Source organism: Lynx rufus, unplaced genomic scaffold (assembly GCF_022079265.1).
Source record: "Lynx rufus isolate CCGP_SWC_20201006 ecotype Redwood Valley unplaced genomic scaffold, mLynRuf1.p SCAF_20, whole genome shotgun sequence".
Lineage (NCBI taxonomy): Eukaryota > Metazoa > Chordata > Mammalia > Carnivora > Felidae > Lynx > Lynx rufus.
This window is the reverse complement of record NW_025814835.1, coordinates 28,836,270-29,124,627: the sequence shown is the minus strand read 5'-3', so window position 1 is coordinate 29,124,627 and position 288,358 is coordinate 28,836,270.

The window sequence follows — 288,358 nt, the reverse complement described above, 5'->3', positions numbered from 1 at the left end:
GGAGGGCAATTTGGTGATATGTGTCAAAATTAAAATGCAAATATGCTTTGACCTAGTAATACCACTTCTGGGAATTTATCCCACAGATATTCTTGCACAGGTGCAAAATAATATACTTACAAGGTTATTAATTGCAGCCTTGTTTGTAATAGCAAAAGACTGGAAACAAACCACTAGTCTGTCAATAGGGCCTTTAAAATAAATCATCATATATCCATATAATGACATAATATGGAGCTTTAAAAAAGAAAAGAGCTCTCTGTATTTTGATATATAAAGATACCCAAGATATATTAAATTTAAAAAGAAAGGAAGGTTGAGGTGCCTGTGTAGCTCAGTCAGTTAAGTGTCCAACTCTTGATTTCGGCTCAGGTCATGATCTCACGATTTGTGAGATCAAGCCCCAAGCCCCACATTGGGCTCCGCAGAGTCTGCTTGGGATTCTCTGTCTCACTCTTTCTCTGCCCCTTACGTGCTCATGCACACATGCACATACACACACACACTCTCTCTCTCTCTGTCAAAATTAAAACAAAAAAAAGGTGAAAAAGTTATCTACATTTGATAATTAATAAATGGGTATAGAGGAACAATAGTACAAACTGACAACTCCAGAAGATTCCTGACAGACTGTAGCTTTGGTTGCCTGTGGTAATACTGAGACCTTTGTGTGTGATAGCTGGGTAGGCAGGGAAGAGGAATGAGCCTCTTCACAGTGTTTGACTTTTGTGACTTAGAATAGGTTGTGTTACATGGAAAACAGAACCACAGACCTAAATTCTTGAGTAAGCTGTTCTCTAAGGTGACAGACAAGAAGGAATAAGACTTGGGTTCAATGAGTCACACTGCGAGCTGTTCATTGTGATGGGTTATAACATTATGGAATATTCTGTGGTGTTGACTTATGATTGGACCACAGGGTTAGCAACCTTGATGAGCCTGCTGTAAAGGGTGCTGACAGTGTACTTTTGAAAGGGGTCACACTCTTTGAACACTTATTTGTTCAGGGGAGTAAAACATAAGGGTCTTAACAGTTTGCTGAGCCATTAATTGTTGTTAGTCTATGTGACAAGTAATTCTATTAAAAGGAGCTGATTTCTTCTTCAAATACCTGTTGAAATAAATAAAATAGAAAAATTATAGCATAGAAGAGTCTCTGACTAATAACCTACTATTTTCTCCATATAAAATTCATATAAGAACCAGAGTAGATAATATATCTTAGCAACCTGGTGAAGCAGGTTGTGAGCCTGGCAGTGTAGACTGCTAGGGAGACTGTCAGACTGGTGTGCAGAACTGGTTGTCTACCTCTGCTACCCCCTGGAAAGAGAATAAGCTTGTTCTCTTGAACTAAAAATTGTAGCTGATGCCCACTGTGTATTCCAAAGTGCTAGGCACTGTCAGGAGTACTGTGCAAATATTAATTCATTTAATGCTCACAACCACAACAGGTGGTAAGTCATATTTCGATTCCCATTTGGCAGATGGAGAAGAGCACAGGAAACTTGCTCGAGATTCCTTAGTTAGTGAAGAAGCAGAACTAGGATTTGAACTCAGTCTAACTCCAGAACCAGTGTGATGATTTTGCCACAGCACCATTACCTCCCAGTCCCCAAACCCAGCCTCCCCATCCCCGTAGAACCCGCCCCCCTTCCCTAGTTCAGATACACAGGATCTGCATCATACAAAAAGCTTCCACACAGTAACTACTAGTTGTCCAGCCTAGATTTTTCCTTTCACTTCCTCCCTCTCCCAGCTAGTACTTCCATTTCCATATGTACTCACAGATGGAAACCCCCAGAATAACATTTTTATAATCCTAGCTAGAAAGATAAGAAAACTAAGGTGACAAATTTCTTATTTGGCATTGTTGGCCATTAGTCCTTCTGGAAACCCTTCCTTCCCTCAGTTCCTTTCACATCTACTCTCCTGATTTTCCTTCTACATTATGGACATTGTAGTCTGATTTGCTTTTTTATTCTCTTCCCGCAGCTCGTAAATGTGGAGTTGGTTTCACAAGGCCCAGTCCTAACCTGCTTCTTTGTGCACACCAGTTCCTCTTCCTTAGAAATCTCTTGGGCATCGGGGCCCCTGGGTGGCTCAGTCGGTTAAGTGTCCAACTTCGGCTCAGGTCATGATCTCACAGTCCGTGAGTTCAAGCCCCACGTTGGGCTTTGTGCTGACAGCTCAGAGCCTGAAGCCTGTTTCAGATTCTGTGTCTCCCTCTCTCTCTGCCCCTCCCCTGTTCATGCTCTCTCTCTGTCTCAAAAACAAATAAATGTTAAAAAAAAATTAAAAAAAATCTCTTGGGCATCTACAGCATTGGCTGCTGCCTACTCACCAAAGACTCACGAAGCTTACAAAATAAGCCTAAACCTTTATTTTGAGCTCGAGATCTGCACTTTAGTTGTTTTCTTGAAATTGTTGCTTAGATGTCTCTATAGCTTCTCAAACTTAAATATTATCAACAATAATCTCAAGCTTTTTCTTTCAAGCCTATTTTAAAATATGATCTCAGTGAAAAACTCTACCATCTAGCCAAATTGCACAAATTAGGATGTAGGGGACATCCTTGACCTCCTTTCTCCTTCTACCCCATTCTTTCACCAAGTTCTGTTACTTTTGCCCTTCATATGTCTCTCCAATCTACCCATCTCTGTCCCTATACAACTAACCTGCCATTCTTTCTTACTTAGGACACTAAAATAACCCTAGCTGGTTTTACTGAGTCCATGATAAGTTCTCTAATTCAATTTTTACTCTCCAAGCAGGGAGATTTTCTAAAGACCATATCAGTAGCATATCACTACAATGCTTAAAATCTGGTTAGTGGTATTCCATTGCTTTTAAAATAGAGACCAGTGTCCTTAATAAGATGTGCAGACTCTACCTACGCTGGCCCCTGGCTGTTTTCACAGAGCACTGCATTCCACACACCCCTTGCATTCAGTCTTTCATCAGTGTATTTACATATACTGTTCCCCCCATCTGGAATGTTGTTCTTCTTATTCCATTAAATGACTTCAATTCAGCCTTCAGTTATCAGTTTAAATGTCAGTTCCACAGAGAAGTCTTCCTTGATAGCTACCGACACTGAATTTGTTTCTGCTCTAAAATATATATGTTCACTACATTACTCTTTCTCCTCACAGTATTCACAAATTTACAATTATATCTTGTTAATATTATGTGTGTATGCTTCTTGAGAGATACCAAGGATGTTTTGTTTTATCCCCAGTGCTCATTATATACATACAACTCATAGTTATTAAATGCCTGTCTACATGAAATAAGAATGAATGAATGAATGAATGAGTGAAAGAGGATGACCTAAAGTAAAGCACTGCAGGTAAAGGTAGAGGGAAGGTTCTGCTCTCAAGATATCCTCTGTTTTTTCATGTATTTCATCTGTTCAGACTATCAAAGCTAAAGAAGAAGACACTGAGAGTTGCAGTCCAGTGTTGAGCTGCAAACCTAAGAGAAAGATTTGACCCACAACCCAGAGGGCAAAGGGAAGAGCCCCAGGCAAAGAGCCTGTCAGTGGGCAACAGAGGATCTCCGTTCTTCTCTTTCATGAAGAAGAAACAATTCATTTGTTATTGAGGTCCATAAAAGACAAAACACTTAAAATAATAGCAGAATTTCATATCAAAATATAATAAAAGTGAACTGCTATGAAAAATCATTTACTATGGAAAGCAGAAAATTTGAAAACAGTTTCGCATTCTTAGTAGGAAGCAATAGGATCTAGTCTCCATAAAAGAAGTAATTGAAAGTCATATTAGGAGGGAGAGTAATGAGATGAAAACATTGGTGGATGAGATGAAAGAGATGGGTACTATAAAAAACAATCACAAGAAAACCAAAAACACAGTAGCAGTATTAAGGTATACATTATTGGCATTAAAGAACAAGGAAGACATAATGGAAAATTAAACCAGTGATTTAGAGGGCAAACCTGAGATGTTTTACCAGACTATGAAGCAAAACCAAAGTAAATCATGAAAAAAACGTAAGTATAAATGCTTCTGAATAAACAAACAACAGAATTATAGACATTCCTGAGGAAGGTGCTAGAATAATTGGAAGAGAATTGATAGTCAAATATTCAACCACAGTAACAGCTAACTTTTATTAAGCCTCTTACTTTGTGTCAGGTATATGCTAAAGCATCTTCACATTGTTGCACAGAACAGTGCAGGTAGGTGCAGCATTTACCTTTGCTTTACGGGTGAGAAAACCCGAGCACGGGAAGATGTAATTTGGACAAGTTTCCACAAGTCACACATCAATGAGCTGTTCCCACACCCTGACTATTTGAGTCTGGCACCTGTAACTTTGCTCACTGTGATTAATTAGAAAATACATATTTTTGAGCTGAAGAAAATGTCTGATCACATAAGTAGAAGCGATTAATCTCTTTCCCAGCACAATTCACACTTAGAATACTGCAACAAGTTTATATCCAGAGAACATTATAAAATAGATACTTACTGAAGATGTCAGCTAGGGCATTCCTTCCCCAGACAGATTTAAGTAAATGGACTTCAATCTCCCATTCCTTTGCCTAGGATAGTTTGAAGCCTTCCCAGGTGATTTCTGAAAATTCCCAGGGAGATTACCTTCTCTTTAACTTCTTTGCTTACTTCCTGTGCTTTCCCAGGCATCATTGTTCTACCTTTATCAATCTGTGTGCCAGACCCAGGACCTTCATTAGCTTTCACAGAGCCACATGTGATATGAGTGCTGATTCATCTGTTCACATGCATGAGCTTAGATATTTGGGAGAGGTCCTAAGGAGCCTTTGCAGAGCATCATGTAGGGTCATAGGCCATCTTGCTGTCTCTCACTTCCTTTCTCTCTGCCCTCCCAATCTTCTCTTTTGTCTCAACCCTTGCTACATTCACACTACTCTAACCAGCTTCCTTTGCCACAGAAACATGCTCTTAGAATCTTGCCTCTTGGCCCTGCAGTTTATCAGTATTCTTTCTTGACAAAGAAAAGCAAAGAGCAAAAACAACCCAGGGTTCTCCCTGAAAGTTATTCCATGAATATTTTTTCTACCTTGTTAATAAAAATATGTATATATTTTTGTTTAAAGAATATGCTCTGTGTTAAATGAATTTGTATTTCATAAATGAAAGGAATAAAAAATAATTCTCAGGCATATAGGGACTCAGAAAATATACCACTCCAATACTGTTTTTGAAAAAAGGTACAAGAACCTATGGAAAAATTAATTAAAATTAAGAGCTTACAGGTGAGAGGCAGTAGAGCAGATTGACTGAAAACATGGGCTTGGCACCTCACTGCCTGAGTTTTACATCCTGCTCTGTTAATAACTAGTCATGTGACTGTAGGCACGTTATAATTCTGTACCTCTGTTTATTGATCTATAAAATGGGGATAATATTAGCACTCATTTCATGGGGCTGTTATGAGGGTTAAATGAGTCCTTATTCTTATGTGCTTACAATTCTTGGTACCAAGGGATCACTATGTAGTCATTTGCTAATTATAATAAAGAATATGGACATTGAGGTATAAAAGATTGAGAAATAAGCATTGAAATGGTTCACTTAAACATAGAATTAAAATAATTCTTGGGGCTCCAGGGTGGCTCAGTCAGTTAAGCATCCCACTCTTGGTTTTGGCTCTGGTGATGATCTCACCCTTCATGAGTTTGAGCCCCACATCAGGCTCAGTCCTGACAGTGTGGAGCCTGCTTGGAATTCTCTCTCTCCTTCTCACTCTGCCCCTCCCCAACTTGTGCATAGACATGCTCTCTCTCTCTCTCTCAAAATAACTTAAAAGAAAACTAAATCTTATAAAGTAGTTGCTTAAAAATAATTTAAATGTTGAAGAATTTGAAAGATGATACATGTATCATAAAAAGAATAGTGATTTATCAACAAGCTGTATAAAAATGCTAGTTTATTATTTTAAAAGAAGTATCAAGTCAGAGCAATAAAACGATGCTAAATCCCTTCCCTTGTATAAATAAGACTCAGGAGACTCCGTTCTTGATTTTAATAGTTACAGAAATATCAACTAACACTTAATAAAATGATATTTTTGGAAAACTGAAAGATATTCACTAATAGAATTCAAAACAGGATATAATCCCTTCGAGTCATTATAGCATATAAAATCAAACAACATATTCCACATAGCAAAATATAGAAAATAAAGGAAAGAGCACAGAAGTTTATGAATAGAAAGTGGGAAGCAATGTGTTATTTGGGGCCCTTTGATTACAAATTCAGATACTCTTGGGTTCCCTAAGGTGAAAAGGGGGCACAGGGAAGTGGGGCAGCCCAGAACACCAACCCAGCACATGTGATGGTGACCTGAAATGCCATTCAGCTCTCACCTGGTTGTGCTTGTTTCCCACATCAGTTCCACACTGCAGCACACCTGCTGGACTCTCAGCCTCCCCAGATACTACGGACTGCCTGCTCTGTCATTTCATTTCTTCTACAACTTTTCCATATGCTCAGTGTATTTCAGAGGTTTGTATTCTCTATTGACTGCTGACTCTCTTTGTCATGCTTTCAAACTCCTGTAAGGTGAGGGAGTGTTTGGGCTGCCCCACCATTACTATATAAGTGCCCTATTGACTCTTGAGTCTGGGAATTTCATAGGGCCTCTTTGGATCAGATGCCTGATCCAAATCAGTCCATTTACTTATTCCTACGTCTAGTCCTATATCTAGTTCTCTTCCTCGCCCTATTACCTCAGCCCAGCAGAGGTACAAAGCCCCAGGAAGGAGGGTATGAGTAGAGTCAGCAATGTGGCTTTTCAGATGGAAGTAATGTAACTCAAAGGATTATTGCATAGTCTTTTCATAACCCTGAAGGAGGGCCAAACAAGATATAAAGTGAATGTAAAATATCTTAACCCTTCTTTTGTAAAAGACTCTCTTTGTAAGATTCCAATATGTGTTCTTTTATAAACAGCACTCAAAAAAGTTAAAACTAAAACAACAACAACAACAAAAACCTGTATCAAGCAAATTCAAACATTAGAAAAAAATAAATGACAATATTAATTTTATATAAAGTAAAATAAAAAGAAAAAATACACAGAATAAGACAAAGCGTCATTTAAAAAAATAATAATAAAACAAGTTTTAAAAAATAAGTTGAGACACCCTAGAGCCCCGAGAAAGAGAGAGCACATGTGCATGAACATGCATGAGCACGTGGGCGTGTACAAGTACAGGCAGGGGAGTGGCAGAGAGAGAGGGAGAGAGGGAATCCCAAGCAGGCTCTGAACTGTCAGCACAGAGCTTGATGCAGGGCTCGAACTCATGAACCATGACATCATGACCTGATCTGAAATCAAGAGTTGGATGCCTAACTGACTGAGTCCCCAAAGGGTTATTTTTAATTGATAAAAGATGTCATCTGAAGCAGAGATTTATGTACCAATCAAAAATATCAAAATATTTTTAAAACCCATAAGAAATAAAAAGAAATTTGCACAAACCTTACCTTAATAAATCTGTGACACTCTTTAATGTATGAAGTAGACTAATTAAGAGATTTAAATACAATAATGAGGTTGCATAAATATAGATTAAATAAGAGTTTATTTTTTAACACAGGCAATTTCCATAAAAATTTCTTGGATTTGAGAGGAAATAAAAACTATAATTATAAAATTGTTAGTACCGAAAACAAGAGCAGTGTTAATCAAAATGTATGGTTTGTGGGCAAAACAGAATCACTGGGAAAACTCCTACCATTTTATGTGTGTGTGTGTTTTTAATTAAGCAATAAGGAATGAAAGTAATGAATTAAGCATCCAGCTTAATAATCTTTAATATACCAAAAAATAAAGGGAGTATAAGAATAGATATGAAATAAAGAAATTAGTATATTACAAAGTAGAAAAATTAAATAAACAGAATTTTTACAATATCTGGTACATTAGGGGCAAAAATCTCAACAAAATAAATGATCTCTGGAAAATATGATTTTAAAAATATGACAAAAAATTAAAAGGGTATTATAAAAAGAGATCTACTGAAGAGGGGCGCCTGGGTGGCGCAGTCGGTTAGGCGTCCGACTTCAGCCAGGTCACGATCTCGCGGTACGGGAGTTCGAGCCCCGCGTCGGGCTCTGGGCTGATGGCTCAGAGCCTGGAGCCTGTTTCCGATTCTGTGTCTCCCTCTCTCTCTGCCCCTCCCCCATTCATGCTCTGTCTCTCTCTGTCCCAAAAATAAATAAACGTTGGAAAAAAAAATTAAAAAAAAAAAAAAAGAGATCTACTGAAGAAAGACAAATCAGACTTCATGAAAATTTTATAATTTTGTACATCAAAGGACAATGTCAACAGAGTAAAAAGACAACCCATAGAAACAGAGAAAATATTTACAAATCATGTAAGATATAAGGGATTAATATCCAGAATATATAGAAAACGCCTAACACTCAACAAAAAACCCCAAACCAAAATCAAAAATAAGCAAAGGAATCGAATAGGCATTTCTCTAAAGAAGACGTGCAAATAACCAATAAGTACATGAGAAAATGCTCAGTATCACTAATCATTAGGTAAATACAAATCAAAACTACAATGAAATACCACCTCACACCCATTATCATGGATATCATAAAACAAAAGCAAAAACAAAAGCAACAACAAAAAAAGAAAATAATAAGTGTTGGTGAGGATATGGAGAAATTGGAATTCTCATGTACTGTTGGCAGGAATGCAAAATGGTACAACCACTGTAAAAACACTGTCAGTTCCTCAAAAAATTAAAAATAGAATTACCATATGATTCAGCCATTCCAGTTTTGGATATATACACAAAAGAATTGAAAGCAGGGTCTCAAAAGGATATTTGTACACCCATGTTCATAGCAGCATTATTCACAATAGCTAAAACATGGAAGCAACCCAAATGCCCATTGGCAGATAACCAGATAAATAAAATGTGGTATATCCATGCAATGAAATATTATTCAGCTTTAAAAAGGAAGGAATATGGATGAACCTTGATGACATTTTGCTAAGTGAAATTTGTCACTTACAAAAAGACAAATACTGTATGATTCCATTTAAAAGAGTACTTAGAGTATTCAAAATCAGAAACTGAAAGTGGAGTAGTGGTTTCCATGAGCTGGGGGAGGGAGAAATGAAATAAGCTAATGGGTACAAGGTTTTAGTTTTACAAGATGAAAAGAGTTATGGAGATGGGCAGTGGTGATGGTTGCGCAACATTATGAATATATTTTAACACCACTAACTTGTATACTTAAAAATGAATAAGGTAGTAGATTTTGTGTTTTGTGTATTTTACTACAATACAAAATTGAAAAAAATAATAGATACACAATACTTCAATTTTATTTTTTATTTTTTAAATTTACATCCAAATTAGCATATTGTGCAACAATGATTTCAGGAGTAGATTCCCTAGTGCCCCTTACCCATTTAGCCCATAACCCCTCCCGTAACCCTCAGTTTGTTCTCCATATTTATGAGTCTCTTCTGTTTTGTCCCCCTCCCTGTTTTTATCTTATTTTTGTTTTCTTTCCCTTATGTTCATCTGTTTTGTCTCTTAAAGTCCTCATATGAGTGAAGTCATATGATTTTTATCTTTCTCTGACTAATTTCACTTAGCATAATACCCTCCAGTTCCATCCACGTAGTTGCAAATGGCAAGATTTCATTCTTTTTGATTGCTGAGTAATACTCCATTGTATATATATATGCCACATTTTCTTTATCCATTCACCATTCAACATCTGTTGTTGCCTGAGTTGTTAATGTTAGCCATTCTGGCAGGTGTAAGGTGGTATCTCATTGTGGTTTTGATTTGTATTTCCCTGATAATGAGTGATGTTGAGAATTTTTTCATGTGTTGGTTGACTATCTGGATGTCTTCTTTGGAAAAGTGTCTTTTCATGTATTTTGCCCATTTCTTCACTGGGTTGGTTGTTGTTTTGGGTGTTGAGTTTGATAAGTTCTTTATAGATTTTGGGTACTAATCCTTTATCTGATATGTCATTTGCAAATGATATTTTGCATGTTAGCCATTCTGTCGGTTGCCTTTTAGTTTTGCTGATTGTTTCCTTCACTGTGCAGAAGCTTTTTATTTTTATTTTTTTAATGTTCATTTCAGAGGGGGGGGCAGAAAGAGAGGGAGACATAGAATCTGAAGCAGGCTTCAGGCTCTGAGCTGTCAGCACAGAGCCTGATCGGGGCTCAAACTCACAGTCTGTGAGATCATGACCTGAGCTGAAGTCGGATGCCCAACCGACTGAGCCACCCAGGCGCCCTGGAAGCTTTTTATTTTGATGAGTTCCCAGTAGTTCATTTTTGCTTTTGTTTCCCTTGCCTCCGGAGACGTGTTGAGTAAGAAGTTGCTGCGGTCAAGATCAAAGAGGTTTTTGCCTGCTTTCTCCTTGAGGATTTTGATGGCTTCCTGTCTTACATTGAGGTCTTTCATCCATTTTGAGTTTATTTTTGTGCATGGTGTAAGAAAGTGGTCCAGGTTCATTCTTTTGCATGTTGCTGTCCAGTTTTCCCAGCACCACTTGCTGACGAGACTGTCTTTATTCCATTGGATATTCTTTCCTGCTTTGTCAAAGATTAGTTGGCCATACGTTTGTGGGTCCATTTCTGGGTTCTCTATTCTGTTCCATTGATCTGAGTGCCTGTTCTTGTGCCAGTACCATACTGTCTTGATGATTACAGCTTTGTAGTATAGCTTGAAGTCTGGGATTGTGATGCCTCCTGCTTTGGTTTTCTTTTTCAAGATTGCTTTGGCTATTCGGGGTCTTTTCTGGTTCCATACAAATTTAGGATTATTTGTTCTAGCTCTGTGAAGATTGCTGGTGTTATTTTGATAGGGATTGCATTGAATATGTAGACACAATACTTTTAAAGTAACATACTACTATATAACACCTTAGGGAGGTAATTTGAAATTCTCAAAGAAATGGGTGGTTTTCTTGGAAAAACTATACCTTTCCATATTGATTTAAAGAGAAGAAAAATAATTGGGGAATAAAGGCCCTCAAAGACCAGACTCCAGCTGACTTGAAAAATATGTTATTTTAAACTTTGGAAAGATAGCTAATCCTCTTGTACCAGAACATAGAAAAAGATGGATAGTATTTAGGAAGAAAACTAATGTAAAAACTACCAAAGTCAACATGAGTATTTGATAATGTAGAAAAAATACATAGAAATCCAGATCTGCCTCTATTTGGAAAAAAAAATCAGATAGAAAATATTATTTTAAAAAGCAAATTATGACTACAAAAAATACAAAAATACATAAAGCAAAAAGAAACACACACAAAAAAACAAAAAAAAAAACCAAATACATAATGTAGCCAAATATAAAATGTGCTATAGTCACATGAAGAAAGTCAAAAAAATTGACTGAGGGTATAAACATGCCTTAATACATGAGAAATATGCTATGTTTGTATATAGGAAAACTAAATATAAATATGACAATTCATCTCAATTGTAGCTTATAGTTTAATTCAATCTAGTGACTCTAGAATTTATCTGGAAGAATAAAGGATGCAGACTGCCAGGATTTTTTTTTTTAAAAAATAAAAATTATGAGGAAGTAATTATAACAGTAGGGTATTGGTGCCAGACTTTACACACTGGTGACTGGAACAGTATAATGGCCCAAAACAGAGGTTAAGTATAGATTAGAATTATGACCTCTTAAATTTAGAAATATAGTTCACAGGTTCATCTGTTCATAAGCTTAAAGTGATTAGGAAGGTGGTGTCTAAGATGGCTTCTCCCAATACATTCCTACCAAATTAGATTGAAAGGTGGTCTTTCAGTGCTTTAAACCCAGGGATAGCCTTCCTCATGTATTAGCTTATGTATTATGCTTTTGGAAAACCCGTTTTGTGGAAACTGATAAAGACTCCTAAGGTAGACAGGTCTCTTTGAATATCGCTGAATGAGACCTGAAGTCACCAGCAGTTAAAATAACGTCACTTGCTATCTTACTGCTCATTTTGATGTGCTGATATGAATAAACCTTGAACTGGAGTGAATCAGCAGCCTAATCTTGCCATAGAGATTTTATGTTCTCAAACTCCTATCCTCTCAGAATATTTCACAAATGGCTTCCGATGTTGATATTTCTTTAGCCCACACCTAAAATTCTGCCCATTAGTTTTCTTTGTTAGTGTGAATTATTATTTATTGCAGAGGAACCCAGCACTTTCCTGTATTGAATTGATTTGTTTTTGTCCATCAGAATCATTTCTAACTGTGGAACTCATGTGTGCAATTTTGTCAGTTTCTGAGAAACTTCAAATGTTTGTAATGTTTTATTTTTTAAGATTCTGCTTTAAAAAATGATCTCTACTTTGTTTCTGTCCTCATTTTACCATATTCACACTGCTAATTACATTTCTTTTATATGATGGACTTCATGATATTAGTAAAATAAGTCAAAATTAGCAATGAAAAATACAAATACATTTAGTAAATAAACTAAAATGACCACAGATGACCACTAATGGCACCTCTTGGTGCAGATGTAGTTGACATAAATTTGTTCTGGAACATATCATGATTATTATTTATGAAAGTTAATAATGAAGAGATGTCTGTAAAAATGTCATCACAAATCAAGGGATAAATTTAAAAAGTGAAGGAATGACTTGTGCTGACATAATAGTTAATTATTTGGAATGGAGATAGTGTTGGATCCTTACCTCACACCATATACACAAAACAATCCACATAAATGAAGCAGTTTAATTTAAAACTTTTAAGCCAAGGTGGAGAAAAGGTAGGTATTTATTTAATATCACAATTGGAAGCCACTTTTTAAGTATAAAAGTAATGGAAGAAATCACAAATAATGATTGAAACATTAAACAAGGCATATGTAGTATATTTTTAGCTGAAATTAACAACATATTCAATTGTTAAATGGCTTAAATAAGAAACTGTGTTGTTTCACAAAAATTGTATTTGCTTCATCAAAATATATGAAATACTTAGGCAAAAATCTGATCCAAAAATTGTAAGACCAGTACACAGAAAACTGGAAAGCATTGCTGTGAGTAAATAAAGATTTAAATAAATGGAGCAATATACATTGCTCTTATGTCAGAATATTCAGTATTGTTAAGATGTCAGTTCTCTTCATATTGGCCTCTAAATTCAGTACAATCCCAATCAAAATACTAGAAGTCTTTTTTTTTTTTTTTTGGAGGAATTGACAAGATGGTTCTAAAATGCCTAGGGAAATGCAAAGAACTTTGAAAAGAACAGAGTTTGCAGAGAAACACTATCTGATTTCAATACTTATTATAAATCCACAGTAATCAAGACTATATGGCATTGGATTTAATATAGACATAAGGAAAATAGAACCAAATAGAGACCCACTTATACATGGACAACTGATTTTGGATGGAGGTGCAAGGCAACTAAATGGAGAAAGTATAGTTTTTTCGATATATGATATTGGAACAATTAGATATCCATATGCAAACAACAAAAAAAGGGAAACAAAAAATAACATCAATTAATATATTGCACCAACTACAAAAATTAATTAAAAATGGATCATAGACTTAAGTGTAAATCCTAAATCTATAAAACTTACAGAAGAAAATATGGAGAAAAACCTTTAGAGACTTCCAATTTCAGCTCCCACATGTAAAGAACTTGGAACTCAACACTCTCTTCCTTATTACAGCAAAAGCTGGATAAACTGAATATTAAGGATTTTTCTTTAACCCATCAGAGAACTGGAGTTTCAGGGTAAATTGCTACCCAAAAATCTGAAGAGACAGGCACATCCCAAGTGTGATAGCTGAGGTCTGCTTAACTGGAGCAGAAGCCACCAGAGTCAAACTGGTAGGAATACTTACCTGGTAATACTTACCAGCAATTCTAATGAATTGCTCCAGGCTGAGTGTGAATGAGTAGGAGAGTAAGAAACTCCTGGGGGCTGCAGTCTTAAAGGGAAGCCTTTACATTTTTGTGAACTTTCTACCCAGGAATTCTACTTTCTACCAGGTTCCCATGGTAAAGCTTTGAAAATGATCTTCTCATCGCTCTATCAGTCTCCTCTAACTGAAACTTTTTATAATCCCAGGACTTTGTCTTCTTAAAAGCCATTCCCTGACATAAATGGCTTCTCAGTTACTCCCTCTGCTGGGATAATCCTCTGTAGTTGCTTGTGAGATCCTTTAGATTATCTTCAGAAATCACTATTGCCCACCACAGCACTCCCTTCTGCTGTCCCAAAGAATCCTTCTTTTGAGAGCATGATTGCTCTTCAAGTTCTCACCACCTGGGAGCATTATGTATTTTCTTTAACTTAAAATGTTTTTGTCTACTTTGGTAACTGTAGCAGAAACAAGAAATGCCTAGTCCATGACTTATATAGACCAATAATGAAGAACCAGAGAAAATTTGTAATGTTCTGTGGTTGACTGGGTAGATAGACTACCTCAAAGTTTAAATGGGGCCTTCCCAATACTTGGGACTGCATATGTAACCAAGATCTAAATATAATCTAGAGAAAGAAGTGGAAGGAATGACAAACTGAATAAGGTTAAATGTCTGCCACCAACCCCAATAGAATGGACTTGCAATTGGAATTAAGTTGTGGAACAATAATGATTCTTGGTTTTGGGGATCTCAAATTATGAACTGAGATTTACATTCCCTAGGATACTCTCCTTGGTAAAAAAAAAAACAAAAAACAGTATTGTTCACTGAAATTTGGGAAGGAGATAGTCTTGGCACTATGGTGTTGGAAGAAATGTAGAAAACTAGGACTTTTTAGCATTAATAGGTGGTTGCCAAAAAAGAAAATGAGGTTGACTAATGATGCCCTTGAAGAAAAACATCTGTGACTCAGGGCAAATGTAGGGTTTCCAGATCATTCCTTCCTTATCTTCTGATAACTATGCTCTTACCCCAGTCTCTGCTTCTGGTAGGAAAAAAAAAAAGTTGTTTTAGTGATAGGAAGGTGTTATCCTTAGAGAATATTGTGATAAAATGTTTATCTTTGTGAAAATATATCCTATTGAGTCAAGCTTGAGTTATCTTATGCCAATGGGTATTACAAGGTCAGTAAAATTTCTTAAAAAGTCTGTGAAACAGAGTAGGTTCCATTTCTTGAACATTGCATGAGACTACAGGGAAGTATCCTGTCGATGCTAATAGAGGATGTTTCCCAACTCACTAAAGACAAGTTTGTGCCATAGGCAGTCTCTGCTTATGCCAAGCGACCTTCAGAGCAGTCTCCATGAACAAGAGAAGATTTGGGCCAAAGTTCACAGGATGCTTACATATCCTGGGAACGTCAATATTCCCTGTATGGAGAGTATAATTTAGAAGGTATAAAAATGAACTATTTGGATGTAGCTCCCACCTACAGGTCCTTATAAACCTGACATAGACTGTTAAGTTGGAGATGATAAAAGATGGGGAGAATGTGTTGGTAGACCAAGAATATAGTTTGAAGGAGATACAAGAGAGAAGTAACCAAGTAGGCAACCAAGAGTAGTCTTCTGTATTGCTCAGATCCCCATTTCTCAACTGCCAACGTCCACAGGTGAGAATTTACAGAATCCCTGGGCACCTGCTCAATGATGATTATTGCTAATTCATCCAGGCCACTGATCCTCATTCAATTTATGTCTTAATCTAGGTGTAAAAAGCTGAGGATCTTTGTTTAGGGAAGTAAGCATAGAAGTAAATCACAAATCCAACAACAAAGGGAGAGCCCAGGGTGTGTGTCAAAGTAGGCAAGCAGTGTCATTCCTTAATTCAACTTAGTTTACATTTAGAAGAGTCCTCCTCTCTCAGTAGTTCCCTGTGGAGTGTCACCTCCTGGCCCCAGAAGACCTCCAAAGGCACAGAACCTGAGATGGCAGCCCTGGTTTTCCCCAAGATACAGCTGATGCCTGGGTCTTGAGTGGGGGCACAGGTTTGTAATATGAATCAGAATATCAGAAAAAGCTTTGCAAGTGAGATAAATATAATTTGTTATTAGCACATTTCCCATTTGGCGGCATTATTTGCATACCAAGTGGCTTTTATAATTTCTTGGGAATCATTTGTTGACCTTTAATCTTCAGCAGGCTAAACATTTTTCTTATTTATACAATAATTTTCTCTACAAACTCTTCCTTTAGATCTTGCTTGGGAAAGCAGGAAATCAAACTACAAAAGTTGGCAAATCCCTTTTGGGGGGACAGACAAATAAATGAATGTTGACACTTAGTGTTGGAACTGACAGACCTCAAAGGGCACAGGTTTCCAAATGCTGTTTTAGACTACTTGCATTAGGCATTTAAAATATAGTTTCCCTGCTCATATCGTAGGTTGAATGAAACAGAACTTCTGCATGAGTCTAATAGTCTGCATTTTTTAAATTATATTTTATTTTTTATTTTTTAAAATTTACATCCAAATTAGTTAGCATATAGTGAAACAATGATTTCATGGGTAGATTCCTTAATGCCCCTTACTCATTTAGCCCATCCCCCCCCACAACTCCTCCAGTAACTCTCAGTTTGTTCTCCATATTTATGAGTCTCTTCTGTTTTGTCCCCCTCCCTGTTTTTATATTTTGTTTCCCTTCCCTTATGTTCATTTGTTTTGTCTCCTAAAGTCCTCATATGAGTGAAGTCGTATGATTTTTGTCTTTCTCTGACTAATTTTACTTAGCATAATACCCTGCAGTTCCATCCACATAGTTGCAAATGGCAAGATTTCATTCTTTTTGATTGCCGACTAATACTCCATTGTGTGTGTGTGTGTGTGTGTGTGTGTGTGTGTGTATGTGTGTGTGTGTGTGTGTGTGTGTGTGTATATATATATATATATATATATATATACCACATCTTCTTTATCCATTCATCCATCGATGGACATTTGGGCTCTTTCCATACTTTGGCTATTGTTGACAGTGCTGCTATAAACATGGGGGTGCATGTGTCCCTTCAAAACAGCACACCTGTATCCTGTGGATAAATGCCTAGTAGTGCAATTGCTGGGTTGTAGGGTAGTTCTATTTTTAGTTTTTGAGGAACCTCCATACTGTTTTCCAGAGTGGCTGCCCCAGCTTGCATTGCTACCAACAATGTAAAAGAGATCCCTTTTTCTCCACATCCTCGCCAACATCTGTTGTTGCCTGAGTTGTTAATGTTAGCCATTCTGACAGGTGTAAGGTGGTATCTCATTGTGGTTTTGATTTGTATTTCCCTGATGATGAGTGATGTTGAGAATTTTTTCATGTGTCAGTTGACTATCTGGATGTCTTCTTTGGAGAAGTGTCTATTCATGTATTTTGCCCATTTCTTCACTGGATTGTTGGTTTTTTTTTTTGGATGTTGAGTTTGATAAGTTCTTTATAGATTTTGGATACTAACCCTTTATCTGATATGTCATTTGCAAATATCTTCTCCCATTCTCTTGGTTGCCTTTTAGTTTTGCTGATTGTTTCCTTCGCTGTGCAGAAGCTTTTTATTTTGATGAGTTCCCAGTAGTTCATTTTTGCTTTTGTTTCCCTTGCCTCCGGAGACGTGTTGAGTAAGAAGTTGCTGCGGTCAAGATCAAAGAGGTTTTTGCCTGCTTTCTCCTTGAGGATTTTGATGGCTTCCTGTCTTACATTGAGGTCTTTCATCCATTTTGAGTTTATTTTTGTGCATGGTGTAAGAAAGTGGTCCAGGTTCATTCTTTTGCATGTTGCTGTCCAGTTTTCCCAGCACCACTTGCTGACGAGACTGTCTTTATTCCATTGGATATTCTTTCCTGCTTTGTCAAAGATTAGTTGGCCATACGTTTGTGGGTCCATTTCTGGGTTCTCTATTCTGTTCCATTGATCTGAGTGCCTGTTCTTGTGCCAGTACCATACTGTCTTGATGATTACAGTTTTGTAGTATAGCTTGAAGTCTGGGATTGTGATGCCTCCTGCTTTGGTTTTCTTTTTCAAGATTGCTTTGGCTATTTGGGGTCTTTTCTGGTTCCATACAAATTTTAGGATTATTTGTTCTAGCTCTGTGAAGATTGCTGGTGTTATTTTGATAGGGATTGCATTGAATATGTAGATTGCTTTGGGTAGTATCAACATTTTAACAATATTTGTTCTTCATATCCAGGAGCATGGAATCTTTTTCCATTTTTTTTGTCTTCTTCAATTTCTTTCATAAGCTTTCTATAGTATTCAGTGTATAGATTTTTCACCTCTTTGGTTAGATTTATTCCTAGGTATTTTATGGTTTTTTGTGCACATGTAAATGGGATCGATTCCTTGATTTCTCTTTCTGTCTCTTCATTTTTGGTATATAGGAATGCAACCGATTTCTGTGCATTGATTTTATATCCTGCAACTTTGCTGAATTCCTGAATCAATTCTAGCAGTTTTTTTTGTGTGGAATCTTTTGTGTTTTCCATATACAGTATCATGTCATCTGTGAAGAGTGAAAGTTTGACCTCCTCCTGGCCTATTTGGATGCCTTTTATTATTTTGTGTTGTCTTATTGCAGAGGCTAAGACTTACAATACTGTGTTGAATAACAGTGGTGAGAGTGGACATCCCTGTCTTGTTCCTGACCTTAGGGGGAAAGCTCTCAGTTTTTCCCCATTGAGGATGATATTAGTGTTGGGCCATTCATATATGGCTTTTATGATCTCAAGGTATGATCCCTCTATCCCTACTTTCTTCGGGGTTTTTATCAAGAAAGGATGCTATATTTTGTCAAATGCTTTCTCTGCATCTATTGAGAGGATCATATGGTTCTTGTCCTTTCTTTTATTGTTGTGATGAATCACGTTAATTGTTTTGCAGATATTGAACCAGCCCTGTATCCCACGTATAAATCCCACTTGGTCGTGGTGAATAATTTTTTTAATGTATTGTTAGATCTGGTTGGCTAATATCTTGTTGAGGATTTTTTCATCCATGTTCATCAGGGAAATTGGTCTATACTTCTCCTTTTTAGTGGGGTCTCTGTCTGGTTTTGGAATTAAGGTAATGCTGGCTTCATAGAAAGAGTTTGGAAGTTTTCCTTCCATTTCTATTTTTTGGAACAGTTTCAAGAGAATAGGTGTTAACTCTTCCTTAAATGTTTGGTAGAATTCCCCTGGAAAGCCATCTGGCTCTGGACTCTTGTTTTTTGGCAGAATTTTGATTACTAATAGCCTGCATTTTTAATAGGTGTCCCATATTATTAGTGTAAGAAGTTGGGTTTGAGAATCACTTCAGGTCAGTCTCTTTGGAATTTCTGTCACTGAATCAATTACCAAGTTGGTCAACTGGTCTAACTCCATGAGACATAAAGATGGGCTGCAGCAGTGTTATAAAATTCATCAGAATCCACCTCTCCCTTCCTCTTGTCTCCAGCTCAGTGAGAACAAGACATCTTCTTGCCAATTCCATAACACGAAGAAAGTCCACCCTGCCAGCCTGTCTTGTGTAAAGCATCTACACAGGGTCTACACTTTCACACAAACTTCAGGATATCACTGAATTAATCAACTAAAAGCAAAGGTATTGTTATTATTCAAGTTGTATAGATGTAAAAATGAAGAACTGAGAAGTGGTAAGTACTCTGTCCAAGTCTTCATAGCTAAGAACTGCAGGTGCAAGGTTATAAACCATGTCCATTCTCTGTATTCCATGTAGCCTTGTTTAGAAGGGAAAGGCATAATGTTTACCTTATTCCAGATAGGGAATTTTGGCTTTCATGCAAATGGTCCAGAGAGAGAGGACACTGTTCTTGCACCAAAGGGCTTACAGTTCAATGGGGAACCAGGAGGGCAACGCTGTCTTCTCCCAGCTGACAGCCACCTCCATCTCTGCTGAGCCTCCCTTTCCTTGTCTGTCTCTCCAAGGCACATTCTAAGCCAGATTCCTGTATGACTCCAGTCCTCTCCTCCAGTAGACTATGGTCCCCACTCTCTTCAACTCTTTGAAGACTGAGAGGTGATGAAGCTGTAGAAGAAAACTTTGAAGCTAGTAGAGCTTCGTTAATGAGGTTTATGGAAAGAAACCATCTTCATATCATCAAAGTGCAAAGTGAAGCAGCAAGTGGTGATGTAGAAGCTGCAGCAAGTTACCCAGAAGGTCTACCTAAGATAATTAATGAAGGTGCCTATACTATTTTCAATATGATGAAACAGATGTATATTGAAAGATGCTACCTAGGATTTTCATGACTAGAGAGAAGTCAATGCTTGGCTTCAAAGCTTCAAAGGACTGTCTGACTCTCTTGTTACAGGCTAAGACAGCTAAATGGTGACCTTAAATATAAGCTGGTACTGATTTACCATTCCAAAAATCCTAGGGCCTTTAAGCATTATGCTAAATTTATTCCACTTATGCTATATAAATGGAACACGACCAGGATGACAGCACCTCTGTTTACAACATTGTTGCTGAATATTTTAAGCCCACTGTTAAAACCTACTTCTCAGAAAAAAAATTTTTTTAAAGATTATTTTTTAAAATATAAGTATTTTAAAAAATATCACTGCTCATTGGCAATGTGCCTGTCCACCCAAGAGATCTGATGTACAACAAGATTAACATTGTTTTTATGCTTGCTGACAGCATCCATTCTGAATGGATCAAGGACTAATTTTGACTTTTAAGTTTTATTATTTAAGAGATAAATTTTGTAAGGTGTCATAGACTCTGAGTCTGGAGTTCTTTCTTGTCCAGCAAGAAAGCGGGACACAAGATTAAAAATGCTACAGGTGGCTAGTGTCTGGGAGAAGACAAGAGTCCCGATTAAGGGTCCTTGCTCCATTCTTATTAGGATCAGAAGCTTACAAACATGGTGATGGATGTGCACAAAGAGACAAACTGTGAACATTAACTCATGGGTATGAAGGAAAGGGGGTTTTGAGGATATGCAGGGTTAGGGGTTTGGGTTAATACAAAACAAAATCCTGGCACTGAGCAGAAGGTTATTTACAGCAGATGTGAGGCACCACCTCTGTTTACCTAAATTGGTCTAGGGGACAAGAAAGAGCATGCTACCCCAGGGTCAACAAGGCACCTTTCTTTTGCTAATTAACTCGCTCTGGGCAACTTCTCCGAGCAACAGTCTATATCCCTATTTGCTTGTTTACCTAATTTGGTCCTTCCTTCCTGTGATAGCAGCTTTCTGCTGTAGTACTAAGTTGGGGAGAATTTCCGCTCTGAATACCTAATCTTGTTTACCTCATATATCTTTGGGCCTTTGCCCCACCCTGTCTATACTGGGGCCTTTGCTCGCCTTACCTATTCTTTTTTTTTTTTTTCTGCCTTACCTATTCTTATTTACCTAATCTTGTTTACCCAAACTTGGGTGAGGACATCTATGGCTTTCTAATTCTTTATGCCTTGTTAACCCATCACTGTAGGCTTGTTCCCCACAAGCTATAGCTATAGCTGCCACTGGCACTGATTCCTCTGATGAATCTAGGCAAAGGAAATTGAAAACCTTCTGGAAAGGATTCACCATCCTATGGATGCTATTGAGACCATTTGTGATTCATGGGAAGAGGTCAAAATATCCATGTTAACAGGAGTTTTGAAGAAGTTGATTCTAGGATGATTTTGGAGGGTTCAAGACTTTGGTGGAGGAAGTGACTGCCGATGTGGTGGAAATAGCAAGAAAACTAGAATTAGAAGTGGAGACTGAAAAGATGGCCGAGTTGCTGCAATCTCATGATATAACTTTAATGAATGAGGAGTTACTTCTTATGGATGAGCACAAAAAGTAGTTTCTTGACATGGAATCTACTCCTAATAAATATTCTTTGTTGAAATGACCACAAAGTGTTTAGCATCTTACATAAACTTAGTTTATAAAGCATTGTCAGGGTTTGAGGGCATTAACTCCAATTTTGAAAGAAGTTCTGTGCTCAAATGCTATCAGACAGCATCACATACTATATGTTCATGAAAGGAAAAATTAATAGATGAGGTAACCTTCACTGTTGTCTTATTTTAAGAAATTGCTACAGCGTCCCCAGCCTTCAGTAACCACCACCATGATCAGTTGGCAGCCATCAACATGGAGGCAAGATCCTACACCAGCAACAAGATTACAATTTGCTGAAAGCTCAGATGATAGTTTGCATTTTTTAGCAATATTTTTAAATTAAGGAATATGCATTATTTTTTTATACATAATACTACCGCACAGTTAACAGACTACAGCATAGTGTAAACAAAACTTTTGCAGGCATTGGGAAACCAAAAAATTCATTTGACTTGCTTTATTGCAATATTCATTTTATTGCAGTGGTCTGGAACCAAACCTGCAATATCTCTGAAATATGCCTATACCACAATTTGTTTATCTGTTTTCCTATTGATAGACATATGGGCTGTTTCGAGTTCTTGGCTATTACCAATAAAGCTGCTATGAGCATCCGTGTACAAATCTTTGTGTAAACATATGTTTTTTTTTTTATTTCCCTTGGGTAAAATACTTATGATTGGAATGGCTGGATCATATAGTAGGTGTTGCTTAACTTTCTGAAAAACACTAAAATCTTCAAAAATGCTTGTATCATTTTACATCCCCATAGAAACGTACACAACTTCCAGTTCCTCTACATCTTTGTCAACACTGGATATGGTCAGCCTTTTAATTTTAGCCTTTCTAGGTGTATAGTGTGGTATCTCAATGTGGTTTTATTTTTCTTTCCCTAATGAGTATCTTTTCATGTGCTTATTTAATTTTTTTTATCTTCTTTGATCAAGTGTCTGTTGAAATCTTTTGTTCATATTTCTATTGGGTTGCTTATTTTCTTATTGTTACATTTTCAGAGTTCTTTATGTATTCTGGATATAAGTCCTTTATCAGATATATATAATGTGTCAGTATTTTCTCCCTGTGACTTATCTTTTCATTCTCTTAATATCTTTTGAAGAGCAGCATTTTTAATTTGAGAAAGTCCAATTTATCAAATTCTTTCTTATGGATTATACTTTTGGTTCATATATAAAAATTTATGCTTTAAGGATTTACATTTAGTCTGTGATCTATTTTGAATTAATATTTGCACATGGTATGTGTATCCAAGGTCACTTTAGGCATGTGAATATTCAATTGTTCCAGTACCTTTTGTAGGAAAGAATGTCTTTCTGAATTGAATTTTGTACCTTTTTAGAGAATAGATTGTCCATATATGTAGTGATCTATTTCTGAATTCTCTATTCTATTCATTGGTATATTTGTCTACTTTTATGCCAACACCATACTGTTTTAATTACTGTGGATTTATAGTAAGTCTTGAAATCAGGTAGTGCTAGTTATCCAACTTTGCTCTTTTTCAAAGTTGTTTTTGTTTTTCTAGATTCTCTGTATTTCCATATGAATTTTAAAATCAGTTTGCCATTTTCTACAAATGCCTACTCAGATTTTACTTGGAATTGCATTGAATCTATAGATGAATTTGAGAAAATTGACATCTTGGGAATATTATCTTCTACCCCATGACCAAATTTACTTAGGTGTTCTTTACTATCTCTCAGTAATTTGTAGTTTTCACTGTGTACATTTCTCAAATATTTTGTCAAATATTCCTCTCAATATTACATAAATATATATATATATATATAAATATATATATATATATAATTTTAGAGAGAGAGAACATGTGTGAGCTGGGGAGAGGGCAGAGGGAGAGAGAGAATCTGAAGCAGTTTCCATGCTGACCTGCGGCTCAATCCTACAACCCCGAGATCATGACCTGAGCCAAAACCAAGAGTGGGATGCTCAACCAACTGAGCCACCTAGGTGCCCCATGATCACATTTTTTATGGTATTTTAAGTTTTTTTTTAAGTTTTAACTTACAATTTCAGTCTTTTTCCTATTGAAACTGGGGATAGGAGGAGGGGATTGTAGCTTATTGAGTGGGAAGCCATCTGTAGCCTCTCAGAAAGCCCTAAAAGGAGGTGTCTAGTTGCGACATTTCATTTTGAGTTGGGGCTTTGGCCTTACACACAATTCAAGACAACAAGAAAAGCTCCAAAAACATATCTGGCCAGGTACAGAAGTTACTAAGAAAGAGATCTTATCAAATATTCCAAAGAGCTCCTTACTGATCAGGAGGTCACTAAAGTGGTTGAAGCAGTTACTGAATGGTAAGAGAATAAGAAATTCTTATCTGGGATATAGGAAAAGTAATTTCTGTATTAGAATCATAAATTCAATATGTTTAGTCATATGCAACACTCAAAAAATGAATTAAAATGGGACAGAATTTTATCATAGAATAGGAGAAGATAAGACAAGACCTATAATATCAACTGAACCACATATAGTAGTTAGAATTTCCTACAACTTTTGTTTAATTCTCATTTTCTTCCTCTCTCATTCAATCACACATATGCACTCTGCTGCAATGTAAAATGGAGTTCTTACTGTAGATCACATTTGAAGAATTTGAAGCTCCTGAGCTAAGGGACTTTTCCTCTGTGAGGCTCTGATTCTCTCAAGGGGCAGTAAGGTAAGGTTTACAGCTATTGTTGATTACCCTTTAGGTGCTCCCTGTAAGTCCAAATCTGCTTTGAGTTTGCCAACCTTAAGGTAATATTGAGGAATATTTCTTAAACAGACTGCTACCTTTGTGGAACAATGGAGAAGTATGAATATAGACAATTTGAGAGTGGTCTGTGCCCCATCTTACTCCACCAACTTCAAGACTTTAAGGAGGGCTGATCCAGAGGAGTGGAACTGGTGTCTTCTCTCAACAGAGGACTTGGAGTTATATGACTTGCCATGAAGCAGTCAAGCAACACATAGCTAATTCTCCAGTGCCTGGTAGTTGTCAGCACTGTTCTCAAACTGTGTTTCAGTCCCTGAAACAAGGGGCTGCTTTCAGAGGCCTCTCTTGTTTACTTGGCAAACAGAACAAATATCCCTGAAATAACTCAGGCCAAGACAACTTGTAAATAACTGCTAAGCTGCATATAACATTAAGTACAAAAGGAGTTTAAAGACAACAGGAAACTAATGAGCAAAGGGAGAAGCTTTCTCTAAGATGGACTTGGACAAATCATGAAGGATGGAAAATTCAGGGTTATAAAGAGGTCAGGGTGAGGACCAATATGGTCAGGAGAGTCATACTAGAAGAGGTTCGTGTTTGTGTTTGTGACAATCCTGTGGGTCCTATCCAGCCAACCCTTCTCAGCAGTGACTCAGCAAATTGATTTCAGAGGTAGCCTCTGGGCACTTACATCCCGCTGATGGGTTTATAATGAAAATGCTGACGCACTGCTAAGTTGCACTGGGACCGTTGAGCAGCACTACAGAATTGAGTGCGTCATTTCCCCCTGAACAATGCATCTCATTCATTGCTTGAAGTGTGACCATTCATGTTGAAAATGAAATTCCACAGAGTGATCTGCTTGAGGAAATTATTCAGACTACTCACTTAGAGATCTTGCTATCTTTTGTGGTCCTCAATTAAGGCTCACAAGAACCACTCCAGGGTAAATTGGTGCCAATCTAGGCATTGAGAGTAGAAGAAAAAGTGATGAAAGCCCAGACTTGTATGAACTTTCAAAAGTCATCTCTAAGGACCCCAGGGAGCAGCGAACATTGATTATAACCAGAACACCTAGAATATTGGTGTAAAGGGAAAAAGTATGGACTTGGAATTAGGAGACCTTGGTGCTAGTTCTGATTCTTCCTGTAGCTGCCTGGCTGTTTTTTGGTATTTTCAGAAATATATACGTTTTTTTAGACATAGAAGGAATAACTAAGCCTAATTTTTTTTAATGGAAAAACGTAAGGCATACAAACGTAAATCTAATAATACCTGGGTTTGCATCACCTCCAATTACTAAGTGAATATTTTGTTTTCTTTTTTAAATATTAATAATATATAATTAATAAATGTAGATAAAATCTTCTTAGGCCTCTCACTCAATATTCAACCACTATTATGAGTTTGATTCTTTCCGTCTATTTAAAACATTCTATAGAGTTGGTTATATAAATATGTATCTGCATTATAATTTATTAGGGATTTAAAACTTACATAATAGGCATCAATGGTATGTATAAAGTATTATTCTGAAAATTGCTGCTCTCTATGTATTTGGATTTATTTCTATCATCTTATTTTGTGTATTCTCTTTAAAAGTTACTTTTTCTTTACTTCTTTTCCCCTCTTCATTAGTAGTCTTTTTGGGTTGATATAATTTTCTGTCTTTTGTTCTTTTCTCCCTCATAGTGGTTTGTAAATTATGCATTTTTGTTCTCTTAGCGGTTGCCCTCAAATTTTCAATATACATATTCCATTACTAATTTTCTAACAATGTGTATAGGGAAGAACCTTAGTATACCTCATACTCCTTAGATCTCCTCACTCTCAAATTCATGCTATTGTTGTTTAGAATTTTAATTCTAACATGTTTTAAACACAAAAGAAGCATATTTTCTTTTTTTGTTTACAGTAAGTATGTATTTTTATCACTATATCCAGTTTCTTTGCTCAACAATTTTCTTGAATCCCACTCCTCATTTCTGAATTTATTTTTAGTTTTGATGAATTATATCCTTTAATAGTTCTTGCAGTAAGTTAGTAATAAACTTAGTCCTGAAGATATCTTCATTTACATTTATTCTTGAAGGCATAACATTCTACATTTACAATTTTTTTCCCATAGCACTTTGACACATTCTTTTATTAGTGAAAAAATGAGCTGGGTTAGCCAGGTTACTGTTATTTTAAGGTAATTTTTCTTCTCTGGTGGGATTTACAGTCTTTCATCCATTGCAATGTCTATATGTGGATGTATCTTTATTTGTCTTGCTAGGCAAATATGGTTTCCCCAATTTGAAGACTCTTACCTTTCTAATTCTAGAAAATTTCAGCCATTACCTAACTCCTTTTGACCCTGTCTCTCATTCTTTGTATATTTTTTCTTCTGAATTTCTTATTAGACATGTTAGTACTTCATAGCCTTGATGTCAATTTCTTTCATTTTTTTTTCTGTCACTATGTCTTTCTGTTTTCATCCTGGGAAATTTTCTCAATTCCAGCTTTTACTTCACAATTTCTTTGGTTGTTAGCCTAATACTTAACACACTATCGAGTCTCCCAATCCTCCCATATTTCTTTGAGGATTTCAAAGAAATTGATTTTTAAACATCTTTTTAGATTTTTTTTCAATTATTTCTATTTCCTTGAATGAGAATTCTCCCATTTCTTTGGTTTCACTCATCTCTTGGGGAGTTCCTCCCTATGCCTCTTTCCGGGAAGGCCATTTCATGATTGCTTTAGCCGATGCCTCTTGGTGTCTGGATACAGACAACCTTATTTTATCAGTTCAGCCATACTCTCAGTGCTCATGCCTACAATAGCCTGGAAAGCAGGCTCATGTGAGAATTTTGACTTGGTAGTAGGTTCTGAAGGACCATGTTTTTAGAGGCCACCTGGGCAGACAAGAGAAGATGTTTCAATCTATGTTACACATAGTCTGAGCCATTTGGAGCCCACACATTCCCATCTGAGGGCCCCACCTGGACCATACATACATAGCTAGTCTTATCCCCTTGGTGACCATGGGGGCTTCAGCCTCTGCCTATACCATACTTTCCTTTCCTTTTTGGTCCTTGGATTTTTTTTTCATAATATTTAGTGCATTTATGTATTTATTTTACAATAAATTTATTATATTCTATGTGTTTGGATTGTGTTTGGATTGGAGGAGGGTTTGTATTCTACATGAACTTTCCTCTATCATGAATGTACCCTTCATTTTCAGATAGGGAAAGGAAGCACTTCTCTACATTAAATGTGTTGTATATTTTCCCTTTGTGTCAAGATTCTTGATGTTTACAATGGAGAAAGTAATGTCTACTTTGCCTTTTTCAATTCATTATTATAGGAATTGACATTGCAAATAAATGTGAAAGTATTTTGAACATAAAAATTTTAACCTCTTATTGATGTTATCATTTTTAATGTTTTATTGTGATGGAGATTTTAAGTTATGTCATATATACTTTCCTTGCTAAGAAATTCTCATTTTTCCACTATAGAATTCCTTTTTTTTTATATACCACTTTTGCCCTCAAAGTCATTTTGGTATTAAATAAAAGAAGACCTCCTGAATAGAAGGTGATTTACTAAGGTCAACTCAGAGAGAATAAAGAATAAATTTTATTTTCATACATTCAACAAACATTTGTTGAAAGTCAATGTACCATACACTTAAGCTTTGCCTAGGGTATAGTAAATAAATTACATTTTTAAAGGAAACAGTCTTTTTATTCTAGAATAATTTTAGACTTATAAAACAGTGCAAAGCTAGAATTCCCATATGCCCATCCTTTTTGCCCCTACATTAACATCTTATATCAGTATGGTATATTTATCTCAATTAGTGAACCAATATTGATACATTATTATGCTTTTATTCAGATTTCCTTGTTTTTTATCTTGTTTGCTTCTAGGATCCCACACAGGATACCACATTACATTTAGTTATCATGTCTTCTTAGCCTCCTCTTGCTGTGACAGAAGGCCACACTTCCATTTTTGGATATCCTTGACAGTTTTGAAGGCTAATGGTCAGTTATTTTGTAGAAAGTCCTTAAATTGGCATTTTTCTAACATTTTTATCATGATTGCAGTGGGGTCATGTCTCTCTGGGGGGAAGACCACAGGGCTAATGTGGCATTCTCATCACTTCATATCAAGGGTACATGCTATCAAGATGAGATCATTTTTATGTTTGAGATAATGTTTGTAAGGTTTATCAACTAGGAAGTTAACTCTTTTTCCCTTGTCCATATTGTATGGAATCTCTTTGGAAGGAAGTCACTTTAATAAGCAGCATGCACTGAAAAGAGTGGGGAGTTATGTTTAACCTTCTTGAGAGCTGGTTATCCACATAAGCTATTTGGAACTGTTCTGCTTGGGATATTTGTCTATTGTCCCCATTTATTTATTTAATCATTTACTTATGTCAGTATGTACTTGAAGGAGTTCAGGACATGTTACTTCAAAATATATCATTTTAGCATACTGATTTTTTTTTTTTTTGAGCTGAAGGCATTGAGAAACAGCAGATACAGGAGAGTTCTCTTTCTCTTTTCTACTAAAACCAGGTTCTAAAATTTCGCATGAATAGATGGCCTCTTTGTATCAGCACAAGAAGAACATTCTTTTCACCAGAGACTGGAATCATTTCCAAAATAGACCTGTATGAACAAACCTACTAAAATAATCCTTATCTTCCATTAATTTCTCCCATATATTTCCTGGCCACTGTCCAAAGATTTACTGCCTCTATTCTAAATGTGTGTGTCTTGTCATATCCCCACAATTTATTGTTTTTTGTTTAAAAAAAACCTATATAAGCTTTTGAGCTTAACAGTTTCTTTATTTTCCTTCTGAAGATTCCTGTGTACATGTAAAAATATTACATAAAATTTGTATCCTTCTTGCTGTTAATGTCTTATGTCAGTTTAACTCTTAGACCCCATCACAGAACATAAGAAAGTAGAAGGAAGTTTTTCCTCCCATACAGACTCATGAATACTTATTTTACTACTTTATTTATTTTGTTGTCCAAATTGTTCCAGCTTTGGCCATTGAATGCTTTTGCCTCTCTTTGTGTTCCTTTCACATTCTCACCATCTGTTTGTGTCTGTGTATTTAAATTCTTACTTCTTGGTGATGCAAGTTTCTCTAAGCTTATCTTATATATTTCCTGTACCAGTCTCAGAATCAGCCATTTCTCCAAGGAGCCCTGGTTCCTTTTAGTAAGGAGATTATTAAATAAAAGGAAATGTTGCATTGAATCCAACATGACTAGACATTGTTTTCTTTATTTATCCCCATTTATAAAATATTTGGTACTTGTTCTCCTCTAAGCCTCATGGGAATGCTGAGAGCAGAGTGAATGGCCTCACAAAACCATTAGATTTCTTTGAAAGGGAAGACTTTAAAAATAGGAATATACACCTCTTAGAGGAAATTAGGAAACTCCTTTAAAGATAACAGACAACTTCACTCTCAATTGCCAGTTGAGACCATACATCTCTTCTAAACATAAGTCTCATATTAATTTATCAGATGGAAATGCCTTAAATGCAGGAGCAAATCAACTTGGAAATATACTAAATTTCAAGGAATAGGATCCATTTTCATTATTCAGAACCGAGACAGTACCTCAGCAGTTATTAATAAGCTGTTGTTGCTGTTGTTGCTGCTTTAAACAAAGAACCAAAAATGTTTATTATTGCAGTGTGTCTTTTTATGTGTGCCAAACCCCAAAGCCTAGTTTTATTTGTAAGGTTCCCCAACAGAGTGGTTGCTATAGATATAGGAAAAGCCCAAAGGGCAGCATGCTGAGCCTTTGGAAAAACAGTTGCATTTCCCAAAGCAAGGGATAGATATTGAGGCTTAAAGGGAGTTGATCCTTAGGATAAAGTCATAGCTAATGTAAGGGTTTCAGAATAAAATATAAGATTTCAGGGAAATCTAGGGACCAATTATGTGATGTTCAAAGGAAACTGTGAATATGAGTGAGCCTTAGTTTTTACCCTATGCTTAAGGCAAATATGTGCAAATCATTCTGCTTAAGGTTGGGGAATAAAAGACTATTTTTGTTTCTTTTTGTGATAATGATAATGAAGGAGAAGAATGAAGTGAAGATGAAAGCTGACATTCTAGGCACCTGAGTTTAAAATTGCTTCAGTTCAGTCATAACCACAGGGATGGAATTTGACTTTGGTTTGGTCCTCTTCAGAGAGGAAGGGACAAGATCCTATGTGAAACATTTATCATGACCTTTTCTCTGAATCTGCCTCTGTTTTCTGAATTTCATGGTAAAGTTTGCTCATGTACCAACCTTCAAGATAGTCAATTAGTTTCTCAAATGGAGTTTTCCATCCTGGGAAGGCCAGGTGTACCAGCCCTCCTTATCTTCAATCAGCTCAAAGACAAAAATGTCTTATGAATATAAGATTTGTAAAAATTTAACCTTTCAGTAATGTGTAAAGAAAAAAAAAGGAGGAAACAATGTGGCAGAGGGGAGACCAAGCAGAACCAGAGTGGCCACAGGAAGCATGATCTTCCAATAGTTCTCTCTGGGGCCCCTGAGATGGGTTGTCTGGCTACTTAATGATAAGCAAATTCTCCAATGGGAGAACAACCTGATCCTCACGTAACACTTGACCATTGAAGGAGAACGGGATGCTAATGAAGGCAGTCGAAGGGGAGGCACTTCAAAAGCAAATCTCCTAGATTTGCCAAACCCACTTTAGTGCTCAGTTGCTGATAAAGAATAAGGAAGGACTGAGTGAGCCAATGAACACACATGTGTCCCCCATGTCAGCTGCCTTCTTTACCTTGACCACCTGAGAAGGATCCCAAATTCCTATTCAGAGTTGTCTCTTTGGTGACATTGGCTACTCTTCTCAAAACCATCATTTCAAGGCTCAGGAGGAACTGCAGGGTAAGGCATAGCTTTTTCTAATTTTGTACCGTCTTACTAACATTTGGAAATTTGTTTCTACCTGTTCATGGAGGAAATTATTGGCTTCTAAGCTTCTTTTCCTTTTTGTCTCCATCCACCAAAAATCCTAACATTGTGTGTGTGTGTGTGTGTGTGTGTGTGTGTATGCACATATGATCATTTTCCCATTATTAAAAGATTTGAAGTGCTTGTTAGCCAATAGTATAGATGATTTGAAAGCCTTTTGAGGATAGGATCCTACTTTCAATGGCATGGAGTGGTATAGCTGTTATTTCTCATAGAGCATCTCCCAATTAGTTTACTTTCAACCTCCCTCCACGCCTCTGACTCCAACCCCAATTTAGATTACAGTGTTAAAAAGATCATCATAAAATGTAGCCTTGTACAAGGAGATGATCTAATTATTCAGCCTTGCCATACCAGCCTAATAAATTATGCTGTTTTGCCCGCAGTATTTCACCTGAGAGAATGAGTGTGTCAAACACTATAGCACATGAATTCTCCAGCCAGCTTGTGTAGGTGCCTGAGCAGTTGAGTGTTTAGTGCCACGATCTGAAAGTTGGTTTTACAGAACTTGAAGAGTGAATGTTAATAACTCATTTTGGTTTTGGTTGGGGTTGAGAATATGCATTACCCTAAAGGGACTTGTATGCACATAGAATATCCTATATGTGATAATTGTTGTATATTTAATAATGTTCAAACAAAGGGCATGCTGTCACTTAATTATGTGTATATTATTCCATAGTGGTAATGTCAAAACTAAAGGGAATCCCCCAAGAGTTCAAACAAGTTTTTTTGAGATGGATGAATATTAGCCTCTTGAGGCTCCTTTTAGAACAAGAGGACATATTTACAGATCCATCTGTGCACGTAGGAGGAAGTTCCAAAATCTATTCCAACTATTCAGGCTCACTGAATGGTTGTTAAATGGAATCCTACTAGTCTACCTGATGATTTCCTCCACCATTACCATAGTGTGATTGCAGAGCTGAAGTGTGTGGCTCCCTGTTAACTGTGAAAGCTTCTGACTGGTCTAATGGAGGGTTGGGGTTTGTTGACTTTTGAGAATGTTGTATGGTGGGGTGTCTAGATTCTTTGTAAGTGTGGGTATAAAGGCAATGATGATAAGTATGTGTTCTTATTTTGTCTTATCAATAACATTCTTGAGAATAAAGTAGATATTGCAAATTTATTATGGCTAAAAATCCCAATGCTAATTGGCCTTACCTATAAAATAAATACTGTTAACAAATCATTGCCTTATATGCAGGTTAACTGGTTAATGTCAAAGGAAATTTTACTGGATATGTAAGCCTTGATTTTATATCAGCTAGCCAAATTTAATCAAAGCATTTTTGTGAATTGAAAGCAATTTCCAATTTTTAAACCTCTTTCTGTGGTTAAAAAATCCCTTTTCGGGGCGCCTGGGTGGCTCAGTTGGTTGGGCGACCGACTTCGGCTCAGGTCATGATCTCACAGTCTGTGAGTTTGAGCCCCGCATCGGGCTCTGTGCTGACAGCTCGGAGCCTGGAGCCTGTTTCAGATTCTGTGTCTCCCTCTCTCTCTGACCCTCCCCCATTCATGCTCTGTCTCTCTATGTCTCAAAAATAAATAAATGTCAAATAAAAAAAAATTTAAAAAAATCCCTTTTCAGGTAAGGTACCTACCCAGTTGCTTGCCAGAATGAACCCCCTGCCTTACAGTCCATTATATAAATTTTGCATGAAGAGAGAATGCCATGAGGTGAGAAGGAATGGGAAGTAGGGTAGAGTTTGCTGAGAGGAGATACCTGTCTTTGGTAGTAGCTTTTTCAGCTCTGTTCAGAATACCTTGATAGAAGATGTTAGGTGTTGAGGTATAGTTGTAGTGTTGACCATGATATGGAACTAGTTGAGAACTGGAGCCTACAATTTGATGTTGAACATGGGAACCACTGTCCCAAGAGCCTTTCCTCCAACATCCCAGCATCCTAGCAGCAGTCCAGCAGGCCCTTGACCTTCCCCCAGCAACACCAGTCAGGCAGCATAGAGGGCCAAAGATCAGCATTACCATTCATCTGCTGATGGATGATGTCTTCAGATCAGCAGGCCAAAAGTGGTGTAGGTGTCATGTGCATAGGTTGCATGAACTTTGAGCCAGTGAATGTAAAGGACAAGCTGGAATGTTCTTTTAGAGATAAAAGAACGATTACCTGACAAAGGATCTTTAGTGACTTCATGCAGTAAGTTCCAAATCATTTTATTACAGTTAACTCTAAATTATCTGGGGATGGAAGGACCAGAAATAGCTGCACATCAGGATTTGTTGAACAGAATTATATACTGAGGACCACTGGGGGTTAAACCCAGAAGCAAGAAAAGGGTTATTGCCTTTCTGGTGCTTATGAGCCCTTGATAGAAAAAGAGATTGAGTAAATGCAACTCAAAGACATATGACTCAAGACTTCATGTGTGCATTGAAGCTAAAATCCCATCACTAGAAAATGAATTTGATGACTTTAGAGATCTTTTCAGTCTTTCACATATTAAAAACATGAAGATCCGGTGGAACATGGAACATGTCAGAGATCAAGACCTTATAGAGAGGATTACTGGCTGGACCCCTTCTGGAATCCATCCATTCATTCTTTTATTTCACAGATGCAAAGTGAACACTTCACATATGTGAATCTCTGGGATCTCAACAAAGGGATCTGCTACAGAACCCCTCAGCTCCAGTGCAAGAAGACAGGAGCGTGGAAAGAGAGAGAGACTTCCAAAGGGAGAAGAGAATGGGAGGCAGAGCAGTAGTTCAGATCACAGATTCTGCTTTGGAGTTCTGCTTGAAGCAGAAGGATCTCCAATAGAGCCTGAGATGGACACATGAAATGGAGAGGCTGGTGGGGATAGGCAGGCCATGGAAATAGACAAGTAGTGTGTACCTTTTCATCTGCATACAGGAGATAGTCGTCATTCAGAGCAGACTTAGTTTTTTTTTTTTTTAATTTTTAAAGTTTGTTTATTTTGAGAGAGACAGTGTGAGTGGGACAGGGGCAGAGAGAGAGAATCCCAAGCAGGCACCGTGCTGCCAGCACAGAGCCCTACTCAGGGCTTGAACTCATAAAACTACGAGATCATGACCTGAGCTGAAACTGAGAGTCATATGCTTAACTGACTGAGCCACTCAGGGGCCCCCAAACTTGATTTTTATATTGAAATTTAGAAGATAATTTTTCTAAAAGACCAGATGGGGATGAGATCAAGTTTGACCTTACCTCCCAAATATTCTATGTAGCTCTTGCATAACTCAAGTTAGCCACTGAAGAACACACCTTCCTGAAAGGCTGCATGACATGAGGGTACTGGATTAGGAAAATACACACAGACACTTGCACACACTTGATTTGAAAAGGAGTTTGCCTTTAGTCCAAGGCTAGCCTTAATATGCAATAAGTTGTAAACAATTGTATTACATTTCGTTCCAGCTCGAAAATTCTATGATATTTATGCAGGCCTTTCTTGTTTATAATTCAGTGCCTATGGCAATTTACTTATTATTTCCTAGGGGGTATTACTTTTCTTGACCTTGTATTTTTAAGGAAGGCCGAAATACTACACTTTAAAGACAAAAATCATCTGAGAAATTGAGCACCATAAGCAGCTGGTGTGCAGGTGCTGGTTCCAGGGGTTGTGTGACGCAGGCCTTGTGAAGGGGGATTGCACATACATTGAACTAAGGATACCCAGAGGATGCTGAGTGGATTCATTATCAGATCAATAATCTGCAAACTGTGAATATGCAGGAAACCAGAGTCTGTTGGCTTTTCAATTCATTGTGAAAATAAGGGTCTTTACGTGGACTCTGAGAGCGTTCTGGTCCAGTGAGCCAATAATTCCCATCATATCATAGAAAATGTATCACCCCTATAGGCTGCAGAATGCCTGGGGGATGCTCTTCAGTAATCAAGTGTCTTGCATAGTAGATTTTGCATTAACTTTATAGTCTGCCCTGGGACCTAATTGGTAAATAACATACAGTTAGGTACATTTTACCTATGTTTGAGTAGAGCCGAACTGAATGCACTGGAGAAAATGGTGAGGCTTTACAAAGTGTTTCATGTAGACTTAGGCAGGGGTGAAGTAGAATATAGTCACTCTGGTCATGTAGTATTTTCTGATGTGAATATTTCTAGACTCTTCCTGGAAGAAAGAAAATAGTAAGAGAAGAAGGCATGAAGGAGAGAAAAGGAAAGGAGGAGGGAGGGAAGGGATCAGAAGGGAATGGAAGGGGAAGAATTGAAGGAAAACCTGATGATATGTGTGTGTACTGGGGGGGGGAGGGGGGGGACAGTGCGGGGGGAGTTGAAAGTCCTAGGTTGGATTCAGCATATTTCATTGGGTTACTAACAACAGCTCGAGCAGCAGTCTTCAAACAATAAAGAGAAAAAAATGTTTTTAAAAAGTTAACTCCGCTAAATGTAAATATGAACAGAGTTGGAACTAGAACATGGAGCGATCATAGAGACATAAGAGAATCTCATGTTCTGTGATAGAAATTATTCTAGGTCAGTTGGAAATACCTCTAGTATTAACAATAGCTATACCTCTAGAACAACAGCTATAGCTGATGGCATGTCCTCCTACTGTGCCACTACTGGATTAGTGGCCACCATGCCCAGTGCAATGAGATCCAATATTCTGGGCATCTCAGACAAATAAACCTGAGATGCCCAGAATATTTCCTTAACAGTAACATTTGCAGAGCCCCTTATAATTTACAAGGCATTTTACAGCAATTACCACAGTTAATTCCCACAATAACCCTGTGAGTTTAAATATTAGACTTCTTATGTTACAGCCGAGGGAAGTACTGCCCAGGAAGGTTAAGTCACTTTTCCCAAGGTCACTCAGGAGTCATGCATAAAACCAGAACCCAAAGCCAGATCTTTTGACTATTGATTGGCCTTCTATCTCATCCTCTCTGCCTTTATATTCATTGATCCCTCTGCAAACAGTTACTTTATAAGGTAGAAATGGAACTACTTGGAGTATGTCCTTGACATAACCCCATGGGCACCTGTTCCTACAACCAACACAAAAACTTGGGCTTGAAGTCTAAAATTTCAATAAACTTTTTTAAAAGACAGAACAAAAATGTATGTTGCTTTTTCCCTCAGAAATTAATTCTTTTAGATATTTCTGACTTCTTTAATAATAAAATTTTGTCACCACAGTTAAGCTTAAAGATAACACCACATGAGTTGCTGAGTGTGAGGGCATCAAATGTGATCCTGCTTAGGGACATTCATTTTTGAGAGTCATAGATGAGGGGGGCGGGATTTGAAGGCAATGCAGGTAGACAACTGGTCCTGTGAAGGAAGCAGTAATGAGCACATAACCACCTGTGCTCTCAGAAGAACCGCAATCTATTGACAAATACACCTGCACATGTGGGCAGAGGGGAGAACACAAAGGTGGGGGAATTGAGAAAGCTTGTATCCTGTGTAGGGATCAGAGAGTGAGTTGGTTGATTAAACCAAAGGGCTCATCTTGGAGAGCAGCGCAGAGATCAAAATGCCAGACTGAGAACAGTAGAATGTCACAGATAGAGGGGTGAGAAAGGCATAATGAAAGTGTATTTAGGAAAGAAAGATGTGGTAGGAAAATAGAGAATCAATCTGACAGGAAAAGTTGGGGACCCAAGAGACATATTACAAATATATGGCGGTATTCTGAAGAGAGAGAGTATGAGCATACCAATAAAAATACCAATAAAAGAAATACCAACAAAAGGCAATTATTATAATTATTATTTATACTTTGATTCCCAATAAGAAACATTTCCAGAACTCTCTCTGAGTTGCTTTGAGGTGTTATTTCTTAAAATGGGCTCTAAGAAATACTAGTGCCTCTGCATATTAACAGGTGTTTAAAAAAAAAAACCTGAAAAAAAAATGTACAGAATTTATGGGGAGAATGAGCTTTAAAATTTTATAGCAGGATTTATGAGACTTTTGTGTGCATAATGTATATCTTACATTCTGAAAAGATGATAGAGAATGCCACATTTCCCAAACACATTTGACTAATTAGGATCCTCCTTTCTTTCCCCAGCAAGCCATCTTCCAATATTTGTGGAAATACCTTGAATCAGAGATTAGTTTTGACTGGAAGTTTAACAAACAACAACAACAACACCTGGATTCTAGTTCACTTGTAGACTAATGGTGTGACCTTGGACATCTATGGGCCTTGATTTCATCACTCATCTTGCTATCCTAGTTTGGAGTTTAAGCAGATAAAAGGAGACTGTAGGACAAGAGTTGAAATAGTCATTCCTTGAACAACAGCTATAGCTGATGGCATGTCCTACTGTGCCAATAACTGATTAGTGGCCACCATGCCCAGTGCTCCTGATCCAATTTGTTATAGTCCTGTAATAGCTCAGAAAATTATTTGCTAGAGACAAGGTGAAGCTTTGAGTTTCTCCCTTAACTTAAAAAATTTAGGTATCTCACATGATTTTATAAGTGTGAATGTGCCAGAAAGGTGTAGAAAAAGGACCCCCAGGGGGGTCAGACATCTTCCTTCTCATCCCTGCCTGTCTCATCTCCTCAAGTACCCATGGAGGTAACCTCCAACTGTTGGCCCATATCTCATGGCTTTTTAAGCCCAGGGAAGGATGATGCTAGGCTTTTACGCAAAGATCTAGGATCAGCCAAACAGAAACATCCAAGAGAGAATGAATATTTCAGACCCCCATTCTCTCAGACTGTGCACAGGTAAAAACAGCTTTATTGAAAGAAGTAACAGGGCCACCTGGGTGGCTCAGTTGGTAGAGTGTCCAACTCTTCAGTTTCCGCTCAGGTCATGATCTTAATAGTTCATGGGTTCGAGCCCTACATGGGGCTCTGCGCTGACAGTGAGGAGCCTGCTTGGGATTCTCTCTCTTCTTTTCTCTCTGCCCCTCCCCTACTCATGTTCTCTTACTCTCTCTCTCTCTCAAAATAAATAAATAAACTTAAAAGAAAAAGAAATAACAATCCAAGGGCAGTAACACCTTTGAAGAAAGCAAAGGGAAGCATTATCAAATACCTACTGTGTGTGAGTTAGTGAAGCAGGCATCTTGTAAGTTATCTAAGTGTAGCATGGTAAACCACAGATGGCTTTCCTTTCAGCTAGCCCTTGGTTTGAGTTTTAGCTCTGCCAACTAATACTTGTGTGCCTTTAACCAAATTATTTAAATTCCCTGAGCCTCATATTTCTCATCTGTAGTATGATACCTACTTTATGGAATTATATTGAGTATAAAGTGATAAAATACATGAAAAACAGTGCTCTGCATATAGTAATATTCAATAAATGTTAGTCTGTATTATTGCTATTAACTTATTACCAACTTAATTCCCAACACTCCCCAACACAAAGGAAAGAAACAGGCCTGATATGACAAAAATCTACATAGGAAATTTACTAAATGGAATTTTACTTTTGAGAATATTTTCCTTTTTTCCCCTCTGTCTGGGTTATGATTTCTCCTTTCAGATACTGTTTTTTAGAGCTCAGAAACACCAGAGAAAATCTATTTCACTTTTTCTCTAGAAGGAGTTTCTGCATCTTCCATCTAGTTTCAGAGCAGCGATGTTAACCTTTACCATGCTGCCAAATAGTCCATTTGTAAATAACACAGCCAAAATATTTTCCAAGTGCCCAGAGTACAAGTTGATGAAATGCTTATTGCCTTTCTCCTCCTTTTCAATTCCACAATCTCAACCAGGGGCTCTGTTCTCAGGACATTCTTCTTTAGCCTACAGAAAAGGTAACCAATCTTAGACAAAAAAAGGAAAATTGCACAAAGCCTAAGATGAAGAATAGAATAATTTTCAGGGGGCAGGGCATATATTTAATATCCCATATTATTTCAGATGGTGTTTTTGTATCTCTGGGAGAAGCTCTGACACTGAGAAGGCAAGGGCTGGAAATTGTCACTTTGATCCTATATCTCGCTATAATTCTACCTTCTTTCTTTTCTCTTTGTCCGCTTCTTTCTTCTTACATTTTCTCTTCTCCTCCTTAGTCTTCCCTTCCTTCAGCACTCCCTCCTCTGCTTCCTTTTCTTTCTCCTTACAGTTATCATACTCACCATTGTTGACTTTTAACTTTTTTTTTACTTTTTTTTTGCCAAACATTGTGCTAAATGCTCATTATGCACTATCTTCTTTAATCTTCTTTAATCTGCGTCACAAAAACATAATTTACAGAACAACACACTTTCTGGAGAAGAAAAAAAGATTGAAAGGCTTGTGCCCAAAGGCTACACAGTCTTCAATGACAATAGACCCTAGTGGAGTGGGTTGAATTAAGGTGTTCCAACCACCTCAATGGAAATGGCTTTTCCTACAACATAAAGAGGCAATATTAATGGAATTCATAGTGTCACCTTAATGCTAATGTATTTTGTGGCAAGTAGTGAATGTATTCAATTATGTATGCATGTGGATTTGATATATCCATTTTAAAATAAGCTTACTATTCTTTTAAATGACTCATTTTAATTGGGTCACATATTAGAATTCATTCTTATGTATAGTTCTATGATGGGGTTCTTCAATAATTATCTTGGGGTAAAAAGGGGGAAAGTGGAATGTGGTATTTAACTTTATATATATATTTGCAATCCAACATAGATCAAGCTTTTGCATATATATTATTTTAATTTTGTATAATGCACATGTCTGTATTGTTTGTGCAAACATACCACAATTATGGTATGGAATTAATTTGCACATTGCAAAAATCTATTGCAAGTCTATGTGATGTGAAGCATGACTGTATTATGGTTTTGAAGACTGTGTTAAAGTTTTGGAGCTAAGCAGACCTAGATTTTAATCCAAGCCCTGCAGTTTTTCAACTCTGTAACCTTGAGCAAGTTTCTTAATCTGTATGAAGTTCATGAAATTTCCTCTTTATGGTAAACATGGAGGTAATAATAGCCAATTTTCACAGCTATTGTCACATTTCAATGAGAAAATATACAGTCCTGGCAGACTGTACACATTGAACAGAAACTAGTCCTCTTTCTCCATCCAGATTTCTATTTGTTGTAATAACGTCCCTCCATCCGTATCTATACTCATATCAACCCATATCTGTCTATATAAGGTAACATTTTTCTGTGTATATGTGTGTTCATACACACCCATATTCATACCCGCATGTGGAATCCTACTCATAAGAACATATACATGTGCCATCCCAGGTATATTTCAATTTAAGATCAAACCTAAGGAGGTGTGAAATACCCACATAAACTCACTTTAATCCATACAGCACTCTATATAGAGCCTTGCTTACAAAGGAGTGAAAGCTGATCCCGTCCCTCTGCTCTGCCTTGGTAGCAATACCCATGGGTGCCACAGATGTATCCTAGCGCCATCTAGTGGGGAATCCCACTTTCTGCCCCACAGTGCCTCCTTGTGCTGGCTGCAACCATTGTTCCAACTCACCATTTTGCAGGCTGCCTCCATCATTCTAAAAAAATAACCATCCTAAATGAACTCTGTATTCTGTTTAGACTCTTTCCAGTTAGAAAACTGGATGTTTTCTGGACATGTTTTCCTGGGTGTTTCTGGACATGAGTACATCCCACTGAAATATTTCCACCTCTATCTACAGACAAAGAAAAGGCTTGGAGGACCTCAATCTACTGTGCCAACAGGACATGAATGACCGTGAGTACATGAATCACTTCTAAGGCCATGTCTTTAGGATCTAGAAGGAAAATTCTATATCTTATAATGGAAGCTTCCTGTATTCACTAAATATAGGAATACTTTATATATGTATAGTTCTTTCTTTATTCCAATAAGAACTTTGGCTCACAAAGAGATACCACAGGCAAATTATTTCAAAGAAATGAGGTGGTTTTGGTCTTCCTTTGGCTGTGAAGGAAGCCAAGTTGGCTATAGAAATTGTTATTGCTACACATAGATTAACCCATGGAATTCAATCCTCATTTCTTTTAGCTAGTGTATTCAATGCACGAAAATGATTAATAATAGTGAAGAAAAACCAGGCCAGAGCTGTATCTATATAGACAATTAATTTTGCAAGTTCCTTGACCCCTTCAGAATTTTAAAGGTGACTCATAAACATGGTAGTGGATGAGGTGAAGAGTAAATGCACTCATTCAAATCTTCTTGGTAGGTTAATTAAGCCAGAGAAACTAGTAAATCCTATTGAAATAGTCAAATCATTATCAATGTTCTGTTGAATTGATCATTTAAGTTAATTATCCTTGTTCCAGTTGTCCATATAGCAACAAAGCATATGCAGTCTAGGGGAGAATTTCAACCTGTGGCCCCCACTTGGTCTTCCCTTCCTCCCATCTTGCTCCAGATCTTTGCCCAGGGACCAACGGCATTTGGGTTTGCCTGATTAATCTTTTCACAGCTTCATATCAGTTAGACCAATGTGGGCACTGAATATGTTACCTACATATTCAATAACAGTGGTAGAGAGCCTTCTCCCTAAGAGTCCCCTACCATCAGGATAAAAGAAAGGGTGTAAATAGAAAAAGAATAAAGAGTGATAGGGAAAGGCAAGATGAGTTTCACTGCTGGAACAGATTTGGCCCGTACTTTCTGTTACTAAGTTAATAAGCCAAACCTTGTGGAAGGAGATAGGAATTCAGACAAGTGGTAAGTAGATTGTTTTACTCTCTGTATATGTGAATGAGGATTGTATGAATGTACGCAACCTGACTCATATTGTAATACCGTAACTCATTTAAAGGGTTGAGTTTGTTTTGGCAAAGGTTGAATGCCCAAGTTTGCCTTCCTGCTCCTTTGTTTGAGGGGCAAGTGACATTCATTCGAAGTATCTTGTAAGAAATCAGCATCTCAGTCTCTGGGCTGGCAAGATAGAGAAGGAGGAAATGAAAATGCCATGCTTTCATTATATTCCAAGTTACTTATTTGTAAAGAAGTTCTTCATCAACCAAATCTGTCTGTTTCTCCCATATATTGCCTCTCAGTTCTGCTGCCTTTGTTGTAATGTTACATTTTGTATCTAATATTTCTTGCTACTGTTTAGAAATCATTGTGGCTACATTGGTCTTTATCGATAATTTTATGTAGCACAATCCATCACCATGTTGGATGTTGGGCCAGGGAGAAGGGCATTACTTTGTCTTTCACTTGGAGTACAGACAGCTCTCTTGTATTGATTTCTTGGCTTGCATGTTCGTTAGATGATGATTTGCACTTTTCCTGTATTGTGTTTATCCAGATTATGTTTCAGATGCATCTACAACATATCATCATTAACAACAAACATTTATTGAGCTCTTATGGGCTGTGGATCAGGCTCCAGGCTAGATACTAGGGATAATAAGAGGAATTTAATGCGAACCCTACCCTGGAGGATTTTATCATCTATTGGATCATGTTTGTTTAAGAAAAAAAAAAAAGATACCTAACAGCTTATGCCCACTGAGTGCTGGGGGCAATAAATGCTCTTTGAGTTCAGAGAAGGGAATGGTTGGTGATGGCTGGATGACGGGTCAGGAAAGGCTTTATGAATGAGATGAAATTTGAGTGGTTTCTTAAAGGATAAGAAGGATATTTTTTATGGGATACTGAATACAGGGAGTTTCTGAATACCACTACGCCAGGTTATATAAAAAAAAAAAGTAGTGCCTGTTTCTTTAAACTACAATTGCCTCTTTAATTATTTATGAGCTTCAGACAGAGAATCAATATTCACCTGCTTTCCACACTGCTTTTTGCAGAGTTCTGTTGTTAATAGCTTTGCACACCTCATCATGCACACCAACAAAAAGCCAGCTAGTCTGTTAACTTTCTCATTAAGACTTCCCTGGCCTGGTTGCCAACTTTTAAGATTGTCTTTGCTCTGTCTAAAATTTGCCCTAGTTTCTCTCCTAGTGAAAGCTCCAATTAGAAGAATGTATATTCAGTGACTTCTTAAAGCAAAGTGAATTTTAAGGTAAGAGAATAAGAAAGAAAAAAATAACTGACTTTCCTGTGAATGTTGCCTCACTGAATCTTCAGGAGAATGCAGGTTTGACCCTGGAGAGGATATTAGTTCCCCAAGGGAAATATCCATTTATGAGAAGTTCCAGGGTTTTTTTCTCTGTAAGAGAGAGAGATGTTCAAATATTTTTGAGGATTGAAAACTTTGCTTATTACTTTTGTGGGACTTTACTGGTCCAGATAGATATTTACCTCAGCTTATTGACAGAAACCTTGGCAGGAGGACTGTCTGTGGCCAGCAGTATTAATATTCCAAGGACTAAACCCTGTGACTTTCTGAATGCCAGTTCTTTTTCCAGAACTCTCTCTGTGATTTTTCTTATGCTATTTTTTTTAAATCTCTCTGTTTTATAATTTATCTTGACTTTGGTGGAGTGAGAGGCAGGGAAGAAATGAAATCCATATTTTTTTCTTTCTTTTCTTCATATAGTACATTTTAGAGGCACCTATTGTGTATATAGCATAAAGCATTGCACAGATCTCTGGGAGACTGCAGTCTACTTGTTGTGTTAAACATGTGAAAAGGGATTAGCATTTACATACTCTAAATGGGTCAAAAAATAAAAGAATGCATTTCTTTTTTTAAGTTTATTTATGTATTTTGAGAGAGAGTGTGCAAGCAGGGAAGGGGCAGAGAGAAGGAGAGACAGAATCCCAAGCAGGCTCCGTGTTGTCAGAGCAGAGCTGGAACACACAAACCGTGAGATTGTGACCTGAGCCCAGATCAAGAGTTGGACGCTCAACGGACTGAGTCACCCAGGCGCCCCTAAAAGAATATATTTCTTTTCTATGCCTGTTTTCCTCAGTTCTACCCATAGTGATAGGAGGGATTTAAAATTTCCAATTACAGGTGATTCAGTCTTTTTCATTTTAGAATAGTTTCTTAGGTATAATTGGGACTAATTTAGACAAATATTCTGTGAATTTGAACTATATAAATGCTCTGTCAGGAATATTTCTCTTTTCACAAGAAGCACCTCTGTATCCCCTCCCAAGATGGTGAGATGCTTGCAGGGAAAGCTGACACACCCTCTGGGGTGGGGGGTGAGGTGGCCTTTCTTATATACAGTTCTCGCTACCTTCACCAGAGTGAGGTTGGTCTGGTCCCTGAGCACTTTGTGCTGGTAGCTTCCCACATGGAGAATCTCATCTGTTTTTTGTGGGTATTATGCTGTTGCTCACACCATGAAAATATATAATCATCAAATATATACATGTTGGAGAGGTTTTTATCCTTTTCATCTAATCCTTTTTTTTAATCCTTCTCATCGAATCCAGTGTTACAAGGTCTCAGTAACTCTATGTCTGTTCCTCCCTCCCATGGAAGCATATGGGAACTCAAGCTTTGCTCATGAAATGTGAAATCAGAGCTTTCCCTCTCAGACTTTAAGATTTTCCCTAGCCATCTTGGGTGCAGAGGGGCAGAGCAGCAACCTGGATCTTCTAGAAGGCCTCAGTCTCTAGAGTCTAATGTTTCAGTGAACTAACTTCCCACCTTTGGTCAAGACCCAAGAAAGTCCAGGCCTTTGATTCTCAGAGAACCTGACAATACTCTTATCCTGTGGTATCCACACAAAATTATCTTCTTTCTTGCCTGCAAATGCTTTCTTCTCGTCTTATCTGTAGAAAACTCCCTATTGTCTCTATTCTCTGCAATGTGAGGGTAAAATTCTACCATGGAGTTTGCTGGGTTTGGCTTCTAATCTGCAAAGGGGAACTTTGGGAATTTAGAAAATCCTTCTCTCTAGACCATATCTTGCTTTTAAAACCTTCTTGCACTAGGACAAAAAGCACCCATTTTCCTTTTTCCTTTCATTCCTATTTTAACTATTTTAATCATCCCCAAAGCAATGGATATCTTAACCAAATAGGGAAAACACATGAAAATGCATAAAAATATATATTAACCATGTTGCAGTGTCTACCTAAAACCATTGAGAGAAAAGGGCAAGGCTCTGAATGGTTACAGGAAGAGTGTGATTACAGGATTTAAAAAGGTAAACCTCAGTGGCTTAGAACATTGACCAATGGCTTCTCAGAGGCACTGGAGCTGGATCTGAATGTTGGCGCTAGGAGAATTAGGGTAGGTGTGAAGAACAGGAAATGGGTCCTCGATCAAACTTGGTGCCTGGAGTTCTGTATTTATAACTCATACACATGTATCAGCACAGCGTATCTTGACTCCAGGTTACTCATGGGTGAGTCTTATGGTGTGATTATAAATTATTTGAGAACAAGGTTAAAAACTTCTTGTGTTTCTATCTATGATATTACTTAGGCCTCTGCTTCTATACATTAGGGTCTTATATATATTCAAAATTTAACATATTAAGAACTTAGGACTTTTTATTTTTTTAATCTTAAAAAAAATTTAATGTTTATTTATTTTTGAGAGAGAGCGACACAGAGGGCAAGTGGGGGAGGGGCAGAGAGAGAGAGGGAGACACAGAATCTGAAGCAGGCTCCAGGCTCTGAGCTGTCAGCACAGAGCCCGACTCAGGGCTCAAACCCACGAACTGTGAGATGATGACATGAGCCAAAGTTGGACACTTAAATGACTGAGCCACCCAGGCGCCCCGGGAACTGAGGACTTTAAATATTTTTGTCCTTAGTTCTCTCCTTAAAAATTGCTATGTTACTTTACCCACTCTATTAAAGAAAAATGCATTTTGAAAAATCTGAATAGAGATTTACTTTAAATATTCTTTTTCTTTTAAGTTTATTTATTTATTTTGAGAGAGGGAGAGAGACAATCCCAAGCAGGCTCTGCACTGTCAGTGCAGAACCCAATGCAGGGCTTGAACCCATGAACTGTGAGATCATGACCTGAGCCGAAATCAAGAGTCGGACACTTTAACCGTCTGAGCCACCCAGGTGCCCCTAAATATTCTTCAAATACCAATTGCTCAGGTTCTCCTTTCTCTTCTTGATATCCCACCCTTCTTTATTGTGGGATTACCACATGCTAATCACCTCAAACTGTTATTTTTTTATTGTAAAATATACATAACATGAAATTTACCATTTTAGCCATCTTTAAGTGCATAGTTAAGTGGTTTTAAGTGCATTCACATTGTTGTGCAGTCATCACCGCCATCCATCTCCAGAATTGTTTCTTCTTCCCAAATTGCAACTCCATACTTATTAGACAATAACTTCCCATTTCCTCCCTCCCTGCAACCCCTAGCAACCACCATTCCTATTTTATATGTCTATGAATTTGCTTCTTCTAGGCATATCATATAAGTAGAATCATATAACATTTGTCTTTTTGTGTCTGGCTTATTTCATTTTGCATAATGTGTTCCAGGTTCATCCGTGTTGTAGCATATGTCAGAATTTCCTTCTGTTTTCAGCCTGAATACTATTCCACTGGGTGGATAGACCACATTTTGTGTATCCATCATCTCAAATTTGTGGTGAAGGTAAAATGTTCATTACTTTCCAATGATTATTTTTGGTGACTTGATTTTCTCTCTATTATGAAATATTTGATTATTTGATTAAAGGGTTTAAATACAGCCCTTTAAAAAAAGAATATGCCATATGGTACTACCCAAATCAGCACTTCCTCTAAAGCAATTAGTAGCAGTTTTAAAGTCAAGTAGAGTAGTAGCTAGAATTTTTAAAAGAAAATAAAAATGTTTTTGTGTTAGGCCTTTAAGATTTCTTCCTTCTCTAAGTCACTTGAAATGATTAGAGACATCATACCATTACTCCCTAGACCACTAATCCTAAAAGATTTTTTGCACAAAGTGGGTATGGGAGGTCAAATAAATTTGTGAGTGTTGCTTCCAATGGCACCCCTTGTGGGTCCTCATGGTATGCAAGTATTTTAAAATCTGAGGAGTCTTGCTGCTTTAAAAAAACAAAAAACAAAAAACAAAAAAAAAAACCCCACAAAACTTAAGTTATTCTATCTAGCATTTTACAAGCACATCTGAATTCAGAATCATTTTTTAGTTGTTATTTTTGTAATACTTAAAAATACTCTGGATTAAAATAAGGTAAAATCTTTGAGAAGATAAGACTGAGAACATCTGAGAAAGCAGAAAAGTAGATTCTTTTAGAGCGTTGAGTAGACTGGATTGTGACCCACAGACAACTGAATTCTTCTCTATTTTCCCATAATTAGGACAAAGACACTTATAGTCAGAGAATTTATTTGTTGTTTATTTTTAAAACCTTTACCTCAACACAAGAATTTATCTTGTGTCCACATATAGAATATTGAAAGAGATGCGGTAAATAATTTTAATATTTTTTGTCTGCATTTTTGTGGAAGACATAGCAGTGCTGTTTAAATGAATAAGTGTGTAAAATTTTATTTAAATAAAAGGCTGTTTAAGTCAAGTTTTTTCTGTAGTCTTTCAGTAAGTGAAACAAGAAACAAGTAAAGGCAATTATTTGTTAGAAACATGTTCACCACAAAGAACTGATTTTTAGCCATAGTTTTCACAAGTGGTACAATATAGTGAGGAAAAGAGGAGGTGAAAGGTGGAAGGAGATTATCAAAGCCATGAATGAAATATTAAGAGAGCTACGTGAGACTTGTGGGGGAGAGATGCATTTGAAAGAGCAAAGGGAACTTAAAAAAATAAGTTTTCTGTTTTCACACCTCTGAAAACCTCAAATACCAGTTACTGAAGACTTTTTTATAGCTTAATAAATTTCTCATTGTGTATTTTTAACCCTGTTTGCTGAATTTTTCTGAGTAAACACTTTAGTTTACTTTTAAACAAGCAAGGGGTTTATTGATGTATGGGGAGGCAGGAAAATATGTTCAGAAACTTTATTTTAGGAGAAAGAGCACCCCTGCAATGGAATGGAGTGAGCAGGCAGCAGTACATGAGGATTATAGCAGGCAAAACAACCAAAAAACACAATCGAGAATAAATAGACCGCAAAGCTTTTGAAGATTTAAGAAGTAGTCCCCAAGGCTGACGCTTGTAGAAGGTTAGGACATTGAATCTAAGTTCAATGATAGATGTTCTATAGCAGCCTAAGCTACTGTGTGGTCAGGCTTCTCTGTTTTCTGATAACTAGTAGGCATGCAGTAGATACTTGGTGAACGAATGGTGGTCCAACCTAGAATTCAAATATTATTAGATGAAATAAAAGAGCAATTTTGAACTTGACCAGGTAAAGTCATTCTTATTAGAGCTAGGAAAAAACCCTTCCTGGCAGTAAGCAAATAGCTGGTTTGGAAGTTGGAAAAATGCCCTAGGAAGAGTTTTCACCCACTTGTGTTTAAACCAAGCCACCTGATCTTAGTTGAGTGGCCACCTTCACTGGAGGTACTAGGGGTTAGGGATTCATCGTATGAATTTGGGAGGAGGTACAATTCAGCTTTCTAATATGGTTGTTTTATCAAACCATCTAACTGGCAGGATGAGAGCTGCACTGGGAAAATAAGGAATCAAACATGGCCAAGATTCTCTTCTTCTAAGTGTTGTCTTTGCTCTTCTCTCTCAGTAGGCTTCATCATTTCAGAATGACTTCTCCAGTAAGAGGGAACCATGGCTTCCAGACCCTCCGACCTCTCATCTTTAGTGCATTATTAGAGAGGAAAATAAGTGCCCTCCTATCAGTTTAAGCTTGAAGCATTCTGGAGGAAGCCTCTAATTGGCTTATCTTACATCATGGAGTCTTCTGTGAACCAATCAATGTGGCCACAGCAGTGAGATACTTTGGTCCAGGTTCAATGGGTGCCTGCTGCCTGGCCAGTCACTGCTACCAGGGTGGCAGGGTCTTATCAAGATGGCAGCCCTCATCTGGAGCATATTTCAGGAATGAACAAGATGGGGAGGAGGAATTCTCCCAAAGAACTAGGGCAGCACTTGGTGGGAATACCCCAGTCTTAGGAGGGTTGGTGAAGACTTCACATAGGACTTAAAAATAAGTCCTAAGTGGGGAGAAGGCTAGCCAAGTGGAGTGAGTCATGGAAAAGATGTGCAAAGACTGGTGCGGGAGCTTTGTGGGGACTGTAGGTATTTCAACAGGGTAGAGTAGAATGTAGAAGTTGAGGCTAGAGTGTCCATGTTTTCAAAATAGCAAAGTTTGGAAGACCCACAGTGGACCCAAAGTGAACATATATTTTTGACTGTGTTTCTGATTAAACAACAAAACTCAGAACTTCCATTAAGATAAAGGTATAAAAGGGAAAGGGGAGAGGTGGGAAGCATAATTTGGTTTGGGTTCTCTCTTATAAACCTTAACACTTCCCGTAGCCCAAGTAGAAAAACACTAGCCTGGGCTCTGACATTAACTGTGAATCTGATCTAGGAACATCCCCTCTTTGGTTCTCAGTTTATTTATTTCAAATGAAAGCATTTGTCTTATGAACTTTCAAGACCTGCCAGGCCAGTTAGTTGCTACTTATCTTTCTGTCCAACAAGTATGTAGCTTGAAAACTTGTTATCAACCCCATCTGGCCTCTGTAGTGACCTTGGTTTTGGAATGCAAAGATCTTTATTTGGCATGGGTCCTGTCCATGAAGAACTGCAGACTAATCATCAAGGCTTAAATGTGAACAATGGAATATTAGTGCAAGGTCACCATACTGAAACTGACATGTGAGAGATACAGACAGTTCTGATTTAAGGGCTCAGGGAAAGGAGAGGGACATTTGGACTGCAGTGGTAAGATAAGCTTTGTGGCACAATGAGATTTCAACTGAGATGTAAGGATAGTTGTGATTAACATAGACAAAGGCAAGGAGTGAGGGCATGGATGTGGGGGTTGGGCATGAGCTAAGGGTGGTGTGAACAAGAAAGAGGAAGTGGGAAAGTGTTTTCCCAGATAGAGACACTTAGGCCTGCAGAAGTCCAACTGCCCTTCTGAATATCACTGTACACCATCTCTTTTAAATATTCCAAACCATTTTTATCCTATTGTTTGACACTTCTTATGTCACCTGCTGGGGATCAGTCTCCCTAGGAGTTGGTCCTATTCATGGGAAGCCACCATTTATGGGGCTTAAATAGTGCATATGTATGTCCCAGCACTCATCAATGACACTCCACTGCTGTCACTGAAAAGCCTTTACTTCCCTCTCAGTGCCACTCGGAGCCTCAGCCAACTCACCAAAGCTAATACCGTATGAGGAGCATATAGGGTTGCCATTTCTACCAACACACTAATTGCCAATAATCATGGCCAACATGACTGTGCTCCAAGTAGTGCCAAGTCTTTAATAGTTAATATTTCATTTAATCCTCCTAGTAGCCCTAGGAAGTGGGTTCTATATTATTTTCTCCATTTCCAAATGAGGATAATAATTCTTAGAGATGTTTAGTGGCCTGCCTAAGATCAGAGGTGGTCACTGATGGAGCTGGGACTTAGACCCTGGCCTCTGACTGTAAGGAGCTCACCATCCCTGTGCATGTGAGGTCACAGAGGATAGAAGTTCAGGATGGGAAACAGTCTGGCTACAGGTGGTAGGAGTCGCTTACCATTACACATTAATCAATGTGGGATCCCTTCTCTGCTCTGCTTGATGGATTATTTGCTTGGTGGCTATGCTGGGACATAGCCTGGATCCTGGAAGATTTGGAGGTAGGGTTGGGCTGAAAAGAAAATACAGAATTTTGCTAGATAAAATAGGAAGAAGGTATTCCAAGTGTGGAGTTTCCATGGAACAAGTATGGATGTGGACATTGTGGTGGGAAGATGAGGCAAGACTGTGGTTGGAGGGAGACAGGAGGCACTGAGGAGGAGCATGGGTTTGGAGCCAGGTAGAGCTGGGCCCCCAACCCAGCCTTACCAAGTCCATGGACAAGTCACAACTCCTTTCTCCTCATCTGTAAAGTGGTACTATGAGAATGATTATGGTGAAAAAAAATTTTAAAACATATTGAATTCTACAACAGTGCCAAAAAAAAAAAAAAAAGCTTTCAATAAACGGTCGCTGTAGTTTTTAAATTGCTTTTGTGATTGAGGAGTGAAAGCATGTCTAACTCCGCAGGGAGAGTGATCATTCCTACCTGGAAACTTTCACTTACCATCACATTGATCCCCCCTCTTTCTTCATCAATTCACCTGTGCAGTTATTTCATTGAAGGACACTTAACCCCTAACTGTGGAAACAAATAAAAGACATTCCTTTGATAGATGCTTTACTTTATATACATATGTAGGTGTCTTGTCTCTCATCTAGACTATAAGAAAACAAAAAGTCTTTTATCACTTGCCTGCATGCCTGAAACACTTGGGGAAAGCCAAACACAATAAAAAGTCCTGGTCTTTGCTAACTGATAGTCAGGGAGGAAACTTAATCTCGGATAAGGCTCTAATTTCCAGAAGTTTTCAGTGTGTGTGTGTGTGTGTGTGTGTGTGTGTGTGTGTGTGTATGAGGGAAAGAGAGAGAGAGAGAGAGAGATCAACCATCCCCTGATTAGACTTTCATGACCTGTCTTCACTAGAAGTTCTTCCATGGGAGGCAGCCATTCTCTTTCCCACTGTCCAGTAGGGACATAGATGCCTTCTCGAAGTTTCCATAAGGGCTCTGAAACTAAGCTGGCCCTGAGGTCAAGACGGGAGGTCATCCACTGTGGTCAGAGCCTGAGGCTGAGCTTTGGAGACTGGCAGACCCCCAAGACTTTGGGCTCTTCTGTGTTGGAGTCGAGCTCCATGGGGCAACTCTGGGGAAACAGGGCCTTTGTGAAATGCTCCTTTGATGAGAAGCATAATATAAATACAAATTGCTATTATGTCAGCTTCTGAGGAGCCACTTCAATCCATTTGGTCACCTTTGATTTTATTCTCCAATTGCTTTCCTTCTTCAAAAAATTTAATAAGAGCAAGTTTTCATCTGGCCTCAAGGGAGTAATTTATTTATTTAAAGTAATAATAAAGTTTCAGCATAATCCCCAGTTCCCAAGGGGGAAAGGGACTCTTTGAGTGATTTATTTTTCCCATCCTTGAAGTGCCAGGGAGACCAAGTGGCTGCCGTGGTGGTGTCTCGGAGTCCACTGCCATGGCAACAGCCAGAGCGTCTGGGGCCGCTCGGAAGCAGGGGAATGGAAAATGGAGTCATAACTCTCTTCCTTCCCTCTTTCTGCTCTAAGTTCCTCCTTCAAGGAAACTGAAGGGTAAGTAGAATGAGGCCCCAAATCAGTTTTAGGAGCCAAACAGAAACTGTGAGAGCTAATCACATCCAGTCCAACTTAGGCCCCAAGTGGAGGTCCACGAGGGGCAAGTCTGGGCAAATGGGTGGAGTACCTACTCTGGATTCTCTCTTCTCAGTGCAGAGTCAAATATGGGGCACTGTGAAGGGGAGGAGTGAGCCAGCTGCAGGACACAGGAAGAGTTTAGAAATCTCAGTCTTCAATGGGTGCTGAGGGATGATAGTAGCACTTCTGCTAGGAAAACCAGGGTTATTTGACACTTATCTGACAGTCATTATTTTAATATTTTATGTGCATTATCTCATTCAGCATTTATATGAAGCATGCACCACTGTGATTCCCACATTATAGACAAGTAAATGAAGCTTCTGGCAATTAGGAAACTGGGTCGAGGTTATTTGGCTAGTCAGTGATAGCTCCAGGATTTAAAATTAAGGTTGGTTCCAAAATCCAAATTTGTAACCATTGTATACATAGCCTCTCAGGTTGGATTGCTTAGGGGAGGCTAATGAGGGTGGTTACATCAGTTAAAAATACTTTTGATTGCAAGTAATAAAAAACCTGATTCACAGCAACTTAAATAAATGGGGGAGTCAATTTTTCTCTCTTAGTAAGACTCAGGAGGTGGGCAGCTGCTGGTACACAGTCAACAGCTCAATTGGAGGGAGATTGTTCCCTTGCCCTTGCCCTCAGGTGCCATCACTTTCTTGTCACAAGAAGGCCATGCACCTCTAGACTTCACATCTGTATTCAAGGCAGAAAGATGGAAAGGAGAAAGGTTGGTGCCAGCCTGTTTCCTTCCAGCAGGTAAGAAAAATGCTTTTCAGGACAACTTGTCTCCAACAAAAGCAACTTCTTATGTCTCATTGACGATAAAGGGGTCACAAGGCCTCCCCTAGCTGGAAGGAAGTCTGAGGAAAGCACAAATTTGCCTTTCCAACCTCCATATTGGAAGGGCAAGAATGGCTTTTTGCAGCTGTGACCTGTGCACTGGATGGTCAGAAAGAAAGGGAAGATGCCAGAGAGGAAGGGTGCAGGCATGAAGATGGGAGGCTGGTCTATCTGGATCTGGTTTGTGCCGAGAACAGTGGGAGCATAATGGAAAGCCATCCGAGGCTCAGACTACAGTGAAATGTAAGTGCCAGTCCTGAAAGCCAGACTTCATCTTCATGGGTATGCGCTATTGTTTCCATGCTTCTGTCAGCCACATTCTCTTGCTCCTACTTTAACAAGATGCATGTGTTAATTACTTCAATTTGCTAAATTTCAGAAAACTTGCCCCAAGGCTTGGGGCCAGGCCAGATTCCACAGTAGGAAAAAGAGGTTCTAGGTTCATATGTGAATAGATCCTTTGTGCTCCATTTAAAGTAGATTGTATCACTTTAAGTAGATAATGGAAAAATTCTTCTATAAAGAATGTCTCATCTTCTCATTGGGAATGTCCCTTCTATAAGACAAGAGAAAATCTGTCATTGATTAGAGGAATTAAAATAAAAGACACTGACAATAGGGGTTGTGTTGGGTGACAGGATATGGAGTGATTTATTATTATTATTACAACATTTTCTTTAAAGTTGAATTGTATTTTAGTAAAAAGAGAAGGAAAAATATTTAGGGTCATTGAAAAAGAATCTATTGTCAAGTTACCATGACAGCAGTTCTAGTAGGGACGATTGTCAATAAATGTAATGTCAGAAACTTCTCTAGAGGTGGAGCTATTACCAACACCTCTGAGGATGAATTCTGGGAGACTTGTCTTGGCTATACCTTCATGTGGGACACTCTCCCTCCCCTTCCTGCCACCATGTGAGGCCTACTGTGGTTTTTGGTTCTTTCAGCCTCTCTAGGACTATTTTGGATGCTCAGTGACTCAGAGGTCATGTCCAAGTGACTGCCATAACCTCAGGACACAGCCTTTTAGTGTTCCTCATGGAAGGGAGGTTTTTTGTGTGTTTAAAAAAATTTTTTTAATGTTTTTATTTATTTTTGAGAGAGAGAGAGAGAAAGAGCGAGCGCAAGTGGGGTTGGGGAGCAAAGAGAGAGGGGGGAGACCACAGAGGCCGAAGCAGGCTTCAGGCTTGGAGCCACCAGCATAGAGCCGGAGGTGGGGCTCGAACTCACAAGCCATGAGATCATGACCTGAGCTGAAGTTGGATGCCTAACCGACTAAGCCACCCAGGTGCCCCTGGAAGGGAGTTTTTTCATGAGGGTCTCTCATTTTGGCCCCCAAATCCTCTCAGTGAGGGGTGGGGTGGGAATGAAGAGACATTCTTCTCAAAAGTCCAGAGTGTCCCTCACAGAACCCCCTCTTCCCTAGCGTCAGGCTGCCTTTGACTCTCATTGTACTCTGATGTAAAATGCCACCCTTCACCTTTTTCTACAAGAAAGCCAGTGGCATTCACCACTCAGTGAGTTCAGGGCCTTGACAGATTCTTTGGAAGGCTGCAGAGAGACACCCCAGTGCATACAGACTAGTTCAGGCTGTCTCCCATGGATGCTGCATTTCTCAGACCCCACCCCTTCGATATCCAGCACTCCTGTCATGTGATGGTCCATGGTCATGCAGCCCCTGAGCCTGTGGCCCAGTCTACCTCTCCAGTGGTTCCTAAAGCTGAAAGCAGGCCTGGTGGGCCAGCTGGCCTTTCCCAGCTCTCACATCCCCTCACCACCGTCACCACATCTCCCAGGGCAGAAATCACGGAAACTGCTGAAATCTGGTGTCTGGATACTCTCCAATTTTTAGCAAGACTGTTTGGTTTGGCATACACATGTTTCCTGAGCGTCTGCTCTGTGCATTATTGGCCTACAGTCTTTCCAGAAAGCAGACAAGGCATGTATCTCCAATAAAAGAAGTTCAGGAATGCATTACTTGACCTGACTGTTCATTCATTTATCAGTTTCTTCTCTAGAAACCCCTATGCTATGTTGGGCCCTAAAATAGGTGCTGGAGATACACACAGATAGAACCCAGTTCCTGCCTTCTGGAGGATTAGAAATCAGGAGTTAATAACTAAGAAGTTTAATGTTGAAGAAAAAATTCAGAATTTTAGAGGCAAATAATCAGTATAGATCTCCTGAGACTCAAGCCAGTGATTTTTCCCATAGGCAAGACTTTTTAAGAAATAAATGCCTTTTCTCACTGCTTTCCAATTCTTGCTTTCTTGATAGATCAGGTAAAAAGCTGAATGGGTTCTACCATCTCATTCCATGTAGAAAACTTCTATAGCTCCCATCTACCTACAAATTAGAACCCAGTGCCTACCATGGTCAGAGCTTTGTAATTTATTTCGAACCTGTTTTTCCAACCTGTATCTCCTAGTACACCCTCTGGCACTGTACGTGATGCCAACTCATTCTTCACCTTCCCCCAACCATAGTGGTGTCCCCATGCCATTCTTCACATAACTCCTCCACATGGTGGTCTGACTAGTCTCTTCACTCAGAACCCTACTTACCAGTTCAAGGTCCAGCAAAATCTCCCATAATCTAGAAAATTGCTGCTGGTTTCCCAGGTGAGATCTTTCAACCCTATGGAGTGAACATGGTTTCAAATTCTAGATCTGCATGTATTTGCTATATAAACGTGGGCAAGTTAGTTAATACCCCTGTGCCTCACTTACCACATCTATAAAATGGTATCAATAACAAAACATATCTCAAGCATTACACGAATGCTCTTCAGTGTTATTTAAGCATTATTATTATAACCATTATCATTATTATCGGTGTTACTGACTTATCTCACTTTTGCAGAATTTATCCCAGATGTCCTTAGATTGTCATGATTTCTCCCTTTGTTTCTAATTTGTTATTTCATGAGGTCTGTGTTAGTTTTCTATTGCTGTCATAAAAAGTTACTACAAACTTAGTGACTTAAACAACACAGATTTATTACCTTATAATTTTTCAGGTCGGAGGTCCAACAAAGGTCAAAATTAGGGTGTTGGCACAGTTGTGTTTCATACTTGAAGCTCTGAATCTATTTTCTTGCTTTTTCTAGCTTCTAAAGGCCACCTTCATTCCATGGCTTGTGGACTCCTTTTCCCAGCCTCAGAGATAGCATGATGGTATCTCTCCAACCATTTTTCTATGGACATACCTCCCTCTCTGACCACCATCAGTAAAGGGACTCCAGCTATGTAATTAGATTGTACCCACCCTGATAGGCTAATCCAGGAAAGTCTTCTGATCTCATGGCCTTTAACTTTATCATATTTACAAAGTCCTTTTGCTAGGTAAGGTGGCATATCCACAGAATGTGGGGATAAAGATGTAGATATCTTTGGGGGGCATTCTTTTGCCTGTTGCAAGATACTTGAAGACAGATCTCCTTTCCCTCAACTATTCCTTATGGGGCCTGGCATATGAAAGACTTTTAAGAAATGTTGAACTAAATCCAATCCTCACAGAGAGCCAGGGAAGGAGGACTCAAAGAGAATTTTGAAGAATATGTTGTTTTCCAGAAAATATATTCCTAATGTCATTTGTACAAATTATTGGAATAAATTGTTATGTGTTAATACCTCCGGCAGGAAAAAAATTTTTTTGAGCCCAGGTTGCAGTTATATTAAATATTTAACAAAAACAAAGTAAGTGTATTGGCATTAAGTGCCAAAGCCCAGGGTGTTTTACAGTTATTCTACACAGACTCATGGATGTCATAGAGTAGAATGGCATTGCTATCCAAGCATCACAAAGTAAGGAACCAATAAATGTAGAGAGTCTAAATAATCTGGCCAAGGTTGCAGTATAATGCAGAGGCACAACTGAAATAATAAAATCTTGGTATTCTTATGATGATGGTAGGCCTTTCTCAGCTCATGACCCTAAAAATCCTTTCTTATCTCAAGCCAGTATACTCTGACCTTTGTTTTCTCATTACTCAAATTATGTCCAAGTCATTGTCTTCACAACATCTTTGGCATTTTCTCCTAATATGGCTATAATTTAGATGAAATAGCAAATGATATGACCAATAACAGTGCAGGAGAGTGGGGAGCCAGTTTGAAGAGTGGTGCACACCTCAGTTATGTCATGCTGTGGGGTGCACATGGGGAATTAGGTCCTTCATTCACTAAGTAGTTATCGAACATCTAAGTGTTGTGAGTTGCCCAGTGAATATCCAGGGTGCAGCTACTGCCCATGTGGAGTTTTATAGTGTGGTAGTGAAGACAATCCTTCAAATAATTGAGTACATGTCTCAAGAGTGTTACCAAAGAAGAAACATAAACTTCTCTGGGAAGAAGCAACAGGTGAAGCTGGAAACCTCTAACATAACACCTTGAGAACCAGGCTGAAGCATTTAAACTAGGAGCCCAATGTAATAATAAAAAACACAAAATGCTGAGAGCTTGGACCAGGACTGAACCTGCAGGTACAAAAAGGGAAGGATCAATGAGGTCATCATAATAACACATCTCAACCCATGTTCTAATTCTTTGGCATTTCAGTGACCATTTAGAGATGTGGAAGAAACAACCAACTTGGATTCCAGCTTTGGAGACTCATTTGGCAAACCCAGATCCACCAAGCTAACACTGTAGACAATATCTTTGGGACCCAATCAGGAGACTATATTTAAATATATTCTAGGCTGTCACTTTTAAAAATCTGTTCCGTTTAATTGGTTTAGTAACCAAGGTCTTTAAAGAACAGTCAGCTAGCTCCAGGCTGCATGTCATGGAAGATGCCGTTAAGCAGCCGTATACCCACTTGTGAGGCACAGCCATGAAACCACAAAAGGATAAGATAATTTAAAAAATTATCAAGTGCCAAGCTATGTGGAAGAGGCTACCAGTGCTGCGTGGGTTTAGGAGGGGTTCTATGAAAGGAGAGGTTGCAGGTTGACTTCCTACACAATTTTCCTCCAACTTAAATGGCTATGTGAGATTTTTAATACTCAAAATGCTTTAATTTTGGCTAGACATTTTCTTCTTGCATCTGTCTTTGAAACTACAAGAACGGTGCCTAGGTGGCTCAGTCAGTTAAGCATCTGATTCTTGATTTGGGCCCAGTCATGATCTCATGAAGCCCCACATCAGGCTCTACGCTGACAGCATGGAGCCTGCTTGGGATTTCTCTCTCTCCCTCTCTCTGCACCCCTCCACCCCGACTCACACTCTCTCTAAAAATAAAAAAAAATAAACATTTTTAATTTAAAAAATCCACAAGAAATGTTGGGTCCCCTTAGTTTCATTCTACTTTCCAACAACTTTCTCACACGGAGAGTGGTCCAACAGCAGAATCTGCATATTGGAGGGGCAGGAAGTTCCTGTATGTCAAGAGGCTCAAACAGAACCTGAGTGACCATCTTTCTGCCATGTTGTGGAAGGGACTCCTGTGTGTTTCAGGAGATTCCACAAGTTGACCTCTTATGATCAACTTTCTCCTAATCTAATCTCACCTGCCTGGCAAAAGCATGTTACTGGGATGCTGTCTTGTTCACGGCAAACTACCCCCTCCCCAAACCAACCTGTTGATGTACAGATTATGTGGTTCTTTGTTCCTGATGAGTGGGTGTCTTTTTCTCTTGGTATGGATGAAAGTGTAACATTGGAATAAACCAAACACAAACTTCCCCTGTTTCATGGTTTTGCTTTAGGATCTGTGGTCATGAAAAAGATTTATGAAGAAAGGACAATCTATGTGACTCAAGAGAAGCAAAGTTAAGCTGTGATGGGGCCATATGTTTGTCATGACTCTAAGTTTGGCTTACTGGCCTGATTTTTGTTAAGTGTGTCTTAGCCTTATTGCCTCTTGAGGTTGTCTTTACATTTTTGGGAAAGTGCTCTTCACTCTCCACCCACCCACTGCCCCACCTAAAAGCATTTCCCAAAAGCTACAGTGCCTTTATGCAGTAAAGTGGAATTGTTTCTTTTCTGTAAAACACTGGCTTTTTCTGCTTTTTTGGAGTAAGGGGTAAATTTAAAGCTACCTATCAGAAAAGTGAGAAATTAGCTCATTAGGAGAATGCAGGCTTAATATTAGATAAAGAAAGGCTATCTGACATATTCATTGTCTAGACTGCTTATGGCCTTCCAGGCATTATCAGAGGTAATTTCTTCACATTATACCTCTGGCCAGAGTCAATTATTCTCTCTGTTTGAAAAATTAGGAAAAATTAAGTGCTGATTACTTAGATAAATTCCTTCATCTGCTCAACAGTGCTAGATTACTCAAGAAACTCAGTGTAATTGTACATACAGTCCTGGGCTGAGGATCTGGGCCTTGGGCACCAAACACCATGGACCTAAAATATCTACAAAGGGCTCATGGTGAACTCACTAGGTAAGGCAGCATCTCCTACTCTATAAAGTATGAACAGATGTTGGAAGATTACCATTTGTGTCTTAGAGTATTCAAACACTATACTTCAGTGGATTTATGTATTGGTCATCTTATAAGTCCTTGTTCATACAAGACATTCTATGACTAAAAAAAAAAAAGAAAAGAAAACCACTGACTTTAGTCTGTCTACCTCATTGACATTTAGGAAAGTGAATTCCAGAGTGTTTAAGTGGCTTCAGAAATATACAAAATTTTGGAGGAAAAAGATAAGGGAGCAGCAATTATTTAAGTGGGAGATGGATATTGTATATTAGTTATACTGTCTTTGTAACTACTTTCATTCATCTTTCCATTCTTTTGGCTTCCTCTCTGGGTTTGCATCACAAATCAAGCATGCTTTGTCCCTGAGCTCCCTCAGAGAACCAATTTTTATTATCTACTGCCTTTTGGGAGGACCTACCTGCCTAGAAGTCAACCCAGAGTTCCTAGAACCAAACTCTGTTTCCAATGGAATGCATCATTTTTATAGAAATTCCTTGTATTTATCATTTAGCTCTTCTTTTTTTTTACTTTTCAAAATGCATGTTTTCATCCAATGCCTTATTTGATCTTTACAACCTCCCAGTTAGATAGATGAAGAAGATGTTAGTAAAGCACATTATACATTGAGCAAAATAACTGGAAAGGTAGAACTTATTTTTTTTAATGAGAGAATTTATCTGCTATTTCACTGTATAGGTGGGTACAGAAGGTAACTTTGGAACCCTTTAAATTTGCCTCTTTTCTGAACAGAAAGGTGGTCCCTCCCAATTAGGCAAATGTAAAATGTGAAGGGGATAAATCTTTGGACCCTTTTGTTACTCTGTAGTATGTTTAGCTGGAGAAGAGATGAGTAAGTTTACACAGGTGCCAAGGGATCCCCTGGGAGGCTCAGATTTTAAACATCCCCTTTAGACCATGTATATTAGCTTGGAGTGGGTCAAATGTTATCTTTTAGTAAGAAAGACTTTACCTATCTGGAAGTATTGCTCTGGTCTTCACCCCAAGCCCTGGAAGTCTTGGGAGAGAGCCCAGAAATAGTGCTGCTGGGCATGGGTGTGTAACCACTGCCAGCCTAGTAGTAGGGGGTCACAAATGAGGAGACCCTCCTCCCACAACCTATCACAGGATCTGGACTCGTAAAGGCATCATCTCATCCATAGAAAGAACACAGGGGACTCTGTGGGGTGGGAATCTTTTTAACAGCAGTACCTGTGGTAATAATAGAAACAAAGGCAGCTCAACTGGGGACCTTTAATGGACACATCAGTCTCCTAAGTTCTCCTGACACTTGAATGAAAACTGGCCCCATTGGCAATTCTTGGATAATTAAAGAAGAATCCTCAAGAGGAAGACACTATACTCCTTGCTAATATGAACACAGAAGATCCTCAGGACGGTGTTTTTGATTTCCTATGGATGAAGTATAGATGAGATAAGGTGTAGGTTCCAGGTGACAAAAGTATAAGGACTTTGCCCAAGGTCACAGGGCAGCCCAAGGCCCCTAACCTCTTTTCCCAGCTTGTTGCTAACTCATCAGTCGGGACAGTGTGCTCAGTTCACTCCTAATGACTCTGCCTTAACCACGCACCCCATTTCTCATGTCTGTGAGTGGAAATGTGACCTTGGAGTGGTGGCAAATCATAAATCCTCTTGAGCTTTTCTCTTGCCCATGCATTGGCTGTTTCCCATCTAATTTTTCATATTGTTAGGGACAGTTCTCGGAAACCATTAGATGCATCATCTTAGGGCCCTTAAGCACAGCCCTGGAATGCAGAGAGCTCCCGTCCTGCTTGTGGGAGTCTGGAGGTAAAAGATGATTCTCCTCCAGCCCTTCTCCTAGAAGCTGACAGCAAGACCAGGGGCACCTTAAGGTTTCAGCACAGGCTGAGGGGCCCCAGGGAGTGCATTGTCCTGGCTCCTGCAGACTTCCATTGTGGTTATTAGTATGCATGATAATGGCAGTTTAGTTCTTTTCCCTTGAAGATAGCTTTTAAATTTGCTCTGTTGGCCTCTTGATGAAATAGCTTCATGCATATTAATGACATCTTTTATTTACTGAGCAGCACCATTAAGCACTTTGAAATACCAGATTCCACCCAAGGTCTCCAGGGAGACAAACCAGTGTCTCTAGACTTACTGAATGAATGGGAAACTGAGGAAACAAAAAAAAGCTCAGTAACTTCCTGAAAGCAACACAGAAAGTCCCTCAACTACATATGCAGTCTGTCTAGCAGGTGGTTATGGTCTTGACTGGGTAGCATTATATTGGGTTTCCTGCATGTCCATTCATTCTTATAATAGGCTTTTATTGAGCACTTGCTGTTTGTATAGCACCTTACGGGGCACTGAGTGAGAGGGGCGCAGGAGGTGAATATAAGATACATGGAAAGCCATCCCCTGTTCAAGGAACAGTTAGGCCCCTGGTTATCTGAGAGAGAGGTTAGAGTACAGAAAGCCATGTCAGAAAGTTAAGATGGCACTGTACTGTTGCAGAATTTGAGGGCTTACTACCCCAAAATGCCCATTCTTCTTGACTTAATACTCCATTTCTAAGAGTGTAAGCATTGGTAAAAATGAGGCAGATTCAGATGACTTGGGAAAAGATGTTCACGATAGAGCATTAAATGGGGAAAAAATTCTGCAGGCCAAAATTTTATGCTAACTATGTGTGTATGTTTATGGGATTATATGCATAAATTATGCATGTAGGCAAGTAGATAGAGATAGAAAGATAGATAGTCAGATGGGACTTAAGTAAGAGAGAGTAGAGAAAAAGAGAGAGGCAGCTAGAGAAACAGGAAGACTTTGTATGAAACTAATAGCAATATGGGGGGTGGGGTGGAAAGGGTCACATTCTTGTATTTCATATAATTTTCTGAAGTCAGATTAGCAGTGACTTTTTTGTTTGCGTTTTAGTATTTTAAAAATAAAAATGTTCAAAAGTAGATACCTAAAAGGCATAGTCCCCCACCTCAAGGGCCTTACAACCCACAAGAGCATAGAAGCATTAACTAACTACATGATCAGAAAGACTAAAATAAAGACACTCCTAGTTCATGAGGAGTGTTTTTTTTTTTGAAAAGGTGTGTCTAAGATAAAAAGGCCACATGTTGAAAGAAAGTTTCCCAACAGGAACATTGACCAAGGACTTTATTCTTTCATCTCTACAGTGGTAGCTGCTAATGAATTTCTTCTTTGGTTCTGGGTGGTACAGTCAGCTCTATGTACCTCTGGAGCTAACCACCAGCCAGCCCCAGATCCTCCCTAGGTAGGAAAGTGTTGGACCCGCCTTTCTAGGCCTCTGTTCCAATCTTGCTTTACCAGAAGGTCTGTCCAGGAGGTCTGTAGGTGTAAGAGGACTGATATAGCTTCTCTGATTTAAATTTTCCTTGGAACTTTGAACTTTTTCAAAGCGAAGACCAAATCACAGGTAATATACCAGAAATTAACTTTGCACTATGTATGTTTGCATCCCACAACAGGACCCCAAAGGTGGCAAACCTATGGGGTGAGGAAGGCAAGCAAGGCTGACAGTTGGCTCAGTCATCTGCTGTCATCCTTTTATGCAGTGGCTCCTGTTACTTATGAAAATCATGATCTTCTGGGCAGAAACACATGTGATCTTAGTAAAAATTCTAAGTAAAAAACATATGCAGGGGGGGTGACAAAGGCACAGAAGGGTGCCTCCTCATTCTGACAGGAAAATCTAGTATGACTTGACTGAGGAGGAAGCATGCTAATTCTGGAAGGATTGGATTTTGATTAGCAGAGAAAGTAGAAAGGATATTCTAAAAGAAGAAATACGGAATAATGCAACATTCAAATAGCTGCTTACACTTAAATACCCCTTAGTCTGCCAAGTGCTATTTACATATATAGAATAAATTAATCCTCATAACAATCCAGTGATGTAGGTATTGCTATTATACCCATTTTGTAGATGAGGAAATTGAGGCACGGGAGCTAAGTAATTTTCCTAGGGTCCCAGAGGGAGTAAGTGGTACAACTGAGATTCAAACCAGGGAATTAAGCTCTAGGGTGTAGCTCTTGACCTCTCCAAATGTTTTAGTAGGTAGAGAAATGATGGAGTGCAGGGGAAGGAGTGCTGGGAACACTCAAAGTGAAGTGCTGGTGCACAGACCAGTTACTCCCTGGTGTGGTTTGAATGGAGGCAGTCACCTTGAAAGGTAAAATGCTGCAGTGTGGTTTTCCCAGGATGCTGAAGAAAGGATTGAGGACTTACTCTGAAGGAGGGGGAAGCCACTTGACATGTTTTCAGAAAAGACAAGGGAGGACAAGAGAGGCAAGGGGCTGGAGATTTGGAGCCAATTAGGCAGGAGATGCTGAGGGCCTGAGTTAAAAGGGGTCATCTCAATTAGAGAAGAAGTGGACATGAGGATCTATAGATGGAAAATGACCTTCCCTTTGTTTCCACCTCCCTGCCAGGTCCCTGGTAAAAAGTGAATGGCAGAGATGGAGGTGCCAGCTGAGAACAGGTGATAACCAACCAGTAGTAGTGTCGTCTTCAAACCATCCCCTGGTTTACTGTAGGCCTCAGTTCACTTATTTGATTTTCAGAGCAAACATGCCTCATTAGCATCCTCTCCCCATACTTTCCCTTGCTCCGGCTTTGAAACTAGAAAATGGTCCTACGTGTCTGAGAAAGTATTTCAGAGCACCTCACGGCACAGTAAAGCCTGAAGCAGCCATCACAATTTTGGCTTCTTAAGGTCCAGGTCTGGAGGGAGGCAGCTTGGACCATTTCCTGAGGGGTTTGGAAGCAGATGACGCCAAGCCCAGGCCTGGTTTGCTCTCCTCCATTTGTAAAGTCCTCACACTGTAAATTGCAGACATTATAGCCGGGCACTCTCTTTATGGCTTACTTTCATCCTGAAATGTTCCCGTGCTACATTTTCATGTAACTTATGCACCTCGAATGTTGTAAAAACTGCCGTAAAAGTCAATATAAATGCAATAATGTCACGTCAGTCAAAGGCAGCAGAGCAGCCCTTTTGAGCAAACAATTGGGAAAACTAGAGGGAAAACTCAATTGCTCCATGTTGCAAATTGATTAAAGATATGAATCAGAAAATTAAAGGGCTTTTGGAGTTTAGGTTATTACTAACTGCTTTACTTTATGGAGCAATTACTTTGATTCTATCTCGAGTCCAGTAAAGTGACTGCTAGCATATGGCAAGATGGGGCCCTGTGTCTTTCTTATTAATGTGAATTACTCAAGATCAGACTAAATGAATGCATACGTGCATCTTGGTCATGCAAGTTCATTTCTTAAGCACTGTATTTACAATTATAAGAGAATAATTTATAGCCAGGGTCACATCTCTATTAGACCAAACTTGCATATTTTTCTCATCAGCTAGGAGGACCAATCCTATTTTCAGAGAGCGAGATGTTGCAACGGTCACCTCCATGTTTAGTTTATATTTTTTAGTTTATATTGGAAGTGCAGGGATGTGTGGGGTATTGTCAATATGGGTTGATTTGTGCTACCACAAGCTTAAGCCTATTGAGTGCTGAGATGTCATTCTCATATGGTTGTCTTGGTATCTGAAAGTCTGTAATTAGATGGCCATTCTTTCAGAGCTTAAACCTTTTTGTATCAACCTTCTTGTAGAAGTATCACAGAACTGAATAAACTTGAGCTCGGGAAAAAAAACCTTAGCAATAATTAATATGGCCCTTTGGGCCTTGGCAGCCAGGAAGCTAAAAGCTAAATTTAATATTCAGTTGTAGTAATTATCCTGGGCTAGATTCCTGGCCTAGCATGGGGCCGGGCACATTTAGTGGGTGCTCAGTGAAGGATGGCTGAATGGAGGAATGAGAAATAATGACTAAGAGTCAAATTTATTATTGCTTACTGTGAGTGAGAGTTTGCAGGTGTGCTAAGTACTTCTAAACATTACCCTAATTAATCTTAACAATAATTTTCTTAGCTGTTTTCACGGCCATTTTACAGACGAGGAAGCATGCGTGTAGAGGTTAAGTGATTTGCTCATGTTCACCCAGCTTGGATTTAAAACCAGGTCTTTATGACTCAGAACCAGTACTCTCAGCTACTATTCTCTGTATCTATGATCTAGTTTTTGGGTGTTTTGTTTGTTTTTTTAGATTTCACACTAAGTGAGATCATATAATCTATGTCTTTTTTTGTTTGTTGACCTTAGTGCCCTCAAAGTCTATCCATGTTGTTACAGATGGCAAAATTTCCTTCTTTTTATGGCTAAATAATATTCCATTGTTATTACACCATATATATATATATATATATATATACATATATATATATATATATACATATATATATGTATATATATATATATATATATCACATTTTTTCCCATTCATCCACCAATGGACACTTAGTTTGTTTCTATGTCTTAGCTATTGTAAATAATGCTGCCATAAACATGGGGGTGCAGATAATATTTTTGAGTTATAACTTTCATTTCTTCAGATAAATAACTAGAAGTGGGATTTCTGTATCATATGGTAGTTCTGTTTGTAATTTTTTTGAGGAACCTACAAACATAGTGGCTGCACCACTTTCCATAGTGGCTGCACCAATGTATGTTCCCACAAATAGTGCACAAAGGTTCCCTTTCTCCACATCTTTACTAATGTTTGCTATTTCTTGTCTTTTTGATAATAGCTGTTCTAACAGTTGTGAGGTGATCTCATTGTGGTTTAATTTGCATTTTCCTGATGATTAATTTTGTTGAGCATCTTTCCATGTAACTTTTGGCCATCTGTATGTCTTCTTTGGAAAAATGTCTATTTTTTTTTTTTATTTTAGAGAGGGAGAGGGAAAGCATGTAAGAGCAGGGTAAGAGAGGGGAGAGAGAGAGAGAGAGAGAGAGAGAGAGAGAGAGAGAATCCCAAGCAGTCTCCATGCTCATCATGGAGCCCCATGCAGGGTTCAATCCCAGGACCCTGAGATTGTGACCTGAGCCAAACTCAAGAGTCAGATGCTCAACTGATTGAGCCACCCAGGCACCCTGGAAAATTCCTATTTTCATTTTTCATTGGATTATTTTTGGTTTTGCTATTGAGTTGTAGGAGTTCTTTATATATTTTAGATATTACTAGGGATATAATTTCCAAATATTTTCTCCCATTCAGTAGGTTGCCTTTTCATTTTGTTAATGGTTTTCTTTGCTGTGCAGAAACTTTTTAATTTGATGTAGTACTACTTGTTTATTTTTGTTTTTGTTGCCTTTGCTTTTGGGGTCAAATCTAAACAAACCTATCACCAGGACTGATATAAAGGAACTTTACCCCCATGTTTTCTTCTAGGAGTTTTATGGGTTCAAGTTTTATGTTCAAGTTTTAATCCATTTGAGTTGATTTTTGTGTATGGTGTAAGATAGCAGTCTAGTTTCATTCTATTGTGTGTGGCTGTTTAGTTTACCCAACATCATTTATTGAAGAGAGTGTTTTCCCCCATTGTATATTCTTGGTTTCTTTTTGTAAAGTAATTGACTATATATGCATCACTCTTTAAAAAAGGTTATCACTTTAAATGAATTACCACTTTTATTTTTTTTTAATGTTCATTTATCTATTTTTGAGGGGGAGAGGGGTAGAGAGAGAGGGAGACAGAGAATCCCAAGCAGGCTCCACAGCTGTCAGTGCAGAGTCTGATGTGGGGCTCAAACTCACAGACTATGAGATCATGACCTGAGCTGAAACCAAGAGTCAGACGTTTAACCAACAGAGCCACCCAGGTGCCCTGAATTACCACTTTAAAAAAAAAGAGTTATTTGGGGCGCCTGGGTGGCGCAGTCGGTTAAGCGTCCGACTTCAGCCAGGTCACGATCTCGCGGTCCGGGAGTTCGAGCCCCGCGTCGGGCTCTGGGCTGATGGCTCGGAGCCTGGAGCCTGTTTCCGATTCTGTGTCTCCCTCTCTCTCTGCCCCTCGCCCGTTCATGCTCTGTCTCTCTCTGTCCCAAAAATAAATAAACGTTGAAAAAAAAAAAAAGAGTTATTTAAATAATAAATTTCACCAGTTCATTTAAAATTTGATTTTCTTTAGAAAAATTGATTTATACAGTCACTTTCTAAAAACACATCCATTGTGTAAAAAGACATAACTACATAACTACTAAAACCAAGCGAGTGATACTGAAGACATCATGATAAGGACAGTAATAGCATATGGCCTCCTTGATGGATTATGGAGGCCTGGAAATGTGTGGTCTGAACTCCTAGATCCTGGCCTCAGCTACTGATCTGTATCAAGACTTAAATATAAGCAACAGATTTACATAGGAATATTTGTAGATTTGTCTGAGAAACATACATCACTTTGTCTACTCCTTCCCACCCTCCTTCCTTCTTCCAGATATACTCCTCCTCCCTTCTTTCCAGAGGAGTTCAAATGGGAGCTGCCATTTTCGAACAGATCTGCCCCCTGAACAGGTGGGGCCAATTATAGAACCTTACTCTGCTGTCTTTGATTGATTATTCTGGTCATGGGCACCTTATTTACATTAGCTCAGTCAAAGCTCTTTCTTAGCATTTTAAAATTTGGGTTCCAAAAGAGGAGAAGCTCTCTGGTAATCTGAAATGAAGCACTAAACCTGTAGGCAACCATGGGCCCTGTTATAAAAGAAACCAACCTGTGGTGGGAGAGAATGGAAGTGACTCAGTCAGAAGCATAGATGAGAGGGAGAAAAATAGGAAGGTTGGTAGCATTATAGTCCCTAACTGCAAGTGTTGCTGAGGCCCAGGACACCACACCCACACCTTTCCAGCAGCCAGGTGATCTCGTAAGTTTCCTTTGTGCTTCAACAAGTTTAGGTTGGATTTGTCATGTGAACAAAAGACTTCCTTCTGTATCAATAAGAGTCTTGGGGGAGGGGAAGAAATGTATATTAAATACTACCTTGAAAAGAGGGTAGCAGCCTGCTCTGAATTTGTGCAGTAAATAATTAGCTGGCAGTGGTCACTGCATAGGAAAGGAAGGAGGGAGGGAGGCAAGAAAAAAGAAACACCCTCTTCCAGTTTTGCCAAGGAAAACTTTGCCTTAGAGAACAAAATTTCCAACCAGAAAAAGGTCTTAGACTTTGTCAAACCTATTTTGTCCTACCATAGCACTTATTGGATGCTTTGATTTGATTTTTATTTCTTCTCCTTAAGCTCTTCCGAGGCCCATGGAAGGTACTGGTCCATATAGAAAGATCCTGATCCCTGGGATCAAGGTATTTGAACTTTATTATTCTCATCCTAGTGCAGAACAGGAAGACTTGGCCTGTTCCCTCCAGAGATCTCAGCACTCACAAGACCCCTGCACCACAGAATGAGGGAATAAAATATTGGTTGAGCTTGTTCAAACAAAGTCTCAATTTCCTGACAAGCAATTGCAACTTCAGGTTACGTGTTGAGGTAGACTTCAGACTCTCTTAATGGCATTCAGAGACATGGTTCTCCAACCAATTGGCATTCAGGAAATGTTTATCAGTTCTGACAGCCACAGTTCCACCCTGCCCAATTTTAGCTCCTGTGACTGGAAGTGACTTGGATGTTTGAAATTCTGTAAAATACAGGCTAGTTTTGAAATGGAGCCGCAGAACTACAATGGTATTCTGGCTTAGCTCTTAGGCAATTTAGGTCAAAATCCTCTCTCTTCTGAACAAGAGGAAGTTTCCCTGAAAGGACTGGTGATAAATTTTCAATAAATCTGCTGGGTGGTGGGAAACGAAAGAAGAATTTTTTAAATGATTTATGAACCTGAGTGAAATGATATTTTCATTGCTGTCCACTTTCCATAATTTTTCTCTTTTAAATTCCCTTTAGTGTCTTTAGAAGGAAATAGAAGAAGGGATCCAGATTTCTTTGGGGAGTTTCCTCCAGATAGTCATCAGACTGTATACATGCATGGGTCTATACATGTATATAAGCGACATTCATTTGGGAGCAACTGTTAGCCGTTTATAAGTGTGTTTCCTTCAGTATCAACAGAGAAGGATTTTTACATAAGCACATTTTTGACATAATTGTTTCCTTATTTTTTAAAAAAAATTAATGTTTTATTTATTTTTGAGAGAGAGAGAGAGAGAGTGAGAGGGGAGGGGCAGAGAGAGAGAGGGGGAGACACAGAATGTGAAGCAGGCTCCGAGCTATCAGAGCCTGACGTGGGGCTCAAACTCACAAGCCTCGAGATCCTGGCCTGAGCTGAAGTTGGAAGCTTAATCTGCTGAGCCACCCAGGTGCCCCCACAATTGTTTCCTTCTTAAAGGACTTTCATAATTTTTTTAAGTAGGTTCCATGCCCAACATGGGGTTTGGACTCACGACCCCGAGGTCAAGAGTTAAATGTTCTGCCAACAGAGCCAGCCAGGTGCCCCTATAAAAATGTTTTTACGTTTCTTTTTAAACTAAGGAGGGGAAGTAACTTTAATTAATTTGCTCACTCATTTACTCTTTTTCTATTATCTTATATTTGGACTTAGCTACATCCCTGTGATGCCCTGATGAGGACACTAAGGTGTTGTTAACTGGGTCTTTGTGTGTGCACATGTGCTTAACATTTATTGAGCACTTACTTTGGTTTGTGTTATTTATGTTTCAAGCATTCTTTCTTTTAATCTTCTCAAAAATTCTTGAAGCAAATATTATAATGCTTGTTTGAGAGCAGATATAAGAGCTCAAAGAGGTTGAGTGACTTGCCTGAGTGTCACTAGAGGCAGAACTATAGTGTTTGGCCTCCTGAAAACCACCTGCCCCTCTGGTCTTTGTCTCCTTATAGGTCCAGTGAATGGTCTCTCTCCTTCCTTCCACCTGCAACACTTGGCAAAAATGACTTTCATTTCTAGTGTAGAAAATGTCAAATTCAGGGCATCTGGGTGGCTCAGTCAGTTAAGCGTCTGACTTCGGCTCAGGCTGTGATCTCATGGCTCATGAGTTTGAACCCTGCATCGGGCTCTGTGCTGATAGCTTGGAGCCTGGAGCCTGCTTAGGAGCCTGCTGTGTCTCCCTCTCTCTCTCTGTCCTTCCCCTGCTCATGTTCTGTCTCTGTCTCTCTGAAAAATAAATAAACATTTAAAAAATCTTTTAAACGAAAAGAAAATGTCAAATTCATTCCATGAATCAAAGACATTGGCTAAATATCCAAACAGGCCTAATAACCACCAGAAGATAAGAAGGATCCTCACTAAGGCCAGATCCTGGAATTGAAATAGAAGAAATAGCATAAACCCACCTGTGGAAATTCAAACAATATGATTTACCAGCATGTCTTGATAACTCAACTGAGGTGTGGTCATTTTAAAGAAACAAGAGGCTAAAATCAAGAGACATTTAAATAGGTCCTAATGAGCATCTATATTAATGTTTTTCTGCTCAGGGCATTAGCTGTAGTTTGATCTTTGGGTTTTAGATCAAGGATTCCATTGACAGACACTCATCCATGCATGCACACATTTGAGGGTATATTTTAATAAGTCCTCATTTGATTTTTAATCTTGCTTTTATTCCATGACCACTTTAAAGTGTTTTATTATCACATATAACATATTTCCCCTCTTTATTCTTTTTCTTTCTTTCTACTCTTCCTTTTCTTTTTTCTTTCCTTCCTTTGCCCCAATTGTTCCATTATTCTTTTCATCTCTCACCTTTAGTTTTCCTTCTTCATCCTCTTGCTGTACTCATTGCCCCTTCTCCCTGTTTTCTAAATGTACTTTCCATCTCCCTGATCTTCAAAGGTAATCAGTGGTAAATAGGGTTAAATCAAGGCTGTCCATTGGAGACCCACTGCACAGTGCTGGTCTGGGATTGCAAAGTGGTCCAGAAGATCAAAAGGGCTGACTCCTCCTGAACTTATCACAGAAACTTGTCCTACAACTGAATCTTCTAGATAGTTGCTTTTTTGGGTCTGAGACATTGTTGGGAGAAAAAAGTGTTATCTTTATAGGTCTGTTTCCCTGAACTGAAAGCCAGTTGTGAACATTACTGGAAACTTTGAAGATGAGATGCCTGAGGCAAGCTAGCTGGGAAAATGTGTAGGCCCCATGAGAAATAATATTCTCAGCTCTTCTGAAAGGGTTAGTGGAAGGCTACAGAGAGAGGGAAGCCTTATTAAGAGAAACAAATGGTCATCTCTCCTGTAGCTGATGTTCTCACAGTTCTCTTTCCCTGTGCCTCTATCCCTCTGTCTGGCTCTCTCTTCCCACACATACATACCCTCCCCATTTATGCACCTGTGAGCTAGCTTCTGAGTCTTGGTGCCGCAATCACCTCTCTTCTATGAAACACAGACAGGTGCATAACAGAGCTCTCCAATTCTGGATCCTTCAGGTCAGGTCATGGATGAGATGGTGTTAAAGAATAAGCTTTTCTTGTCTGATGTTGTCAAACCAAATGTTCATGCAGACAGAGGCTGTATGTGCTTTCATACAATGAAGTCAGAGTAATTAAGGAAAACTTCCTGTTCTTTCCATATCCCTCCAGAGACACGTGATCTTTTATATTGCAGGTGGGCATTGTTCTCCCACGGGGGTGCTAATCTGAAGCCAGTCATTACTAAAATCAGATCATATCCTGGTATTAAACAGTGATCACACTGGCTACCTTATAGAGATCACTGGCTCCATGCCAAACTCTCTTTAGGTGCTTTGCTTATATTATGGAAAATTTATATGAATAGTTCTATAAGGTACAAATATTTGTAGAGCACTAGGCATTCATAGGAGAACATTATGAGTGAGTGACCCTGCAAAAACAAGGCCTCTTTTTCAAAATGGATGTCATTGTCACTCTCCTCACCATCTTCCGCAAAACATTGTCAAGTTTGGTCAATTCAGGGCACTGTGGAGCCAATTGTTTGGGGTTTCAGTGATGTTGAGGCACCCTCTCTGCATCTTCTCCCACCCTGGCTATGAACATTTCTGTATCTAAGACACCTGTATTGCCACCTGGTCCTCAAAACACATCTCATCACCAATAACCTACGAGAAAGGCAGCTGACTCACAAGGTTGCATGGCTTGTGCCTCTTAGAGCTGGATCTGGAGAAATTAAGCTTTCTTGGTTTTCTTTCAGAAAGATAAATCAGGTGGGAAGGGAGTAGTTATGGGAAAAGGTGAACAAATTAATATGCATAAAAATATGGGGGGAGGGGAAAAGGAGGAAGAGAGGAACAAAGTGGTGGAAAGAGGGAATTCAAGTTGCAAAATGTACTTGGCCAGAAGGTAAATTGCACTGATAGAACCTTGTCAGGTATTGTCTGTGCTTTGCTGGCCTCCAGCTGGGCAGCGCTGGGTAAGTCACTTAATCACTCTGAACATATACTTGTCTTGCCTCTAATGTCATTCACCTTTTCCCTTTTTCTCTCTCTGTATGTTAAATGTTGGTGTTTCATGTTCTGTCTTTCTACATCCTCTCTTCTCATCCTTCAAATTTTCAGGTTTTCTCTGGTTGATCTTACCCACTCCCTTGGCTCCTGCTATCATCTTTCTGATAAAAACTCATACACAGGTGCAGACAATTAAATGTGCCTGCTCTTTGGCACAGTGTGACTGCCTTTTAGGACTCTTTTTCCTACTTATTAAAAACTTGGGCAGTTAAAATGGACAGGTCTAGGGTATTTTTACATAAACTACATTGGGAATGATGGTTCCTGGATTTGGCTGTGTAGTGGGTCAGTATATAAAATGGATGCACTGTACTGGGCAATATTGTTGTCACAACAAATGATTGGAATCACATAAATATCCATCAATAGAAAAGGAGTTGATTATATTATGAAATAAAATGCAGACATTAAAAACATTATGCTATAATAGTACAAAGAGCTGACATTACAAAGACTGACCATCTCAAATGTTGGTGAGGATATGGAGGACCTGGAACCTTCATATGCTGCTTGGAAGGAGTGGCAAATAGTATATTCATGGTTCTGCACTTTCTTGAAAAGGCAGCCATACATGTACAATATTATGACACTCCACTTGTTAAACACTCCAGCACATTTGGATTTAGTAGGTCTGAAGTTGGTGCCTGGCATCCAAATTTTGAAAAATCTCACCATGTGCTTCTGTTGTGTACTTCTGGTTGAGAGACACTGTCCTTAACCTAAAGCCTGTATCACAGTACCTTGCATATAGTAATTCAGCAAATGTGTGCAGAAAAAGAATCAAAAGCAGACTTATCTGGTGAAGGTAATTAGGATTGGGATCAAGACCTTGGACCAAGGTTTGTCTCTGCCAATAACTAGCCAATGACCCAACTCAATTGCTTAACCTTTTAGTACTTCATGTTTTTTTTTTCTATAAACAGAGGGTGGGAAGGGTAGGTAGAGCAGATGATCTCTGAAATCTCTTCAACTCCATCATTCTAGGAAAGAGTGTTTGTGATTCAGAATATAAAAGATTATAAGATCATACACTGTGAAGTAAGGCTGAGAAAACTTCATAATTCATTTATAGACAAAGAAGAATCTTGCTTCGTGATTTTTGCACTGTAGTCAAAGAACTCAAACTATCTTCCCTGTCAGAAGAAAATTCTTCCCTTGAAAATGCATTCTGGGGGGTGCCTGGGTGGCTCAGTCGGTTAAGCTTACGACCTCAGCTCAGGTCATGATCTCATGGTTCATGAGTTCGAGGCCTGTGTCAGGCTCTATGCTGACAGCTCGGAGGCTGGAGCCTGCTTCGGAATCTGTGACTCTCTCTCTCTCTTTGTCCCCTCCTCCGCTCATGCTCTGTCTCCGTCTCTCAAAAAATAAATAAACATTAAAAAAATTAAAAAAAAAAGAAAATGCATTATGATTCACAGGATAGGTAGTATGTTAGTTTCCTAAGGCTACCATAACAAAGCCTACCACAACAAAATTTTCTCCAAATACAGTCACATTCTAAGATACTGGGGGATTAGGGTTTTAAAATATGAATTTAGGAAAACACAACCTCTAATAGGTAGGTAATAGAGGATCTGTGCAAATGCAACCTCTACCTACCTGTAATGGCAGCATCTATCCTGGTCTAGAGCTTAAAGAAACAGAGCAGCATTATTAACAGAATAAAACATTAAAATTTTGATGGAGGAAACATGTATCTCTTGAGTTCTTTGCTTTGTTTGATGCATCAGCCTTCTTCAGAAGGCCCTGTTATTGATAAAAGCTATTTCCACAATAGAAAGACCTTGGTCCCCATTGCTATCAGTAATGGGAATTATACCAGGGGTGCCTTGAGCCTCACACCAAACTCTGGATTGAACAGACTCTATCTTTCTTTTTTTCTTTTTTCTTTTTTTTAACTTACATCTAAGTTATTTAGCATATAGTGCAATAATGATTTCAGGAGTAGAATCCAGTGATTCATCCCCTACATATAACACCCAGAGCTTATCCCAGCAAGTGTCTTCCTTAATTCCCCTTGCCCATTTAGCCCATCTCCCCACCCACAACCCCTCCAGCAACCCTCAGTTTGTTCTCTATATTTAAGAGTCTCTTATGTTTTGTCCCCCTCTGTCTTTTTAGCTTCCCTTCCATTATGTTCATCTGTTTTGTATCTTAAATTCCACATATGAGTGAAGTCCTATGATATTTGTCTTTCTCTAATTTTGCTTAGCATAATATACTCTATTCCCATCCACGTTGTTGCAAATGGCAAGGTTTCATTCTTTTTCATTAATACCGTATTGTATGTGTACACAACATCTTCTTTATCCGTTTACCTCTTGATGGACTTTTGAGCTCTTTCCATACTTGCTATTGTTGATAGTGCTGCTGTAAACACTGGGGTGCATGTGCCCCTTTGAAACAGCACACCTGTATCCTTTGGATAAATACCTAATAGTGCAGTTGCTGGGTTGTAGGGAAGTTCTACCTGTAATTTTTTGAGGAACCTCCATGCTGTTTTCCAGAGTGACTGCACCAGTTTGCATTCCCAACAGCAGTGCAGAAGATATCCTCTTTCTCCCCATCCTTGCCAACATCTGTTGTTGCCTGAGTTGCTAATTTTAGCCATGGACAGATTCTATCTTTTTAACTCTATATCAGAATCATAGATTTTTATTTTATTCATGAAAAAAATGAGAATTGATTGTGTTATAAGAGAAATCTGAAGATTTGAAATCACCTAAGATTGGGATAGTAGAGAGATGAGGAGAAATTTGGGACCACAGAAATTTGCAAGCATACAGGGACCTTAGAAATGACTTATGGCTTTGTTTCCTAAACTTTTTGCATCTTACTACCAATAATTTTTTAACAGGGGTGTCTTTTAGGGTTTCTGATTTTGCTTTGCCAAATATAGAGGTTTAAAAAAAATAAAGAACGTATTAACAGCCAAAAAAATTGAAGGACAAAATCTTACACCCAAAAAAGTCATATTCATTTAAATTGAATATCTGGCCTTATTAAAAAAACAAGCAAACAAATGCAAAATAACTTGAACATCTTCACCTGAACACCTTGCTTCATTCTGACAAGAACTCAATCACAGATCAGGAATAGTCTATAGAGTGGTATTTGTGACTCCTGATGTTCTACATCAGTGTTGTTCAAACTTGACAATGTTCAGGCTTTCTATAAACCCAATTTGAGAAACATTAAAATCAAAGCTAGTTATTGTCACTTTATGTTTTACCTAGGTGCCAACATACTCAAAGCAATTTGACACTGAATTCTTTTTACAGACAAGAGAACTCAATGGAAAAAGATCAAAAGGAATTAGGAAGTATAATTGGCTACATGTTTCCTCCATTTCTACCGATAGGCTAAAATAAGGAGAGGCATTCAAAAAAGATGAGAGTTGGGGTGGTCAAGGAGCAAATCCGTGACTGACGGAATTAAAAAGGTTCAGTTCTGCCACCCTATAACCCTCTGCTTCAGTTTCTAATTCCTTCCTTTAACCCAAATTCTCATATTGAACATCAGAATCTCCTGTGGGACTTGGGGGAACCTACCCAATTTCTGACTCCACAGGTCAGAGTGGGGCCCAATAATTTATGATGATAATGAGTTCCCAGTTGATGCTCCTGCTGATGGCTGGAAGGCCACACTGTGAGAACCTTTGTTCTAACACAGTCTGATAAGCGAGCATCCCAATGGCCCAGTATTGAGAGGTAGGAAAGAGCAAGTATAATGATAAGAAACACAATGGAGAGAAGACAGAAAACAGACCAAGAAACATATCAAAGCAAGTTCAAAGAAATCTATAGATTTGGGAAAACGAGCACTGTACTTTTGTACAGTACTTAAAGTATTTGCTCTTTGAAATATGTTGGATGCTTTGAACACAGACATTCATTATAACTTTAAAAGTCAAATGACTGCATAAAAAAAATCTTAATTTCAAAGCACAGAACCCAGGCACTTTAAAATTTGGTGTGCACACATCATTTTCCATCAGCAGCTGTTAGGAGGATAATTAAGAATTAAATTTTCATTTAATCATTTTCAGATATGAATATACTTTCCCTCTCCCTCACCCCCACCCCAAGCCATTTGAAAGATGCAACTGAACCTCTAGCTCCAGATCTTATCTTTAGAGAATAAATAGATTTACTTCAATTTTGTAAACTCATTAAAGTGATTTAAGAAATATTTGGTTTAATTTCTATTTTCCAAATTAAATTTTCATAGTGAATAGTTTTGTTGTTGTTGTTGTTGTTTATTAAAGTTCTCATGTGCCTGAATGGGTGAGGAAATTCTATTCCATGCCTAAAAAGAAATATGAGCAGTTCACATCCTATTTGATTCTGTGTTGGAAATTGGTGGAAATCGGCAGTAGGGGGAAGTGAGGAAGTTTTGTAGGAGAATCACAGATATGAAACACAAGAAGGAACCCTACAGGTCACCCAGTCCCACAGCTTCATGTCACAGGTGGGGAGTCCTTGGCCCAAGGTCACACAGCCAGGCAGTGTGTTTGCTGACACTTTAACCCAGGTTGTCTCATTTAGAACCCTGGTGCTGTTAGCTGGGAACATTGTCATGTCCTTGCTTTTGTCAACATCCTAAGACTTTGGCTTGGAGAGACACAGGAATGTGGAAGAGCTTGCAAGCAACCTGAAGACAAACCCTGGGAATGTCAGTCACTCAGCATTTCCTGCACAGGACAGTGACCAAGCACATTGTAGACCACACAGACTTGAATCAAATGAGCTGAGATGCTTAAAATTTGGAAAGGGGCCTTGAAGGGAGGAGGAGAGAGAGAGGTATAAATACTCACCATCCAACTGTGCAATTTGGCCAAGATTTTGTTTCCATATACTAGGAAACACTGGACCTCAATTCCAATGCTTTGAAGGCCTAAAGGCAGTTGACTGGATTTTGCTTTTTCTCTGGGAAGAATCTATACTGCTTTATCTCTGCCTTTGAGGAGAGAAATTATTCCATTTGAACATTCCAGCAATTCAGGTGAAAATGTGGGCGGAGCCTGAGCGGACCACATGGGCCTGGATTTCAGGGCTGCTGAAGGCTGGGGTAGGCCAAGTTCTTGCTGTCCCAAAGAGGCTGATGATTCTGGCAGGCTTGAGCCAGACCTTGCCAAACCAGAGGGCAGGGCTTCCCACTGCTTCCCCAGAGCCGGCCTGGGCAGCCGCCCACATTCACTCCGATTGATTCCAGCTGTGTGGTGCCATGCTGGCCAAGTCGGCCGCATTAGTAATGCTATCTGAAGGGACAAGGGGGCTTCCGTGCAAGTGCCTGAAAAAGGGACACCCTGCTTCCCTCCATTGCCCTCTTTTAGCCATTTTGCTGGTTCTCTCCCCATACTCCCATTTTTCACTTCTTTTCCTCCTCTCTTTTTCCCATTCCCTCTCTCCTCTTTCCATCTTTATCGCGTGCCTCACACTGTGCCACCTTTTTCTTTCCCTCTGCATCCTTTATGGCTCTCCCTTTCCGTTACCCAATCCTTTCCCCCTCTCCTCTGGCACCCTCAATCACCCTGATGTTTCCTCTTCCCAGCCCTGCCTCACATTCCCTCTAGCATCACAACGGAGTTAAGCTACAGGCCTTGCTCCTTTAAAATAAAGAGATCTTGGTTTTGCACAGCTGCAAGCAGGATTGAGCAAGACTGTACTTAACAGCATGGTTTTTTTGTGGCCAAAAAGGAAGAGTGTGCTTGTGCGTGCTTAGTAGCTTTGTCCAGGCTTTCATTGTCCAGCATTCAAGAGCAGATCCTTAATTTGCTGAAGAATCACAGCCGAATAGTCAATTTGCTTTAAAAGACTCTTGATTTAAGCCTTCTGAGAGCTCTACCTCTGGCCGTGGTTTTGGAAAGTGATTGCCTGTCATCTCAAAATGTTAGAGTAAACAGCGGGTCTGCTCAGCATCATATGTTTATTTTCCACAGTGGCATTTGCTAGGTCACGTGGTGGCCATTTAATTTCCACGACTGACATTCCACAGGTCTGAGATTTCATTCCTTTGGGAGTATTTCAAATACTTGTGGTTTTAACCAAGATGAAAAAATGTATATATTTAAAAAGAAAACCCATATGCCACCAGCCCCAAACCCCAGTCAGTGGTGTCCCTGGCACAGTCTCATGGGCAGCTCCTCTGCCCTTCACATCTCAGATGCCTGCAGACACAGGGAGAGTAGGAAGGCCCAGATGCCTGCCTTTGATAGATCTTACAAGACTAAGCCCTTTGAATTGACTCCAGCCTTAGACTTGAGTATTCGTTCTATTTTTGACTCCTGACACCTGGTTTGGCCTTATGCATCGAGGAGCTGGGAGATGGTTGTATCCTGAGTTGCAGTCACTGCTGGAGGAGCCTGAACATGTGCCCACCACCGTCCCCCAGGACCCTTGATTTTCCCTGGTGAAGAGACTGGTGGTACCATCTATCTAAAATTCCCTAAATTTCAGATAGTGGAGGACAAGAGGAACAAGTTCTTATCAAAGTATTTGGATTGTTGATCATTCACTGGGAGTTAACGTAAAGCAACAGGAATAGTTGGAGAAGCAATGGCTGCTGAATAGGAATGAGGTTTCAGAGATAAGGCCAGCCCAAAGCCACATGCAAAAGAAAACCAGAATACATCACTTTCATTTCAACCACCCTTTGAACTCTTTGAGTTCCATTTGAACTTGGCATCTCTTCATGATCTTCCAACTGCCTAGAGAGCTCCCAGAGGTATATCCTGCTAGGGTCAAAAATGGCTTTCAGCGTCCTGCCTCTCCTTTTCTGTTTATCTTACAAGTTCATTTTCTCACTTCCTCTTAGCCTGTCCTGCAAGAAACTGATGAACTCCATTGAGTGAAGGCATCTTAACTGATTGTGCTTCTTATTGCTCTTCTGGTGCAATAATTTTATTTTAAGAAAGGCCAATTACCAATTGTGGAACTATCATTAAAACATATATCGGAAAGTTCAAATTCAGCAGGAAGCTTTCCATCACCAGCTGATGACTAAAATAAGAACCTAACGGTTAGTAGCCTTTATTTTTCAAAGTTACTTTTCTTGACTATCTAAGTAAAGTAAGAGGAAAGAGTTAAAACACAGGTTTAGCATGAAATAGGGATTTGGAATGTTGGCACTGGAAAGGCCCTGAATGGAAGGCCTCCCAAATATCATGTATACACACCTAGAGAAAATATCAGAAATTAAATTTTAAGGGTGCCTGGGTGGCTCAGTCAGTTAAGCATCCAATTTTGGCTCAGGTCATGATCTTGCAGTTTGTGGGTTCGAGCCCCACATCAGGCTCTGTGCTGACAGCTCAGAGCCTGGAGCCTACTTCAGATTCTATGTCTCCTCTCTCTCTGCCCCTCCCTTGCTTGCATTGTCTCTCTCTGTCTCTGTCTCTCTCTCAAAAAGAAAATAAACATTAAAAAAATTTTTTAAGAAATTAAATTTTATTATATCCTGTTACTCTTGCCTTCTTTCCTCACACTTCCCCCAATGTTTTCCCAAAGGCACGTCTTCTGAAAAGTTGGCATGTGGTCAAGGTGGGTCTCTGCAAAGACTGGCAGTGATAGCACATTTTCAAAGAGGTAGAAGGTAGACAATAAGATGATCACTGCATACAGACACATTGACCCTAAAATTGTCTCATAAAATTGCATTTCAACTTAGGAAGTTAATTGTTCCAGGGAAAATGGAAGCTGAAGAGTTTTAGATAAATCAGATAAAATCTTTTTAAATGTCTTCCTTTAACAGTTTCTCCTATGTTGCAGGTTGAGTTAAGCTCCCTAACTTTTGTGTTTGCCGGTGGATGAGATACATGTATTCCTCATCACATTCCTTTGTGGCCCTTTTTTCATTAGTAAGATGGAGAATGACACAATTTTAAACTCTCTAAAATTGCAGGTGAGCTGATGGCCAGAGAGAAAAGTCAGTATTTTACTTGTTTTTAATCAATCAATAAAGAACTAATAATTACATTAAAATATGCAAATCATTTGAAATTTTTTAACAAAGCACTCACAATACAGTCAATATTTCCAATTGATTTTATTGTTGCTGTATAGTCCTTGATTAAATTCAGAGTACTTATAAATTGGAGATATCTCACCTTTTTTTACTCTCTTAGAGTAAGTTCCTTGATGTGTGCTTTATAGAGGAAGTCTAAAGTCACTGTCTTATATAGGAACCAAGGGCCACATGGGTATGATAAACAATCTAGTTGGTCTGTGTTAAATATCTTTATTTTTAAGGGTTTCTCATATGTTGCAATGCTCATGCACATTTTTATATGTAAAATTCAGAAATTACCATATATTTCAGCCACAGAACCCCCTCCTCCCCTGTATGAGGAAATACTTGCAGTACTAGTGTCTTCTGAACACACTTTGGGAAATACTACTGTTAACAATAATAGTAATAATAGCAGTGACAGTTGCTACAACTACAACTAGCTTTTACTGAGCACATACTATGTGCCAAGCACTGTTCTTAGTATTAATATGTATTCACCCATCATCCCCATCATTCTATGACAAGTACAGTTATGGTACCCAAGACCTGAAGAGCATAAGTAACTTATCTAAGGTTCCCAGCCATTACATTTGGGAGGTATGATTTGAACAAGGCTGATTAACCCTACTTGCACTCTTAATTCTTTTTTAAAAAAAATTTTTTTTAGGTTTCTTTATTTTTGAGAGAGAGAGAGAGAGAGAGAGCGAGAGAGAGCGCGCGCAGGAGCGGGGGAGGGGAGAGGGGCAGAGAGAGGGAGACACAGAATTCAAAGCAGGCTCCAGGCTCTGAGCTGTCAGCACAGAGACTGATGTGGGGCTCGAACCCATGAACCGTGAGATCATGACCTGAGCCAAAGTCAGAAGTTTAACCGACTGAGCCACCCAGGTGCCCCTTTTCTTCTTACATTATGCTCCCACTACTCTTTTCTGTGACAAGAGGTTGACGATGGTAGAACACAGTGGCCTAGAGTATGAAACCCTCCAAGGTAGGAACTTGGATGCCTAGGAGGTTCCTGCATCTCACATATCACTCCTTGTTGCTTTCTAGTTAAAGAATTACCCGGACTTAGAAGGAGGAGTGTATGTTCAATGTTATTTCCTAACGAGGTATTTAAACCTCCAAAATCCTAACACCATTGCAGAGTATTCCACAGCACAGAATTTAACTCCAGATTTTCTCTGCTTTCTCATGGATTCAGCTGTGTAACTCTAGACAAGCTGTGTAAGTTTTGTCTTCTCAACTGGACTTTAAGCTTCTATGGCCAAGAACCTTGTCTAATGCTTTTTTCCCACGTAGTAAGTGCAAATCATACTGATGAGTTGATTTGAATGGCCATATTAATAACTATACTCTTATTCATTGCAGCAAAATCTATTTATGAATAAAAGCATCCACATGGTATTTTGCTATTTGTGAATACTTCAACAAGTGCAGAATGCCTTGATTCCCATGACAGCCCAGTGAGGAAGATTTGAATTGTCTCTCCCCTTCCCAAAGATGATCACATATGTAATGTGACCAAGGTCATGGAGGAAAGTTTGAAGGTGGTAGAACTGAGACACAGTGCAGGTTGTTCAAACCCAGACCTTGTGCCTCTCTCAGCTGCCATATCACCACAAATAAGTGGAGTGTCTTATTTTGGAGTAGCCATTCTCTTTGGAGTATGCCCAAGCATGTGCACACTAGCACACTCATAGGTCAGTTCATCTCAGGCTACATTGCTTTCTATCTCCCACACTTTCTCTTCTTAGAATAGAAGCCTGTGGTTTTGGCCCACCAGAGTTAGGCAGGGAAAGAAAGGAGAAGAGATTTAGAGGACTTCAGTGCTAATGTTTTATCATCTCCTCTCCCTTTCCCACAGGGTGGGGAAGTACCCCTTTCATTCTGGGACACTTATTTAGGGTCAGGAGAATAATAAAACTTCTGGGACTCATGAAACATTTCTACTACTGAGCCATAGAGGCAAAATGGGAGGAAATAATATATTGGAGAGAGACGGCAGCCAGGGTGGGGGGGGCAGCATTTGGATAATTCTTGAGCAAAATCATTGCTGTTTGCAAAAATAAAAGGAGTCTGCAGTACGCCCAAATCTATGGGACTTTATTTCATACAAATGGCACCATAGGAATGATCATAATGATAGCAACAGACCCAGGATCCCAACTTGGCTGCCTCATGTTTGGCCAGAAATAATTTAGAAGTATGTAAGTGGAAGAAACACAAAGAGAAGGAAAGGTGAAGAGTAAAGATAAGAGTGATTCATAAATTGAAAGATGATATTTTTTTTATTCTATGGAATAATGCATTCAGTAAGGAAACAAGTACATCTTCAAGGGCACCGAAGGAGCACTGCACTTTAGATATTGAAAATGGAAGCACCAAAAAGAATGTGGCCAAAATGCTTAACAAGGAGGGTGATATTTTATTTCTTTAGTAATTGCCAACCATTGAAGCTCAAGTTGACTCTGAATATGTATTCTTGGAAACAGGGACAAAAGAACATAAAGAGATAATCTGGGAAAGTGGATGGCAGGGTTTTTTTTTTCTTCCAAACAAGAGGAAAGAGAAGGGCAGAGTACAGTCAAAGATTGAGTGTCGGGCGTGCTATTTCTAAGTTTGTCTTCTCAGACATGGTGCTGACAGGCGATTTTTGGTGGAGAGGGATGGGAGGAAGAGATGTCAAAAAGCTAACGACTCCCACAGCAAACTCTGACAGAGTTCAGGAAAGACCAGTTCTAGCACTAGAGAATTTTCTATTTTCTAAGTTTGTTTAAATATACACAGATGACAAGTTGGCCCGAAGCAAAATTGTGAAGTAAGAGAACATTGGCTTTAGGGCTTTATGAATCAATCAATCATTGGATATTTATTGAGCAACTCCTGTGCACAAGGCATCATGCTGGGGAAGTCTGAGCACATGCCATATGAATCCCTGCCCTCAAAAAACCTACTGTTTCGTTAGGAGGGCACAAGTTGCTATACCCAGAGGAGGTAAATAATATTCTGAATAGTGTCATGAAGTACTGGGGAAAACAATATTAATGTAATGTTAAAAACAAACACTATAGTGTTTACCATGTTGCAAGATTAAAAGCTTTACAAATATTATGTCCTTTAATCCTTACAACAACCCTACGAGGTAGGTTTTGTCACTACCCTTATGTTACAGCCAAGGAAATTACAACACAGGAGTATGCAGTGACATTAGAATGGGAACCAGGCAGTATAAACCCAGAGCCTGGAGACTTAACCACTACACATGCCACCCCTTGTAAAATACCACTATGTACAATGAAAAGTAAATGAGTTAGACATGCGATAAATGCAGGGGAACTCTAAGTGAGGTCATGCCTCTGTCATTGCATTGGTCCAGACTCTCACTGTGGCCTTTGAGCCCAACAGTGACCCTGAGAGTGAGGGAGGCAAGGTCACTGTTAATCATTTCTGGACAGAAATGATTGAATAACTTTCTCAAGGTCACATCATCAAAAACAACAATCTGATGAGCCAGAACTAGAATTAAGGTCCTTGCTGCAAGTCAGAGCTTCTGACTCTGGGGGGAGCCGTCCCACTTTTCCATCTCCACACCCCACCCAGTCCTGAGTATGTACCACCTTGGTGACATTTTTTTTCCTTTCACAACATTAATTGAGCACATTGCTATGTGATGAACATCAAGGAGAGGATGGAACAAAGGCAGTGTCAGCATGAGCCAGAATGAGTGATCAACCCTTAAAACATGTATGTTTATTTTAAAATTTCTATTTTGAAATAATTTTAGACTTAACAGAAAAGTTGCAAAACTAGTACAAAGAATGCCTATAAATGCTTTACCAGTTTCCCCAAATATATACGTATGTATTTGTGTGTGTGCATATATATATATATATATATATATATATATATATATATATATAATTTGAAAGAGAGAGAGAGCATGCATGAGCAGGGAAGAGGGGCAGAGGGAGAGAGACAGAATCTCAAGTAGGCTCCACACCCAGCACAGGGCCCAATATGGGGCTCAATCCCATGACCCTGGGATCATGACCTGAGCCCAAACCAAGGGTCAGACACTCAACTAACTGAGCTACCCAGGCGCCCAATCCAACTTCCCCAAATATTAATATCTTGCATAACCATAGCACAAATATAAAAACTAAGTTACTACAGTACTATTAACTAACTGTAGACTGTATTTGGATTTCACTCGTTTTTCCACTACTGTGCTTTTTTTGTTCCAGGATCTGATCCAGTATCATACATGATCCAGTATCATGTCATACATTTAGCCCTCATCCCTCCTGAGTCTCCTCTAATCATGACAGTTCCTCAGTCTTTATCTTTCATGGCCTTCAAACTTTTGAAGAGTAGCTGTCATTAATTTTGTAGACCATCCTTCTATCTGGGGTTGTCTTATGTTTTCTCATTACTAGATTGTGGTTATGTATTTTGGTAAGAAGTCTACCTAGGAAGTGATGTGTACTCAGTGTATCAGTCAGGTGTCAAATGATGACGTCTATTTGCTGGTGATATTAACCTTTATCACTTAGTTAAGTTAGTGTTTGATAAGTTGTTCAACTGTGTGAAGTTCTATTTTTCCCTCTGAAATTAATATATCTTAGGGAGATGAGGTTATATAAATATGCTGTCTCTCTTCAAACTTTCCCCCACTAATTTTATGTTGGGGATCTTGCCAGTAACAATTCTAATGTAGTGTCTTAATGATGATTTTCCATTTCCCTATTTTTTCTACATTTTTAAGTAAAATTATTCTAGAAGGAAAAGCTATTACTTTTCCCACATTTATTTATTCAGATGTTGATGTATATAAGTATGGACTTATACATATTTGTTTTATCTATCCTATTGTTCTAGATTTGGTCATTAAGAGCTCTTTTATGTTGGTCCCTATGCCATTTTGACATATCTGCATTCTTTTTAAAGCACTTCATAACTTTTTGGCACCACAATATGCCCCAGGATCATCTTGTGTTTTCTCTGAGTAGCTTTGGAATCAAAAAGGTATCTTCAAGGAGCCCTGGCTCTATCTGTTGGAGGATGGCAGTTAGAAATCATGATCTGAGCACCAGGTGTGCTCATTGCTATTGTAGTGTCATTGCTCCTAATTCCTCATAGCAGACAGAGCTTACAAATAAGTGAATGAATATTAACTTATGCACTCACATGCATCTATATTTATTTAGGTACTTATGTACATATATTAAAAAGCCTTGAGTTCATACTCATATTTTTCATTTTAATCCAACAGCACAAGGTTTATTATACCCTTTTCTCTTTTCTTATGTGTAATTTTATTTTCCAGTAGTGAAAAAGAACAGATTTTCTAACAGATTTTTAGATTTTTCTAACCTGACTCTCATTATCTACAATATATTTACTTATTTGTTCTAAACTAGAATACACATGAAATAGTTTCAGAATTATGAACCCATCCCCTTATGAGAAGCAAATTTACTAACTATAACACAGTATTTGTGTGTAGTTCTTTTTGTCTTTTGCCTTACAGTATGGTTTTTGGGTTTTGAAAAACAGAAAGTCACATTTAACTCTTAGTTGTTTTGTTTTCTGTATAGTTCATATGTCTCCTGGATGGTTATGTTGTAGAAAATTTACTTTAAGACTACACCAGTGAAGAAGAGAGCATGTAGAAAATGATGCCAGAGGTGGTGAGGGGTCTACAGTCAAGGCATTCATTAATCAGTGAGTGAACCCTCTTCTTATATGCATCCGTATATTCATTCAGCCAGCAGTGGTTTATCTATCCATTGAAAAAGATTTATTGGGGGGCATATAACACATGGGCTATGAGCAACTAAATGCTGGAATTATCGAGACTATATTGGAAGTTGGAGTGAGACCAGGATGATTCTCTTCAAGTTTGTGAAAGCATTTCATGTGGAATAAGAATTAGACCTTTCCTGACTAGCTCCATTAAGCCAAACCAAGACAAATTAGTCGAATATATGGTGATGCAAATTTTCATTAAATGTAAGAAAGAATTTTTTAATTCTTAGAATGGCCCGACAATTGAATAGGCCATCTTACACAGTTATGAATCCTCATTGCTGAGAACTTCTCCAAGAGGCTAGAAAGTTGGACAGGAAGTCCTCTAAGATCCTTTTGAAAGCTGAATCTGTGTGGTTCTAAAACACACCTTTTAGCACCCAGATATCCATTTGCTCTGTGTCTAACTCCTCTTTCATTTCATCTGGACCCTCGTCAAAAGCACTTGGCTTGACAGAACACTGTCAGAGATAGAAAACCTACCTATGAATGAGAGAAATCCTGTCATATTAAGAGAGACACAATTGTAACTTCAACATTTTTAAATAAATAATTTAGTAAAAAGTACTTCAGGGATTGGTCTGAGAGGGTAACCCCATTATTTGGGGAAGTAGTATAGATAAGGGCAATTCATAAGCATATGTCAGTGAGTTGCATGGTTTTCAATGTTCTTAAAATTCATGTCAGGTCAACTAATATTATTGAATACCTAATTTGTGCTGCCATGGTTTTAGGCACTAGGGATACAACACTTATCAAAAGAGACAAAAAGTTCTCACTATTGTGAAGTGTGCATTCTACCAGACAGAGACAGACATCAAGTACAGTGGTTAAAGTATATAATAGGTAAAAAGGAGATATATAAAATCACTTAAAAAAAAAAAAAAAAAAGAGGGAGAGGGGAAAATCAGGTACACCAGGGACCAGGGTAGGAGATTGTTATATAAAGTGAAGAAGTAAGTGTGGGTCTCCTTGAGGTGACTTTGACCACAAACTTACAGGAGGAGTAGAAGTCATCACTGCTAGGCTCCTAACCACCTTCTGCTTTCATGAGGCCATGTGACTAGTCCTGGCCAATAAGCTAAGAGAGGATGGAGGATGTAATGGCATTGAATTTGAGGAATTTGAATATAAATTTTGACAGGTTCATTTCCCAAGAATACCACACTAAAGGCTGAGAAGGGACTGAGGTCACTTGTTGAGGTCACTTCCCTGTGCTCCTTTTAGTCATTGGCTTTATTTACATATCCTTACTCCTTTCATTTACATTCTTTAAACTTCTGTTCAGACTGAGTTATCCAAAATTCACTGAGTGTGGGGCCTCTTCATAGCTATTAATCAAGGCTTTATTTTCATGGAGAGTTCAACAACCAAAACTCCTTATTTACATATTATATATAATATATAACTTATATGCATGTATGTTCATATATATATATATATATATATATATATATATATATAATGTCAAACATACTTAAGCAAAGGAATAGTTTTAAGATCAGGTTTTTCATACATTTCTCACATCCTCTTATGGCCATAATGTTATGAAAAGCTCACTGTAAGTAGAGGTTTTCAGTTGGTGTGTGGTTATTCCCTGGGTACCAAACACCCTTCACAGACACACTGCCAAATTACACATACAAGCTATGTGTACACTAATTTTGTTGGAACCAAAGATCTATAATTTTATAGCTGTGGCTGTCAGACTGGATGCTAAGCTGAGGGACTTGAGTAATTCTTGCTACAGGTCAGGGTAAGGAATGTGGCATGTGATCAAACAAATATCAGACAAACATCCTGTATTTTCTGTAACATGTGAGAATACTGCCTTGTGAGTTAGTGAGAGCGGAGTCTGGACAGTGACAAAATCTCTTTAAACATGACACAGATTTGAAGGGTAACCAGGCAAACAAGTGTGTATATTTATATGGGTGTCTTTATGGGTACTGGAGATCCTCCAATTGTACTGGTGATTGTCTTGCCCTCATTGACAACTTGTATAGAAAGTGTTAGTATTTAGTGCTCTGCCAACAATTCCAACTACTCAATCCTGTCTTAAAAATCCTTGCAATATGTACAGACACAGGCTTGCCCCATTGGGTCACTTTGTCAAACCTGAGATAGGTGGGTATGTTATAAGATGTCTACTGACATTCAATCCTCCTCGTCTAGCTAGCAATAGACAGAGCTGAGAACCTGACTGTTTCCTCTGACCTCTCAGGCTCCATACTTTACTATGTCATTTGATAACTATACAACATTGTGTGAACTACCACCCTTCTCTTGTTATCCTCACTGTATTCTTCCTGGCTTCAAAAGCATGAAGATGTCACGTGCCATTCCACTGTGCTATCATCCCTTTTAAACCCATGGTAGCCATTCTTGGGAGAACTAAGTACTTTTAGGAGGGTGAGCTAATCCATGCACCCAGCACCCACCATGACACTACTAAACACTGAGATACAACCATGAACTAGGAGTGTTTTGATGTTAAAGAACAGCAAAGCTGTTGCCCCTAAAGTACTCCTGGGGCGCCTGGGCGGCTCAGTCAGTTAAGTGTCCGACTTCGACTCAGGTCATGATCTCACAGTTCGTGGGTTTGAGCCCCACATCGGGCTCTGCTGACAGCTCAGACCCTGGAGCGTGCCTCAGATTCTGTGTCTCCATCTCTCTCGCCCCTCCCCCACTTGCACTCTGTCTCTCAAAAGTAAATGTTGAAAAAAAATATTTGTAAATAAACATTTAAAACATAAGTAAAAATAAACAAAGTACTCTCAATCCTGTGAGTCACACCCTTACAGTTTATTTAATATGGAGGACATTCCTGGGGAGGAATACGATCATCATTGTGAGGGGAAATATAAAGGAAAGAAACCAAAAGTGAGGGACAAGGGAGATGAGATGTGTGGAACACTGGGCCAACCACATCAAGGAGATGGAAGACAAGGTACCAGGAGACCTTTAGTGACTTAAGAAACGATGACAAGGACTTGTGAAAGGCAGTAAGAGATGGGGTGATAAGTGTTTGAGTGCTGGAAAAAACTCTCTGGGATGGAGAACACTTCAGTTTCTGGTATTTCCCAGTGACTTTGATGGAAACTGGATGCTGAGCAGCATTCAAGACTACTTGGAACAACTCTGAGGAGATAAACTGTAGGGAGCAGTTTGGCATGGACTGAAGGATGGGCCTGTTTGTTGTTCTTCCCTTTCAGCTCATGATTGTAAAAAGTTTACTTTCTCAGGAACTTTTGTTTGTTTTTTAAAACCCTATAGCAAACAGAGCCCATTGCTCATGATACACTACTTGACCATAAAATGTTTTGCATTTGTCTCTATTTGTTTCATGCTCATTAATCTTCCTCTGCCCTGCCCCCCACCCATAAACTCCATAATCTCCAGGGAAGAGAGGGTACCATGAAGTTTTCTTCTGTAAATCCCACAGTAACCAGAACAATGTTGAAGCAAATACCGAGTGCTCAATAAATATGTATTGATAAACTATGGGTTTATTTAATACAAATATCTGCCTAAGCCCTCTGCTAGGAGCTGGGTGATGTAAATATGTCTTTTCCTCAAAATATGAGAGAAATTGGAAAAAAATCCACAAGTAGTTAATTTCCATTTAATGTTAAACAGAAATGTTGAGCACTAATATATAATAATAATATGTAATATATAAGAAACCAAAAGCAGTTTATGACCCATGCTAAACAAATGGTAGGATATCATATGTACAACTGCTGTGACTCCATTGTTTCATAAACAATTGGATTCAAAATGACAAAGGATTTTTGTCTTTTTAAAAAACATTTTTTTAATGTTTATTTACTTTTGAGATAGAGACAGAGCATGAGCAGGGGAGGGGCAGAGAGAGGGAGACACAGAATCCAAAACAGTCTCCAGGCTCTGAGCTATCAGCACAGAGACCGATGCAGGGGGTTTGAACCCACGAACCTCGAGATCATGACCTGAGCCAAAGTCAGACACTTAACTGACTGAGCCACCCACGTGCCCCATAAAGGATTTTGTCTTAGCTAAAGTGAAAAGCAATGCTGCTGTTTATTTTTCCCTTCTTTGTCCTGTTGTCTCTTTGGGAGAGCAACATGCATTATGTAAAGTCAAAATACATGGCATGTGACCAATTTGGAAGCACATATATACAGTTGTGAGCAGTGTGGTCCAGCCTTGGAGCAGCAAGCAGGTGGTCACAGGTCCAGACTCCTGATATTTCTTCTGGTTGGGTGGGCATGGGTGGGAGCTGGTAACTGCTGTGGGTCAGGCTGGCCAAAGGTGGAGCTCCACATGACAGGTGAGGCTGGATAGCCATACCAGATCATGAGAGTAATTGGAAAGGTCCAGAGTTCAGCAAATTAGAGCCTCTTTTTGGTGTGTGTGTGTGTGTGTGTGTGTGTGTGTGTGTGTACATGTACTAAATGGATGGGAGGAGGTTGAGGTTACCAGTAATGATCACTGACAGAAGGAGGTAAGGCCCTGAGGTTGAGTCATGCTTCCAGAAGGAGACCTGAATAGGCCAAGTTTTATAGTGCCAAATCAAGATAAAACTTTGAAAATGACCTGAATTTGATTCCCAAGGGTCTGCCCTTTCATTTTCATTAATAGGGCACTCCTTACCCAAAAGCAGAATGGATGGGAAGGATTTCAGTGTGCTGAGAACTTTCTTCTCATTTGTTTTTGGCTGATACCTATAGGTCTTTACCTTGAAATAAAACTTTGCTTTAACACAGATTTGCCATATAGGGGAGCACAGTAAATTTTTAGCTGCTTTTATTCATCAATGAGGGTGTTCTTTAAAGCCATCCACACAGGGCTGAAAATAGAGAGCAGGCATGGTAAATGAGTAGTACAGCTAATGGCACCAGTGTCCATATCCCCTTTGTACAGTGGGGGCCCCACTTCCAGGTAAAGAAGGCTAGTAATGCCTCTGTTTGAAATTCAAGCTGCATTTGCAAAACTTAACCAAGTCATAAGAGCAAAGGGAAATAGTAGTTCTTGTAAGAATCAAGCTAGCATTTCCCCAAAGGAAATGCCCTCTGTTGTGTAGACATCTTAGTGGTTGGGCCAGTTTAGTTTTAGCTCTCTCTAGCAATGTTTTTTTCTCCCTTGAGAGGTGATTCTAGAGTCTAAAGACCATGCCATCCTAGATCCTAGAAAACTCAGGGAATTCACAGCTTGAATGTAAATATAGGCTGATGGTTTAATTATAAGTCATGACTTTATGAAAAAGCATGAAGCAACTTAAAAGTGACTTTAAATTTTTTTTTTCAACGTTTATTTATTTTTGGGACAGAGAGAGACAGAGCATGAACGGGGGAGGGGCAGAGAGAGAGGGAGACACAGAATCGGAAACAGGCTCCAGGCTCTGAGCCATCAGCCCAGAGCCTGACGCGGGGCTCGAACTCCCGGACCGCGAGATCGTGACCTGGCTGAAGTCGGACGCTTAACCGACTGCGCCACCCAGGCGCCCCTTAAAAGTGACTTTAAAAGTACCAGCAAAACATGCAATGATAAAAAGATACCTAAACCAGCAACCAAATCCCTTCTGGGTGAACCTAGATATTAGATAAACTCTACACGGAAAAGTCTGTCAGGAATCTTGCTATTGCAGGTGTCAGAATAATGGAACCAACTGGCTTAAATAAAAAGGTGATTTTTTGGTTCATATAACTGAAATGTCTAAGGTTTCAAGCTCAGATGAATCAAGGAGTTCTAACAATATCATCAGAATGGGTTTTTCTCCATCCTTCCACTCTGCTTTGCTATGTATTGATTTCATTTTCGGTGACTCTATACATTGCAGAAGTAAAATGATCATCCAGCAGTTCCAGGCTTACATCCCCGTAACTGTAAGTTTAGCAAGAGAGAATGCCTCTATTATGGTACTCCTGACAGAATGCTTCTGTTATGATATTGCCTTTATGGCTCTAATTGGGTCACATGGCTCTAATTGAACAAATCTCTGTGGCCAGGGCAGTTGGATGCTGTGATTGGTCAGGTGTGAGTCACATTCCTCTCTCTGAACCTGGAGGTAAAATCAAGATACCACTCAAATCGTTGACACTGAAGTGGTTGGGGAGAATGTTTTTCAGGAAGAAGAGTTTCTCTTTCCAAATCAAGAGGGAATGGATGGTGTACAATAAAACCATCAAACACCACTATAGTCTAGAGTCAGTTTTTCTCTGATAATTAATGTGTGTTTGTTGTGTGTTTGTGGTAGGGGGTGGCAAAGAAGAAAAGAGGAAGCACAAAAAGATGGGCAGAGTAGCAAGGTCTCCAAAGAAAAGTCTGAAAGTCTATAAAGAAAGCATTAACAAGGAGCTGGGAGGTAAGATGTAGGACAAATAGGAGAGCAAGCCAGATTCAGTATGTTAGCACAGATTGTTCTTTGAGTGAAATAAAATCCTCTTCTTTTTTTGGAAATTAAAACTTAACTGTGACTTCTGCAAGTCCCTTTTCTTCTCTGGGCTCAGGGTAATCATCTGTGAAATGACATGGAAGGGTGAAGAGGATTTAAGTCCACTGAACACTAAGGTTCCATTATGCTGAAAATTTATGTCATATTTAATGTTTAATGAATTTTATTTAGTTTGAATTATAATTTCAAGGCAGGACTAATGAGGATTACCTAATACAAGAAATACTTAATTCAAGAAAATGTAATACAGTTCACCTCTACTTCCTTATATTTTTGTATTCCATTTATGTGACAATGGGCTTGCCAGGAGTCCCTTGTATTGGTGATAGTACAACCTAACTGACCAAAAGTGGTACCCAAAACTTTGAGACCTTATATATAGTGCTTGGAGCAGAGGCCAAAGTGAATTGATCAGCTGTAATTTGTCTGTATAGTTTCACCCATGTTGATCTTCCTGGGTCAATTCAGGCAAGGTGTGTGTTGTTCTCATTAGTGAAATTAAACATCTGTCTTAATGAGAAAACTTTAGTCTGCTACTAGCTTAAATATTAAGACTTGAACAATTTACTAAACTTGTAGTCCCTTTTTTTCTCTTATATTATTGGAAGTCTTTGGGATTAAATGATGCCTTAGCCATTGTTTTCCAAGGCTAAGACCCAGCCATAGATCTTTTATTACCTTTGCTCATAGATGTAGTCCAAGTTTTTATAAGATCCAGGTTTTTCAAATGTCTGATTTTTCCACAGTTATGAACATTTTATTAACATGGCTTTGTTCTGTAAGTCATCCATAGAGTAGGAAATCCATGCTCCAGCAAATTCATATTTTTTTCAGAGCAAGATATTGCCAGTCAACAGATGTTGAAGCTGGGAACCACCAAAGCCCAACAGAGTAAGGGCAGTGTCCTCAGATCCTTTATAATGACTTCTGTAATAGTATTTCAGGCCTTGCCCAAGGGAGTGTGACTCATAATTCTCTGTGACCTCCCTGATAACTCTCTTGTCCTCTTGAACATCATTTACTCTTCATTGAACACACCCTAGGCTCCCTTGAGAATGTTATTCTTGGTGTGAATTCCTCAAGCACAGCTCTGCCAAGAACAGTTTTTCCAGTCTTTTCTTTTTTTTTTTTTTTTTTAATTTTTTTTTTCAACGTTTATTTATTTTTGGGACAGAGAGAGACAGAGCATGAATGGGGGAGGGGCAGAGAGAGAGGGAGACACAGAATCGGAAACAGGCTCCAGGCTCTGAGCCATCAGCCCAGAGCCTGATGCGGGGCTCGAACTCACGCACCGCAAGATCGTGACCTGGCTGAAGTCGGACGCTTAACCGACTGTGCCACCCAGGCGCCCCAGTTTTTCCAGTCTTGATTCTCTGCCTGATGAATGAGTTTGAAGGTCTCTTTCAGGGAGAACTATAGAGGTGCATGAACTGAATTCTCTTTTTAAAGCTCCTTCCCACCTTGCAATCTTTCCGTTACTCATGCTAAGATTATGTTTCTCTGTAATGCTTAAGCATTACCCCTGGAAAGGGGTGGTAGTGGGTAGGAACAAGTAAAGTACTGTTTTTTATGTTTCACAGAATATGTGGTACCTGTTCCACAGTTTGAGTGACTTTATTTTTGGATGAAAGTAACAATGAAAGAGTATATGTACATAACAGGAAGAAGAAACAAATACTTTGCTAAACTCCTATATGAGAAAAGCTGTATGCATCCCTAATAATGGAAACATACAGGATAAACTCAAGTACTGAGTAAACTGTTGAATAAAGGTAATGGGATAGGTAGATTTACAACAATGAGATAGTGTAAAGATAGCAGGGTATAAAAGAAAGTACATGAGATTTAGAAGAACCACAATTATTTCCTCTTTTAAATTGGATGTGATGGTACCTGTGTGCTAGGGCTATTATGAGTGATAAATGAGATAATAGATGCAAAGAACTTAAAATGGTGTATAGCTGTATTAGGTGCTCCAAAAAAGTGATTTTCTCTAGAGGCACTATGCCTGCAGTTCTGCGTTTTACCACCAGGTGGAAGTAGTCTCATTAAAGATAGTAATTGAATGATTCATTTATTGCTGAGTGATTAATATCTGCAGATAGAAATCCTCATCTTCATTACCTTATATTCCAGTAGGGAAGATTGGCATATTAAAAAAATGAATATATACAAATATGTAGGTTGTTGATAAGTGCTAAGAAGTCAAATAAGAGAATGAAGAAGAAAGGTACTACTTTTGACAATATAGCCAAAACACTTTGTGCAGATGACATTTAAGCAGAGACTCAAATCAAGAAAGGGAATGAGCTATGGCATGCATCTCAGAGGAGAGTGCTCCGGAGAGTTGTAAAAGCAAACGTGCAGGCCCAGAGGTCTGGTGTTTGGGGACAGTAAGGAGACGTGTGGGTTAGGATGGAAGTGTGTGAAGCAGAGTATATTGGGAAATGGGGTCTGAGAGACAGCTGGGGTAGATCATTAGAGCCCTCTAGGCCATGGTGAGGAGACATTTCATGGCATGCATACCTCACTTATTCATACTTTTAGCCAGTTCACTATCATGTGTAAATCAGGGGCTATGCTGATGAGTCCAAAAGGATAAAATGATTCACAAGGACCAGACAGAAATGGACTGCAAAATATTCAGTGGAGCTTCATGGTCCTTGAAACAGAAATATACACAAAGTGCAGAGGGAACATAGGAGAGGCTCTTATGTCTAAGGAAATCAAGACAAGCTCTTAGGAGATCAGCTTTGAAAAATGAAACATGAGTGAATTTTTCTAGGCAAAGACAAGGGGAGTAGTGAGGTAGGATAAACATGCCAAGTAACAGCAGTATGACATTAGTGAGCATGACAACTTCAGGAACACAAATGGTATCGGATAGAGAAAGCCCATAATCCTGGCCATGATTTTTTTCCTTTAAACATTGTTGCATTCAACAAGTGTAGGTATTAGACATTACCTATTTATGTTACCATTGAGTTAGAATACCATTTGGAACAAGTTCAAAATAAATTCTGTTCCTAGGCATAGATTGGTGCCATATGAATAACTGAATTATCATCAAGCCCTCCTAAGTTAAACTATATTTTATTGGTCTCCAAACTCCCATGCAAGGCTGAATCCCTGTACCAGTATCCAAGACAACCAACAGCATAATGGTTGATAGCTAGACCTGACCTCCCACTCTAGCCCTGGCTATTTCTATCAGCAATGTAACATTTTATTATATTATTTTATTACATATGTATTTTATTATATATGTAAATCTATATTACATATATTTAATTGCTTGTCTTCTCTGATAGACTTAGATCCAATAATGTTGATGTTAACAATCATCCTTGGCCTTTACCCTTTTCGTTCCATCCCATTACTTTAAAACTTCCCCAAAAACATAGAGTAACGCAAATGTACCATTTTCCTTATCTCACTGCAGTCATCCACTCATCTCAGGAAAAAACACTTTAGCTGATTTTATGGGAAACCTGTAATGCACCACTTGAATTTCCTTGCTGGATTAGAAATGAATAGCATCTAGCATCTTACAGTTGCCAGTTCTGCCATGTTATTAGTAGTGTGATCTTGGATAAATGACCATATTTTATGAATCTGAGAAGCCAAAGATTGTAAGATGAATCCTCACTTCAGATGTATTAAAATGTGAAAAAAAAAAGAAAAGGGGGGAAAAAAGCCAACACTGATTCTAAGATGGCATCAGTGTTTTAAGGTGCATTCCATTCCAGAATGTTAAAATGTGAAAAATGTATTTGATTTAAGATCTGTGAAATATACCCTTAGTTTTTCTAAGCCTCAGTTTCTACCTAATAAGGTTGTTGTGAGGATAAATGAGATAACACACTTAACACAGGATCTGTTTGATATATTAGAGGCACACAAATATGTGCACAGGGTCCAAAAAGTCCCCATCCTTTCTTAGCCTGTTTTTATTTTTTTATTTTTTAATGTTTATTTATTTTTGAGACAGAGAGAGACAGAGCATGAACGGGGGAGGGTCAGAGAGAGAGGGAGACACCGAATCTGAAACAGGCTCTGGGCTCTGAGCTGTCAGCACAGAGCCCAACGCAGGGCTCGAACTCACGGACCGCGAGATCATGACCTGGGCTGAAGTCGGACGCTCAACCGACTGAGCCACCCAGGTGCCTCATCTTAGCCTGTTTTTAAAAGGGACTTCCGTTTTCCCACCTTCTGAACATATTTAGCATTTACATGAATAGCCTGATAGTATGGATTTCTCCCAATAATTACAACCTGGTCTTATACCACCTCTCCCTCCAACCCAGAACTAGCTCCTTGTGATTATCCACACATAGGAGGACTTTGTCTATGAAGCCAAATTCACATGGTTAGGGTGCTCCCCCAAACACCGCTAAATTCTGTGATAATCACTGTGACTTTGTGGTTTAGTGAAGATGTGGAAATTTACACAGGGCCTTCTTTAGGAGCTTCCCGTTGAAATACATAGCCCATGAGATGAATCAGTGGTTTCCTCATAAAATGTGGGTTTTTCTGATACTAATTAAGTGTCTCATCTGTGTGTTTGGTGAGAAGAACATGAGATTTCCTGTTAAGTCAGGGTTTCTCAACCTTGGCACTGGTGACATTTGGGGTCAGATAATTATTTTGTTGTAGGGGCTGTCCTCTGCATAGTATGATGTTAGCAGCACCTCTGGCCTCTGCTCACTAGATGCCAACAGCATTGCCCAATTGTCTCCAAACATTGTCAAATGTCTCCTGGGGGTAGGCAAAATTCCCCTGTTAACACCCATTGTGGTAGAGCGTTGGAGGCAGGAATTCTGACTTTGGCTGGATACCTGGCTTGGGCAGGAAATAGGTAATATTGGCTTACCTAACTCACAAGGTCACTCTGATGGTCAAAAAGCAAAAAGCTCATGAAGTGTTATAAAATGTTATATAAAAAAATTTTTTTTTTACAAATATTCTTCTCTTTCTGAAAGCTGGAGGGTGATCATCGTTTATTTTGCTTTGTAAACAGCATAGTTGCTGACTGATACTTACTAGTGCACATTCACTATATATGATGTGTGATATAGAGATACTTGGTAAGTATTATCTCACAACAGCCCCCAAAGATAGGCAACATACATACCCATTTCATAGATGGGAAGCAGAAATATAGAGGTGATAAGCAACATGACACACATGCATGTGAATTGTGGAGCTGAGATATTCAGACATTCTGGCCGCATAGCCTGGCTCTGATCTGTTCTATAGGCCATGGGGAAGGTTTACGTCTTCCTCAGCAAATATCCACTGAAGATCCAGTGGGCCAGTTCCTGTGCTGGGCAGCCAGTGATAAAAGAAAACATAACATGGTGGCAATAGCAGATTGTCTGAGATATGTTTTAGAATAATTACAAAGGAGCAGTAGAAAGACTTTGAAATTTCCCTGCAATATTTTCCAGAAAAAACAGGCCTCTTGAAACATTTCTGATGAATTTATGTGCAAAGGTGACATTTTCTCACACTGGCCAGGCCCTGCTCATATGTCATTTTGATGGCTTGCAGTATAAAAGGGATGAATTTAGTCAAACAGTCTTTCTTTTGTTGTCAACCTGTTGGAACGCAGTGACTTGACTGTATTTTTCTCTTTTGAACTGTTTTTAGAATGATCTGGATATAGTTTTAACATTATCTTCTAATACTGCAGATTTGGGGGAGGGGAGAAGCATAGTATATGGCTTTACTTCCATCTTAAGCCATGAACAGATGAACCCAGCTGTACAAAACAGATTTACTTTTTTGCCAGGAGTCAAAGTCTCTTCCATGTTTATAAGAAATTGTGAGCCTTTTTGCTGTGCAGGGCTCTGAATGAGAAACAAAAAGTTTTTAGATACAGCCTCTGCCTGCCCTCAAGAAGCTTACAATCTTCCAATAACATGTATATATATATTATATATCCATGCAATCCATGATAGAAGCTATCATTGATAGAGAACCCATGAGACATTGAAAGAAATTTTATAAGGAACCTTGGCACTATTGACACTTGGGGCTGGAAATTTCTTTGTTGTGGAGGGCTAGCCTATGCATTTAGGATATTTAGTAGCATTCCCTGGCCTCTAATGACAAGACACCAGAATTAACCTCCCCTCCTGCACTTGTGACAACCAAAACTGCATAATTGCTAAAGTTTCCCCTGGTTGATAACCACTGATTTAATTGTAATGAGCTTGCTTTCCTGCTGCATATTTTTACTCCACAAACCAGGAAACTGAGGCTCCAAGAGAGTGACTAACTTTCCCAGGAGCACAGGGCTAATGAGGGACAGAGGAAAGATTTGAGTGGGGTCTTCCTGATTTTAAGTGTTGTGACCACACCACCACACTGCCTGCTGGATTCTAACGGCCCAGGATGCACACTAGTGGAAATCAGCACAAGGACACTGCATTGGCCTGAAGAGGCTGGGCATGTGAGAGAAGGGGCCTCAATGTAGACAGGTGGGATGGATCAGAGAGGAGGGCAGGGTAGCCCAGGTTCAGGAGCATACAAGAATTCTGAGGGGCTGTGGAAAGTCTGGGAAGGGTAAGGGAATGATTTGGTCCAAGTGGGTTGAGGATCCACATTTGGAGAGTAGTATCTCCACCACCAAGTGTTTAAGTCTATATAGGGGTCTGCTGTCTCACAGGCCACAGTTTATAGTGATTTTATGCTCCTTCAGGCTCTAGTTTTCCTTCAGCATAACATTTCTACAGGTCTTGGAAGAGGAACACAGTCTGGATGGTTGTCTGTGACCCTTAGCCCTCATGGGAGGCATTTGTCATTGGGGTTTCCCTCTCTGGAGCACTAAGCAGTCCTGCCAGCTCCAGAGACTGCAAGGGGAAATAAAGTGCTGGACAGTGATGCTTATTCCCCATGCAGTCTGGCTTTTGGCCCCTGCCTTTACCTCCTTAATAGTCCCCAAAGAGGCAGATGTGGTAAATGCAGTTCCACCCTTCTCACCTCTCCCCACCACCAGCATCTCAGTCTTCCTCTGTCTTTATCTTCATATCTCCTCTCTCTCTGCCCTCTGCTTTGAGAATTCCTGTGCATGTTTGTCAATCTGTCACGGGGGTCTCCAGCCCCCCACCCCCACCAAGTCCCTCCACCCATCACCTCCTTGGCTCTGTCCTGAACATCAGTCTGTGTCTGTCAAAACACTGACAGTGCTTCTCCCTGCTCAGAGAGCGTCAGATCCCATCTGTACCACAAACAGTCTTCCAGGTCTATTTTGCCTATCACTTCTGAACACTTGCTATTTAAATTCCAAATCATTTTTATGGGGGTTAACAGTGCCCCTGCTATTCTTGGAGTTTACTCACTACATCCCCAATTCAGCCACCTTATTTGTGTGCTCCTAGACTCATATATATACACACTTGCACACACATAAGTGTATATTCGTACACATGCACGTGCAGACACATGAATAATGTCTTGCCCACTCCATCACTGCCATAAGCATCAGGCTGGGTTAATTGTCCATCTGTATGTTAAACGAACAGCAGAATGTCTGAGATCATTCCTGCTTTCAAAGACCACTTGAATCATTGGGAAGAAAAAAGAAATATGGGAGAGCTTAGATTTTTTTGTTTGTTTCTCCAGGCCCTTTCCAATCAAAATTTAATTATGTGATTCTGTCAGTTGAAATATGTTGAGAATGCTTGTCATCATTCTCTCTCACCTCTCTTAGATGCTAGAGGGGAATTTAGAAGTATTTCTTGGTAAATAAAGCAAGCCCATCACTTTCCCTGCTTATTAGTAGAAATAAGATCACTCCACAGCAGGAAAAGTGAAGTAATCCTGCCTCATCATGATGCAGGACTCCTGAGGCAGATCCTATACCTTTCTGTTAATATTAAACACTTCCAGGTCCAATGATACTCAGCAGCCAAGAGTATAAAATAGAGAATAGGCAGTCAAACAGTCTCAGCTCTAGAATCAGAAGTCAACCTTGTTCACCAGAGCTCTGGCAAGTGGCTCAACTCCTGAACTGCTCTAGTTCAGATGCCTGCCTACCTCTCAGGGCATTCCTGACCTAGGTCCTGCTTTCTGCCTGCTTCTTGCTCATGTAGCTGCTTTTCTACTGGAGTTAAGTCTTACTTACTCTTTGAATCCATGCCTAGAATGCCAAGTCCTGGCCAGTTGCATGCTGGCCCAGCTTACTCCCCTGTGGCAGTGAAGGCCTTTGGGTCAAAGAGTTTGTACTACTACCAGGCTAATGCAAATAGAATGAGATGCTGAGCCATTGAACCCCTGGCCTGATTTGAAAGAGGGGGTTTGAGACCTGGTGCCAACTCCAGAAGAGAAGTCCACCCTGCCCTTTTTAGTAAGGCCTGGCTTAGAATGGCATGTGAGGAGTCTGCTGTGAGTGAGAGTAGACCCAGCATCTGGGGTACTTCTGTTCGGAGTCATGAGGCACTCAAGTTACATGGATCCCAACTTAACTCTATAGTTTGTCATTTTCAAGTCTGGACTTATTCCAAAAGCCAGGGAAAGGTCCCTAATCTATTGTGTGTTCAGCTGGCATTGAAGCCCAAGTTGTATCATTCCACCACACCAACACCATCCCAATTTTTGCAAATCATGGGCCTTTCTATTTTTCTCATAAAAGCCAATCAAAGGGTCTGACCTCAAAGAATCATCTCATAAAAGACACAGTATTTGTCAAAAGATAATGGCCTTTTGCCAGAGGGAAATGCCAAGGCCCAGCCTCATCTACTCTGGAGTATCTCCATGTCTAGGAGACATCTGCCCTAGATGTATGAAGCTGGACAGTGGGGCAGACTGCAAAGATGGGGTTTCAAAATACAACAAAGCATCTCTCTGACTGAAGTCAGTTTATACCAGTTGGATATTCTGTGTTCTTTGTTTCCCCTTATTCTCTTTCTCCTTTTCCTCACCCTCTTCCTTCCTTTTTTCCTTCCTTACCTTTTGCCTTCCTCATTTACTTTGTATGCATTTGCATGAGTGCCATTTGTGATTTTATTAAATATCAAAAGAATAAAAGCATTTATAAAATATACATGGACTATGAAAACTAGCAACATAATCAACACTTGCACACCATCACTGAGTAGAAACAATAGGCCATGGTCACACCTTGAAACTCCTATCTCATTTTCTTCCCTCCCCCATTAGAACTAATCACTGCCCCTACATTGTGTGCATCTGATTTGTGATGCTCATGACCTGTTGAGACTTTTACAATCCCAAAATTCCCCAGACACTGAGCCATTACCTCCTGTAAGAAAAAATTTCCCTCCAACTTTGAGAAGATGACAGGAGGGACATTTGTGAACACTGTAGTCTTTTTCTTATTAATAAACATGGGAGATATTAAAAACTAATTTATCATCATCCAACATCATCCAAGAGAAACCCGCAAATCAATAACAGCCCATGATTCCAAAGCTACTTAATATTATGTGTGAAAAAGTTTTAAATGTTATTAAATTTAGCATATATAGCACTGCCTTATTCAGACTTCTAAGATCTATGTTCAACAGGTTCCTGTTGTGTTTTCTTCTTACTTTTTTTCAATTCCCGGTTATGAATTTTTTTGGAACTTTCACTCACGTGACGTTTTCTTTTAGATATGGAGACATTCTCCACAGTGGATTCATATCCTACACTCTCTTATGAAATCACTCAAGACTTCAGTAGTCAGCCACTAGGCACATGTGACTATTGAGCACTTGAAATATCCCAGTTGAGAAGTGCTGTAAGTATAAGCTGCACACTGGATTTCATATGGAAAAAGAAATTAAATTATCTCATTAAGCCTGGTAGTATTGATTCCATGTTAAAATTATAATATTTGGGTATTTTGGGTGAGATAAAATATATTATTAAAATTACACACATTTTTTTTTTCATTTTTAAAATATGACTAGTAGAAAATTTAAAATAGTCTGTGTGGTCTACATTTCATGGCTTGCATTCCATTTCTATTGGGTACTCTGTCTTAGAATATCAGACAGAACAGGATACAATCAACCATCAGATTGTGTTATACAAGCTATAGGTACAGTGTAAGTTCTTGACCTTTTGCCCTCAAACCCATTCCTTACCCTGCTCCTACTCTGCTTTGTACCACAGGGGGGCTGCTGCTTGCCAGATTGTTTCCCAAGTTCCAGTGGAAGCTATTGGATACAGCCAGTGGAAGGCACTATTAGGGAGATGGAGAGAGGATTTCTTTCCTCTCTGCTTCTACTTTGGCAGTGTTTTGACAGGTGCTGTGTCATCAGCATGCTTCAGGTTCCTACTAGACAAACCACTCTGGGGCTCCAATCCCCCGGTTCCCTACCCCAGGTAGAGGATTACCTGGACCCTGGGCTTTGGTAACAGAACCTTCTCCCTTCATTCTTTCAGCCCAGAGGGGGTGGCCTCCTGCTTCTACACTGGATTTTCATCTTTTGTACCCCCTGTGTCACAAATTCCATTTTCTTTTCCTGGCTGGACACTGACTGATCCAAAACCTAAATGAAGGGAGAGGTTGGCCCCAGAGCTGGAGAAGATGACGGAACACAAAATGAGGGTTTGAGGACTGGAAGACTCTCAAAAGTGATCAAGTGCCCCTTTTAGGCTGGAAGAGAGGAACTTAAGTGGGGATGTAAGGAAGGGGAGAGAGAAAGAAAAAGAAAAATTCAGGTGAGGGGGCTAGCCCCGGAAAAGGCTCAAATGTCGGGATGTGCAAGTTCTGTTCAGAAGACAGGGAAGAAACCATCCAATGGGATGGAAGAGTTTGGTTTGGTTTGATTTTATTTTAATACACTTTTGATTCTGGAATACTGTGGGCATCCAAGTTTACAGAAAAGTTGTGAAGATATTACAGAGATTTCTCATATACTCCTTACTCAGAGTCCCCTAATATTAACATCTTACATGACAATGGTAACTTGAAAGGTTTCTTTTAAATGTGAGTGATACATTCTATTGGCAGAGTAGAAGCAGATTATAAGAGGATCTATATTCGTTTCCAAATTTTAGAATTTGAAGGGGTCTTGGGGACCTCTTATTCTAATCTTTTCCTTTTATAAGAAACTCAGTGTCTTTTTATTCACTCACTAAAAATAAATTACAGTCCAGGCACTGGTCTAAAGTGGTAAGCCGAGGGTAATATAGCTCGTTAGTGGAAGAATTGAGACTAGAGCTAGATGCTTCTTCCGTGCAGTCCAGCGATTATTCCCTCAGCCACTGTGTTGTTATTGGGGCAGAGGGATTTACAGAGAACCACAACCAGAGTTTTATGCATGACATTTCTCAGGGCCTGGGTCTGTGCAGGTCTGTACTTTGGGGTGCATGTCAGACCTCAATTGAGGGAATCCACAGCTGCCCCACATTTCTTCAGAGTAGCAATTCTTAACTTTGCGTCCCCGTTAGAATCACCTGGTGAGCTTGAAAAATGCCCGTGCCTCAGCTACAGCTTCTCATCTTTGGTCTGGTTTGGAGCCTGGTAATTGGTATTTCTAAAAAACTCCCCAGGTATTTCTAACATGTGGTCAGGGTTTAGAACCAGACCTAGAGGGCACAGAAGCTCTAGAAATTGGCACACTGTGGCTTAGAGACTCTCCCAGACACTGACAGCTGAGCTGAGTTTGAATTTCCATGTGCACTGTGTTTCATCAGGACCCCTTCCAAGATTGGTCTTCCAGACTTCCTTGGAAACACTCATGTTCTCACCTGGGCATTTCTCATTTTGCTTTATTGCTATTAGCATACAATTGAGTTTCTCTCCTCTTTATCATGGCCCATGTTTCCATCTTTGTCCATATGATCACATGGTCTTGATTGGATGCTCAGAGCCGTTTGGATTCAGAAATAGTCAACATTTTGAACATTGTCTCTTGCCACCTTCCGCCTCTTCATCCAGTGCCATTTATTATGCCCTTCACCTGCACATGTCCAAAACCCCCATGGCATTGCGGCCTCTCCTTTCTCCTTTATTAAAACCTGACTTGTGATTTCTCACTTGTGCCAAGTTCCAAATCTTAGAATTCAAAATTTTGGTGGTGGAAAAAAACGAAGGGACTATATTTGCCCCCATTTTGTAGAAGCCTAAGGGAGGGCGCTCTAAGTTTTGGCTGAGTGTTGCTTTTGTTCATCCCATACCATATCTTCTCCCTCTCAGAAGCTGAGGGACTGAGAGGGTTTCTAGTGTTCAAAATCCCTCTTTCTTTTCACTGGCATTCACTGTTCTAATGTATGCATGACTCTGTGTGTGTGTGCATGCGCGCATGCACTTGCACACACACAAGCATGCATGTCCACAAATGTTAGGGTCCATAATAACACAGTACCTGCAAATGCTCATAGATGTTATGGAAGTGATGGAAGGGCTGTGCCAATCTCGCAAACACAGAGCATGTGTTATTCTAAGACTTTGGCTTTCCAAATGGGAACATGTAAAAACAGCTGATAGATTTATGTTCACGTATTAAACAGGCCACCCAGCCCCGGTGTAAAATCAGGGTGACAACAGAATACATCACTGTTCCCGGCAGCTACCTGGGTGCACTCATTACCCAGTGGAAAATGGGCCAGGCTTGTTCATTAGAACTCCCTTCTCCTAAGGAGAGCCATTTACACGCTGTCTCATTTAAAACAAACAAACTAACCCCACAGAGATTTAAAAGAAAGCAGAAAGACCTTTCCCTTTATAGCTTCTGGAAGGTGGTGCGTGTTACTCCTGTTTGCCTGTGTCTAAGCTGTCGTGGATGAAGGATAACCGCACACCTGCTCAGAAGAGGGAATTGTTTCCTTGTGGGAGGAGGGATTACCTGTCGGCATTAATTAGAAAGAGGTAAAAGCTGGTAAATATTTTGGGGAGGAATTACTGCAACTTGCATGAACAGCATACTGATTGCCACCCATGTCACCTCAGAGGAACAAAGGGGCAGGTTGGAATTAGGGTACCATCCTGTGAACGTTGCATGCAGGTCAAGGCCCTGCAGGTGATTTCCCACACAGACACCTGGAGAGCAACAGCTCACGGTCTGTGGTAAGGGAGTTCACTGTTAGCCCATGAGGGAGTTCATGGGTACAGGACACAAAAGTGTTCCCTCCCAGACTGCTTGCAGCCTTACCTTCTCAAATTCTGATGCTGTGAAATTTCAGGAAGGAAATGGAGGCCACATGGTGGCCATGAGAATCAATGATTACCCCTCACTCTGTCCCTTCTGTCCTCCTGCACCCCACCTCACCAGCTGTCCCAGACTTACACCTTTCCTCTCAGACTCTTTGGCTGTTTGTCTGGGCTCCCTTCTTCCCAAGGGCGCCCTTGTTCTCATAAGCCATTTGGGCAGTGTCTCCTACTTTAAACTTCTCCCAGACACCACAAAGTCCTCTCCCTTTGGCCTGACACCAGCAACAGGGGATAAAATCCCCCAGGACCCCTGCTGGCATGGCCGCCCTGGCCAACCATAAGCCTGGGGACTGGATAGCCCCAGTATGCTACCCTTCTTGCTGCTGAATCCTGCTGGGAGCAGGACAACTGTTCTTCAGTCTTACTTCCTTTTGTCACTTGCCCAACAGCCTTGAGCAAGTTACTTTAGTTCTGTGAGCTTCCATTTTGCCTCTCTAAACAGGGACACTCTTACTTATAGAAATTCAGTTCACAGGGTTTCTGGGAGGTAAAAAAAAAAAAAATGAGAGGAAGACAGTGAATGAACCTTGCAGACACAAAGGGGCAAATGGTGGCACCTGCTGCTTCTGACCCTTCTCCTTCTCAGACATCTTTTCTTGGGTCTAAGGTGGACTTAGGAGTAGAGTCCGTTGCTGAAAATCTAAACCGAACTCTGTGATGCTCCTAGTGGTCTAACCCTGTGTGTTGGAATTGATTATACATGGTGAGCTGCCTTGCCCCAGACTCCTGAACACATAGATGGCATGCCAGGATCCCCTGCTCCACCCTCCATGGGGCAGGAGGGTGGGTGGTGATAATAATAGCAAACACCGGAAGGTACAGTTCACTTGCCCTTCCTGAAAAGGGTCCCTGGGCCAGTGCCCCACCTCTCTAGACACCTCGTTTTATTCACAGGCAGCTTGGGAGAGAGGTGGGCAGGCGTGATATCCTTACTCACCACTTCTCGCTTCTCTATGTGGCATACGTTGCCAGACACATAGTATATACTGAACCCCAAAACAGACCATATATTTGAGGAGAATAAAACCATGTCTGTTAGGGAACTGCAGAAACAGGGAGAATAATAGTTCCTTCCTTGTAAGGATTCTGAGTGGCAATTGAGATCGTTCTTACGTAGCTGACATAGTACCATTCTGCGAGTGCAGAGAGCATGAACTTTCCCTCTGCTACACTTTTGATCTTATTCCCAGCCCCCACCCCCTCACACACACACACACACACACCTCTTACTCCCAAGGGGATATGTGGACTCTGAGGACTAGGGACATCTCTAATCGTACTTGTGGTTCCTGTGAGGGTGAAACCACCTACATGCAGTAACAGTGCATTCCACCAACTCATGCTAAACATGAGTGAAAGCATTCTGGGGCTCACTAACCCAGGGTCTCACTGGTCTGTGCAGGGCCTGGGGCCATCAAGGTATACCCTAGCTCTGAGCAAGTAGGTGCCCAGACACCTGTTGATCATTCTCAGCCACTTCAACAAAGACACTTACCTTCCTTCCATGGGGTAGTATTGGCAGGGACCCGGTACACTGCTCATCCTTTGCTTTCATCATTGCGTCCATATCTCTCACACTACTTTCTGTTGTTTAATTTCTTATCACATTTTAAAATCTTTTTTATTTTAAAATATTTTTTAATTGGTGGATATGCACCACCAGCCCAAGGGAGGAAGCAGCAAGGATGCTTAAGCAAAAGAGAACTGACACTATCCCCCTCCAATTCCAGTCACTTCCACAGTGGTCCTATGAGCCCCTGGGAGCCAAGATTTAATAAAAATTCCCTAATTAAATACCCTGGGATTCCACTAACACAAAATTCTACCCATCAATATAAGAGGGAGACAGACCTATTTTTTTATTTATTATTTATTTTGAGGGAGAGAGAGAAAGTGAGCACAAGCCAGGGAGAGGCGGAGAGAGGGAGAAAGGGAGAATCCCAAGCAGGCTCCACACTGTCTGCACAGAGTCCAATGCAGAGCTCGAACCCACGAACCCTGAGATCATGACCTGAGCTGAAGGTTGGACACTTATTTAAAGAGCTGGACGCTTATTTGACTGAGCCACCCTGGCTCCCCAACAGTCCTATTTTTTTAAACCCCACAATGCTGTTATATAAATTCCACTGAACCACAGACCAATGTTCCTTAACTTCTACCCTGTCTCCCTGACCAGGACACCTAGAAGTCCTGCTGTATGTGCAAATTGGCTAAGTTTCTGGAATATAGTCTTTATCCTCAAATGAAAAACTCTTCTGGCATCATCTGTATCCCGTGTGTGGTCCAGGTACACCTATTTCCCCTAAAAGTATCCCCAAGGCTGAGCAGAGGGGAGGTGGTTACTAATCTCCAACTGGGTATGTTAACTCACAAAGAGCCCCTCTCCATTAAGAGGTACCAAGGTGTTGTGCAAGGTAAGGATTTTGTTTTCTTTTAACATCATTTAAAGGGTCACTGTCAAGTTGAGGCAAGACCTGAAGAACCTGAGAGAATAACTCTGTGCCTTGATAAATGAGTTTGTACACTGAAAGAGAGAAATATGGCACATGGTGAGGGCTTCCTTGCTGACAAATGGACAGATACAATGGATTCTTTTTTTTTTTTTTTTTTAATTTTTTTTTTCAACGTTTATTTATTTTTGGGACAGAGAGAGACAGAGCATGAACGGGGGAGGGGAAGAGAGAGAGGGAGACACAGAATCAGAATCAGGCTCCAGGCTCTGAGCCATCAGCCCAGAGCCCGACGCGGGGCTCGAACTCCCGGACCGCGAGATCGTGACCTGGCTGAAGTCGGACGCTTAACCGACTGCGCCACCCAGGCGCCCCTACAATGGATTCTTGATAATAACATTGACAAGGCCTCCAACTGCCAAGATCCCATCTGTGGCTGCTCTTCCCTCCACCCCCAAACCTTCAAGCTTCCATTGCACTGTTTTAAACCTGCATTGTTAAAAGCAAGGCAAACTCACTCACTTTCTCCTGAGACTTCTCAGCTTTGTGTGGCTATGAGCTTCTCAGACATGTTTGCTGGAGTTTGGTTCACAGCTGAAGCCAGGGTGTACTGCAGGGGGCAGGCAGAAGGGGAATCAGCTCTGAGGTGGAAAGAATGTTGGCTTGAGGGTCAAGAGACGTGGGTTCTATTGCTCTACTATGAGTGACAGTGGGAACCTAGAACTGTTCTGTCCAACAGAGCAGCCACCAGCCCTGCACAGCTACTGAGTACTTGGAATGTGGCCAGTCCGATTGGAGATCTGCTCTAAGGGTAAAAAACACACTGGGTTTCAAAGACTTCGTGCACACACACAAAAATATCTCATTGGTAATTTTTGTGTTGATTACATATTGAAATGATACAATTTGGATAAATCAGATTAAACAAAATAATTGATTTCATCTGTAATTTTACTTTTTAATGTGGCTACTAGAAAATTTAAAATTTCACACATGACTTACATTATATTTCTATGGGTCAGTGCTGCCTTAGACTAATCAGTACAGCTTCCCTAATTGGTAAAATTAGGTATGTTAGAGACCACCTCTGACAATCAGTATTTTCCTTGCATATGCTATATCCTCCAAGGTTCACTGACTTCTTTGATATTTTAGAAATGATTCCCCAGCATCATCAGTGGATGTTAAAGAAGTACTGAATACAAAACATGTCATGTGGGACACATGTTGGCATCCAGGCACTATAAAGATATAAAAAACATGAGCCCCACCCTCAAGCAGCAAATGCTGGGAGTGGAGTTATAAGACATGGAAACACAAAATAATCACTGATGATACAGAGTCAGATGTAATTAAATGCCAACTTAGTTCTTTGCATGATATAGGATGTGTAAGTCTTTAATCAGAGGACTTCACATGGGAAGACTCCTTCTAGTGGGGATTAATGGTGAGAACAAAACAAAGATGAGACTATTATTTCTCATTGCCCCATAAATAGTTGCATGACAATAATGGGGAATGATGAGTGAGCTAAGTGTTCTCCAAAACAGAAAATGTCTACCGAGCCATTATCTTTCCCTCTAAGAATATTTCCCCTGCTTTTTTTTTTCCATCAAGATTGGGACACCTGGGTGGTGCTACCCCTTGCTTCTGCCATTTTCTCCAAACTCCCAACTGTGGGAAGCTAGAGATGATAACAAGCCTCTCTGAGGCAATGGGGGGTTATATTAGAGAACTCTGGCAACAAAGAACAGTAAAGGTGTGAAGCATGTTTTACTCCTCCAGGAGAGGGAGAAAGTGGTGTTGTAGCACACTCCTTGGCATACTGAGTAGCTTCCAGTCTGCTTTGTGACTTCCCTTCCCCAGCCTGGAGACAAATGCCCCCCTCAGCAAATGCGACCATAGCATTTCATAAAGCTTACATAGGTGTTATGGTGATGAATCAATTGAACTGTCATGCTATTCCAGGTTCCTGTACTGGGGGAAAAAAAAAAGCCTTTGGAGAAAACCACGAACTGGCCCTCATCCTCCCTCTCCTTCAAAGTTTTCCTCCCAGCTAATCCAGGAAATAACATCGCAGAGGCTCCCATCTTGGTGTGTGTGGTGTTTTTAAATCCCTTCTAAATGGCTAAGAAGGCAATTCTTTTCAGTCATTTGCTTTGTGCAGCCCTCCCCTTTCCTGGCAGAGACAGTGTATGCACTCTATTAGAGCATTTTTTTTCTACATATAATGGCACCAATTAAATTACCTTGCAGCCCGACCTTAATCTGGCAGGAATGATTATTCCATGAAACAGTTAGGGCTCTAATTGACATGAAGTGCCTGCAAAATATGTCTTTTGCGGCAACCCCTGTCAAAGTCACATTGATATGCTAATCCCTATAGCTGGCAGAATCACTTCATAAAGAGAGACATTGAAAATTGAATTATTTCAATTTCAGTACCTAGGAATCTAGTGATCTGTCTGTATATGTAACTAAGTAGGTGCAATACTTTATATGGGTAAACAGCTGTACTAGGGCGTTGCCATGGAAACTGCTTGACTCATGGCAGTTGTGTTAGTGATGAAGTCATTAGCAGTGTGAAATGTACTTTGAGGTTGTCAAGTGTAACACTCCAGGAATATTTCAGCGGTATTAGTGGAGCCTTTTCATTTACATAATTTAGGCTTTCACACATGATCTCATTATGGTGCAAGGAAGGAGTGGGTTGTGGGGGCAGTTGTACCCAGACCAGATGAATCTCCGTTATAACACTCAATTATTATTCTTTCCTCCTGAAATAGGGTCCCCCAAATAAGTCTTATGGGAAATTGATAACTCCCTCAGAACAATGACTTTGAGAAGCCCTGTTGGTTGTGGGACAGGCTGGATTAGCCTACATGTTGCATGTGCAGTTAGAAACTATTGAGTATATTGGGCCAGTTTATCTCCAGATGCACCCGTTATTTTTGTTCTGATGTTTCATTAACCTTATAAATTAGGAAATAAAACTTTAAAGTCACAAGATTCATTTTTTAATCACTATCCAAGTAAGTGTTATCCCCTTTCATGTGCATCTCCAGTAGCTCCTTCATGATCACAGTGATGATGCAACGTATGTTATTAGTGGATTTCTAGTTTGGAAATTGTCTTCCAAGTCAAATTACGAGCCCTATTTCTTGGCCCCCCCAAAGATGATTAAACTTCTTCCAGGTTCTTTGGGGTCAGTTCTGAAGGATTTCTGGCCATTTCACAAAATCAGGTCACCCTGAATCAGGCTCTGAGCACTCTTCCAAAAGGAGGATTCTAAACATATTTTAAACAGCAATTACTTTATTAGTGTAAACAGGCAACTTCCCATGGGGAAGTTTTTTGACATGCAAAGCACTCAGATGTATGAATGTAGGCATATGAGTTTATAGCTACATCTCAGTTTTTCGTTTGGTATTCTGAGTTTTTTTCACCCACCATTCATTTCATTCATGTATTCACTTGTCAAATATTTATTGGGTGTCTTTACACCAAGAAGTATTCTAGATGGTGGAGATTAAGTGGTAAACATAATAGACACAGCCCCTGTCTTCATGAAGCTTAGCCTAATGGGGAAGACATATTTTCAAATATATATACATATATATATGTATATATGCAGTTGTAAGAACCAGAAATGATGAGAGGCACCAGAGGGAGGTGCCTAATTTAGATTGAAGGGATCAAGCAAGGTCATCAGGAGAAGTGCCATTTTCAGTTGATATTGGAGAGATCTGAGGAATGTGGGGAGAGTAAGAGGAAGCATATTTTACACAGGAGACAGCCCATGTGAGACACTGAGGCCAGGGGAGTTTGCTGGGATGAAGGAATTTAAAGCAAGTAGGAATGAGTTCACTCTAGGCCTCATATTTGGAGGGAAAACAGATGTCATCTGAAAAGGGTCATTGCATTTACCATTTTCAGATGAGTGATGATTTTCAAAGAATGCCATCCACATAGGATGAGAATCTTCACATTTTCCAGAAGTTTAAATATCTGTCGAAAATCTCAAATAGCCACACATTTTTATGCCTGTTTTTCCCTTGTGTATAGTGAGTCATCAAACAGGTATTAGATATTTACTCATGGAAGTGACTTCTAGGCTATGCCATAGGGTCTGCTCTAATTTACTTTTTTCCTTGACTTCTAAATAAATTACTTTCTAATCAAATTTCCCTGCACTTTATATATCCTTTGACTATGCAAGCTATAAATTAATATTAGTACTATTAATATTAGCATATCTGTTGCTGTTCCTATTAACTTGTGACAGGGACAAACTGTTATTTATTTTGCTTCCCCCTCAATTATCTTTTAGAACTATATCGCATAGGTATTATAGAAGTTACTAGAAGGAACGCATGAATGGTAAGTGCTGTGCAACCTGGCATGCCTTCCTTGGTCCTATAAAATCCTTAAGTGTCTACTAAGCTAAATTGTTCCTGCAGAGCAATTTTACAAATGTGAACAGGAGTAACTTGAAAATTATTTCTGTGGTCAAATATATTTGACTACATTATATAACACTTTTATGAAGACACACAGTGCATATTGGCATCTTACAAGCTTGGAATCCTGCTTTAAAGATGATACTTAACTTTGCTTACTCCTGAATTCCCAAGCTCAGTTAATCATAGACCTCCCTCTGTTCCCCACTCCGTTTTGGCCACATATTTCTCAGCATCTGTGAAGTGCAGTTCAGGGAACCTAGTTCATGTTAAGGCTTTTTCAAAATGTTTGAAATATACATATTTGTTTTTCTAGTTTTTGAAAGCATATGACAGTCTTCAGTTAAAGTGAATCCTTAATGAATCATAAAACTTTTCCTTTCATTCCATTACTCACTGGTCAAATATACATTAATTATCTCCAGTGGACTGGTAGTGTGCTAGAGCTCATAGTTCAAGCAAAGCAATGAATAAGAAATCCCATTCTTGCAGTGATGTGGTAAGTGGTGATGGAGCTTGTCCCAAGGCTAATCTTGGCACAGAAGTGCAAGCCCCTCCCATTCCATTTTGGACCAATGGGAGATTGTGATTTATACCAGTGATGAGCCATTTTTCAGCTTGGTTCCATATTACCCATTCACTTTGCACCCTCTTTAAATGTTCCTTAATATACATTTTTTAAAGTCTTTTTTTTTTTTTTGAGAGTAGGGGAACACCCATGGAAAATGCAGCTGCTCATAGCTCTCCAAGTCCCTTGATATGCCACTTGCAGCAGTGGTGGTAATTGTGACCACTACAGGCATTATTATGGGTTGTCATAGGGCTGTCTAGGATCATCATCAAGAAGCTGTCCATCCTCTTCACAGACTGTAGCTTCCTACAACTGAAAAGGAGAAGAAGAAAGAACCCATTACAAACATGTTTCCTTAGAAAAGGTCAGGGCACAGTCACTGCTGGATAAGAATCAGCACATTCCTCGGAAGCAATACCAATCCTTTCCATCAGTCCTCCCAGTGAGGCATGTCATGTTCTGCCCATTTTTACAGGCCTTATCTATCCACAGCCTGCCTTTTCGCCTTGATAACTGATTTCTGCACTATCAATCGCGTTGGCTATGGGAGCTATCTGAAGGACCGCAGAAGTGGGCGAAATGCCAGATTTATCTCACTTTCCCTCTCTGGTGTCTTTTATCATAGAAATACTTACTTGCTGTATAACTTAACCATGGGCTACTGAATTGAGCTCCAACTTTGCCCATCCGCAGAATGGGAATAACAACTAATATTAACCTCAAGGGACTGTTGTAAGCAAAAAGCAGATCACAGAAGGAAGAAACTACAGGGGATATGCCACAGGGTAAATGCTCAAAGAATGTTCCCTATTTTTTTTTGTTTTGCTCATCATTTCTTAATATTCTTTATATCATTTCTTAGGTTTGGAATTAATTTTTGAATGAAATAAGTCTTAAGTGAGCACCAGACATCTAATTCAGCAAATATTTATTAACTATCCATGATGTGCATGAGGAAATAAAGGGACTCTGAGGAAATAAAGGTCAATAGAATAAGAATCTTGTCTCCAGAGGACAGCACCATGGAATAAAGGACCTTAGAATTTACTATGTGTTCCGTCTTGGGATGGAATGGGGTAGGTACAATTGTAAGACAAAACAGTCCTAGTCTCCCAAAGATCCTATGACTGTTCCTGTACAGAGACATTAGCTTTTTATGCAGGGAGCAGGTTAGGTTGGGATATAATTAGACACCCAACTGATGGAACTGTTTCTGTGGCATAAAGTAGAGAAGCCAGATGTGAAGCTAACCTGGCTACAACATCTGTCACCCAGGGGTTCATTTGGTATCTCAAAATTAGCTAAACCAAAAAACAAACAAACAAACAAACAAACAAAGGTTAGCTAAACCAGTGTCTTGGTCCTTTCACCAAATGATCAGGGAGTCAACCTTCCCCCTAGAATTTTGCTGTTGGGTCCATCAGTTAAGAATAACTATATTCCTGCTCTGGGTACCCCAAACCCACTCTCTACGCCCATCAGTAGGAGTTGATGTTCCCCAAGCTCTGTTTTCAGCAATGGTAAGGGGGCATTGTTTGTGAAGAGTGGTGGTCTCTACTTCCTCAGTTTATGGAGAAATGTAAGACAACTTCTTTTCTGAATGTATTTGTCCCAGGGTAACCATCATAAAAGTGTCTGTCTCTGTTGGCTGAGATATTTTTCTCCTTTTCAAATATCCTATTGTTCTTTTCATGTTTATTGTTTCCTTTATGCCTCTTTGATAGCTTCTTTTGAGGCCTTGTAAGATATTTTGATACTGAGTAAGGAAGGCAGATGTGAGACCCTCTATTATTCTGCCTCTTATTTTGATTTAAAGTTACATGTTCCCCTATGGAAGAAAACAATAAAAACACAGTGCTGGAAGAAGGAAAGAATGTGGGAAGATGAATAGGAATCTGTTTCACTGGAGAATGAAAGAAGAAGAAGGATATTGGGCATAACAATCAATGCAGGAGATCATGAGTGACACTCAGATAGTCTATTAACCTGATAATAACTGCCTTGTTAGATTTATTTCTTGAAGGTGCAGCAACTACTGAAAGACAGTCTGAAAGTGTGGTTTCTCCCGATATGTTGTCTAATTCAGTGTAATCACCATCTTTTATGTATTAATTATAGCTTAGCTTCACAATTGGGATGAACGGAAGAGCTGACATCAAATCAGGCCAGATTTGATTAGCATTCTTTGACAGAATTCTTATCCAGGATGGCATTTTGAATCTCACATCCTCTGAGGACGAATGTGGATGAGAGCATTTTGTCAGTGATCGTGAGCAGGGTCGCACATCAAGCCGGGATGCTCCATGTGGAAGTTACCTGCTGTGGAAGAGACAGGCTTAGTTCTAATTCCTGTTCTGTTACCTGGTAGCTATGGATTTGGGACAGATCACCCAAACTTCCTGAGTGTCAGTTGCTTAATCTACAAAATAGGAGTAAAAATAGCCATTCTGTTGACCCAACAGGATCATTTGGAGGGTCCAATGGGATAATGTACATGAAAGTGCATTAACAAGTGTTCATGTCAGTCCCTGAGTGACCAGAGACACCAATCCCTGCCAGACGAATAGCTCTATCTTCACTAGTCATCTTCAGGGTCCAGGTTATTATTTCTGCACACAGCAGGCACTTGCCCCATGGGATTGACCAAACAACCTGACTGTCCGGCATGGGCATCACCCTGAAGGAGAGAGTTTACAATCCCATTTAGAACACAGATAAAATGTGACAAGCCACTCATTCAAAAGGTCAAAATAAGTTCACTTTAAAGACAAAGAGGCATTTTATACTCTACGCCTGTGTCTCCATTTTAAAAAGTAAGTGGAAAAATCCTTCAAAGATGAATTTACTTAATCAGGCCACAGTTGGAGCCATGAAAAACCTATAATCATAATATAGTATCTTCTGAATATTTATTACTTTTAACTGGACATACGCATCATTTCTTTTATTCCTCACATCATTTTCTGTAAAGTAGCAAGAGAGATAACTTAAGATTTAGGAAAATGTGTTCTAGAACCATTTGTCGGAAGAGACATCCCTGTAATTGGTAGAGCAGCAGTGAGAAAGCAGGCCATCCAGGGCAATGCTTGTTGCTGTTACTTAGAGAAAAGGCTAATGAAATACCCATTTATTTAAAGTGGCTTGTTTGTTTTGTCTTCCCCTTGATGCAAATATGACAGTGCAGCATGCAAAAATCTACCGGGAGCTCAGGCTACACCTATCCACAGGCAATATCTACAGCAAGTACGGTGTTAAGACCTGTTTACTCTCTACTGATCAAATCATTTCAAAATAGGATTTCCTCTTCCTGAGGCCCCTTTCGCCACCTTTTATTCCCCAGCCTTTGCCCCCTGTAGCTTCATTTTTCTTCCTCTTGTTTAGATAGCAAACCTGATCAAAGACCATCTGTCTGCAGGCTTTCAGTGGAGGTTAGCATGCGTCAGAATGTGATTAATGTTTGATTGTATATTAACATCATTTTAATTATGAAAACTGAAATTTAAATAAAAATATCCAATTTAAATCTCTCCCAAAGTCAGCCTCCTGTGTGGTTCTCTGGGAGAGAAAAGAGGGGGATTTTCTGACCTAATTCACTGGGAAGACTGAGAGAGCATATACCCCCAAAGGCCAGGTTTTCTTGCTCTTTAGTATGACAGTGACATCTTTCTCATTCTCTACTAAGGAACAATTCACCAAGTTTTTGTGTTTTTAAAGACACAGTCTGGAGCTGAGCTGCTTGACCCATTGGTTGAAGAGCCATTGTTTAGCTGTGAAAAAATGCAGAGTAACTGATAAAGCCCATCACAAGCCCTCTGGCTAAAAGGTAGTTTTGTTTTGCAAATTAGATTCTTTGACACATTAGAAATTCGGTAAAAGAGATAAGGCATTCAGCTTGGGTTCTGAATAGACAGTGTTCATGGGAGATAGCTCAGCTCCTAATGCATAAAGAGTGGGGTTCACAGGAGTGCTGCTGGTGTTGCCCATGACATCGAGCTGCCACCAGTAAATGCAAAGCTCTTTCTCTTTAGAGGGTTTCCAGCATTCTGTGCAAAGATCTGTTCTATGTAAAGACAGGGAATTAGGGAGAGACTCTTGGCATGCCACTTTAACTATTGTCTTCTCTGGGCCTTTGCTATTGTGATGATGATGTAGATTAGATCCCAGGAAAAGGAAGGGACACACACACACACACACACACACACACACACACACACACCCTACTTTATAATGCAGCTGAGGAAAATAATGCAGCAGGTCCCCTGTGCTGCTCCTTTCCTGAATCAAGTCCTGGCCTAAGAGAGTCAGTTCCCAGTACTTGTGTCTTTGTCCTGTCTTCCTAGGCTGTCTCAAATGGTGCTAATGTTTGAGGCTGGCAGAAAGATGTGCAGGGGAGTGGCTTCCTGGCTTTTTATTCTTGTTAGTTATTTGGCCAGTAATTAGGTTTGTGGTTTTGCCTTGTGCATTTTCCACAGGAAGAGGAGTGGCTACTCCATCTTAATTATTGTCCCTTGGAGGTCAGGACCCAAGGGCAGGTCCCGGCTTGGTCCAGGCACGGTTCAGAAGAGAGGCTATGGCTTCAAGAAGGGAAAGAGTAAGACCACCTATGTGGCACTGTTGCTCTCTCTTGTCTGTGTGTCAGCATCTAGCAGCCCTTTCTGAGGACTTGCAGTCTCCTGCAAGGATTTCCTTCTTCCATTTTTCAACAGAAGTAGTGAGGTAGGGGCTGTCACATCTTCATTTTACAGTTGAGGGCCCTGGGGCTCAGAGAAGTTAAGTAAATTGCTTAGGTTTGCACAGATAGTTAAGTAGTTAAGCCTGCTGTGTCTGTCTCCAGAGTCCTTGTCACTAATATGTAATTTTACTGAACCCTCCCACATTGAAGTCTAAGAAGCTGCATCATTTCCTTCCCATTTAATTTGAAACTGATGATAATGCTGTGTTGTAATAATTCATTCACATAATCAAAAAAAAAGTTTATTTATCACTGTCTTAGTCCATTCAGGCTGCTATAAAAATACTAGATACTGGGTAGCTTGTAAACAATAGAAATTTATTGTTTGTGGTTCTGGAGACTGGGAAGTCCAAAATCAAGGCACCAGCATGGCTGGGTGAGGGTCTTCTTCCTGGTTCATAGTGAAGGGGAAGAAACATAATTTGACCCTTCTGAGTTCTTGGCTGAGACCTCTGTAATAATAGACTAACAAGAGAGAAACAAACAGAAATTTATTAACGTGTACTTTGTATGCACAAAGGAGATATCAGAAAAAAAATGAATAACTTTAGAGGTGGCTGAGAATTCAGGCTTAAATACCATCTTAATAGAGAAAGGGTTGGGGAGATGTAGGCCTCTTAAGGAAAAAGAAATGATTCTTAGGGAAGATAAATGGGCCCTTAAAAGAATAGACTGGAGGTATGATAGTTTGTGACAAAGCCTGTCTGGGTGTGGTGTTGACTTCCGGTCTCCTCTCCTGTGATAAGACTTAGTCCTTTCTGGTTGATGACACTTTTGGGGAGGGGATTGACACTTACATTCCTTTTGGAAGATCTGTCTCTAGGCAGATAGAGGGAGTTCAGAGAAAGCCTCTCCCTGCATTTTTTGGTTGGAAGGTGGAGGAGGGACTAGAAAGGATCCTCTAAACTAGGAAAGCACTTTGAGACAAAGAAACAAGGCAGGCAACTCCATGTGGTTTACACAGAAATTTATTCAGCATGAGTTCCAGAGAAGATCTGGTGGACCACAAGGTGGACAGCTGTGCAGCTATTCTCCGCAAAGTCTGGACCTCAGTCTACAGATTTTTATAGAGCAAGGGGATGTGCGGGAGGGCACCGTGATGAGGTCCACACTCATCAGAACTTGTGGCGCCGTCAGGAGGGGTTGGGGAACTATATTGTCTCTACTCGTTATCGAAACAAATTTAGGAAAACCGGAACAAGCCTCCGTGCAGCCTGGCCATGGCATACATTAACCTCCAAGGGGCCTGGAACGTGTAGCCTTCAGGGATGTCATCAAAGATGGTGTCACTATTGTCAGTACTCCTACGTGCTGTTTTTCAAGTGCTATGAAGTTCAAAATGATCAGTATGCCAATGTGGCATATTTTAGCCAGTGCCTTCTCACTGTGTCTTCACATGGTAGAAGAGGCTAGGGATCTCTCTGGAACCTCTTTTATAGAGGCACCAGTCCCATTCCTGAGGGTGCCACCTTCATGACCTGAGCACCTCCCAAAGGCCCTGCCTCCTAATATCATCAAATTGGGCCTCAGGATTTCAGTATAGGAATGGGGGGGGGGGGCGCGGGCGGGGAGCAGAGGCAAGCAGCACAAACATTCAGTCCATAGCAGTTACCTCTTACATGCCAGTCACTGGACTAGATGGTATAGGACAGGTGAAAATTAAAACAAAACTTCCTTTTCATAAGTAAAAATAGTTAATAGTGAATCCTGATTACTTTCCCACTATGGACCAGGCACTGTCTTAAGCATTCTACATACTTAAATATGATGAATCCTCAGAGCACCTCTGAGGTAAGTACTATTATTATGCCCATTTTATAGATGAAGAAATGGAGGCATTGATGAGTAATTCCTTCCCCAAGATCACACAGCTAGTGTGAGGTAGATCTTGGTTTGAACCCTGTCTGACTCACAGCCTGTATTTGTTGCCCCAGGAGCAGCCTCATAAAGGAGGCCGATATGTGTCGAATAACTCTGCTATAACAGAGGAAATATCACATGGCCAATAGGAAAAGGAGATGATGCTGATGTGGGAGGATTGTTATCTGGGCCTTGAAGGTTGGGTAGGAGTTGGGGTCAATGAAACGTGGATGATGTGACTTCCTGCATAAGCAAATCATCTGCCTGCTGGCTGGCTCAGGGATTACCACTCTTCCTAAAAAAGTTTATGATTTATAAAACATTTTTACAATTGTGTAAGGAGGGCACAGTAATATTACCCCATTTTAGAGACCAGGAAACTGAGGCTTAGTGGGGACTTATTCACGGTCACATACCACAGCTAGTAGTTGAGTCAGGACTAGAACCTAATACTGACCCTGTGGTTCTCAACTCTGCTATTTTGACCTCACTGAGCTGCTATACTGGGTGGATAAGAAGCCAGTGAATAAAGACAACTTAGGGTCCCCCAGACACAGCAGAAGGAGGACCTGGAGTCCCACCTGAGCTGGCCAGAGGCTGTACCATTCATGGACCCGTGGCAGGTCCATCCAGAAGCCTCTTCTCCTTTACCCTTTAAAAGAGTCCTGACCTGCCTACCTATTTACCAAGAAAGAGGGAGTTGCTGAGAAAAACTAAGAAGTGGATATTGGCATCACAGATACTCACATTTGTGCCTGCTCTTGGCTCAGAGAATTTGTGACTGATTTCAGAAATTTTGTTTTTGCTCCATTCAATCAAACTGGTTTGTTTGTGTGGTGAAGTTATAAGCCAAAGCAACAGCTTTGAGAAAGGAAAATGCAATCTATCGAGCAGGTTGTTTCCTCTCCATAATGCCAAATCATCGGTTGGGATGATTTTTGTACCCTGTGTAGTCTCCTGTTGCTCCTCTTCGGAAACCTTTTCTACAGCCTTCTGGTCTACTTACTAATCCCTGAATGCGCCACAAACATTCTCACCACCGTGAATATTTACTCTTGTTTAAAATATTGCTCGTCCACCCCCACAAAGCTCCATGCTCCTGTTTTCCAGGTCAGGCCCTCCCCTGAATATTCCACCCAAAGAACACTTGTCTCTGAAGCCTGTTTCTCAGTGCCAGCCCTCAGGTCTCATTACCTCTGTTGGGTTCTTCCAGGTCTTACAATGGCCACTCTATTTCGTGTTCCCCTCTCTGCCCTGTAATGCTTATCATCTATGTTTATGTCTCCTCTCTTTTCATCTACACAGGAGACCCTGCAGAGGAAGAGACCAAGTCTGTGCTTGGTACCTCTCTGAAAAATGTCACATAATCTAGTCCTGAATGAGGCTGTTGTGGGTTTTATCAACTCAAGATACTTTGGTTGATCTCTAACAGGTCTATTTTCACATGATGGTGTCTCTGGCTGCTGAGGTTTGGAATAAGTAGATGGTTGGTCTATACTCACTTGTAGGTAGCTGGAAGCCATTGAATTAGCAGATATCTGCACTAGCAGGAACCTTGCAGAGTAGCTTTTCCAATGACTTTATTCACTAGATGAGGACATTGAAGCCCAGAGAGGGACAGTGACTTTGTCAAAATTCTCTCAGGAAGTTATGGAGTAAGGCCCCTTGTCTGTTTGTCTGGGCCCCCTGGCTCTGTTCCCATCACTCTACCTAATCTTTCCAGTATGTCTGGCTGCTTATACTTTCCAGAGATGGGAACCTTCATTCTTTCTGTCTTTCTTTCTCTTTCTTTCTTTCTTTCTTTCTTTCTTTCTTTCTTTCTTTCTTTCTTTCTTATTTTTTTAATGTTTATTTATTTTTGAGAGAGAGAAACAGAGCATGAGCAGAGGTGGGGCAGAGAGAGGGAGACACAGAATCTAAAGCAGGCTCCAGGCTCCAAGATGTCAGCACAGAGCCCGACGCGGGGCTCAAACCCATGAACTGTGAGATCATGACCAGAGCTGAAGTCGGACACCCAACCAACTGAGCTACCCAGGCACCCCTTCTTTATTTCTTCTTTAGTTATCCATTCTTTGGTTTTGTCAAGTCCTGGATCAGGGTCTTCTTTCTATACCCAACAGAAACTCAGCTTCTATTACAGAAAGAAAAATACTATTCTTGTAAGTTCATATGCTCATCCTAGTACAAGCCACTGCTTGTATCTCTTACATTTCAGATTCAGTCTTTACTCATAAAATACATGTAGTATAAGTGAGAAGATGGGACATGTGCATGGAAACTGTTAGCAAAAATATAGAGCAGTGAGTGATCATTGTTCAAAGTCATTAACCAGTCAAACAAACTACCAAAACAATTCCTCAGAAAGATCCTTCCTGTGGAAGTCAGTATTGGGTAACTATGGATAAAAGGCAATCTCTTTGCCACATGTCAAAGCCAGGGTCCAAGATCACTGTGCATCAAGGAACTTTCATGGAAGTGTCCAGGGATGGAGAGCTTGGTAGAGACAAGGCTTCTATGATGGACATTTCTGGGCACAGCCACCTGTTAGTGGCTGCTCTTATCTATGTGAAATGTATACAGACTTGACTTATGATGTGCCAGATGAGGAGACACCTCTGCCCTCTTCCATGATTTTTTGTGTTCTTTTTTTGGTGGGTCTGAAATGTCACAGTAACGTTCACTGCAGAACCACCTTGGCAAATCAATTTATAGGCTAGTCAAATAGTTGATATACACCGTGCAACTTTAAAAGTGGGTCTGTTCTCTGTATGTTATTAATGTTTCTTTTTTCTTACATTTGGCTAAAAGATCAAGAGTCAAGCTTTTTTTTTTTTTTTTTTTTTTTTTTTTTTTTGGGACAGAGAGAGACAGAGCATGAACGGGGGAGGGGCAGAGAGAGAGGGAGACACAGAATCGGAAACAGGCTCCAGGCTCCGAGCCATCAGCCCAGAGCCCGACGCGGGGCTCGAACTCACGGACCGCAAGATCGTGACCTGGCTGAAGTCGGACGCTCAACCGACTGCGCCACCCAGGCGCCCCAGAGTCAAGCTTTATACCAAGATCATAGTCTATAACACTAGTGTTGGAGTGAGGTCCAGCTGTCCCCATCAGTCAATGATGCATCCATCCCCAAGCACTTACAATGTGACCCAGACATGTTAAATATGCATTGTGCTTGAAAGCCTTCCACATACCTGTAGCAGCAGAGTAATTGGACCTCTCTATGAAAAGATGCTAATAATGACACACCAGTTGAATTTCTAATTTATTACAATTATGATTTAAAATGTGCATTCTTTGAACAGTTTGAGAAAACTGAATGTTCAAGAAACCCAACTCTTCAAGACTTGGCAGGCTCCCCACTTCCCATTTTTTCAGTATGTATACAATATGTCAATAATGTTAGAATATGATTCTTTCCAGAGAGTCTCCAAGGAGTCACTCTTTGCCGTTTCAGCTCAACAAGCATGGCTTCACCTGGTCTCCATTATTACTTCCTGTGCTGGTCTCTTGGTCCTCTCCATAGATGCCTTTGGTTTATGTTTATGTGTGTCTGGTGGGACCTCAACCAGACTCCAAGCCCTCTGAGGATGGGACCTATGTCTCATACTTGTTGTATTCTCCTTGCTCATGAAAGTGTCTATCACAAACTGTACTCTCTACACTATCTACATATATCTACTATAAGCACTGTCTACAAACTGCAGAAACTTTCAGAAAATGTGATAATTAATTAATAACTGAAGTGTTTTTCTAATTACTTGACATCCTGACTCATTGAAAAGATGACCCAGAGATCATATTACTCAGGATTTTCTTTTTCTATAAATGAAATTTAATGATGTAGAATAGTTTTCCAACCTATGGGCCACTGACCCCTAGGAAGACTAACAAGTCATTGCAAGAGGATTTCAGTCACACACGTACATAAATATTTTCTTCACGAATATATAACAAAAGTACAAATGTTGTCGTTTGGGCCCTTCCATACACTTTGCCACTTCTGTAGCAATTAACTTAAGGCTTTGGAACTTTTATTAAATGCAAACCCTGGGTAGTAGGTGGTCTGTGTGGTGGGAGGGTGATCATTCTTTGGTGAAACAGTGATCATTCTCTAAGGAATGAATGGAAGATCTATAGCTGGTATCGGGAGCTAGAGAGGAGACAAGATTCATAGTGCTAAAGAGGAGAAAGTAAGCTTACTGCATAGTGCTACCTTTGGATCCCCTGAGAGGCAGACAGCATTCAGCATATGCTTCCAGTTTGTATTCATCTGCTAGAGAGGAGGACTCAGAGGCCCACAGAGTTAAAGAACCACCTCTGGGTAAAGGCTCCTGCTCCCTATTTCATTTAGGAACATAGGATAACTCTTCATTAGCACATCAATTATGTCTAACACAGATCAAATGGAGCCTTGTTAGAGAATACTTATGTGTTTTCCTTGCTCTCATGGAGTCAATAAGAGACTGTCTGAGAGGCAGAAACCACCTCTGGGAATCATTCCACAAATAGTGCTCATGGCCAAATGCATGGTGAGTGCTTGCAACCTGACCTGTGACAGAGGTTGGGAACAGGGCTGATGGGCTTGAGTTAACAGTAGTCCTGGGGAGAGATGGAACTTGTTCCAGATACAGAAAGCTAATGGTGATGTGGTAGGGGAGGCCAAAGCATTGCGGGACCAGCAGCAGGGCTGGGTGAACAGTAGGAAAGAGTGCTGTTGTTGGAGATATAGGATACAGCACTAAGTGAACACATGTGTTAAGGAAGGAGTCTGAGGTCCTCGACTGTCTTTTGGTGCACCCAAGAGTAAATCAAGCCAACAAACTGTTTAATGTTATTGGCACTTCCTAGCAGAATGTATCTTTCCAAGGTCAAAGGATTTCAAAGTCTTAATCTTGAAGTGCACTTGGATGTCATCTAGTTTGACCTCCACCCGTAGTGGGAATCTCCACCCTAGCTAGGTCTCTGCTTTGAATTCTTCCAGTGAGCATGAACTCACTGCTTCCTGGGGCTCTTGATCCTTTCTGGATGGGTTTTATTATTAGGACATTCTCCCCCTGATTTTCTGATGCTCTCTCCTTTCCTGTTCTTCCCCCGCCCTCTGTTACAACCCTCTCCCTCCAAGCCACCATGTATCGCTGCAGACACATCTGACCCTACCACTTATCACACTTCCACCCACTGCTTGAAATTTAGAACTCTAAATTAGACCAGCTTCTCTGCCTTAGTCACCAGCTTAGGGCTTCTTATTATATTAATTGCTGTGTGTAGCAGAGATTATTTTTTTTTCTGCCAGATTTCTTCTCAGCCTTATTATTGTTCGGAAACCATAAAACTGAAAACTGCATTTTTATGACTCCAAATGACCTTCAGAATTCCAGACACGGCTGACTCCTGCTTGGCTATAATATTTTGGCTCATTAATTTCAGAGAAGATATTCCGATTTATAATTTTATTAAGTTTCTGAGGATTTTTAATACTGTGTTTCTAAATATGATGAACTTCTCTCCACCAAATTTTAATTAGGGAGCATATTAAATCCTCAATTAATGCTTGCAGTAATGCATATTTAATATCCAATAACATTTGATCAGGATCCTCTCAGCAAGGAAGGGACTGGGGTATTCAGGGTCCTTGGTTCTCGCTGGCCGATAGGGAAACCATATCTTCCTTTTAGTCCTTCCTCACCCAGGAGAGTAGAGCCCATTAGGAGGTATTGGTCAGGAACACAAATTAACACTCTCATTATTAACTTCCCCACCGAAGTGAGTGGAGAATATTCTGCCACTGGGTATGCAAGAGGCACCAAGTAGATTTTCTGAACAAGCAAGTCCAAAGTACATGAAGGAACTTTTAAAACTATGTTCCTTAAAGGTATTTTATTTCTTCTTTTCATCTCTAATTTATTTTTCAATGCATAGGAGTAACATACATTAGTGCAAACTTTTTCTATAAGGGGCCATTTTTTCTGTAAAGACATTGTGGGTCATATGGTCTCTGTCCCACCTGCTTGATTGTGCTTTTATAGCAAAACAGCCATAGATAATACATAGGTGGATGGATGTGACTGTGTTCCAATAAAACTTTGCTTATGAACAATGAAATATGAATTTCATGTAATTTTCACATGTCACAAAACATTCTTCTTGATTTTTTTTAACCATGTAAACATGTAGAAACCATGCTTAGCTTGAAATTTGGTCAGTGGCCAGTTTTCCAGCCACTGCTTGAGTCAAAAGAGTGCAGAACCTAGGTCAGGAGACCAGCTTTGCCACTAGGTCACCTAGGGACTCTTGGAAAAGCCACTGCACTCTCTTGGGAACCAGTTTCTTCAGTTGGAAAATGAAGATTTGGCCTGGATGGTAGCTAAGATCTTGGTCTAAGAATGAATCATTGCTTCCACTACAGTAACTTGCTCAGGTATTCTTTCTAGAGACCATAAGAACCATCTATTCTCATTTCCCTCTTGCTTCTTAAAGCAGTCCCTCTCCTTCAGCATCAGAAGGCTAATTGGAAGAGCAAAAGTAGCCAGGCCAATTCAGGAGTGCCTGAGGTTCATGGTCTGCACTTTGGGATACAGAAGCTTCATTTTGGCATTGGTTGCAACAGAAACAATTTCTCCCTCTGCTTCTTTGAAACCTTCTCTCTCTCTCTCTCTCTCTCTCTCTCTCTCTCTCTCTCTCTCTCTTTAAATTAAGTTCATTTATTTAGAGAGAGAGAGAGAGAAAGCACACATGAGCTGGGGAGGGATTGCAGAGAGAGAGGCAGAGAGACAATCCCAGGCAGGCTCCACACCATCAGTGCAGAACTGGATGTGGGGCTCAAACCCACAGACCATGAGATCATGACCTGAGCCAAAATCAAGAGTTGGATGCTTAACCAACTGAGCCACCCAGGTGACCTGGAAACTTCATTCTCTTGAGAGCTTCAGAATCTTCATCCAGAAAATCCATCCAGGAAGTGCTGACCACCAGGGAAGCCCATAGAATTCAGAGGTAAACAACATGGCTATGGAATGGAGAACATGTTTCTCTTAGAAGGGCTGGCCCTCAGCTATATTCAAGCCACCAAAGGAGGCAGAACTCCCTCCAGTCTTCCACTTTGGCTCTTATTCCTTCAATAGCCATGTCTGTCCCTTTATGCTCTTCTTCTTCCTATAAAATCCCGTTGTCAGGATAAGGACATAATTTGGCCATTCATGTTGAGATAAGGACAGTTGTTGAAAACTTATAACACTGGAGAAGGCTGGAAGAATCGGGCTCTGATAATTATGAAAGCCAACACTTAATGGGTTCTTACACCTGGTAAACTCTGTGTGTAGGTGTGCACATGTGTGTGTACTTTTCTACCTAAAATCCCCATTTTGCAGATAAAAAAAATTAAGATTAAAAGAATCTTAGTAACTTTCCCAAGGGTATCACCTATTAAGTGATGGGATTTCAATCCAAGAAGTTTGACCCTAGAGCTGCCACTCTTATACTGTCTCTAGAATAGTAAAATTTGGAGAATCAGTAAGTGGAAAAAGGAAAGTATTTAGAAGAGCTTGCCTGAACCATCCTCTTATACATACTTTGAAGCTGCCATGCATTTTGTCTCCTGTGAGGTTGCCTCTCCTGTAATATGCTTTCCTTCCCTCATTCACAGTTTGCCAAGAAGCAGGATACTTGTATACTGGAATCTGGGAGCTGATTGTCCTTGGAGCTGTTAGTTCTGCCTCACTCCCTTCCTCCCAGGTTGCCTTGCCATCCCTTGCAGTATGATTTTATCCAGATGGCCAAATAATAACTTCATTATAAAAATAATTGGTTAAAGAAAGCTAATATTTATGATTTATACTCAGAATTTTCTTTCCCCCTGTTCTGAACATAGCAAAAACATAACACTTTTAAATGCCACTGAGGCCATCTGTTGTTTCCTATCAGTTCCTGACGTCATTTGAGTGGCTCAGTTATTTTAGGGTTTCCATAACCATGATCACACAAGGAGGTATTTCAGAGCATTTTGGGACCACTGAACAAGGGACTCAGACTTGCAAGGGATCCACAGGTCATCTATTTCTCCCTTCTATGTTCTCCAAGTGTTTTGTTTTGTTTTGTTTTCTTTTGTTTTGTTTTGTTTTGTTTTGTTTTGTTTTGTTTTTTCTGATAGGTAGAATTCAACCTAAGTTTTGGAGATTCCTATCCAGTGAGAAATTCCTGATCCAGTTGAGAAATTTATTAGGAAATTCTCCCTCCCTCTATATGCCAATGTAGTTCTCCTCCCTGAAGAATTTGCTCACATGTCTAGGTTCTACCCTCTTGACCTACACAGAGTAAGATGTCGGCCATGAGTAGATGTCCAAAAGTTTCAAAACTGTGATCATGTCATTCTGGAAGCTTCCTTATTCTAGTGAGTTTTCTCTATTCCTTCAAATACCTTTTAGGTGATTTGGCATTGATCGTGCTCACTTTCCTAATCTTTCTCTTCCTATTAGACTTCAGGAATCCTCTTACCATGGGTGACCATCACTCTCAGAAAGCACTGGAAGAGTTATTATATCATGTAATTTTCACAAACACTCTGTGAATAGCAAGGACATTGGGGTTCCCTGCTGTACTGATGAGGAGACTAATTGCAAGGTGGACAAACTGTTGTGTTCACCATAAATCCCTGACTCCTCTACTGTCCAGTGAAGAGTCACTGAAACCTAATACTTTTCTCTGCAGCCCAATACTTGCTTATGATGCTCAGAGCTTTTTATTTTTTCTTCATTTCTTTTTTATTTTTTTTGCTCATTTTACATAACATTTTCTCTTTTTAAAAAAAATTTTTTTAATGTTTTTATTTATTCTTGAGAGAGAGACAGACAGCATGAACGGGGGAGGAGCAGAGCATGAGAGGGAGACACAGAATCTGAAGCAAGCTCCAGGCTCTGAGCTGTCAGCACAGAGCCCCACAAGGGGCTCAAACTCACAGACCGTGAGATCATGACCTGAGCCGAAATCGGATGCCCAACTGAATGAGCCACCCACGTGCCTCCATTTTCTCTTTTTTTAAATGTTTATTTCATTTTGAGAGAGGGGGAGACAGAGCACAAGTTGGGGAGGGGCAGAGAGAGAGGGAGACACAGAATCGGAAGCAGGCTCCAGGCTCTAAACTGACAGTATAGAGCCCAACACAGGGCTCAAACTCATGAACCGTGAAATCATGACCTGAGCTGAAGTCAGACACTTAATCAACTGAGCCACCCAGGCACCCCTTTTTTTGTTCATTTTAAAATGAAATACCTAAGGCATACCAAAAGAGTATAATTAATAACTTAACGAACCCCCTTATAGCTATTACCCAACTTAGGAAATAAAACATTACAGATACATAGCTTACATACCCTTCTAAAATGACCCCCACCTTATCTCCCTTCTTTTAATCCATAAGTAACCACTATTCTAAATGTCATATATATCATTCTTTTTTGTGCCTATCCCTATACAACACATAGTATAATTTCATGTTTTATGAAACTTCATATATATGCTGTTCATAATGTAGGTATCCTGATTTTTTATTTCATTTAACATTTTGGTTTTGAGACTCATTCATATTGATACATGTTACTTTAGTTCATGGTTTTCTATGTCCTGTAATATTCCCTTTAATTAATATGTTATATATTTATTCATTCTACTATTGCTGAACATTGTAGGTTCTTTCCCATCTTGCTGTTGCAACAATGCTTCAACAAACATGCTACTTGGCTCCTGGAGCCCAAGTTTCTCTAGAAATTGAAATACTAGGTGACAGAATTTGTGCATCTGGAGTATGTGCAGCTTTACCAGATATGAACACATTGCTCTCCAAATTGGCATTTTATGCTCACTACTAGCAGTGGTTGAAGGACTCCATGGTGCTACCTCTTCATCCACACTTAGTAATATCATACTTTGCCAGTCTGATAGGCAAGACCATCACTGTTTTGCCAGAAATAGATATTGTTGTTTCTAATTTATAGTAGAGTGCAGAAAACTAAACTTTATTCACATTAAGTGCCTCGACCAAGCCACACAGTCTGAACTGGAATGCAGGCTTCTCCAGGAATAGAATTTGCTCTGCTGCTCTCAGCCATTCGTCAATATTGCCTAGGCATTGGTTTTTAAAAAATAGCTATCCTAGGTGCCATGCGACATCCATAGGAAATCCTTTTGCATTTGTTAATGCTGATGGAGGCAATGTACAGGTAAAGTGGGTTTGTAATTTGGACTTATGCTGCTTTTGGTGATGTAATTGAAGTGTGCACTGTGTCAGTCTATATAACAGCAAGACATGTGATCATAAGGTTCTGTGGAAGTGGACACACTCCATCCTCTCAAGGAACCTGCCATTAAATGGTAGAGCAAGTGAAGACCACAAGCAGTGGCCCAGATGGAGGCTGAAGAGTGGCGTTGGGGTTAGAGTAATAGAAACAGAAAGTCAACCCAGCTTTGAAGATGTGCTCCAAGAGATGTGCCCTGCTGACTTGGTGGTGACAGGAAGATACAGACAGCCAGGACAAGGATATGAAGACCTGCTAGCCAGGGAAGTTCAGGCAATATTGAAAGCCCAGGCATCCAGCAGGCAAATGCCAGTGAGTCTACTAGAGCAGTTCCATTGAAAGAGCTTATAGGCACATAGCACAGAGAAGGTGGTGATGTTTCCCTTGGAGCCACACATTGACCTAGGGAAGCCCAGGGCAATGGCTACTGACTAGATCCAGAAGGTAAAGTTCACAAGCCCAGAGGTGCAAGTGTATACAAATTTTTACTCTGCACCTGCCAGCTTCAGACACTTGAGAGGTACTGAGATATGAGATAGCAAGTATAAGGATTTTGTTTATCATAAGAAAGCTGGAATAAGGAAAGTTAAAAGACTTTGTTTACATATATGTTAGAGTAGAAGTAGACATATGGTAAGGAGTCGGTAGTAGGGAATGGTAGTACCAAAAGCTAAAGTGAAAAGCCAGAACCACTGATGGGGAGTCTTGAATGCCAAGCAAAGGAACTGAATCATCATCCAGTAATACTACCGGCATACTTATATGGCACTGTATATACCTTATATCATTTAATTCTCACAATTGCATATGAAGTGGGTGTATTTTTATCTGTTTTATAGATGAGGGAACTGGGCACAGAGAGATTAGGAGACTTGTCCCAAATCTTCCAGCTGCTATGTGGTAAAGCTAGGCTTTGGACCTATGCAGGATAGCTGCTGGGTCTGGACTTATAACCACTATCTTAAGTCCCATTATAGGATCTGAGAATTTTTAAGTAAAGGTAGTTAAAGCCTATTGCTTTTCAAAAATCCCAAATGTCTTGCTGCATCACTGGACATTCAAATTCCACGCATCTGAAATATTGAACAGCTTCCTGGGTAATTCAGGTGCACATGCACATCTGACTGACAGTCACTGCTGTTAAGCCAGGTTTCTGATAAGCCCAACCACATTCCCAAAGTTCACCATGTGAGCAAAGGAGTATCACAAGCAGTATTTTAGCAGAACTGACCTGGGACTTGTGCTTGGCAGGGACTAGGAAGGTCCAGAGAATTGAGGTCGAGAGAGAGTGGCAGACTGTTCAGAGGCCAGGTCATGGGAAAGGAGGAGCTGGGCCAAGAGGAAACAGAAACTGAATAAACCGTTGATGCTGAAGACCAGTTAGCTCTGTCTAAAAAGAGATATGGATGCCTTCAAGTTGGGAACTTGAATAAAGAGTAACAAAATCCTCATGCTGCTGAGTCCACCACAGTGGTTAACACGTGGGCTCTGGTTCCAATCCCTACTCCATCACTTACAAGCTGTGTGGCTGTGGATAGGCAAGCTATGTAACCTTTCCATGCTCCACTGGGTTCATTTATGAAGTGAAAACAATGACAGCACCTCTCGTTGGGTGATTACTATATAAACAATGCTTAGAGCAGTGGTTTGCTCACAATATGTCTGCAGTAAACGTTAGGTCTTATTATTTTTACTGGTAGGAGATGGAAATCAGGAAGTATGAGAGACAATAAACTACGATTTAGAATGCTTGGTCTTTGATGCAGCAAGATCTCTGATCCTACTGCAGGCTACCTTCAGACTGGGCGGGGGGGGAAAAACCTCTGCTTTTCCCAAAATGACAGCAGCTTCATTTTCAATGAAAATGATGCTAATTACTGGGTATTGACCCAAGATGAATTTCTCTTTGATGAACTACATACTGCTCTTCAGAAAACCTAGCCAAATCATCTCAAATACCAGGAAGTGTGGGGTAATGCAGCAAATTGGGGGAAAATGTGTATCAGAAAAAATTATTGCTACAAAAATATTTTCAGTAAGTTTGTTCCCTTCATAAATAGTGTGAATGGAATGCCTCAGCAATCAGCTGAAAGCCCGATCTTCGCTGTGGGCTAATTGCTCGTCTGGTTAGTGCAGAATTTAATTTGTGCTATTGTGCAGGCAAGGCTGAGAGCGTGAAATAAACAATGTGTGTTAATTTCACGTTTTCCAGTCTACTTAGCCAAAGAGAAAGCTTGGGCTCCTTCTCAGGCCTCACCCCACCCCCACCCCAGCTTCTCATCCTGGAATTTGCAGACCATAGAGGGGTACGATATTTGCTGACTGCAGGTGTGGGGTTTTTGCTCCAAGACCAAAGTCACAGGAAAGCCGGTTCACTTGGGCAGTGATGCTGACCAAGGACATGCATGGGACTCTCCCCACTATGCCCAGGACTGGTGCCCAGACCTTTCTTCCAAGACAAATGGGTACCTGCTAGTGCCAGGCAACTGGCTTTACGCTCTCTGGCTTGGTGATACCCCTGGCCTCCTGCGGAGCTGTTTTCTTCCAGGGAAAGAGAGAACTACCTAATCCACACTAAATGGATTAATTTGATGAGCTAAGTGGATTCTTCTCTGTTGAGGGCAACAAAGGCAGCTTTTTGAGGATGCAGAGGTGGAACTTGGCACTAAGCGACTACCTCCTTTCTCTGTGGCCGAAGGCATGGAAGCCCAAGAGAAGTGACTGGCTTAGGGTCAGAGGGGCAGTCGGTAGCTTGACTAGGGCCTAGAACTCCAGGACATCACCACCCTTCTACTACTCTCTGCTACACCATTTCTCAACAAGTCTATAAAGTAAACCCAGTTACCTTCTTGATTGCTAACTTGTGAGCAGGAACCCAGAGCCAGACTGCCTAAGTTCATATCCTTGCTCTAGCTAGATAATATTGCATGAGCTACTCATGCCTTTCAGTGTCTCAGTTTCCTCATTTGTAAAATGCAGATAACAATAGCACACTCTTCCTAACAAGATTATGAGTACCAAACTAGTTAATACATGTAAAGTGCTTAGAACAATGCCTGGCAGAAGGTAAGTGTTCAGTAAACATTAGCTATTATTAGTGTCATTATTTGGAATATTCTAAATTTCTGCTGTGATTTTATATTAAGATTATTTGTATGTGCATGTATGTGAACCCAGATATTCCTGTCCTCTCAGAAAGGAGAGCTGTTATTCCCTTGCCTTCACTTACCATCTGTCCTGCTTTTATTATTAAAAATCTAATAAGGGAATTCCAGTATTTGGAAATATCTGAGGCTCCCTCTTAATAAGGAGAAGAGCAGAAGAACCAAAGTCATTGATGCAAATCCTTGTGATGGCAGAAAACTTGCCTTGTTTGTCACTGTCTTACCAGTGACCAGCTCAGGTCCAATACAGAGTATATCTTGAATGTGTGCTAAACTACCAAGAGTCCAATGGGAGAGGCAAGTTGTGGCTATATCTTTCAAGGCTACAGAGGACAAAAAAACAAAGTGGAGCAAAACAAATCTCTACCCTTCAGGCTTTCTTTGGTCCTAGGGATGACTGCTATTTCTTTCCAAGGAAAAGCAAGATCACCAGTCTTATTTTAATTTATTAAAGCATAGGGTAGAGCCACCTGACTCTGGTCTAAGAGACACTGCTGTATATGCTCTCAGTGGGGCCTCCATAAATAGTCATTAAGGCCTTGCCTTGGGCTGGCTACTATACCAAATACTGAAGATACAAAGATTGTGCCTATCCTCCAGGAGGCCACAATCCCTGTAAGTAGGGATATTATATAATGCAACTTGACACTGAAGCAGCATTCTGCTGTTGGTAAAGCACTGTGCTAACCATTCCTAAACAATAGGTGAGGACAGTAGGACAATGAAGGGTTGAGGGATTTACCCAAGGTCACACAGCTGGAATGTGGCCTCAGGTCTCTGGGTTTAAGATCCTCTCCTGTCTCCCCTACACACATCAATTCCTCCATGAAATAAGGGCTGTTTGGCCTGACAGCCTTGCTCCACTGACAATTGGCAATGGCAGAGAAAAAGCACATTTTGTGATAGTACAAGGTGGGGCTGCGTAACCTGAAGATAAAAGAAGAAGCATGTTTCCACAATGCTACAATTATGAACTGGGAATCTAGGAGAAATGAATACTCTCAGTAAAGCAGCCATAGTAATGGAGCACCTACTGCGTACAAGACACCAGGCTGGAGTTTCGGCAGGAGGGAGTAGAACTTGGGCACAGAGATGAGTAAGATGCTGTCCCTACCCTCTGGTGCATCACAAACTCCAGGAGAAGATACAGTGAGAATCCCCAGAAGGAAATTTCATATTAGCTTTTGGAAGCTGTTACCAAGTTGTATGGACTAGATAGGCTAGAATTTGAGAAAAGGTGAGAGCCTATAAATGCTGGGCTGGATTTAGGATGCAAGAGGAGAATCATGCAAGAGGGGACCCCAGGAAGTGCATCACTAGCTGCCTGGCAATAAGAGGAACAGTATCTTGTTTGCTGCAGGGAGGAGAAATCAGGGAAAGCTTCTAGAAGCAGGGGAACCTATATGGGCCGAGTAAATGACAGCCATCAGGAGGCTTCCTGCTGCCGCAGTGCCACAGGGACAGGCAGAGGGAAGGGAAGGTTAGAGGAAGAAGGATGCAGATATCAGATAATCCAACAGGGAAGGTGCAGTGTCTTGCCCAAGCCGCACAGCTGGTCATTTCACTGAATGAATCAGCCAGTCTGGTATTTAAAATCTTCTAACATGTGGAACTGGATTGGTGGTGGTGTTGCAAAGAAAGTGACTGCTTGAGTGCTTCTGAGGACCCCGTGCGACGTCGTCTTTTCCTTAGGGATTTCTAGAATGGAGAGGGCCTGCATTCTAAACCCTTCATGATGCTTGGAGCTCCCTGGACCTTTGAAAATTTCCAAGTGTGAGAATTTTGAGTTGAGGAGCCAAGAAGAATACAGCAGTATTCCATGTGTTCTGCCCTGTGAAGTCACCAACTTCTATGCATGACCTGGATGACTCATTCCTGTACTGTGCTTCCATGGGCAGAGCTTCTTTTCCTTCACCTTCAACTCACAAACCTTCTCCATCCTTCTAGAACCAAGTTGAGGCCTCTGCTCCATGAAGGTAGCTCCAAATAGCCAACACCGATCCATATGTTTTCCCAAAAGCTAGCTAGTGAGAGCTCCCATTTGAAGAATGCTGACTCTAGGCCCTGTGTTAGTCATGGTTTCTTCATTTATGTTCACAACAAACCTATGAAGTGAAGCATTATGTTAACTGATGGGAGGACAGAGACTCAAAGAAGCTGAGGAATCTGAACCTGGGTTCAGCCAATTCCAAAGTCTGAGCTCTGAACCACTGCATTCTAGTGCCTCATCCAGCCCTGACCATGTGCAGAACTTTTTTTTTTTTTTTTTTGTATTAAGACCATATAGATTAAAACTGAACTTTCTAGGTTCATTGGGGGTATAAAGTATTATGAGATCCACATCCCCTTTTGTTCAAGGAACTTGAAATCTGGATATACAGATAAAGTATTTAAATAGGTAGTTAAGGGGCACCTGGGAGGCTCAGTCAGTTAAGCGACCGACTTTGGCTCAGGTCATGATTTCACGGTTCATGAGTTCAAGCCCCACATCAGGCTCTGTGTTGACAGGCTGGATCCTGTTTTGGATTCTGTCTCCCTCTCTCTCTCTCCCCCTCCCCCACTCATGCTCTGTCTCTCTCTCTCAAAAATAAATAAATATTAAAATAAATAAGCAAACGAATAAATGGTTAAAATACAGAACACATTACATCATAACAAATGATGTTTATTGAGCATCTAGTATGTGCCATCAGGCATGGTACTAAGCTCCTCGAGATCTTAAGAGAACTGTCTCTGCTCCATTGAAGCTTATAATCCACTGAGGGAGTTAGTCCTTAAACAAATAAGTTTGCAAATGGCTGTATAATTTGTACCATATGAAATGTTAGGGAGAGAAAGATTTGTAAGCTATGAGAGATAATAGCCAGGGGACTGTTTTTAGATGGGAAGACCAGAGAAAGCCTACCTTCAAAAGTGTTATTTTAGCTGAAATGTGCAAGATGAACAAGAGCTGGCAGAATGTAAGGAGATTGGGATCTGGTAAAGGGGTGATTTCTGGTCACAGCTCGAGGCAGAAAGAAACATGGAGCTTTAAAGGAACACACCTAACGAAGGCAGCCAGTGTGTGCTTTCAGCTTTTGCCATGCTTTTGGGGGTTCTTGATCCCCCGGGCCCCACATTCTGGATGCCCTGAGCTTAGCAGATGCCTCCCCTTCTGTCTGTATCACTGGTCTGTTTTTATGACATTATCCACAGCTTCAGTCAGAGCTTGGCCTCTTTTTTTGTCCATTTTCTCCTTTTGATCATGGCAGGGGCTTCTGGACCACTTGGACAGTGGGGCTCATGGCTCATCTCCCCAAACAGGGGGTTACTGGGGGCTGTCAGAGCCCCACCTGGAGAGCTCTGCTTTCTTTTGTAGCTCCCCCTCCCCAGTCTTCGTGGGAGCTAGGACCTGGGAAGACTGTAAATTGTATACATTATTTCCTTTTTGATTAGGTGAATAAATAACTTGATTGAGACGCGCCTCTTTGGAGGGTGATGCTGGCAGGCTTCCAGGAGTGGGAGGCAGCTGGCTCTGAGCACAGAGGAGGTGGCAACAAAGACTGGAGGGATAGACACATCGTGGGCAGGCTTGGGATCCTGCCTGGTACTGGAGAGAACCAGCCAGAAATATTTAGGGAAAGCAGTTTGCCCCCTCTCTGTCCCTGAGAGGGAAGGTTCAGGTTTGGGCTGCTTTTGCAAACACCGGGCCATTTGTCCCAGCCCACTGCTCTCCTGAGTGACAGGCTTCAGCTGGAAGGAATGGGCACAGGCTCAGAGCTGATGACGATTTTGCTACCCAAGCGAGTTGGACCATGGGAAAATTCTCCATAGATGAGAGGTATAATTTTTAAGAAAGGCCTTTAGATCCTGGACAGTGTCTCCATATGTGCAGGGCAAAGACATATTGGTGCATGGAATACATTTTGGGCCTTTGATCCATGCTCCTCTTACTGCTCTAAGTTTAAAGTATGGAACTAAGCTGGGATTCTTTTCCCTTCCTCAAGTGACCTCATTGGCCACCTGCACAGCCTCCCATAGTGGTCGTGCCCCACCTTAGAACTATGACAAGCTCTGGTGCTAACCACCCATGATGCCCTGTAACAAGGGGCAGTTTCAAAGTGGTGAGAAATACCATGGCAGACTCTAAGTGATTCAGATACAAGTCCTACCCCGAGGCCAAACCTTGAGGTTCACTGCTCCGAGGACAGGGGAGAAGCCAGCTTTTAGTGTAGACACTAAGATATCTAAAATAGGCCTCTTGGTACAAAATTGGGTTTCCTTGCCGGTTACTGATCAACCAGCTGGTTACAGAGTTATTCCTTGGAGTTAAATCATGGTGGCTTCAGAAATCCCTTAAGATGGAAAACGATTAAACCAATTTTAGTCACAAATACCTTATTTGGTTAGAGAATAATTGATTACTACCCTTTAGGGCCCAAGGAGATAGATGGGGACATACAACAATTTAGGGAGCCCATTACAAGCCTAGGAGAACACTGAGTCTTTTATGCATGTCTTCTCATATCATCCTGAGGATCTGTAGTGACAACCACTACACCTTTTCCATTCTTCCAGCTGCTTTACCTTAAGGTATATTGGGGAAATGAGACTGTTCTGAGGAAACACCAGCCCTGGAGAACCTCTGAGAGGGCTTCTCTGAGTATCTGGGTACCTAGGATGGAAGGGAGAGTACCACAAGCTGTAAATGGCCCAGATTTGACTCTGTTCACCTACAGTCCGTGATTTACATTGTGACTCCATACCTTGTGCTCCTGGTTCCTGGGCAGATCCTCCACAGGCTATAGGTATCACTTAATACCAGTCAGCATGCTTGCTTGCAAGGTCTTCTGGAGTCTCAGGAAAGGCCAAATGCACAGCCAGATGTTGAGCCACACTTGAGTACATTGCGATGAAGATGATGTCAGGGGAATTGGAGAACCTGAATCCAAGTTACAGTACATGGATACTGCATTGTTATCACCGCACACACTCCTCACTTGTGCCAAGGAAGCCCCAAGCTGACTTCCATATAGGAGAAGACCTCTCACTCCTCTTATTCTACCCAGTTCTGACCCTTACCTATAGTCTTTCCATGTGCTTCGCCTCCTCTTTATGACCTCTTTATTACTCCAATCATCTCCTTGCACCTGGAAAATTCCTTACCATGCTTTGAGGTTCAGCTCAAAGATGTTCTTCTTGATGATCGTTGACCTACAGCCCCCTCTTTGGTTTTTCCCTGGCACAGGAGTTCTCCCCCACTCCTGTGACAGAGTTTATCACCCAGTTATGCAGATCTGTCTTCCCTTCTAGACAGGAAACCACCTGAAGACAGTGTCTGTTACCTTTCTAGTACCTAGCACAGTGTTGGCACATAACAGTTCTTGTGGGAAAACCTCTCTGACCTCTTCTCCACCTCCCAGACTTGGTTCGATATACATTCTCTGTACCCTCACATTACCCTGCTCACACACATAGTATGATGAAGACTGTTTATTTGTGTGCACCATTTATAAGCTACAGTATCAGGAGAACTGGGCCCATGACCATCCTGTCCATCAGCCAATCACTAATGCCTGGCATATGTCTGACACCTAGGAGCTGCTCAATTAATACATATTGAGTAAATGAATGAGTCCATCTGGGATTTTGAAAACCAATTGTAGACTTTGTCTGAGTCAGACACCTTATCCCAATAAACACCTTATTCTCTTAGTCCAGGTCCCCTGCAAGGCACACTTGATCTGCAATTGCCCAGAGTCCCAACATCATCAAACTGTGCTTAACTCAATCACTGTGCTGAGGTAGTAGTTGTAGTTAAATAACTTCAATCAAATACGTAATTTTTCCAGAAGTTCTGGGTTCTCACCTTTGTTCTAGTACAAACAACATTAGCAGTTAATGTGCTCTTTCCTTTTACATACAAGGAGAGAAGAGAAAAATACTTTGTCCTATGGTAGGTTTGATATTCTTCAAAACTGGGAAATCTGATGTCTTAGAAAAAGCTTTATTCCGAAGAGTTAGAAACTAGAGTCTGCTATTAAAATGCTATGAGACCTCAGGCAAATTCACCCAACTGGCCTAGTTTCCTAGTTGCAAGTGCTACTTCTATGCCTCACCCCTTTTTTTCTAGTTTAGGTTTTCTAGACTACCTTTCTAGTCTGTTCACTAATTGTTACAAAAATATTAAAAATTGTTTCCACAAGTTCAGCCCTTTATATGAAACTTATATATTTGCTTATCTCTTATTTCATTGCTCTGTGGGGTAAGTAGGATAGTTTGATCTAGAGGATTTCTAATATGTGTTATAGTTTTTAGTTTCTAAGAGGTTTAAATTTAAAGATTGGTACCCTTTGGCCCTTGTATACAGGATCCCTTCCTCAAGGTAAGGCCAAGAATTCCCATGTACCCACAAGTCACAGAACACAAACCTATTCATATGGGGTGGTAAGAAAGAAAACCCAGAGGAGCTTATTCTCCAAAGACAGGACTCCCTGGTGGAGAAATCTCCCATAGTCATGATGGTCTGTGTTTTTTGGAAAAAGTGTCTTCCTACTTCCCTGTTAGTCACAAACCAGGGCTACTGATCTCTGGCAGTGCATCAGGCTTAGCCTGACTTGTGGTCCAGTGATCCTGGCATTGGACCCTTTGAGCCTGGCAGAGATCATGGGAGGGATCCAGACTTTCAGCTGAGTCCCAGTTAAGGACACAGCTCAAGTACTTTCAGCCATGCCACGTCAATTGCTATCATAAGGTAAGAAAGGGTGTTTGGTTTGTTATACTAGTTTTGAAATACAAGGCTTGGAAAGGTGTAATGGCTGGTCCAAGGAACCACCAAAATTCAGCGGTCAGGACATATGGCTATACTCCCCATGCACTGCCAGAAGAGGAAGCTTCCTTCTCATTCGAAAGTGCCTTTTAAACTTTGACCTCAACAGCATCTGTATGAATATTGCATCACCAGTGTTCATGGGCTTGAACATGTGGAAACCATATGATTTCATATGGAAAGAATTCTAGACAAGAAGACAGCACACCAGAGTTCTAGCTGAAGCCCTAGTTAAAGTATTGCTTCCATGTTCTGGGTCTTACTTTCCTCATCTTTACATAAGAGAATTATTCAGAGAAGTGGTTCTCACTGTTTAGTCTGAGGACCAAGTATATCCACATCATCTGGATGCATGTCTAGAAAGGCAGATCCCTAGGCTTCCCCAAGACCTGCTGAATCAGAGTATTAAGGAGTGGGCATGAAAAACAGCACTTGAAACAAACTTACCAGGTAAGATTGTGAAGCATGCTAAGGTTCAACAACCCCAGGACCCGATGATCAATAAACTTCCATCGTGAGATATCATCTTATGATCTTATGGATATAATTATTGCAAGGTCCAAAAGGTGCCAGCTATACTTTTAGTCTCCTGATTTTTTATCCCCCACCATGTGTGCCAGTTCTTTGTAGAAAGTAGATGCGTTTGAAAAAGCTAGTTCATTCTGGGGTGCACTGTAGTTGCAGACTCATCTTGAGATTCCCTCCAGGCTGTTGTGGAGCATGAAGCTCTTGATGGTGGGATGAGAAAGGAAGAAAGCCTGCTCTGTGTTCTGAAGGAGAAAGAGAGTCCCTATAAACAGCAGTCCCAGAATTACCCTCCAGCTCCCTCACCATTATAAAGAAGAGCTGACACAGCAGAGTCCGGGGGATGCTGAGTGTCTGCAGAGCCTTAATCACTAAGCCAGGCAGGCTAAATGCAAGAAGAACATTTTCACAAACAGCACCTGTACTGAGCAGCCATCCTCTATTTTTAGAGCTGCTGCAAAGAGAAGAGGGACATTTGGAGAGACTCCCGAAGGGCACTAGGCAACAGGAAGGTGGGGAGGTTCCAGCATGTTCTCTCTGGTTGATTCTATAATGCCCTGTGAATGGAGTCATTGAAAACTTAGCAAGTCTGACTTTTTGCTTTGTTTTGGTTTGTTTTATGGTTGAGGATGAGGTGGGGACATAGTGGTAGAGAAACAAGATGGGGTAAAGAGTGTCATTCACATCTATTGGTGATGTTTTTGATGGAGGAACACATATTTAAAATAAAGTTAATATGATGTTAATTCTAAAATATACAACAGTCTTTTCTCCAGGACTTATTCTGGAGCAGCTCAAGGTAGGACTAAATGGGAAACTTTTTATCTTATTAATTTTATCCAGCTGCAAAAATGTCCTCCTTGTTGGGGTAGTCACACTTTGCATTTGTAGATAGGACAAATTACATAATTTAGTGCTAGATATATGTTAGGTTGGTTGGTTAGAACCTGACCATTAGAGCTTCTGGCCATTTGGAAAGACTGTCAACTCAGAATGTCAGCTCTTATTTCCAAATGAGGAATAATAGCAAACACTAATTGAGGGCTTAAACATTTCCAAGGGCAGACCTATTGACAATTAGCTAAAGATATCAATACGCATGGAAAGGTAGACTGGAACTTTGGTAACATTTTATGACATGGAATTTCCCATCCAAGTGAACACCATCAATCTGATAAATGTTATGCATTTGTTTGACCTTTCAGGTAGATTCATAACACTTCAGGTCAGAAAATGTCATTTTCTGATCTACCTCCTCCTCTTTTCCCATTTGCAATTAGGAAAGTCTCCTCTTTCATTTTCAGCCTTCCTGGGAATATTGGGTTGAACAATGCAATATCTGGTCTAATCCTCTCCCATTGTGGATGAACAAAAGAGTCTTGTCTCCTTTTCAAGCTCACACAGCTATTTGTTTGCATGGTTAGCTTGGAACCCTGACTCCCAGCTTAGTGCTTTTTCTACTACATCAGAGAATCTGAAGATCCTAGAGTTGGAAGGAAGCTTAAAAATCATCCAACATAACCAGTTATCCCCAATGCTTGAACTGATAAATTGGAGATCACAGACTTTTTTCTAATAATTCTTTTGAAACACAAAATTAGACAAAAGGGATGAATGCCAAGTTGAGTCAATTTTCTTTTGATCCTGCTTAACATAAATGCAGAACAAACAAATAAAAACACCACCTGGCTGCATCTTAACGTAGAGTGGTCTTGAGGTGTGTAATTCAGAACTTGTGGACCTTGTAAGACTATTTTTACAGGGTAAACAAATTGTGATGGAAACCAAGCTGTGATTTTGCTGCATAAATACTGTATATATTCCTTAATGCATTCTAGCTAATGCAAACATTTTGTGACTGTTGGAACAATAACCTTAGTGAACTGTTAACAGAATTTCAGAACAACAAATTTTGCTATTTTCCGATGTCCACTCAACTTCCTGATGATTTCTCCCTGTTTTTTATGTCAGGCCTCTTCCAAGAAGCCACCCCTTGTGTTAACCATCACCCTTTGGAGTCTTGCTGTCAGCCATATTTTCCCATAAATATGTAATAAGTTTGAGAAGGCCAAAGGGAAGAAGAGAGGTGTGCTTGTCCATTTGGGCTGTTGTAACAGAACAGATTGGGTGGCTTGTAAATGACAGAAATTATTTTCTCATGGTTTTGGAGACTGGATAGTCCAAGATCAAGACACTGACAGATTCAGTGTCTCATGAGAGCCTTCTCCCTGGTTCATAGACAGCTATCTTTTTACTGTGTTCTCACATGGTGGAAGGAGCTGTCTGAGGTGTCTTTTATAAAGGTACTAATCCCATTGAGGAGGGCTCCACCTTCATGATTTAATTACCTCCCAAGGACCCCACCTCTTAATATCATTACATTGGGGATGAGGTTTTAACATAAGATTTTGGGGATCTATTTTCAGTCTATAACCAGAAAGAAATAGAGGTTTAAGAAGTACAGATTCCTAAATCTAACCATGTATTTCTCTCTCATTCTTCTGATTTTGTTTGCTTCCATTATGGGCTTTTTCAAATTCTGCTTTGTATTAGATTGAACCCTAGAAAATTGTCATTTTTGTAGGTCAAAATCAGTCAAATATCACCAATTTATTAAGATTCAACCTAATGTCATTGAGTCAGTATGTTCTGAGGATTGAGGATGCCCCCACAGCAGTGGGGTACTTCCTTCTTCAGACTGTTGTTGCTATGCAGCCACTCAAATAAATTAAGGTTCTCATCTTCATGGACTTTTTTGCCAAGACAAGTTCCAAACACCAGTATACAGCCTGACCCCTTTTCACCTCCCACCACCAGAATACATCATGGTTTCTCAGGCTTTTGCACTAACAAACATTGGAAAGTAGCAGGTTTTTCTTTCTGTTTTCACTATTGATTTCAGGGATATCTGTTGAACTATGCTTAGCACTCTGTGTAAAATGCATGCTCTGGAGATTTCAAGTTTAATGGCAGTAGGAAGGAGAGCAAAAGAGAAAGTATGAAAGAGACATTATAATTTGAAAGCAGGAACAAGCAATGTAAGCACATGTGGGGGTAGTGGGGCATATGTCCATCACTCAAAAGGGAGTAAGCTCTTTGGAGTTAAGTATTAACTTTTCGATACCATATATCGCTAGGAACATAATAGCTGGTCACCAGGTATCCATCGAATCAAAGTAAATACTTTGTTTAGGATCTTCAGTATTTAAGCCAATAATGGTGGAAGCATGATGTCCCTTCTCCAGGCATTTTTCAAACCACACTATGGAGGCAGCCACTGGTTACCTGTACTTGCAAAGCCAGATTTGATCCAAATTTTTTTTCTTTTTTTCTTTTTAAATGTTTGTTTATTTTTGAGAGAGACAGGGAAAGAGAGAGTGTGACTGGGGGAGGGTCAGAGAGAGAGGGAGACACAGAATCCAAAGCAGGCTCCAAGCTCTGAGCTATCAGCACAGAGCCCAACACAGGGCTCGAACCCACAAACCACAATATCATGACCTGAGCCAAAGTTGGACACTTAACCAATTTTTTTTCAATCCGTTTACTCTTCTCTGCACCCAAGCAATGTCCAGCAACTATTTTAAGCAATATTCATAGCTCTAAGTCCTCTTTTATTCGTCCTCCAAAGGACTACAAAAGCTAAGAAAGCAAAGTCAGGGAAGGAAAAATAAACAGCCAATTTAAAAAGGAAGGAAGGAAGGGAGGGAGGGAGGGAGGAAGAGGGGAGGAAAGGAAAGAGAAGAGATCAGGAAAGTTGAGCCCTTTGAACTCCATCCTGGCCTTACCCCATCAGTTATATATGCTCTCCTTGCCTTTGTAGGACACTGCCCAGCTCCATCTACCCCTTCTCACACCACATCGTGCTGTCATCTTATCCCAAGAAACTCCAGCAAGTCTTGAAACAAAGACCGACAGCAAATGAAATCCCCTGCTTGACTGGGAATAAAATGCAATTAGCCAGGGAAGGTTTTGAAATTTATTTTTAATGCTACGAATATTTTATCTCCTGACCCTCACCTCCATTCACTCCCCCCCCCCCCCCAGCCACCGCCTGGACCCCTTCACACAGGGTCTTTGCAAAGTGAAGCATGACCTTTGGATTGAGACATTCTGTGTTGCAATACGTTGGAATAGGTTTCAACACGGTAACTCGAGATCTATTTACTAAACTGTTTGGCACATTCAGCACGTCCTGGGGGAATTGTTGGCGGGACCCGCAGTGCGTTTTTCACTCTTCCCTGATGCATTACCAGACATAAGGTCATCCCAGTCTAGCAGAGATGGGTGCTGCACAGGGCTCATTACCTCGCAGCAAGCCAGCCAGATGAGGCTGTGGGATGTTTTCTCTTCATCATTCAAGCTTGAAAGGAAACTGTCAGCCTCCACTTGCTCTTAAAACAATGAAAATTTAGGTGACAGCACTCTCATTAGCTCAATGGAAATGAAGGTTTCTAGGCAAAGACTTCTCTCCTTTGTAGCATACTAACCAACTCTACTTTAAGAGTCATTCTAGAGGCCAGGGCGCGAGGATGGCTATCAGCTTCTGGGAATAGGGTAGTGACAATCAAACAACCCCCATCTCTTCAGTAAGACTAGAAACTTTCAGGATAAAAAAAAAAAAGAAGCTTTCAGGGCACACACAGCATCTGAACTGAGAAAAATGGGTAGATTTTAGGTAGATCCGGGTTTTCCATGGCTTAGCTTTGCTGGAAAATGGGTATATATCTAGGGCTATCCTCTTTTGACTTGCATGTATTCACATTATCAGAAAACAAGCAGGGATATTATTACACTGGCAAATATTCTTCCTAAAAGAAACTCAGGCAGAAGTGCCAAGTGTAGATCCTATTCCCTAGACTTATCATTGCAGAATTCTAATCTAAGAGGGTATGCTTAATATTTGATGAACTACTTGAATAATGCACAGAATTATGGGAACCCTAATAAGTGCTTACATTTGTATAGTACCATATTCTAGGACATCCATATGCATTATTTTCTCATGTGATCCTTATAAAAACCACACTTAATGGCCTTAGTAGGTAGTCAGTCTTTGTTTTTATAAAATCTTAAGAAGATTAGAACGGAAAGTGACCTTAGCTATAATCTTGATCAGTAGATGCTAACCAGGGATGCATGGTGAATCACCAGAGAAACTGTTTTCAAAATCTGTGTGTGTGCACCACCCTCCCAACTCTCTACTTCCTGCTGTCCTCCCCCAACACACACATACAGAGTCTGAATCACAAAGTGGGGAGGAGAACCCACACATAAATGCTTTTTAGAAAACATTCCAGAGCACACCCCAGTTTACATCACTACTCTAGGCCAGTCCTTCATTTGTCCAATGGGGAATTTGAGGAGTAAAGCAGACCTGACTGACCTGGAGGCAAAAGTGTCAGGCCCCCTGACACTTAGTTGGGTAGCCTTTCTTTCCCACTTTCCTACCACTTTTCCAAGTCAAAGGACAGACTTCCAGGATGAGGTTCTTTATTTTAAACTATTTTTTGCTTCTGGCTTTCAGAAGGCAAAATGATAAGAAATGCTCTGTACAAAATATACCTCATGTGAGTAAAGTTCCCAGAACCACAATTTTCTGTTAGAAGCATTTCTACTTGAATGCATGTTCCTCACAGGTTTTACTCTGCAGTGCTACAATTTGGCTCTGATTCTCATGAATAGTGATTACCCTCTTTCTCTTGGTGGCACTTCATCTCCAGATTCTCTATACTTTCCCCAAAACACAGGAGCATTCCACTGAATTTGGGGCTTATATCATCAGTACCCCCAAAATGTATGAAAAGGCACTGATGAAGAAGAGAAAGGACTCTGGGCAGCAAGTGAGCTATGTTGGAGACAGGAGCAAAAATCTTTCTCCCCTGCTTCTTTGCCCCTCTGTGATACCCTTCTCTAGTAATTTCATCTGATCCCCTCACACTCCTGGACAGGAGGGTGGCATCAGATTGCTCAGTACCATGCCCTTCATTGGTCCCATTTACTAGTGGGCTGGTTACTGTGTGAAAGGGTAAATAGAGCTCTAGCTCCGGTGCTTCCTGAGCTCAAGTGCTAAGAAATGAAGGCAGACCTTTCTTCGTGGCTAACCTCTTTCATGCTGCAGGTTGGATAAGCAGACCTAAGACAGGCTTTACAAATTTCCTGATCTCAGTTCCTATCCAGAGTGCAGGAAACCTCATTAGGAAGTTCCTGATGGAAGAAGGCAATAAAGAGTTACCCAGTCCTGCTCTTAAAAACAGATGCTGTGTCCAAAATGTCCTTCATTTGAGTAAGGTTCTATGCACCACAATTTTCTATTATGAGTGTTGCCACCTACTTGGTAGCAGCCGTAATGTATTTCTTTACTCCAAAGAATGTGCATATGAGGCTTTCTTGCCAGTAATAAGGGTCTGCAAACCAGCAGCCCCAAAACTTTGTTTTCTTATTGTGATAGAATATACATAACGTCAAATTTACCATTTTGACTGTTTTTTTAATGTATACAATTCAGTGGCATTAAGTATATTCACAGTGTTATGCAACCATCATCACTATCCATTTCCAGAACTTTTTCATCAACCCAAATGGAGACTCTGTACTCATTAAACAGCAACCTCTCACTTACTTTTTCTCTACTTCCTCACTCCCTGGTAGCCTTCATTCTACTTTCTGTTTCTGTGACTTTTCCTAGCATAGGTACCTCATATAAATGAAATCATACAATATTTGTCCTTTGTGTCTGGCTTGTTTCACTTACCATAATGTTTAAGGTTCATCCATATTGAAGCATGTATCAGAATTTCATTCCTTTTTAAGGCTTAATAATATTATGTTGTATGTATAGACCACATGTGTTTAACCATTCAGTAGTGGGTGAACTAACCTAGGCATTTTTATACTATTATTGGTTGAGTGTGATGCATATTTAACTAACTAAGCTGTGGCATAGGAATGAAGGAAAGAAATAATGAGGTTTGGTGAGGTCTTAGGGAACCTCTGAATAAGGCATTATAAACTGTACAAATATTATAATGTCCACATTTTTCTGAACTAAAAATGAGGACATGGTTTGACAAATATCATGTTTGAAGGTGGATAACTGAAGAGAACATTGAAAATAGACTGTCTAGAAGATTAAGCAGGTGTGGTCACTATAACTCCCTTAGCAACTGGAAAAACAAAGTGGAGGAAAAAAAATGTTGTTCCATAAGGATTTCTCACTTCTAAAGCAGAAGTTCTACAATTCTCTCTCCCCACCTTCCTAATTTTGTCCTCTTCTGTGAAATGAGTGCCTTCTCTTCTTGAAGGTGCTGTGTCTGCTGAGCAGGAAGGGAACATAGCCTGGAAATCCCAGGAAAAATGTCTTAGAAGCACCTTGTGGCCCAGGAAGATGACTGTGTTATCTTTCAACCTCTTAGGACTTCGATCCTGTTATCACTAAATATCAACCACAGTACCTGGGTAGAAAAGATGGGCAAAGTCTTGAAAAGCAGAATAGGGCTGAAATCAACCCTGTCAGAACCTAACTGTCTTGAGTTGGACTGAAGTTATTATACTCTAATATAGCTGCTTTGGGGCTCAGATAAGACAACTCAATACTGAGATTCATGAAGTCTCAAATAACTCCCTCGGAGGGCTATGTCAGCTTCTTTCCAGGGGGTGTTTGGATATCATGAAGTTGGTAGCATAATAAAAAGCATACATGAGATTGGGTCAACAGTAAATCCTTAGAAAATCTCCTTCCTCTTGCTTTACCTTAATTGGTGGATTTCGTGTTATGTAAGAAGGGCATGCTTGACACTCAAGCTGGAAAGCTTCTGAGGGGGATGATGGAGCATTGGGGGAGGGGCCAGTGGGTTTTATGAAAAGCAAAGGAATTATGGAAAGCACATTGCAAGTCCTGTTATTTTTCTTGTACTATGTTCCAAACCCAAACAAACTCGAAAAAAGTATGTGTGCAAAAGCAAACCTTAAACCGTTTTTGCGAATCCCACCCTAGATTTCACATTTCTCTAGTGAGGCTCACATTCCTTTATTCAGATTCCAAAAGTAGAGATAATTTGTTCCAAATGTTTCCAAAGCCGACCAGCAGAAGGGCCTAACGATTTTTCCAGAGCTGGAGAAAACTGTGAAATCTTCTACAGTCTAATGGAGCATTCAAAGTGGAAAAGAGAGAGAGACAGAGACAGAGACAGAGAGACAGAGACAACAAGAGGAAAGGGAAAAGGAGTGTTTTGATTAACTATTTGTTTATTTTGTTACAGTTATGGCTTTTTGACAAGGTCTGAGGAGACGTGTTGATTGCCAACATCTTATTTCCTTTGGCAAGGTAGCATTTCTTCCGTATTATGGAGCAGATTATGATGGAGAAATCGGCCACACAATTATGTATTTCTTGTAAGACAATGAGCAAGCTCATTTCAAAGAAGTTGAACTTGGGGATTCTCTGTGTGTGTTTATATGCTGGTATATGCTGGTGACCTCCTTCCTCTCCCCAACAGATCTTCATATAACCATCAGTTTGCAGATAACAACTCCCTGTACTAATAGAAAAAACTGTGCCCCAACATAGTTTCCATTTAGAAACATGTTTGGGCACTGGGGCCAAAGCTGATGATTGATAGCTAGAGTAATTTCTAAGGAGGGACAAGTTTCAGTGAGATTGGGAAAAAAAAAGGCTTTTTTTTTTTTTTACTTTCCTAAACTGTCACTAGACTATATTGTCATTCAGTAGTTTAATATGTGTACACCTCATCTCCACTGTGAGATTCCGAGTTTCTACAAGTCTAGAAGTGTGTCTTCCTCCTCTTTGAAGCTCCCACAGTGCCTGGCACACTGTTCAACCAGCTATAGATGTCGATTTTGGGAAAAAATTGATAGAATGGGACATGTGACACACTTTTTAGCTCATTAAATTTTCATGGAGCCAAGGAAAACTTAAATAACTAGGAAGATAACCAGTTCACATTTCAAACTGTTATGGTTTGCAATGTAGTAAGTAATAATTATAACTTATTTTTAATATTATATTATCATCTTTACCATTTATTGAGGTTACACTATATTCTAGGCACAGTGACAAGTGCTTTACATATATAATCTCCTTTAATCTTCCTAACAAGCCTGAAAAATGAAATGACTATCTTATTCTAAAAATAAGGAAACTGAGGCACAAAGAATTAAATAACTTTGGATCCCAGTGACTGAAGTTGGGTCAGATCCAGGTTGGTTGATGAGTCTTTGGATATGAGATGAGACCTTAAAAGTAAACAGGGCTGATGTCATAGCCAGCTCACTCAGTGGGGTCAAGCAAGGGACTAGGGAGCCCACAGCTATGATTGTGACTCTTTGTGTTTGTGATGCATCAAGACAAACTCTTTTTTGGATTCCAACCACACCCCTAAGCCAAGCCAGATGGATTTGAAATTGTGCAATTGGTCACAGGCAAAAGAGTGTGGGTGGCTTGGGGAAAATCCATCACTAGGCTTGAAGCTGCATTTCAGAGCACATGGTCTTCTAATAGGAGGCTGGGAAAACATTTCTGTGCATGAGTGATGATGGTGCCTGGCTGCCAGGGTCTGAGAAGGGATCGAGATGGAATGTTAGCCATGGTCCCTCTCTTTGAATGAGGGGGATTTATACAGGAAGGCAAGATGTCCAACCACCCCAAGTAGGACATGGGAATATATGGGCTCATGGATGAGCACAAATACACTCTTTTCAAGCTCAGTACACACATATGAAGACATGGATGTGATATTACCAGAGAAATCTTTTCCTTGTCATCCAGAGTCATCATTTGCTGCTCTGTCTCAGACCCCAAGACCCTTTGTTCCCAAACCATATCCAATTATAGGAAGCTTGTATTGGAGAAAAAGAGCATTGGCTTTGAAATAAGAAGACCATGGCTCAAGTCTTTCACTGTCACTCACTAGCTAGAGAAGCTAATCTTCATTCTTGAACTAGATGTTTGAAGTAATCTCTGTCTTCCTGAACTTATGTGATTCTTGAGAAGATAAAATTACACATAGCACACATCCACAAACATGGAAGTGCTTCATGCATTTTCAAAAAGTATGTGAATGATTGTGTATATCATAAAACCCAAGGGACATAAGAAATGCATAACTAGCTAAAATTATTGCTGGGTCTTTCTATGTCCAAGATTCTGTTAGACATTTGGATGAAATGACTAAAGACATACATTACATAGTTCTTACCATTAGGCAGCCTATACTATTTTAGAGATGGTAAAACTAGCAAGTGTTATTGGTTTATTGAACAAGCTGGGCTGAGTAAGGTGTAAGAAAGAAAGAAATTAATTTCTTCCTGCCACTGGCTATCTCTGTCTTTAGTGATATCTCAGAGCCCCTAGTTTTCAAAGTCATTTTTAGATATCAACAGACAATCTCATTTTGAGGTATTGAATTGTTAGGTCAAAAGTGGTGAAAAGCTCCACACCATTCGAACTCGGGAAGGAGGGGTATACATAATCTGTTTTATATCCTTTTCTCATTCCGACCTTATTCTTGATAGAATTTGTTTTTCGACACTCCAGACCTCAAGATTGACTGCAATGAGGAAAGAAAACTTGAGGAAAAGAACACAGCTTTTAGTAGCAACTTGTCTCTACCGTATTGGGCTCATTTTGAATTAGGTGAACAAATACCAGCTCTTTCTCTCATGGGACACTTTTATGAGTTCTTTGTCAGTCTTCTCCTTTCTGAAGTCCAACCCTGAATGGTTTCTATGTACACTGATACCTCTGTCTGAACAACTTTGAATCTCCCTTTATTTCAAGCTGTTGGTGGCAAAACTCATGTCAAGTCTTTCTGCTGTGGCTCCCTCATCCTGGCAGGCAGCTCTTGAGCAGGATCCTTTCAGAAGAGCTTATCCCTAGTCACTTCTGCAGAATCCACTGGCCTTTCTTCTAACCCACAGGAAATATTTGGAAGCCAGCACAGTCCTCACTCTTTCCTCAGCCACTACAGGTGCTGCAGTCTTTGGACATCTTCACTTGGGAATCAGGCACCAGGCTCTGAATCCTTCAAAATCTAGTGATACAGGTCAAGCTCCCTGACAGTTTTCTGGAAGCCCCTTGACCTAGTTGAATGTGAAGAGTTGAGTGGAAGGGAGCCATACTTCCTGGAAACTCTCTGCAGAGATCTATTCTCCCCAGCCTTCTCCCTCTAAATTCCCATCTTACATGGTAGAGGAAGGATGAATAATGAGCTATGGGCAGCAGAACTAGTGTTTGGCCACTGAATTAGTTTCCTAGAGCTGCAGTAGCAAATTACCACAAACTGGTGGCTTAAAACAACAGAAGTTTATTCTCTTACAGTTCTGGAGGATAGAAGTCTGAAACCAAGGTATCAGCAGACTTGGCTCCATCTGGACACTCTGAGGGAGAATCTGTTCCATGCCTCTTCTAGCTTCTGGTGGTTGCCAGCAACTCTGGACATTCCTTGTCTGGCAGATGCATCACTCTGATTTCTGCCTTTGTCTTTGCATGGCTTTCTTCCCTCTGTGAGTGTCTCTGTGTATAAGGACACCAGCCAATGGATTTAAAGTACCCCCTACTCCAGCATGCTCTCGTGTTAACTTGATTACATCTGCAAAGAATTTATTTCTAAATAGGATTAGATCACAGGTACCTGGGGTTAGAACGTCAACATTTCTTTTTAAAGGACACATATTGACCCACAACAGCCACCTTCCTAGCAACTATTGAATAGAGGTTCTGGCATCTCTCTTTAGAATATATGGACACCTAACTCTCTTTGTTCTCAGATTTGGGGCCTCATGAAATGAGACCCAAAGTGAAGTTTCTTGTAATATACACTTAAACGCACACAAAATCATTTTCAAATGGCATAAAAATTCTAACAGGCAGAAGAAAGCTCTTCGTCCCTTGGTTGGCCAGTTTCTAAGGGCAATCTCTCTTTTTTTCTTACTTTTTATCTAATTAAAAATTGTTTAAACTTTCAAATATATACAAAAATAGAATAGTATATATACCCCATGTACCATCACTCACCTTGAATATCATCAACATTGTTGAATTCTTGTTTCATCTGTTTTCCCCCAACCAAAAGCACAAAAACAAACAAAACCTTTGTTTTTTTGAAGTACATAGCTGTCTGTAGAGGATAAGTCCTTGCCCCTTTGAAATCTACATCCACTGTCTCATCTCTTTTAAAACATCTTCTCTAAAGTTAAAGTCAGCCATAACATTCTCATCAACCAGTGTGGTAGAGTCACTTTGTTTTCATCTTTCTAGGCTTCCCCTTGACAGTCAATTCCATGTTTCAAAGATATAATGTGTCCACTAATGATCAAGGACCTGGATAGATACTGTAGAAACATCTCTCAGGAGGCTTCCAAGAGAGTGGAAGGGAGGAAATAAAACAAATAGGTAACCATAACTCAAGGAGAATAAAAAAATAATAAAATAAAACCGAAGAGGTATAAAAAATTGCAAGGCTGAGTCAAAGCCTTCACCCAGAATGACAACTGCTTCCAGAGAAGTTTCTGGAATTATGGCTGTATACTAAGTCCACAGCTTAAACTGGAATAAAAGTACTGGCAGCAGTTTGAATGATGCAATTTTGCATGAGGAGAGAAGCCTACAGGGTCAGGAGTGGGGAGATGTACAGGGTGAATTTATCAGCCATGTTTCTCAAGATTCAGGCCACCTTAGGGAGCAAATGCAGCCATTCAAATCCTGACTATTAGACTTTCCATTTCAAAGTTCTTTCCTCAAGAATTCATAAAAATGCAGCTGGGGTGAAACCTTCTGAGCTACACAGGGCCTGGCAATTTATCATTCAGCAAGGCTTTTCTCCAACTCAATTCGGCCTTTTTCTCTTTGTTAATAATAGAGTGTTTAGGGCGGTTTGTGGTTTCAGGTTATCTCCTTCCCTGGCCAAATTATACTCCCAAATGCATCAGTATCTTCTGGGGAATCATATCCATTGACAGAAGAAATTATTTGCCCTCTCAGAGGATCAAGCAGAGTGGTCTGGAACTGAGAGATGAAAATATTTAGATAGAGAGGCAAAAAATAATATAATCCTTATTTGTAGTGGTGGCTACCTCATGCAACAGACCCAGTGGCTGCACATCTCTAAGGGTGAATATATAGAGTCTCTGCAATAGTAAAGAAGTAGTTGGGATTGAGGCATAATGCAAAGAGGGACTATGTGAAAGGCATTTTTGGGGTATTTCCTTAAAATTCAATGCATGGTTTAATGCCATTTATTTTGTATTGGCAGTGTAATTTATATTCTAGAACAGTATACATAGAAAATAACAGAGGACCTGTCCCAGCACTGGTCCTGAAAAAAATCGTGGAGTCAGTAAATTGTAATCACTTAAGCCATGAATCTTTATTGAAGTTTCCTGAGGAGCACCACACTGTGCTGTGGACAATGGCAGGTTCAAAGGGCTAAAGACTCGTGGCCCATCAGTCCTAACGATGCCTTGTTAAAAGAGAAAAAAAGTGTAATGCTTGACTGGCTGTGCTTTTTTTTTTGGGCAACAGGATCTTGACTCCCTTCATTAATTTAATAAGTGTTTATGGAGTGCCAGGCCCACCCAGCACTGACACTTATTCATAATAATATTTGAAATGGTTCTTTAACTTTATAAAAGTGTCTGTTGAGAATGACTGAGACTGGTTTTAAATTGAGGGCTATATATAGTTTATTATACCTAGCGGTATATGATACACTATGAAGGTACATAACAGGTTCTGATGTTAGTCGCAGTTTCTTCTTACAAAAACTAGTAATTTAAGGTAAAGGAAATATTTCTGGTTTATTCCACATTCTGTTCCTTTGCATCTGTCCCTTGAGGCCTGATCAATGCTGAATTGTTTGCTTCAGGATTTGTATGTAATCAGTGATACAATAGAAGAGCTGATGTAAAAATGGCATCCCAGTCATCGCCTTTTATGGTAAATGTAAGTCTGCATATTAGGAATCCAAATAGCAATTGCATTTTGTTTTGCCTGTTTGATGAGAATATTTTGTTAATCCTTTATTAATGATGTTTAAACACTAGCCAGCAGAACTAGGGTGCACAGGCAATATTTGGGAAATGAGGTGTAGTAGCTACATATTCTGTGTCCATGAGGACCACCCTAGATATTAGTGTTTTTTTTAAACTTCTTACAACTTTTTAAAAAAAAATTTTTTTAACGTTTATTTATTTTTGAGACAGAGAGAGACAGAGCATGAACAGGGGAGAGTCAGAGAGAGGGAGACACAGAATCTGAAACAGGCTCCAGGCTCTGAGCTGTCAGCACAGAGCCCGACGCGGGTCTCAAACTCACGGACCGCGAAATCATGACCTGAGCCGAAGTTGGATGCTTAACTGACTGAGCCACCCAGGCGCCCCTTAAACCACAGAAGCAGTTACCAAATTCCCATTACACCTACTGAAGAATTAGAAATAAAGTCATTAAGCATTTTGGTCACAATATCACATAAATGTACTTCCCTCTGTGGGTTTATCTTGGTCTGTAAACTCCTAGCACATCGGAAACCGTCCTTTGGATGTCTGTTTTAGATGACCGCTCATATACAGAAGCCACTTTGCCTTCATCTCCCTTTTCTTTTATCTATAAAATAGTAAAATAAAATTTGCACCTCTACCTCTTGGGCTCATCATAAGGAGTCAATGAGTTAATCCCCATGAAGTGCCAAGAGCATGCCGTGGAAGCACTCAGTAAACGGTGAGTGAGTGCCACCCACCACAGACCAGGTGCTTCTCCACCCACTGCTAGCTGAGGAGGCATCTGTTCTGAGAGCCCTGTTCCACCTGCCTCCCCTGCCTCTCTCTACCTGCAAAGTATTCACCTCCTGCCTTCAGTCATGTGTGCTCCCACAAGAATTTGAGTGAACAAGTATATAGCTTTTATTTATTTATTTATTTATTTATTTATTTATTTATTTATTTATTGTTTATTCACTTATATCCTTATTTAAATACCTTTTTGGGGGGTATGATTGACATAAAATAAATGACACTGATTTAAAGCACACAGTTTCAAAGTTTTGACAAATACGTACACTCTTGAAACCACCATCACAGTCAAGACTAGGAATATACCCATCACCCCTATGAGTTACCTTATGTTCCTTGGTAATCCCCCCCTACTCCAGGCAACCACTGATTTTCTTTTGGTCACTATAGATTACTTTGCATTCTATAAAGTTTTATATAAATGGAATCATGCAGTGTGGACTCTTTCTTTTTTATTTTATTTTATTTTTTTTTTTATTTTTATTTTTTGGTTTGATTTTGTCTAGCTTCTTGGCACTCAGCATAATTATTTTGAGATTCACCCATGTTGTCGTGTGTATAAATGAGATGTCCTTTTGAGGATGTCCTATTGAAAGTAGATTCATTGATTGCAGTAGAGGATGGTGGCATAAAAGCTATTATATTCAGACATAAGAATCTAAAGCATTTTGCATTCTGGATGTGACCATCAGTGTTGCACAACTCCTATGATTCATTAAAGCCAGTAGAATTAGTGTCAATACAGATGACCCTCAGCAACCAAGAAAGGATAAGTCATGGTCAGAATACTCTATTTAAGAAGACATGGAAATGCAGAAAATACTATGTAGAAATGTCTTCCAAAATAGCTAGAATTATTTTGAATTTTAAAGTCTAAAAAGTCATCTTAAGCTACCTGGAAAACTTGCCTCACCGGAATTCTCCAAGGCTTCCATGCAGCCAAGGATTTACTGCACTTCACTTGTAGGGTTTCTTCTTCTAGCCAGGAAAGGAGGGGCCTGTCCCTGACTCACTGAATAAATGGCTCCTTTCAGAGGAAGGTGCTAAACTCTCCTGGCTCCCTGGCCAGAACAGGTAGATGAAGCCCTGGGCTTCCACAGCATCTTTGCAAGCTTAATGGGGCGATAACGAGGAGAAAATGGCTTAATCTGTGTTTTGGCCTCCTTCTTGCCAAGCTGGTTGGAATGAGAGAGGCTGTAACTTTGGAAAATCTAGCCATAAAATAGGTTTTTTAACATGGCTGTTTTTGGCAGGGATAGAGAGACCCTAAAGGAGTAAGTGCCTGCCAGTTTCAGCTTTGAAAATGGACCAATTAATTAGAAAAGTGAGGGTGGTGAAGGAGATACAACATACACCACCTGGACAGCCTGCTTTTGTGTTGCCTTATTGGTAAGGAAAACAGATTTAAAAGAAGCAAATCCAAAAGGAAACAAAAAGGTATTTGAACTGGGAAAATGTCCTCTGGGCAGTAGCCTAACCGGATATAAAGGTGAGGGAGAGACCCTTGAAAAATGGAGCTTTCCAGAGAAAGCAGCAGGGGATCCTTATTAACATCAGCCTGCCATAGTTAATAATTCTGCATTGGGCAGGAGGTTGGACCAGATGATCTCTAAGGGCCCTTTCTCACTCTGAGATTCTAAGATGCTGATATTTATAGTGTAATATTCAGAACCTATAAATCAACTGCTCTCTGAAGGTGTGCCTTATAATGTCTCTTTTATTTCATCAGTTTTCCCCCTGGATCTTGCCTCCTTCCCTCTGTTACCTCCTTGCCAACAGAGCAGGAAGAGTGCATTCATAGATCCCTGAGTAACATCTGGAGGATATGCATTGGCCTCCAGCCCTGGACAGATGTTCTAGGACTGCTCTTTTGGCCCTGTATTTCACATGGAAATGTAACAATAACTGCCTGTGATAGCTCCCTGTTTCGTCCACCACCAAATCTAAACCCACATCCCAGAATTCAGCATCCTTCAGCTGGCCTCCACCTTGCCCCAGTCCAAATACATGGAGGCTCAAGACTTGTTGGTTCAGATCCTTAAATAAATTGACAAGCCAGCAAGTATTTACTGAGCATATAATATGTGCTTACCTTTGGGTCAGGCATTAAAGGCATCCAACGGAAGAACACATCTTCACACCCAGGATGTTTACAATACAATTTTTAAGAAGTGTATAGACAAAAATAATCAGAGAAAAAAATAATAATGAAAGAAAAAATCCCCATGTACTAGATTGTGTGTGTCCAGCTCTAAGTGGTATAAGAGTTTAGAATAGGAATCCAAAAGGACTAGAATAATCAGAAGGTCCTTTGGCTCTGAGGGGCACCTGAACTGGGCTTTGAAGGATGGGAATGAATTGGAATGGGGGATAGGAAGAAGAGGCAATCTAGTAAGGAAAAACAACATGTAACAAGGTATGGAACTCTTTGCAGACTGACTTGTGCCAATTATTAAGTTATTTTTGGTAGGTACTGGTAGCCTCCAAAGTTAGAAGTAGGAAAGGTCTATAGGTCTGTTTTCCTACTAACTTGCTTCCATATTATAATTTACCAGTTGAGTCATGCTTCCAAGGAGTACTCAATTCTGCCATATACAAACAAGTTTATTAACAGGCAGGTATGAAAACAGTCACATAACCTGTGCTGTAAACAACATGGGTAGTGTCCCTCTGTCCTTGTATGAAAATCCATACTGAAACAGATGGAGCAATGTTCTGGTGTCAGGATTTCAGTAATCTTCTAGTCTTATAAACAAAGACACAGGACCCATTTGGATTCCTAACCCAAGGGACACTATTCCAAAGTGAAGAGAAAATTGTTCTCACTAGTTTATTATACTTTGTGCAAGGGTAGGGCTGCCCATAAAACAGTGCCAAAAAAAAAAAAATCCCACGTTTCTAGCTGTCAATGAAAAAGAAAAGGTTTCTAACTTCCATTATTCTAATTAACAAAGCCTCTGGTCATAACCCATAACTGGGTGGCTCAGTTGGTTAAGCGTCAGACTCTTGGTTTCAGCTTGGGTCATGATCTCACGGTTGGTGAGTTAGAGCCCCACAAGGGCTTTGCGCTGACAGTGTGGAGCCTTCTTGGGATTCTCTCTCTCTCCCTCTCTCCCTCTTCCCTGCTCGTGCTCTCTCTCTCTCAAAATAAATAGATGAAAAAAAAATAAAGCTGAAGGCCTGTGGTAGGTGTCTCTGAAGTTATGGTTTCTGATTAGAGTCTTTCTAATGCTAACTAACCCCCTGTGGAGTGTGTATTCCTGATTAAGAAACTACAAATATTAATCAATAGTCTCTACAGATTAAAGTTAACATCTATGCACCCATTATGCCATCCCTCCTGATGCATTTTGAAGTAAATTACAGATAATATAAATAGATGAAAAATAATGTGGCATGGATTGTGGACAGTGGAAGGACCATCAGCTGACCTGGTAGATGTTGAGAAGAAAGGAGAAAACAGGTTGTATGGGCAGGTTTTTGGCAGATTGGTGATGCATTGCATTACAGGCTGAGCAGGTTTGATGGTGTAGTCTATGGATAGGGTGATCATATAATTTATTGAGAGTACAAAAAGGAAAAACTTGTTGGAGAGCAGAAGAGGGCATTATTAATAATAATGCCAGAACAACAGATGTAACTGGCTCTGTCCTAGGCAAACCAAGACATATGGTCAACTTAGCTGGGTTCATTGCATTAAAGCACAGAGAAGACGTGACTAAAGCTGCATTCTATGAAGCCTGGTCCATCAGACACTTTTGCTGTGAGTCACCTGGACACAGCAAAGGTTCCTTTGGGTGACTTGGTAGGTCACTGGGGCTATCTGGGAAGAAAACTTCCTCTAGCTGTACTTTGTTTAGTTATTCAGACTTGTTCATCTGCTGCCAGTGTGGTGCCCTACTTTCTCAGAGCAGTATTTCTGGAACATGTTCTGCATCCTAAAACTTTGGCTTGTCCAGAAGCAATTACACAGTAGTAAGGAAACCACCTTCCTCCCTATTATTTTTATGTGACTTTGGGCAATCACTTCTCTGGGCCAACAATTTAGATTAGCAGGTCTTTTTTGAGAAACTACTGTGTGCTTTTCCATATGCAATCTCATTCCTCCTAGTAGCCCTGAGAAGTGTGTGGGAGGCAACATGACCTGCCTATCCATAAATGAAGGTGTAAGTATCCACCCTACTTTCATCCCAGGATGTGTGAAGATAAAATGAGGCAAGAAGATCCTTGAAAAATTAGAGAATTGGTTATCCTGGTTATGAAGGTAGAATATTCTTGAATAGAAGAACTAAAGTTCAAGTTACAGTCCTTGAGATCCATTGTGGAATAACTGATAGAAAAGTCCCACCAATGTAGATAATTCCAGGAATATTTGTGAGCTCTGGTTCCCGAAGCTACTAGGTGGTTAAAATTAGAATAGAACTTTATTGGTCTCTTGGAAGGCAGAGATTCTCCATTAGAAATGCCCTTCCTATGAAATAATTGGTAGATTAATGAAACACAAGCTATAAGCACTGTTTGTTTGAAAGGGGATTCTGTGGTGTGGGGAAAGGGCACTGGTGTGGAAGTCAGGTACTGGAAGTTCTGGTCTCTGCTTTGGCCCTTAATGTATGTTACCGTAGGAATATCATTCCGTGGATCTGGGGTGATACCAACTGTCACATCCTGTTACCTCAAGAAGTGGTCTATGCTGTAGATATGTCCAGTTGATGGATGATTACATCTCAGGTAGGTCAGTCCCATGACAACTTCTATAATAATACTGGAGAACTATTCTGAGTCATCCACCATATCATCCAGCCCAGAATTCTCCCTTAGAGGCCCCAAGGATGGTTGTAGAGGAGTTTAGGCTATTCCTTTAAACAAGCAGACAAATGATGAAGACTGCTATTTTTTTTTCCAGTATCCAGCCTCAGTTATCCCTCACATTTATTCATTTACCGAACATCTATTTATTTTATTTTTTAAATGTTTATTTATTTTTGAGAGAGAGAGAGAGAGCAAGAGAGCAGAGGAGAGGCAGAGAGAGGGAGAGAGAGAGAATCCCAAGCAGGTCCACACTTAGCATGGAGCCCAGTGCAGGGCTTGATCTCACAACTGTGAGATCATGATCTGAGGTGAAATCAAGAGTCCATCACTTAACCAACTGAGCCACTTAGATACCCCCAAACATCTATTTATTGAGCATGTGTCACTTTCCAGGTACTGTTAGGTACTGTGAATCGAGTGGAAAGGAAAAAACAACCAAACAAACTTCATATAATTTATAATCTAGTGAGTATAAAATATAATTGATCCTCATTATTTATTGAGTATAAAATATTATTGATCCTCATTGTTTGTTGATTTCATATTTGTGAATTTGCCTGCTTGCTAAAATGTATTTGTAACCCCAAAATCAACACAGGCAACACCTTTGAAGTCTTTTACAGACTTGCACAGAGCAGCAAAAAATTTGAGTCACCAGATATTCACTTTCCCGGCTGAGTTTGAATAAAGCACTATGTTGTCTTCTTGTTAAGTTCTTTCATACTGTAAAAGTGTCTTTGTGATCTGTTTGGTGCCACAATTTTTTGCACTTTTGAGCTTCTTCTTGGTGAATTTACTGTTTTAAATGGCCCCAAGCATTGAGCTGAAGTATTGTCTAGTGTTCCTAAGTTCAAGAAGGCTGTGATACACCTTACGAGGAAAATAGATAAACTTCCTTCAGGATGCAGGTACAGTGCTGTTGGCCAAGAGATCAATGTTAATAAATCCACAATATATATTAAATAAGGTGTCTTTAAACAGAAACACCCATAAAACAAGATCATGTATTCATTGACTGCCAAAAAATGTGACCAAAGTTTCATAGGAACCCAATTGTGTATTTCCCTTAGAAGCAATAGTTCAGTATTCACTAACCCAACTACCATCAATAGTGGGAATTGACTGTGTTAACCAACATTTAAAAATTTTTTTTAAAGAATGCAGCTGTGTATAGTTATAGGTGCTTGAGGTGAGAGTGAGCAGGTGAGACCTTGCTGGACAAGGAAGGCTTAGCTGAGATCTGAAGGATAAGAAGAAGGGAACCAGAGGGAGAGTGTTCTGGGGAAAGGACACAGTAGGGAGACCTATCCTGCCCCCAAAAGAGAGAGAGATGGCAAGTCATGTGGCTAAGATGGAGAGTGAGGCAAAGTGTGATTTAAAGTCAAGGTCAGAGAAGTGAACAGGAGCCAGTCCATACTGGGCCCTATAGAGTTGTAATGGGTGAACAAAGGGGCATGATTAGATTTACATTTTGAGATAGCTTTGGCTAAAATGTGGAGAACACTTTTTTTTTTTTTTCAACGTTTATTTATTTTTGGGACAGAGAGAGACAGAGCATGAACGGGGGAGGGGCAGAGAGAGAGGGAGACACAGAATCGGAAACAGGCTCCAGGCTCTGAGCCATCAGCCCAGGGCCTGACGCGGGGCTCGAACCCACGGACCGCGAGATCGTGACCTGGCTGAAGTCGGACGCTTAACCGACTGCGCCACCCAGGCGCCCCTGGAGAACACTTTTGAGAGCAGTCAGAGCGAATTCAGGGATCCAGAGTGAAGGTTATTGCTAATGTCCTGTAGAAAATGGTGTCTGGTTTGTACCAGAGTATTGATGATTAGGATGGAGAGAAGCAGTTATTTGAGTTATTTGAGGAGTTACTTGTTAGGAGACAAACTGGGCAGAAGTTGGTGACTAACAGAATTGGAAAGGCAATCAGGAATTGATCCTAATTCCAAAGACCTTCCCATGACAGTGCACTTCAGTGCTCAAGCTTTGTCCTTGAGAGAAATATAAAACTTCTAAACCCACTTTTCAAATTAGAACTAAAGAAGGCACCTCTCAATCTACCAAACTTTCTACGTGACCAAAGTCTATTGAAGCACCCTTTAAAGTTGATTTATTTTTTATTTTTATTTTTAGAGAGAGATAAAAAGCAAGTGAGGGAGGGGCAGAGAGAGAAGGAGACAGAGAATCCCAGGCAGACTCTGCACTGACAGTGCAGAGCCCAATGTAGGACTCAAACTCATGAACTGTGAGATCATGATCTGAGCTGAAGAGTGGAAGCTCAACAGACTGAGCCACCCCGACACCCCTGAGGCATCCTTTAATCAGTCTTTGAGATATGAATGACAAACCACCATTGTCCCTGGTCCCTAAAGCCCTGATGAGTTGCCAAGTCTGATAGTAGCTGGGGTCAGAAAACTGGACATAGAACCTAAATCTGGGCAGATGGGCAGTGCCCACCATCAAAAGTAATCTTACCACTTCTACTCCACGTAGTCCTATTGGATTGTCCTTCAGTACTGCTGAAAACCTTTTTCTGCTGCTTTTTCTCATGAGCAAAACCCTGATCCAACTCCAAGGGAAACCCGCCCTCCAAAGCTACCTTCATTTATCGAAATTTGTTTGATCACAGTCTCTCACTGCTCTGAAAATCTACATCTGAAATGAGCCCCACAGAGGAGCTGGGTCTTTTTTATTTGGGCTACATTCTTCCTATCAGTATGTTCTTTCAGGTGGTCAGGTGGAAATCAATAATGCTAGGGGACCAGGATGCTACAATGATGGTCCCCTTATTGAAGGGACACTCACATGGTGGTTCCTATTTCTCTCGTGTCACTTTACTGTCCCTATCTCCAGTGACCCCCTCTGCTGCTGTGACACACAGAGAAGTTGCAGCACAGAGCAGGAGAACACAATTCAGAGTCTCTTCCATCCAATTAAAATGTTTTACTATCTTTCCTCTTTATCTCGCCTTTGTAATTGGATTCCCAGTTTCTCAATTTTCATGGCAGCAAAGGGAGGGGGAAAATGATAGCAAGTATCTGATAAAAATAAAATGCTATGATTTAATTTTTGCTGAAAGGATTCTCTCTACCCTTTATGAGGCCTTTGAAAGGGTCCCGGAGTCCCTAACCCAGTCAGATTATGGCCCTGTGGTTCCTTCTGGTTATTCAAAGGGTCTTAGAAATTCCAGGTATCGTGAGATCAAAAAATATAAAGTCACTCTCTGTACAAACTGCATAGAGGATCCAGAAGAGACCATTTGTGAGGTGATGATGAGACCAGATTTTATGTGACAGCAATATCTGATTATATGAGACCTCAGTTATCCTGAAACTATAGTCCCTAGGGTGGGGGTAGGCTCATTTTACAAGGCTATCCTTTCCTAAGAAAGCGTTCATGATGAAATCCGCACATACAAGCAGCTACAATTTGCTGGCCCAGTAAGTTTCATTAGCTGTAATATTCCAGTTTTGTTCTTAGAATTAAAAGGGTCAATGTATGTTGACCTTCTGTGTAGTTCTCTAGTTAAATCTTGTCACTATCTTTGTTGTTGTGGTGGTTGTTGTTGTTACTCTTTTTATGTCCATAATGTCTGGCAAAGTCTCCTACATATATTGTTTACTAAATAAACATACACTGATCAGTTCGTTGAGATGTTACTTCAACCATATATTCTTCAACATTAACTGTCTGACATCAGTGAGGTGTCCACCGATTTGGTTCAGTTCTAACACTAACTACCCAGGGTTGGTGCAGACCCAACAAGTTAAGGGCTCATTCCCACAACACTGCTCCCACTCCAGATACTAGCCACAAGTGCCAGGTACCCCCCAAGCACTTGTAGCCACTTACAGATTTGGGGCTTACCACAACATCCTCAGGCTCAGGAATCACTAGAACAACTCACAGAACTCAGGAAAGCTGTATATTTATGATGACCTATTTATTATATAGGATACAAATGAATATGCAGATGAAGAGGTATATAGGGTAAGATCTTGGAGAATCCAAGCAGAATACAAGCAGGATACAAAAGGGAAGAGGCACATCCCAGAAATGTTGTCAAAATGACGGATCCAGTAAGCGATTTCACTCTGCGAAGACTCAGGGAGATTGAGAAAAGGAGAAAATCATCTGGCCAGGAAGTGAATGTAGTAAGAACAAAGAGCACACTATGTCTTTCTGTGTGTATCCCTATAAAGAAAGGTAGAATTGGTTCTGGCACATTCATTCATTTAAAAATACGTTATAGGGGCACTTGGGTGGCTTAGTCAGCTTAAGCATCCAACTCTTGATTTTGGCTTGGGTCAGATCATGATCCCAGGATTGTGGGATTAAGCCCCACGTTGGGCTCCACACTGAGTGTGGAGCCTGCTTAACACTCTCTCTCTCCTTCTGCCCCTCTCCCTCACTCTCACTCACTCTCTAAAAATAAATAAATAAAATAAAAATACCTTATAGATGAGTGATGGGTATTAAAGAGGGCCCTTCTTATGATGAGCACTTGGTGTTATATGTGATGAGTCACTGAATTCTGCTCCTGAAACCAATATTGCACTGTATATTAACTAAAACTTAAATAAAAGTCTAAAAATATCTATTATTGAGAACTTACTCCATGCCAGGCATTCTGATAGGTGCCAGAGACATGGAGATAGAAAAGTTAGAGTGTCTACTCTAGCAATGACTTCACGAATCCGACAGTCAGATGTTCAGGAGAGAAGCCCAACTCACATTGCATCATGCATATGAGACCTTCTGCTTCTTTTCAGAAGCACAGCTCTGGTTCCCTTTTGTTTATTACCCTGCCGTCTCTAGTTCTCAAGCAAACCAACCATCACTTCTGGGCTTAATTTGTGAGATTGATCCATACATATCATTTAGTTCATCTGTTTACAGTGCTCTGTATCATTCCACTGCAGAACCATCCCAGTTTATTTATGCAGTCTCCTTTGATGGGACCTGTGGGTTTTCTCCAGTTTTACACTGTGCAGTGATTCAGATATGTGTATTCTTGACCTCACTATAAGTGTTCATCTAGAGAAAATATTTATAAGAAAATTTGCAGGAATATAGGAAATACGCATCTTCAACTTTACTAGGTATGACAAATTGCTGTCCAAATTAGTGGTGTCAATTTACACTCTCATTAACCGTAGATGAGAGATCCCATCAGTCTGTATCCTTGCCAACACTTGGAATTGTCAGACCTTATAGTGTTTGCTAATATCATGGGTGAGACCCTGTATCTCACTATAGTTTAATTCGCATTTGCCTGATAATAAGAGTTGAACTTCTGCTTACAGATTTATTGTGATTTATATTTCCTCTTTTGGAACTGCATGTTCATATTTTATCTCCTTTTCTGTTGGGTTGTCTTTTCTTTGTGATTTTTACCAGTTTAGAAAAATATGTTTTAAACATCAATCTTTTGTTGATTTTTGGAGTTGCAGATATCTTCTCTGCACGTGATTTTTCTTTTAATGGCAACTTTTGATAAACAAAAGTTTTGAAATTTAATATAAATTTACCAATATTGAAAAATCATACCCACCTTAATTTTTACTGAAATTTTCTTTAAAAAAAGTTTTGCCTTTCATATTTAGATCTTTCTCTGACATTGATTTATGTTCAAGATTGAAGTAGTGATCCAATATATGACATCATTTTCTTTCCATTTGGATAACCAGTTGTCTCTACTCCAAAGTATGGGACAATCTTTCCTTCCCCTGTAAATCTACAAGATCACCTTTATCATAGATCAGGAATCCAGAAAAGAAAAGTGTCTGTTTTAGGGCTCTATATCTAGTTCTCCATCTGTCCCTGTACTAATACCACACTGTTATAATAACTCTAGTTTTATAATAAGTCTTAATACAGGGAGGTCAGCGTATTCTGATTCTTTAGTCCTTTTGAATCTTTAATTTAGCCTTTATCTACTTTCATTCCTCACTTACCATCGACTCAATCTTCAAGGCTCAATATAAACATAAATACAGCTACAGAACCTTACATTGACAGACCATTTATAATTATTATGTTTAACCCCAATGTTCTTTTAGCACTTTTACCTCCATGATGGCATCTTTCAAGATCTGCCTTGGGTCTCATCCCATTATCCTGTGTGCCCCAGCCCACTTCCCGCATACCCACACAGCTGTGAGCTCCCTGCAAAACAAGGTCTTATCCCTGCATCCCCATAGCATCTCAACTGAGTGAGATGTACATAATAGGCACAGGTAGACTTCATGAGTTGAGGCTCTTTGCCATCATAACAGTTATCTTTTGCACTACCACACCATCCAGGGCACTGAGACCGTTTCTCTGGCAGAAGCTTACCCAGCTTTTCCACCAGGTCAGGGATGCACTGGCCCACAGCCTATAGAAAGTCCAGAGTGAACAAGATGACATCAGTCATAAGTTCTGGTTTGTGAGATGTCTATGAAAATTATTTACAAGGTTTGAAATGTTCATCGATAGTATTTAGTTCTTTTACACATTTATGTACATGTAAATAAAAGTTTGGATTTCTCAAAAGCCTTGCACATAGTTCATCTCACTTGGACTAGATGACAGTGGCTCCAAATACCCAAGGGACAGCCCCAGTTTTCCCATGAATTCCCTAATTTCTCTCTTTTTCTGGGCTTCAGTATTCTCACTATAAAATAACAATACTGTACCAGGTCAGTCCCAAGGTCACTTTTAGCACAAACACTCTATGGCTGTGATTAGGATCGTGGTCTCCCCTGTTCCTCCTAAAGTTCTACTATTCAGCCTTGGTAGCTCTGGACCTCAGTTGAACATTTCTAACAGAAAAATGTTAGGCTCGACAAAGTCATCTTCAGTTCCAAAATGCTGCAGTTCTATGTTCCTCATAACCAATTTGGGAGATGGATAGGACAGTAACAATTTGCTGTAATTTATAAAGAAACTGAGACCCAGAGAGGTTGAGTGGCTTGCCCAGAATCACACTGTAGGAAGTAAAAAAGCAAAGACTAATAGTCGGGGCTCTAGAAGATGAACTAAAGCATGTTTCTTGTATCGTTCTGTCTCCCATTTCTTTTGCATTCAGACCACTTATGTGACCCTGTCTTCCTTTTGCATGGCTAGTCACCGGATAGTTTTAGCCTCATACTTTGCATTCAGCAGTAACTGACTGGAATGTTAGTATCAGAGGTTTCAATTTGTGTCAGGCTCCTGGCCTCCATGTCAGGGATGAACCTTTTGTTGACTGAGGAGAAAAGATTGGACTTAGGATACAATTCATGCCAGATTGAGATAGTTTATAATGGAGTCTCACTACTTTCTTGTCAATGTCTCTATGCTCATTTTGCTTTTGTGCTTTTAAAAGGTGCTTCATGTTCCCTGTCCATTTGGACATAGATCATATTTGGAAGGACTTTTGTTCACTGGAAAGCTTTGCTTGATCAAAAGTTTTCCATGATTCAGCCTGGGGATGATATCAAATGGGAGAAAAGCCACATAAGTCCCCAGGTAGATGAGAACAGCCACGTGAGAACTTCGAGAACTTCGCAGTATACCAAAAGTGGCATACGGGGCTTGTGGACCATGTCATGTGGATAGAAGCTGATTCTGTTTTTTAAAAAAGGTTGCTAACAATCCCCTTTCCCCTATTCTATGTTTTGATTAGCTGGCCACATTCCAACCACCTCCTGGGGATGAATGGAAATATATCAATGGGCCTCCTAGGTGGCAGACCAGCACATCCATTTCCAGACACAGCAAAGGTCAAGCAGAGACAGACAGCAACAGTTGTCCGTGGTTTGCACCCGGCATTTCAATTCTGATACATCATGCAGTGAATGCAGTGAACAGGGAGACGGCACAAACATCACCCCCCTTGGCTACAGCACTCTCCTCTCCTGGGCATTTCCCCAAATGTTGCCCTAGAATTATCCAAGGTGCTGTCATCTCTAGATTGTAAAAAATTAAAGGCAAGAAGTGGAACATAGAAGAAGATTAAAAGAACTAACTAGGCATAACTTAGCTAAATGAAAATGCCAAGGGACCTGAAAGCAGTCTCTAAGTATTCTGTGTGCCTAGGTAATTTGGCAAGAGGCAACATCTAAATCTATCAATGGTGGAAACAATGACTGCTTAAGGTAGGCTAAGAAATCAGAAGCAGTCAAAGGAAGCAATATTATCATTTTTATTGAGCATATGCTATGTGTCCAACCTTGTGCTGCACACCAATGAAGACTTAAGATGAAAGCAAAACGAGTTACAGCACCCACCTGGGAGGACAGCAGGCAAAAAGACAGAGCACATATCCTTGAACAGAGTCCAGAGAGTGGACGATATTAGAAAAAGGTACAGGGCACGGAGAGTTCCCTATGACCGGGGGTGGCTAAAAAGCCAGAGAAATGTATAAGAATCTGATTTAAAGAGCATTTTCTCCAAAGTGAGTAAATGTTGCTAAAAACCAATCTGGATAAAGCCCCAGAATCATGAGATATGCCACTGAGATGCCCTGAATGGTTGCTATTTCTGATTTCTCTGATTCCCAGGAACACCCCGTGTCTCAGATCGGGTTGATTATAAAACAAACACACTCACAGCCCAAGGTCACAGGGAGAGCACGTTCATCACCATGAGGGAAATTCCTCAGAAAGAGGCTGTAGTTCAGTCTCCTGATGGCAGGACCAGCATAGCTCTGTGTGCTTAATAATTAAGAGGCTCGGTTTAATTCTAAATATCTGGGCGACAATCAATAGTGGGAGCATGAGGGGTGTGTGGCTGGACTGGTTTATGTGACAGGTCCCACATTAGGTATCTAATTGATGTGGCTTCTCGGGACGTGGCAATGCCGCTGACACACACCACTTTCCTATTACTGGGCTTAATGGTTCATCTTTTGATTTCTGCCTCACTCCCAGCACTGTGTTATTTAAATAAGACCCTATTAGGAAATTTATTTATCACAAGGAAAAGATTTATCCAGGAAAAAAATCTACTGAGACACAGCAGTTCCCTTTTCAGAGGTGCCTTAATAAAGAAGACAATAGCAATATTTTTACTGGTTAGGTCGATACAATTATAGGATGGGAGAAAGCAAGGAGCAAAAAGTATAAATTTCACACTCAGTGACCTAGTAATTTGTCAGTCATTTTCTGCATTAAACCTAATGCATCCTCTGGGACTAGGGGATACCAGAGAAATGGCGCTCTTGGACTGGCCATGTTCCGAATTCCACACCGTCTCCTCTTTCATCCTACTTCTTCCTTGATCTTTTTCTGTATGTGTTAAATTGTCTTTAACAGATAGTCTTCTCAGTTCCTACGGCTTTCCAATGAGAGTTGTGTTTACTCTTTTATTCTTATACCAACTGGTGGGAAAATAATTTCCTCTTCACCTACCAAAGGAACATTTTGTATTTCTTTACTGGAAGAAAAGGGCCTAATATGGAGTGCTGAAAAATCTTCACATTGATAAGTTAAACTTTGTCAACAATGGGAAAAGAGGGCAATCCTATTCTTCCTGGGTCTCCAGCCCACATAATCTCCTTTTTTTTTTTTTCCAACATAACCTTTCTTCACTACACTTAGGCACTTTTCATTCAGCAATGAAAGCCCATTGTGTTTTCAGCCAAATGTGGGGTTTGAGAGGTATATGAAAGAGGCAGAAAGGAAGTTGTTCCTTTCCGGAGCTTACAGTCTATATGAGGGGATGAGACACACACATGGAGCATAGAACTGAGAAGGACACTGTGGGAGTAGGATGGACAGTAGATGGAAGGAAGTGAAGAGGTGTGACAACTGTATCCAAGTATCAGAAGGACAGTGAAGGGCCTGGAGGAGTAGATGTCCTGTGGGAGCTCTGGGGAACATGAATCGGATTAAAGTATGGGATCATCAAAGACAGAGATGTTAGGTTGACATCAGGAAACCTTCTCAATCCAATAAGTGGAATCATCTGGCAAAAGAAGATGACATCTATGAATAACTCATGGAGAGGGCTATGGTCATGGAATTATTGTATTGGACAGGTTATGGGACTGGCCCATTTAAACCCCAAGTTCTCTGATGTGACAGATATGTGCTTTAAGAGTCTGTAGAAGGAATACATCTGTGAGGGCTTTAGTTATCAAGGAAGACTTCAAAGGAAAGGTAAAACCTGACTTAGTCCCTCTGTAAGAGCTGAACTGCTCAAGAAGATATGGAGAAGGTGCTTCTAAAGAAGGAGCAACACACATTGAACTTGTGCTCACACTCCCCCACACACATTATTTCTTGTAATTCTTCATTCAAAGAGCAAATTTATCTAGTTTAGGCAGAGAAAAAATAGTTCATATCGTGTTTATCCATCCCACAAAGAGAAGGAAAAAGTACAAGAAGTGGACCAAATTTTTAAGTTCATGCCTTTATTTTCTTTCTTTTGTCTAATTCATCTATTTTTCTGTCTTCTAAAACAACTTACTGAGGATCAAGGCACTGGACCAAGTGCTAGAGATGTAATGATGTGCAAAAACAGATGTAGTCTTTGCCCCCAGAGAGCTTACAGTCTATCAGAGGAGATAGACATTAGCCAAGTAATGTCACAGATACATATTTACAAATGACACCAGAGGAAAATACAGGAAGAAATGAGAAGATGTAAGAGAGAGCCCAGATAGAGGCTGCAGTGGAGACCGAACAGGCTTCCCTAAGGGAGGGATATATGAGCTGAGAGCCAAGGTTAGGGGATGATAAGAAGGTGAATGTGAAGAGATTCAAGAGCTAAGAAGAGGAGGAATAAATTATTCCAGGAAGAGGAAACAACATAAACAAACACAGGAAGAACTACATGCTCAGGGAACTCAAAGAAAATTCCAGGAAACACAAACATGGTATTCATTCACAATGGTAGAAAATACCCGAATTAGGATCATGGTTAGTCACCAGGGATACAGGAAGGAAGGAAGGAAGGAAGGGTAAACTGATGAAATTCAGGAACCTCAGATTGCTGGAAATAGTACCGTCCTGCTGTGTACAGTTCTTTGGGAATATGGGGAGAATAGTGTTCATTTCATAGGTCAGTTGTATTACAGAAAGTATTTTGGATTGGGGCAGCCTGTTTTAGCGTAATTCTCCTGTAGGCCCAGGCAGAATGTACAGATTAAAATTTCAAGATCTCTTAATTATCCATGCATGCATCATCCCTTGTAACCTGGGCCCATAAGTGGTTTTCCTTTCTACCACATTATTAACCCTCAGCAGGACAAGAAGAACACATTAGATGTGAAGGAATCCTGGGGCTGGATACCAAGAAGATGGATGTATTAGAAAGTCTGAATATGATAGGCATACATTAAGCCTGTGGCTAGTGGGGTTTTTTCTCACCATGTTCCAAGACTAAACATAGGCCCCTGGATTATCCAATCTTTTGTATTAATCTGCCTATGGCTGCTTAGGCTGACTTTATTCTGAAATCTCAGAGATTTATGTTAAATGGACAGATTAAGTGAGCTGCTAATTGTTTTCTCCTTTCTTAGATTAAAAACATTTTTAACAAAATAAGTGAGGAATTTTTTAAAAAAGACATAATGGGTAGAGATGATGGGAATTATTTGTTCTTAATTGGTCTCCTTCCATTATGAGAAAGCAGCAAAACTCTTAGCTTTATATTTTTAATATCAAAGGCACTTGATGTAGTTTTTTGGAGGGGGTATATTTAAGGTAAGCTATAGAGTGAATGAATAATTGTTCTCTTTAACATCAATACTAAGTAAATATAAAGACAAATTACCTGTGCTATATACCCAGTAGAAGTCACTGATTCAAGCTTATCTCAGCTATTGATGTTCTCTGGCTCACCAGTCCAACTTGTTAGCATTCTATTTACCTAATCAATAGTCTTCAAGAATCCCTGGTAAATCAATCAGCAAAGCTTCTAGACATTGAAAGCAGGATGATTTCTGAGGAACCTTTGGAAATACGCAGGGACTGGATGGGCTAGCTCCTGGGTTATTGGTGGTAACAAAAGTTATTTTGATTGATTCCTCCACTCACCTCTTGAGTAATGTTGACTTTGTGGCTAATGCTAGATAAAGGCCATGTAAATAATAGTTTTGACTTGTGGAGGTTCCCAGTTCAGTAAAGCAGACAAACATGTAAACATATCCTCAGGTCACTGAGGGGTACTGTACCTAAACCCTGTTTGGTAGAGTCGGAGCAATATCCCCAAAACTGATGGCACTTGGCTATCTAGTGGGGTCAGGTTGTTAATGCCCTGGTAAAGCCACTGCTATGGTAAAAGAAAATATTCACAGAAACAGCCAGATGAAACAAACATAGGCAAGAGATGAAGTTTTCATAATTTCATGCTGTGTACTGCCCACCCAAGCCCTCACTCCCCATGTGCCCTATTCGGCCTGCTATACGACAGAGTGGCTCAACATCCAAATTAATCTGTTGTTCTCCCCTCTCAAAATCCCAAAGGATTTTCAGCTGTGTATACCAGGAAGCATCAACTAAGAACACTCACTAAAGGACGTCAGTGACTGATCACTCCTATGTATTTTTTTGAACATGTATGATGTCTTAAATGGATGATATAGTGATGGAACTGGAGAAAGATAATATCATAGAACAAACACTTGAGACTTACCTGCCTTTGAGACATGAAGACAGGGCCCTTTTACCTCCTGGTTCTGTAGCTTGGGGCAGAGAGATGCCCATGCATTTCTGCACTAATCTCTTGGAGTCCAATGCCTTAATCTACAAAAGATCATACCTCTGTCTTGTAGGGAGACCAAGTACACAAAGCACAGGTCCTGGAGCATAGTAGGTGTTCAGTGAAAGACAACTCATGATGCTGGTAATGATTCATATCTCACACAGATGTAAGAGACCATCTTTCTTTGGCTGCTAAGGTAGGTTGGAGAAGGCAGGCATCTTTGGATAGGAAGCACAAAGACTCCTGAGCTATGTTCACACTCACAGAGCCTCCATAAGGCTTACCCTGGCTTCAGATAATACCTGGGTCCCAAGTGCCTAAGAATTATTGTCTAATGTTCCAGTCCATCTCAGGGCACTGGGTGGACCGACCAGTGAGCTGACCAGGTTGGGCTTCTGGGGAACAGTCAGGACAAGCCTACCATCTAAGGAAGCAAGAATCAAGGAAACCAGGATAAATCCCCACCACGGTCCAAGGGAGAAGCTGACTGCTGTAGGAGTTGGAGGGTGGTGCTGAACTGCTGTGAACACCTGAGGGCTTCTGTGATGGCTTTGATGAGGAGGTGGTGGGGGCTTCATGGACATGTCAGTTTTCTAACTACATTACAGTGTACCAAAAGCATAGCTGTGCTCAGCATACTGTAACCTTCAGTGTTCAAAAAGCCCAGAAAGATAGCTTCTATGGATCTTTGCATGTGCCCCTTACCTTCTCCAAGTCTAAGTTTATAAATCTGTATAGTCAGAATGACACTGGTAGGTATTAGAGATTTTACTAAGACCAAATGAGATAATGGATAGGGAACAACTTTGTTTTCTCTTATAGGTGACTATTATTATGATTGTGAATTTTATATTTTCAATAATCATCACTGTATAGGGGTGCTAGTTAAATAGCAAAGCCCATTCAACAGACTTTTATCCTATTTATGGAATTTCTCTAGTATGGGATAATGTCCCACTTATAGATGTCTTGGAAGAAACCCATCACATCAGCATAGACAGCAACAGGAATGATATGGAAAGTGGTTGAATCTGAGACCAGAAAGCTGGATCTCCCTAAAGTCATAGCTGGATGAAATAAACTGTAGACTGCAAATCTGGGTCCAAAGAGATAAATATACAGATTAAGAATGAGATAATAATTCGTGGTCTAGATTAGTGGTCCTTAAACCTGACTGGCTCTTACTAGAATTAGCCAGGAGCTTTAACAAAATATAGACCTGGTGAATCAGAATCTCTGGATGGTGTCTGGGGCAAATGTTTTTGAATGTTCCCTATATAGCTGGGGTGATCAGCCAGGTTTGGGAAGCAGAGGTCTGAGCCAGGATCTCAGGTGGGTCCAGGTGCATGAAGCCATCAGCCCTGCAGGTTCAAGTGCGTGGGAGCCTGGGGTCTGCAGTTCCCTGGGCCACGCCAGGGACACCAAACACTGGTACATAGCAGGAAGAATGAAGGGGACAGCCTTCATTGGCACATGGATTTTGTTTATTTGCTTAATTCTAGTGATGTGGGAACATCAATTCAAGATGCTGAAGAGCTGGGTCTGTAGGTTTGGGGAGAAAGAAAGCTACAGTTAGGATGGGGAGCCAGAAGGAGCCACTGGGGATGACTGTGAAAACAAGCACGTTTCCTCTTCTCATGCTCTCTAAATTTCTCTCCTGAGGCAGTATGTTTGGGACACTTTTTTTTTCTTACTGCTACTATCAGGACAGGTTAAGAAAATAGCGCTTGAGGGAGAAATACGGTGGAATTAGAAGAAGAGGGAGAAAAAATAAGAGTGTGTGGATTCGGATTTTCCTCTCCTTCACCCCATCCTCCACAACTACAGAGGAGTGAAGAGAAGCCACAGGTGCCCTGAGGAGAGTGATGCTCTGGGGCTCATGTTCTCAGGTGTGTAAGAAGACCAGGTTGGTGGGCTGACAGGATCCTGGAAGAAGTTGTTTTCACACCTTGGTGAAGGGTTTGAATCCACCACATCTCAGAGGACTTCTACAAATCCCCCAGTTCTTAGACATAGAGCTTTTGGTAACCACAACACGGGGAAAAAAGCAAGAGAGAGAGAGAGAGAGAACAGAGTTTGTGAACCAAACAGATGAGTGGGTAAGAGCCGCATAATTCCCAAATCAAGGTATTCGGTTGTGCATATCTTCAGTTTAAAAAAATCATAAAAAATAAACTCTTTGAAGGAGATAGAATGAGAGAAAGGTTTAGTTGTCTACCCTCTGTCCTAGTAAAGTGCCAAAATGAGGATTCCACATTAATTCTCCAAAAATTTGCCAGATGGACCGAGTTACATTGAACAGTATGCTTCAGAAATGGAAGAAACAGTAGAAAGGAGCTTTACCTTTCTGGCCAAAGCCTCATTACTCCTACATGCCACTCCTCTGGAAGCAGTACCTGCTTGAGTTCATATGAAATATCAGTGAGGATCCTCAGAGCCCCATTGGCCCATCAGAGGAACATAATAAAACACTGTATCATAAAACTTGACTTGGTTCAAGTAACTTTTCGTTACCCATAATCAATTATATAATGTGTGACCAAGATAGTGCATCATAGAGGAAGGACTGTTAACTTAGACCACGGGGCCCACCCCTGCTTATAACACTTCCAAGTTATATGGTCTTGGGCAAATTTGTAAACACCTGAAAAGTGGACACAAGGATACCCACACCTGCCATATAGAGTTCTGGAGAGAATCAGATGAGAGACTATGTATGCAGTCACTCATGACAGTGTCTTAAGTATAGCAGGCAGGCATCAATAATATGCCTTAAAATATGATGCCAATTCACTCATCTGTGTGTGATCCCTCCCAGTTTTCAAGCAGTTATTTGTATTTCTCCCAAGTGCCCTGGATTTTTTTTATACACAGAAGGCCACAGTTAGGTCCGAGGAGAAAGTGATGTTTGAGCTGAAAGGGAAGCATTTGGTTAGGTGAGCAAACCAGAATTTCAGGCATGAGCTAAAGGAAGATCTTTCCATAGAGCTGGTTTGAGCTGAAGAGGAAGAGTATGCAGAGGTGGGAGATAAGCTGGGAAGATAGGTCATAGTCAGACTGTAAATCAGAGCTCAGAGTCGGCCCACTTCAGGCATTGTTTCCAAAGTGGCTCCCCAGGGTGATGGCTCAGGCTCCTAGTCCCCACACTACCCCCCTGCCCTTTTCCCTGCCCTCTGCATTGGCCAGTTCGTGCCCAACCTTTTGGTTCCAATACCCGTGGAGTGAGAGGCACCCAGAACCTGATCCTCCCTTCCCTGGTAGGAGATAAGGAGCACCCAGGCTGCATACCTCTGTGCCTTCAACTCTCCAGGGTACACCTCTGTGATCAGGTGCTTATCTCCAGGTGTTTGCCTGAAGGGAGGTCATGAAAAATCAACACCAATCAGGGCAGTTTCCTTGGAAGCTGAAATTATCTTGCAGGCATCTCAGAGCAGGTGCAGGGCTATTTTGGGCCAGCAATCACTGTGCAGAGGAGGGAGTACCACCTCTCCTCACAACAAGGCAGCAGCCTAGAGAGAGCCAATTATGGCGAGACGTTTCCAGCTCCTTCTGTCTGTGTCTCCGAATGCTGCAGAGTGTCCTGGCACAGGTTTCTCCTATCTGACCACCAACCACTGGGGAGGGCCTCTCTCCAACTGATGAAATGATAGGGGCTCAGTTTCCTGGTCCAAAAAAGAGCTTCTCTAGCCTACAGGAAAAAGTTCACATCTCTTAGCTTGGAATTCAAGGCCTCCAGTCTCCAAATTCCCATGCAATCTTTATTCAGAACCTTTGCCCACATTCCCCTCATGCTCTTTGCCAACCCAGACCCTCCACACATATCAGGAAATGTCTTCATTTTAACCAGATATGCTTAACCTGCCTCTGGACTTCTTCCCAAGATTCCCCTCCACTTCCTCCCTTCCCGGTTAACCTTACTGTTTGATTTATGATTTCTCCAGATTCCTCTTCTTCATCAAAGGGCACTCCCTCCCTTGATTGCCACTTCAGCCCCACACAGACCTCTCCCTTTTCTTCTCTACCATTTGGAACTGCAAAACCCAACAGTGCATCTCTGTGCACTCCTTAATTGGTAAGGTTGGTTTCCTGGGTGTGTTACACCACCCCCACCACAAAACAGAAAGTGACTCAAGGGTCTGCTACTTTTTGTGTCCCCTACAGTATCTGAGACTAAAGTCTAGGCACTGAATAACTTAGTAATTCAATTTCTATCCTAACTCCTGAACCTTCTGCAGAGCCTAGCTCACCCCTGTCCCTTGGAAATGTCCTGTAGTCCCTCAAATGGTCAATGCCAGTTATAGTCACAGACAATGTCCCAGAGTTTAGGAATTCACTAAAATTCAGTTTTAAAAAGCTTCTGGTAGTTTGTCTTGTGTCTCCAAATAGTCCATTTCTGGGGACCAGCACCCTATGTCATGTGGATTTCCTCATACCTCACCTCCACCCCAGCTAACACAGAAAGGTGAGTGCTCCATGTGTGTTCCGTTTGCTTAAAGGCTCTCCAGCTGGTGATCCGGTTTCCAAGGAAGGGAAACACTTGCAATGTAAACTGATTTACTAAGATACCTGCCCACCATTCTTGCCTTTTAGAAGCCAACAATCTAAAAATATGTCACAGAGAGAAAGGGCACACAGACAATTGAAAATACAAGAACTAAGAGCAGACAGTGTCTAAAAATATCAAATGAGGGAAGTTTTATAGTGTTACCCGCTGAAAGCTTGTCCAAAGCAGACCTCCCTCCCTCCCTCCCTCCCTCCCTTTCTCTCTCTCTCTCTCTCTCTCTCTCTCTCTTCCTCCCTCCCCCCACCCCTAAATTCTTCACTTCTTTTTTCTATTCATTCCTTCTCTTCTAATATTTAATCCTTTAAAACGTCAAAACAGAATCCACTGGGCAGCAAGCGCCCACATCCATCCCTGCTTGTTCTCTCCCCAGAAACTGGGTAGCACATTGTGTAGCTCCTGTCAGATCACTGAGATGAAAGTCTTCCTCCTTCCTCTGAGAACATTTGGTGCCCTTCTGATGCAGTACTGATGAAGTGGTCCTGGACTGTAGTCATTGTGTGTGTGGTTTTCACCCTTATTAGAGTACAAACCCCTTAACAGAAGGAACTGTGTCTCATTCACCCCAGTAGCAGCAGGACACAGTGCAGTGTTTTTGGTATAAGAAGGTGGTCTTTTGCTAAAGGAATGAGTGAGCTATTCTTTGAAACCATGATTCTCTCCAGGGCTTGACAGCCCATGGACACACTGATATTAATAACCATGTTTTGGTCCCACAGAGCTCCCACCTACACAACCAGACAGTCTGTCACACATTGACTCCATCTGAATCGGGAATGGAGGAAAGGGGCAGACCCACAGACAGACCCTAATATAAAAAACATATGGGACAGGTTAAAATGTCTGGGTTTGGCAGAAGGCTGCTTTGCAGAATGCAGAGGCTCCAAGCAACAAGGGGGCCCAAGTGCTCTGTGCCTGCGCCCAAGAGGTCATCTGAAGAGTGAGAACAAGCAAGCTCCCTCCCCCTTAACCAGGGCTGTTCTGCTTCTCCCAGTTTCATAGTCTGGGGTTGTAGGTAGAATTTGGTCTGGAGAAAGTCTTCCAGTAGTTAGAAAAAAAGAAAAGAAAAGAAGAGAAAAAACTAGGTTCCATAAAGTTTCCTAATTACTGCTCCATGGAACAAAATGCCATTGTTCATGCCCACCTTTGCCCCGGGGGCACTCCTGACTACAGACCCCAGAAATGCTTAGATCGCTGACCACCGAGCAGTAGAATTTGCATGAGGAACTTGGCTATGAACTTCCCTCCTCCTACAGGTGGAACTCTGGAAAGTTGCCTTTCCTCCTGTTCATCTGCAGGCTCCCCAGGCCCTCTTGCACCCTGCCCCCTTCCACACCTTCTCATAAAGGCTCTGCATTATCACAAGTGAGTAACTGAATGCGAGAGCGTCCAGACTCTTCTTGGTCTTAGAGATGAAGAAACCCACTGTGAATTCTGGACAGGCAAGATGAAGGCCCAGTCACACTGTCAGACTGTGGCTTTGGAGACTCCTGCCTTAGGGTGTTTGCATACTCAACAAGTTCAAAATATCACACTGCAAGCACCCAGGGCTCTCACAGAGGTTCAGGCATTAGGCACTTCCAGGTTAGGCTGTATTCAATCCAAAGTAGGGAGAGCACAGTTCTCCTACGGTCAGACACAGCCGGGGGATTGTCACCCATGCTGCCTGCAGAGTACAAAGCCAGCATTGCAGAAACTGTGTTTTCTGAAAAACTTCATAGTTTCAGCCAAATGAGAGTAGCCTCGTACTCCAAGGCCAATATTTAACTCCCATCTTCTCCAGTCGACCTGACTCTGGCATGTGCTGGAGCTGTTCCCCCGAACTAGGGACAGGGCTGCTATGGGGACCAGAACTGTGTGGCACCAGCTTAACAGCGTCCATGTGAACGGAATCTGCCCTGGCCTGGCATTTCTCTGCCTGCTCACACCCATTCCTGTCACCCCTTGCCCGCCCCTCTCCTCTGAAACCTCCCCCCAAATCAAGAGCGTTGTATTTCCCAAACCCCATTTCACAGCTGTATTGTTTTATAAGGCCCCTCCAAAATACCTTGAATAGTCCCTTTTTATGGTTCCCATTTTCTGAAAACTCCAGCTGCTCCTCTGAAACCATCCAAATCTAATTAACCGCATAAGCTGGAGTTAGGGAGAGTGGCTCACTTTCGGGTCCTTAGCATACCCATTCAGGCCTTCTTTCAATATGGGCACAAAACCAGGAATTTCTAATAATTGTATCTATGGGCCTGGAAGGGGGAAAAAAAAGAAAAGAAAAAGAAAGAAAGAGAGCTGCTAATAAGTAGGTCTGTGAAAGCAGGGAGATCAGCACCTCGCATGAACTTGGCAGCCTGGCCCCGAGAAAACTTGGAGACAATGCCGTTGGGGGATCTAAAAAGCTTAGCCTCCTGACTCAAATCTGGTGAGAACGCACCCTGGCTGTGAATAGAGATCCGAGTCTCAGCTCTAAATTGTCCCAGCTCAGACTCATTGAAATGTCTTCTCACAGAATTAGACAAGAAGGGGGCCAGGAAAGTTTGCAGAATATCAATGAGGCTGTGCTTAGAAGTGGGAGATGGAGAAACGCAGAGGTTGATTCTGGAATGCCATGGATTAAGACAAAAGCACCAGTTGGGTCCTTGCCATGTGGCACTGACGGGAGGGACCGGGCTATTTGGGGAGCTAGGAATGGGCATGAACCACCTCCTGGGGTGTCACGTCTGGGCTGGGGCCCTGGGGAGTCACCTACTCAGTCCTCACTGCTCCTTTAACAGATGAGAAGAAAGAGTGGGAGCAGAGAAGGGGCTTCAGCATGCTCCCCTCACCCCAGGCTCTTGTTGCCTCACCAGGCCACCTTCCTCCCCATTAAAATTCAGTCCCCTCACTTGCCAAAAGAGGCTTGTACAAATAAGTATCTGTTTCTATCCTTCCAGACTCATTGCAAATTCCAGTGCCTTCCCCAGTCTTCACCTTATACTCTCCCTACCCCCTTCACATTCCTCCAAACCCTCTACCCCCTTTATCTTCCCTGTGCCCCTCTCATGTCCCTTTATCTTCCCTGTGCCCCCTCGTGTCCCTTTATCTTCCCTTTGCCCCCCATGTCCCTTTATCTTTCCTGTACCCCCATGTCCCTTTATCTTCCCTGTGCCCCTCTCATGTCCCTTTATCTTCCCTGTGCCCCCCGTGTCCCTTTATCTTTCCTGTACCCCCATGTCCCTTTATCTTCCCTGGGTCACCTGTATCCCTGGGCTTCTCTGTACCCCCCATGTCCCTTCATCTTCCCTGTACCCTGCTATGTCCCGTTATCTTCCATGTGCCCCCATGACTGTATCATGTACTTACGGTATTCCCCACAATCCCATATGCTTAGGAGATAATTAATAAACATCACTTGAACCAGATACATAACTAACCAAAGTTGAGTCTGAAATTCAGGTCTCCAAATTCCTAAAATCAAAATTTCCCTACACTATGCTTAAAGGCTCTTACCCATGGTTGGTCGACTTACTTATTTCAGTCATTGCCAAGTTCAAAGTCAGATAAAAGCAATAAGGTAGCCCTTCTGTAATAATGGAAATACTACAGATGGACAAATTAAAAGAAGAATTAATTTTTACAAGAATGTAAATATAAATGAATGCGTACCTATGTTATATATGGGTGTGTGAATGTCTGGAAAGGTATATATATCCGTACATATATGGAATGGGAGCACACGTGTTTCAACACAGTAATTACAATAAGAGAGGAAACAGTTTTCTTCTGGAAAGGGGTCGATGGTCTCTCATTGTAAACAAGAACTACTGCAGGTTTTTATAAGCAACATAGATTAGGCAACACACAATTTTAGAATAGCGCTTGGCACCTAGCAAGCATGACATGTTTTGTTCATTTTTATTATCAATGTTGTCTCAAGTCGTTTTTCCAGGAGTGGGAATGTGTTGTCTCCTGAATAGGAATTCACTCACAGGGACTCACTAGCTTTTATGGAGAACTAAAGTGCCATTCTCTCCTCACATCTTTGCTCTTGGGGACAGTGGTCAGAAGTCCTGTTGTAGCCCCAGATGTGAAGGGTGAAAGACCTGGAACAGGGTGAATTACAAGCTTTTTCAAGCCATAAAATCTTCAAATGAAATTGCAGACAGGTAAATAAGTCAAGAGGACCCTCTTTCCCGTTGTCTTCTGACCTTCCACTCGAGCCCCAGCAGCCCTAGCAGGGTACAGAGACTTCCAAGGCCCCCTGGCTCAGAGCAACACTATACAAAACCTCTCCTTTCTTCCAGTGACCCAGATTTACAGTTAGAAATTCTGAGGCAGGTCCCAATTCTGCCTTTTTCTAGCTTTATGGCCTTGTGAGATCCATTCTTCTAGTGTAATCTTAGTAATCTTGCCTAGAAAGTGGTCATTACACGTACTCCTTTTTTTAATGGTTGTTTATTTTGAGAGAGAGATAAAGAGAGAGAGAGAATCAGAAAGAGGAAGAGAGAGAATCCCAAGCAGGTTCCCTGCTGGCAGCACAGAGCCCAACTTAAGGCTCAGTCTCACCAACCATGAGATCACGACCTGAGCCGAAGTCGGACACTTAACCAACTGAGCCACCCAGGCGCCCCAGGTACTTCTTTCTTTGTGTAAAAAACAGTGTACATTCCCTTGTGGAGCGTGAGGATCACCAAATGCAAAGCAGGATGCATAACAGTGAGATGTCTTGGTCTTAATAGTCTTCTTTGCTACTCTGATTATTTACAGAAGGCATTGAGGATTAGAAACAGTATTGTGCCCAGTGTCACAGATCCCAGGTCACCTACAGCTCCCTACATCGGTATTCTTCCCCTGGTCTCACTTGGATTACATTCTCGATGAGAAGGAGACATCTGTCTTTTGGTGGAGGTCATCACACACTCTAGAGCCAGAAGGACTGGGTTCAAGTCACAGCTCTCCCACCTGGCTTATAATAACCACTGTATCTGTTAGCTACTACTACTATTACTATTACTATTATTACTATTGTAGCTTTTAATTGTTTTTCTAGGACTATGAATGGACTCTCTCTTGTGTGCTCAGAACACATAAGCTGTACGCTTAGCCAATGTAGAGTTGCAACTGGGCTGGATTATCCCATAAACAGACTAAGCACATACACCCAAGCAAAGGAACCAAAAAAATAACTTCAATAAACTTCAATAAATTACGTTTTGTAATTAGAAAATTTCACCAGCAAGGGTAGAGTGAGTATAACTATATGTTTTAGTGTTTCCTTTCCAAAGGACTTACCATGGAGCAGAGTGCCCCAGAGGGGAAAACAGAGCACAGCTGCCTCCCCAGTCAGTAGTCTGAACCCAGCACCTCAGCCAGGCTTCGCCAGCCCCACTGGTCTGCCCCCTGTGCTCACTAGCCGTAGCAGTCACCTCAATCACATTGCCCTTTCTGGACTTAGCCCCCCACTTGACCCAGCAGCCTCTTTCTTGGCTTCTCTCCACATTTGTTCTCCTCCCCTTCGGTCTCCTAAGTGTGTGCAGCTAGATCAGCTGCAGGAAAGGTTGTGATGAAGTCAGACTCAGATCTGTCCACCCAGGTGCTACCAGGTCTGGAAGTCACTCTTGACAATCACAGAGACAAAGGCACTAGCATAGTTCATGCCGAGGACCCCTCTGTCACCACTACCATCTATAGCAAAAATAGAAATATGCAAAGTGGTTCTCAGCAAAGTGTGAGCCAGAGGATTGTCTCTCACTTTCTACCTTCGTTTTTGGAGTCCTTCTTATTCCTTTAGTGCCTTCCCCTCTCCTACCACCCACTGGCTGTCCTCTGGCTGCCCAGGGGAACTAGCTGCAGCTTTCTGCCTGGGACATATCTCCACCTCCCCAAGACCTGAGACTGACTCTGTATCCTGTTTACCCCTCTCCACACATACCTGGTGCCTGTCTCTCATCATTGGGAGAATTGGCTCAGCTGGTATCTGGTAGAATATTTATGGATACAAAAGCATTTATGGTGACTGATGGATTCCATTTGCTTCATCAGAGTGGTCTATGTACTTCAGAATGGAACAGAGTTTATATATAAAGGTAGGATGTCAGGCCAAATACTGGGCCAGTGGGAAAGCAGCTTAAGGACAAAGGCTGGTACTTGCTGGTATCCTTTCAAATACCAGGGCATGCTGAGGCCCTGCAAGAGGAGTGTGGAAAGAAATCTGTCAGAATCACAGCTCCATTTGGGTAAGGGGCAGGGAACCAGTTATCCAGCAGCATGTAAACAGAAAAAGGTGTTTCTTTGACTGGAAATTTTCACTTGTGTTTTATATTGTGGATGTGTAGCTCTGAGATTTTCAGTATTGTTAAAACTGAATGTTAAAACTATGAGGGACTTGGGAGATTTTGTAACCCAGATGCCTCATTTTGCAGATGCAAAAACAAGAACCCAGAAAAGAGACATGACTTGACCAAGGTCTCACAGTGAGATGGTGCCCTATGTGTTTGAGGGAAATTACCAAGATTTCACAAATGTAAAATGAAGTAAGGTTTCTTCTACATTATGGAAAGAATGGGGCCACTTGCCTCAATATATCCTTCTCCTTGGTTTTTGGGTTCTCAGAAACCAGCTGAATCTGGTATACACAAGAGCAAAAAGAAACTGCACTTGAAGAATTACCATCTTTGGATGTGAGGGATTATCTGGCTGTGGAATCTGTCACGCCATTGATCACCAGGGTTCATTTGGCTGATGTGACTGGCTAGACAGGTGTCCCCTTCTTCTCTTTCCACTCCAAGTGTACCCCTCCCAAAGCTGCATGCTCAGTGGAGTACAGTCTTCCCTGGTGGAGAAGAATCGGTCTTTGGTCAAGAACACATGAGTAGCTGTGCTCTCCTGCTAGAATCTCCAAACAAGCTCTCAAGGTCCATTTATAGGAAAACATAGGGCAGTCAAGCTTCCAAGACTCCAGACACATCCAAATGAGGCGCTGCGTGTGGCAGTCTTTCTTAACAATGAATGAATGCATACATACATACATACATAGGAATTAACATCTTCTCATTTTATTTTTTTAAATATAATTTGTTGTCAAATTGGCTTACATACAACACCCAGTGCTCATCCCAACAAGTACCCTCCTCAATGCCCATCACCCACTTTCCCCTCTCCCCCACCCCCATCAACCCTCAGTTTTTTCTCTGTATTTACAAGTCTCTTATAGTTTGCCTGCCTCCCTCTCTGTAACTATTTTTCCCCTTCCCTTCCCCCATGGTCTTCTGTTAAGTTTCTCAAGATCCACATATGAGTGAAAACATATGATATCTTTCTCTGACTGACTTCACTTAGCATAATCCAGTTCCATCCACGTTGCTGCAAATGGCATGATTTTATTCTTTCACTGACAAGTAGTATTCCATTGTATATATAAACCACATCTTCTTTATCCATTCATCAGTTGATGGACAGTTAGGCTCTTTCCATAATTTGACTATTGTTGAAAGCATTGCTGTAAACATAGGGGTACATGTGCCCCTATGCATCAGCACTCCTGTATCCTGTGGGTAAATTCCTAGCAGTGCCATTGCTGGGTCATAGGGTAGTTCTATTTTTAACTTTTTGAGGAACCTCCACACTGTTTTCCAGAGCAGCTGCACCAGTTTGCAATACCACCAACAGTGCAAGAGGGTTCCCGTTTCTCCGCATCCTTGCCAGCATCTATAGTTTCCTGATTTGTTCATTTTAGCCACTCTGACCGGTGTGAGGTGGTATCTCAGTGTGGCTTTGATTTGTATTTTCCTGGTGATGAGCGACGTTGAGCATCGTTTCATGTGTCTGTTGGCCATCTGGATGTCTTCTTTGGAAAAGTGTCTATTCATGTCTTCTGCCCATTTCTTCACTGGATTATTTGTTTTTCAGGTGTGGAGTTTGGTAAGTTCTTTATAGATTTTGGATACTAGCCCTTTATATGATATGTCATTTGCAAATATCTTTTCCCATTCCTTTGGTTGCCTTTTAGTTTTGTTGATTATTTCCTTTGCAGTGCAGAAGCTTCTTATCTTGATGAGGTCCCAACAGTTCATTTTTGCTTTTAATTCCCTTGCCTTTGGAGAACACCTTTCAATTTTAAATAGCAAATTGCTTTAACAGTGAGCAAGTATGCTGGAACATCATGCCATCCTGTGGTTTGACATTTTAGTGACCTTGTGACCTCACAAAGGTCACTCTCCCATTGGTATGCTGGATCTGGCTCACACCAAGCCAACTGTGCTCATCTTTCTCCAATTCCAATTTCAGTAACTTCATGTTGGTAGCTTGAAATTGGTCATGATAGAAGTATTTACACCATGGAAATCAGCAAATGCTACAGATCAGAGCTTTTTATTGATGTTGCACTGGTTTATCAGCTTTCTCCTTTCCCAGGGCCCCTACTTACCCTGCTCTCAGAGGCAATCTTGGCTCAGCCTACTTCTGGCTCCCAAGTGGAGGAATTGTAATCAGAACAAAGTGGCAGCTCTTTATCTGGAAAAAGAGACACTGAAGATTTAATCCTCTTTTTGATTAATGAAAGGCAAATGTTAGGCTCACTGGTTGACACCTTGGATCAGAAACATCTGGGTTCCTGTGACCCTTCATGTCCTCTGGTGCTCTGTACACACTCATTCCTCAATCCTACTATGGGGACACAGGAGGTCAGGAACAACAGATACATCCTTCAAGCAGATTTAACCAGGGACACATGGAGAGACATATTCTGATGCTGTCCCTTTACCTGAATAAAGGTCTTACGAACAGTGCTAAAGAGCAAGTTCTCCCAAAAGAGTGACATCCTTATGCATATGGTTATTCATTTCCTTTGAATGTATACTTTGGTTTGTTGCAGTTGAATTTCATGACATTAGAATATATAGAAGAGGCATAAGTTGAGGGTGGCAGTGTGGGAGGGAAAAAAAGACTTAAAATAACAGCCATATCTTTGCTTACCAAGAGCTAAGAAACCTCGGTCTCTGGGATTCATTGTTAGTTTTTCCCTGGGTATAAATTCCTAGGAGTCAGAGACTGAGATGTGGGTAGAGTTGATGACTGCTTCAATGGCAAGGTTTAAGGAAAGACCCATCACATTAGGCATATGACTTTATAATGTTTCCCTTGTTAAGCATTTGGGAAGTCAGGTTTATTTCCATTTAACAATTAGTGAAACTGTGCAAATGTCAAACCCAGAAAGGTTTTCGGCCTCCAGTGTTGACAGCATAAAGGAAAGGCCATGTGGACAAGAGAGATATAATGAGCAAGTGGAAGGGGCTTAAGACAAATCTCAGATTCCTCGTAACTCTGCTTTGATTTGGCTTAACCCCTTACTTCTCTCACACCAAAGAGAAATTTGTCCTACTGGACATTGAAGGGTTTCAAATGATGTTAATAGCCAGTAAATACCAAAGATCTTAACCATCCAACTAAATTAAATCTTTCCTAAAATTTTTGGTCATTCAACAGTAGAATGGCAAGCCTTAAGACTCAGGAACCATCTTCAGCCAAGAAAAATCCAAGCAACAACTTGGGATGTTGTAATGGGGGTTCCTGAATGAGTGACTGCAACCAGCTCGTCTGGAGAGGCTAAGATTCTCTGTTAGGTAAAAGTAATTATTTTGTATTAGTCTTAGTCAACATGGGAAAAAACAAATAAATACTGTCACTGCTCATCTTTTCAGAGGGTATCCCCTCTATACATCCTCTCTTTGTTTCCCCTACCATATAAAAATAAATTGGGCCTGATCACCTGGACCAGAAAGATGGGGGTAATTCAATCTCTGATGGGGGTAATTCGATCTCCGAGCTGAAGACTCGGTTTCCAGCTTTCTCATCTAGTATCCTTCTACCTACCCACTCCTCTTTGAAGCTAAACAAAAGGAGAACTGGCTGGGATGCCTTGGTGGCTCAGTCAGTTAAGTGCCTGACTTCAGCTCAGGTCTTAATCTTACACTTCGTGGGTTTGAGCCCCGTGTCGGGCTCTGTGCTGACAGCTCATAGCTGGGAGCCTGCTTTAGATTCTGTGTCTCCCTCTCTCCCTCTCACTCTCTCTCCCCCTCCCCCACTCATGCTCTGTATCTCTCAAAAAATGAATAAACAGGGGCGCCTGGGTGGCGCAGTCGGTTAAGCGTCCGACTTCAGCCAGGTCACGATCTCGCGGTCCGTGAGTTCGAGCCCCGCGTCGGGCTCTGGGCTGACGGCTCAGAGCCTGGAGCCTGTTTCCGATTCTGTGTCTCCCTCTCTCTCTGCCCCTCCCCCGTTCATGCTCTGTCTCTCTCTGTCCCAAAAAAATAAATAAACGTTGAAAAAAAAATTTAAAAAAAAATGAATAAACATTAAAAAAATTAAAACAGTAACAACAAAAACAAAACCCCCAAAGGATAGTTGGTCTTTTCTGTCTATCTTAGGAAGTAATTTTTCAAACTAGTTCACATATAGAATTTAATGTGATGCCCAACACAAGTATATTTGCATTTTAAAGGTGGTCATGGGAAAATGTAAGGCTAATAAAAAGAAATATCATACACTTAATGGTGAAATCTCAGGATCCAGGGATCCAAGATGGGTATTTTAAATATAGTTGGGTTGGCTGAAGGACAGTGTTCCAGTGGAGGATAAGCTAAGATTTATATGTATATATGTTTTATGCTAGGAACATTGTTTTGGGGCATTGTTCATAGTGCTTTTATTTAATCTCTTTTAACATAAAAGTACTCTGTGAGTATGTATGTGTGTGTGGTACACACATATATAACATATTTAATATATGAACTTGCTCCATATCATATTTTCATTATTAAACACCTGTTATACACCAGGCACAGTGCCAAACTCTGAGACACGTTTGGAAGCAGACGCAGTGACTTTTTGTGAAGCCCACAGTCTAGTGCATATACCTTCTAAAAGTCCTAGCCAGAACTGAATGCAAGACTCCTGATAACAAGTCCAGTTCTTTCTACTATGTTATTAACTGTTTCCCAGAGAAGTTGTAAGAAATGGCAAAAGCTTATATTGGTAGATTTCTGCCCCCAGAGTCACCCCTGGATTGCACCAGATCAGCAATGACACCATGGACCAAGAACTGTTCACTCCAGGCCAAGGCATCATCTCTGATTGGCACTGGGGGAAGGACCTGATGCTTTCTCCAACTTTCCCTTCCCTCTTCTTGATACACATTCTTTCCTCACATCCTGTGCTAGGAGACACATAGAAGATAACAATGGGGTTAACTGTTTCACGGAAAAGAGATTTAAAGGTTGAACACACAGTGAGAACGCAAGGTCCTGGATGTTTAGCCGCTACCTCAACTACTCCCCAAGGACACTGTTTCCTTTGTTTCTGGGATCCCCCAGAAACCTGCAGGAAAATCAGCCACAGAGAAAGATTCAGGCAGGCCTGAGCAATGAAGGCTGGTGAGGAAGTGAATCCAGGCAACTCTATCATCTGCTCCGTGGGAGAGGAGACTGGTGAGCTCAGAGGCCTGCTTTTCCCTTAACAGATGCAAGAAAAGAGCCGGAAAAGGTCAGAGATAAATGCAGCCCTCACTTTGTTCTGCATATTCAAAAGAACTTCTCTAAAGAAAGACCCAAAATATATGTGTGTTCACTCAACCTTTTCCTGTCAGGCACAGGGTTCCAGATATGGAAATGACAGGGTAACTACTGATGAAATTTGTGCAGGTCTGTGCAATGGCAGTGCTTCTGAGCTGGACCCCCCAAAAGAGTACACTTCATGCAGGACCCATCAATCTGGCTGGAGAAAGGAAAGCTTGGAAATAGCATATTATCTTGAGAAATCACTCCCAGAAGGGAGCAAAAAGTTCACAAGGAGAATGCCAGGGAGGGGGAGAGAAAGGGGGACTGGAACACTGTCATCAGAAGCAGCTGGAATTGGAAACAGTCCAAGACTTCATCATGGCTGACATCCCCGCGCATAATCAGAAATTCCTTTCAATTATGTGGGAAAAGTCTCTTTGCATTGTCAGCCCAGATGCCCCCGTGAAGAAATAGCATGAAATGAGTCTCAGGGAAATGTCAGCATGGGAGCGAGATCCGATTGCCAATGGCTTGGTTGGGGGAAGACAGGCCAGAGAGATGGGGCTGATGGAATAATCTGTTGTAGCAAAAGCAAACAACACCCCAAAGGTAAAGAGGCTCTGCATCATGGTTTGGTAGTGTAGACACACATTTTCTCAATGTTAATCAAAAAATTTTAATCCTGTAGCCCTGAAATCTCTTCTACCTCAGTTTCCACAACCAAGGACCCAGCCTCCCTTTTCCACCATAATTCCCCTTATACCCTTATGTTCACCAAATTAGATGACTCAAACATGCTTAGTTCTTTCATGCTCCATAGGTCAGGAGTTTCTTCTATCTAGGATCCCATCCTTCTCTCTTCCATCTCTCCAAACTTTATTATACTTCAAAGACCATTTCAAATTCCACCCCAGTGTGGTGTTCAACTACAATTAAGACCCTCTCCTAAGACTTTTTCACCCACATAATACCTAGCCCCACTCTGTGTTAGTCTCATCTAGTAACATTAATAATATTTATTGATCCCAACACCATGCTAAACTAGTTTAGTCCCTATATAATCTATTTAGTGAATAAACAGTGACATTATTTTATCCTTTTTGCAGAGAAATGAACTGAGGCTTAGCTAGGTAAAAATACTTATCTGTAATTACACATATGGGCAGAGCCTGGATATAAAATTCAGTCCTTCTGATTTGAAATACTCTGCTGTTCACCCCTGTGCTTTTCTACTTAATGTTTGCTTATTGAGGAGGAATTTTTTTGTTTGTCTATTGAGGAAGAACTGATGAATGCCCATTTTGCAGATCTAGCCAGAGAAGATGTTCAAAAAGCAGTTGTAAGTAATGGCATTTTCATTATTCAGTGCATATATTCCAAATACTAAACCCTCCACTGCTTACTTTCCAAGTAAATTTATTCATGAGTATGAATGCTGGAATAAAGTTTTCAGAAGAACATGGGACTAGGTTATCTGGTCTAGAGTTAAACATTCTTGAAAAGAAGTGGAAAGGTATTACTTTCTTAGATAAGACCTTGACTGTGAACTGGAGATTCAAAAATTAATTGTTATGAACAATTAACTTTTTCTACCAGATAACAAAATTTCTACAGTATAATCATAGAGTCAGAGCACACTAGATAGGGCTGAAAATGACCCTAAGGGCAGCTCCTTTTTGTCTTAGATGAAAAAATCTAAGATGTGGACTAAGAACAGACCTTGTTCTTGGTCATTCAGGTAGTTACTATTAGTCCTGGCATTGTTTAAGTGTGCAGACTAGGAGAACAGCCCGCAAAGGAGACATTGAACACTGGTGTTATCTAGTGCTTCTCAAACTTCAGGGCCTGTGTTTCTAGCAAGCTCACAGATGATGCCCATGCAAATGGTCCATGAGTTAACTATACCTCAGGTAGCCAGGAGCTAATCTAGACCAGCACTATCCAATAGAAATATAATGGAAGCCACCTGTATCATTTCAAATTTTCCAGCTACCACATTTTAAAAAGAAAAGAAAAAGGTAAAATTAATTTTAATAATATTTATTGAATCTAATATATACACAATATTATTATTTCAACATGTAAGCAAGAGAAAATATATGCTTTACATTTTTTTCATACTAAGTCTTCAAGACCCAGTATGTAGTTTAAATTCACAGCACAATTTAGACTATTCACGTTTTAAATGCTCAATAGACACCTGTGGCCAGTGGCTACCAAATTAGACAGCACAGCTCTATACCACACTGGTGTCACTTGTAGACTATCTTGTGGAGTTTATGTCATTTTGTAAAAGTCTTGAAACCCAACTAGGCTAGCTCATCCCACAACAGAGCTCATTTCTGTGTATGTCCTGTGACATCTTGCCCAGGTCTGGGCACATACACATGCCATACATGGAAACTTACTGATTTCTGCTCACCCTGATCTCTTATGAAGAGACAGCAGTATTTCCCAGCATCTTCATACATTTATATTGTTCAGCTCAGGGCTCTCTGGTTCCTGCATTGTGTATGACATTAGACAAGGTGACTTCCAAGCTTCTTTCTTCTTGCAAGAGTCTCTGCTTTTATCCCTTCCAGCATTAATGGCAGCCATTGTCTCAGACACCCTCTTAGCCTCTCCTATATCCCTCACTCATTTCCCCTCTTAAAACTCATTAATCACCCTCACACTCCCTCTGGAGCCAACTTCGGCAACTCTCAGATTTAAAGCCTTATGCGGAAAACTGGAGTCTAATAGAGGATAGTTGGGGGGCATTATATCAGATGCTCCTGTTTCTGCCTGCCCTCAGAAGCCAGTCTTGTGTTTATATATGGCCCCAAGAAAAATGGCCTATGGTCAAAGCAATAAGAGTCTGAGGAAGAGTAGTATGTACTGTAGCCAGTAAGTGCACTGGCTCTGGGATCAGACAGCCTAAGATCAAATATTAAGTTCAGCATGAGGCATATGTAAATTCTCCAAAGTTCAGTGCCTCCTAAGAGCTATGAGGTTAAATGAGATAACCCAAGTAAAGGACTTAAAACAGTGCCCCTACGTATTCATGCTCAGTAAGTGGCAGGTGTCTATTGAAGCTGTTTTTTTTTTTTTTAAGTTTATTTATTTTGAGAGAGAAAGAGAATGCACGCACATGCAAACAGGGGAGGGGCAGAAGGAGAGGGAGAGGTAAGAACCTTAAGCAGACTCCACACCTAACTCAGAGCCCAACACAGGCCTGATCTCATGACCAAAAGATCATGACCTGAACGGAAATCAAGAGTCGAAAGCTTAACTGCCTGAGCCACCCAAGCACCCCAGTTGGTGGGGTTTTTTTGCATTACAAGGAAAGGACCTGATCATTGCATAGTTCAGCCAGAAGAAATGCTGTGGCTCTAAAGGACTGAGCACATTTTAATTTGTGCCTAATTTACAGCAAAATAATTTCTCTTTCCCATTAAACATCTGATCACTATTGTATCAAGACCTTTTGATTTCAGTCCTTCTCTTAAAAATCTTCCACTGGTTTCTTTCTCATCATTTCTCATCACCTCACTGCCCAGCACTCACTGGTGACCTTCAGCTGGTGTCAAAGTGCAGATCATCTCAGGGAGTCTCACAAAGATCTCCTGGCTAAGGTTCTGTCACCATGCTGCCCAAAGTCACCCTCCTGCACTTTGCAAATAAACAACTTCTCCCCTGGAAGAAAGAACAAATAGTTCATAATTGGCAATCTGCATAATGAGTGGTGCATCTATGCAAATATAACATTTGGAATAATCTATTAATATCTCGACTGTGATGTCTGTGGGCCACCACTTCCCATGCTAAAAAGCCAGAGCCAAATATTTTCTGACTCCTCTTGAGGTGAGAAGAGAAATTGACAAGCTGCCGTCTTCTTGGGGTTCCAATTAGAAATCTGGAGACCACTAGGGTTGGAAGGGATCTCAGGAACTGTTCAGTCTCACATTAAGGATTAGGAGTCAAAAGTCCAAAAATGTATGGAGGCTCCCAGGTTTCCTGTGCTGTTAGTAGTAGAATCGAGGTCACAAGACAGCAACAGACTCCCAGTCTCAGCTCTCCATGAGATGTCAATACATGTCTCTCCTGCTGATTGGGCTGTTGCTGCTATAAAATGCACCCGTCTACATGGAATTGTCTCTAGCTTTCCCTCCCCTGCCTTCTCTCTCTTGGTTGAACTCTCTTTGATAATCTGGACTTCTAACCTAGAGAACCAACCTCTAGGGCTGTAGGACAGAAGATTGAGAGGCTTAGATGCCGTGCAGGCTCTGTGAGTAATCTGTAACCACATTTTCTTAACCTCTTCCCTTCTCTCCCTGTCCTCCTGCCAGTCTTAGGCAGCCTCACCACTTCTGTTATGCTCCTTCCTTTCCCTAGAGGCTTGCCTTGAGGCATGGCACCTTCTGTCACCCAAATATCTAACAAGCACCAGTCAAGTCTACATCCCTGCTGGCCAGGGCAGGGTGGGAAGCTGTGGCAAGAGAGCAAGCATTCAATTACTCAATCAGGCAATTAACCAATGCCCAAGTTGGAAGAGTAACAGTGTGGATTTGGGAGATTTGGGCTACACGCTGGCATGGACATTAACAAGCTGTAAGTTCTCAATATTTCTTTAAGGCACAGGGCAAATAGCTCCTCCTCCCCGACACTTTTTTTCTGGACTTGACCTCATTTCTCAGATTTAATTAACAGCCCCTCCTCCTGTTCCAACTTGTGCAAACCACTGTTTTACTTTGTATAATTTATACTTTTCTGAGCTGTTTACATGTCTCTTTTCCAGGTTAAATTGTGCATCTCTTTGTCTCCTAAAGTCCTGAGCATCTTGCACAGTGTCTGCCACATATAAATGCTTAGCAAGTGTTTGACAAATGATGGAATGAGTAAACTATGTCATAAAAGCCTCTCCAGACTTCAATTTTTGCATCAGGAAAATAATGTAGTTGGACTTTCTCAACTTAATTCTGTGACTCTAAGATATTATTGCACCCACTGTGTACTCAAATTCTGGTAGGAGTTACTAAGAATCAAGGGAAGTATGAAACCTGTTCTTGCCCCTCACAAGTCTAGTTAGAAAGACAAACCCATTCAGTAAAGAAAGTCATTTCAGGCTAAGCTGGTTGGTTATAGTTGATGTAACAGAGATTCAGAGAAGAGAGAGATCTCTGCCAAGTGGGGCATTTAAAGATGGTTCTTGATGGTAGTAGGTGGGTGGGCACAGGGTGGGAGCAAAGAGGAGATGACTATGGGAGCCACAGCATGGCTTTGAGGCAGGAGTATAAGCAGAATGGGAATGGCAACCTCTAGAGCTATGGTCCATGATTTCTGACTGTCAGTTCAATAAGAGACATTTACAACTAGTATTTGGTTCTTTTTTCTTGCTAATACCTCTAGCCTCTCACTTTCTACCTACTTCTTTCTAAAGATAGGTTCTTATATCTCTGTCTCAGTAAAACATGTTGTTGCCCATGCTATTCTCTCAGAATGTTCCATTACCTCCTTAACCTCTTTTAAATGTGGCTTCCATCACTGCTTCCACTGCTCAAACAACCTCCTGAAATATGACTCTTTCTTCTACCATGTGCTGATGCTACTTTCTAAAGGTCTCCAAAACATCTGTAATTGCCAAACCTCAAAGCTATTGCTTATTACTAGTCCTCCTTGACCTCTGACACTATTTGATCTATTGACCACCAACCCAGCTTTCTTGAAATGTAACCTCTGAATTATGTGGTCTCGTCAGTGGTGACTTCATCACAAACTTCATTCTCTGTGGGGTTTTTTTTCACTCCCTCCTCTTCTTCCTTAAACACAGTTGAGGATCCTTACCCTCAGTCCCTTGATGGTTACATCTTTTCATATAACATTGGCTTCTACCCATATGACTTGTAAACCCCTGATACAAACTGCACCTCCTATCCCAAGCTTTGGACACTGGTTTCCGACTACCAATCAAACTCTCAGCCTGAAGTCAAAACTGGTGTCTAAGCCCCAGGCATTTCTATTTTTCCTTAACCTAGGTTTTTTTTTTAACTTCCTCCCTACTCCCCCTTTCCTTTCCCAGCTACATTTATTCCAAAGCTAATGCCTTATAGATTCTCCCACTCTAGCATCTCAGATTCATCCTCTTCTTTTTATTTTTGGTTCACCCTTTTGTTTGGGTAATCTCTACCTCACAGACACCTGCCCTATCACTCTTATTTCCAATCCATTTAAAACTGCCAAATGTACCTTTTCTATGGTATGGTTCTTATTATTCCTCTTCTCTGGTTGAAAGCCTTCCATGATTCTCTATTACCTACTGAACTTAAAATAAACCCTTGGTCTAGGCATCTGAGCCTCTGTCTTCTGTGGCCCTATCTTCTAGCTTTGCCTCCTACCACTATCTACTCAACCACCCAGTTACAGATATCTTGACCTTTCCAGAGTTGTCCCACAAATTCCTATCTCTTTTGCTTTCTCAAGCTCACCTCTCTTCTTGGAAGATCCTACCCCCAACAATTACCATAAAAATTTACATATACATCAAAATTCCTGTGAAATTATCATTTCCTTCTTTGACGCAAAAACTACTATAATGTATCTCTTTATTTCTACCCTAAGGCACTTAGATATTTTACTTTGAATTTACATTTATCTGTGGGCTCCAAACTAGACAGTAAGCTCTTAAGACTGGGGGCTAGGTCTTACTTGTTTCTGAATTCTCTGGAGTACTTAACACAGTGCCTTAAAGGCTCCCATTAAGAAGTGAATTGAATTGAACTGAACTGAATTGAAATATTGGTAAAGAGGTCTGAAGACCATTCCCTTTATTCCTCATCTCTAGAGTAAAATCTTTGGAGAACTACTTCTTGAAAAGAATCTCTGAGCTACAGCACAGCTCACATTTAGAATTGAAATTGGATTACCATCTCCCATCTCTAGTGGAAACTGACTTCAAAGGGTTCCGGAAGTAGTTTTTCCTTTAAAACTCTTGGGATAACATAATAGAGGCAAGTGATTCAGCAGAAGGTATCTGGGCTTAGACAATTGTCCTGAATTCTAATTTATTCTTGCATATGCAGCCACATTAATATGCCATTTCACTGATGCTATTAGGGAGGTAAAAATTAGACTATGATATAGCTCCTGCCCTCAAGTTTAGGATCTTTATGGAAATCTATAAGAAGAGGATTCATGTCTATTTTATACAGCAAGGTATCCACAGAGCCTGGAAAACATAAGTGTGCAACACATTTTTATCAAATGGATCTGATAGGGAGATGATACCTGACCAAAGAGCTAATTAAATTAGCAAATGATCAAATAAAAAAAGATAGAAAGTGACTGCATCTTATTAATCCTTGAATCCCCTACCTGACCCTCACTCCCACCTAGAATTTAACACACTGCCTGGAACAACCCAGCTGCCTGGAACAACCCACCTGTACTAGGTGGAAGTTTGTATTCCATGACACCTGTGGCATGGAATACAAACTTCCACCTAGTACAGGTTCTGTTCTCAAGTGTCCTTGACAAAATGTCCTCCAGGCTGTACTTAAATTCCCTTAAGAATAATAAGCTTTCTGACATCTACATTGTTGGACATCTCTTCATGTTAAAAAGACAATTCCTATATTTAGCCAAAGCTGGCTTCTTATAAATTCCACCCACTAGTCCTAATTCTGCCTCCAAAGTAGCATGGTGAATCTATTTTCTCTTCCATGTGATGGCCTTTCCCATGTCTAAAGGAAGCTATCATGTCTCCACCATGTGACCTATTCTCCAGGCTAACTGCTCCTGCCCTCATTCTCTCAACTGTTCTATGACCTGGTTTCAGAGCCACTCTTCATAATCACTAGCCTCTTCTGAATGTGCTACAAGTACCCACTGATCCTCTAAAATGTGGTTCCCAGACCTCAGAAAAATACTGTCTTTATGCTCTGTCGAAACTACTTACCTTCCACAACTGAGCCCCATCCACTGCTTAATGAGGCCCAGGAGCACACCAAATTTTATCAGAGCTTCCTCACTATTTGCTTACATTATTATTATATTAAAACTTCATGCCCATTTTAGATAAAATCCTCCCCATCCTCTAATTTTGTGGTTATCACAGTATTTGACTATGGCCAAAAAGAATGTTGTGCATGTCCTCCATGCATGGACTTGTAGGAGTAATATGATAGATAAGGAAAGGGACTCTCCCCAAACCAGCCAAGGATGATCATTTCCTATCTCACCTACCAAATAGCACAGTAATACTAATCCTACCTTCCTCACGAGAGTAATGTAAGGCTCAAATAAAAAAGTTAGATTTGGGGCACCTGGGTGGCCCAGTCGGTTAAGCATCCAACTTCAGCTCAGGTCATGACCTCGCAGTTTGTGGGTTCGAGCCCCATGTCGGGCTCTGTGCTGACAGCTCGGAGCCTGGAGCCTGCTTCAGATTCTGTGTCTCCTTCTCTTTCTGCCCCTCCCCCACTTGTGCTCTGTCTCTCCCTATCAAAAATAAGTATATGTAAAAAAAATGTTTTTTAAAGTTAGATTTGAAAGAGATTTGAGAAATTGAAGCAGAGACTCAAGTAGAAATTATTAAGATGATTCATTCTCCTCAAATCCCTGTGCCTTGAAACTATCTCCTGGTGGCATCCACTATACTCTCTGGGCCTCTCCCCTATGGTGGTGGTAAAGGTCAGCCCTGTTCAGTAGTATCGTGCCCTGGAAAGAATGGGGGGCTGGGTACCACAAGCCTAGCCCTTGCTGTGTGTCTTTCCATGGCAATCCATTTAACCTTATGGAAATTCTCAATATCCGCCAGCCAAAGACCATCAGGAGCATACTACAGTTAAACATGTTGGGCTTATTACTCTTTGCAGCAAGGGAGAATGCACACCATGAGGAACGACAGGACATTGCAGTAATAGGGTGTTAGAAAGAGCCTATTACAGTCTTTGGGCCTTGGTTGCATGATGTGAGACAGGGTCTAAGGAAATAAAGATTTTCTCTAGATTGGATGCTATAACAAGTGGGGAAGAGTCTTATCTTCATCTCATCTACAGTGAGAATAAGGATAAATCTATGACTGGTAAAGAAGTAAAAGTCACTCATTTTACCCACAGTTTGATATTTGTGGGTGGCATGGTGGCCTTGTTTTTGTCTATGTTTAGACAAAATTATGAAGTGACCTTGCTTTGTCTTATTTTATTATGGTCTCAGAATAACCTTGTCTGAATTTAATATTCTTTGAGATTGTTTTTGTCCAATAAGAGAATAACATGACCTAGATGTGAGTGCCAGGCCAGCTTTCCGATGTCAGGAGCTGTTCTTTATTTTCTTTTCCAAAATTAACTTAACTATTTACTGAACCTCCTTAAATTTTAGTTTCCTCATCTGGAAAACAGAAATCACAATTCTAAGCACTGTGTTGGGGATCGAAAGCGGTAACATTTGTGAAAATGCTTTGTTAACTCTACAGTTGTTTGACAAATATGGAACTGCCTTGGCCAGTTCTGTTCTCCAGATCCATGACCTGTAGAATTTCTCAAGTTTTCCTGAGCCATATTACCTTCATATTACCCCTCAGGAGCTAACACATCTTACCTAGAACTTCATAGCTTGAGTCTTCTGAGAAAGCTGCTCTTGAATTCTTCTGATAAACCTCTCTCCATAGATGAAGCTAGCCAGTCTTCCTCACTTGTTAGACAGTAAGTTATCTTCTCCACCAGTGGAAGCTGAGCTGTCTTGTAGGACAGAATCTAGCAGGCTTAATCCAGGCAGTTGATAGTGACACTGAGCATATATTTGATTAATTAATCATTGCACTCTTCAAATCAAAACATAATTGGATATTAGATTTGGAAGACACTAGACATATTCTTGACCAAGCCTCTTATTTTATAGTTTAAGAAATTAAGGATCATAAAAGAAAAGACCTCCTGCATTTAGTTTTCTGTGGTCTTTTGACTATAATCATCCCAAACTACATGAGCCACAAAGACACAGAATGGGATTTTATATATTCCCTTTGCTTCCAGATCCTGACCTGAACCAATTGAGAGCTTCAGCATTTGAGTTAATATTTTATTATTTTCTTCTTCACTGTGTCTTGAGAATAGCTCTGAGGGATCCAGTAATATGGACTATAAATGCTTTAAGGGGCAGACTGGTAGGAGACAAAAATGTGACTCCAGCTTAATTCAAGTAACATTTTGGAATAATACTTGTGCTAGATGTTGGAGATATAGAAAATAACACAAATTCTACCTTCAAAGAGTTTATGCTATTATAAGAAAGATAGTACATGTCAGAGTGTATTGAGGAATATAATGAGTGTCAAGGACAATGGTATTTCATTCTACCTAAAGGTATAGGAGAAGACCATGCAAAAAAGTTATTTATGCTAGAGTAAGTCTATATGACTTGCTCTGCAGTATCCAGCTACCCATATTACGTCTCCCAGGTTCTCCCCAGTAAACTCTTTCCACCCTACTTTTGCTACCTAGAAACTAAATGATTACCCACACTGCATTATTAGAAAGAACCATATGCCCTTATGGGTTACAGTGAGTTTAAGTTAGGTGCCATTAGTCCCTGGAAATATTTGTATTTTAGGCCTAATTTCTACATAAAGAACTTATGAAAGTTCTGGTCACTTGGTGGGCACTTCATAAATACTCCTAATATATCAAATAACACCAATATTTTCAAATGTCTTTTTTTATACTTCATGTCACTGTTTTGAAAAGAGCTGCTAGATATGCATTTGTTCTGTGACCATGGCAGTCTTGTGTAATATATGGCAGAGGAAGAGTTTGGTTTAGAACTGTGAAAACCTTTAAAATTGTCTCATCCAGTGATGGCAAACAGTTTTACTCTCAAGAAAAAGCTCTGTTTGGTTGATAATGGCTGTTTCAAATGCAGCGTTGAAAGGGATTCTGAGTCTAGTTCAGTAGGAAAGAGTGCCATAATCTATTAGCACTATGTGCTGTGGGCCTTGACTGCCTGGCTTTTTTTTTTTTTTTTTTTTTTTGGCTTTTGTGCTACACATTTGCCTTCCCTGATGTATTCCAGTACCTGGATTTGTCAAAAAAAAAAAAAAAAAAGCAAATTAAAAACCAGAGAGGAAAGTGACTTGCCCAAGATCACACAATGAGTTAGGACCAAGTAGGAACAAGACCCATGTCTCTTGATTCCAAGTATATTGCTTTTCCTATAATCCTAGGCAGCCCCCAGAAGCAGGTTCTATGCTGGCTGTCTGCAGAAAATAGAGGACATTGGCCTATTGTATGCTAAAACAGCTCAGCTCCATGTGGAAAACATAGTGACCATATGGAAGCACCTTCAGCCAAAGGCACTTCCGAACTCCATCCAGCTCTTAGAATCCCAGAGGCTGGGAGTTAAAATGGGCTTAACAGTCGTCTAGTAAAACTATCCAGCCAGTCGGCAGCTTCCCTGATGGTCCTAAACAAAATTTGGATGTAGGCAAGATTTATATTTGTTACACTCCCATCATCCCATTACATCCTTGCCTTCTCTACTTCTCCCCAACCTCCTGGGGCTCCTTTCATGGGCCTCCAGGTGTTCATACCCTTATGATGCTCTCAGTGTAGACCTTCAACCAGGCTTAGTCTTGCCCCAAGTTGTTCCATAACTCAAAATATCTGCGTCACTATCCCTGCCAAATGTTATATAAAAGCAATCTGAAAAATATCTTTGGGTGGCTGCCCTGGGTTCTGCTTTCCAGGCTTCTTTACTTCCTTCACTTCTGGACCTATCAATTCCCTCTTCTTTCTCACTGCAGTCCCCAAGGGGCCTCTGACAGTGAGATGAGGTGAGAAGAATGAGTGAGGTTAATCTGAGATTCATTTGTGGAATGGATTTGAGAAGGACCAATATCAAGGGTAAATCCCCAGAAACATGAACAAGTATAGGAAGCCAAGAAGAGTCTCTGGGTTGGCTGAGAGCGGGGAGAGAATTGCTCTTATATACAGCATGCTAGCATAGGCACTGCAGAAGGAAATAGAGACTGGATGTAAATTACAGTTCTTTGAAAATGAAAGAGCTGAGACTAGAAGCCTTTGCACTTTTTCTTAAACCACTGGGACCTAACCCATGCACCAAAAGGAGGAGTAAGAGCTTGAGGGCACCGTATAGATCCTCTCTTCCCCTGGCTGTGACATCCTGGCTTCACCTCCAACAGTTGATTTCACCTTCAGAGTAAAGAGCAGCATGGAACCCTTCCTGGCAATCCATGAACAAGTTTTGCTGCTATAAAGTGAATGGATCAGACTGTTGCTCTCTGCGGGTTCTCTCTCCATAGAGCTAGGATTTTCTGTGTTCTTCAATGGAAATCAGCCGACAGACTTCGTAAAGGAAACATTCCCCACTTTCTTGTGGATGCAGAGGATGCTCCAAAGTCATCCCCAATCTGCCTTGACCTGTCTCTGAAGATAGGGATGGATTTAGGATGGACTGTTAGGCACTGCTGCCCTCTGCTGGGTGGTATGTAGCCAACTGACCCCACAAGGTGTTCTGTCCACCCCCAGCTGCCCAGCCACTGTCTCTGTGGTCCCCTCTCGTAATCTATCTTGCACCTCATGTTCAAGTGGAAAACCACAAAGAAACTGAGGACCCAGGAGGGTGTATGTACCTGTATGTGTTGAGGGCAGATGGCACGTAAGTATAAAACCCAAATGGCCAGTTGTCCTCAATTAGGTGAAAGCTCTCTGTGACTCGAGCGAGACCTTAACCGAGGTATCATTCAGCTGACAGCCCCTCGCTGGTTACCGGCATGATAACACCTTCAAGCAGAGATGACCAGGGGGCTTTCAAGCTTTACCTGCCTTCTGCTACTGATGAGCTAAAGCACAGAAGCAAAATGGGAATAATTGGATGGCAGGGGACCATCAGGATATTGTAATTGTTCTCCTTGGAGATGAAAAGGGAAGCTGAAAAACATCTGCACGCTGAAATCTGCTCCGATGTGCTAAGTGGGCCAAGAAAACCTGCAGCCACGAAGTGGGGCTAATTTACTGCTCTAATCACCAGCATCCAATCTGAAGCCAGACATTATCTTAAAGTACACACCAGTTCCAGGTGGTGCACAGCAAATGTTTGATTAGTGCTACCAAATTCCCTGCAACTTGATAACGCTTCTGAGCACGCAGGAGTCACAGGGCGGCTCTCCAATGGTGGGGGCTGCTGCTGGCTTGGCAGCAGGCTATTTACCCTTAGGTCACAACCTCCCCCAAGAAGCACAGCTCAGCCCTCTTCCCAGGGTGCTGAGGTACTGGGTTTAAACAGAAAAAAAAAAGAAAGAAAGATGGGGCGCCTGGGTGGCGCAGTCGGTTAAGCGTCCGACTTCAGCCAGGTCACGATCTCACGGTCTGTGAGTTCGAGCCCCGCGTCGGGCTCTGGGCTGATGGCTCAGAGCCTGGAGCCTGTTTCCGATTCTGTGTCTCCCTCTCTCTCTGCCCCTCCCCCGTTCATGCTCTGTCTCTGTCTGTCCCAAAAATAAATAAAAACGTTGAAAAAAAAATTAAAAAAAAAGAAAAAAAGAAAGAAAGAAAGAAAGAACTTAGCAGAGGCACAGGGAAGTAGATTTAGTAGATGAAGAACCAGACTGTTTCCAGTAAAGCTTGAAAATGAACTAGAGGGAGAGTGGGGGGATTAAAAACCCATATAGTGTTTGCTATGTCCCAGGTGCTGAGTATTTTATATATTTAGCATCCTCACATAATAGTACATGGTTACATCACTGTTTTCCCATTTTGCAGATGAGAACTGAGGTGTAGATAATTTAACTGACTCACCCAAGATAACTCAGCTAGGAAATTATGGAGTCATAATTTGAATGCAGAACTGACTTTAAAAGCCTTCAAAGTAAATGGCTCTGATGGACACAGGAGTTCAAATGAGGTACTGCAGATGTTAGGATGTTCTAGAGGTTACACGGAAAAGTAAGAGGAAGACTAGAAGCCAATCAATGGCTTCAGATAAGATGAAAATAAATAAACTGGAAGCAGCCGAGGTCTTCCCTGAGCCCCTTCCATGTCCCCAGGACTGCATTGAGTGCCATGAGCGAAGTGAAAAGTACAGTGCTTGCCCTCAAGGAGCTCAGGGTCTATTTGAAGGAGAGGAGATTGTTTGGCCCAGAAAGGAGAGGTGCTTGGGGTTCAGTGTTGAGAGCTGCACTGACAAAAGATGACTCAAATCAGCAGAGAAAAGAACATATGCCAAATGGTGGAGGTGCAAGTGATGGTGGTGAGTTATTCTGGGGTAAATGAGGAGGACCAGATGAGAAATTACATCTGCCTCGCTGGAGTGGGTTCAAAAATTGCAGCTGGAAGCTACTTCTGGCTGGCTTTTAAAACCCAAACTGAAGGGTCAAAGGTCTTGTGGAAATTTCATAGATGGGAGGGGAGATCATATTAAAACTGAAGAGAAGACAAGGTAGAGTGAGGATTGGTGACAAGGAACTCAGTTTTCATGAGACCTGGAGTTGGAACTGTTTCCTGCAGTGTCCTCTACAAATCAAAGAGCCCAGGAGGGTCTTAGAAAACCAGGGCCAACCGCAACCTTGTGGTCTGAAGGCCCACAGCACCCCCTAATGGACCCAAGCATCGCCTCCATACCTGGCTTCTCCCCTTCTTCCATCATAGCTCACCTCCTGGGGTCCCATCCCAAAAAGACTCACTTCTTGCTGAGTGGCAGTGTGCACAGCTACATTAACAGTTAAACAGAGTCTTGCTAACATGTAATCCTAGAGTCCCCCTCCATTCAAGGGGCCTGCTTTCTGAAGCAGAACATCACTGTGGTTGTCAGCATGGACTCTGGCTGGGATTTGAGTTTATGCAGCGATATCAACTGGCTGTGGGACCTCCAGCATGTTACTTGACCCTCCCTGAAACCTCAGTTTCCTCAACTGTAGAAATGGAATGATGACAGTACTTACCTTTCAGGGACACTGTGAAGGTTGATGGTAATGTATGCAAACCACTTGGCATATAACCAGGCACAGGATGAGCACATGCAATAAATAGCAGCTTGTTAGTAGTAATAGAATTGTGATTCAATCTGAATTATTCTCTATGAACATTCTATGAATGTTAACTCTCTCTCCCTCCAGACCTGGGCTCAAACTGTTTGTAGAATGCTCGTATCTAAATTACAGTTTTTCTCTAAACTGGGCTGAGCCCAGTTGCCACTTCTTCCATTGGATTTTCCCGTACACTCTACACATTAAGGAATCGCTCTCCATAAGAATTTTGCTGTATCTCCTTTACAGCTTTCTTCCTTATATTATAGTTGTGTGTGCCCACGTCCTGTTTCTGTCTTATAAGGATGAGCTATCTATTTTAGTCAAAATAGGCCAGGCTATGCTGCAGCATCAAATGACTCCCAGTCTCAAAGGTTTTAAACACTCACTCTCTCACGTTCCTTGTCCATCGTCTGGGGGGCTCTGCTCGTGGCAGTCACTCAGGGGCCAGACTCAACCACCATCTCACACTTTCCTGGTCACCATGCATGAAGAAGAGTACTGGGAGGGTCTCACACCAGCACTTACATGCTCCAGCATGAAAGTAGAACCCATGACTTCTTGCCACAGCTCATAGGCAAACTGATCATATACCCTGTCCCCAACGCAGGGAGGCAGTAAATACAATCCTACCATGTGCCTACCATGTCTCCTACCAGGAGAACTGGCTATTGGTGAGAATGAGTAGTGGGTACTACATTTCTGGAAAGCAAAGGCAGTATCCCATTCCATTTTGCACTGCCCCTCTTATTTACCCAGCAGCGTGCCTTATACACAGTAAATGCACAGCGGAAATCTTTGAGTGAATAACTGAATGAATATAGTTGTTCACGTTTATGTTATCTTTCCCAGTAAAGATCAATGCCTTAGATCAAAAGTCTCTCAATGACTGCTTGTAGAAATTTCAGATATCCTCAGGGCAAGTCCAAAGGGGTGGTACTGGTCACAGTTCTGTTCCCCTCTTATTCACACTGTGTGTTTTTACATGTAAAAAGTTGTATGGATTATTATGGCAGTTAGTAACTTAAAGGGATTATTTGGCCTCAGAAAACTGATTCACACATGAAATAGAACTTACACATAACATAGCTGAAAGACAGTCCACAGCTACTTGTAGAAAAGGCATAAGAGCTGGTATATACTGTGTCCATAGGAGAGACTGAAAAATAGATTGATCCCTTGAAAGGTCAGGCTATATGGGAAGGAGGTCATTCTTGACCTGATTTTTAAAGGCAGTGTACAGTCTGGGAATGCTCAGAGAAGGAAGAGTCCCCAGTCACCTTGTTCATATCTTAAAGAAATCATGAACCTGAAATAAGGCCTTACTTTATCACAGATGGAGAAGAGTTTCACTTCTTAGCTCTTAACAACAAGAGTTGTTGAATTATTTGAGAGCTCCTTCCTTTCCTTCCCAGCAGCTGGGGCCACTCTGGCATTTCCCTTCAATGCCCCAAGGCCAGCAGTACCTAGAGTTGATCATTTGTATATATTCAGATACATAACCGCTAACCCTTCATCTCCACCATCCTCCTTTACTCCCCAAGAGATCATGAAAAAGATAGGAATTCCACACATGTTTCTGATTCCACATGCTAGCTAGAAAAGAAGAGTATCTCAGCACTTGCATGGAGAAGAGGTACAGATCACAAATCCTCCACTGCAATCCATAAATATAGAGGGAGCATAAAGGCCACAGGTGCACATAGGTATATGTTTGTGCGTGATAGGACTGTAAAGCCAAGGGATTCTTCTACCTCCAAATGTGGGTTGGTTCCTTCAAAGAAGGCATGCTGATGTGCTAGAAGCATCTCATGGAGTTTTTTTTAAATATTGAATAAATAATTAAGACACAAATAAATATTCATATATAAAAATATGTGCATATAAATAGACACACAGTAATCTGGCATGGATAAGCACAAGAGTTAACCATTTGAGAGAGAAAATCTTTTGATTTCAAATTGTTTTGATAGAAATCTTCTTAAAATATATGACACAAGTGTGAAGCTTTGTATAGAGAGGAAGCTGGCCAACCTGAAGCCATTTGCTGGTGATAAAGATCATCTTTCCAACCAGTTAATAGGCAGCTATTGAAGCGTATAGCTTGAGTAATGGTACAGAATGTGTGCTAACTTCAGGACAGGCTTGCAACTTGTTTTTCTGACTAAATTTTGATATTGGTTTGATGCTTTATAAATTTTCTTTTTCATAAATATGGGGTACAGTTTCCATGTTCATGATTTTTGAACCATGAATTTTCTCCAAAAGTAATGGTCAACCCAGTGGCCAAACTAAGCTTTTCCAAAAAACTGTCTTATTCTTCATTCATACCATTCCTCATATTGAAGATCTGACCAATTTTCCGGGATAAAATGCACTGTTCTTATAGTTACTCTCAGAGTCCCAAATCAACTTCAACCAGCATTCTGTCTTCCTTGGATTAAGCTAACAGGTCAGCATTGCAAAACTGTGACATTCTAGAGTTCTGCTACAAAATGTTTCTCAAACAGTTACTCAGCTATAGAACTGAAGTTGCTTTATATTTGAGGATATTTTTCTTATAGGTGCCAGAGGGTTAGGCAGGTCTTAAGCAAAATAAGAAAACTGATAAAGTTTGGATACCTCACCTAATGGTTCTCTCCTTCTTTCTCTCCTGTTTCCTGAGCTGAGTGTCCCATGCTCATCCCCATTCCAAAAGATCTATAGATTAGATTTCATACTCTAAGGAGGAAAAATGTTGACCCTGCTTAAAGATCTTTGCATTTTCACAGATATCCACACTTTAAGTTAAAACATCTTTGTAGCATGCAAAAGCCCCAAGGGCATTTGGAGAGAATTTGAGAGGAGGAAAAGGGCCTTTCCATAGGTCCTGGAGCTGCAGAGCATGGGTGGCCCCTTATTCTCCCTATATCCCAGGCTGCAGGATAAGGGTGATGTGAGCACCGGGAGAGAGCTGAGTTCTGGCGCAGACCCTGGCATGTCCAGATAGTGCTAAAAAGAGACATATATCTGCCCTGCTTCCTGTGTTCTATGTGCCATCCTGTCACTGGGCTTTGTGAGGCAAGCCCTGAACAACCTCAGGCAGTACCTCATCTCTGCCTCGTTAGTTTGTGGGGCTCTGAGAATGGGAGAGTCAGGATGGAGTAAGTGGTTTTGCAGTCCACTAAGCTTCACAGTGGGAATGGCTGTCCACCTTGTGTCCATTGTGCTATCTGCCCCACACCCTCATCAGCGAATTCATTCATTATGAAAAAATTTTTTTAATGTTTATTTTTGAGAGAGAGACAGACAGAGCATGAGTGAGGGAGGGGCAGAGAGAGAGGGAGACACAATCTGAAACAGGCTCCAGGCTCTGAGCTGTCACCACAGAGCCCGACGCGGGGCTTGAACGATCCGCAATATCATGACCTGAGCTGAAGAAGAACGCTTAACCGACTGAGCCACCCAGGTGCCCCATTGTATTCATTCATTATTAAACAAACATTCCTGGGGTGCCTGGGTGGCTCAGTCGGTTAGGTGTCATGATCTCACAGTCCGTGGGTTCCAGCCCCGTGTTGGGCTCTGTGCTGACAGCTCAGAGCCTGAAGTCTGCTTCAGATTCTGTGTCTCCCTGTCTCTCTGCCCCTCCCATGCTCATGCTCTCTCTCTGTCTCTCAATAGTAAATCAACGTTAAAAAAATTTTTTTAAACAAATGTTCCCTTTATACCTGCTAAACACCAGGCACTTAGTGAACAAAGAAAACCCTACTCTAAAGGAGCCTACATGTTATTATCCAAAACAGGTAATTTTAAAAGATGCACAAATAAAATAGGGTATATAGAGAATGGGAAGGGAGTTAGGAGGTGAGTGTGAATAGGGATGTGATTTTAGCTGGGCTGGTCAGGGGTGAAAATGATAATAATTGCCACCTGTCACGAATGGCCAATGGGGCCAGGCACTGAGCTGAGGACCTTCCATACTGTTCACTGAATGCTCACGATAACCAGGGGGAGGCAGTCAGTATTGCTGTGCCCATTTTACAGATGAGGTAGGCAGCATTCAGAGTGTAAATACATTGTCCTGGACACACAGAAAGAAGTGAAAGCAGGTTCCAAATCCCCAAATCTTCACTGTGCTTAACCACAATGAGCACAGCCACCCAAGGCCATTTGGCCCCTTCAGGACACACTGTCACCAGCAACCTCTCCCTCTCCACACACACATGCTTTTCATCTATAATATGCTGGTTTTTCACTTTCTATCTAAGACTTTAATTTTGTTTGATGTGTATGCATTCTCATTGCTAAATGTTTAGGGAGGAGATTGAAAAAACACAGATGACTGGCCCCAGGTATTACTGGGGCCAATGAAAGCACCGTTTCTTCACAGCACAGCATGGTAATCAGTGTGCATAGTGTTGACCTGGAGTTCACCATAAAATGTCAGAATACATTTAATCGCTCTGCTTAAAATGGGCCAGAGTAGAATAACAAATTTTTAAAAGATCTTCTACTAAAATGGCTATTGTATACACTATTTGCTTTAACTGGCACATAACATGCTTACATAAAAAATTCCCTTATCTAAAATACTGAAATAAGGTATCATTTTGTGTGACAGTAGACTTTGTATCTGAACCTTTGAACATATGTATATGCAAATATGTATGTGTATAATTTTTCTATCTCACTTTGTAATAAAAATGTGTAGACAATTAGAAGGTTCAATATTTAAAATGTTGGGATTAAACTTCTTTTCCTTTTAAGAGCACATTTGCTTTCTAATAATGTGAATCAACTTATTTTCTTTGCAAGAAAGCAGTAAATTCTTGGTGAAGATAGAGCATGAAAGATTTTTCTTCATTGTCTCCACTAGCATTCTTTCTACAAAAAAAACCCACTTTGACTGGAAAGCCTCTCCTCTCTCAATGTTTCCCCTTGTACCTATGTGATAGTATCAGTATCAGTTTTATAAGCTGATACATTTTAGATCAATTTTGTATGCATATGATCTTAACCTAGTTTTGAAATAACTCAAAAGGGTCCAGGAAGACCCAAACTCCTGAAAATGCCTTGCTCCCTTCTGCCAACCCATGCCTAAAATTTTGCTGGTATTTGAATCACTCCCTTAATTGAAACCTTGTCCTCTGCTGCAAAAATTTATAAAATGTATGCACTCCTGGGAGACGTGGCACATCGCTTGCTGCTTTAACAAGGAAGCACGCATCAGTTCATCTTTTTCTACAGAAAAGGTTGTGACAATAGTTTGTCCCTGTGCATCATGGAAAGCCAAGGTCTGAAACAAGACAATACTCAGAAGCTTTTGAAGGTTGGATAGCCCACGAGGGTGGGAGGGATCTTGAAGCCCTCGAGAGTCACTAGGAGTAGACCTGGTTCATCCACTCTGACTTCACCTTCTCCAGGTTGACTGAGGGAACATAAGGCTGACTCTTTTCCCCACCCTTTCTGGCATAACTCTGGCCTGATTTGCAGGCTGGATGGACAACACTACCATTTTTCTGCCAGTTCTCCATACCAGAGCAGCAGCCAGTACTCACTGAGTTCTTGCTCTAGACAGCGTACCTTATAAGCATTATAATCCTGCTGAATTCTGACCCCAAAGCTCTCTGTGGTATCATAATCCCTATTTTACAGAAGAGAAAATGGGACCCAAGTTCTCACCATTAGTAAGTGACAGAGGTGGGATCCACTCTCAGGTCTAAAAGGCTCCAGGCTCTTAGCCCATCCTTAACCCTGTACCTCAGATGGTCTTACTTAAATTTGTTCTTATTGTTTGTTTATTTGTTTATTTTGAGAGAGAGAGAGAGAGCAAGCAGGGGAGGGGCAGAGAGAGAGGGAGACAGAATCCCAAGCAGACTCTGCACCTTCAGCATGGAGCCAGATGCAGGGCTCCAACCCTCAAACCATGAGATCATGACCTGAGCTGAAATCAAGAGTCTGGCACTTAACTGACTGAGCCACCCAGGGGCCCCTCTCAGATGATCTTAATTCATTCAAGTCTGCCTACTTAAGGCAAGTCAGCCTTTTATCATTTGCCTTGTTAATGAAACCAGAAATATTACGCACATTAAATGCTTTGCTGTGCTGCAATGATACTTCCATTGCTCAAAGTATTATACGAGGACAAATGGCATTGAATTGAAAATTTCTGTGCCTACTTCTTCTCATTGTTCTGTTGCATACCAGGCTGTCAGGAGTCACTTTCCACTGATGTAAGTTGCTACTTTACTTTACTTGATTTCGTATAATTTCTTAAGATATTGGAAGTAAAAGAATCATGCTCTTAGAATGGTGTATAAATTGAAAGTTAAGAGACACTGAATCAAGTCCTCATGCTTCGCCGTAAATATATGTGAGGTTTGTAGTATCCTTTTCAACTCACAGTGTTTTAGTTATTTTAAATTTAGAATCACAAACTGTCAAAGTAGAAATTACTTTTAAAATATTATTTTTTTTATATTGGTCATGTTAGCAGTTGTGAAGTCCTATCTCATTTTGGTTTTCATTTGCATTTCCCTAATGTTTACTGATGTTAAGCATCTTTTCATACACCTGATGGTCATTCTAGATCTTTTATGGAGAAATGGCTATTTAAGTCCTTTGCCCATTTTCCTCATCCGGATACTGTACCACTAATTGAAAGGCCTCAGGGAACATTAGATGTTTGGCAACTATATCCCATAACTAGAGCATGAAGCATTTCTGGCCAAATAAGTCATTCTTAATCTTTTCTCATTTAACTTCTGGCAAGTCATTTCATCTACATTCCAGTTGTGCAGTTTTGTTTTGTTTTGTTTTTTACCTGAGGTTAGCCTTGCATATTTTTTATTAAAATTTATATTGTTTGTTCTGCATCTATCTCTATAGAGAACTTTTTGACATCTTAGTAGCTGGCCCTCCCAGATCCACATGATTGTATAATTGTTCCTTCTATGACTTCATATAAAATAAAACTGCTGATCATGTCAAGGGAAGAGTCCTGTGGAACTCTACTAGAGACTTTTCTCCATCTTTATAGTGGTTCATTAACCTATACCCTTAAGGTCAGTTATTTACTCAGATACATGTTCCTTCAACAAACTGTGAGAATTCCTCCTGTTTTATTTTACTTTCTATTATTCATTTTATTTTGGTATCATTTTTATTATTGAAGTTAGTTAGTGGGGCAGTGGAGTAGGAAGGTAAAGAATACAGCTCAGGAGTTGACCTGCCTAGTTTGAATCCAGGCCCCATCACTTACTACCTTGCACAAATTAATGAATCCCTCTGAGCCATAGTTATCACAATTGTAAATTAGAGATAACCATAGGACTTACCTCTTTAAAGAAATATTTACAGAATTGAATAAATTAATCTATGTAAAGAAAAAATACTTACTCCAGTGCCTGTTCCATGTAGACCCTCAAGAATTAGCAGTAATGATGATTATGATGATAATGATACAAATAAATCACCTGCCAGTTGATATTACTTGTGACATGAATCCTCGTGGGGGATTTAGGAAGTAGCATTCACTGAGGACCTACTCTGTGCCAGGAGCTTACATATATAATTTCTGTTAATTTTCACACACAAAAATAAGTAGATATTCTATGTACAGAATTCATTTTACATATAGGAAAACTGAGGCTCATAAGATTAAGTGAATAAGGCAAGGCCCATAGAGTTTTAAGATAACACACCAGGATTCTAAAGGAATTCTTCAGAGTCCAAAGCCCTCCCCATCAACCTTTCTTCTTCCGATTTCTTGGCATTGAGTATATGGCTGACATCAAGGCTGGATGTTTACTTTTGACCAACATCAGATAATGAAGGCCAAGGTTCTTGAGGGAAAGCAAATGACCATGCCACTTCCAAGCTGTCTTGAGCATCAGGCCAGATTCTTATCATGAAGCAGCAGGGATTGGGTGGGCAGACATTACTATAAAACAATAGTGTGCTCAAAAGAAGTGAAAGCAGGAACTTGAACAAATATTTCTGTACCAGTGTTCGTAGCAGTATTATTTACCAAAAGCTGGAGGCAACCCACATGTTTGTTGATAGATGATCAGATAAACAAAATGTTTTCTATATATATTGTGGAATATTATTCAGCCTTAAAAAGGAATGAAATTCTGACACGTGTTATAACATGGACAAACCTGAAGACATTATACTATGTGAACTAAGCCAGACACAAAAGGACAAAGACTGTACAGCTCCACTTACAGGAATTTATAGGAGTAGTCGAACTTACTGAAACAGAAAGCAGAATGGCGGTTGACAGGGGCTGAGCGGAGCAGGGAGTGGGGAGCTGTTGTTGAGTGGGGACGGAGTTTCAGTTGAGGTTAATGAAGTTCTGGAGAGGGACAGATGGTACAACAATGTGTGCATACTTAATGCCACAGAGCTACGCATTCTAAAATGGTTAAATTCTGTGTTATGTATATTTTACCACAATAAAAAGTATATTTAAAGAGCCAAAAAATAGCGTAGATGCTCACTTATTAGACTAAGTTCCATCTCATTCGATCCTCATAATAATTTCAAGAAGTAGGTCTTATTAATGCTCTAAATTTTGACATGAGAACCCTAAGGCCGAAAGAGGTCCAGAAACCTACCTCTGTTCACACAGCCAGTAAGGGCTGGAGTCAGGATTTGAACCCAGCCTGGCTTCTGAGTTTATGCTCTTGCCCCCTGTGCTAAAATTGGCAAAGCAAACTAGAGCTCCAGCGTCTAAGGAGAACCTTCGGCTTTAAGCAGTAGAGGCAATGCCAGAGCCGGGGTGAGGTCCCCTGTGGGGGATCTGCTGCCCAAGTTGTGAGCACCTGAACCAGCAGAGGAGGAGCTGGCCGACCCACAGGCTTTGAAGCCATCACACTTCTCTGAGTGGTGGAGTTTAGAGTTTATCTCCAGTTCTGAACACCTTCCCAGAGCCTCATAAATATCCCAGACGTGGGAGACCCAGCTGAGGTCCATCGTCAAGAAGTGCATGTGGGTGAAATGCCACTTCCTTGGCTTCTGTTGTTTTTTTGGCACTAAAGAACTTGGGAGGTTCCCTGCTGGTGGCTGATTTTTGTTTTTTATTTTCCTTTCATTATTCTGTTTGATAGGGCTGTAGGGGAGGAGAAGAATATATATTATGATGGAACTTCTTTTTCCATTTGCATCTATTTTTTTCTACTTTTTCAGATTTTTCTTCTATTTGCTGCCACCCACACACTCCCAACCACACAGGAAGACAACTGGTGAGCTTACATTTAGAGTTAAAAGGGGTCTGATTATGCTACTACTCCTGCAGAGGAATTTGCAAATGCAAAGAGTAAGAGCCAAGGGGCAAAGCCACCCCGTCAACATCCTCTCCATTCTTTTCTTCCTCCTCATACTCACCAATCAGCTGTGGCCCCAAAGGTCCTACAGACCTGAGGCAGTCGACTGTCTTGTCTCCATTCATGGCCACATCACAGTCAATTGCAATTTATGCTGCAAGAAGCTTGTCACCTAGCAGTATTTGAAGTATGGAAGTTTAGGGTAAATTTTTTTAATGTCATATTATTTGAAACAAACTCACCAAAAATGTTGCGAGAATAGTACAAGGAGGTTTTATATACTCTTCATCCAGAGATGCCAATCAGGCTACACATCAAGCCAATCATGCCAGTCAAGCTCCGATGATGTCCTTTATGGCAAAAGAATGCTGAGTTGCACCCAGTAGTCACATCTCTCTAGCTTTCTTCCATCTGGAACAGTCTTTTAGTTTGTTCTCAAGTGTCATGCTCTTTACCTTTTTGAACATTACAAGGCAGTCGTTTTGTGGAATGTCCCTTAACTGGGGTTGGTTGCATCCTTCCTCATGATTTGACCCATGTTATGCATTCTGGGCAGGAAACCACAGGATCAATGCTGTTCTGCATGTTGGCACCCCTCAGGTGGCATGCAGTGTCAGTTTGTCCCAGTCGTGTTGATACTGTAGTAACCTAATTAAGATGGCATGTTCCAGGTTTCCCCACTATGAAATTATTTTTCCCTTTTGTACTTAATACATATTTTTTGTGTAGATATTTTGAGGTAATGTAACGATCTCTTTCATGGTCCCATTTCATCCGCTATTTTTAGCCTCCTCTGTTGTTTCTTTCTGGCCTGTTACTGTGATTGACAAAAGGTGATTTCCTAATTCCTTCATTTCTTCTACATTTATTAGTTGGCATTCTCCTGTAACAAAGAGCTTTAATTTCACCCCATGCTTGTATTCATTTATGTATATCAACATTGACTCATGGATTTCTACTTCATTCAATGGGTCATAATCCATTCCTGTCATTGTTTGTTTTGACATTCAGCTTTGTCCTAGATTTGGCCAACAGGAGTTCTTTCAATCTGGCTCCTGAGTCCTTTTCATCTAGTTATGTCATTCGTTGAGCCCTTCATTGAATTATACTTTCCCTGCCACAGCCCTGGAGTCAGCCATTCCTCCAAGGATGCCTGGTTCTTTTTAGTGGATGATGGCAGCTGGAAACTGAGATCTGGGTGCTGGATGTGCTCAAACCGACTAGGGTGTTGCTGCTTTGAAGACTTCTCAATGGCAAGACTCACTCCCTGCCTTCTACACATCTTTACTCAAATTTCATCTTCGTGGGCCTTCCCTTCTACCCTATATAAAATGGCGACCTCTGACGCCAGACCTAGCCGTAGTTTACCCATCATTCTTGCTTTAGTTTTTCCCAATCACTTATTATTATATAATATCATAAGTATTTTAATGTACTTACTTTATTAACCCACCCACCCCTTCAAAAATACTGGCTTAATGAAGGTAAGCACAATGCTAGGTGACCAAAACAAATGAAAATCCTTGTCCTCATTAAAGAATGTGAACAATGTGTAGGAGTTACCTAGGGGAAAAAAAGTCAAGGGCAGAGAAACCAGATGAGCCCACACCAGGCCAGCCTGTGTAGTTCAGCAAAAGGATTTGGTACATTTCCATATAAGTGCCACAGGAAGTCCCTACAGGGTTTTAAATTACAGGAGTGACCTAATCTGCCTTATATTTTTCAAAGATCACACTGGTTGTTTAATGGAGAAATGATTATATAGGGGCAAGACTTTTAGGAGAGATAGGTATATGCAGGTTGTTTCAGTGGTCCAAGAGAGAGATGTTTGCCTAGGGTGGTGGCAGTAGACATAATAGTAGAAGACTTAGGGGATATTTTGGAGACAGACTCCCTAAGGCCACTGGTGATAGATTAGATGTGATGGGTGAGGAAGAAGGAAGTATCAGTAATGATCCCCAAGGTATAGTTTCAAGAAGAGGGAATTGAATCTGGGCCTCTCTAGCTTCAAAGCCTGTCATCATAACTGCCTTGACATCCCTAGATGTATATAAGAGAATAAGGTTTAGCAGGTGAATATTTGGATCAAGAATTGCTTTAAAAAATCTGTCCATACATCCTTACCTACCAGGGAGCCAAACCCCCCTCTAGTCAAAGAAGTGATGATCTAGGCCCTCAACACCTATGACAGAGGCCTACAGTCCCTTTGGAGGTCTTAGCAGAGAGCCAGGAGCCGGCAAAGGAACCCCCATGAAAACCCAAGAATGAGGAATCACATTCTAGCTTTCTTACCTAATACCCCCTCCTTTCCTTTCTTCCCATAAAAATGTTTCTCTTTGTAAATGTCTATAAAAGATTATTGTCTGCATTTTATTTAATTATTCTGTATGAAGTAATTATGAGAGAATAATCAGCCAGTTCTCCGATAATAGACGTTTCATAAAAGAACACAAAAGACACTAATAAACGCAGAGCCAGCCCTCATCGCTGTCATTATTAGTTTCTCTACATCTTTAATTTTCACACATTTTTATTGTTTGCCTGAAATTAATTGTCCATTTCTTTCCCCAATCAGGTTTATTGCAAGTGGGCCACTTCTAGATTGTTATACCATTGGTGTGTTTAGCTGGTGAATGTCCCAGTAGATCTTGTCAATATTGAAATATCTATCTAGGAGGCCAGGAGGAAAAGAATAATAAAATCATTGTCCCTTGGTTGTCTAAGGGTATCATTAGAATTCAGCCACTCCCCCCAACCTGCCCCTGCCCAACATCCTCATTTTACAAACAAGGAATCTGAATCCTTGAGAGGAGCTTGCAGACTATTTGGTGGCTGTCCTGAGACCAGAACCCAGACCTCTTGCATAAATCTAGAACAGTGGAGATGTAACAGGATTTAACTAATCTCAAGTAGAATTTAATTTCCTGTCATAGGTGTGAACCATTGATAGGATGGCATCTGGGGCTTCACCACCCCTGCATACACTTTTAGGATGGATCTTCCTTCAGCTCCTAGCTTCTAAAAAATTCTTGTTATGAATAAGACACTTCAGTATTCCTTAACAGGTTGTATTAATATCCTAGGGCTGCCATAAAAAATATCACAGACTAGATGGTGTAAACAACAGACACTTTTTTTCTCACAGTTCTAATGTCTGGAAGTCCAAGTTCAGGGTGCTAGCTGATTCGGTTTCTGTGAGGCCTCTCTCCTTGGCTTACAGACAGCCACCTTCTCACTATGTCTTCACGTGGCCTTTCCCTTATGTTGCACAGAAAGCTCTTGCTCTGTTGTTTTCTCCTCTTCCTATCAGATTAGTTCCCCAACCTTATGACCTTATTTAACTTTAATTACCTCTTTAAAGGCCCTATCTCCAAATATAGTCATTAGGGGTTAGGGCTTCAACATAAAAATGGGGTGGGAGACAGAATTCAGTCTATAACTAGATAATAATAATTAATTCTATCATAGAATTCTAAGGATAATAAATTAAGTTTATCACATAATCTCTTTTTTTTTAACTTTTAAGCTAGTAATGGTAATAATTGCTTGGAAGTGACATTAGTGTTCCATAACTTTGGACCATGGATATAGTGTTGTCTCTCAAACCCTTAAAATGGGTTATTCCTGAGCTCCCTGCATTGCTGCTCACTCCTTCTCATGTGAGCTGACCAGAGAGTCTGTGCCAGGGGTGCACCCTGGACACAGGAGCAGGCAGGAACTTACTGGACACTCCATAACCTAGTTCATGGCCTCAGCATTATTCACCCTGCATGCTGGGTAAGGACTATGGTTTATCTGTCCTCCTTTGTATCCTCCTTTGAAACAGTCAGAGATGGATGGATGGATGGATGGATGGATGGATGGATGGATGGATACTTTATATGAATCAAATTTGATTGCCAAATTCCTCTGCTTACAATGCTTTAGTAGCTTCCCTATATCCAGAGGGTGAAGGCTGGCACGGATTTCCATGATCCAGCTAAATCCACTCCTCCAAGCTCAGAACTTCTCACTTTGACACCAGCCCCTTTTCCCCTCTCTGTACATGCTAAGTTTTTTGCAGTTTTCTGCCTACCCGTAGCCCTACCATACATATGTGTCTTTGCTCATACTGTTCATGCTGCCTAGAAAGACCCTTCCTTTATCTGGTTGGCTGAGTTCAGGCATCAAGACACCCTCACTTCCTCCAAATTTGGGAGGTTCTCACATTATCTGGGCTCTTATTGCTTTCTATCCAAATCTGGAATTATATGTGTCCATTAACTTGTCTGTCTCCCTCCATTAGATATGACACTGTTATCTGTATATCTTACTATCTAGCACAATGCCTGATACACACATGATTAATTAGCCAAGTGTATTATGATATTATTAATTTTGCATTATGTAATAATAAGGCTAGATTCTAATCTATGAATCAGAAGCTGGTGCAGTACATAGATGTGTAAGAAAGTTTATGGTCTTGGGAGCTCAGAGAATTTGGCCAACTCCTGAGTTCCCTCCCTTTCCTCCTTCTTCCCATAAATGGGAGATGTCTCTCTTATAGTGCTTCATACTTACTGGAATGGGAAGCTTGGTGGACAGTGGGAATGATGTAGTAATTCCCAAATCTGTCTGAATCTCCTGGGAAACTTATGATTACATGTTATCAGACTATACCCCCTATTTCTAGTGAATGAATCTCCCCAGGAGAGACTCCAGGTGTCTCTGTGATCAGCCAGGTGGCAACCACTGGTACAGTGGAAAGAAGACCAAAGCTGAAGTTTCTATCTGGTCTGGCCACTGATGAACTGAGCCTCCTTGGTAAGGTCATTCATTTCTTTAGATTTTTACCTTGGTTTCTATGCATGTAGAAAGAGTACAAATGGATTAGGGTTTGTCAGTCTTATTTTCATAGCAGTGGAACAAAATCTTGCACAGAAACCCAATACATAAACCAAAAAAAACCAAACAAACAAAAAACAAAACAAAACATGGCTGTAATGGTTGAGGCTGAAGAGGACTTCCCACTCAGCCTCATTCTCATTTCCACCAGCACTGTCCTGAGAAGCCTTCAAGACACTTCCGTGTGGGACTTCCAGAGCTCTATAGCATATAATTTGCAAAACCTTAGACCAGAAAATCTATGTCTCTTCCAGCTGGCATTTTGTCACTCCATGGTAACAATGTGCTTACTTACCTGATAAGCCCTCAGGTCACTTTATGGAAGTGTCTGGAAAGTTGCAGAATATCCCCCAGGGCAGAAGAGCAATCTGAGGATGTGCAGGAACAGTTCCAAGAAAAAAAAGGCAGAAAAACAGTTGAAACAGCTCTGGAGCTCTGAGATGCAAAAGGTGTAGGGAGAAGGACATCAGTGAGCAGAACACATCAGCAAGCTAAAGCTGGGAGAGATACAAGTAGCAAAGAGTTGAAGTAGAAGAGTCCAGATGAATCCAGGGCATCCAGAAATTCCTGTATACCTCAATAAGAAATCAGAGAGGGGCACCTGAGTGGCTCAGTCGGTTAAACACCGACTTCGGCTCAGGTCATGAAACCAGTGTTGGTGAGTTCGAGCTCTACATTGGGCTTGCTGCTATCAGCACAGAGCCCACTTTGGATCCTCTCTCCCACTCTCTCTGCCCCTCCCCTGCTCATGTTCGTGCTCTCTCTCTCTCTCTCTCTCAAATGAATAAACATTTATAGATAGATAGATAGATAGATAGATAGATAAAAAGAAATCAGAGAGTGCTTATTGCTGAAATAGCAGTCAGTATCAGGATTTATCCCATCTAATTCTTCCACATGGAGGAAAATATAACCTAATAAACCCTTAGTACTGTATGGTTCTGTTTCAGGACAGTGTCCTATTCAAAGAAATAAAATATAATGACCAAAGCCAATTAAAAATATCTAATCTGTGCTGGTATCTTTGAGGTCCAAATTATAACACATAGCAATAGTTCTCTAAAATCCACTTTTCTTGCCTCTCCACTTCTTTTCCATCCCCACTGTTAGGGTCTTTTCATTCTAGAAGTTCCTCATCTTCCACTGTACTCCCCTGATTCCACCCAACACCCAGATGGAAACCTCCTTGCCTGCGAAGATTTTGACCAGGTTTGACCATGTATGGCTCTACCTCATGGTCCCCCATTCATGCCTAACTCAGACTCATTCCTGAATGTCTTTCCTTTCATTTGAATCCACCTCATAATTTTAACCCAGTTGTCCATTCAGAAGAGGTGCTTTGAATGCTATCTCTAGCAAGAATCTTTTCTGGATGCTGAGCCTTGCTGTTGGACTCTGCCTGGTTTGGACCTGCCTCTTCCTCCCACCGCACACCACCCCCCATCTCCTCCTGTCCTGACACTGAGCAGACCCACCCAGAACCTTGGAAGGAAATTCATGATACATGAGGCTTCAAAGAAGCAGACTGTGAGGAGCCAGGTACCAGTTATTCTCACCTTTCACTCCAAAGACTCTTCTCATAAAAGCTGAGTCTCCTCAATACCTAAACCACTAGTTACTAAGCAAAATGTTTGCACTCACCCACAACAAGAGTCAATTGCCTGATCCAAACTTTTAAAATCCTGTATTCTTTCAGCTAGTGCAAGACATAGACCTGGCGCTGGTAGACAGCACCACTGTCCATTCAAACAACACGTCACATACATCTGGCGGCTTTGCAAAGGGGCAACTGCAAGCTCTAATCTGTGAGCCTACGTAGAGGAACTCTGCCACAGAAACAAATCTTACCATTTTCGCTCACATAATAAGCAATTGCAGTTATGAACCTCCCCACGTCGCTTGCTTAATTATTACCTAGGTCAGGCTGAAGTACATCTGGTGAAAATTGATCTGCCTTTCTTCGAACGAAGGCGCAAATGCTTTAGTCTTCACTGTTCATATCATTGCTGGGGAAATCAAGCTGGCATATGTTTTCAGTAACCACCACTGAGATCATTTCTCTCTCCCTCTCTGGGGGTAATTCTGGGAAAGGAAAGCATTCAAAATATTATATTTGCCATCCCCTAGCACATTCATGTCATGTAGCACCTACAATTAATGAGTGGTACTTGTGAGGATGTGAGTCATTACAGCAAAGCATTTAATTCCATTCTCCTCTAACGCACTGATTTAATCCACCCTGAGTTAAACCAGAGCTGTAACGCACCTTCCTTGAATAGAGCTCTATGAGATAACATGGTGTGTCCGAATGACAGTAATTTTGCACATGTACATAGCAGCTTCCAGGCTAGGATCTCCAAGAGTTGCTTCGTACATGGTAATTGATGGCACCTCTAAGCGTTACATTAAACATTTAATTGAACAGTTAAATGTGGATTAATGAGGCCATTAATTAATACAGTGGGGAAGTCTACAATTCTTATCTGTGAACCACAGAGAGGATTTCCCCACACCATGTATTTGAAACTCCATCAGGAAAATTCAAAATTGTGCAGCTGTTGGCAGTGGGGAAGAAAAAGTGCAGTGAAAGTAGAAATAGCATAAGGCTGGCAGAAGAAGACCCAGAATTTGGAGGCATGAGGCTTTACTACCAACTAGTTCTATGACTGTGTAATTCACTTTACCCCTCTAGGACTGGTTTCCTAATCTGAAAAATAGAGATGTACAACATTATCCCTAAGATTTATTTTATTTAACCAATGCTCTGAGAGTCTATGAATTTAACCAAATGGATTCTGGAAGTGGTTCAGTTACTCAACCATTGAAGTATCTGTTGACTTCTGCTCCCCAAACATGTGGCTCAAAGCTCCAACCCCTCCAGTTACAGCCCGCCACGGGCAGGTGGAAGAGCACTGACTTGGAATCACAAGTCCCACTTCCACTCTGCTACCAGAGGTGAGATTCCAGAAGTCAACAAATGCATCTGGGTCTCTGCCCCTCACTCTTAAAATGATCAACTGCAAGAAGTTGTTATAAGGACTAAATGAGATATTTTATATGAGGACTGAAAACTGTAATATGTATGTGAGCTACTGTTTTTGTTTTTATCATCATTACCAGGGCCACTGACAACTGGTTGTGGGAGTGATGTCAGGGCCTGTGGCTACTCCCTCATCTTTCAGCTTTTCTCTCCTTCTTCTCCTCCTACCTTAATGCTCATTCTTGACTTTTTATTTTTCTGAATATAGAATAGACTATTTATCATCAAGCCTTTTGGTACCTATGATTCTTTACTCAACAAACTATTATTTTTTAAGTTTATTTATTTATTTGTGATGGTGGGGAGGGGCAGAGAGAGAGAGGGAGAGCAAAAATCCCAAGCAGGCTTCACGCTGTCAGCACAGAAGCCTGACATGGGGCTCAATTCCATGAACCATGAGACCACGACCTGTTCCAAGATCAAGAGTTGGACACCCAACCAACTGAGCCACCTAGGCTTCCCTCAACAAACAATTATTAAACCCTTTTATGACTAAAGTAGTGAAATGAAACAGAAAGAAAATTCTAAAGTTTTATATGGTGGTATTGCCTCTTTCAAAGTAAACCTGACCCACTGAGCTTCAAGACAAACTTTCTTTCCACCCACCCCTTTTTTCCAAAGAACATTTTCAGGACTTTTCCTAGATGGAAATGAAGAAGCAAAAGTATTAAGTAAATAATTGTTTGTACTTCAAATCCCTACTCCCCAAATCCACACGAGCAGTATATTCTAGAGAAGTTACTTAACTTTAAGTGAATTTTATAAACTTTCATGGTGAGGTTGTTTGGGGTGATCTTTATAGGAATCTATGAGGCACATTATCCTAGGATTAAATTATGTTCAATAGCACTTTGTTACTAAATATACTTTATTACATACCTCATATAAAGCATATGAATTCTCTCTTAACCAATGCTGCTCTGAGGGCTCTGAGGTCAGCATGCAGTAACAGACACCAGAAAGGATCATCTCAACAAGATCTTCTTCCCAAACAAGGCAGGAGAGAGTAGGGCGATATTTTTAAAGCAGTCAAAATGAAAAAGCAAACTGTCAACCAAGAATGCCTTCTCTTAACCAAAATGTTTTATTTTTACTGTATTAAATAGCAAATCTGATTAATTAATTCATTCAAAAAATGTTTATTGGACATTTACTGTATGCCAGATAATGTGCAGAAGAATATAATTTTATATATATATATATATATATCTTTTTATAGATATTGGATCCCTCTTTGCAGATTTCATATTGAAAATTCATCTGCATGCTAAAATTTATTTGTAATCCCCAAATCAATACTCATAGTGTTTTCAAAGTCATTCAAGGACCTGTGCAGAATGGTGAAAACTTTGAGTTGTCTGACTCACACATTCTCAGCTAAGTTGAACAGGAAGCCATTCTTCCTTTTTGTTTCAGCTGTCATACAACAAACAAGTGTCTTTTTGTGGTTTATTTAATGTCACACATTTTCTTGCATTTTTGTGCTTTTAATTTGTGATTTTCTTGTTTAAAATGGCCTGCAGCACAGTGCTGAGGTCCTGTCTAGTATTCCTAAAGTTCAAAAAGGCTGTGGTGTGCCTTACAGAGAAAATATATGTGTTAGATAAGCTTCATTCAGGTATGAATTATATATATAGTTATGGTATTTTTGATATATTTTCATGAGAGATATCATGCTGCTGGCCATGACTTAAATGTTAGTGAATTAACAATATATATTATATAAGGTATCTTTAAACAGAAACACACATAAAACAAAGTTATATATTGGTTGGTTGGCAAAAAATGTGACCAAAGGCTCTCAGGAACCTAACCCTGTATTTCCCATAGGAGAAATGACTCAGTATTCACTAAGTCAGTATTAGAAGCAACTTTCTAGAACATAACTCCCTCAAATACTGAGAATTGATTATACACACACACACACACACACACACACCTGTGTCATTTACTTAAGTAACAGACACTGACTATAGAGGAATATAATTAGCAAATTTATGCAGTACTTTTCTATTTAACCTGTTAATCTCACCCAAAGTTGTTAATTTAAATGAGCATTCATGCTTTATTAGGATAAATGAAAAACAGTCAGCTGAATCTTAAGAAACAAAATAGGCTTCAAAACCAAATGTCACTGTGTTAAGAGCTCTGATCCAGCCAAAGATGCTTTATCTTGGTGTAAGTCAAGTTTGAGTCTTCCCATAACACAGATTCAGTTCCCCACACCCACAATGCAAATCATGTCATCTCTGTTCTCTCGGAGATCATCTGTCCACTCTGCAGCAAGCATTCACCCAAGCTGCACTAGGTCCTGGTTAGCAGAGATGACAGGTCTTCATCTTACATTTGCCACAATGTTATGGGCTGATTGGGAGATATGGGAAGACTGCTGAGGGGGACTCAGTGTAAGGGGGAGGGTACATGTTAATAAAGATTGCCCTGAGGATAAGATGCTTGAACTGAGAGACAAAGACCAATGAGCATGGTGACCTGGCTGGGATCCCCTGGTGCAAGGGTCCACAGCATTTACTCTATGTAAGGCACAAGAACAGATATCATGGGCTGCCCTCTCTCACCCCCCGCAAAGGCCAGGTTTGTTTTTTTTTTTTTTAATTTTTTTTAATGTTTATTTATTCTTGAGAGAGACAGAGACAGAATGCGAGTGGCTTAAGGGCAGAGAGAGGGAGACACAGTATCTGAAACAGGCTCTAGGCCCCAAGCTGTCAGCACAGACCCCGACACAGGGCTTGAACTCAGGAGCTGTGAGATCATGACCTGAGCTGAAGTCGACGCTCAACTGACTGAGCCACCTAGGCACCCCAGGCCAGTTTTTCAAGAAAGCTTTCCCTGGAGACATGCTCCCCTCTCTGCACACATACAGTCGCAACCAGGACTAGATCTGTAGCCTCCCATAGGACTCCTTTCTTTTTCATCCTGGCACTTATTTGATTAGTATCTGTCTTTCCAAATAGAGTGTGTGCCCCTGAAAGCGAGGGCCAGGTATTTTTGTTATTGTTCGCCATTGCATCTCCTGCCTTAAGCACCACCTGGCACAAACTGCTGAACAGCTGAATGAAGATTGCAGAGTAAGGCCACAGTCTTATCCCTAGAGTGACAGCTTTGCTAGGAGGTTTGGCAAATCAAAATATTGGGGGGATTTTTCCCACATGGAACAATGTTTTATCCTGGGAAATAAATGTACATCCCACAGGTATTTTTGTCATCATGTTCTAAGCTTTTTTTTTGCATAACTCTTTGACCTGATAATGGGTAAATTAGCAGTAACTAGAGCTGAAAAGAGAAAACAGAAAGGTTTCAGGCCCTCTAATGCATACTTTTAAATGCAATCTTTGATCTTAGCACCTTGACCTGTATTCTCAGCTCAGAGTGGAGACTACCCTCATGGGCAGGAGTTCACATACCTACTTTTATAATAACTTGATTTGATATAATCACCAGATTTGAGCGTGAGGATAAGCCCAGAATCCCATCCCCAAAGAATTATTTTCTTGTCCTCAGTCCCCTTAAATTCCCTTACCATGAAGACACCAAATCTCTGGGTGTACAAAGTAAGATAAAGCACATCCAAGTGGGACAAAAGTCAAAGGGTGCACAGGTGCTGATCATGGCCAGGATAACCAGAATGGCCAACCCCAAGATGGTAGAATACTATGAGGTGTCTGAACCAGGAGGCCTTGCCCTTCTGTTTCTCACTTATTTTTTGTGGTGTTCTTAAATTCAGCTGTTCACATGGCTGCTAGATAAGCAGAGTGGTCAGGTAGAACTGTGATAAGGCCTGTCTAGCGAGGGTAACTGCTACTCAACTCCATGCAAAAATTTGGGACTAGTATTGCCACATTTTCTGATTTTTTTAAAGAAAAGGCAGAACTCTGGCATTCTATCTTCAGCTTGTCAGTTTTGTTGTTGTTATTGTTTTTCTGAAGTGCCTTTTATCGATCATTAGGAAGAGGATAAAGATAAACGGAACCATGTGCCCATTTAAAGGAGCCAGTGGTCCAGGGGGAGAGCTAAAGCCCATGTATTCAAAGATCATTATACACAGTAGCTTATGTTATCTAATGTTATCTGGAGAAAGAGTGTTGCAAAGTTTTATTAGGCAATTTTGTTGAGAATCTCCTCTCTTTAGTAACAAAAAAGTTTACTGTTTCTGCTCCCAGAAAAAGAAGGTTTTTCTGCCAAAAGGGTCTCTTTGCTTAGCTTGTTGAATTGTAGAATTGCTTACAGAATTGTGTTGCAATGTGGTAAGAAGGCTACTGAAGGTGGTTGCATCACGTACATGCCTGAGTTAAAATATAGTCAAACAACCATACTGTGCCAGATTCTTCAGCTTCCTTTCCTTTTCCTCTTTCCTCATCTGGACTCAGATCTAAGTCCCTGACTTCCAGTAAGGCATTCTTTCCTGTCTTTGCTTATGAAAAAGGAGCAACCAGAACTTTAAGGTAATGGGAACATTTGAGATTCAGAATTCCAGTGCTTTCTAAAACATGGTTGCTTTTTCGTCAACTTTGTCATTCAGCAAGTAATCAGACTTTCCCTGTTTCTGCCAGTGCTGAGCGATAGTAGTTAAAATGTAGGGTTCTGGAGCAACCGTTCTTGATTCCAGTCTCTTTCTTCTCATACTAGCAGTGTGACTTTGGCCAAGGTATTTAACCTAATGCCTAAGCCATAGTTTTCTCATCTCTTTATAAGGTAATAATAGTACCTATTTCCTGATTGTTTTATGAGGAACAAATGAGATCATACATGTAATTTTACATGCATAAAAAACTCTATAGGTATCCCACAGAGTTTGATAAGAGAGAAGATCATGCATAGGTCTATATGTGAAACACAAAGATCTGCACCTGACATTTAAAAACATGCACAGTTCATGGCCCCTGTGTGGCCCAGTTGGTTGAACGTCTAGCTTCGGCTTAGGCCATTATCTCATGGTTCAGTTCATGAGTTTGAGCCCCATATCAGGTTCACTGCTGTCAATGCAGAGCCTGCTTTGGGTTCTCTGTACCCACCCCCTCTCTGCCCCATCCCCACTCACACTCTCTCTCTCAAAAATAAATACACATTTTTAAAAGCTTCTCAGTTAAAGAGAGTCTGTATTATCAAACAGGAGCACAAATACTTTTTGGTATGGAGTATTGTGAGAATAAGGGTATATCTGCATAATTTCTAATTCATTGCAAATGCAGCAAGTCAGCCTAGGCAAAGCCACATTTAGTGTCATGTTGGTGGTGGATGAGTTCTGGCCTGGCCAATGGAGGAATGTGCCCCTCCAGGCCCAGCACTCAGCGTGCAGCATTGTAGGCCTGAATTGAGGCACAGTGCATGTAGTCCAACCCTCTATGCCACTAGTTGGAAAGTGGCCCTGGTTAAATAATAAACAATGGCACAGAGCTTTCCAAGTTTTTTGGAATCCTAGAATAAATGTCTGTGGACAGAGGAATCTTCGAAGAGAACCCAACAATTTAAGAGGAAGGAAATTCCTTCTTCTGTCTTTCTTTCATCACTCTTTTCTCTCTTCCTACTGATCCATCCATGTCTATAATGAGGAGTGCATTAGAACATTTGGACACACGAGCAATTTACTTTTCCAGAGGAAAGTTTATCCTCCACATACTTACATAATTGCATCAGTTCTTCAAAGATCCAGTGGACCTTTCCACGTGCCTTGCACAGTGCTGGGCATTGAAGATACAATAATTGGAAAATATAGTGCCTATCCTCAAGGGTCTCATGGCATTGGAAACAAGATTATCTTTGTAAATCTTCAGTCATCCTTCTTCTCCGTCTATGGTTCTTCCCATCCTGAATGCCCGGTGTGTTCACTTGTTCTCTGCAAACAGTCTGCTCAGCTTCTTTGTATTAAAGTCTGCCTGGCTACCTTGCACACAAGCCTACATTTCTAACCTCTTCTCAGATCACAAGGGTGTCTGCTTTTTAAAAGGAGAAGATACATCTTAAACCAAAAAGATGATCTCAAATGACATATTTTTAGGCATTCTTAAAAGAATAGGTGGAGCAAATTTTGATAAATTGGGTATGTATTTGCTGACCAAGTGAGTAAACCAGCTATTTGGCTACCAAATATGTTGGTCAGGATCCTCCTTGGCCTCCTGGGTAGGTTTAGAAGTCCCATATCCTGTAGGTATCCTTTATCACAGACTAGTGGAAAGACTTAAGCTGTGGCTCAGAATTAAGGCCCAAGGGCAGCAGGTGTGTTTCTGTCATCATTCTCTCCAATTTTCTACAACTGAGTACTTACATTGTTGTCCAAGCAAATGTGTGGTTTGTTGGACTCCTCGGAACGCTGCAATATGTGAGTATGCTGAGTCTTGATCACATACTGAACGTGCCAGTCAAAGCTCTCTAATTGAGCCATCTCCACTGTTAGATGGCATAAGTCAAATATTAGTCTTAATTTAAATTAGACCATTAACATACTAGACTTCTCTGTCATTCTAGGTAACTTCAGAGCCAATGGCTCTCACATTCCTGAGTGTTAAAAAAATTGCCACTTCAAAGGGTTCAACTCTTCCCCAATTTTTATTTAGAAAACTGATAATGGTTGAAATAAGCCACAGGGGGTCAAAGAGCCAGGTGGCCAGGGAGCTTATACCCAAGATGAGAAACCCTTGCAACCTGCTGGTTTAATAGTCTGCCCTTATTTCTAATGGGGCTTGAGTAGAGCTGAAATCGAGGCCGAGAGACCATATCAGAGTGATCTTAACATCGAACCACCTGACACTGGGTCTGTGGGGGATATTTCATCATTGTCTGCTTGACCTTTGGCCTCTTAGACTTACAGCCCATCATTTCTGGGAAGCAGCGACTAAAAAAGCCATTTGTTCCCCATTGAATGTACCTGTCCTGATGCGCTGTCAACAGCTGTTTGCATTGCTAACTGTGCCAAGGGAAAACAATTGATGCCCGCAAACTCGAATTTCTAACCACCTCTTTTATTTTTGTCACTCCTGGTGCTAATGATGACCTATATTCTCTACCATAATGATTATCTTAAAAGTCTTTTTGGCTTTGAAGAGAGCGTTTGAGTCCTAAGTGCCCGTATTGTGAAAGAATATAATATGGAGAGGTCTATTATCTTAGAATTCATTTGCCCATTTTTTTCTTTTTTTGAGGCAGCATTGTAAATTAAACCGCTTGAGTTGGCTTTGTAGGTTTCCTTTTTCTTTCCTTATTTTTTTTTTTTTTTTGCATACACAGCAAGGATAACTACACCTCAGATTTATGAGCATTGTGAACAGGTTGCCATAGCAACCACTCTGGCTGCTCTACACCAAATAACCTTGTCATGTGAGCATTTATCACAGGAACATCAAGGACTGGATTGCACTGTACGCTCTTTGGCTAAACAGCAGGATTTTTCTGAATAATAATTGGTCGTGGCCTTTTATTCCACCAGTCAGAGTTAATCATCCTCGGAATCTGAAATTAACCATAATGCATTCAAGACACAGAGTGCAGCCATTCAAAAATTCCTCTTTGGAGGAAGAAAACTTTCGAATGATCTTTACTCTTTGTTGTATATGACCATTGTTATTATTGTTATTGTCATTATTATTACTGAGAAGGCTTAACGAGAGAAGAATGAGGATTTGAGAACGGCACATAGAACTCATTACCATGATATAAGTAAAATGGGCATTTTAACTAGCCTATTATTTATGAGAAATAAAAGATATTTTAAACTGCCATCAAAACCAGTAGTTTTTTTTTTTTCTTCTCAAATTACCTTTACAGGACATTTGATCATTTGAATGGATTTTACTAGGTTAATTTATTTTCCATAAATTCATGTTTTACTACACATCCAGAAATTTCAATGTGCTTCTGATGTAGCATATTAGGAGGGAAAATGAATGGGGTGTAAAGGACCAGTGAGCTGTCTCTGTGCCTACACAGCATGCACGTGTATGCACACCCACACCGGCGTTCATGTGTAGGTACACGAGCCCACAGGATGGACCCCAGAAAGAAAATAATTACATCACAGGGATACAGCTGGTGCTCTGTCACAGGCAATTATGTTAGAGCATGGGGGGGTTGGGGGATGGGGGGGTTAAAAAAAAGTGTCAGGATTGTTGTTATTCATCAGCAGAGAGGTTTTCTGATCCATGAAAAGTTGCCACGTAAATTTCTACTAGGGATGAGAACAAACTCCAGCAAATTCACCAAATTGTTGTTTTCTTGGGGACTTTAACACGTACCATTTTCAGTGACCCTTTCTCTTATGCCTTCTTCTTGCACTTTCCTAGTCCTAGATTCATATTTCTTACAGGTCATCTGTCACGGTTATCCCATTAATAATAATTTTCACACCTTAAGTGTGGCCTCTCCCAAGAATAGTTACATAAAAAAAAAAAAAACTAAGTATTAAATCTCAAATGGAAGAATTTTTAAAAATCAGTAAAGAATAGTGTTTTTAAAGAAGGGATTGAAGGAGGAAAGAACATTTTAAAAATCCCCATCCAATTTTACCTTTAGTGTAGCCATGTACTTTACCACCTTCTAAAACCTGCAGTCAGCCCAATTAAATGAAGTTAACTGATTGGATTTGGGGGTGAAAAGTAGCTAAGTGGGCAGATTTTGAGTCAAGTTATTCAGGGAAATGGCACTGCCCATCCCATATCAGATCCCTGCTCTTGTCTTTTTTGCAGTTCCCCCTTGGAAATAAATGTGTGCTTGGGGCAGGCAGTAAGTTGAGTTGGAAAAGACACAGAGCAATAGTGGGAACACAGTAATTCATTCATGCATCAATGAATTAAGTTCTTGTAAATGCCAAAGATACTGCTAGGTGCTGTGGGGGAAATGGCAAGGAATGAAATCTGATTCCCATCCTCTAGGGCCTTACCAGCTTAAAGAGCAGATAAAATACGTACAGACCCTAGGTAGCAGCTGCACTGTTGAGTGAGAAACCAACTTCTTGTAGCATAAAAGCCCAGAGATGACAATAGTCTTGGTATTGTCATGAGAGGGTTCCTGTACTTTGTGGTGTTCAAACTTCTAGATTCTAAAGAGGTATGGAGGGCTGGTGATTGGAAAGAGAGCATTTCAGGGAGAAAAGATGGCAGGAGTGAAAGCAAGAGGCACAGAAGTGTTTGGTGTGCTCTGAGGCTGGTCAGTATTTGTTGGGGCTCCAGGTTCACATCCATGAGTTGTGGGTAGACATACGACTGGCAAGTATTTTCAGGCTAGATTTGAAGTGTCATTACCATGACACTTTAAGTGTCATGCTAAGATTCTTGGACATTTATTTGGGTGATTGGAAAGTCATTTCAGGTTTTAAGTAGAATATTGATCTGATCAAAGCTGTAGGAAAATTTAAATGAGACTGGGGTGAGAAAGAGAAAGACATTTCAGAAGTTGTTTTATCACTTGGAATGGTGGATTTACCCCAAGTCCCTGTTCAGCTAGCTTTCCTTCTTGTTTTAATTCTGGGGGGAAAAATGCATTTCCTTTTTAATGATGGCTTTGAAGTACTATATTAGAAGTGATCAGAGGATCCCTCGGCGTGCAAGCCTCAGATCCGTGGCTTAACAATTAGGTAGGAGAATAGTTAGGAATACGCAACTGGTCGCAGTTGGGCTGATCAGGCTGAAGCACCAAAGATACAGCCAGACTCATCATCATCATTTGATTTCTCAAGTTTTAACAAGACTTGTGAAGAGGAAAGAAGTGATCAGTACTGACCAACACTCAGTAAGCTATGATCAATCTGCCAGTGAGAATTGCTGTTGTTAGACCAAAGAGTGCTTTACTTAGATATAAAAAAGAGAAACATGGGGGCGCCTGGGTGGCTCAGTCAGTTAAGCGTCCGACTTTGACTCAGGTCACGATCTCGCAGTCCCTGAGTTCGAGCCCCACATCGGGCTCTGGGCTGATGGCTTGGAACCTGGAGCCTGCTTCGGATTCTGTGTCTCCCTCTCTTTCTGCCCCTCCCCCGTTCATGCTGTGTTTCTCTCTGTCTCAAAAATAAATAAACGTTAAAAAAAATTTTTAAAAAAGAGAGAAACATGTTCACACTACATGGTGGAGAATCTTCACAGAATTGTGTCTGGAATGTGGGGTTCATGAAGCCCACCCTGACCTGGATGATCCCTGGGGCTCCTCATGGCTCCCTCTGACTCTGTTAGTGGGGGTGACATCTGTAGATGAGCTTTAAAGTGTGAATAGAAGGGTAAACAATTCTGTCTCTGGTGTCTTTACTCTGCCTTGCTCTTGACCATCAAACTATTGAGCAAATTTCTTTTGTATTATGGTTCTGTCCCAGAAGCTGTTGAAAATGGAGTTCTTCTTCTTTCTCCTTTTTCATTTTATAAGATCCATGAGGACAAAAAGCAATGTGTCCTTTGTATTCTCAGTAGAGTAGGCATTCTTCTTGCTATTAGTTCTCAATATCAGGTTCTCCCTGGCTAGAAATAGCAGCTCTATTTGGAAGATTGTGTGTTATCTATAACTACATAACAAGTCTCTCCAAAACATGATGGCTTAAAACAATAATAACAATTTAATATCTCTCATTATTTCTGAGGATCATAAATTTAGGAATAGCTTGGTTAGGCAATGGTGGGTAGGGGTCTCTCATGAGGTTTCAGTCAAATGTCAGGGAGGGCTATTGTCATCTGAAGATTTGGCTAGGGCTAGAAAATATACTTCTGAGGTGGCTCACTCACAAGCTGGCAAGTAAGTTGGTATTAGCTGTTGTGGAGAGTTCTCACTTCTTCACTACCAGGGTCTCCACTAGACTGCTCAAGCATCCTCATAACATGGTGGTTGGCTTCCCCCAGGATAAGTAATATAAGATACCAAGCTCAAAGCCCTTATGACCCAGTCTTAGAAATCACACTACCACTAATGATTCATTCTACTGGCTGTACAATATATTGTGTTTATTCTATTATAATATATTCTGTTGTCATGCAACAGGACAGCCTGATTGGATGAGGTAGGGAATTACACAGGTGTGAACTCCAGGGACTATAGATCACTGGGAGGTGTCTTTAGAGGCTGCCTATCACAGAAGTGCTATATCTTGTACCTCACAAGTAAATGTATGAGCTTCTGGTATTAAGAAGAGAAACTTCCCTGTTTCTGATCAAAAACTCTGGGAAAATTTTTACCTGTACTAAGGTTAAGCAATGCTCATTGGAGAAGAATTGCTTTAATCTGACATAGTCTGGAATAATGGTTGATAATGGGTCAAAGTATTTTATTTTATTTTATTTTATTTTATTTTATTTTATTTTATATTTAAAGTTTATTTATTTTTGAGAGAGAGAAAGCACAAGTTGGAGAGGGGCAGAAAGAAAGGTAAAGAGAGAGAATCCCAAGCAGGCTCTGCACTCTCACTGTAGAGTCCAATGTGGGGCTCAAACCCATGAGCCATGAGATCATGACCTTAGCCAAAGTCAGACACTTAACTAACTGAGCCACCCAGGTGCCTCAGTGGGTCATAGTACTTTAAACATACATTTAGAAAGTAAGCCTTTTATTGTAGCTTATGCTTATAAATATGCATTCATTTATCAATGTTTTCATTTTTCTTTTTCATGAGAAAATAATAATTTTCCTTTGAGTAAGGACCTTCTAATTAAAGTTCTGCATCATCTTTTCCCCAAAACCATTCCCAGAATACGTAATTTACATAATCTAGTTTTGGTTTCTTTAAAGTAAAGCTAGAATCTAAAATGTATTTTCCAAGCTATGTGAAAACAGAATTTGTCAAGACCTTTATAATTTTTGGCTAATTTCTTAAAGCTGCTTCACCCACACTCAATTCAACATCATTTTTTTAAAATCAACTTCCTATTTATTGACTTTTTCCAAAGCAATCAACTTGGACTTGGTTTTTATCAATGAAACAACTCTCTTTGCATTCATATTTCACATTTTTGCATAATTTCCACATAAATTGCATACTTACAACTACAACCAGCATAAAAGGGCTTGAGAACAAACATAATTGATTCTAAGAAAGCATACAGAATGACAGGTAGAAATAGAATGCACTGGGCTCCTGGAGAGGACTGTGCTAGCCCCAGAATTCATCAGAATGTCTTGACGGGATGGACAGCATTGGTTATATGGTCATGTGTTAAGGCAATGTTTATGGTCAGTATTTTTAAAATATGCATTTAAATGACTGAGCTTTGTGCTCCTTCCTCAAAAAAAGTCAAATTTGCAAATCATTGAACTGGCCATATAGCTGATCAGATAATCATTGATTATCAATGAACCCCCAGTGCTCTTCTTTCCAAGCATGTAGGAGAGGCCTGGAGAAGATCTTAGGAATGGAAAAATGAATGCTTAAGAGTTAATTATGTTTGGCCCCAAACCTTAGGGTGATAATGTAGATCAGCTTCTAATCCAATGCTGAATGGCAATACGTGGCAATAAGTGTGTCAGCATCAGTATCAGTAGTCAGAGTAGGCTTTCTGGAGGAAAGGGTCTTGGTTTTGGCCTTGAATAGGATATTAGACCTCCAATGGGACAGGAGGTTCTACTACAGAAGTGAGTGTGAATGGAAATGATAAGAATATTTGTAGAATAGCAAAGAGAACATGGAAAAGAAAAGCTGAAAATGTGATCTCTTGGAGATATTTGAGAGTATTTGAGGACTATCAGACTGTCAAGAGGGCACTGAGTAGATTCAAATGGGAAGAAGAAGCTGGAGCCAAGGTCAGTATGCAAGGAGCTATTAGAGTAGTTTAGAAACAATGTGTGAGAGGGTCCTGACAAATGTAGGTTGTGTGTACAGAGTTTTCACTAGAAAAAAATAACTGAATTTGGAAGCTATAAAACAGGGAAGATGAGTAGAAGAAATGCAAGAGTGAGTCTAGAGAGATATGAGAAATAGTTGGTGCCACTGTCATAGCGCGAACATACAGGAAGGATAAGGAAGTGAATGCCGATTTAGGCTGAGTGGGAGGGTAGAGGGGCAGTTTGAAGAGGAGTGGTATGAGGTGGAGGACTGGACCCAAGGAAAGGGGATAGAACCAAGGGGTAGATTAAGGAGTCATCTATAGAGCAGCCTGTGAGAGACCCTAAAAGTGGGTGGGTCAAACCTCTGAGGAGGATCTTGCAGGGAGAAAGAAAGCCAGTGTCAAGTCTGAGCCTTAGCCAAAACCCTGCTCCATCCCCTTAGCCAGATGTTTTCATGGCCCAGAAACGGTAGCTAAAGGTGCTGCTGTCTAAGATCTTACAGCCCAAGCTTTTTCATTTCTCCACTCAACCCCTTTTTGGGAGTCCCATCCTCTATGTTTCCTTTCTGGATCTCCATTTAAACAATAGCAATCAAACTTTGTGTAAGCCTGTGCTCTGTTTCAATCAGCTTTTTATTTTTATGTGTACACTCAGCCTGGCTCCCCCATCCTCTCATTTATTTGTGCCCTTTCTTTGTTCTCCCCTCCTAGCTTTTCTACTCATTCCATTACCTACAATTTCCCACTGTTAAGGATGGGAAGCCCTCCATTAGGACCCACACTCCATTGTGCCACATATTATTTAAATATCTTTATCACTTTCCCACTGGGAAAAACAGTAATTGATAGTATCTCCATTTATCTTCACTTTCTCTGTTGCATTTGGGGAAAAGATGACGGTTTCAAATAGCTCCTTATTTATTTTCCACTCAGGCTCAAGTTGGATTCCAGCACTGTCCTTACAGGGACCCAGATTTCCCACAATCCCATAATGTTTTATGAGCAGTTTTACAATCCAGACACTGCATTATCATGTCCTTCTGAAGGATGGTTATGTGAATTGTCAGGAAACAGGAACTGAAAGACAGGATAATCGGCCACTGCTTGACAGTTCAGAATTTGCCCTGGTGACAGCCCTTTGCTCTGAAGCTCCTGTGTGGAGGAACTGCCACAGTAAAGCCAGGTGACCACTAATTTTTAAAAGGCTCTCATATTCAACAACAGTGTGCATAAGCTGAGGGGCTACAGTGAATCGCTGACATGGAAAGATTCATTAGTGAGCATCTAGGCTATCCCACCCATTTCACGGATGAAGAGACTAGAGCTCACACATGGGATGTGATCAGCCAGGGCACACATATAATGACAACCTCAGGATAGGAAACTAAGCTTTCTGACAGTCAAAAAATATCTTCTTAAAAGAATTGTTTTGCTAAATACATCACAGATGTGACATCCAGCATGTCTGCTCAACTGTCCTAAGTAGAAACAAAAACCCACAGATTATGACATAGAGTAATTCTAATTTGATGTTTTATGTTGAGAAAACAAAATAAACAGAAGCCCTGGTAATTTGCATGCCTTTGTCTCAAGAGTTGGTGCTCAAGTGCTCCACTTTTGATTTACCTTGTCAAACTGCATCATTCCACCCAAGATTCACTGAGGTGGAGTTTTTTCTATCCCTTATTCATCTCTTTTTTTGCCTTCCTGAAAAAGAGAGAAAAAACTGGAGTTGAGTGGAGTAGCCCCTCCCCACTGAATTTGGGACATGCTAACCAATGCCACTCTAGGGGCTGGCTTTCAGGGAGATGCCTGAAATGGCAGAGGGAGGACGGCACAGACTCACAGACTTCACATAACAGTATCTATTAAGAATCTCAGCTGAACCCTGGGCGCATGGGATTTCCTGTAAGAAGTTGGGGTTGGGAAGTACAATGTTTAAAAGGCCTAAGGTGACATGCAGTAAAAAGAACACTGGACTTGGACCCAGGTTCTGGTTCTGACTTTGCAACCAGATAGCTGTATAACCATTCTGAGCCTCCATGCTTTCATGTCTAAGATAAGGGGGTTTGTTCTGTAGACTCAAAGACCCTGCTCAACTCTAACATTCTGGGATTCTGTGGAGACTCTGCATCCGGGCTATGGTGAACAATGATTGCAAGGAGCATGGGCCGGAAGGGAAATGCTAAGGAGATGCTAATGGAAAACACATGGTATGGAGGACTAGAAGCAGGAAGAAAGGGAGGCCCGGGAGCTCCCTGTAAAAGCTTCACTTCTCTAGGGGCAAACTGTTTCCAAAATCACAACTGAGCACAGGCAAGACTTAGGCACTCATAACTTAACTTTTTTATTGCGTATCAAAGAAGAGCAATTCATAATCATCTCTGTGAACTTTCAGAATGCCCCTGTGAAGTAAACAGATTCTATAATCTTGCATTTACATAGGAGATAACTGAGGCTCCAGGAAGGTAATAGACTTCCCAAGGTGTAGTATATGAGCTGAGTTGGACAAGTTCCAAAGTTTCCTAGGTCCTACTCACAAGCCTTCTCCCACTCAGTTTGCAATAATAACCACTTGCATTTCTACAGAACTTTTTACTTTTAAAGTGTATTAAAAAAAAACAACAACATTACCTCATATTTCACCCGCCATGACCCTATTAGTTAGGATACTAGGAACCATTTCTCCTATTTTAGAGATGAGGAAACTGAGTCCCAGGGAAATTAAGTGATTTTTCCTAAGTTTTCTATTCATCCAACAACCTCTCACAGAGCATTTATGATCCACCAGGTACAACCCAGACAGGACTGCCTACTGGCAAGGCCAGTTTTGATCTCATAGATCTCAAGTGCATATCCAGTGCATTTAGGAGCTGTGATTTTTTTTAATGTTTATTTATGTATTTTGAGAGAGAGAAAGAGAGAAAGAAAGCATAATCAGGGGAGGGGGAGAGAGAGAGAGAGAGAGAGAGAGAGAGAGAGAGAGAGAATCCCAAGCTTATCGCATAGAGCCTGATGTAGGGCTTGATCCCATGACTCTGGGATCATGACCTGAGCCAAAATCAAGAGTCAGACACCTGACCAACTGAGCCACCCAGGTGCCCCAGAGCTGTGATTTTTAATGTGAAAACAAAAACTCTTGAAAGAAGTTTCTAAATATGGCATAGACAAAATAGCTCTACAATGGTAATATACCACCCAAACATCCAAATAGTGGTCCTCCACCACCCACTCTTATTTTTAGATGGCCTTCTAGCCCTAGTTAATGACTTAGGAGATACTGAATAATTCTTATAGGAATGGCAGGACAATAGTAACAGTTGATGAGGGCAGCAGGCCCAGGCTTCAATTTTGATTTGACATAAGTAAAGCATATAGCAATATTTTCCAACCTCTCAGTGCTGTCTTAATCTCTCCCTTCTTAACACCATGATTCCACAGTCTCCTCCACCCTAGAAATGTATCCTCGGTTCAGTCCCTACTAAGCCCCACTGATGTGCTAGTACATCAGTGGAATAAGCAGTTGCAAGAACAAGAGGCTAGATGGCCAGTACTTAGAGATGGCTCAGAAAGAGATCTCTTGCCTTGGGAGAGGGCACTGGGATTCTTGCCACCTTTAAAAAATATACTCACAGGAAGTACTACACTACCTCCGGTGTGTCCCAGAATTTGTTCCTTCAGTCAAGCCTTTGTATATATTAGTAAGTTGTCCATTACTTTCTAGTTGACAAACATGACATTAACGTTCTGCAGATCTTCAAAGCAATCCCTGTTTCCACATTTCCCTTCAAGTTTTCTCTATAGGTAGGTAACACAGCCCAGATGTATTTTTTTTTTTCAAATTGGGGCGGAAGGCGGGGGAGGTAGATTTTATTTGTCTGAAAAATTGTGTTCTATCCCTCCATCTCAGAAATGGTGTTTCTCACCCAGGATGCTCTTTGAGCCTCTGGAAGTGGAGGCAAGTTTCTCCTGAGTCATCCACATTGCCTTGTGTAGTCCTTTGTGACTATGAGAGAGCAAGTCCCTGGACACAAAAGGGTAGTCTGTTTTGGGGAAAATGACCAAGTCAGTGTGCCTGCTTTCTCCCATCTGCACTTCCTTCCTTGCCTTTGGCACCACCTGCCTGGTGACTGCTCCTATCCAGCAGCCATCCAGCAGTCAAGACCCAACACAAGCCCACACTTCTGATTCTGTCCAGACTGTCCCACCTACCTTGGACCTTTCCCTTTCCAGGGCTATGACAGCCAGTCTTTCTGTTCTTCACTGGGTGCCATTCATCATTATTATTCTTCAGTTGCTCACTGACTTGTCAGGTGTGTAATCATGACTTTCCAGTTGAAATATAGCCTCCCTGAAAGCGGAAGACATACTTTCTTCATCTCTGTTCCTTGCTATGGTTTACTTTTGCTAATCGCATAGAATATGTTAGTTTCTTTTAAAAATGACTTCTAAGCAGAGTATATCCTGACTTAGGCCTCACAACACAAAGCAGAACTGAGTGAGCAAAACATATGTGTACTCAGTGGAATAATGGCTCTTAAATAAGACTGGACATTTTCTGGGGGAAGCACAGTGCTGTCCCACAGTTCTGTCTCTGCCCCAGGGAACTTGCATTGGTCACACATGGTTGTGTGAGGAAGTCCCTTCTTTTGCTGATTCTGGACCACCCATCACAACAGCAGGAAATCTATCCATCTGCTGTCCTCCCTCAGGGAATGACTGCATTGTAACCATCTCTTTTCACCTCTTAAGATGCCAAATATATTCATTCCTTCTTCAACACAGAATTGGGGAAATATTAGTATTGGCTGAGTTGAGACTCTGGGTCATTTTACTTAGTTAATAGTGACTGAGTCATTCCAAAATGCCTACTGAGGGACATAAGTAGCTTGGAAATGGACACCCAACCCCTTCTCACTGGAAGATTGTAAGAGTGATTCTTTATATTTGTCATGGGTGAAACCAAATCCCTGATCGGACATTCACTTAATTTTTCTTATGGTAAAAGCTGTTGACTTCTCCTATTAGTGGGATTAGAAAAAAACAGCACTGGCCTGGAAGTCAGAAGAGCTGGCTTCTTACCCTGGCTCTGTGCCCAAGACCTCCTCCCCTTGGTTCTTTCCATGGGACCACACCACTTGCACACCTGCCTGTCACTTAGTACCAAGTGATGGGTTCATTTGGGTGGCATGTTTCCTTTGAAGACCACCCAGAAGTTCTTGCTGACACTCATGCTACTTAAAATTATTGGCAGCAGGGAGACCAACCTCTGAGGTATACAGTGTGTGTGTAAAAGGGTGTCAAAGTTCCACCTGGAGGGTCTGGGAACCAAGTTCTCTCCTACCTCATCCATTGATCCCCATGTGATCAGCAAAGCCCCTTTTGTCTCTGTGTTTGTTTCTCTGACTGTAAGTTGGAAACAATGATGCAGATAAATTTCTTCCAAGGTTCTTGAGAATTAAATGGGATTAGAAATATGATCATATTTTAGAAGCAAAATGATGTAGAGAAACAGATACGGTTGTCAGAACATAATCATTTGTGTTGCCAAGGAGATAGCCCAGGTAGGGGTATCTGGCATGTGGTTCTAACTTGGCTGATATGTGACCTTAGGCAAGTCATAAGATCTCTCCAGGCCTCACTTACTTTATCTGTCAAATGGGGATTAAAATAAATGCCCTACCTTTCACACAAGGGTGCAGTGAAGATCTGAAATAAGATGTATGAAAGAGCATTGACAGGTGTACAACACTGTTTTCAAGTAGAAAGAGTTCACTGTTTTTAGCAAGTCTATCTGGATTGAAGTCCATTCGTTCCATGTAAGAAACCTACCTTCCTAAAAGGGAGTCCCAGAGGGAAAGCTTATATGCAAATTACCCTGCTACTATACCTGCATTACTTCTGGATGATGTGTCATTCAACACAAGGAGCACCAGCCTGGGAATTAAAGATGGAAGCTAGACATTTACAAGGAAAACTCACAACACAGCCAGTCCCTGGGGATAGCATATGTCTTAGCAGTATTATATCCAACTCAAATAAAACAACACCTTTCAAGGGCGCAGTGTCACTTCTTTGGATTGTTGAATAGAAATGATCCATGTTTAAGAAGCTATAAAATGGCGACCACAGACCATAACTTTAAAATAAAAAAACCTGCTTTGCAGAATTGTAACTGAAGAAATTGTACACAATATTGGAAGTACAGAGGGAAATAGTGCTAACATGAATATAAGCAGAGAACAATACTGACAATGGGCACCACAAAATTGTGGGAAATCCCTGAGGGCTGGAGAGAGAACTACCCCTGTGAGCTGGAGGTTATGGGCACATAACCCCCAGAGCATATACCATATAAGTTTGCCCTGAAATGTGGATTATAGTTGGAAAATCAAAAATGGGGAGGACTACTTCAAGGTGACATGGGTCAGGGTAGGGAAGTGAGCAGAAGGAATAGCAGATTTAATGATAGAAAGGACCAATCCCTGGGATTGCACTTAAAAAAATCCTGCCCCACTTATTACCCCAAGCCAAAAGAAGAAAAACTAACTGAAACTTCCATTTGGGTTCTATTTAATAAATATAAGACATAAATTCAGCTTCCCTGAAGTCATTCAGGATGACTAGTAGTTCTTGTTGAATAGTGGCTCATCATGATGAACTGGTGATAAACTGATTCTTAATGAGCTCCCAAAACTTGTTCTCTACTATTGGTTCTAGATTTCTGGGAGGAGATGGGAATCTGTTGCTCTCTTGGGAGAAATCCACGTACTTTTCCTGTAAGCATTGACAACATCCCCTCACAAGTGCCTGATGCATAAAAGGACTGAGTAACGGGTGTATTAATGAACAGGGATGAGAGAGAGTCCAGGGAGCAAAGGCAAAATTCACTGTCTTATATATATGGAGGAACATTGATCGGGACCACAAATGGAGTTATGCAATAAGGACAAGGAAGAAAAGAACAAAGATGTTAGATGCTGAATTTATTGGCATGAAGAGATGTTTATAATGTATCATTAAATTAAAATTTACCTTATAAAATAATATATACTGTGTGTTTTCATTTTTTGCAAAAGTAAAAATACTCACTGGATAAATTAACACAGTTACATTTTTAAAAGCTAAATTCATCAATCCAGGAGTCTGGGGAGCTCACATTTCTAGCAAGAACCTGCCTGTGACAGTAGACTTACGGCTAAGCATAAGAAGCCACTCTTTGTGCAGATGTTTTGAGAGGCAAGGACCTATCTGAACAGAAGCATGCTGGCAAGGCTCAAGGAGGACCATCTCACCTGCAGAGCCCTCAGGCTTTTCTATAGTAGCACTGGAAAAGCCCTATCCCATCATTCCATTCCCTCTTGTCAAACTCTGTGATATGGACAACCATTAGCTCCTAGGACCCCCACTCATAGTCAGACAGCCCTGTCCAGCCTAGCCGGTCTTAGAATAGAATTAACTTAACATTTTGCATACATTTCAGCCCCACAAAGAAATTCTAGTCTGTGATAAGAGTCTAGAGTAAAAGGAAGACAGAGTGCTTGAGTGTGATCTTCCAAGTCAAGCTACCTTCTGGAGCACCTGGAATTCTTCTGTGGCTCCCCTGGGGTCGCCGAGTTCTGATCTCTGCAGTGGGGGAACCTGCCATTGCAGCCAGGTCCAGTGAGGGTCTGTGATTGAGGAACCTGATCCACTGCACTCCAAAAGTTCTTTTTTATTATTATTTTTATATGAAATTTATTCTCAAATTGTTTTCCATACAACACCCAGTGTTCATCCCAACAGGTGCCCTCCTCAATACCCATCACCCACCTTCCCCTCCCTCCAACCCCCCATCAAACCTCAGTTTGTTCTCAGTTTTTAAGTCTCTTATGTTTTGGCTCACTCCCTCTCTAACCTTTTTTTTTCCTCCTTCCCCTCCCCCATGGTCTTCTGTTAAGTTTCTCAGGATCTACATAAGAGTGGAAATATATGGTATCTGTCTTTCTCTGACCGACTTATTTCACTTAGCATAACACTCTACAGTTCCATCCACGTTGCTACAAAAGGCCATATTTCATTCTTTCTCATTGCCATGTAGTATTCCATTGTGTATATAAACCACAATTTCTTTATCCATTCATCAGCTGATGGACATTTAGGCTCTTAACATAATTTGGCTATTGTTGAAAGTGCTGCTATAAACATTGGGGTACAAGTGTCCCTATGCATCAGCACTCCTGTATCCCTTGGGTAAATTCCTAGCAGTGCTATTGCTGGGTCATAGGGTAGATCTATTTTTAATTTTTTGAGGAACCTCCACACTGTTTTCCAGAGTGGCTGCACCAGTTTGCATTCCCACCAACAGTGCAAGAGGGTTCCCATTTCTCCACATCCTTGCCAGCATCTATAGTCTCCTGATTTGTTCATTTTAGCCACTCTTACTGGCTTGATGTGGTATCTGAGTGTGGTTTTGATTTGTATTTCCCTGATGAGGAGCAACATTGAGCATCTTTTCATGTGCCTGTTGGCCATCCAGATGTCTTGTTTAGAGAAGTGTCTATTCATGTTTTCAGCCCATTTCTTCACTGGATTATTTGTTTTTCAGGTGTGGAGTTTGGTGAGTTCTTTATAGATTTTGGATACTAGCCCTTTGTCCAGTATGTCATTTGCAAATATCTTTTCCCATTCTGTCGTTGCCTTTTAGTTTTGTTGATTGTTTCCTTTGCAGTGCAGAAGCTTTTTATCTTCATGAGGTCCCAATAGTTCATTGTTGCTTTTAATTCCCTTGCCTTTTGGGATGTGTCAAGTAAGAAATTGCTGTGGCTGAGGTCAGAGAGGTTTTTTCCTGCTTTCTCCTCTAGGGTTTTGATGGTTTCCTGTCTCACATTCAGGTCCTTTATCTATTTTGAGTTTATTTTTGTGAATGGTGTAAGAAAGTGGTCTAGTTTCATTCTTCTGCATGTTTCTGTCCAGCTCTCCCAGCACCATTTGTTAAAGAGACTGTCTTTTTTCCATTGGATTTTCTTTCCTGCTTTGTCAAAGATTAGTTGGCCATACTTTTGTGGGTCTAATTCTGGGGTTTCTATTCTATTCCATTGGTCTGTGTGTCTGTTTTTGTGCCAATACCATGCTGTCTTGACAATTACAGCTTTGTAGTAGAGGCTAAAGTCTGGGATTGTGATGCCTCCTGCTTTGGTTTTCTTCTTCAATATTACTTTGGCTATTTGGGGTCTTTTGTGATTCCATACAAATTTTAGGATTGCTTGTTCTAGCTTTGAGAAGAATGCTGGTGCAATTTTGATTGGGATTGCATTGAATGTGTAGACACCTTGGGTAGTATTGACATTTGAACAATACTTATTCTTCCAATCCATGAGCACGGAATGTTTTTCCATTTCTCTATATCTTCTTCAATTTCCTTCATAAGCTTTCTATAGTTTTCAGCCTACAGATCTTTTACATCTTTGGATAGGTTTATTCCTAGGTATTTTATGCTTCTTGGTGCAATTGTGAATGGGATCAGTTTCTTTATTCGTCTTTCTGTTGCTTCATTGTTAGTGTATAAGAATGCAACTGATTTCTGTACATTGATTTTGTATTCTGCCACTTTGCTGAATTCATGTATCAGTTCTAGCAGACTTTTGGTGGAGTCTGTCGGGTTTTCCATGTATAATATCATGTCATCTGCAAAAAGTGAAAGCTTGACTTCATCTTTGCCAATTTTGATGCCTTTGATTTCCTTTTGTTGTCTGATTGCTGATGCTAGCACTTCTAACACTATGTTAAACAACAGTGGTGAGAGTGGACATCCCGGTCGTGTTCCTGATCTCAGGGGGAAAGCTCTCAGTTTTTCCCCATTGAGGATGATATTAGCTGTGGGCTTTTCATAAATGGCCTTTATGATGTTTAAGTATGTTTCTTCTATCTCGACTTTCTCAAGGGCTTTTATTAAGAAAAGATGCTCAATTTTGTCAAATGCTTTTTCTGCATCGATTGACAGGATCATATCGTTCTTATCTTTTCTTTTATTAATGTGATGTATCACATTGATTGATTTGCGAATGTTGAACGAGCCCTGCGGCCCAGGAATGAATCCCACTTGATCATGGTGAATAATTCTTTTTGTATGCTGCTGAATTCGATTTGCTAGTATCTTACTGAGAATTTTTGCATCCATATTCATCAGGGATATTGGCCTGTAGTTCTCCTTTTTTGCTGGGTCTCTGGTTTAGGAATCAAAGTACTGCTGGCTTCATAGAATGAGTCTGGAAGTTTTCCTTCCCTTTCTATTTTTTTGGAACATCTTGAGAAGGATAGGTATTATCTCTGCTTCAAATGTCTGGTAGAATTCCCCTGGGAAGCCATCTGGTCCTGGACTCTTACTTGTTGGGAGATTCTTGATAACTGATTCAATTTCTTTGCTGGTTATGGGTCTGTTCAAGTTTTCTATTTCTTCCTGTTTGAGTTTTGGAAGTGTGTGGGTGCTTAGGAATTTTTCCATTTCTTCCAGATTGTCCAGTGTGTTGGCATATAATTTTTCATAGTATTCCCTGATAACTGCTTGTATTTCTGAGGGATTTGTTGTAATAATTCCATTTTCATTCATGATTTTATCTATTTGGGTCATCTCCCTTTTCTTTTTGAGAAGCCTGGCTAGGGGGTTATCAATTTTGTTTATTTTTTCAAAAAACCAACTCTTGGTTTCATTGATTTTCTCTACAGTTTTTTTAGATTCTATATTATTTATTTCTGCTCTGATCTTTATTATTTATCTTCTTCTGCTGGGTTTGGGGTGTCTTTGCTGTTCTGCTTCTATTTCCTTTAGGTGTGCTGTTAGATTTTGTATTTGGGATTTTTCTTGTTTCTTGAGATAGGCCTGGATTGCAATGTATTTTCCTCTCAGGACTGCTTTTGCTGCATCCCAAAGCATTTGGATTGTTGTATTTTCATTTTCATTTGTTTCCATATATTTTTTAATTTCTTCTCTAATTGCCTGGTTGACCCATTCAGTCTTTAGTAGGGTGTTCTTTAACCTCCATGCTTTTGGAGGTTTTCCAGACTTTTTCCTGTGGTTGATTTCAACTTTCATAGCATTGTAGTCTGAAAGTGTGCATGGTGCAATTCTTGTATACTTATGAAGGGCTGTTTTGTGACCCAGTATGTGATCTGTCTTGGAGAATGTTTCATGTGCACTCAAGAAGAAAGTATATTCTGTTGCTTTGGGATGCAGCGTTCTAAATATGTCTGTCAAGTCCATCTGATCCAATTATCATTCAGGACCCTTGTTTCTTTATTGATCTTGTGTCTAGATGATCTATCCATTGTTGTAAGTGGAGTATTAAAGTCCCCTGCAGTTACCACATTCTTATCACTAAGGTTGCTTATGTTCGTGATTAATTGTTTTATATATTTGGGGGCTCCCATATTCGGCGCATAGACATTTATAATTATTAGCTCTTCCTCATGGATAGACCCTGTAATTATTATATAATGCCCTTCTTCATCTCTTATTACAGCCTTTAATTTAAAGTCTAGTTTGTCTGATATAAGTATGGCTACTCCAGCTTTCTTTTGACTTCCAGTAGCATGATAGATAGTTCTCCATCCCCTCACGTTCAATCTGAAGGTGTCCTCAGGTCTAAAATGAGTCTCTTGTAGACAGCAAATAGATGGGTCTGGTTTTTTTATCCATTCTGATACCCTGTGTCTTTTGGTTGGAGCATTTAGTCCATTTACATTCAGCGTTATTATGGAAATATATGAGTTTAGAGTCATTGTGATGTCTGTAGGTTTCATGCTTGTAGTGATGTCTCTGGCACTTTGTGGTCCTTGCAACATTTCACTCACAGAATCCCCCTTAGGATCTCTTGTAGGGCTAGTTTAGTGGTGATGAATTCCTTCAGTTTTTGTTTGTTTGGGAAGACCTTTATCTCTCCTTCTATTCTGAATGACAGACTTGATGGATAAAGAATTCTCGGCTGCATATTTTTTCTGTTCATCACATTGAACATTTCCTGCCATTCCTTTCTGGCCTGCCAAGTTTCAGTAGGTAGGTCTGCCACTAGTCTTATGGGTCTCCCTTTATCTGTTAGAGTGTGTTTATCCCTAGCTACTTTCAGAATTTTCTCTTTATCCTTGTATTTTGCCAGTTTCACTATGATATGTCGTGCAGAAGATCGATTCAAGTTACGTCTGAAGGGAGTTCTCTGTGCCTCTTGGATTTCAATCCCTTTTTCCTTCCCCAGATCAGGGAAGTTCTCAGCTATGATTTGTTCAAGTACACCTTCAGCCCCTTTCTCTCCCTTTTCCTCTTCTGGAATTCCTATTATACGGATATTGTTCGGTTTGATTGCATCACTTAGTTCTCTAATTCTCCCCTCATACTCCTGGATTTTTTTATCTCTCTTTTTCTCAGCTTCCTCTTTTTAAATAATTTTATCTTCTAATTCACCTATTCTCTCCTCTGCCTCTTCAATCTGAGCTGTGGTCGCCTCCATTTTACTTTGCACCTCATTTATAGCATTTTTTTAGCTCCTCATGACTATTTCTTAGTCCCTTGATCTCTGTAGCAATAGATTCTCTGCTGTCCTCTATACTTTCTTCAAGCCCAGCAATTAATTTTATGACTATTATTCTAAATTCTTGTTCCGTTATATTGCCTAAATCGTTTTTGATCAGTTTATTAGTTGTCACTACTTCCTGGAGTTTCTTTTGAGGAGAATTCTTCCGTTTTGTCATTTTGGATAGTCCCTGGGGTGGCTGCCAAACTGCAGGACACTTCCCCTGTGCTGTCTGGAGTAACTTGTGTTGGTGGGCGGGGCCGCAGTCAGACCTGATGTCTGTCTCCAGCCCACTGCTGGGGCCACAGTAAGAATGGTGTGTACCTTATCTTCCCCTCTCCCAGGGGCAGAACTCACTGTGGAGTGGTGTGGCCCCTGTCTGGGCCCCTTGCACACTGCCAGGCTTGTGGTGCTTCTTTGATGGGATCTGGCATATTAGCTGGGGTGGATCCGCAAGGTGCACAGTGGCAGGAGGGGTAGGCTTAGCTTGCTTTGCTGGTGGTGGTCCCCTGTGGGAGAGGCCCTGCAGCACTGGGAGGGAGGCCGGCCCATCAGAGGGATGGATCCACAGAATCACAGTGGTGGGTGTTTGCGCAGTGCAAGCAAGTTCAGTAATGGGAACTGGTTCCCTTTGGGATTTTGGCTGGGGGATGGGAGAGGAAGATGGCACTGTCCGGTGCCTTTGCTCCCCTCAAGCTGAGCTCTGTCTTCCGGGGCTTGACCCCATCCCTCCTGGTGTCCTCTCGCCCTCCCACTCTCTGAGCAGAGCTGTTGACTTATAACATTCCAGATGTTAAGTCCCGCTGGCTGTCAGAACTCATGCAGTCCGGCCCCTCTGCTTTTGCAAGCCAGACTCGGGGGCTCTGCCTTGCCAGGTGGGCTACTCCTCCACTGCCCGGCTCCCTCCCACCAGTCCGCGTAGCGCGCACCGCCTCTCTGCCCTTCCTACCCTCTTCCATGGGCCTCTTGTCTACATTTGGCTCCGGAGACTCCATTCTGCTAGTCTTCTGGCGGTTTTCTGGGTTATTTAGGCAGGTGTAGGTGGAATCTAAGTGATCAGCAGGACAAGGTGAGCCCAGTGTCCTCCTACGCCACCATCTTCCTCCGAAAGTTCTTTTCATCATTCCCTAAAGGCTCACTTAAGGAGGACCAGATTGCTTGGACCTAGTGATTTTTTTAAAGGAAACTTAATAATCTGCCTTAATTAACTGTGCTGTCTCTTGCTCCTTCATTCATATAGCTCACAGCTCAGCCTCCATTTTCAGAACAGTTGTGTTAATTAGGGTTTGGGCCAGGCCTTTCTTTGTAATTTCCTCTCTCTTCAAATGTTTAACCAGTTCACTAAACTTTGAAAAAGGTGTTAGAAGCCATTTGCTCACACATCACCATTTTTGCAGATGGGGAAAATGGTCTTTGAGAGTTAAGTAACTTTCCCCAAATCACAATAGCTGGTTTGTAACAGGGTTGGAATGAAAGACGGGTTTCCAAATCACTAACTCGGTGTCTTTCTATGGCTTCATTTTAGCAGTTAGATTTGTTGAACATTTGCTACCAGAGGTTAGAGAAAAGCATAGGCCTGGCTCCTACCCTCAAAGCTATAAATCAAATTGAATAGACAAAACATACACAAGAGAAATGAGAGGGCTATTGTGGTAACCCATTTAACACTGACTAACGGATTTCAGGAAAAAGGGAGAGAGTGGTATGGGTAGGAGTCTCTTGTCAGTTTCTGCCTATGGAAGGGAACTGTGACCTCAGGAAGACGCTGAAGGGAGTATCTTGAGAAGGCAGGTTGGAAAGCAAACATAACCCAGATACAGAGGGACCGCAGAGGTGGATGGACTTCACATGGTGGTAAGAAAGAAGTTCTGCACACTACCCTCCAAAACACAGAGATTTATAGATCAGTGGAGCTAACAGGTAGAGTGGGCAAGCCAGAGAGCTCCATTAGCCCTTGGCCAGTGTGAGCCCCATGCTTAAGGAGACTTCTCTGGCTGGGTGTGAATGGCTTAATTTTAGAAGAGGGAGGAAACAAGGAGATTGGGACCCAAGCATGGGATACAAAGGATCTGGAGATGAGTGAAGAAGGATGTAGAAGATCTTACATAATTGATTTTAGATCTCTTACACTGTATTTGGAAACAATAATAAAACATTTCATTTAGGTTGATAATTAGATAAAGCTAAATGCTGAATAGGTAGAGGGAATAGCTCTTTATATGGCATTATTCATGCTAAAGTCTGACAGTGACCATTAGACTCTCTTCTCAAGGGATTTCTGGAGACAGTATTTTGTAAGAATTAAGAAGTTATATATATCATGCCTATTATCAATCAAAAAATACACACACACACATGCCTAGCAAGTGAATTAGTGTGTGGTATATGTGTGTGCATGCAATGCCTGGTTAATGAAGAATCTTGGCCTATTACTAACTAGTTCAGTGACCTTGGGTAATTTACTAAACTTCTGTGTGCCTTAGTTTCTTTACAGTAAAATAAAGATACCTTGTAGGATTATCAAAAGAAGTAAATAAGACAAAAACACTTATGAAGCGCCTAGCACATTATGCACCCAAATAAGGTTGATTCTCTTTCCTCTTTCATAACTGCAAAGAAGGAACACTGTGGGGAAATTGGGCATGGGGACAACAGAAGGCTGGAGGTTAGGACACTGTATCAGCACAGTTAGAAAATGTTAGAAATTGGAAGTTGTCAGCAAGCAGTGCCGGGGAGCAGTGATGTGTGTGCTGTGGACTCTACAGAGTGTGTACTGTACAGAGGAAACAAGCATTACCCAAGCCCAGTGAATCTGGTGTAGGGCTGATGGCCTATCAGGATCACTCGCCCCTCGGTGCCCAGGCCTGGGCTTTGCAAGGCATACAGGAAAGTCATTGTGAAATGATGATTCATTCAATCAGATGAAAGAAATGGGAAGAGTGATGCTGGGGAGAGGAAGAAGCAGACTGCCCTGGGTAGAGCCCTTGGCCCTTGGAGGGCTCATACTTTTCCAACCGAGTCTCCTTGTTAGGTTACTTGACAATGGAAGGCAGTACAGTGCTGGTAAAGGAGTCCACACATCCCCTGGTTTGTGCAATCAAAGAGGCTTGGAGCACAGAGCTTCACTGTTGAATATCATTCCCCCAGCAAGATAATGCCTCATTTGCATATTGTTCTTAGTCACTATTTGTTTTTATTCTGAGCAGCCATTAACCTCCTACTATGTCTCCATCTTTTATAATAAAAATAGCAGTGTTAGAAAGGATAACAGCATTCCTCAGCATGGCACCCTCCTTGTTCAGTGTTCTTCATGGCAAGGAAGGAAAAAAAATGACAAGACACTCCCCTATTACAGGGGCAGACCAGACCCAGGTGACTGAAAGGAGTTTCCGGTGTAGCTTTGGGGAAATCACCATTATGAAGCCTTCTTCCAAAGAAAGTAGCTAGAACACTAAAGGGGTAATTAATTAACAAGTGGCCTAGAATACTCAGTCCCTGATCAGACTTTTGCTCATCATACCCCAGGGAGTCAGCCAAGCACATACATCCTAACCCAGGAGAGCTAGTTTCTGTGCTGGAAAACAGCCAGCATGATCAACTTTAGGCAGAGCCCAAGAGAAGTCACCAACTCCAATTGCTCTGCTGTTCCCTAATGTGCAAGCCCCTGACCTTCAATCTTGATTTGGCCTTGTGAGGCACCTGTGGTGTGTTCATGGTTCTCACATGGTTCTCTACAAAGGCCTGGACTACAACTACCCAGCATTTTTGTCTCCCTAGTATAGGGTCATGTGGATGCTCAGGACAGCCTGGTGGAAGATGGGATCTCAAGATGGGATTTGATGGCACATAGACACAGCCTCAGTTATTAAGTGTCTGCTGGGTTGACCTTGAGCCATCAAATCCAACATCAGGGGTAAGAGTTTGTCTGAAATTTTGATTCCCTTATATTAGCAAATAAATTCCTTTTGTATATTTTACAAAGGCTCTCATTTGTCATGACAGCAAATTTTCTAAGTGATCTCTCTTCCTTTTCTCTGGAGATGTGCTCCATCAACTCTTCTGTGTTACCTCCTCAAAATAAATCTTTATCTTCCCCAAACTATATCCTTCTCAATATGGATGAGACTTAGGTCCTGGCCTCAACATTTATTAGCTAAGAGACTGCAGACAGGATCCTTAACCTACTCAAGCTTCAGTTTCCCCATGTGTTCAGTACCCCCTCACATGCTGATATATATGCGAGAGTTAATTGAAATAATGCTTGTAAAGAGCAGAATGTGATGCCTTTAACAGAAAGCATGCACTAGATATTGTTTTATAATTAATAAAATTGTATTGTCAATGCAGTTAGCCAAACAGAACTATTTGCTTTTCCTTGAATGTAATCTCAGCTTGCCTATGTCCATGCTTTGCCTCTCCTATGCTTTCATAGTTCTAGGCCTTCTTCTTATGATGAACATAAAAGCCTCAGTCATTTCTAAAAGTCATCTCAAATGCATATAACTTGCTCTGATTTCTCCAAACAGGAAATGCCCTCTCAGAGTTCTCCCTGCTATTCTCATGGCCCTTACCTTATCTGTCACACTTCTGTGAGGTAGAAGGATGTGGAAGTCTGACAATGTGCAATGTCATCAATTGACATAAGATCAATAAATGCTTGTGGAGTTGCATTATTCTAAAGTTTCCTGATTCCTGTATTTGGGTTTGGGAAGGAATTTACCTTGATCTGATTCAAATCATGATGATGTGAGAATCATTTAAAGTCACAGAACATTCAAACCCTGGGGAATGATGAGACCCAGGCTGTGGAATGGGCATGAAAGTCCAGAGTGGACACTGAGTATGACTGTGGTACAACAGAAAAGAAAATGTGGCTTTTCCTCCTCTGAGATGAGGTGGATGGAGGGGAAAGTGTCATTATGGCCAACTTCTCCCTGCCTTTGGTTCACCCCATGCTCATAATACTTATTCTTCAGCACCAGATGGTCGTCTCCACCTCACATAACCTCATCACCATCTCTGAGGGACCTTCCTGGGTATTGGGGACCACTCCTTCACCCCCTTATTTCTTCCATCTCTGAATCACAGGTGATCCCGTAGTCTGAACCTCCCCCCTTAACTTTGTAGATTGCTTCATATTATTCTCTCTCTAAAGCAGGAGCCCTCAGGGACCAACATAATATCTATACTTCCTTTACTTTCCACACAAGGGTGGTTCCTTAAGAAGTATTTGCTCTAAGACTGATGGACTGAGAGCCCCTCTTACAAATGGAGGTTGTGCTCAATGATAGGGAAAGACTTCAATCCGACGAGACTCTGAGATGTCAACTGTTAACAAATAAAAGAAAAAGGTGTAAGACCTATTTTCTATTTCATGGACTAAAAGTCTGAGAGGTTAACTCAATTTAATCAGGATATTGTTTTTGTTGCTTGTACAAGTTTCCGTAAGTTTAATCCATTAAACTGTTTTGTACATGTAGCAGCAATAATGGAAATCTGGGGTTTCTTGGACAGAACCAAGAGCAAGGAAAACCCATGAGCTAGGTCAGTCCTTGGAATCACTACATTGTTAGTGGGTTTACTAACTGACAGCCTGGAGGCAATCTATTTTATTAAGAGATTGAAAAATAGTTTAAAAAACCAGCATGTGAAGATTTCAATCAGAAATAGATGGGCACTTTTTAAACTGCAATTGGTTTCTAAAGAATGGGCAAGATAAGAATTGATAGAGGTGAATAGCTATCAAAACGTGGGGTGAAAAAAAAGAAGCAAATTGCCACCTACTTGAAGTGAATAGCTCTTGTAATGTAATGGGTTTTAAACTTTAAAATTGTTTTGTACTGTGACATACATAACAGTGGAAGTCTGGATTGAGAGTGTTTATTGGTTTTTTCCAATGGAAGATTGCCTGTTTGGTATTTGAATAATAATCTCCATATAAAAATATGGTAATGTAATTATGCTAACTAGTATTTTCTATAATTCAAGACTCTGTTTATAATAATATATCATATTTTGCAGTCAGGTAAGAATCCATTTGTCCCCTCCACCTGGGCCCAGAGATAGGAAGAGGAACTTTAATATACAGTTCTCTGCAATCTGCTCCTCTCTGGAGTTAGCATTTCCTCGAAGGTGATACAATAAATCTCACCAGAAATACGTTCATTTACCACATGCTGCCAAGTGGAGATGAAGCTGATTCTTCGAAATTTTGCAGATAAACTTGCTTTGACCAAACTCACAGATGGAAACCTGCAAGTGTGAGGATATTAGCCAAACTCAAAGACAAAGGAAGTGAGAGCGTATTTTAAATTAATTTGGAGAAAACAAATAGAATGGGTCAATTACATTTGTTACCACACAGTATATTATTGAGAAATTTATACATAAAAAGTGAGTACAGCATCAGCTAGTGTTATGATATCACCCACATGAGAAAACACAAATTGTGAAGTTGTGGATGGGTCTGGACCTGGTAGAGTCCTCTTTTAAGTTGGTGTCATACTAAGACAGTTTTCACAAAGCTAGTCCATTATTCTTACTTTCATACTAAAAATATTAGTGCTGGTGGAACACCAGGGACCTCACAGTGTAAGACTTTGCCTTTGATTGGGAAAGCTAACCCTGAGAATACTGATTAATGGAGCAATAGGGTAGTATCTAGTGGCCTGTCCCAGTGTTCTGTATCAACATTGTTCAGATTGACAGCCTTAATAACAAGGATGAGGATACAGAAAACTACAGTTTTAGTAAAAGTGGTAAATACATTGAAAGGTATGCTGCAATCTAAACTGGTCTTTATGGCTCATACAGTGGGCCACATTTAACCTATTAAAATGTAGAAGGCTAAGTATAAGTTTCTGTATGTAGGTTTCTCAAAAGCTCACAACCAAGGAAGCACATCATGGGGAACGTGGCTAAACAGCAGCATATGACATGCCAAAAAAAGCTTAAAAAGTTTTGAGGCTCTATTAATAGTAATACCATGCCCGGAGAGAGGGAGGTGATTGCCTTCACTGCACATAACACCCTTGGAGTTTTATGTTAAATTTGAGGGTTACCACCCTTTAATAAAGAAGTTGATACATTGGGGTAAAATGCCTAGAATGATGAATGAGAAATGCTTGAAAGAAATAAGGCTGTTTATGTTTTAAAAAGTAGTCTGTTTTTAAGTATGTTCAGAGCAGTCTGATAAATGAAGAAATGGACTTACTCTGGGTAACTCCAGAAAGCAGATGAATTTCCTGTAACAGCCCAGATCTATAGACCACTCCTCTTTCCTCTGATAACTCCCAAGCTCTGTGTTTTTGTTTTCATTCTTCAGCTTTATTAAGGTACAACTGACAGATAAAAATTAACCCCCAAGTCCTCTGTATCTTTTCACATGGGTACTCAACAACATTGTTAATAGAGGAAAAGGGAGAAGCAGCAATCTGTGCCCCTCTTACAGAGAGAAGAGCAGGGAAGGAGGGATGTGGGGAAAATCAGGTAAGGAGTACAGGCCAATCCTCAGAGGAACAGAAACAAAACCCTTCCAGTCTTCATCCCCTTTCTGTGCACACTCTTTTGTCCTCTCCCCCCCACCCCTGTCAGAGCATCCCCTTCTACAATTTTTGTGTTTGCATATGGGAACCTTAAAAGTAATGACCAGGAGAAGTATGTTGATTCAAACCTCCTGCAGCATTCTGGTTACCTTTCTATTTTTGTTCAACCACAGTGACAAGTGATTTGAGGTGATGATAAATCCATGCATTTAAAGCCTTGATTGCCTGAATAAATAGGTTGGATAGCTTCAGTAATTGGATAATTAAAGCAAAATGGAGATGCCAGTGGGGCCAGAAGCTGAGAAAATCAGAATGGCTAGAGATTTCATTTTGGAAAAGTCAAAACCCAAAACTATTGCAGTAGAGCAGATAAAACCAAAAGGCACGCATTCCCAACAAACAAAGAAACAAACCCAAAAAACAGGTTGCAAGGAAAGGGGGAGGGTGCTTGATTAAAATGAACTGAGATGCAAATAAAAAGGAAAGGCACACTTGAACTTCTTTGCATATTTTCTTCTAAAGCATACTGTCCTCTGCTCAGGATTTCAGCCAGATTGGACCAAGGAATAGACAACAGAGGGTGGAGTGCTATTCTGAATTAGTGCTTTCCATTCCAGACCTGCCCTCCCCCCTCTCCCCCCCCCCCCCACACACACAGTCTGCTTTGCTCTGTCTTTTCATCTTCTTTCCATTTCCCTCCCATTTTTCTTGCCCTCTAAGCAAGGTCCTTGAGAGCTGTGGTTAGACTCTAAAATCTGGTAAAAAGCGACCAGAGAGTGCACCTTACTGAGACACAGCTAATACTGGCAGACCCTAAGGGGACATAAAAGAGATCAGGGCTATGGGGCTGGCACTTCCTTGTTTCTAGATGGTGGAACACACATTGAGGAGATATAGTCATTCATCCAGAACCCTACTGTCAGACAAAGTAGTTGTCTTCTGCTGATACCAGATGTGCTCCCACCAAAGAGCCAGCCATGCCCACCATCACGGTACACTGCAAGGGTCCCCACCTCATTTAAGGCCCCCCATCAGAGAGCTGACCCATCTGCTCCAGCCCCCCAGCCACCTCCATCTCACATGGCCCCTGTCTCTCTTTTCCCCACGCACAACTTACATTGGAGATTATTAAGTGTTCACTATGCAGAAATGTTCACCATCACCCCAGCAGCAGTATGGGAGTTGTACTTGTGTGTTGACACTCACTATGGCACATCAACAGTGGGTTAACCCTCAAAATCACCTGTTGTTTCCACCATTTTATTGATGAGGAGATTGAGACTTGAAAAGGATAATTAACTTCTTAGTAGATAGTTCCTGCCAGAAGGAAAATCCACACTCATACTGAGAACAAAACCCATTCTCTTATTGTATGTGATTCCCTGCTGCCTTCTGAGGGCCTGGTAAGCTTGAGTTACAAATACTCTTACACTCCTGACTTCCTGTTGCCCTTCTGTCTTTAGTCATACATTCAACAAAACATTTATTGGGCACTTACTATATACTGTGCCAGGCACTGAAGCTGTAGAAATGAGCAGCAACATGGTGCCCTCAAGGATATGGAAAGACAAAAATAAAGACTCCTATTAAGTACAAAATGTGGTAAGTTCTTTGTTTATGGTAGGTGCTCAGTGCAGGTTGCTTAAATAAAATCACTTGAATTAAACCTTCAAAATCATTCCTGTGATAGTAGGCAGCAAATCAGCATTTCTCTGCATGACTGGCTCAAGCAGGTCAAGGAGAACATATGCTAATGGGGGAAGGGGTCCCTTCTATTACTATTGAAACCACAACCCTGCCTGAAAAACACAAAGAAATATTTTTGACCCTACAGTCGAGAGGATTCACCTCCTGTTATCTGTATGTACACAAACTAGTTTGACAGAGGTCAGGTAAAACTTTAAAGAAAGGCTCCATGTGTGTGCACACATGTATGTTCATGCATGTGTGTTTACAAAAGAAAGAGATATTTTTATGTAAGACTCTGATTAAGATGATATATATATAATGGCCAAAGCAACTGTTTAAAGGAAACCCATTCTGCTGAAGGCTAAACAATACCATTTCCACTCAAGCAAGCAATGAATAGCATCCCTCAGATTAGAAACCAAGAGTAAAAATGTAGTAATGATCTAAGAAGAAAGTTAAATTAAAGGTTCATGTCTGTCCTATGCTACGAAAATAGACAAGAAGACCAGCTTGTAGTGCCTAGAGGTAATCCAGTGCCAACAAAGTTACCTGGCTAAGAACCCAGCACAGAGCTATGAGGGACACACACGGAGTTCATTATTGGCCATACTAGGCACTGGGCATTTTCTGTGCAGTATCTCCTTTAATTTTCCCAATGACCCCATGTAACCCCAATGTTATCTGAGACCTCTAGCATCTCAAGATCAGGGAAAGACATTGCAGAGTTGGTGTTGAAATAGCAAAGGTATATGATTTGCTTTTCAGATTCCCATGTGTGGTTAACTTGGGTTAGAATAAAGGATTTGATGTTTAGCAGTATTCAGTAAAGAAACTACCGATTCTCATGCTGTCTGTATTTTCTGGGATATTCTCTTTTGGTTTTCCCTTTTAAAAAAAAATGTCAATGAGCAGCTATTCCTGGAGCATCTACAATGGGCTTCGCACACTGTGGTAGGTGCCGGGATGTGGAGATGAAAACAGCCAATCTAGTTCTTGCTCCTATGATGCTTAGAGGCTAGCGAGGAAGAGATGCCAAAGAAATCATTACATGTAATTAGCCACATCATTGTAGACTGGTCTCTGCTGTGCTAAGGAAAAACACAGAAGAGTTGTGTCTACACTTGGTGCAGAATTTTCAAGAAGATGGCACCATGTCTACACTAGCAAGTGTTAGGGGTGGGAGAGGCACAGGAGTCACAGTGTGGGGGAACTCAAAGAAAAGAGACCACACCACTCTCCAGGGAGAGAAGTGGTGCCAGCTCACACTTCCTACCTGGACAGTCTCCCCCAGGCTCTGCCCTATATGGAGCAGTCCTTGGAGACTCTGTGCTCTGTTTTCATAAGCAAGACCCTTGCCTTACAAGGGAGCAATTCAGCTTTGGAAAGCTGGTTTCAGTGCCCAGTGACTGGTGTAACTGAATGTTTCCCTTCTCAATGAATCGCTTTGGCATTATTTAAGCCCAGTCATAATATTGTGGTTCACAGGAAGCTAAAAAGTGACCTTTGTAAGTTGATCAAATCATAAAACTAATGAAAATGGATGGCCAGGGCTTCCAAAGGGGCATGAATATAGGCCTTCTCCAGGCAGCTCAGACTGAGCTCCTCTCCATGCAAACACAGCTTTCAAGAATTTTTTTTCCAAGTCTTTCTTTTCTTTCTGTCAGCCATTAATTCGTGACAGCCTGGACTAAATCCAGAAGTATTGCTCTACAGCTTTTGCTCTCACATACATACTCTGAATCCTACGTGATTGCCTCCTAATGCTCCATCCACCCCCAGCCCTGGCCAGGTCCACCTATGGGCACTCACTCCAGGACCATAACAGCAATTGGGTAGCCTGGGATTTCAGCATAAACTCTGGACCTGGTTTTCTTTTCCCTCCTCATGAGAAGAACTTCTCCAGCTTATTAGAAGTTAAAAGAGTTCTCTGGGCACCAGAATACTCATATCAGCAACTAAGGGGAAGGTGAACCTAGTAAGCCTAGTAAATGGGAGGTTAACCTACAAGAGGACAGGGTCTGAAGACTACAACCTTAAAAGTACTTTCCTATCTGATGGACAGAATTCTAAGAGTAAATTATCTGAGTGGCTGGCACTACTTCTTACTAGCTGTGTGACGTTTGGCAAGTTATCCTCTGTACTTTGTCATCTGTAAATGAGGAGAGTAATAGAAGCTACCTCAAAGATAAAGTCCTTGAGTTGACCCAGGACACAGAGACATTGTGCAATAAAGGAAAACCATTGCTATTGTTACTTTGAGTCATAGATAAGAATCTTCCATAAGCTCAGAATGATGGACACTTTGAGTTCTTAGGTCTCAATCTGGTGTTGCCCTGGGACTTAGGTGTTGATTCCTACTCTGTCAAGGGAAATAAAGAGCTTCCTGTCTGAGGAGTAGCAAGGCTGCCTTGTTGGGGCTGCACAGTTTTGATCTAGTATTGACCTACTTTCTTGTTTCTGGTCTCCTGTTTTGCCTGGCCTCAAGGCTGTACTCTTGGTTTGTAACTGCCTGACCTGCTTCTGCCTGCTCCCAGACTGTCCCTTCTGATGGACAACCATGCCCCCTCTCCCTCCACTTTGGCAGACTGTCTGCATCCTTGTCACACCAACGTCCTAGGCCAATGGATTGGAAAACTAACAGTGTCCCCTTTAAAAAATATAGTTTTACATAATTTCTCAGCTTGGGAAATGCTGAGAAGTCCTTCCTTGCAGAAATTCCAAGGATAAGTCTCCCAGTACCCTCCTGCTGAGGGGCACTAGATTCAAATGATTTGGAAATGGAATCCAATCCAAGCTGGTGGCCATTTCTCTATCCTGGGGCTCCCCTTTTCTCCACCCAGTCAAAACCCTGAGACAGGAATGACATAGCTGCTAAGGCAAGACCACCATGGATCTTGGCTTCAGGAAAGATGGTGGGAGAAGCCATCTGAGGGTGGGCCCACTAGAGCTTAGTGCTGGATGGACGGTAAGATGAGGAGGCCCTGGAGGAAGCTGGTCTGTTTGGCTTTGGTAAAAGAGCCCAGTTCAACTTTCAGGTGTGTGTGTGTGTGTGTGTGTGTGTGTGTGTGTGTGTGTGTGTTTGAAGGCTGAATGGATGAATACCAGGCAGCAAGAGGGCCGTTTGACCACAGAGATCAGGAATAAGGGAGCATTTAATTTTAAACTTGACCCTTCTCTCCACTCCTGGTGAATTTTGGTATTTACCACCTCAGAAACAGTATGAAAGTGTACACTATATTTGAGGGCCTCAGATGTATTCCCAGGGCTAAACAAAAATTAAAATAAGATCAAATAAAATGAGAAGACTGGGGTGAGAAAATTTATTTTTCTTTTTATTCCTTTAATGTTTATTTTTGAGAGAGAAAGAGAGTGCGCGCACCAGTGGGGAAGGGGCAGAGAGAAAGGGGGACAGAGGATCCCAAGCCAGCTCTGTGCTGACAGCAGTGAACCCGATGTGGAGCTCAAACACAAATGGCGAGATTATGACCTGAACCGAAGTCAGACACTCAACCGACTGAGCCACCCAGGCACCCCAGAAAATTTATTTTTCTAATGCTAGCCCAAGGCAATTGATTTGGGGTTCTGCTGTTGCTGGAAGGGGAAAAATGTGAGAGGAAATAGAGGATGTACCTCAGAGTTGGTGATGGGGTGTGGACTGGGAGACCCAGCTGCCCTGTGCCAGGCTGAGAAAGAAGATATATCACATCCTGCTTGAAATACAGAGAAAATTGACCTTTTCTATTCCTTACCAGAACAGATTCCCACATAAAAGCAACAAAGCATGCAGTACTAAGTTTAAATTCTGGCTCTGCTCCTTACCAGCTGTGTGATCTAAGGCAAGTTATTTAACCTCTCTGAGCCTCTGCTTCCTTGTCTGCAAAATAAAGAAAATAGTGCACAGAGGCTTTATATTCATTTGTTAGGGCCACCATAACAAAGTTCCACAGACCGGGTGGCTTCAAGAGATCCTTATTATCTCACAGTTCAGGAGTCCAGAAGTCTGAGATCAAAGGGTCAGCAGGATTGGTTCCTTCTGAGGCTGTGAAGAGCACTCTGTTCCATGCCTCTCTCCTTGCTCCTGGTCATGTGCTGGTGATCTGTGGCAGTCTTTTGATGTAGAAGCATCACCCAAATCTCTCTCTTCATCTTCACATCACATTCCATCCGTGTGTCTGTCTCTGTGGCCAAATTTCCCCTTTTTTTATAAGGATAACAGTCATATTGGACTAGAAGTCCACTCCATTTCAGTTTGAATTCATCTTAACAAATTGCATCTGCAGTAACTTTACTTCCAAATAAGTCACATTGTGAGGTATTACAGGTTAGACTTTAGCATATTGAATTGGGTGGAGGTGGAGGAGATACAGTTCAACTCCTAACACAATTGTTGTAAGAATTAAAAAGTATGACATATATGTATAAGGTTCTTAACAGAATCTCCATTACAAAATAAGCATTCGATAAAGGAAGCTATTTCATTGATACTTATTTATTTTTTTGCTAAACATTGATTTACAAAAGATTTATTTTTAGCTAGGCCAGATGACAGGGAAAAAATCACCTCCCATATACATCAATCACATCATCTAAGTTACCCAGGATGTGTGTGTGCCTGGGAGGTGGGGAGGTGCTAGGCTATAGGAAGTTTTAGGCTACGTCCATACAATGTCAGTATATGAGCCAGTCGGGGCACCTGGGTGGCTCAGTTGGTTAAGCATCCAACTTTGTCTCAGGTCATGATCTCACAGCTTGTGAGTTCAAGCCCCACATCGAGCTCTGTGCTGACAGCTCTCAGCTGACAGAGCCTGGAGCCTGCTTCAGATTCTGTGTCTTTCTCTCTCTGCCCCTCCCCTTCTCTCTCTCTCTCTCTCTCAAAAATAAATAAATGGTAAAAAAAAAAAATTAAAAACAATATATAGGCCAGCCATACTGGCAAATGGACAGTTATATATGCACACCTTTTGCAAAATATATAAAAAAAATCTTTTTTCTAAAATCTAAACCCCTTGAAATTTAACCTTGAGATTCATCCCAGATTAGTTGCTAGCCAGTAAGATCTCAATTCAAATGAGAGTGTAAAGCATTCCTCTTTACTTAAAACCTAGGACTAAGGAAGGAGGAGGAAGGGGTCTTTCCAGAGCCTGGGTTCTGTGGAGAAAACCTGGTTAGCAGTATGAAATTCTGGGGGAATGTGCCTAGAGAATGAGTCACCCAGAAATGGCAAAGGAACCCAGAGGAAGGATGTAGAAGCACAATAGAGTGAATATCACCAATTTTGCAAATTGGCCTCTATCATAAACAAAGAAGGTTTGGTTCCTGTGTGAAACCATCAGCAATTTACCTGAATGTAGGATTAGGGAAGGTGCTGAAGAACCCAAGCCCCTGTTTGGGGTTTCCTGTGGTATTAGCAATAGTCATGGTGATAAGACAGTTGAGGGCACTAGCTTGGGAATTGCCAATTTGGGAACTGGTGCCCCCTGCTCTGCAACAACCTTGCTGTGTGACCTTGGACAAGCTTCTTCCCCTCTCTGGCCTCATCTGTAACATGAGTGGCCAGAATGCGTTCTCTCTGTGGTTGCTACTAGCCCGACATTCTATGATATTCTGGTCCCTGCTCAGGCCCAGCCCCAAAGTCAGTTAGAAAGAAATCCTGCTGAATTATGAGTGTCATGAGGGATAATACTGTCCTCAGCTTAGATTTCTTCCTGGCTGGACTGCTGCTGTGCTGAGGCTGTGCCTCTCAATCAGGAATTGGAAGGGAGAAAAAAAGAAGGAAAGATCATCTGCTTGTATTTAAAAAGGAAGGAGAGCAAAATGGGAAGTACAGATCAGGCTTGCTCATGCCCATCTTTGAAGTACGGAAAAGCACTTTCCCTGAATAGTGTGAGTGAATATGATGAATGAGGCTATTTGATTAAGCAGGATGAAACTGGTGAGCCAGCGTTCTCTGTGTTTTATTTTGCCTAATGGCTGTAATCAGAAATCACGCAGTCATCTTTTCAAAAGTGGGAGCCAGTGGCGAAGCTCACAGGTAGTTGTGCGTCTGCAGTTCTTTTGAAGACCCCACATCTCTCCTGGAGCCTCTGGGAGATTGAGAATATGGAGGGGTCTCTAACGAAGTCTCCACCAACACCAAAGTAATTGGATCACTTTGTCAATTCAGTTAACAGCCCATTGGTTCAATTTCCTTTTGTAAATTTAGATTAGATAGCCAGTACCTAGGACAGTAGCTGGCACCAAGTAATGTGCTTCGAAAGTATTTATTAAATTAATTAATCAGTGAGTGACAGGAACAATGAAGGAATGCATGAATAATGGATGGGAACCTTGTAGGTAAGGGAAAAAATGTACAGATGAATTTTCACTCTGTCAAATTGACATCGTTTTTGATAGGACATGAGAAACATTTGTGATGTACCATCCATCTGTTCATTGAGTTTTCATTGATAAAAACAGAGATTCCTACATTTGAGCCCTAGGTCTTTCCCTCATTTGCTGTGTAAACTTAGGGAAGTTGCTCAACCTGTCTGTGCTTCAGTTTTCTCATCTCTAAAATGAAAATATTAATAATACCAATCTAGTGCCTGGGGATAGTGGGAAGACAGAAGGAGATAATAAGTGTGAACGGATTAGGCTAGATGAGAATGAAGTTGGCCCTATGTGTGTACCACAGAAGGCACTTAGGCAGTTGCCTTTAAGGCATGATTTCAGAAGGTCGATGCCCTTCTCTCCCCAGGCATCATGCCACTGAGAAGTAGTATGCTTAAAACTCCTACTCTTAGAATTCCCTTTGGGAAAAAAAAAAAAAAAAAAAAAAAGAATTCCCTTTGAGCTAAAAAAAAAATGCCCAGAGAAGTTCCATTGGTGATATAAATTATATGAGAAGGTAAACACATTCAGACATTAACCACTAGTTATTTCCCAGACTTTAGTCTACCTTCAAAAGACAGAGCAGTATGCATACTCATCAATGTCTTGGCGTTGGAGTCACTCAGTTCGAATCTAGGGTATGCTACTTACCAGCTATGTGGCCTTAGGCAAGCTACTGAACTCTGAACCTTTGTGTTCTCAGTTGTAATTGGCTAATGATATTTACTTCTTACTGTACTATGGGGATAACATGAGATAATGAACATGAAACTATTTGCATACGTCACTCATACTCAGAGGAGAGTGATTATTATTAACATGACTTTTCTCCCATTGAAGATGTTCATAAAAACATTATTATGGATGGAATGTTTGTGCCCCCACCCCCATATTTATGTGCTGAAGCCCTAATCCCCAGTATGATGGTATTAGGAGGAAGAGCCATTAGGTGGTAGAGGCCCCCGATGGGATTAGTGTCATTATAAGAAGAGGAAGAGACTCAGAGTTCTCTCTCTGCCCTATGAGGACATAGCAATAAAGTGGCCATCTACAAGCCAAGAAAAGAATCCTCACCAAGAACCCAGCCATGCTGGTACCCTGATCTCAGACTTTAATCCTGTGGAACTATGGTAAATAATTGTCTGTTATCCAAGCCACCTAAGGTGTATGGTATTTTGTTATAGCAGTGCAAGCTGACTAAAACAAACATGAAAGGCAGTTCTCAAAGATTTTCAACCATATTTGGAGCACAGCAACAGTGTTGCAACGAATTTCAGTTCTTGGAATGACCACTTTAAAGGACACCCCTCAGGATGCTTGGATGGCTCAGTTGGTTAAATGTCCAATTCTTGATTTCTGTTCGAGTCATGATCTCATGAGATTGAGCCCCACATCAATCAGGCTCTGCTCTGACAGCACAGAGCCTGCTTGGAATTCTCCCTCTCTCCCTCCCTTTCTGCCCCTCCTCTCTCCACGCTTTCTCCCCCCTCTCTCTTTCTCTTTCTCTCTCTCTGAAAAAAAATGATAAATAAAAACTTTTTAAAAAATAAAGGACACCCCTCATCCTCATGTAGCCCCGTTCCCACCTCCCAGAAATCAGTGACTATTGACTGGCCCACACTGTAGGTGAATGCTGCTGGAATGCACAGAGAGTTAAGGAAGATCTCTTGAAAGAGATAGTCTCTGAATGGGGTTCAGAGAGATGAATAGGATGGGGTATGAAATGGGGAAAGAGGTCATCCCTGCCTCCTTGTGATTGTCACCGTTTTCATGAGTTCCTGGCGTCCTGTCTCCTCCTCCTCTCCCCTCCCCCATCTCCTCCCCCTATCCCCTCCCCCATCCCCCAACCCTACTTGTGCCAAAGGGAGTCAAGGAGAGAGATTTCTCCTTCTCCTTCAGAAACCTCTTTTTTAATCATTTCTCCACAGAATTTTATAGTTTAAATGCTAGGAGGCTGCTCCATTCATCTTGCTCCCCAGCCATCACATCTGGGGTCAGTCACTTCCTCTGGAAGAAGCCCAGGCTCAAGGAGAAAGTACCAAGTTAGAGAATGCAAGGGGCACATGAATTTTGGTCTTTTGCTTGTTTTATAGATCATCTTTCTCTTTTGACTGGAACCTTACCTTGCCTCTTTGCCCCAAGGTAGAGTCAGGGATACCACAAGGTCTGCATATCCAGATATTCCCCCTTCACTTGTTATCAGGGGAAACGTGGGAGTCTGGGAGGAGCAGAGAAAGAGACACACCAGACAGCTAAACACAGCCCCATATTTGGATTGCAGCTAAGAAAAGGGTTAAAGAGAGATTTTCTTCTCATATCTTATTGAGATCATTTTATGGCTCCAATCTCAAGGGAAATGAGCAGTTTGCACATTTACCGTTTCCTATCAGTCGACCATCTGTAGGCACCACCTTTCACAAAGAGCTTATACATTAACTGGTCACTTTATCATTGTAATATATTTGGAAAATCAAAAACCAGCTGTTATAAAGCTATAAACTGGAGACTTTATTACATATTGTTTATCATTACTTTAGTATTTGGAGATTCATAATGCACGGACTTTGAGATCTATCTGTATTGCCAAGGAGGCCAAAGTTTATTTCCCTAATAATATGCAAATGGAGCCTTTATACCAGATAATGAATAATCACTTTAGATTAAAGGCTGAATTTTCTTTTAGTGGTACTGGCAGTGCAGCCTTTTGCATGCAGTTAATAATTAATTTAAAGAATTACCACTTCAGTGAGCCCTGCTTACATTATTTATTAAGTGTAATTAAAGTATTTATTAGTCAAGTAATAAATGAGGGACAACCCCCAGCACCTTCACAGTGTTGTAAAATAATCACAGACCATGTTTATCTGCAAAACAAGACTGAGTGTGGCTCGAGTGTGTTAATAGATTTTTCGTGATCATTCCATGCTCTATCAGTGTACCTCGACAATGGGTGTGTGTCTGGCGTGCCCACCTGCTTCCATTGCTTGGTTCATTCTACAGGAAAGGAATACCTTGGCTTTTTCTCATTGTTGATCTGTGTGTGTTCGTTTGGAGGCAACATAAAGAGGATTTCTTGGTTCAAGGGAACATCCCCAGTCTACTATGTTGGTATAGCTCAGATTGGCTGTTCCTGAAGGGCTGCTGAAAAATTACCTATAATGAAGATGACTGTATAATTCTTGTCCAAACCAGGACAATTTTGAGAATGAAAGAGGATGTTACTAATAATAATGTGTAAATTGAGAGCGTTCTAGGCAAACCAAGACTGAACCTTCAAAAATTAGCATGGCCTTTACCTACCCTTCAAGCTGGGTTGCCTTTACCGTGTTGTGAATTTAAGAATCACCTTTTACCTCTGACTGCTGCTTACCACATAGGGTTTTAGATTGAAAGCTGGACTGCTGCCTTCCCTCAACTTCAGGCAACTTTGGGCTGCCCATAGTCTTCCCCAGGAAACCTTTCCTGGTCCCTCCAACCAGAAATGACCACTACTTCTAACCCCCATCACATTGCTTACACCTCTGTTGGGGCCTATCTCAGAGGCTTGCTGCACTTTGATTTATTTATTTTAACCACACTGTAAAGAGATTGCAAACTCCTTACAGTAAGGGACAGACTATACTTGCAGACTTTTAACTCTTCCATCCATGCTTACATTGGTGCCTCGCTAAAAGTAGGTATATAGTAAACATTTACTAAACAGATTTTATAGTTGGGAAGCACAATCCATCTTTCTAATCAGGAATGAAGACAGAATTTCAATCCAGATCACTAACCAGAATCTGTAACTGGACAGATAAGTTTGCGGAGTGGACATAGCAGGGGAAGGTGTGGCCAGCAGGCAGCATTCCAAGAGCCATTCAGGTCTGCCGTGGAAATCACTTGAGAATAAGATTACTCACAGATCGGTGAACAAAGTCTTAAGGCCCACTCCAGGCAGACTAGTGCCTCATTGGCCCTAGAATATCATGCTTAGCCTTTGTTCTCTGAGTCCTCTCTCTGGAAAGTTCTCAATCCTATGCTCTCTGAAAAGCAAGGATAAAATCTATCGAAGCATATACAGGTTAAGAGGCTTTCCGAAGGTTACCCAGATGATTGCTGCATGTCTGCAAATCTGACTTCTTCATTTGTGTGAATCCCACCTACCTCATGTTCCACTTGCTCTCTAAGGCTTTTTCTGACCACCTCGCCGACCATTTAAAAATTTGCATTATCCACACCACTCATTTCAGCCCTTTGCATCTTTGGGTTGCCCTGCTTTATACACATAAACCTTCACCATCCAGAAAAGGATGATGTGTCCTCCTCTCCCTGTACTTCTCCACAGTACTGGGCACCCAGTGCTCAGCAAATGAAGAAAGGAGAACCAGACCTCACCTCAGTTTTCCCTGAATGCATCCCTCTCCTGCCTGCCTGCCTCCAGCCTCACTCACTTCCCGGAATCCCACCTGGGAGGTATTATCACTTATCCAAAGATACTACTGTTTTAAAAAGGAAAAGAAGTGATGTCCGGTCAAAGTTAAAGGGGCTGAGTGACATTTGAGAAAGCAAGCCCAAAGAATCAAACTTCATGTTTTAATAACAGCCAAGACTACTGGGCCCAAACTTGTGGGCTTATAAATTGATTTGTCTTTGGGCCCCTTTACAGAGCTGTTTCTAGGCGACCGACAGGTTGGCCGTATATCATGTGTGCTCTGGCCTCGTGCTGTGGCAGCCTGCTCCTGACCTCTTAATCAAGCCGAGTGCTGGGGCACAGAGAGGAGATATGCGATCACTTATGGAAACACCCAGCTGGCGTCAGGCCCACAAACCATCTGCCTGTCTCGCTTTGGTCAGACTGACTGTCTGCTAATGCCCTCTTCTCCTATGAGCCATTTATATATTTCCCCAGCCTTTTTTTTTTTTTTAAGTGGAAAACAAATAGCATTATTGGACGTACTCTGCCTGGCTACAGCTGTGAATCACAAAGTTGGAAATCAGTCCAAGACAGAGTCGACAGCATATTCTCTGCTTGGTTGGGGAGAGATCCAAACTGCTGATCTAGCCTCATTTGATCTTTGATATTTTATTTATCTATAAATTTGACATGGCCCTGTTAGGAAACATCTTTCTGTTGTTCATTTTCTCATTCTTTTTTGTGTTTCCAAAGGGAAGGGGCCTTTGCTTAGTTGTAACCAAGGGTCAGCATTTCTTCCTGGCCTTGTCAGAAGGTAATCAATGTAAAGACAATAAAACATGAGAATTGCATGCAGCTGGTAGCAGCAGGGATGGGAGAGAGGGAATAGAGGTTTGACATAATTCCCCTGGGCTCTTTGCTAGTTACCGAAGTCAGTAATAGATCACAAATACAGAGTAGTGAACAGAGCTAGATGAACCTGGGGTGGGAATCCTTGCCCTCATCATTGTTCCATTCAACTAGGAATGAATGAGTACCACTGGGCAGAAAAGCACCATGGCTTCCGAAAAAAAACGCACAATCCCTGTACCTACAAGGAAAAACACTGACAGTCAGCTAATCATCCAACCAATAAGTCAATATTGACAATATCCTCTATACCTGTCTTGGTTTGAGTTCCCCAGAAGCAGATCCTGATGTGAGTGTAAACTATCTACTTGGGCACTGCAGGTAACACAAGGAGAAAATGCAATAAATAAAGGGTACATGACTTTTTTAGCCAGCTACTGCTATGGACCACTGGAGCCTAACTCTCAAGAAAACTCTGGGAAATGGTGCAAAGCACATGATTCAGAACCACTTCAAGGAGTGAGGGAGCTGGGGTGTTTATATACCAACTTAAGAGCTTCATTAGTTTGAGGGCTATTGCTAGAGGGTGGTAACTCTTTGAAACTCTGGCCTGCCATATATACAAAGAGCAAGCTTTCCCCTACTGAGGGTGAAGGAAGGGGAGCCTTCAGGCACACAAAGGCAGATACTGACATTTTTAAGTTAGCTGGAGCCCACTGAAGGGTCCAAAGAGTAGGGTGGGGCCCTGAAAGCACCTGCTACAAAGTCAATCCCTAAGTGAGGGGCTTCTGGGGAAGTAAGAAACTGAATATACACTTTCTATGTCCTTCACGCAATCAGTTAGAATGATGAAACTATTAGAATGAAGTCTGAAAATCAAACACTAAGTGACATAAACAAGACTGAGAAAAATTGAAGTCCAGAAGGAAAAATAGCTGTCCCACCATTGAGGAATTTCCATGAAAAAACTTACAATTAAATTAGGACTTGAAGAATGGACAGAATTTGGATTATGGAAAGGAGGGAGAGGAAGATTTGGATAAAATTATTTATTCCCAAAATTGGATATAAAAATACTTGAAAAACAAATAATCAGATTGAGTCCAGTGAACTCTTCCTTCCTATTCACATTCACATTATCATCTTAGAGATGATATCCATGATTATCCACAATTTCACTCCAATAGACTCTTTTAGTTTAAGTTTCATGGCATCTCAATTCAGTAGTCAAGGAAGTTTGCATCAGATGAACTTCTAAATTCCTTTCCTATCAGAGATTTTAAGAATCATGAGTCCTCAATAAACTACTCAAAGGACTAATGATATTCTATTTTGAAAGATTATTTTGCTGGTTATATAAATAATTACCTCCTGGTTTATCTGTTTGCCCATTCAGTAACTCAAACCTCAGTTAAGCAGAACATTTTAGGACTGGAGGTGGGGAGTGCTCATACAAAGGGTAGGGACAGGTCTGATCACATGCCCCTTTGATAGAAGACTGGATACATGTGTAAGAGATGTCCTTGGCTGCTGGTTTAACCCTCCATGGTAGGCAAAACAGTGCTTGGGTTTAGCTGAGAGCTTGAACTCAGAAAAGACTGGGTTTGAATCCCAGGTCCGCCATGTGCCAACTTTGTGACTTTGGCAACTTGACTCCTATAAGCCTTAATTTTCTGATCTCTAAAATGGAAGCAATAGCACCCGCTGTCAGAATTGCTGTATGTATTAAAGTTAAAAGGGACAGTGCCCGTAAAATATGTAGTCCAGGGTCTGAAAACTTAACAATCCAATATGCAATGATAATGAAAACAAGTACATTTAAAAAAAAGAAAGAAATCAAAGGGCATTATTTGCAGTCATCAAAACAGTGCATGCCCTTCTGGTTTCAGAGCTTCTTACTGCTTAATTTTACATACCACACACTAAATCATTGTATTAGTTCATACCATGCATAAGTGAGATGGGAATCTGCTATTTCTGGCGAGGTACCTTGCACATTAGTCCATACATGCATTTTAAGCTCAGGACAAACAATGCAAGTGAAAGGGAATCAAAGTGTAGGTTAATACCATAGAAATAAGGGCATTTAAAAAATTTGACATTAATTTTATGTATTGATTATTTTTCTTGTCAATTTCACTTTTTTTCTTCTCTCCAACACCATGGACTAAAACAATGCCATGCTTCTTTGTGAGTGTTGCTCCCAGGACAGCTACTCTGTGGTGTTGGCAGCAGGTCACACGGCAAGGCCATGAGGGGCAAAGAGTCTGGCAAGATAAGGGCAAGGTCAGACACATGAAAAATGGCTACGGGGCAAAGGGTAAGCTATGAAGCATAGCTAAGGTCTGAGATGGGTCTGAGGAATTCTTCCAGCAGCACCACACATCATCAGAGACCGGGTCTCAGGTGGAGGGCAGTGTCTTTCTCCTTTGTAGGGGTTCAGAGAGGCCCACTACAGCGCTGGCATGGACAGCAGCTGGACCCAGGATGACCATACACGGATGGCCCAGCCCTGGACACTTTAGAGAGCAAGAGGAGGAATTATCCATCACTGCTGAGACAGCTGGTGCACCCAAGACTGTCCCAAGCAAACCAGGACCTGCCATCCCAGCCCTGGAATCTTTTTCCTTTTCACTTGGAATCAGACCATCTCCTCAGCCCCAGTCTGCCTGGGAAACCCAGCCCTCAAATTCTAAGATCCCACCCGCTGTCCAAAAGCTCCCCTCTCCTTAATCCCCATCATCTGTGTAACCCGTCCCTCACCCTGTTTCTCTTCCTCAGAGAGGGATGTCTGGAGCTTCTCTCTGCTTCTAGACAGTCCATTGCTCTCCAGCCAGGCGAAGAAGGTGAGGGGCTCACCCTCAGGCACAAAACTGAAGGAAGTGATGGAGATCTCAGTAATCAAGACAAATCATATTTCAGTGCCATGTTTTTTAAAAATCAAAATTCATGCCAAAAAATCCTTGATGAGAAATATCTCAAAATTTCAAATAAAGACAGCATCAGTAGCAGCACTGTGCCAAGGCCTATGGGAGCCTAAAGCAAAAGGAAACAGTCATACTGATCTTGTCTTTAGCTAAGGTCTTGGTGTTTCCTTCTTTGTGGATTTTTGCATTAATTTTTATTTTTAAAAAATATTGGATTAAAATATTATCTGTCTAGATGGCAGAGCTTTTTGGTCACACCTTCAATTTTGTGCCTGAGGTTAGTGCCTCTCTTGCCTCACCCGAATCCTGGCCCTGAATTCTTCATAAATAACAACAGCTGCCATTCATCACGCATTTGGTGGGAAGCTGGCTTTGGGCTAAGTGCTCTGCTTATTTTATCCAGACACTATCCCCTCCAGGTAGGACTCCACCCCACGTGCTGTGCCTTTACAGTGCTGCCTTACTGAAACCTGCCCTCTTGGGTCATCCAATACTCCCAGATTACTCTTTCTTGGAGAATAGAAAAAACTTTAAGCTGGAAAGACCCATTGAAACATTCTAATCCTTTGCTTTCTTTTTTTCACATGAGAATTTCGGTGCATATTACAGGAGCTAAGTGACTGGCCCAGGGTCACACAGCTGCTTGGGATTAGTGTCCATTTATTCATTAACTCAACAAATGGTGACTGAATATCTACTATATCCTCTGTTGTAGACACTGGGAACAGAGTAAGGAGCGAAAGGGGCAGCATCCCTGCTCTCACAGAGCTTACATTCTAGTGTGGAGAGGCAGTTACTAAAAAAACACAGCCACACACATGCACATATCAGACAAGGAGAGGAGCCATGAAAAAATTGAATCATGGGGAGAGGGAAAGGAGTGGTGGAATGAGATCGGGGTTTCTCTTTTATATAAGATGGTCATGAAGGGATTTTTGGTAGGTGGTTTGAGCAAACACCTAGATAAAGTAAAGGAAAGAGGAAGTTATGTGGCCAGGGTGGAGGGGTGGGAGCTAGTTCTAGGGCAAGGTGCCTCCACTTTGACACTATTGATATTTGGGGCTGGATAATTCTTTATTGGATCAGGGTGGGGGGTGACCTACACATTGTAGGATGTTTAGGAGCATCCTTGGCCTCTACATACTTGGTACCAGTAGCACTTCCCTCCCAATCATGACAGGCAAAATGTCCCCAGATATTGCCACGTGCCCTTTAAGGAGCAAAATTATCCTCAGCTAGAACCAGAGTCAACGCACATGGTAAGAGGCAAGTGCAAAGGCCCCAAACAGGTCAGGCTTTTTCCATAGCTCAGAGCAGCACTCTCGGTCACAGGCAACCCCGTCAGCCCTGAGCACCCACCACCTGCAGAGCCAGCACCAACAACACACTACTGGTCTCTGATTCATTTCACACAGGCTGGCTGTGGGCCTCCTTTCATCCTCCAGAGCAAAGGCTCCATGAGGGTAGGCGTCCAGCCTACATTCCTTTATATCCTATGAAGGCTGGGCTCTGGCTGCATGCCTGTATACTCCCTTCTGCTCCTGCTCGGTGGGGACACTGTCCAAGGACTGGGAAGCTCAGAGCCAACTTTGGAGGCACCATGTCCCTGCACGGCAGCCCAGCCCATGCCATCCTGTCAGTTGCCCTCTCCACATCTTTAAGGCTGTGCTTTCACAAAAGGACAACATGTGATGAAAGTTCACCTTCCACTCAATTAACCTTGAGAGAGAAGGTGGTTTTTTTCCCCCCCTTTCTCCCCCAAGAGACTTTTTTTTTTTTTTTTGATGACCTTTTTGAAGCATCTTATTTTCTGGGCAAAAAGCCAAATGATACACTCTCTTCCCAGCTGCAGGGCTGTTGTAGATTCTCAAAGCTGAGGTAAAGACAGCCTTTGGAATGAATGCAAGATGGGCAGTGGGGTGGAGGGAATGTGAAGAAATGCCTTATTATTCCAGGCGAGATGTGCCTGGAGGGATAGAGCCTACAGGACCCATGAGATGCAGGGACCTAGAGACCTCAGGGCTGCCAGACACTCCCCCCAATTAGGGAGCATGCATGAATATGAATTTTAAAAAATCAATTCCACTTTGGGTGAAAGTTGAATGTTAATAAGTTATAACAAAGCACATCTTGCACAGTATTTTGCAGTCTATGAAGAGGTGTTTTGTTTTTGTTTTTCTTTTTGTTTCTTACCTATTTCATCTCTTTGAGTCTCAGATTCAATTATCAAGTAAGATTGGATTTTATTTAAGATTGGATCAGTAGGACAGAATAAATGGTATAGCACATTTGCAACCTATTCCTTAACAGTGGTGCCCAAAAGCTCCCCTACCCCATCCCAGATGTTCAGCATCCCTGGTAGAGTTTAGAGAGGGCAGCACATGCTCCTCTCTCTCTCCCTGATGCAAGGCCTCCAAAACCAACTACATGTACATGCAGAAGGGAAAATGAAAAGAAGCACCCAGCCCAGGCCCACCTCTTCATTGGGGTTCTCACCAGCACCAGCTCTGGTGGCAAAGGGAGATTCATGAAGGTGGCCAGGTTTGCTTCAGGTCAGTTTTACCCCCTCTCTCTGAGGTCCACAGGCAGTTGGGAGACTTCTAGAATCTTAGAAGCATTGTTTGAAAGCAACAGTTTAGAAAGAGTCTCTGGGTGGTGGCTTTTTTCATGGGGACCAGGAAGTTGTGACTGGGAGTCAGAAGACTGTGCTGGTAAAATAATAATAACAATAATAATAATAATAATAATAAATAATAATAATAATAATAAAGAACCACAAGGTCAACAGCAATCTCAGGAGCTGGACTGCCTGGGTTCCAATTCTGGCTTTGAAACTTGCCATCTTCATGACCTTGACTAAATCACTTTACCTCACTATGCCTCCATTTTCCCATCTGTAAAATGGAGAAAATAGGAGTAGCTACCTCTTAGAAGTGGGAGGAGAAGGGTATCCTCGATCCAGATGCACTCCAACAGGGCACTGAATATCAAGGATCAAAAGTGGCTGAGAAGGGTGGCAGGAAGCTGAGGAAAAGCACATGCAGGCTGTCCCAGGAAAATGATGTTGAGAGATGTGCCAAAGGGCAGATGCCATGCTGGGGCTTTGCTGTGGGTATGAGGGAACTGGGGGTTTCAGGCTACAGCATGAAGAGAGATAGATGTAGAAGAGATGCCTGCCCCAGGGGAGGCACTGCTGCCTAACATCTGCCATCCTGCAGCCTCCAGGGGGAGGCCCTCAGGCCAGAATCCAGGCAGCACAAAGGAGCATTCTGGAACAAGTTTGCAGAAACAGACACTAATGTAAAGGCATCTCTTAAGTCCCAGTTCCTATCATTAGTCTCCATTTGCTGTCACAGGATGAAGGACCAGTGATTTGTGTTCCATGAAAACGTTCTTCCCGGAACATTAGGAAAGGAGAATTGGCATCATTGCAAAACCCAGAGTGGCCCTGCAGCTTCTGGGCAGGAAACCCCCATTCGGGGTGACACTCAGGAAGAGGAGCCTTTCCCTTTGGGCCATGGGCTACCCACAGCCCCCAAATCTGTTCACCCACTACCCCTTTGCTAAAGAGTCTTTTCTTCCTGACAGTGTCTTGAAATGATCAGCTAGCCATGCACTGATTTCAGCACCACCTCTACTGGCTCGTCAGCCATCCCTACCTCAGTGATCAGGTTAGAGCTAGAAGAAAGCTTTGAATATTTCTTTTCATAGAAGAGCAAGCTGGCACCCAGAAGGATTTTTAATTTGCCCAAAAGCACATTTACTAGCCATGATATGATGTCTGAGCCCCCATGTCCTCGTAGGTTTGTGAAGCTGTGACAGCAAGGTAGAGGTAGAATCATGTCACTTGAAATCTAGATGGTGAGTTGAGTTATCCTGCCTCATGACCTTTCACAGTTCTGGCAAAGTCAGAAAACTCACAGAATGTTTGGTGCAAGTGAGTATACTGATAACGGAAACTGTACCTCGGGGTACAAATGACAGTTAAAATAAGACAATTATAATGAGATGCTGTCTGTATACCGGAGGAAGATTAGACAGGGGAGGACCGTGCATGGCCATCAGTTCTGGGCTAGAGTGGATTTGTAGGGATCCCTCTGCTGAATTAGTGATTCCATGAAGTTGATTGTCAGATCCAAACTCCCTCCAGCAATGAAAAGAGTGCCAGCTCAAGTAGAAGACTCTAACCTGCCATCCATCTCCCAAAAGTGCCCTGCAAGTTGCAACCTTCTATTCCCAAGACCCCACCCAGTGCCCGGTACATAGAGCTGCTAAGAAAATAGTCAGGAATCGGGGCGCCTGGGTGGCGCAGTCGGTTAAGCGTCCGACTTCAGCCAGGTCACGATCTCGCGGTCCGTGAGTTCGAGCCCCGCGTCGGGCTCTGGACTGATGGCTCAGAGCCTGGAGCCTGTTTCCGATTCTGTGTCTCCCTCTCTCTCTGCCCCTCCCCCATTCATGCTCTGTCTCTCTCTCTCCCAAAAATAAATAAACGTTGAAAAAAAAATTTAAAAATAAAAAAGAAAATAGTCAGGAATCAAGGGAGTATGTAGCCCTATCCAGGTCTGACATTTGGGGACCAGATTTGGAAGCTAGAAGCGTTCAAGCTATGACCTGTCTCACTTCAGTGGGTAGTTTTCCTCATGGCTTTGAGGGAGGAACCCCTCTTTAGAAGAACCTATAACTGTGTGCTGCAGGCCTGGCCTGACCAAACCAGAAGACAAGAAAACTGAGTGTTCAGCCCCAGCATCTTCGCTCCCCTACCCCTTCACTGAGTCTCCTTCCTCCTACCCTCAGCCATTTCCCACCCAGCACCCAGTGCCCTCATGTGCCCCACCCCTGTCTACCCACTCTGGTCACTAGTTCACTCTATATTCTGGGCTCTTCCAACTTCCTTTAATACTCAAAACTTCTCTTGAAGACAGAGCCATTGGCTTCTGAGGGATTGAGAGGCCATTTTCATGAAGCTGTGATCTATTACCTTCTCAAGCATATTCTCATCTGACAGGAAACAGTGCTGCCTTAAACCAGTGACGGCTCCAACATATACATCTCAGACAGCCACCAAAGGCAGGTAAAGGAAAGGAGGTAAAAAGGAGAGGAGGTAGAGGCTGAGACTCCTCACTGACAGCATTCCACAAATCACACACTGACCCCTCACCTGTTTTCCCACCACCGCTTCTATGTGAAGTCTTCTATTGGGGTGCTGTTCCCACAGGTACACTCTGGGGTTGCCCAATCCACCTTGCAGTAGGGCCCGCCCAGAATTTGTGATTCAGGGGAACTTCCTGACTATTCCCAAAACTAGTCCACAATAAGAGAATCTTCCTTTGTGAATTCCAACTTAGGTAAAATAGGATTAGAGTCTAGGTTTAAAAACCCTAAAGAAGCTCTAACGAAATCTACTCCAACCAACAACAGAGACTATGCACCAAATAAAGAAAATATCAGTAACATTTCACATATCTTAAATTAGTAATAATGGGTCCTAATGAGTTCTGTGCTATTAATTCCATTTACCATCCCTCCCTCCCTGGAAACTTCTCACGTTCTTCCTCCCCTGCAGCTTTAATGAGATACTTGTAAATTCATTTTGCTTTGTTGCAAAAAATACTCACCCTAAGAAGCATTTGGAATGTGTGGGCCTGGTCCTTGGGTGTTTTTAAGATTTTATTGGCTCCTGCCTCCTGGGTCTCACTGTGTGACTTGGAAGCTGGAGAGAGAAAAGCTTTGGCTTGCCTTTATTTAACTTATTTGGATGCCAAGTGGAGATTTCTCAAATCCTGTCTCAATACATAATGTCATAGGCCCTGGGCACCTGCCCCAATCCTTCCTACCAGATTTCACCTCTTACCTCCCTCTCAAAGGCCATTCAACATTGTTTTCCCCAACTCATCTTCACTGTCCCCCCAAAACCTTATCCCTACTTTCTATTTCCTACTGTACTCTTTCCAAGTCCTTCTGTTTCTTATTATTCCCGACACTGACAACCTGCTGGTCCCGGCAGCCGTGGTTGCTGAGCAGACATGCAGAAGTAAATCAGAGTTCGCTAATTTTTATTGCATTAGGGGAACTTGCACGGGGGAGAGAATTACTGTGGTCACTTCTCAGAGATGCTCCTTTGCATTAGGGACATTGGAGAATGTGAGGATGAATCTGAGTGACACGGTCATCTCCAGGAGCTGCCTAGCTTGGGTGTAATTGAGCGATCTGTTAATGAGAATTGTGTTTCTCTTTCTTCCTCCTCTGCTCGGGGCAGCATTCTGAGCCATCCTTTGGTAGACCCAGACTAATCTCCTTTTTTAGGACCTACTCTAATTTAGTTTTGGCCCTGGGATCTATCACTCAACTGTGCTTGGAATCCTCATGCTGATATTTGAGATCAAAGTGTCTAGAATAATTTTGGCTCTCTAAAAAGCTACTTCTAAAGCAAAATCTATGTTTATAGCCAGAGCCAGTCTCCTGTTTAGTCAGAACCCACCTTTGCTTATATGATACAGCATGAAGGGCAGTGAAAAGATCTTCAGATTCCACTCAAACTTATTTCTCTCCCAAGTGCCTAAAATCATATCATTTGAGAGTGAGAATAGATTTCAGTTAGCTATCATTACTCACCTTCAGCATTTTTTAAAAGACACAAATACAAAAGGAATTGTGAGCCATCCATTCTTCATAATTTCTATGAATTAATGCTAGATTATTTTCCTCCCTGGGAAAGTCTAGATTACAGGGAACACAGGATGGGAGGGACACAGAGGATGGGGAGGAAGGTGCAGGAGACAAACCTCACAATTTTCCCAGGTGCCAGGCTTACCTGAAAGAAATGTGGCCCTCTCAAAGCACCCGAAAACATCAAGCCATCATTCAGAAAAGTGACAAACCCCAAGCAAAACAAATCAATGTTTCTGTTTTCATAAATCTGTAGAAAACAACATTTCTTTTCCCCTCTTCAGCAGTTTCAAACACAGGGCAAATATTTTCCTACTACTCCATAAATCTGGAGTCTGTTGAACTGTAGGGAATTTCCTCTTCAACTGTCCCCCATAACAGCATCGAAAGGGAAAATAAAAGCTCAGTACCAAAGGCATAGACTTTTAGAGCCCAGCTGACTGCTGGAACTGGGCCCTTGTTTCCACAGAGTCTTTGGCCAGCCGGCGTCCTGCATGCCGAGCAGGCGAGGGCCTTGTAGGCCGTCTAGCAGGGCCTGTAAATTCCCCAGTTTTTAGGGCCCCCTCATGAAGCTGCCAGGCAGGATGTGTATATTGTCCACTTGAGCCTGAGGGTTTCGAGATATATGATTTGAAAGAGAGTCGAGGAAGAGTATATAGACAGAGAGGCTGTTCTGCCTCGGTGACTGTTCCAGGTAATTGAAATGTATCCCTTTTAGGACTGGGACCATTCTGAAGTTTTAATTATTTAATAGAAAGCTTTTTAACTGGTAATGTGTACTTCCTTGAGAGCAGGATGGTGGAAAAGCATTGGAAGCAAGCAGTTTGACATTTGAATCCTAGTCCCACACTTAAAATGTGAATAAATCTGAAGAGGTTTGGGTGGGGGGATTATTTGCTTTTAATATCTTTGGACTTGAGTTTTTTTCACCTGCAAAATGGGATAATGCCTAATTCACAGATGTCTATGATATATAAGTGAGGCACATAGCAAACTGCTTATCACCTACTAAGTACTCAATATTCTCAATGTTTCTCTATATTATCATTCACATCATTAGGATTATTCCTTCCCTTTTAAAACAAAACATGCTAGGGGCACCTGGATGGCTCAGTCGGTTAAGCATCTGACCAGCTCAGGTCATGATCTGGTTCATGAGTTCAAGCCCCGTGTTGGGCTCTGTGCTGACAGCTCACAGCCTGGAGCCTGCTTTGGGTTCTGTGTCTCCCTCTCTTTTTCTTCCCCTCCCCCACTTGCACTTTGTCTCTCTGTCTCTTAAAATTAAATAAAAATGTTTTAAAAAATTCTTTTTTAAAAAATAAAACAAACATTCTGAGCATGCATTAACTTTTTGTTTCCCTTAGGGTGGATGATACTTGATAAGTATTCGCTCTGTAATATCCTGCGATGCCCTTGGGAGCCTAGAAAGTAAACAGGAAGGTTCACCTCCCAAATAAGCAGGCCCATCTGCACTACCTGCACTACTCTGCTGTCCCTTCTTTTCCAGGAGCCTTGGGGCTGGAGTCCGTGTAAATAGACAAACCAGGAGGCAGTTGGACAGAGGATAAAGAACAGGGACGGCCCTTGTGGCTAGAAATCCTCAATTCAGCACTCCACTCCCTCTCCCCACAGCCCTGTGGGCTTGGCCTCCCTGAGCCTCAGTTAGGGAACCAGACAGTGATGGTGGCCCCACCATCCTGGGTGGCAGTGAGGATTAAGGGAGACGATGCTGGAGGAGCCTCTGACACAGTGTCTGGTGCGCTGCAGATGCCCAATAAATGGCAGCTCTTGTTAACTGATGGCCACGGGGGAGCAACCAAGGCCATTCAGTCTGCAACTTTACACTCGACCCAACAGTGAGCCGTGATCTGGTCACAGCCAGGTTCATAGCATATTCTAACCCTTCAGTCACCCTTTCTGCATGCCTCCATTTCCACTTGGGGTTTTCCACATGTCAAGTGAGGCAGCACCACAGTGCACAGCACATATCATATAGCCTACCATGAGGCTGGTGGCAGTGAGCCACTAACCCTGGACACAAAGGTCTCTGAGTGAGCACGTGGAATGTGGCTGCATGCACACAGTGGGTACAGGGTGCCCTACCGTGAAATGAACCTATAACACATGGTGACCTTGGGGGAAAGACTCGTTGGACATACGTAAGCACTTTCTGACGGTATTGATACCTTTGCTTCAGTGTTGATGAAAAGAGTCTCCATGCTTGGAACCATCTGCAAAGGCCCAAATCAGCCCAGGGTAATTAGCCCAGCCTTTTCTCAATATCTCTGATTGCCATTATGCTTCATGAGTTGGTTGGCTGGTTTCAAGGACAAATAAATGAGGTATCAGAAGATACTGGGACTCTAACACCTAATAACTGAGTAACCTGGGTAGAACTATTTGTCTTCCTGGAGGATCTGTTTCCTCCCTCATTAAAGGCAGTGGAGTACAGAGTGAGATGGGCACTTTACCAGGAGCCTGAAAACTGGAGTCCCTGGCCTTTGCTACCAACTTGCCAGTTGACTCTGGGTACCTTTCTCAGCCACTCTGGTCTACAGATTTCCCAGCCCCGAAATGAGAGTCTTGGCATAAACAGCCTCAAAAGTCTCTGTCAGCTCTGAAATCTCATCGACTTCTGAAAAAGAGAGTGCCAGGTCACAGCTGTGACTCAGCTTACAGAGCCACACAGGTTCCTATAAATAACAGGTCAGCTCCCAGCCTGGTGGTACCAGGTACACTAACTTCCAGTGATGTCATATGGATGAATTTGTATGAATATTTCAAATAAGGTAGATTCGAAAGCCACCCTTTAAAAAAATAAAGAAAGTAAAAATCTGGATGTATGGCAGTGTTAAAGTGTGTGTGTTAAGGGGAGGTAGGGGCACTGTGTGCAATTTATAGTTTCTATTTTTTGCACCTCATTCCTTGCGTCTGTGAAACACTAGCAAGTCTGGAGGGACATTTGCAAATCTGCCCAATGTCAATTCCACCCGTAGAGCAGTCCATCTTCTCTGGAGTGTGTGTGACCTTTGCAGGTTGTCACATCCTGGGCATGGCACCAAGCGGTCCTCCAAGGGGGCTGGGTTGGGGGAGCAGACCCTGAGCCGCGGGGTGGTGCAAGCGGCAGTTTCCGGGCCCTGTGCCAACCTCCAGATAATTGCCAGCAGCAGGAGAGAGGTGGTCGAGGTTGGCGGAGCCTGTCTCTGACAGATAGATGGTCCCCTTCTCACCACTGCAGCATTATGGCCATGAAAAGGAGAGCAAGGGAGCCAAACTGCAGGTGGAGGAGTGGGGAGCAGGGGGAGGGCAGGAGGGAGGGAGGAAGAGTCAGCCTAAGCGAGACAGAAACAATAAAGGGATAGCTGGAGAAATGACAGAAAAGCAAGAGATGGGAATTGCAGCGAGGTCAGCTAAAGAGAATAAAAAGCAGATCTGTAGAACAAGACAGATGGAGGAGAGCCAGAGCCAGAGAGAGTAATGCAGAAACAGAAAGAGAGGGAGAGAAGAAGAGAGCTCTGTCACAGCACTTCACCCCCCTGAAAGCCTCTGGAGCTATCTGAGCCTCCAGCAAGAGAAGAGGAGTGTGCAGAGAGGCAAAGACAGAAAAGCACCCAGACCAGATCCATGTCCTCGTGGGGCCTCATTGTCAGCAGCTCAGGTGACAGAGGGAGTTAGTTTAATGGAAGCAGCCAGCCTTGCTTCACATGTCAGTTTTGTCCTGTCTCTCCCAGGCCCAGGCCGGGGAGTCCCTGACTGGCCTGATCTTCCCTTTCCTTTCCTTTTCCTTTGGTCTAGCAGGTGAGACAGTTTGTGGTGAGGGGAGAAGCTGGCTGCTTGGCTAGCTGGAAGGCAGCCACACAGGGAAGGCTCTTGAATGGGGTAGATGCACATGGCTAGGTATGAAATGGAGAGAACTATCAGGTTGTAAATGTCAGAGAACTGGCCTGGATGGAAAATGGAAAGAAAATGTCCTTTTGGCTTTCTGGGTACCTAAGACCTATCAATAACAACAATCAACACTTATTGAGCACCTAATAATGTGCCGGCATGGACTAAGCACTTTGCATAAGCTATGTATTTTATTAGCCAACCCCAGTAAAGTCTGTAGTTTTATTAACTCCACTGTATGGATAAGCCATGCACAGTGATTCCACGGGCTTGTCCCAGTCAGGCCAGAGTTTACTGTTTTGCATTGATGTGCACAGATTTCCTCATGCATAATAATATTCACTGGACATCACCTTGTGTGAGGCTGTGCTAGGATCTAGTTGGTAAGAAAATGTGGTGATGTGTGGTGAAGAGGAGGGCCAGAAGGAGAAGCTGATGGACAAAGAGGGAGAAACAGGAGCACTGTGCCCAAGGAGCCTGGAGTCCACTGGGCAAGAGAATGCATGTGCCTCAGTATCTCTTATTATTGCAAATTCAGAAGACAAAGGCTGAAAGAAGGTGCTATGAAGATTCAAAAAAGCATGAGATTCTTTCTGAATGGGAGGAACAGGGCCAGCACGTGGCATGAGCTGCTTCTGAGCCAGGCCTTGAGGCATGAGTTCAAAACATGAGATTTTGAAGTGCAGAGAAAAAGTGACTTCCAGATGATTGGAATTGCCCAAGCAAAGGCACGGAGGCTGCAGAGACAGGCTGCAATCTGGTGAGCTTAACTCCTACTTCATACTAGGAGGCTCTTTGAACACGTGGAGGAGCAGTGAGAGATGAAGCTAGACAGGTGGGTTGAAATTGAGCTGAGGGAGGGTTAAATTCAGAGTGCAGTAGGCAGTGACTGAAGACGTCTAATCAGAAGAAGAAAGTCATATGAATGAATGAATGGCCGCATTCAGTGCTTCTTTCACTTAACAAATATCAATCATGGGGACGCCTGGGTAGCTCAGTCGGTTAAGCATCCAACTCTTGATCTCAGCTCAGGTCTTGATCTCAGGATTGTGAGTTCAAGCCCTGCACTGGGCTCCAAGCTGGACATGGAGACTACTTAAAAAGAAGTATTTGAGGTGCCTGGGTGGCTCAATTGGTTAAGTGTCTGACTTCGGCTTAGGTCATGATCTCCACAGTTCATGAGTTTGAGCCCTGCTTTGGGCTCTGTGCTGACAGCTCAGAGCCTGGAGCCTGCTTCAGATTCAGTGTCTCCCTGTCTCTCTGCCCATCCTCCACTTGTGCTGTTCCCGTCTCTCTCTCTCTCTGTCTCTCTGTCTCCCTCTCTCAATAAATAAATATTTTAAAATTTTTTTAAAAAGAAATATTCATCATGTACCCACTGTGTGCCTAGCCCTGTCTGGATAGATGGGCACATCAGAGAAGAAAGCAGGCAAGTTTCCTTGTGTCCCTACCTCATGGAGCTCTGATTCTTATAGGGACACATGCATTTTATGCCTTTTCTACCAATGATGGGACTGGGCCCATGAGGGCAGGACTTTTAGGGTTCATATGCAGGCAGGAATCAACCCCCCTAGGAGGCCCCAAGGATGCTGTGTAAGAACACCTCGTTTGGGGCAGCTAAGGACAATACAAGGGCATCTGGAGCCTCTGATGAGAAAAGTCGGACAGGAAGGATTGTATAGCCAGGACTTTCTTGGTTGCAATTAACAAATTAAACTGGCTTCAGCAGTAAAAAGTGATTTATAGGCTCATGTAGCCAGACTCCTGAAAAAGCAGGGTTGGGAGCTAGCTTCATGAATAACTAGAATTGGAGATGTTAATGCCACCCATCCCTCAATCTCCATTTACGTTTCTCGGTGGGTGTTATGTCATTTCCTCAAATTGGCTGTTGTTTAGAATTTGGCATCAGCTCCTGCAGTTTCATATCCTGACAGCTCAATAGCCGGACGGCAAGATTGGCTTCCTCTGCCCAGCTCCACTTTGCGACTCCTAGGGAAGAACTCTGGCTGGCCTGGCTTGGGTCCCATATGCACCCCTTGGACCAGTCTGATAGCCAAAGCCTGTTCACCTTTATGGCTAATAAAGACAGAAGGGGAAACAAAAATCATAGATCTCTGCTACTAGTACTGTGATAACTTGAAACCCATTTTACTTAATGGACAGTTATGCTGAGGGGTGCCCCCAGCATCTCTCCAAAATGCATAATACAAGGTCACTCCTACTCAATTAGTCTGAAACATAAATAGTACTCTCCCCACTCCACCTCCACAAATTATAGTAATAGCACTGGACAATTTAGAGAAAGAGAAAACACAATATGAACGAGGCTTCCTGGAGGAAAGTAAAGTGAATCACTTTAAAGATACAGTGTTGGGGTTGTGGGGGGTGTGAAGAGAGTGGGTCATTCAAAACAAAACCAGGTACCAGCAAGTTCCAAGGCTCACCAGACCTGCATTAGCAGAGACTCCTGCCTGTGATCGCAGAGTATCAGTGCAGGACTGCAACCCGCTCTCCCGCCAGCCGCAACCCCCACCTCCCAGCAGGATTGGGAAACTTGGTCAGGAACAGTGCCTTCAGCTAGAGGCTCCTCATTAGCCAAGAAGGCCAGCCCTGCAGGAAATCCTGAGCTGAGGAACAAGAACAATTTGAAAGGATGCAGGAGGCATTAAGCCAGAATGGTTCTCCAGGGGGTGGCAGGGCTAAGTGGAAACTCAGGCAAAGAAAACCAAAGGGGGACCAAGTGGGGCCATCATTCAGGAAGGAAAAAGAATGCTTGCCGTCAGGGGGGGGAGGGCAGTATCTTCACTAGGAAGGAGAAATCAAAAGCAAAATAAAGAGCCATTTGAGCAAAAATCAATGTTTTAAAAACACACATTCACACTTCCAGAGAGAAGTTCTAGAAACTTAAGGAAGAGACACAGCCTGCCCTGCCATAAAGGCTATTAGACTAGAAATAGAAGCCAGGGGTCTGGTCTCACTGGCACCAGATGCACTGACTTTATTTCTCCATAAATCTCCACCTTGCCTACAACACACTATTGTGTGCAGGTCCACTGAGATGATGGGTAGGGAAGCAGTTTTTAAAATATTAAGCAACTCTGTCGTAATTAATTAGGCTAGGTAAATGATTAGAAAATGACAGTTGGAAATTGGGTCACTTACAACCCTGGAAGGGAGGAGGGCAGTGAAGGAGGCTGTTTAAGGCTCGGGACTCAGGTGACCTGCCATCCTGCTAAATGACACAGATGGAAGCAACAGATTCTCTGTTTTTAAAAAAGCATCTATGATTGCTGAGCACCTACCATATTCTCAATCCCTTGTAAGATGTCGAGAATAGTGTAGAAGAAGCATAAGATCTTACTGCTGAGGCTTACTGTCTATCAAATGAGATAAACATGTACAAATAAGCACAACTCCTAGCATGAGTTATGATAAAAGTCAAGCTAGGGTGTTGATAATAAATGTCCAAAGGGCTCAGAGTAGGAATCTACGGGCTGGGAACCTGGGTGGCTCAGTCAATTAAGTGTCCAACTTCGGCTCAGGTCATGATCTCACAGTCTGTGGGTTCGAGCCCCGCGTTGGGCTCTGTGCTGACAGCTCAGATCCTGGAGCCTGCCTTGGATTCTGTGTCTCCCCTTCTCTCTGCCCCTCCAATGCTCATGCTCTGTGTCTCTCTGTTTCTCAATAATAAACATTAAAAAAAAAAAAAGAAATCACTGGGCTGGTAGACCAGGGAGAGGTACCCATGGAGTTGCTCTTGAAGCAAAATTTGGATCAGTAAGCAGAGAAAAGGAGAGAGAACATGAGGAACATAAGGAGCAGGTCAGGAAGCCCATGGTGATGGCATGGTTAGGGGGGTTGTCAGTATGAATGAAATAGTTGGGAGTGATGAACAATCATCATGAAGGGCATCATGACCAGTTGCAGAAAGCCTTGACATCATATGAAGGAGTTGATCATAAAGGAAAAGGAACCCATCAGAGACTTTGGAGCAAAGGAGCTGGCTTGACCAAGTGGTGCTTTAGGCACATGGGTACAGGAGTAGAATGCTGAATAAACAGGGCGCAGGGTGAGGCTGGTGGCAAAATACTTACAGAAGAGGAGCTCAGGAGTGCAGGGGGCAATGGTCAGATGGGTACAGAGGGAATGAAGACTAATAAAGGAAGAAAAGGTAGGACTTAGTACCTGTGTGCATGTGGAGCATGAAGGATGTTCTGGAGTAAAGACATCATGATTGCCTTGATCCTAAAGAACTGGGTTAGTTATAGGGAGTTGCAAGCATGCCCTAACAGTCCTGTAGCTGGCAGGACTGGGGACAAAGAAGGCTTCCCAGAAAAGTGACATGTTCGTGAAGCCTTAAAGGTTACATCTGCTTGCTCTCAGAGAGTGAAGAGCATCCAAAGAGAGGAAACAGCATGGACCAAGACAAAGGAAGAGAAGTGTGGAAAAGAGAACCCCCCATTGTGGGGATGTCTCTGAACACATGAAGAGTGGGAGAAGACTGGAGAACTAGGCAGGGTCTAGATCACAGAGGAGCTTTAGGACTTCAGGCAGCAGGCACTGGGAGCTTGGAAGGCTTTAGCACAAGGGAGAGACACTGTAAGAATCTCTTGTAGCTGTTTGTACAAATACAGGGAGTTGAAAAATACAGATAATCTCAAAATGAATTGTTATGTGACTCTGAAAGCATCCTCAATTACTTGAATGGAGGGAATTGTATTAGTCTTTTACTACTCATGTGTCTCTGCCTTTATTTTTATATGTTCCACCTTTCAGCGTAGTAAATGTTACTGCTATAGGGGCACCTGGGTGGCTCAGTCGGTTAAGCATCTGACTTTGGCTCAGGTCATGATCTTGCGGTTTGTGGGTTCAACCCCCTGTCGAGCTCTGTGCTGACAGCTCAGAGCCTGGAGTCTGCTTCAGATTCTCTCTCTCTCTCTCTCTCTCTCTCTCTCTCTCTCTCTCTGTCCCACCCCTGCTCACACTCTGTGTCTCTCTCTTTCAAAAATAAATAAACATTAAAAAAAATCTAAATAAATGTTACTGCTATAAAAAAATGGGGGTACATAAATCCTCCTAATAATTATAGCATCAGTGAGATTGCAATAAAGTTCCCATTTTTGCATCATCTACTGTTTTGTGCCCTGAACTCAACCTTGTCTGAAACATGTCTAATATTAAAACTGGGATCTCTCCTTGTTTTGGTTTTGGTTTGGTTTGCTGGTTTGCCTTTGCCCACCTTTTATTTTCAACTTTCCAGTCACTTTGTCTTACTTGTTTCTCTTATACACAGAATATGATTGTTTTTTTTTTATTTGTAATTTAAACCGAGGATCTATTTCTTTTGCTTGATACATTTGACTTTTATTAATTTTAATTTGCTAGATATACTTAGAACCAGTCTTAATATCATATGCTTTCTGCTTTTATTTTACTATATGGTCTTTGTTTTGTTCTCTTTTAATTTAATAGATGCATGGGCTCATAGTGATACTTTAGAAAGTTTTAATATTTTTTTTTAATTTTTAAGTAAACTAAATATAATATACTTGATCCTCTATATCCTTAGATATAGCTCTACAAGATGATGAAATTTTCATACTTACTCTTCTCCTGCCTCTCATTTTCCTATCATACCCAATTTTAGTTGATGATGATGATGATAATGACAATGATGGTAATATTTCTGTTAATCTTAATTTTATAATTTTTAATATATATTTCTTTCTATTCCTTGATTCATTAGCCCTACATGGTAATTTTGACTCTTGGCTCCCCCCAGCTTCTCTCTTTCCTCACCTTCTGAATTGTGTTAGTTTATTTTTTAATGTTTATTTATTTATTTTGAGAGAGAGAGAGTGTGTACATGCAAGCAGGAGAAGGGCAGAGAGAGGGAGAGGGAGAATCCCAAGCAGGCTTGGCACTGTTAGCACAGAGCTGGAGGCAGGGCTCGATCCCATGAACCACTTGATCCCATGAGTCTAAATCCAGAGTCAGATACTCAACCAACTGAGCGACCCAGGAACCCCTGAATTGTGTTAGTTTTACTGTTTTTCATGTTGTTCTAGTTTGTTAGAAAGTACATCATTTTCTAGAACCATAATTGCCACAGGTCAGTGTTTGTTAAGGTTTTTTTTTTTTTCGTCTTAATCCTAAACTAAATTGTTAAAAACCCAGTACTAGTCTTTCTGCCACACTTTCTCTATTCTCTACTGGTTGGTTAAAGTGCAATTTATTCCAGACAGGATCCTAGTGACCACATTTTCTGGGTTGTCAGATGTTTAGTAGCAGCATTTGTACTTGAACAAAAATTTGAATGTAACATTTTTTAATTTTTTTAAATTTAATTTTTTTTGAGAGAAACAGAGAGAGAGCATAAGCAGAGGAAAGAGTAGAGAGAGAGAGGGAGAGAGAATCCCAAGCAGACTCCATCCTATCAAGCAAAGAGCCCAACACAGGGCTGGATCTCATGAAACATGAGATCATGACCTGAGCTGAAATCAAGACTTGGATGCTTAAC